The sequence below is a fragment of the Sus scrofa genome, chromosome 15 (genome assembly GCF_054392235.1).
Source record: "Sus scrofa isolate SSC_HxYL_T2T_F1_AM1 chromosome 15, Sscrofa_HxYL_maternal_Yorkshire_Landrace_v2.0, whole genome shotgun sequence".
NCBI classification, from domain to species: Eukaryota; Metazoa; Chordata; class Mammalia; order Artiodactyla; family Suidae; genus Sus; species Sus scrofa.
In genome coordinates this window covers 112609913-112898270 of record NC_139397.1, presented here as the reverse complement: position 1 = coordinate 112898270, position 288358 = coordinate 112609913, and the positions used below count along the sequence as shown (strand labels likewise).

General features: G+C 34.4%; 1 long non-coding RNA gene across 5 annotated transcripts; it reads left to right on the top strand.

The window, feature by feature from the left end:
* The first annotated feature begins 77471 nt into the window (after positions 1-77471).
* Positions 77472-286886, top strand: LOC110257012 (uncharacterized). Of its 5 annotated transcripts, XR_014830011.1 has the most exons (5): positions 77472-77790; positions 85997-86080; positions 273204-273400; positions 275486-275567; positions 283194-283856. It is a non-coding gene; the product is annotated as an uncharacterized LOC110257012 (long non-coding RNA). The 5 variants fall into 5 exon arrangements; XR_014830012.1 differs by lacking the exons at positions 273204-273400; positions 275486-275567; positions 283194-283856 and adding exons at positions 106905-107039; positions 143206-145919; XR_002339148.2 differs by lacking the exons at positions 273204-273400; positions 275486-275567 and having other exon boundaries at positions 283194-286886.
* Positions 286887-288358: the final 1472 nt, after the last annotated feature.

The following is a 288358-nucleotide window of genomic DNA, read 5'->3' as shown; positions in this document are numbered from 1 at the left end:
TCATAACTCAGTTTTTGGAGCCTCATGAATGCACCAATAGTCAACTGGTGGTAATTGAAATGAAAGCATGTTTTTCAGTTTCAACTCTTGCATGATTTCATTAGTTTCATCCTTAAATTTTCAATTTATATCATTAATATTGTGGGGGTGTTTGGGAGAAATGGACTAAAAATAAATTAGATATAAGGACAAACAAGGTAAATTGAAACTTGAGCTTCTCTTAACTTAGATCATTAATTCAGTCAAAATATCCTTTCTTGAACATAAGCACAAATACAGTACAAAAATGTGCAGGTGTACAGCATATATATATTTGGATTTTTTTTTCTAAATTTTGTTCTTCTATTTGATGGCAATCATGCAATTAATTATTTTCTTCTAAGTTTATTCTTACTTCTGTGGAATCAAATAACAATAAAAATCTAATTATTAATATTGGTTTTAGTTACAATAATGATTTTGTTTTATTATAAGTTGCTTAAAAGAGAGATTGAACTATTGATTTTAAAGTATGTGTGGAAGAAAATTTCTCAAGAGAGAAAATTCTTACTGTTTCCTTATCTAAGTAAAATTTTCCTTTAAAGATTCTAACTTTATATTTTAATATGAACTTGGCATTATATCAGTGATTATTATTAGCAAGTAATAACCCATCTGCCATACATAGAAACTTACAATAATGTATTTAAGTAAATGTGTAAATAAAAAGAATTGGTGTTTTGAAAACACAATATGTTAAAACAAAAAGATAAAATATTATATCAAGTATTCAGCCACAGACTCTGTTATCAGTCTTTTGCAAGGGAGAGTATAGATTCATATTCAGAGACAATACTGACTGAAGTCCATTAAAATTATAGATGTGTCTTTAAATAATTGTTCATTTGAAGGTACCATCATGTTATTTTCAAAATGATTGTGGTACAAGTTTTTTGTTTTTTGTTTTTTTGTCTTTTGTTCTTTTTTTTTTCAGGGCCGCTCCTGCAGCATCTTGAGGTTCCCAGGCTAAGGGTCAAATCGGAGCTGGAGCTATTGCTGCCAGCCTGCACCAGAGCTCACAGCAACACTGAATCCTTAACCCACTGAGCAAGGCCAGGGATTGAACCCACACCTCATGGTTCCTAGCTGGATTCGTTTCGGCTGTGCCATGACAAGAACTCCCGATAACTAGTTTTAATATACTTGTTATTTAAACAAATAGTGATCTTATGTTATGAAGTGATTACTTATAAATCCTGTTTAAAAAACTAAAGAGTTGGAATTCTCTTGTGGCACAGTGGGTTAAGAATCCAGTATTGTCACTGCAGTGGCTTGTGTCAGCACTGTGCTGTGGGTTCAATCCCTGGCCTAGGAACTTCTACATGCCACAGGCGTGGCCAAAAAACAAACCAACAAAATTACATAGTTAAATTCATTAGGGGAGAAAAACAAAAGAAGCCATAAATCAGTTTGGTGGAATGAATGGATAGATGAGAGGTAAATTAGATAGATAGATACATAGCTAGATGATGGATAGATAGATTCTAAGTTTTCTGAGAAATTATTTAGACTTAAAAGCAGAATGAGGCTAATTTCCATAATTGAATTATAATAGATAAATAAAAGGAGGTCATCTCTAATCAAATTTTTCAATACAGATGTTAATACCTTTCTCTGGTTAGTAATATTAATTATGCATATTTTCCTTTTGATTCTTCTCAATACTATCCATACCACTTATTAAAGATTATATATTAAAGCAATTAAAATTCAGTTGATAAAATACAAGATGTAGATTTTATAGTCAAATATCTGAAAAAACTATTTTTTTCAAATTCTTCCAGAAAATGACATAAATTTAAGTAAGATTACACATATAAATATATATGACATACATAAATCATGAACACAAATATTTTTCTTTTTTGTCAGCAACTACTATTTTATTATTCAAGTATAGATCATTGCAGATGAAACATCATATCAATGATAAGACTTCAAAACTTCAACATCATAGCAGGGAAGAAAAATAGTATTTCAATTTGGAAAGGAAGTAATTCAATAATTTATATAGTACTAAAATTTTCTGTTGTCAAAAGTTATATCATTAAAATTCAGCGAGTAAAAATGTAAGTTTAGCCCTTGCACTTAACTTAAAATGCTCATGAATATAACTTGGAGCCCATATTTTAACTCTATTCTTTCTTATCACAGTATAATATTTAAAAATATGTAGTTTTAATAACAAATTAAAATTGCATACATTTTTCTTAATATATTATCTAAAAGTTTTATAATCTAAATGAATCTACCTTCAACTTTCCATTCTTTGAAAAACTAGCACATCGTATCTTGTAACTTTCTTTTACTATATATAGTTTGTCCTTTCAATTAGAGTTTGTATTCTTTTTTGATGATTATCTTGGTTTGTACTTTTCTCACATAATTACAAAGGAAAAATAGTCCACATCTTTATGATGATGTTCTTGGTTTATGACTCTTTCATACAACCAATGTGAAAAATGTACAATATGTTTAAAAGTAGAAGATGTTGACAATAAATAGGTTTACTGATGATTTTCCTTGTGTGAATTAAGGTTTGTTAATACTTTGGTCAGTCTTAAAAACACTAAGGTTCTTACATTAACTTTTTGAGATATAAGTTAACAAACAAGTTACCAAGGGTCAATTCTTATTTGCAAAATAAAGAAGCATATATGACTATCAGTCACTGGATAGATTTCTCCAAATTTAAGCACGTGTGAAGACAAAAAGTTGAAAACTCACAATATTGACATTTAGGATTTGTATTATCAGAATTAGGAAAAAATATTCAATAAATACAGGGCATTTAAGAAACTGGGTCCGAATATTCAATATATTAAGGAGCAGTGATATAACACACATTCCTACAGAAATAAAAGGATATAATTAAATATCTGGAAAAAAAATAAGGTGATTTAATCTTTAGCACTTCTTGGTCTGAGGCTTAGTGACACAGAGCCTGCTCCAAACACAAAACTGGAGTCCCAAATGTCTACTGTGCTGGCTGTTTGTGAGGAAGCTAAGTGTAATGTCAGCCTTCACACTGGCTTCTAATGATCCCTTTTGCACAGTAATCACATCCATATACAGTCCCCTCCCATACTGAATAGACGTATGTAACCAATAGGGAATATTGTAGAAATCATAGTGTATTTCTTCCAGGTTTAGATCATAAAATCATTGCTATATCTATCTTGCTCTCCCTTGGATCACTCTTTACTGGGAACACCAAGACCATGATTTGGACACTACAATAGCTCTATGGAGAGATCCATAAGTCAGGGGACTGAGGCTTCCTGCCAACATGTACTATGGATTTGCCAGTCAGTCATAGAGTGTGTCATCCTGGAACTGGAGCCTTCAGATCCACTAAGCCTTGAGATGATAGCATCTCCAGTTGACATCTTAGATACAAATACATGAGAGAACCTGAGCCAGAGCAACCAACTAAGCCTCTGTCAAATTCCTGACTCAGAGAAAATGTGTGAGAGATAAACGTTTTATTACTGTTTAAACCCCTATGTTTTGAAGTGTAACTTTTACATAACAGATACCTAATAGACTGAAGTTTCTTTCATCTCACTATACACAAGTTCCTTATCCATTCTCCATCACAAAAAAAAAACAAAAAGAAAGAAAAGAATTGGGAGAATGATAATGAGTGGGTGGGGTGGGGAAGTGGTGTAGTGGGTTTATTTGTGAAACATTCTAGGCAAGGTCTATAACAGCTTAACATGCCGAGGAATAGAAATGTGCAGCACTTTTTATCAGTTAAAATAGTGAAGATGGTAGAAAAAAAAAGGAGATTCTGTTTCACCTGAGGACCACATGAGAGTAACTATTAGACACAATAAATTGGGTTACAAGTACTTCTTTTTACCTATAATTTTAAGAAGTGTTTTAATAGACAAAGCCAAAGACTACCACACACAACCTGTCTGTTGTGAAAATATGGATGGGACTAGATATCTCTGTCCATCAGAAGAAAGAAAATAAGCCAATAACCGTGATGTAGATAATATTATAAAGTTTTCCAAAAATTAGAAGTATCAAGACTGAAAATGTTTGCCAGCTACAGAACAAAAAATATATTTCTTATATATTTTCTTAATAACAATACATGCCACAAGAAAAGACATTTACCTTTTTGGGGGGGAAAGGATTATAAAGAGACCAAGAATATATACTCAGCCATATCATCATTTGTTTTGGAAAGTCAGAGAAATATGTTTGTCTTTTGGACTCAGAAATCATTAAGGCCGCTCCTGTGCAAGCAATACATAAAGCCATACACTAGTGAAATTAATGTGAAAAAAAAAATTGAGAACTGAAAAACTGTGACATCAGGAAATAAGCATTATAATCACAGAAATAAAAATAAGTTTAAATAATCTTTACAAATGCAGTAACACAAGCAATAGCACGTTAAGAGAAAAACAGTTGAATTTGATTAATGAAATAAATGTGCTATGTTGTCTCTATTGGAAGTTACTTTTGTGTATGTAGACATATGATATGTGCTTTCAAAGTCAATTTCAGAAAATTTCTAACCCCTTTTGTTTGACTCTTTCGGTGTCATTTTGTAATTACATCATTGTGCATTTGACACAATTTTTACATATCCTTGTTTTTATTGCAGCCTTCTGTTTGGGAGGTTGTGGCAAAGAATATTTATAATCCCAATTGTCTCTACTCACCAAGGTTACACATATATATGAATATAAGTCCCAAATTTTGAACAGCAAAATTAGTTTCTATCATTGAGTACCAAATTGAACAAGTATCTTTTAGGAATAAACTAACATGTTACCGGTCTCAAAAGTCTCCTTCCTCCTAATTGAAATCATCTGAAAGCAGTTGTGTCTGTCCACAATTCTCCAGTTCACTTTGCACTTTGAACAAACTTCCCTTACTAATTCATTCTTTTATATTTAAAAAAGCCAAATATTCTTCAGAGTTAATACTTTACATCCAGGCTATGAGTCTTTTACACATTAATGCTATGCCACTAAACAAAATTAATGCTCTACCAATTGCTGACAGGAAAATGGGCATTTTAATTCAACAACAGTAAAGCAAAATACTATTAAACAATGTGATGCCATTTGGAAAGTTAGATGCTAAACAGCCAAGTAACGATAAGAACACAGTCCCACTATATCTTCTACCTGATTGCCAACACTTCAGCATTATTCAATGGTATGTTTCTAGCAGAGAACACAGTCATACCACACTATAGGTATTAAGTAGTACATGTATTTGTTGAGATCTTATCTACATAGCTAAGAATTACTGGAAAATAATTTTGGGAAAAGGGAAGACATAAAATGACACAGGAAAGGGTTAAAATAATTCCTTTTATATGTCCTCTTTTTTTCCATCTTAGTATTTTGGTATGTTGGAACATTTCAAAAATAAGATTTGGAAAATTATTATTTATAAGAGTTTGAGCAGCCTTTTCATTTCCGCTTAGAACTTTGCTTTGACGCTCATAATTAAAATTCATTTCATGTTAAAAGTGTCTTCAGAAAAAGCTTTTAATATAGTTGCATATATCAATCCCAATGTTAAGTTTTGAGTAAATCTTTATGACACGTTTATAAATGGTATGCATATAAGCAAGCACAATTTCCGCCAAAGAGACAGTTAATTTGTAAGAGAAGTTAGTTTTAAAAAAGGAACCTGTGCAATACTTTCTTCTCTTTTCTATTCCTGTGTTTCTCTTCTCAACTTTTTAACTTTACACTTTATTGCTCTAATGTTTCTTGTGAGAGAAGCTATGAAATTTCTAGTTGGATGAATTTATGCAATGCAAACTTGTTGAAAGTGAAGCTGAATACTTGTATTGAAATGTCATTGTTTTACCAAGAAAAGCATTTTACCTGATTTATTTGTATATATAAATTTTAAGGCACAGTTGCTAGCAGAAACACCATGCTTTAAAAAATTATATGTTATATAAAATGTTATTATACAATTTATTATATATATATAATTTATTGCATATGCTCTAATTTATATATTTTATATAAATAAATTTATTTATTTATATAATTTAAATAAATAAATTTATGTGTATTATGTATACACATTTTATATAATATTAGAGCTCTTAATTCTTTACAAGCTAACTAGTCCATATTTCTCAGACTGTGAATATTAGAGGTCCCTAAGTGGATAAATGTGCTTATGGCATTATTTCATTCCTTTTTATGGCTGAGTAATATTCCATTGTATATATGTACCACAACTTCTTTATCCATTCCTCTGTTGACAATGACTTTAACTTGCTTCAATGTCTTGGCTATTATAAATAGTGTGCAATGCACATTGAGGTGAATGTATCTTTTTGAATGAAGGTTTTCTCCAGATAGATGACCAGGAATGGGATTGTTGGATCATACGGTAGTTCTATTTTTAGTTTATTAAGGAACCTCTATGATGTTCTTCGTAGTGGTTGTACAAATTTACATTCCCACAAGCAGTGTAGAAGGTTTCCCTTTTCTCTACATCTTCTCCAGCATTTATGGTTTATAGGCTTTTTGATGATAGCTATTCTGATTGGTGTAAGGTGATACCCCATTGCATTTTTGATTTGCATTTCCTCTAATAATTAGCAATGTCGAGCAACTTTTTATCTGCTCCTTGGCCATCTGCATTTTTTTTGGAATATCTATTTATATCTTCTGTTCATTTATTATTGCTTTTATTTTTCATTGTGCTGAATGAGCTGTTTATATATTTTTGATATTAATCCCTTCTCAGTCACGTTGTTTACTAATATTTACTCCCAAATATAGGTTATCTTTTCAGTTTTCTTATGGTTCCTTTGTGGTGCAAAAGATTTTAATTTTAATTAGGTGCCATATGTTTATTTCAAAACAATTGTCTTTAGACAATATAATCCAGCAGTCTTGCTCCTGGGTATATATATCCAAAGGAAACAAAAAACAGGATTTTGAAGAGATATCTGCACTCCCACATTCATTGAAGCATTATTATCAATAGCCATATGGGAACAACCTAAGTAGTTCTCAAAAGATCAAAGGATAAAATAAAAGTGAGGCATATATATAAGTTGGGAAATGGTGAGGAGATGTTGGCTTCATTTATAACATGAAGTGTGGAGGGTTTGCTAAAAGAGTAGATCTGAAGCATTTTCACCATACACACATGCACACACACACACACACACACACAAATGATGAGTGTGAAGTAATGGATGTGCTAATTAACTTAATTTTGGTAATCATTTTATAATGAGTATGTGTATCAAATCATCACATTATATACTCTAAATATATGCAATTTTACTTATCCATTATACTTCAATGAAGCTGGGAAAAAAAAAGATTAAAGCAGTATGGAAATTAAATATATTATGTGACTTTTACTGGATTCTGGGTCAAGTGAACAACTGACAAAAGTATGTAACATATATTCTGAGAACAACTGAAGAAATATAAATATGGGCAGAAAAGTGGTTAATATTGGCAACTAATAATTGATTTTCTCAGATGTGATAATTCATTATGGTTATGTAAGAAACTGATCTTTTTAAGGAAATGCACTGTGAAGAAATCAATGATGAGATGTCATAATTTATAATAAAAACAAAAAGAAAAACTAAAATTTGTTGAATCTAGGCAGTGGGATACTGATATTTATGGTCCTATATAAGATGATATATACTGATAGTTAATATACTTCCATTTTTAAAAAAGTTTAATTTTTTTTTATTAAAAAGACTGGGAAAATAAAATAAATAGGAATTAAAATGGACAAGAATGAATAGGAAATAAAATTAAAGTATGTGCTATTATAATTTGCTCTTTTTTGAGAATGTAGAGAAAGTTTTCATACAGTGGTACTTGATGGGTTGAGCCCTTCCAGGGTAAACACCACTCCAGAGTAAAATTATGCAGTGTTACACTCCTCATTACCTGTACTCTGTGTCCCTTTAATTTGCCTCCCATTTTCTGAAATGTGACATGCTTTTTCCCATCTCAAGTATATTGAACTTTGTTATTCATTTTCTAGAACCTTTCCTCTTCTCTGCTTCCACTTATAAATCGGTCTATCCACCTGTGTCACACATTTGCGTACTAGTTAGGTTTCTTTGAATCTTTTAAGAGAGCTCAAATGACTGTTCTTTAAATTAGTTTTCTCTTATTCACCCATGCTAAGTTAGGGCAAGTCAGATACTCTTGTCACATCCTTCTTCTCTCAAGTTATTACTGGAGTTTTGATTACATAATTTAATGTTCTCTTAAATGTTTAAGGTTGATCTCACGTTAGGATATAGCTCTAAAGAGGTGTTGCCAGAGAATAGAAGAGTCACTTATACATAGGAGGTACTCAAAATGTATTTAATAGATGGATAAAAGAAAAATATTATGATTACAAAACATGATTTTGAAAATGCCTTTCTCATATTTTGGTTTCTATAATTGATAAATATGTCTTCAACTCTAAAATTTAAACAACAAAATATTTGCTAACAATTAGCCAGCAGCTCTCTTTTACTTTTGTAGAGAATTATAACACTGTGGAGTCCAGGATAGAGAAGCGATCAATTGTAAATCCCCAAATGAGGCAAGCATCCAATACAGGATTGTTCCAACTGGTAAAATTCTGATGTGTTTGTTTATCTTCTTAATACCTTTAAACATACAGTGTGAAGGTCTGTTGATTGTATTGATCATAGAGCATCCTGTGGAGTTTTGTGTTACTCCCTACCAAATAATAGGCTCACCTTGAAAATGTAAAGGTCAAGACATGATAAAGGTTAAAACTTCTTGATTGACAAGCATTTATTTCTTTCATGAGATTAAGGTTCCACTAAGTCATTGTCACTGATTTTCTTCTGCCAAAAGCTATAAACTTGTCCAAAAACCATAGCAATTGAATGAAAATAAGGGATAGAAATAAATCAAACCTCCATATGAAAACTGCCAAGATAATCAGACTTCCTTTGAAGGAATATTGCAACTTATATTTGTCTTAAGGAATTTCCCACCAGATATTCATATTTTCTCACCTTCAAAACTCAATTATTAAATGGTTGTGAACAGTGACATACAATTACGTGAGGGGGGAGTTTTTTAAAAATGGATCATATCAGTTTTTTTTTTCTCAAAAAGTTTCTACAATATGACTGTAAGGTCACTTTAGATATCATTTAGGGGATTCAAAAAGGGTTTTCATCAGGCTTATTTTAAGAAACCTAACTGAATATCTCTTTTATGATTGTCCTAAACCTGAAAAAAAGAATAAGTAAATAAATAAAGCATAAATAAAACATAGTGACAGAAAACAATAGAAACTACTTACAGTTAGAGATACATGTAAGGTCACAATACTGTTTTTTCTTTGTTTTAGTCTTTATTTTTGCTTTTTAAGATTTAGTAAAAACAGCTGCCCATTCAGATTGTGACTCCACATAGAATAATTCATTCATATGGCTGGGTTTCTGTGTTCAGAGTGTGCAGGACTGTGGCTAACTTCCAAAACAAATTATACATCTATATTAACTTGATGGTTGTCATTATGGTGAACACATGCTTATATGATTACAGAAGTAGGAAATGTGATTTGAAAGTATCTATAATCATGTGCAACTTCATATTATATTCCAAAGGGGCTAATTAAAGTAGATACTTTAAAGATGCATAAACACTGTAATAAAAATATTTTTAAAAATCACAATTTTGGAACTCAGTGTACCTATTAAAAGGAATTAAAGTAAATTAACTTCAACTTAGCCAAAGTAATTGACCTTCAGACAAAGGCAGCTAAGTGTTTAGAGAGTGATAAATCAAAAAATCAAGAAAATCAAAATCTATACTCATGCATACAATATGGCAGAAGAGTCTTTTTTATTCACTCCAAATTTGAAAAGATTGAATTTTGTCTTCAAAGACTTAACTCAAAATATTTATGCTGACTAAATTATACAAGAATGGTCTGTCATACTTTGATGCAAAAACAACTTGAACACATTTATTCCTATAAATTTAAAGCTATGCTATACAGACATATATTAAATTTAACCCAAGTGACTTTATGTGACTTACCCTCATTTCTGCATAAATGCATAGTGAATAATTTGACCCTTCTTGTATTCATTCACTCTTGCATGGCAAATCTCAAAGCAGCCAGTTTAACTAATCTAAATTTGAAGTTTTAATTTAATTAAATCTGGACAAGGATTTATTTTTCAGAAAGTGGAAAGTAGTATGCTGATCTTCATATACAATTTTTTCCAACTAAATTATGGATAATCTATTTTCCCAAAGGCCTGACAAATAGGAAAATATCAGATACCCAGATGATGAGCTGAGTTCATGAAAACTCTCTTGTTAGCCAAAGAAAAGAATTAAAATACATAAAATAAGCACAATGTTTATATGTTCCAAATTCCATTGCCCTGCCTGCCATAAGCAGTATGGTGGTAAATAGCTTGAGCTTTATAATTAGACCCAAGTTTGAATATCAGTTCTACCATTTAACAACAATGTCATCTTAGACAGAACTCTTTACTTCTCTAGCCAAGATTTCTCAAATTATAAATGGAATTTTAAGTACTTTTCTCACCAGGCTGTTTAAAGACTTAAAATTGGTTATGAAGGCAAAAATAAAGAGTAGTGCCTGGTACATGCTAATTAGTATCTCTGTAGTAGATGATGATAAGGATAATGTTGCTGACAACCAACTGATTAGAAGTTTTAAGAAAAGCTAGAAAATATAAACAGAGAGGAAGAGACATAATTCAAAAGAAGCACAATAGGAAAAAATTGCTGGCAAATGATTGAAATAATTGTTCAGGTAGAGCCTAAGACAACTTCTGATATTAGAGCAGCAGAAACTGGGGGCAAGGATGCCCCATGAGACAGTTTTATCTAGCACAAAATATTTACTTAACAATTGGACAAATTTCTTTGTACAGCTCTGAATATGTTAAAAATTCTAAGAGGAGTTCCCTTGTGGCACAGCGGGTTAAGGATTCATCAATACCACTGCAGTGGCTTGGGTCACTCTGCTTTGGTACAGTTTTGATCCTGGCCCAGGAACATCTGCATGCCGCAGATGCAGTCAAGAAAAAAAAAATCTGATATATAGGGAAGAGCTAGAATGAGGGGTTTCAAGATTAGATATGAGAGCAAATGCTTCCTTTAAAATAGTTAATTCAAAGTTTGAATTAGCTATTAACAATATCTTAATTATCTTAATATCAATTAGATATTAATATTAAGATATTAAGATATTAATTCGATATTATTAAGATGTATTTATACCTTAAAATATCTTAATTTGAATTCTCAAGATGAATTCAAAAGTTTAATTGAAGAAATTGGAACAAGCTCAAAAGCAAGTTTAAGAGCTAAAACACACAATTCTGGAAATGAAAACAACAAACTTATATACAGCAAAACTCGCACAACACACCCCATCTTCCACAGATTATATACAGTTCCACATGTAGAGATAGTATATGGCAAATGGCTCATTGGCTAAAATGGTATTAGTAATTATAATTTTTAAACATAAGGTATAATGCCACATTATTACAAGATAGCAATGCTACTGGTAGTAATATGTTCATTTTTATGTATTCATGTATTTATTTTTAATAGCTTCATGAAGATAGAATTCCCATTATAATTCACCTATTTTAGTGTCAAATAGATTTTAGTATATTCACAAAACTGGTCACCATCAAAACAATCTAAAACTAATAAACAAATGGAAGACAAAAATCCTATCATAGCAATAATAATATTAAATATATTAAGCACTAAATCAAAAGTCGCAGTTATATTTTCATATTTAATGTTATAATTGGTGTGGTTTTTGTTTAAATCTGCCATAAGAATTACCTAAATATTTACCTTTACTCGCTTTCTATTTTTTTAGATATGGATTAGTGTCTGCTGTACATTTATTATCCTGATGAACTCCCTGGAGGGGTTCTTGTAAGGTGAATTACTAGCAATGAATTCTCTTTTTATTTATCTGGGAATCCTTATTTTGCCTTCAGTTTTGAAAGATAGTTTTTTGAATATAAGGTTCTTAGTTGTTCTTTGTTTCTACACTTTCTGGGAATTTGGCAAAAACTGGTAGACAAGCCTAATAGCTAAGTGTGTGCAAAACTTATCCAAGTGTATAGCTTGAGTAAATAATATATTTCAATGTAAGCAAAATATTCCTCTATCAATAGATTTCCTTAAATATGTGTTAAATGGTTATAATAATATTATAAAATTTAAGCTAATAAGAACTAACAAAGATATGTAGCTATAAAAATATATAAGTATTTTCATTGGGTCCACAAAATAATGTCATTCAGAATTTTAAAATTACAAAACTTGAAGCTCTCTGAAAGATCTGAGGAAATTTTTTTTTTTTGGTCTTTTGTCCTTTTTAGGGATGCACCCGTGACATAACGGACTTTCCCAGGCTGTGGTCGAATTGAAGCTGTAGCCACCAGCCTACGCCAGAGCCACAGCAACACCAGATCCCAGCTGTGTCTGCAACCTACACCACAGCTCATGGCAAGGCCGGATTCTTAACCCACACTGAGCGAGGCCAGGGATCGAACCCACAACCTCATGGTTCCTAGTTGGATTCATTTCCCCTGCACCACAAAGGGACCTCCAGATTTGAGGAGATTTTTGAATAGAAAATTAAAACACTAGGTAGAATAAGCATTTGAAAGAGAGCAACCATCTGTCATCCATTTTGAAACTGTATAAATTGTATGAAATAGAGAAAATGAAATAATGCTAATAGTGATAACTAAGATTCACTGTTCCCAATTGCTAGGAAGTGAATTAAGTATTTTGGCCCATAATCTCATTTAATTTTCATGAAAAATCCTTGGATCAGAGATGCTCAAAAACTCTATTTTATACGTGAAACTACTAAGACATGCAGAGCACAAGCAAGTTGTACAAAATCAGTGATTAAGTGTTGCAACTAGCATTAAATTTAACACACATATACTCACACACATATATAAATAACACACTCAAATTTGAATAGGAAAGCTGTGATTGGAGAATACAGTTACTCAAAAAAGCATGTTTATCAATATTTATGAAAATAAGATTAACTAGAACCAGAAAACATCTTAGGCTACAGATAATACCCATAAATCATCAACCTTTGAATGTATATGGTCCACACTCAAGAAAACCCAAATGATAAAAATTAGAATATATGGGGAGTTCCTGCTGTGGCACAGTGGGTTAAGGATCTGGTGTTGTCCCTTCAGTGGCTCAGGTCACTAGTATGACACAGGTTTGACCCCTGACTTGGGAACTTCCACATGCAGCAGATGCAGCAAAAAAAAAAAAAAAAAAAAAAAAAAAAAAAGTGTGTGTGTGTATATATATATATGTATATATATATATATAATCATAATATATATATGTAATCGCTATATCCATCTCTCTATTTTTCTGTCTCCAATAAAAAAAGAAATCCTCTTAGAAAAAAAGTCTTTTTCAATAAAATTAATGTCATTATTACTTCTGGGTTTCAATGTGAACTTTCAAAAAAATGTTTATGAAAAATTTGAAATAGCTGAATTTGTCACAAATCCTTATCTTCATAAGCTACGGACATTTTGTCAGATGACTCAGCAAGTTACTTATCCTCTTTGAAATGATTGAAAAGAACTCCTTTCAGAGTATTGAGAAAAATCTCTTCCTATTTCAAGACAATTGTTAGGTTTAAGATTTGCTTTACTGCAGTATCTCAAATACAAATAAAGGTATGTTCAGAGAAAAAGGTACTTCAATATAGTCAATCAATTTTTGCTAAAACTGTCAAAATAGGACAAAAATGTGAATTTTATGTGAGATTGTTGTGACTTTGACACTTTAATGCAAAATTATGTTTGTGGACATATCCTAGGAAATACATACAGGTGCTGAATGGTCATAATTTTGAGTCAGTGATTATATGGTAGATATTTTGCTGCATGTTTGAGTCTCAGAGTTATTTGCTACCAAGTTAAAATCAAGGAATACAAAGTGATTTATAAAATGTGTTTTTTTAATTAAAAAAATGGTTTACTGTTTCTTAACAAAAAGTTTATCTAAAGCATTCCTGCTCATAGTTATTTTTGTTTCTCTTGTGTTTATTTGTACAGTGTATAGGAATTACATTTTTCTTGCAAAGGACAGAAATTGGTCAGTGAAGTATGAGTTTAGAGGCAATGGATAATACAGTAAAAATGCTGCATTTTTTGTAAACAAGATCTAAAGATTATACTTGAATTTGGTATATGTTCACCTATGTGTGGGGATTATATATTATAGGTTATGCATGAATAAACTCAACAGCATTTAATAGAAATTTAAGTCATCTTAATTTTATGGAATTAAAAAAAATCATTTAAAGAGAAAAAACGAGGAAATTTTAAAAAGAACCTAAATTCCTGAAAAAAAAATCACAAATGATGTATTGCCCTTGCAAAGTTATTTACAATATTTTTATTATTATCACAATGTGTGAGCAATGTTATATGTTAAGGGACAAAGATTAATAATGTATGATTTCCATCCTCAAGGAATACATAATGTGATTTTGTGTCTCCTGAATTTGTAGTTGCTATCTGGGCAGTTTTATCCTCTACTCGTTTTAGTACACACTCAGCACAAACTGGAGGTAAGTTAGAAGCAAGCCAAGCAGTTTGAACTCTAAGTACTCCCTTGGCTCACTGGATTTCTTCTCAAAGCTAAATATTTATTGGAGAGTTCAACTAAGTTAGTAAGAACTCACCATTTGTTCAACAATGTGCTGGCTGATATGAAAGGAAGCATGAAAATAAATAGCAAACCTGAAAGTACTCAAACTTAACATTGAAAGAAAGTCGAAATTAGTGGGAGAGAACACTTCTTACCATCAGGAAAGGATGAAGTTTGTGTATTATTATTTTACACTAATTAGCTTGTACATTTTAGCATACATTTTAGACTATTATCCTAGTAATAATAATAATAATAATTGCTGTCATATTTTGAATATCAAAACCTATCTTATTGGCACTCTTACAAATTACATTGCATTTCTTATGTGTAGTGGATCAGGTATTTTTGATGAACTTGTTGAATGGAACACAGGATTCAGTTAGTAGGGTTAGAATCCAAACGCTAAGCTCTTTCCAAATTCTCCCAGAGCCTCTTAATCCAGTTCCTATCTCTACCTCTTTGACACACACTTTATTCCCTTGTTCTTTGATTCTCTCTAGGAATTTGTTTTCTAGAGACAGACAGGGAAACAAATAGTGGGACATTTTAGTCCTACCATTCACATATGTCCTGCTAAATAATTCTAGGTTGTCAATAGCACTTATCCTGTCTAGTGACCTTAATTCTTAAAAAAAAAGAAAGAAAGTGTAAATAGCTACTCTATATTAGATAGCTTATGTGGAAATTTCTGTGGTCTAACAAACAAAAATAATTGTTTACTTTCACTATATGTCCTACATGTTTAAATAATGACAGGTATGTCTGGATGGGGGGAGTGTGTCTCAGTTTCACAGAGCTGATGGAAGTATCACATACAGCTGTGTCATCAGTACAACTAGCCTCCTTGATGGCCATGATGGCCATGGCAAGAGGAAAGAAAACATGGGGAATCATCTGTGATGTTTTCACAGTCCAGAAATGATAGATATCATATTTCCTCCTATTTCATTGGTCAGAGTGGTTTTAGGAACCATTCTCCTATGCAGGTGGCCTGAAAAGTATATAGTCTCTCTTGTGACAGAAAGAGAATGAGAACTGGATTCCGATAAACACTAGTCTAACAAGATCACTCTCTCGAAAGAGTGAGTGGTTCCTGATACAGGAAATTACAGCAGACCAGGTCATTAAAAGAAGACTTCAGGTAGACAGTACAAGGTACAAAGGGCTATGATTGTTGTGATAAGAACCATCATAAGAAGTTATATAAATTGTGCACAGTATGATCGCCTTCCCCAAGGCAGAAAACATCTCTCATTCCTATGCTGAAGATTGGATATAAAATAATGATATTATTTTTTGATATTACTAATGATTATTAGTTTACCACTTCTAACGATAAACAAAAAGACCTAGAAGATTGAAAGGCTCTTAAAAACAACTGTTTGGTGATAAAATATTTAGAATGGCTCATGGATTTTATAACTGTTTCTGATTGTGCCTGAGAAAATCAGAGGAATTTAGGGAAAGAAAACAAAGGCAGCAGCAAGAGTCAGCAGTGACGCACACCCCACTGAGTGCCATGGGCTTCATTATCTTCTGTCAAAGCAGCTCCTCAATCAAAGGGAGATAGTGCTTTGGAAACAGGAAAATGGAGAGGAAATAAAGCAAATTATAGCACAGACTGTTATGAAAGATACAGTTAAAGAATAATAGAAAAGAACATTTTCCTCCAACTTATTTCTTAAATTTTAGCAAATACTATATCCATTTACCCTGTTACGAGAGATGGAATGTGTTCACTGAATAATCAGATGACTTTTTCATTTATAATATTCAAGTGCTTTTGCCAGTATTATAAACAAAACTTGTAATATCAATCTGTTGTCTATGCAGAACATGAAGAGTCACTTTCTTCCCAGAACTATTAATATAAAGTTTGCAGAGGTATATTTTAACTTTAGAATGTATATTATTCATAAATGTCACGACTAATATGTTTCAACAGGAAAAACTTAAGGACAAATGCTTTACTACTTCTTGAATAAATATCTTTTATCTGAAAATTAATTTCTTTTAGTCAATTGTATAAGTGTCTATCTGGGTCTTGATCAAGATAGTAAAGAATACACAGTTTTGTATTTACCAGACCTGTCAATAGTGAAATTATTTTTTTAAAAAATATTCTCAAATTGATTTTGCACCACAAAAACATTTCTTAATTTTTATGTAATTTATTTATAGATCCTCTCAGCTTTTGAATCATGAAGAGAGTTGAAAATTTGGATTTTTCCTTTGATTTTTAAAGTATATTGATATTCTTTGAAAGCTGCATAATCTATACATTAAACCTTCACTCTGGATTGATGACTGTACCCTAAATGACTCAACTTCCTACAATGAAAAGAATGAGAACACTTACTAAAATACAATATGTGTATATATATTATATATAAAATATGTAATATATATTAAAATGCTTCCTTTATAATTCAGTTGCTTTCCTGCTGTATAATTGACCCAAGTACTACTAACAACCCTTAATTTTAGTTTCTATTTTTTCATTGCATCATTGCCTTCAAATTATAAAAATATAAGAAAAAAAATATTTTTGCTGTAAATCTCAGTTAAAAGCTCAACAAATCTAACATTAGGAAAGCAGTGTGATCAGAAAACATATTACTGTGTTGAATGCTTCATATAATTTTGAATATTTTTATGTAAATCAAATTTCAGGATGAGTTGGGTTTTATGGGATTTTTAGGCCTTATAGAGAGTTAAGTAATTGAATAGATCTGAAAAATTCCTTTATTCAAGTTTTGAGTAGCTTTCTTTTTTATGAAGTATAATTGGTTTACAATATATTAGTTTCAGGTGTACAGCATAGTGATTCAGCATTTATACAGATTATACTCCATTAAAAGTTATCACAAAAAATGGTTATAATTCCCTGTACTGTATAATATACCCTTGTTTATCTATATTTTATACAGAGTAATTTTTTTCTTTTAGTCACATACATTTCTCTTGTCCCTCCTCCATTCCCTCTCCTCACTGGAGACCACTAGTTTGTTCTCTATATCTTTGAGTCTGTTTTGCTACAAATACTCTGATTTTTTTTTTAAATTTCACATATAAGTGATATCATGCAGTATTTGACTTTTTCTGACCTATTTCACTAAGCATCATATCCTCTAGGTCCATCCATGTCATTGTGAATGCCAGATTTTCATTCTTTTATATGGCTGTGTAATATTTCATATGTATACCACATGATCTTTATCCTTTTGTCTGTTGATGGACCTTTGTTTGGGTTGCTTCCATATTTTGGCAATTGTAAATCTGCTATGAACACTGAGGTGCATGTATCTTTTTGAATTAGTGTTTTCATTTTTTTCCAGGCATGTACCCAGAAGTAGAATAACTGCATCATACGATAGTTTGATTTTTAGTTTTATTGAAGAATCTCCACATTGTTTTCCATACTGGCTGCACCAATTTGCATTCCCACCAACAGTGTGCAAAGGTTGTCTTTTCCCCACATCCTTGCCAACATTTGTTATCTGTAGATGTTTTGATGTTAAATATTCTGACAGTTGTGAAGTGCTATTTCATTGTTGTTTTGATTTGTTTCTCCAATAATCAATGATGCTGAAAATCTTTTCATGTGCCTGTTATTCATTTGCATATCTTCTTTGGAAAAATGTCTATTTAGGTTTCTATCCATTTTCTGATTGGGTTGATCTTTTTTTATTGAGTTGTACGAGCTCTTTGAATATTTTGAATATTAACCTTTTGTCAGTCATATTATTTGCAAATATTTTCTCCCATTCAGGAGGTTGTCTTTTCATTTTGTTGATGATTTTCTTGGTTGTACAAAAGCTTTTATGTTTAATTTAGGTTCCATTTGTTCATTTTTGCCTTTATTTCTTTTGCTTTAAGAGATATGTACAAAAATAATGCTGCAATTTATGTCAAAGAATGTTCTGCCTATTTTCTTTTCTAGAATTTTTATGATTTCAGGTTATACATTTAGGTCTTTAAATAATTTTGAATTCATTTTTGTATATCATGGGAGGAAATGTTCTAACTCATTGTTTTATATGTAGCTGCCCAGTTTTCCTAGCACCTCTATTGAAGAGACTGTATGCTTTCTATCATATATTCTTGCCTCCTTTGTCATAGTTTAATTGACTATAGGTATATGGATTTTGTTCTGAGCTCTCTTTTCTGTTTCATTGATCTATGTGTCTGTTATTTTGGCATTGTCATGCTGTTTTGATTTATGTAGCTTTGTAGTATACCCTGAAGTTTCAGAGGTGATACCTCCAGCTTTATTCTTTTTTTCTCAAGATTGCTTTGGCAATTCAGGGTCTTTGTGGTTCCATATAAATATTAAGATTCAAATAGCTTTCAAGTAGCATAAATAAAGTCACAAAGACAATATTGTTGATAATTGGCTTAACTCTCACAGTCTTCTACCAGTAAGTATGTTGGTACTCTTAATTTTAGATGAGGAGATGGAGGAAGAGAGAGGAAAAAAAAATACTTAAGATTATTCAGTCCAGTAGTTCAGAGCTGTGATTTGGTCTCAGGTTGTCTAGTTCCAGAGCCTGTACTCCTAATCAATATTATAAGGCATCTGATTTTATTCACAACTTAATTTTACTAAGGTATTATTCATATTTTTTTCTCATCTATGGCAATTTTGGGTTAAGGAAACATGTATTTTAAAATCTATGGTTGTACAAAAAATTTCCAGGACATAGATTTCTTTTATTATTATTATTATATTGTTTTCCTTAGTTTTATTTTATTTTTTATAATGATTTATATTTTTTCCATGATAGCTGGTTTACAGTGTTCTGTCAATCTTCTACTGTACAGAAAGGTAACCCAGTTGCACATACATGTATACATTCTTTTTTCTCACATTATCATGCTCCATCATAAGTGACTAGACATAGTTCCCTGTGTTATACAGCAGGATCTCATTGCTTATCCATACCAAAGGCAATAGTTTGCATCTATTAACCCCAAATTCCCACTCCTTTTCTCTCCCTCTTGGCAACCATAAGTCTGCTCTCCATATACATGAGTTTCTTTTCTGTGGATAGTTTCATTTGTGCTGTACATTAGATTCCAGATATAAGTGATATCATATGGTACTTGTCTTTCTCTTTCTGGCTTGCTTCACTTAGTATGAGAGTCTCTAGTTCCATCCATGTTGCTGCAGATGGCATTATTTTGTTCTTTTTTATGGCTTAGTAGTATTCCATTGTGTATATATACCACTTTTTCTTTATCCAATCATCTGTCAATGGACATTTAGGCTGTTCCCATGTCTTGGCTATTGTGAATAGTGCTGCAATGAACATGTGGGTGCTTGTGTCTTTTTTAAGGGAACTTTTGTCTGGATATATGCCCAAGAGTAGGACTGCTGGTCATATGGTAATTCTATGTATAGTTTTCTAAGGTACCTCCGTACTGTTCTCCATAGTGGTTATACCAGCTTACATTTCCAACAAGAATGCGGGAAGGTTCCCTTTTCTCCACACCCTCTCCAGCACTTGTTATTTGTGGACTTATTAATGATGGCTATTCTGACTGGTGTGGGGTGGTACCTCATGGTAGTTTTGATTCGCATTTCCCTAATAATCAGTGATGTTGAGCATTTCTTCATATGCTTGTTAGCTATCTGTATATCTTCTTTGGAGAAATGATTATTAAAATTTTTTGCCCATTTTTCATTTGGATTGTTGGCCTTTTTGCTGTTGTTTGTATGTTTTAGAGATTAAGACTTTGTCTGTTGTATCATTTGAAACTATTTTCTCCCATTACATAAATTGTCTTTTTGTTTTCTTTTTGGCTTCCTTTGCTGTGTAAAAGCTTGTCAGTTTGATTAGGTCCCATTGGTTTATTGCTGCTTTTATTTCTGTTGCTTTGGGAGACTGAGCTGAGAATACATTTGTAAGACTGATGTCAGAGAATGATTTGCCTATGTTCTCTTCTAGGAGTTTGATGGTGTCTTGTCTTATATTTAAGTCTTTGAGCCGATTTAGATCATTTTTGTGCATGGTGTGAGGGTGTGTTCTAGTTTCATTGACTTCCATGTGGCTGTCCAGGTTTCCCAGCACCACTTGCTTAAAAGACTGTTTTTTTCCCATTTTATATTCTTGCCTCCTTTGTTGAAGATGACTTGACCAGAGGTGTCAGGGTTTATTTATGGGTTCTCTATTCTGTTCCATTGGTCTGTATGTCTGTTTTGGTACCGGTCCGACACTGTCTTGATGACTGTGGCTTTGTAATATTGCCCAAAGTCTGGGAGAGTGATGCCTCCTGCTTGGTGTTTGTTCCTTGGGATTGCTTTGGCAGTTCTGGGTCTTTGGTGGTTCCATGTAAATTTTTGGATTGTTTGTTCTAGTTCTGTGAAAAATGTCCTGGGTAATTTGATAGAGATTGCATTGAATGTGTAGATTGCTTTGGGTAGTATGGCCATTTTTACAATATTAATTTTTCCAACCCAGGAGCATGGAATATCTTTCCATTTCTTTACATCTTCTTTAATTTCCTTGATGAATGTTTTATAGTTCTTGGCATATAAGTCCTTTACCTCCTTGGTCAGGTGTATTCCCAGGTATTTGAAATTTTGGGGTGCAATTTTAAGAGGTATTGTATTTTTGAATTCCTTTTCTAATATTTCATTGTTAGTATACAGAAATGCGACTGATTTCTGAATGTTAATCTTATATCCTTCTACTTTACTGAATTTATGATTAGTTTGAGTAGTTTTGGGTTGAGTCCTTAGGATTTTCTGTATATATTATCATGTCATCTGCATAGAGTTACAATTTTACCTCTTCTTTTTCAATTTGGATACCTTCTATTTCTTTTGTTCTTCTGATTGCTGTGGCTAGGACATAAGATTTCAGTTTTAGCAGATATATAATCTGGTACAAAACAGAATGTTTAATCTGATTGCTTGTCCTCAAAGGTTTCTTAATGTTGCAGTCAAAACTGCAACAAGGATGTGAAAGAAATAAATAAACTTCTGGCCTGGGAGTTCTAATGGTGTCTGTAGTTCACATACTACAAGTACGTTCCAGTTTCTTTTTTCTTTCAGTTTGTTAACATGTAACTTGGCCTCGCTCATTTTATCCTGCCTCTTCCTCATCTTCTCAGAGTTCATTATTTCCTCATCTAATTTGCTAACCATGACAATTCTGTACATGTTACAAACTGAGAAGCTACAGAGAATTCAAGGAGACTAAAACATCTGTCTCCTCTAAATCTATTAGAAAACAACATGACAGGGTGAGAAAAGAGTTATATACCAGTGTATTCTCATAACTATAATCATGTTTCTACTCAGACATTATGATTGTGGCTTCTTCGAATTAAAATATGTATTATTATTGTCATTATTATATGAAGAAGAGCTTCTTACCCTTACTGTGCATACAAACATGTATAATTAATTTATACACATTGTTGGAAAAATTTGAACAAGTCATGGTGAAACCACCAATATTGCTTAGAAAAATATCTGGCATATAATATGTTACAATTAAATATCATTATTATTATTATTACTAGAGGTTTTTATGGTGTTAGTTATCCTATTTACATGGCATAGCCTATCTGATTTATTTAAGCAACCAATACAGAAGGTAACACCAGATGGAAACAACCTGATTTGGAAAACACCTTTCCACTATTAACTTTGTAAACCCCATTTCATAAAATGACAACTTTTATAAAATGTAAAGCATAGTATTCTCACTTGATGTGAAAAACTCCACATCTTATTTGAAACTGGAACCCTAGATCCCCAAGTGAAGTGTGATTGGTACTGCAACATATTTCAAGTGGAGAGGAACACAAGGTCACAGATTTGTCCAGGACAAAATAAATAAGAGAGACTGTGGTCTCAATTGATTTTGTCTGCTACTTTTCCCCTTTCTGTCTCTTTCTGGGAGTTCTAGTGAACTCAGGCAAAATTATGATAGCCTAATTAGCAGATTCATCTGAATCTTTCAAGCGTAGCAGTGTATGTATGGACTATAAATTTTCTTCTTTGGCAAAGTTCATTCAGTTTTGATTAGAGCTGCGATTAAGAAGCTGAAGGAGGAAATGCAAATGTGATTAACTTGTTTTGAAAACATTCTATTTAGGTGGACAAGGTAATTTTTTAATTGCATGATTAAAAATAATCAAGAACAATATTTTCTTAAAACTAAGTAAAGCGTATGCCAATATATGAAAAAAATATAAATTCATTAAGTTTTTTTTAATTTTAAGAAATTTAAGTTCCATTCTCTGATGAACTGCTATTCTTCACATGTAGAAAGCTTTATCTTTGATCATCTAAAATTCAACATATTCTTTTGTACAGAATTTCTTTTTCTGCTTCTTTTTCCAAATATGCTTTTTAATCTTTATTTTTAAAGCCACTACCTTGTCCAATTTTACATATCACTGAACACTGAAATACTTTATTAATTAGCAGTTTAGCTATATTTTTACCCTTCATTCCCTCCTTGGCTCAATTTATGAATTCATGAGACTATTCTTTCTAACACCCTGATGTTGGGGTCTATTAACTGGTCCAATAAAGAGCATCTTTCTTCCCTATTCAAATTCTCAACAAACTTTAAAATAAGGCAAAAAGCATAAAGTAAATTGTACAAAAAATTATCAATATACTAATGAAGACAATGTTAGAAAATCTAGTTAATATTAAAGTCAAATGTGCTCATACTCAAACCTAAAAGCATGACAGATTTACCAACCTAGACAGACAGCACTAGACTGGCACAGACCCTAATGTGACAGCTTCAGCCAGGAGGACAGAGGAGAATAAATTAGACCTAATTCCATGAGAGAAGAGAAGAGAAGTGAACTTAGGTGAAATGCTACCTTTCAGTTTCTCAATCAAATAAACTAGCACCCATGGAACAAAGGAGTAGAGGAGCAGGAAGAGGCTGCCTCCACATAGAAGGTAATATCAAGAGTAGGGAAGAAATATTTCCCTAGCAACACTTTTCATGGTGCTGCTGCCACTTAGTAATTTATAATATACCATTTTGGCCTTTGATATCAATCCCTGAATTCTCTGCATTTAAAGACACTTCTTAAAGTGTTCCCTCATTCTTTTGACAACTGTATTCCCCAATTTTTCTGTATTCTCCCATTATTTCTGACTGTCAAAGGACTTCATTATCTTCAGATATACCTAAAAACAATTTGTGAAGCCCCTTCCTCATTCTGATCCTCTGAATCGTAATTCATGATCCATTTCAAGTCCTATATTTTCCAAATAGGTATAATAATCTCTTAAACTTCTCATTTATTTATTTACCAAAGTTATTCCATTATTTAAACTTTAATTAGTTAAATTTCGTCTTCTTTTCTGAAGTGTTATAGGCCTTTGAGGTCACTAATCATTCAATATAGCATGTAACACTAATTGACATGGATTATCTTTTTATTGAATACAATTTTATTACTAAATAAATTAAAATGTTTAATTAAAAATTAAAAAAATATTTACATGCTCAGAGTGTTGAACATTTTGGTGATTTTCTCTTTTTTTGTTCTTTTTATTTGTTTCTTTGTGGCCATGCTAACAGCATGTGGAATTTCCCAGAACAGTGATTGGACCTACACCACAGCAGCAACCCAAGCCTTTGTAGTGAAATGACAGATCCTTAAGTTGTGCCACCAAAACTCCAAACATGTTGGTTATTTTCTACTAGATTTTATAAAAATTTAATTAACATATATGATAGGTTAAGGAATATAATGCATTATATATACTGAATTTAGCCTATATTTTTGTGGTACTTCTTATCATCAGATTAAATATAAATTACATGTAAGACAGAAACTGGGGCCACAGAACATATTTCTTCTCATTTATATGTACAGTTAAGCATGGGTGAGGGGTGGACATTACCAAACTCTATGTGGTTAAGTCAGAGTAAGACAAATTCTGAACTGACACTCTGGCTTTCGCCATGCCAGTTGCATAAAGAGAGTAATTTTGTGACAGAGAGTTAAAGAGATGTTTGTCTTTCCTCCCACAAATGATTTTCAGATGAAAGATCAGGGGTGTGTATGTAAGAGAACATTCTAGTGATATTTAAGAATGGCTTATGAATTGAGAGAACTAATAACCTGTCTATCACTGAGAGTTTTCTGATAAGACTCCACAAACACCCTTGTTGCTGTTGAGTCCTTGAGAAAAAAGAATGGAGAAATGGCTAAGGGATAGCTAGGGGTAATGTTTAACAGCTCTGGAAGTGAGGGAAGAGGACTCTGATATATAGCATTTTGCTAAAATTTCCTCAGCATAAAATTCTCACCATTGCTGATTTTGAGATACCAATATGAAGTCAGTGAACAGGGAGATGTGCACATAATTGGCCCTTAGAAGCTGGTGTGAGCAGCTTCTGCACTGAGTGGCTGGATGAGTGCTGAAGTGTTCACATTTCCCTTGGAGATGGCATACATGTGAACCCAATTTCTGGGCTTCTTATGTACTAATAAATGTACCATTTATTTAACCTCCCCAAAATCTACATGCCCGTGTGCCGATTCACTCTTCCTATACTTCTTGATATCATGGGAATATAAACGTATGTAGTAAATGCTGATAAAAAGAGAAATGGAATTAATATACATGGAAGAAAAATACGTTTGAATAAAGAAGAAAGACTAAATGTGTTCTGGCATTGCCTGAAATAATTATACATGAATCTAATTGAATATTGAACTAAAGAGTGTATAATTTTAGTCAGAATTAACTACAATATCTGAAAGCTTATCTCCATTGCAGAATGAAAATGGGGTATGTAACAAATTGATTTATTACAGAAATAGTGTTTATTGTACATTATGTGACCTATGACTAGGTTTTGCCTACTATACAAGATGTGTAGAACTAAACATTCCAACCCAGATCATTTCAATCAGCTATAATATTCATTTCTCTCATGCTTATCTGTCTTATTTTTTTTCTCTTCCAAGCTCCAATCAGTCTCCAAATCTAGTAAAATCTTTCTTCTTTCCATCTCCAAAATTCCATTTATCCCATGTCGCTTCCCACTATTTGTCTACCCATGTCTAATTTTTGACTTGTTTCCTTTGTAATTTCTGTATTTCCATTTTCACCTCATGCTGTCTATGCTCTAGTCTATTTCCACATTAATTTACATAAAATCCTTTCTGTGAATATTAGCCTTTTCTTATAGGATTCTCACTCAACTGTAATTTGTACTGCAGTTGTATTGCCTGTCCCTTCTCCAAGGTGCTCAATGCTGACCCAAACTGAAGTACTCACTCTTCTCCCAATCAAAGCATAGTTTTCAACATCTTCTTACCTTCCTGGGCTGTTCCCTAATTGTTAAATACTCTCCCTTTACTCTGTCTCCTTTGGAGCACATCTTCAGTGTTAATTCATTATGAATGACTTGGCTCAATCAGTAGGATTTAATTATATCCCATCTATTCTGTGCACATTTTGTGATGCTAATCAAGACTTCCCTCTTTTTATTGTACATGCTCTTTCATAGGTATCTGTCTGTTAGATGATCAGTCCTTATGGCAGAGAAAGATATACTCATGTTTATAACATTTATTACAGGACTGGAAAATGTGGTCATCAGACAAATGTAAATGTAACTGGTGCGAAGGGACATGTATAGATGTTGAACACATTGCTGGTCCATGATGTTTTTCAGAGTAACTCCAAGGTAAGCCAAAATGAGGCTACTTTTTAAAAATATTTAAAGAGTTATCCCTAAGAAATTCTAGACAAGATAAATGAAGTAGAGCTCAAAATATAGAAATGTTGCTTCCCATAAATGATAACTGTGAGTGTACATAAAAGTCAATGGTTTACATGCTATCCTGACAATGCATATTGCAATAATACAGCTATTATTTTCAAGAGTATATTAACTGGTTACTGGTGAAATATCTGCTGTGTATAGGGGGACTTTCTGGGAATTCAAAAAGTGTATCTCTACAAAATGAATTTAATTTATTTAACATCTATAGAATTACCACAAAAGCAAAACCCTAGAATTAGTGTATATCATGTTTGTTATATATCAATTAATATGCATTTATATATCAAGTAATATAAATAAAGCAATATAATTGCATTATGTGCAAGACACTGCTTCAAATGTTTTGCATGGATTATGTTATTTTACAAAATGTTATTCTATTTTGTAAATGAGAATGTGAAGGCAGAATGTTGAAGTGACTTGAATGCATATGTTTTTTGTAAAAGTTATTGTAAAATCCATGTACTTTATACTCAAAGAATATGTAGTCACTTGGATATGCTGTCTCTTTAAGAAGTAGTGATTAAGAAAGTTTGCCTTTGAATTCAGAAAACAGAAATCTTGGTATCATATACATGATAAAATGTGAATTTATAAGGTTGCAATAGTTACTTGCGTACTCTGGGAGAAAAACACTTTGTATATGCAGAGGATTCCATATAAAGATTTCCAGTCAAAACTCATTAAACATGGGAAGAATTGAGGGAATTGGCTACTATATGGGTTGTTCTAGTTGGCCAGCACACCAAAGTCTATGCTCAATCCATTTCCTCTTCATGGAGCATTAACATTCTGAAAGATTCAACTAGACTTTTTAATACATTGACAGCAGTATGGTTTGAGCAAAAAGAGACAAGGGAAAAACATGTTACATTTCAGATAAATGTCAGAAATGTCATTAGGAATTTTGTGTTCTCTGTTTTCCATCCAACAATGGCAGGAATATTACTCAGAACTTTGCAAGTGCTGCAAAGATTTCGTGAGAGAGGAAAACATGCAAAACTTCTAAGCAAAGAAATGTGCCTGTCAGTTGTGCCTTTATTTGATTATTGTTTCTGTCCCATTGGACTAAGCTTCAGTAGGGCATGGACGTAACAGATTTGATTCACTATTATATTTATTATTCTAGCACAGTGCTTGGAACATAGTAGCCATATAGTAAATCTTGACTGAAGCTAGTAATCAGCTTCCAAATTCATTATTTTACTAATTAGTAATTAATTAATGACTCCTACTGGTGAGGGAAAAAGAAGCTGCCTGGAAAATTCATATAGGAAGCAAGTGTGCTTCCATGTTTGTTTGTATGAGTTTCATACTAGATCCTTCTGGAGAACCTTGGAAAGTTGCAGATCTATAGTTAAGTTTAGGAAAGACCTACCCCTACGAAGTGAGTTATTTATGTGGGATGGCTTGTGCTAGGATTTCCTAACTGTAAAGGAAGAGCGCCCTCCTAAGGATGCTTTCAGAAGCACTCAGAAAGAATGACTTGTCTTGGGGAGAAATAAATGTTAGGCATCTTGACAACAGCCAAGGTAATGATATCAGTGAACTGGGACAGATATTGCACTTTCTGAATTATTTTAAACTATATTCAGCCACATTTTCAGTTCTTTGTGTTTTTCACAGTTTGGGGGAGGAGAATGCCCTGGGAGTGAGAAAGGGATGAACTGGAGTTCAAACAATGTAACTGGTAGGGGCATATCATAAAATCTTCATTTCTGACTTCTTTCCCAAGTATAATGTCCTGGGGAACTTACCACGTTGTACTGTAGAATAATTCCATATTCAAATTTTCATATTTATTAGACCTTCTTTCAACTGTTCAGATGAAAAGAAGTGGAAAGATGTGTTTTAAAAAAAGATTTTATTCATCTAAGAACTATGATAAAAATTTATATATTGTTTTCATTAAATTGGAGATCTCTCTTATTCACTTGAGTTTATGGAGTTGGAGGAATGCACAATGGGTTAAACCATAAAGCATATTGGAGTTTTTATATTCACCTTTTATTTCAGTACTTAAATCTAAACTCTAAATGAACATCATGCATACTATTAGCACTTAGTTTCAAATTTTTAGGGAGCTGATAATGTTTTTTTCTAATCAGCAGATATTGAAAAACACATCGCATTTAAGTTTCTTGATTAAATACATTATTCAGGTGGTTAAGTCTTCACAAATATGTCACATGCATACTAAATATTAGATACTAGGCTTTCAGATTGGAATCAAGAATTATCTTTCAAGTAACAGAATTTTAGTAAAGCCAGCATTTTGTGAAATTAGATATTTATAATTAATTGCCTTTGAAAATAAGTTTGTTCAAAGTTTCACTTATTATTTATATTATTATGAAAGGTATAATATGTTTTTTTTTATTTGCCTCTTTTCTCATTGCTTATCAGATTTTACTTTTAAATTGAAATGACATACAAACAAAGCAATTCCTCACAACCAAGCTATATAATTACTGGAATTCACATAGTCCAGACTCTGAAATATTTTATTTAAAAAGTGCCTTCAGGCGTTCCTGCTGTACTGCAGCAAATTAAGTATCTGGTGTTCTCTCTTCATCGGCATGGGTTCTATCCCCAGCCCAGCATAGGGCATTAAGGATCTGGCATTGGTACAGCTGTGACATAGTCTGCAGCTACGCTCAGATTTGACCCCTGACCCAGGAACTTCCATATGCCACAGGTGCAGCCAAAAAAAAAAATAATAATAATAATAGAATATTAAATAAATAATTAAAATTAAAATACTCTGAAGAAAATATTAAATTTTATAGTTAATATCTACATTATCCTCATAAAATATATGATGTAAATCTTCAGTTTAGTTTCAAAAGCATGTGTGTGTGTCTGTGTACATATTATCGGTTATATCCATAGGGAAGAAAAGAATAGCATTTAGTATGTATACGTGAATATACAAACACATGTACACAAAGGATGCTGAAAAATTTTTGTTGAATAAACAAATGGAGTATCAGTGTTATCATGGAAAGTTTTGAGTAATAGAGGTGTTCTTTGAGATTTAAAAACCTAGCTGCTCTACTTTCTAGAAATGTGATCTTGATCAAGTTAACTAAATGCTGAGTCGACTTCTGCATCAGAAAATAGAGATACTAAACATAGGGTTGTAATGAGATCTAAGTGAAATAATCTACATAGTAAGTATGCAATAAATATAAACTATAATTGTTAGTTTTTAAAGTACAATTACTAGAATAAATGAAGATGACGGTGATTTGTGATGTTAATGAAGGTTACATATCGTAATAATTTAGCAATTTATCCAATTAGTTAAAGCTTTACGGTGTTTGAAAAATCAAAAAGGAGCCAATTTTACCTTCTTATTAACATGCTAATACTCTGTAATAGTTCTATTTTTAAATTATGGAATATCTTCTCGTATTTTAAAATCATAAACATGATTTAAAAGTTTTTAATTAGTGAAGAATATTTGTACTCATCAAAGTCTTCTTGTTTTTTTATTATCTTTAAGCTTTTAATGATATGTTCAATTTTGAACGAGGGATTACTTCTCTTTTAAGCTTACACAATTCTCTGAGGAATGGTTACCGCATGTATAAGAAGACCTGGGAATTAGTGATGATTTTTTAAAAAATTGAAATTTTTTTTTTTAACTAGAATTCAATTAGAAAAGCTTCCCAAGACAAGCCTTTTCAAGAAAAAAACAATATAAGGACTTGTTTAAAATGAAAAAGTTCAATGTGCTGTCAGGAATTAGGTAGTGTCTAGCAGTCTTTACAAATGCTGCCCATAGCTGTGCAATATTGTAGCCACTATTCCCATGTGGCTATTAAATATTCAAAATGTGTGATGAAGGAATTGATTTTTTTTTTTTGTCTTTTGTCCTTTTAGGACCACACCCGCGGCATATGGAGGTTCCCAGGCTAGGGGTCAAATCAGAGCCGTTGCTGCCAGCCTACGCCAGAGCCACAGCAATGCCAGATCCCAGCCAGGACTGAGACCTACACCACAGCTCATGGCAATGCTGGATCCTTAACCCACTGAGTGAGGCCAGGTATCGAACCCTCAACCTCATGGTTCCTAGTTGGTTTCGTTTCCACTGCGCCAAGATGGGAGCTCCAGAATTGAATTTTTAATTTAGTTACTCTTAATAGATTAAATTTAAATGTAAATAGTCGCATGTGACTAGTGGCATTTGTAAGAAATCTTACAAATTGTAAATTCCACATGCTATACTGGAAATGCAATTTCCAATAAAATACTATAATGCCTAAGAAATTTAAAAATCTACATTTTGGGGGGGCCACATACGCTGCATTTGGAAGTTTCTGGTCCAAGGATCAAATCCAAGCTGCAGCAATGCCAGATCCTTAATACACTGTGCTACAGCAGGAACTCCTAAAATCTAATTTTTATTCTTTATATCATTTTTGTATTTTGTAAAAATATATTTTTAGCAGATGCAATGTACTACATATAGAATGGATAAACAACAGGGTTCTTCTACTCTATAGCACAGGGAACTATATTCAATATTCTCAAATAAACCATAATGGAAAAGAGTATATCAAAGAATGTGTGTATAAATATGTGTGTGTGTGTGTGTGTGTATGTAATAATTTTGCTGTGTAGCAGAAATTAATACAACATTGTAAATCAACTATACTTCAATTAAAAAACATTATTCTCCCCAGAAATTCCCCCCATTTCCTTTCTTTGTGTACATCTATCATTTTATCCAAATACTGTGCAACATCTTTCTCCTAGTGGTGTATATATATATATATATATATCTGCTTCAGTGAGAGAAGATAGTTAAAATCAGCTAAATATGTGTTACAAATATTTAGTAAATTTTAATTCACATATCAATTTTTGTCCCCTGGCTTCTCCTACTGTCAGAGATAGGTAACCATTTACTTTCTCACTGAAATATAGTCTGTATTGATGTAGATTCAATTTGAAACCTCCATTTCATAAGATGTGGAATTTTGAAAAAAAAAGTATTTCTGTGATTTCTATCTCAAAATTCACTACAGCCTGATCTAATGGTTCAAACATTTTAATCTATTGAGATTTAATCTATGCTTCATCAAGTACATAGCAATGAATGTATCTGTAAGATTTATTACGTTTATTTGTTTGATCCTTTTTTTTTTTAATTTTAGCTGCTTGAAGAGACACATTAAAAGAAAAATGTCAGTGAAAAAAATTTTTTTGTCCTAAGGTCTGTTGATATAATTTTCTCCCAAGAATGTAGATTCTGAAAACTGCCTATGCTAGGGTTTATATACTTTAGCCTTATATAACTTATTTGAACCTATAGAAAAGAATGTCTTGAGTAATAAAATGTCTCCCTAAGTATGCTACAACATTTGAAACAATGATAATTTGACATATTTTTCTGACAAAGTTTTCAGGAAGATTAAAAGAAAGGATTAAAACAATGGAAAGTCTTACATTTTTGTTAAGGTATTTTCTGGAGGTTAATCTCTCTTAACCTCCCTGTCCCTAAGACCTTACCTCAAGAGCAGTCTTTGAGGCACCTGTGGAACTTGGTCTTAATCCAGAAAGAACCATTGGCACTGTATCTTTGGAAGGGACAGGCCACAACCATGCCTAGACCACAAATGCCTATTAAGTGTCATGCCATGTAACCAGAGGCTGCACTAAGAGTGCAACACAATCTACTTTTTTTCATAACATCTAAATTATTAGGTCACTTTTTTTTTGTTTGTTTGTTTGTTTTTTTTAAAGCCCTCACCTGCATCATATGGAAGTTCCCACGCTAGGGGTTGAATCAGAGCTGCAGCTGCCTGCCTACACCACAGCCACAACAACACAGAATCCGAGCTGCATCTGCAACCTATATCACAGCTCATGGCAATGCCCGATTCTTAACCCACTGAATGAGGCCAGGGATCAAACACGCATCCTCACGGATACTAGTTAGGTTCCTAACCAGCTGAACCACAGCAGGAACTCTGGGTCACTTCTCTTCTTTAATTAGCTTGAAGTAAGTTTTTTTAAAATTATTTTAATAGATGCAGATGAATGTGATAGTTTTCAACTTAGACTACTGCAGAAGCAATTCTACACACTCCTTTCAAAGTGACAAAAATTGTAAGTTTGTGTGTGTGTGTGTGTGTGTGTGTGTGCATATTCATGTGGGTGTCTAGGACAAAGGGATAAAATTACTAAGTGAGATGATCTGTGACAGTGCTGTAGGGAAAGGGAATAGTGGTCTAAGTATCACTATAAGGTTTATGAAGGCTAGAAATTATACAAAATGTTAAGATAAATGTTCTGAGAGACTTGAGGTTATAGCCTACTGGCGAAGGGTATAGATCAGTGAGAGCTTTGAAATTTGGAATTGGAATTTATTCTAATAGCAGAGGAAATATTTATTGGCTTTTTTAAATGTTAGAGTGGCATGATGGGATCTGTGTTTGGAAAAACAACCATGACAGTAATGTGTGAGATCACCTTTTGGAGAAAAGTGGCTGAAATAAGGTGAAAATGTTTATAATTGCTATATCAGGGAATGTGAGGTCCTGAGCTAGAAAAACATAGGGGAAAAATCTAGTTCATTTCTCTGAAAACATAGAACAGACAAAAATATGAAAGATACATTGAAAGTTAAACATATCTTTAAAAGTTCGTACCCTGTGACTGAAAATATGGTAGGGAACTTAAATATAGGAAAAAAAATAGGGAAGGAATTTTGATAAGGAAGCTAATCAGTTCTGTTTTAAATCACCAGTGCCAAACCTGATAAATCCAGAAAAGAGATGTCTTGATTGAGGAGAAAGGATAAGAACAGATAGTCATGTTTTAGAATTACTCAGATGGAGATTATAATTAAGGCTTTTATGGTAGATGATGTTCCCTTGGAAGAAAGCTTAACGTGCAAGGGTGAATTTAAAATCTTGGATATGAAAGTAATTCTGAAAGTGGTCGGATTCAATTTGTGCCCATTAATAGGAGTGTTGAGACTGAGGGATGGGCTACAAAACTATTCACTTGGAGATGTTGTAAAAGCCATCAACACAGGCACTGAGGTAATTAGAGGGGAAAAAATGGGGAGGAAAATTATGATCTAGGAATCAAAGTCCCATCTTAGAGATCAGTTAGATGATGGCTGTGATAGAGAAAGTTGTAGCTACACAGGGCAGTGGAACTACAGAAACTGAGAAAGATCTCTCCTTGTGGTCCTTGAATAATATATATATATATTTTTTTAGCTCTTTTAGGGCCACGCCCATGGCATATGGAAGTTCCCAGGCTAGGGATCTAATCAGAGCTACAGCTGCTGGCCACAGCCACAGCCACAGCAATGCAGGATCCAAGCTGCATCTGTGACCTCCACCACAACTCAAGGCAACACTGGGTCCTTAACTCACTGAGTGAGGCCAGGTATTGAACCTGCATCCTCATGGATACTAGTTGGATTTGTTTAATAATAAATTAAGTGGTAAAGTATCAGTAATCATTTGAAAGAAACTTTTTAAAGTTGTGTTTTTGATAACTGACATTATAGATTCATTCCCTAGTTATGGATATGAAAAAGAAAAAGTGTTTTGTAGATTTCACTGGATCTAATTACAGTTCTGTGGTGTCAGTATAAAGGAAGACATGATTAAACAAAAGATTGAGAGGGAGTTTCTCTGTGGCCCAGCAGGTTAAGGAACTTGTGTTGTCACTGCTGAAGCTCAGGTTGCTGCTGTGGCATGGGTTTATTCCTGGCTTCAGGAATTTCCACATGCTGCAGACATGGCCAAAAAAGAAAAAAATAATAATGAGAGCCATAAATTTATGGAATTATTGAAAGAAAATGCAAAGTTGTATGAGTTTAAAGACTGATTCACTTTGCTGTACACCTGAAATTAAGTCAACTATACTCCAATTTTTTAAAAATGGTTTCATTTTGTGTATAATAGTGCTTTCTCAAGGAAAACAGAAATTGGAAATTGGGTCTTCTTTACAGACACATACAGGGAGAGACGGTTGATGGACCAAAAGGCTCTCACTCAATTCTTTGGCAGGATATCAGTGCCCCAGTAGCTTAAAAATATATTCAGGAAAATGCAAAGGTTTTGCATTGACTGAGATTAAGTTTCTGCCATTCCACAGAAATGAGGGCTCCAAATAAATTATTTAATTGTTGAAAATTAGGAGTTCCCATTGTGGCTCAGAAGTAGCCAACTCAACTAATATACATGAGGATACGGTTTTGATCCCTGGCACTGCTCAGTGGGTTAAGGAAGGAGCATTGCCATGAGCTGTGGTGTGGGTCGCAGATGCAGCTCAGATCTGGCATTGCTGTGGTGTGGTATAGGCCGGCAGCTTCAGCTCTGATTCAATCCCTAGCCTAGGAACTTCCATGTAACCATGGGTATGGCCCTAAAAAAAAAAAAAAAAAAAAAAAAAAAAAAAAAAAAAAGGAAAAGAAAAATGTTGAAAATTAAAGATTACTCCATTTATTTTATTTGTGGAATTAAATTTACACCTTCTGTATTAAACCTAAGTGTTTTGTGAGACTTCTTTTGACACATATTTCTGAGTATCTCAGTAATTATAAAAATGGTGAATATGACTACTAAGAATATGGTTCTCCTTTCTATTGCTTTTTTCTATTTGGCTAACTTCTCTATATTTTATGGTTTTGAGCTCAGAGAGTAACTCATTATCTGGAGATAAATTATTGTAAGGGTCAGAGTCCATATTTCAGCTTTAATTAAAATTATGTGTAATCCAGGGGCAGTAAGTTTCATCTAGAAGTGAATGAGAAAGTCTTGAGCAAGAAAAAGGTTAAATAAAGCTGTTGAGAAGGACTTTTGCACTGCAACAGCATATCCCCATGTCTTTCTTTAGAAAAAAATAAGAATCAAGACTGGTAAATATTTGGATGTCTCTTTTCAAAAAAATTAGAGTTATAGTTGCTCTGAATCTTATCATCAGAATGCTGAATTTTGTTCTAAGCTTTTTAATAAAAAAGATAGTCTTGGAGTTCCCTGGTGGCTCAGCAGGTTACAGATCAAGTGTTGTCACAGCTGAGGCTCTATTTTGCGTGGGATCAATTCCTGGCCGTGAATTTCCACATGCTGCAGGCAAGGTCCAAAAAAAAAAAAAAAAAAAAAAAAAAAAGTCTTTTTTATTCCATAATATTCTGTTTTTTATAAGTCTGTTTCTTAAAATGTTTATTATATGAAATTACATTTGAAAACGTGTTTTGGTATAGTATTTGTGTTCACTTAAAATTGCCAAAGGAAATAGTATTTGAAAACACTCATCAATCTTGGATATTTAGCTCACTAATTTTCACTTGATTCATCTTATTATCACCTAAAAAAAAAAAATAGGTAAAACCTCTGCCCATATATGCTTGAAGTTTAGGGGGGAAATTATTTTCCAACAACCTACATTTGTGTGGATGAAATTAGATATTAGAAACATTGTCAAATCAGAACATTTGTAGAAAGTCTATTTTTTCTTTAACACTTCTCTGAAAAGGATATATCTAAATTACTCTTAAAGATGCTTTAAATAGCAAGGATGTATAACTTCTGTCATATTCTCTGCTTTTAATTATTAAAACCTCATGCTTATGCATAGACAGTTATTAAAATGTTATTTTCTGGTAAAGATTTATGAAAATCTACTGATGATTAGTCATGTCCCATCTCTCTTAGTAAAAATCAAATCAGCCAACTTTAGGGTTTGCATTTAATCCTGAAGTGTTCCCACTTACTTATATTATGTGACCTCTTTTCAAATCTATTTATATTATATTCCTATTTACTAAGTGAGGAGGGGGCTTCTTTATATAGTGCTTCATCATTAATAAGTTAATACCTGTTCTGTTTCTGGGATGTTCTTTTTGTGTATTAAAGAATGAAAATGTGAAAATATATATATGAGAGTTCTTTTAAGAAAAGGATCTCTTAAAGTCCACCAGAAAGTCTTCCTCTGCATCTTAATTTTTTCAAAATATCTTAATTCTGAATATTTCTCAATCCCCCACACATTGCTACTCAATTATGAAATGCCACCATCTCTCTCCTGCTTCACTTTTAATTCAATAAGCCTTTTAATTTGTTTTCTTGTTTTATTTATTCTTCCTTCTCATTCATTTTCCACACAAGACAAAAATTTTGCTCAAAATCCTGCAGTAGTTTCACATAGAGTGAAAGCAAAATATATCTCATGACCTGAGGACTTTATATAATCCACTCCCCTCCTCCTCCCACAGCCCTGTCCCCCTAACCTCTCTCTCTCATTTTCTTTCTTCCCTTCCCTTCCCTTCCCTTCCCTTCCCTTCCCTTCCCTTCCCTTCCCTTCCCTTCCCTTTCCTTTCCTTTCCTTTCCTTTCCTTTCCTTTCCTTTCCTTTCCTTTCCTTTCCTTTCCTTTCCTTTCCATTTCCAGTCCTCCAAGGAAATTCCTGATCTGGAGCCTCTGAGTTTGCTGTCCTATCTACCAAGAATGATATTACCCTAGAAACTCATACACATACCCCTCTCCCTCACTTCTTTCTTCTGTCTGCTTAGTTATCACAAGTTCAAAAAGATACCAACTAATTTTATTTTTATAATATTTTTCATTATATAATATTAAATATAATATTACATTTTTTTTTGGTTTATGTTTGGCTTCTTCCAGTAGAATATAAGGCTCACAGTAGCAAAGATTTTGCTTATCTTATTTGCCTCTGAATTACCCCTGCTTAAAACAGTACCTGGAACAAAATAGTTAATGCATATTCTGTGCTCAATGAATGGATAAATGAATGAATGGTGTCAGAGTTATACATTCAGACTCTTACTCCTATCAACTACAATTGTTGCTAATTATCTTTGAAAAACACTTAAAGGTCTTTCTTGTGCTTTTTTCCCCATGAACCCCTTTTCATGTGTCATTAGAACCTAAGGCATATGAATCACACCTGATGGAAAACATTATTGGTTATATGATATGCTCTTTGTAAATTATTTGTGTCAATAGTTAAGGAATAAGCCACATATATATAATTTCATATATATGTATGTATATATTTATATACATATATCTATGAATAGACATTTACAGCCCTAAAAACTATCCAGGATTCATTTATGTAATCCGTAAGTAAACCTTGATGTTTAGATCTACCCAAATGTAGGAATATTAAAATTGCAGACAACTCTGTGTGAGACTTCCCAGTATTAAAATGTATACCTTTTTAGTCCTAGAAAGAATTATTTATTGTATGTGGAAAAGTGTGCCAGTTGTGCTTTTTGTAACACTTTTAAGTGTTCTAGTCTCATTGAGACAATTCTGTTACAGACCGTTGAGTAGGAGATTAAAATTCAGATGACAAAAAGGAGGTAGACCCCCTCCCCCCAGTTTCTATTCAAAGAATCAGAGGCCTTAATTTTCAAATAGAAGGCAGGTTGGCTGAAATAGAAAGACATGTGTGCTTGTTTTTAAAATAAAGACTCTCTAGCCCCACTGAGTCAGAATCTACATCATAACAAGATCCACAGTTTCCTGTGCACTTATATTTGGAGAAGCAGCACTTGAAGTGCTTTTGATGCTCAACTAGATGTAGAAAACAAAGGGCAGAATGGCTGGAAGTAATCTTTCACAGAAATAATTCTGAAATTCAGCGATTAATTTCTCTCCCTTTTAAGTTAGAAGAGCCCCCTGCCCTGTCTCATTCCAACAGATTTATCGAAGCTAAGCATGTAAAGCCACTGAACCATGAATTGCTGTCCAACATCAGCATTCCTGAAGTGTACACTCTTAGCAGACATGATCTGGTGACATCTGCTTATTAAAACTCTCAATATATCACTTTGTAAGTATTTAACTTATTTAATCTAATAAGGATATATTCCTGTTTACTACAAAATTTTCAATATTTCTTAAAACTGAAATTTTATAGCAGTAGAATTTTTAAAATTGAGTTATTGCAATTATTTAATGACTAGCATCAGTGTTTGACATGGAATATAAATATGCCATTTGAAATTCCTCTTTAACCCTCCTAAAACTAAAAATGCATTTCTCATTAATTAAAATCTACTTATCAGGATTATCTATGTGGAAAAACAAGGAACTCAGTAAACAAGTTTAACCCAAAATGTATTTCTCCATCTCTTGCTATAAATAGTTTACTGTTTTTTGTTTGTTTGTTTGTTGCTTTTTAGGGCCACACCTGCTGCACGTGGAAGTTCCCAGTTCCCAGGCTGGGGTTGAATTGGAACTGCAGCTGCAGTCCTACACCACAGGCACAGCAATGCCGGATCCGAGTCACATCTGAGACCCATGCCGCACCTTGCTGCAACACCGAATCCTTAACCCAATGAACAAGGCCAGGGATTGAAGCCACATCCTCATGGATACTAGTCAGCTTCTTAACCACTGAGCAACAATAGGAACTCCTAAATAGTTTACTTTTAGTGGAAATTTGTTTGTAAATGTGTGGTGCAAAAGAGAAAATTTTATAACTAATTGAAAAATGCTGTAGAGTTCCCACCATGGCACAGGAAAACAAATTCAACTAGGAACTGTGAGGTTGCAGGTTCTATCCTTGGCCTTACTCAGTGGCTTAAGGATCTGGCATTGACGTGAGCTGTGGTGTAGGTTGCAGATGTGGCTCGGATCTGATGTTGCTGTGGCTGTGGTGTAGGCCAACAGCTGTAGCTCCAATTAGAACCCTAGCCTGGGAACTTCCATAAGCCTCAAGTGCAGTCCTAAAAAGTGGGAAAAAAAATACTATAAAGGTTATAACATTAATGAAAATGTTATCTATAAGATCTTCAAAGGATTGGTGATAATTTATATACATATATTCTAAAATAAGAATTTTCTATTTCATAACCTAAGTCTTTTTAAAAGTGAAGATCTCTTACCTATGGGAAAAAAATCACCTTCAAAACACTATCATGTTTGGAAATAAACTGAAATACAAATGAAATGCAGGGCACTAAATTCTATTTTTATTATTTCTTATAAATTAATTTAACTTTTAATATATACTTCATCATGTGTTTCAAGAGATCTCAATAATTAAATTGCTCAATCATTAATGATTCTGCAATATATCAAACCTTTATCCTTCTGTTAATAATCAGATAATTTGGAATTTTCATGAAAGAATTTTTAACGCATTACATTATCAGTATTAAGTTCTTTCTATACCACTCACACATATTCACACATGCCCCATGCTCATAAACAATAAATATCTACCTTCTTACCTTTTTATTCCTGTTTTTATTCCAGTTTAAGTCAGGTAAGATGATACAACATGGTAAATATATTTTACTGAGTAATCCATTTGACAACTAGCACATTATTCTTAGAAGAATAGTGCATGCTTTCTTTTCCTATCAATCCCAAGGGAAGTTTATTCTTTTTGTCATTTCTAGCTTTCTTTCCAAAATACATTTTTGATTATCTCATTTCACACAGGAGAGTAAGTGCTATTTTTGTAGTTGTTAGAGAAAGAAGTGAGACACACTGTGAGATATCATGGCATCAGTATTAGGCTTTTAAGAAAGTGCATGTCAAAAATTGTTCTGACTGGCCTTAGGCAGATGTAGATGGCAGCCTCTGGGGTTTAACTGAACAGAATTTAACAAAGGGTCTATTTACAGAGGTGTGGGCAGAGTGAAAGAGAATAAACACGGAATGGCAAACTATCCAGGGATTAGTCACAGAAGAAAACTGATGCCACCAGCTGAACTGAAAGGACAGGGGGAAAGGACAGTGTTACAGGAGACCAGAGAGACCACAGAACCTGGATAAGCCCCGGTGCAAATGTACCCACAAAAGACAGTGTCATCAGTTTGGTAGCAAGATAGAGGAGGAATGAACTGAAGAAACAGCTATCTCAACCTCTCTTTGCTCAGAGTTCCTGGAAATTCATTTGTATCCATGACTGTCCCTCGCGTTGTTGGAATACACTGTCATAATGTGTTCTCACGCTACTCCTTCCTGAACTTAGTAGTTTAACCCATAAATTCAGATAGAAATACACATTTAGGTGAATTTATTACAGAATGAAAGCTAAGGTAAAAAAGCAGCTTTGGATCAGTGAAGAAACAAGAGAGAAAATTTGTCTTGTTTCTGGGTAGTGTGACAATGTTTTTGTGAAAATTCTTCATGTATAAATAAGACAGATGCTCTTTATTCTTTTATTTGGCTAGGAGTTCCTGCTCTCTCATCAGCTGGTTTTCAGTCACATGATAGTGTTTCTGTTTTTTATTGATTTTTTTCATGAGTTTTTTTCCCCTTAAGACACAAAATCATATTCATTCATTTAGCAATTAAAGCGAATTAAGTATTCCTATCCAAAGGACTAGGGTGAATACCTTGGAATACTGCAATATTCCTGGGACTCTTTAGTTTTTCAGTCCTTTTTTATTTGTTTCTTTTATTCAGTGATGTATTTAACTGAAGCTTATCCTTGTTTTCATTTATATTTACTAGTTCTTATTACCAAATTTAAGAATTGCAATTACATACATGTGTCCAAAAATGATGGCAGGAGATAAGCTTGTTGGAGGTAAGCGTAATTTTAGAGTCCAGAGTTAAGAAAATTTGAGCCATCACTATTAGGTGTTTTTAATTAATCGAATAAATTTTAGGTAAACCAATGATATAAGTTTCTCAGAGGCGAGGATAATTCTTAATTGTGTTTTTGTTTTTTTTATAATCCAAAGTAACTCAGGGCTTGCTGCTACTCACAGATGAACATCATGTTAGGTGATACACAGAATCCGAGAATCCCCACAAAGAATATTTGATTATTATGAAATTTATTTTGATATGTAATATATAACATTTATTATTCCTTCAGAACATAATTGAATATAAAAGTAAAACATATTGTGTCTATAATAAAACTGAATTAAAAATGCAGGCACCTGTATCAAAACTGAATTTACAATAATGGAAACAGTCCATGTGCAGTTGCTACTTATTTTTTGTAGCAAAACTTTACAATTTTTATAACCAAAATCTGAACTGTAAGTAAAATGAGGTGATTACTAATAAATCATAAAAATACATTTTTATATTAAATATCTAAATAGTATCAGGACTGGGGATGAAGTGGCCTAGTGGTTAAGACAATGTGCTGCTAGATAGGATCAGACTGTTTATTTTTCTTATTTTTAAATTCATTTAGCTGTTCTTTTTCATCATTTAGATTTATTTGGCTTTTATAATGCAATAATTCTTTTGGTGTTTCTGACTCTAAACATGTTAAACGATATAAATTTTCCAAAGTAGTCTGATCAAATTAGTTATTTCTCATCATTATAATTGTATCTTTTTTTTCTGATTTAAGCTGCCTTCCTCAAAATGAGACCAAAAAAAGCATATAGAAATTAGACTCCTAGAAATATATATTTTTTAAATTTTGGAAATGTTATAAACCAACACAGGCTAAGGGTAGATAGTTTAGTTGTTAACCTGTCAGTCAAAACCCTTGTTAAACTATGGTAGTGGTCAGATTTGTTTTCCTGTCAAACAAACACTTTTTAAAAAGCTTTATATATTTCATTGGATTCAGTGGGAAGAAGTCTGTCTGATTGACAGTTGAGGCACATAGAGTTTGGGGAACAATATGTTACAATTAAGTGTCCTTCCCTTTAAAAACATATAAGACTCAAATATGACCATGGTTTCAGTGGTTGTTAATGGATTCTTCACAGACACTTGCAGTAAATGCTGTGTGCAACTTTTGAAATTCCTTTACAGTTTAAGAACAAACGATATTGTCAAAGTCACAAAGATGTAGATAACAAACAGCCCAGACAGGCTGCTTTATGACGGCCCAGTTACCAAAAAGGCAGCCCTTGCTAATGTTCACATAACAACTATTACATAATTACATAGAAAGTATACAGATTGATATTTTTAACTTTTTAATGGGAAGTTGAAAAATGACAGATGCATGTGACATTGGCTAGTGATAAATTTCATGAAAATACAGTCCCTAAATGTTGAGGAATTTTCATTTATGTCTGCATTTACTTAATGTTTTCCTATTAAAAAATTCCCTTAATTAAAAATTCCAAGGATGTTTGGTGAGGTATCTTCTTTCTTGGAGTTCCCATCCTGGCACAGTGGAAACGAATCCAACTAGGAACCATGAGGTTGTGGGTTTTGTCCCTGGCCTCACTCAGTGAGTTAAGGATCCAGTGTGGCAGAGAGCTGTCATGTAGGTCGCAGATGCAGCTCTGATCCTGCGTTGATGTGCCTCTGGAGTAGGCAGGTGGCTACAGCTCCAATTTGACCCATAGCCTGGGAACCTCCGTATACTGTGGGTGTGCCCCTAAAAAGACAAAAAGAACTTCATAGACAATTGGGGAGATAAAATTAACATGTGGGAAGTAATAAATACATAATAGACTATAAAGGTATATTAAAATTGTGTAATTCTAGTTATAAAGTCTATAGAGAATCATAAAGATAAATTAATGTGCTGTGGGCGTTAAATAGTAGTGTAAATTTATTTAGAACTTATATAACTGACAAAGTATCAAATTATTTATTTTAATTCAATTAATTTTATTATATTTATAGTTGTAAAACCATCATCACAATCTAATTTTAGAACATTTCCATCCCAAACCCTCAGTCCATCCCTCCCACTACAACTTGTCCTCTTTGGTAATCAGAAGGTCTTCAAAGTCCGTGAGTCTATTTGTTCTGCAAATAAGTTCATTTGTATCCTTTTTTTAGATTCCACATATAAATGATATCGTATTATGTTTGACATGACTAACTTACTAACTTCACTGTCTAACTTCACTTAGTGTGATAATTTCTAGGTCCATCCATGTTGCTGCAAATGCCATTATTTCATTCTCCTAAGGGCTGAGTAATATTCCATTGTATGTATGTACCACATCTTTATCTCTTCCTCTATTGATGGACATTTAGGTTGCTTCCATGTCTTGGTTATTGTATATAATTCTGCAATGAACATTGGGGTATATGTATCTTTTCAAGTCATAGCTTTTTCCAGATAGATGCCCAGGATTAGGATTGTGGGATAGTATGATAGTTTGTTAGTAGTTTGTTGAGGATTTTTTCAGTCTATGTTCATCAGTGATATTGGCTTGTAATTTTCTTTTTTTTTTTGGTATCTTTGTCTGGTTTTGTTATCAGGATAATGGTAGCCTCATAGAATTAGTTTGGATGTGTTTCTTCCTCTGCTATTTTTGGGAATAGTTTCAGAAAGAGAGGTGTTAGCTCTTCTCTAAATTTTATATAGAATTCTCCTGTGAAGCCATCTGGTCCTGGACTTTTGTTTGTTGGAAGTTTTTTTTTTTTTTTTTTTGTCTTTTTGCTATTTCTTGGGCCGCTCCCGTGGCATATGGAGGTTCCCAGGCTAGGGGTCAAATCGGAGCTGTAGCCACCAGCCTATGCCAGAGCCACAGCAATGCAGGATCCGAGCCGTGTCTGCAACCTACACCACAGCTCACGGCAACGCCGGATCGTTAACCCACTGAGCAAGGGCAGGGACCGAACCCGCAACCTCATGGTTCCTAGTCGGATTCATTAACCACTGCGCCACGACGGGAACTCCTGTTGGAAGTTTTTTAATCATAGTTTCAGTTTCAGTACTTCTGATTAGTCCATTTATCCTTTCTATTTCTTTTTGGTTTAGTCTTGGAAGATTGAACCTTTTTAAGAATTTGTCCGTTTTTGGGGGGTTATCCATTTTATTGGGATATAGTTGCTTGTAGTAGTCACTTATGATCCTTTGTATTTTTGTGATGTCAATTGTAACTTCTTTTTCATTTCTAATTTTATTGATTTGAATATTCTCTCTCTTTTTTCTTGATGAGTCTAGCTAAGGGTTTATCAATTTTGTTGATCTTTTCAAAGAACCAGCTTTTAGTTTCATTGATCTTTTCTACTGTTTTCTTCATTTCTATTTTATTTATTTCTGCTCTGATCTTTATGATTTCTTTCCTTCTGATAACCTTGGATTTTATTTGTTCTGCTTTTTCTAGTCACTTTAGGTGTAAATTAGATATTTGAGATTTTTCTTTCTCTTGAGGTATGCTTTTGATGCCTTTTGCTGCATCCCATAGGTTTTGGATTGTTATGTCTTCCTAGTCATTTGTTTCTAAGGGTTTTTTTGTTTTGTTTTGCCTTTTCTAGGGCCGCTCCTGTGGCATATGGAGGTTCCCAGGCTAGGAGTCTAATTGGAGCTGTAGCTGCCAGCCTACACCAGAGATGCAGCAACACAGGATCCAAGCCGTGTCTGTGACCTACATCACAGCTCACGGCAACACCAGATCCTTCACCCACTGAACAAGGCCAGGGATCGAACCTGCAAACTCATGGTTCCTAGTTGGATTCATTAACCACTGAGCCATGATGGGAACTCCTGTTTCTAAGTATTTTTTAATCTCCTCTTTGATTTATTCAGTAATCTATTTGTTGTTTAATAACATGTTATTTAGTCTCCACGTTTTTGTGTTTTTGCAGTTTTTTTTCATGTTGATTTCTAGTCTTATAACATTGTTTTTGGAAAAGATGCTGGATATGATTTCAGTTTTCTTAAATTTACTGAGGCTTGATTTGTGGCCCAGAATGTGACCTATTTTAAAGAATGTTCCATGAGCACTTGAGAAGAATGTGTATTCTGCTGTTCTTGGATGGAATATTCTATAAGTATCTATTAAGTCCATCTGATCTAATGCCTCATTTAAGACCTGTTTTTCCTTGTTAATTTTCTGTCTTGATGATCTATCCATTTCTGTAAGTGGTGTGTTAAGATCCACCACTACTATTGTCTTATTGTCAATTTCTCCTTTTAAGGCTGTTAGCAGTTGCCTTATATATTGAGGTGATCCTATGTTGGGTGCATATATATTTACAATTGTTAAATCTTCTTGAATTGATCCTTTGATCATTATGCAATGTCCTTCTTTGTGTAACATTCTTTATTTAAAGGTCTGTTTTGGGGGCATTCCCATTGTGGCCCAGTGGTTAATGAATCTGACTAGGGACCATGGGGTTGCGGGTTCAATCCCTGGCCTTGCTCAGTAGGTTTGGGATCTGGTGTTGCCGTGAGCTGTGGTGTGGGTTGCAGACACAGCGTTGCTGTGGCTCTGGCATGGGCCAGTGGCTACAGCTCCAATTAGACCCCCTAGACTGGGAGCTGCCATGTGCTGTGGGAGCAGCCCTAGAAAAGGCAAAAAAGACAAAAACAAACAAACAAAAAACAAAAACAAAACAACAACAACAACAACAACAAAAACAAAGTCTCCATCTCCAAAGACCATCATATTGGGGGTTAGGGTTTCGGTGTGAATTCTGGGGGAACACAAGTCCATAGTGGTCTCCAAAAAGGGTTTAAAAAAAAGTAAAAAAATAAAGGTCTATTTTGTCTGGTATGAGTAAGGCTATTCCAGCTTTCTTTTGATTTCTATTTGCATGAAGTATTTCCTTCCATCCTCTCACTTTCAGTGTGTATGTGTCCCTGGAAGTGAAGTGGGTCTCTTGAAGATAGCATATGTATGGGTCTTATTTTTGTATCCATTCAGACAGTCTATATGGGTCTTATTTTTGTATCCATTCAGACAGTCTATATGGGTCTTATTTTTGTATCCATTCAGACAGTCTATGTCTTTTGATTGGGGTATTTAGTCCATTTACATTTAATGTATTTATTAATATGTATGTTCTTATTGCTATTATATTAATTGTTTTGGATTTGTTTTTATTGATATCTTTTCTTCTCTTCTTTGTGGTTAGATGACTATCTTTTATATTGTGTTTGGATTGCTTTTGCCTATTTGTGTGTATATCTATTGTAGATTTTTGGTTTGTGGTTACCATGAGATTTTGATATATATATATATACACACACACACACAAGATTGTTTCATGTTGCTGGTCTCTTAATTGCAAATGTGCCTCTAGTATCTTGCATTTGTACCCTCCTCTTCTTAGGATTTCTGGTTTTGGTAGTTTGTGTGTGTGTGGATGATTTCCTGTATTTACTATATGTTTTCCTTTACTGGTGAGCCTTGTCATTTGTAATTTTCTTGTTTCCATTCATAACCTTTTCTTTTACTCCTAGAGAAGTTCCTTTAGTATTTGTTGTAAAGCTGGTTTAATGGTGCTGAATTATCTTGGTTTTTGCCTGTATGTAAAGTTTTTTATTTCTCCTTCAAATCTGAATGAGAGTCATACTGGTTAGAGTAATCTTGGTTGGAAGTTTTTTCCTTTCATCACCTAAAGTATATCCTGACATTCCCTTCTGGGTTGCAGAGTTTCTGCTGAAAAATCAGCCAATAACCTTATTGGGGTTCTCTTGTATGTTATTTGTTTCTTTTCCCTAGCTGCTTTCAATATTATCTCTTTGTCTTTAATTTTGTTCAGTTCGATTAATATGTGTCTTGTGGTATTCCTCTTTAGGTTTATTTTATATGGTACTTGAGTGAATGATTCCTTTCTATGCTAGGGAAATTTTTGGCTATTTTCTCTTTAAATATTTTCTCTGGCCCTTTCTCTCTCCCTCTCCTGACACTCCTATAATGCAGATGTTGGTGCATTAAAGTTGTCCCAGAGTTCTCTTAGACCGTTTTCATTTTTTTTTAATGTGGATCACTTGTCACATTTTTTAATCTTTTTTCTGTTTTCTCTTCCATTTCAGTGATTTCCACCAGTCTGCCTTCCACCTCACATAGTCATTCTTCTGCCACCTCACATAGTCATTCTTCTGCCTCCTATATTCTGCTATTGGTTCCTTCTAGTGAATTTTTTATTTCAGTTATTGTATTTTTGCATCTCTTCTTGTTCAATCTTTAAATCTTCTATTTCTTTCAGTGTTCAGTGTTTTTTGTAATTTATCAATCTTTGTCTCCAGTTTATTTACAAGGTCATGAATCATCTTTACTGTCATTAGTCTAAAGTATTTTTCATGGAGGTTGATAATCTCTAGATCACTTAGCTGCTTTTCTGTTTTTGTTTTTCCCCTTGTTCCTTCTTTGGGGTCATATTTCTTTGCCTTTTTTTTTTTTTTTTTTTTTTTGGTATAGATTTTGTGTGGTCTCCTCTTTTCAGGCAACAGGGTTGAAGCCTCTCTTGCTTCTGATGTCTGCCCCCTTGTGGCTGAAGTTGGTACAGGAGCTTATTGCAGGCTTCTGGATAGGAGGGCCTTGTGCCTGCCTACTGGTAGGTGGAGCTGATTCTTATCCTTCTGGTGGGTGGAACTTTGTCTCTGAGTGTGATTAGGGGCGCCTGTGTTCTGAGGAGGACTTTCAACAGCCTGTTTGCTGATGGGTGGAACTGCATTCCCACCCTTTATGTTATTTGGCCTGGGGCTTCTCAGCCCTGATGGGTGGGACCATATTTTTCCAAAATGACCACCTCCGGGGGAATTCATGCCAATGAATATTCCTGAGACCTCCACCTCTAGTGTCCTTCCACCACAATGAGCCACAGCTGCCACCTGTTTTCCCCAGAGATCCTTTAAGATCTGCAAGTAGGTCTGATCTAAATTCTTATGGAGTCTTTTCTTTGCCCTGGGACCCAGTGCACATGAAATCCCATACATTCCTAGAATGGAGTCTCTTTTTCTCCCAGTCCTGTGGAGATCTTGTGTACAAGCCCTGCTGGTCTTCAACACCAAGGGCTCCAGGGGCTCCTCCTCCCAATGACAGACCCCCAGGCATGGGAACCTGATGTGGGGCTTTAAACTCTCACTGCTGTGGGAGAATCTATGCAGCAGTTATTTTCCAGTCTGTGTGTTGCCCAGTTGGTGGGTAAGGGATTGCTTATGTTGTGAACGCACCCCTCCTACTATATCAATGTGACTTCTTCTTTGTCTTTGAGCGTAGGATATCTTTTTTAGGTAATTTCCAGTTTACTTTATTAATAGTTGTTCAGCAGTTGTAATTTTGGTGTTTTTGTGAGAAAAAGGTGAGCTCCAGTCCATCTACTCTACCATCGTAGCATAATATACTGTAATACATGATTTTGATTAAACTTTGTAATAATATTAAACAGTGGATACTGTTATTATGCAGTTTACAGAAAATGAAGCTTGAAGTTTTTATGAAAAATAAATCTAGACTTGAATCAAGACAGAACCTAAGCCAAGAATACCTGATTTCCAAGACCCTATTTTTAACTGCAGAACACTGTTTTCTGAGAAGGCTTTGAAATAACACAGGAACTGGACTTCAAAATTGAAAGGATTATATGCAAGGGGAGAGAAATTTCTTAAAGAAAGGAAAAAAGAAATGGAAAACAGGAAATGTGTTATGAAAGACTGATTAGAGAAGTCAGGTTTGGCTACACCAGAAAGCACATGTAATAGATTCAAAATAAACAAGTTTATTTCACAAGAAAGTAGCCCTATTTAAACCAGAGAATACTAATGTCAAAAGATTACATTCTTCTATGTCACTGCTTGGGCTTTCTCATACATAAATGAAACAGCATCATGCAGTACAATATCTTGGTACTTAAGAAAGTCTAGAGTCAAAATTATCATGTTGTTTTTTTAAAAAAAAAACCTCCAGATTTTGATTCTAGAGCTGACACTACAAAGCCAGGATAACAATATTCCAGCCCCCAAATTTAGGCCCAGAATAATAAAATCAAATGTAGTATGTAGCAGAGGTTTCTAGTTGCAATCTCCATATTCATTCTTCCCTTTATCTTTAACATCAGAACTCCATTTTTTACTCCTAAATGTTTCCCATCATCATTTGTAGCTGGATGTGATGATGATATTACATTCTGGCCTGTAAAATGTAAGCAGAAATGCTATGGTGGACCTACAGGATAGTCTATTTAAGAGAAGAGGATATTGGAGTTCTGTCATGGCACAGCAGAAACGAATCCTACTAGGAAAGATGAGGTTGCAGGTTCAATCCTTGGCCTAACTCAGTGGGTTAACGATCTGGCATTGCCGTGAGCTGTGGTGTAGGTTGCAGACAAGGCTCAGATTCTCCATTCCTGTGGCTATGGTGTAGGCCAGCAGCTCGAGTTCCAATTCGACCCCTGGCATGGGAACCTCTATATGCTGTGGGTGTGGCCTAAAGAAAAAAAAAAGAAGACATATACTCGTCCCTTTTTTTCTTTCTGAATATTTAATATGATTGCTGGAGCAACCATCTTCTTACTCACTCATGAGGTGACCTTAAGGAATAATATATTGAGGATAGAACAGATGTGTGCTTGGGTCCTTCACATTGGGCAGCTGCCACACTAGCCCTGTGCAACCTACTTCTGAATTTTTTTAACATGGAAAGTAATTCACTTTTAATTTGTTTAAGTTAGAGTTTTTATTTTGCTTGAAGCTAATCAAACACACACTCATATGGTACTGAACTAGAAGGTTCATGCAACTGAAACTTTGTACAGAAAATGCTACATAATGCAAGTTACTGTTTGCATAATTTTAGCGTTACTATTATATGCGTGGTTAATGGCAAGATATTTTCATGATTATGTGGAAAATAGGCAACTGAAAAATGTAGTTGCATTCAGAATGGTTCAGATGTATTTGAAAATTATCCTCATTTTGAAGATAATGGATAATGACACTATGCATTGAGAGCTCTTGTTCCACTTTATGGTTATTTATAAAAAAATACTCACATCTGCTAATTGTTTATTACCTTTGGTTTTCATTCTTTAATTCCTGAATTAATTTTACTGATTATTTCTTTCCTGAAGTATTTTTCATTTAAAAGTATTTTCTTTAGAGTCTTCTTTCACTGGCACCTGCAACATTTAGATTTTTTTCTAAACCTCAGACTATAAATTAAGGTTAATTTACTTCATTGTTTGTAAACAAAGCATCATTCTTTATGAATCCAGAATGAAATGATCTGGCTATTCTTAAAATATAGCATAAGTCCACTAAAATACTTTTATTAAAGCAGATGCCAGAATTCAAATATATGCCTATGTTGCCACATAATTTTGATTTGTTACCTTCCGTTTAAGTTTCAGATTGTGTATACATAAAGCAGAATCTTTAAGTACATACAAAATCCTAGTTGAATATTTTAGAAGACACTACAAACTCATCAAAGATGATTGAGCTGGAGAAAACTGCCTAGATGTTGGTTTTCCACAGATGTACTGAGAATCATTAGTACTAGGTTATGATGAGCTCAAAAACATTTCAACTTCTCAAAATATAAACATCGCTAGTAATGGTATGCAAATTACAGTAATGGTGGTAAAAAGTTTTAGCACCATCATAATATTCCATTTTAAAGTGAAAACATCTGTGAAATGCAGTAATTCATTTTCATCAACTGACTTTGCAGAGAGCATTTCCTTTTCCACAGGAACATCCATTTTGTAATGAGCAACAGCTGAAAAGCAAATAAAATTAATGATATCATATTCTCTGTTCCTTGTTTCAGAGTTGTAACCATTTAGGTTTTTTTGTTTTTCTTCAACTTCTCCCTTTATAAGTATTAGAAAACAATTTTCATATCACAATTACATATTGGCTTCTAGCTTAGGATGGGCTCAGAATAAAGAAACCTGAGTCATCTCAGATCAGTTTTCTCCTAGGTAATTAAGGGATTCTTTGCTTTGCAGAAACATTACTGCTTGAGGCTCACAGGTTCAGCTCAGCTCACAAGGTCTTGGGTTTAACATCAACTATTATTTGTTGTTGTTTTCTTTTTTTTTGTTTTCCTTTTTAGGGCCACATCTGTGGCATATAGAAGTTCCCAGGCTAGGAGTCGAATCAGAGCTGCAGCTGTCCGACTGCACCACAGTTACAGCAACTCAGGATTCGAGCCACATCTGCAACCTACACGACAGCTCACAGCAGTGCTGGATCACCAACCCATTGATCAAGGCTTGGGATTGAGCCCATCTCCTCATAGATACTAGTCAGGTTCACTACAATTGAGCCACGATGGGAACTCCCTAACTTCAAAGTTTGAGCAGTAGAACCATATTATAAGACTTGGAGTGACCAGTTTCTCAGGATATGTTCTATCATATTTGTCCTTCCAAGGCTGGGTCTAAAGGAGAAGTCTTGGATGGTCTGAGTCCTAAATTTCTGGGATATGACAACATTGATCAAAAGTATTGGTTAAATAAAGGGTAAAAGTATTTGCTATTATTATTCTACATAATATTCATCAGGTTTGAGCCACAGAATTTCCATCAATGTATTGTAAAAGTCAGCACTGTGTCTTGCCCTGACACCCAATGAAGAAGCCCTATTTTGAGCATTTTACTTATTCTTTGTCTGCAGAAACATCCAAATAAAACCACTCTGAGATGCATGTCTACCTATTCATACAATGCAGAAGGTGCACAAAGTTAATCCTATAATAATTGAGATATTTTTATGTAGGAATTATTCCTTTTTCTTTGTAAATTAAGGTTTTATTGCATATATGATCCCTTCCTGAAATTTTGGGAACCACTTTTGAAATAATAAGGAATACTTTTGAAATAATAAGGAATAATAAGGAATTACATTAGCACATTGTGGCATTATGAATAGATTTCTTTAGCCTGCCATAGGAGGATAATGGAGGCAATTGAGTTTTTCCAGAATCTTGACAAAGATAATTATCCAGAAACTGCCACTATAATTTGTTGTATCAACAGATATATGTATATGTATAACTGATGTACTTTGTTTTATATCTTAAGCTAACATAGCTTTCTAAATCAACTTTACTCCAATAAAATATTTTCAAAATATATAGTATCTTTATTAGTAACAGGAACATAGTTTAATGAGTGAGAACAATAGTCACAGAGGTGACATTTTGGAAACAGTGGTGGAAACAGTCTTACTTGATTAAGGAACAGGGAAAGCATCCCTTTCGGGAGCATACTGACCTAACAAGTTCTAGGGATCTAATATACAGCAGAGTGATTATAGCCAATAATATTGTATTATAGACTTGAAAGTTCTTAGGAGAGTAGATCTTTAATATTTTCATCACAGAAAAGGAATGGAAATTATCTCACATGATGGAGATATTAGCTAATGCTGTGGTGGTAATAATTTTCAATATATGTTTATTAGACCAATGGATTGTATACCATGAACTTACAACAACAGTAAAATAGTAAGCTAGTTTCAAGTTATATTCTTAAAAGTTCCTATAGTCTGAATGGGTTCTTGCCTCCCATCCCTCCCCACAAAATCCATTATGTTGAAATCCTAACCTACAAGATGATGACTGTAGGAGGTAGAGCCTTTGAGAGGTGATTAGGTCATGAGAGCAGAATCTTCATGAATGAGATCTGAGCCCTGATAAAAGAAACCTGAGAGATCTCCCTTGCTTTTAGGTAACAGAAATGATAAAATAGTCTAAGCGGAGCTCCCTCAGGGGACACAGAATCTATCTAATCTACAAGCAAATGATCTTAACTTCTCAGCCTCCAGATTGTGAGCTTTAATAAATGTTTGCTGTTTATAAGCCTCTGAGTTGATAGTATTTTAGCAAGCTGAAAAGACTAAGACAAGGTCAAAGTATCATTTAGAAAGGAAATGGATGTATTTAAGTATGTAGAGAATGTGTGGAAAAATACAGCTTCTTATCAAAACCTTGGACATATAAGCAGTTCTCTGGTGGCTCAGTGGGTTAAGGACCTAGCATTGTCACTGCTGTGGCCTGACTTCAGTCCCTGGCCTGGGAACTTCCACATGTTGCAGGTGCAATCAAAATAATAATAAAAATAAAAACTTGGACATATTAAAGAACACACACACAAGCCACAAATAAAAAAAATTCAGTATCAGTGGATGTTAATTATTTTTAAAAATCTTTTATTTCTAAACTAATTTGTTATATGCCATCCAGAAATAGAGATAAATATTATAAGACTAGGGCAATTTCTAGAAATGCATATATTTGTAATTCCCCTTATGTTCCTGTGTGCAAAAATAGTTTTGAGAGAATACAAGCAGGCTAACTAAAGTATTAAGAAAACTGTCTACATGGGCTCTGTTATTCATTTATTATGGTTAATTTGCTTTAAGCAAATTATAGTGAAAAGGTGTTAACTAAAAATATTTACTTAATATAAATAAGAGTGATGAAACATTCTTTGCTACAGTATGACACAATGTTTAATTTTATCCAAATATTTGTATAAAGTTTAGTTTTGTGTTGCTTTGCCTATTTGGCTGGTTAGATGAATTTGTAATAAAATATATTCTTTATTTCTAAATAAACCACTTGTTAGAAATTGATGAAACTATGTATAACTTCTGCTTCCACTATAGATAACTACTATAGGAATTAGTGCCCCCTCATTAACAAATGGCAAACTAAATAAAATATATGAAGCAAAGATTTGCCAAAATATACACTATGAAAGTATGAAACTTGAGAAAAAGAGAAATGAATAAAATGGGCACTACTCTTGCTCAGCTGTGGCCTGAGGATGGTTTCCAGACCACAGTGCAAGTAAGGAGAACTGAAACACAGCCCTGGTGTGTTACCTGGGTTGAAAAGAAAGAGATAAGAACTGAGGGATGATGGGAATTGCATGGCAATTCAAAACAACAAAATGACAATTGTACATAATGAAAAAGCTCTAGAATTCTTCCAGAGGGTTTGCTGAAGATAATAGCTGAGTACTGAGGTGAACATGTCTGAGAAGAAACCTTCAAAGCTTGGTGAACCATGAGAAGTAGTAGGATGAACAGTTCTCAGAGATGAAACAAGGCTGGGGATAATCTGTGTTCCTAAAGTGATCTTGAAATGTATGGAACACTTGGTAGAGTCCTCAGGAATATGCCTTTAGAACAAGGTTAAGTTAGACTTGGAATAAAAGCTGCTCTGAAGCCACTTTAAAACAAAAACAAAAACTTCATAAGCCAGCCTCAAAAGTGTCATATATCTGTAAGTGACAAACTATGTACCAGAATAAAGCTCAATACTCTTTAAATGGATAAAAAAAAAAATGCCTGCAGGTAACAATGTAAAATTTCAATATAAGGAATACAATAAAATAATTGTCAAGTTCCCTGGTGGCCTGGTGGTTAAGGAATCTGTGTTATCACTGCTGTAGCTTGGGTCACTGCCATAGTGCTGGTTTAACCCTTGGTCTGGGAAGTTCTATGAGCAGTGGGCTTGGCCAAAAAAAACGGGGAAAAAAAAGAAATATCAATGTGCAAAGAAGCAGAAAAAACATGACTAATGACCAGGAATAAAAATAATAGCAATTAATAGAAATAACCCAGAGATTGTAAGGATGATGAAATGAATAGACATTATAAATCTCATAAATATATTCAAAAACATTAGGAAATAAATGGAAGATATTAAAAAGAACAAATGAAATTCTATAAATGTAAAAGATAATATCTGGAAAAAAGCATTATATGATATTAAAATAAGATTAAATACTGCAGGGAAAAGAACCAATGAACCTAAAGAGATAGCAATAGGATTTATATAAAATAAAGCATGATAAGAAAAAAAAAAACTAAATACAAATAAATGTGGCTTCCATTAGGAGTGAGATATCAATCAGTAAAGTATACAGGTAATTTGACTATTAGAAGGAGAAAAGGGAGAGGAAAAAATAGTAAATTACTTAAGGAAATGATGGCCAGAAATTTTCTAAATATGTTGAAATCTATATCCCACAGACATAAGAAAGTCAACTAAATGTAAGCAGAGGAAAAATAAAGAAAACCACATCCAGGCATGTAATAATCAAATGGCTGAAAAATAGAGATAAAATATAATCTTAAAAGTAGTGAGGGGGAAAGAAATAAAAAAAAATCCAAAAAATGGAAAATACATGGGTAAATATAATGAACATATTTTATGTTTAAATCTCTTTCAAGGATAATTGAGTAAAAAATATAATGTATGGTTTATAATGTGTAGAATAAAAAGGCAAACAATACTTAGAGGGGAAAATGTGAGTTTATTATATATTTCTTATACTATACATGAAGTTGTGGGGAGACTGTGGAAATTTACAGATGCATATTATAAAACCTATAGCAATTTTTTTTTTTTTTTGTCTTTTTGACTTTTCTAGGGCCATTCCTGTGGCATATGAAGTTACCAGGCTAGAGGTCCAATTGGAGCTGTAGCTGCCAGCCTATGCTGGAGCCAACAGCAATGCAGGATCCAAGCCGCATCTGCAGCCTACACCACAGTTCAGGGCAAATGCCAGATCCTTAACCCACTGAGCAAGGCCAGGGATCGAACCTGCAACCTCATGGTTCCTAGTCAGATTCGTTAACCACTGAGCCATGACGGGAACTCCTAGAGCAAACATTTTTTTTAAAAAATCTAAGAATTTCCTTGTGGTGCAATGGGTTAAGGATTTGATATCACCACTCCAGCATCTCTGGTTGCTGTAGTGGCTCAGGTAAAATCTCTGGCCCAGGAACTTCTGCATGATGCAGGAGTGGCGAAAAAATAAAAAATAAAAACATTAAAAAAAAATTTTAAATCTAAAAAGTCAGTAGTGGAGTTCCCATCGCGGCGCAGTGATTAACAAATCCGACGAGGAACCATGAGGTTGCGGGTTCAATCCCTGGCCTTGCTCAGTGGGTTAACGATCCGGCATTGCTGTGAGCTGTGGTGTAGGTCGCAGATGTGACTCAGATCCCTTGTTGCTGTGGCTCTGGTGTAGGCTGGCAGCTACAGCTCTGATTAGACCTCTAGCCTGGGAACCTCCACATGCTGCGGGTGCGGCCCTGAAAAGACAAAAAAAGACAAAAAAAAAAAAAAAGTCAGTAGTGATGATAAAATTGATCATTTTATAAAACTCAATTAATCGAAGACACTTCAAGGAAATAGAAAAAGAAGGAACAAAAAGTGCATGGAACAAGTATAAAACAAATAGCAACATTGTAGATTTAAATGTAACCATACAGGTGTTCCCGTCATGGCTGAGCGGAAATGAATCTGACTAGATTCCATGAGGATGCGAGTTCAATCCTGGTCTCTCACGGCTGGTTGGAGATTGGGAATCCTGCGTTGCCAGATGCAGCTCAGATCCTGGATTGCTATAGCTGTGGTGTAGGCAGACAGCTGCAGTTCGGATTTGACCCCTGGCCTGGGAACCTCCATTTGCCACAGGTGGGGCCCTGGAAAGACAAAAAAGAAAAAAGTAACCATACAATAATCATATTGAGTTGTATACATTTATATAAACATGCAAATAAAAATTATCTTTAGACCATCTCCTAGGTTAAAAATTTAATTCAAAATATATCATCTATAGAAGAGTTAAAAATTTATAACATGGCAAAGATAAATTAAAAGGATTAAAAATATTAAATTCATCTTAATCTAAAGAAAACTAGAGTTTATATATTAATATCACAGAAAATAACCTTTGGAACATGGATTTATAGGGATGAAGAAGTACATTACACAATGAAAAGAGGGCTAATTTAATTTAGAAGACAATCCTAAAAGTGTATGAGTGAAATAACAGAGCTCAAATTACATGAAGGAAAACCTGATAGCACTGAAAGAAAAACATAGATAAATCCACAAGTGTAGAGTTATAAACACTTCTTTCTTAATAGTTGATAGAACAAGTAAACAAAAAATTAGTTAAGAGTATGAAAGACCTTAATTCATCAGTTTGTCACCTTTTAGGTTGGTGATCTTTAATGCTATATTGTTAAGAGACTCAAGTCAGATATGTCATTCACAGTCTGATTGTACCTGAGTCTACTTCTGAAAAGCACAGTGATCTATTGGACACCCCCCCCAAAGAGTATGAAAGACTCGAAGAACAGTAAAAATACACTGGACCTAATTGACATTTTAGGATTCTTATAGTATACCCCAGTTGACCTTCTTTTCAAGCACGTGTGAAACCGTCACAAAGATAAACCATGTCCTGGACCATAAAATAAGCTGCACTATATTCCAAAGGATTGAAATCATAGAAGGCATTATTTCTGAACAAAGCAATAATGAGCAATTATCTGGAAAATCCTCCAAATATTTAAAAGATATACTTTTAAACAAAAAAGAAATCTAAAGAGACATTGCAGATTTAATTAGAACAATAAACATGAAGAACTATTATCGAAATCTGTGAAGTGCACCTAAAGCCTTGCTTTAAAAAAATAAAGGTAACTAACTGTAATGTGAACTGCTTATATTAGGAAAGAAGAAAGTCTTGAAATCGGTTACCAAGGGAACACAGGTAAAGAAAAACAAATTTAACAACAAAATACACAACATAGTGGTAATTTTATCACAAAATATAAAATAAATGTGTAAGTTTATTCTGATATAAACAAATGGTTGCTTAAAGAATAAAAAGAAAGGGACAGTGTTTCCTTACAGAAGGTTTGCAAATAATATATCTAGACAATTTTGTATCCAAGGAGATAAGCTACGCAACCTCACCTGAGTGTGGGCAGGACTTGATTCACTTTCAAAGAATCAAAAATTGGCAGAAGATCTAAACAGACATTTTTCCAAAGAAGACATACAGATGGCCAAAAACCTCATGAAAAGATGCTTGACATCACTAATTATTAGCGAAATGCAAATCAAAACTACTATGAGGTACCACCTCTCATCAGGCAGAATGGCTATCATCAAAAAGTCTACCAATAATAAATGTTGGAGAAATGCTGAGAAAAGGGAACCCTCTTACACTCTTGGTGGGAATGTAAATTGGTGCAACTGCTATGGAAAACAGTATGGATATTCTGCCACATGATCTAGCAATCCTGCTCTTGGGCATCTATCTAGAAAAAAAAAAAAAAAAACGTGACTTGAAAATATACATATACCCCAATGTTCATTGCAGCACAATATACGATAGCCACGATATGGAAGCAGCCTAAATGTCCATTGACAGAGGAATGGATAAAGAAGATGTGGTACATATGTGCAATGGAATTTTACTCAATCATAAAAAATAATAAAATAATGGCATTTGCAGCAACATGGATGGACAAAGAAATTGTCATACTAAGTGAAGTAAGTTAGAGAGAGACAAACACCATATGATATCATTTATATGTGAAATCTAAAAAAAGTATACAAATGAACTTATTTGCAGAACAGAAACAGACTCACAGACTTTGAAAAACTTACGATTACCAAAGGGGAAAGGTTGGGGGGAGAGAGGAGTGGACTAGGGTTTTGGGATGGAAATGTTCTAAAATTAGGTTGAGATGATCATTGTACAATTCTAAATATAATAAAATTCATTGAATTATTAATTTAAAAAAAGAGAAAGAGTGTGGAGAAGGAAATGATAGTAACTTAAGGGTAAACGGACCTGACAGACGCACATTAAAACTACCTTAACCTATGTGATAAAGGGTAAAGTCACGGGTGATACTATGTTAATATTTTTTTACCCCTCTTACATTTCATTATGAGAAGGACACTTTCACTCTGTGATCTTCTTCTCCAAAACCTATAATCCCTTTCTAAACTTAAAAAGAAGAAATACAAACTGAGAGATATTTTACAAAATAAAAGACTAAACTGTCTTCAATACAGTCAATATCATGGAAAACAAGGAAAGACCAAGAAACTGTCACAGATCTGAGGCGACTGAGATGTGACTAAATGCAATGTGATATCTTGGATTCGATCCTGGAGAAATGACATTACTTGTGAAATCCACTGGTGAAATCCAAAACTGTTTGTTCTTTAGTTAATAGTAACGAACTTGTGTTGATCTCAGTTTTGACAAATGTACCAAAATGATATGACTTTAACATGAGAGGAAGCTGAATCAAGAGTGTAGAGAAGAGTCTATACTGTCTTTGTGACTTTTCTGTAAATCTTAGTTTTTTCAAATAAAAATACTTTTTTAAAAAAAGAAAGGCACTTTGGGGTTTATTACCATAAGACACAGGTCACTAGGCCAAAGAGTATTATCAGAGATAATAAGCTCATTTCTTATTTATAAAGGAGACATTTAATCCATAATATAGATTATAACAATCCTAAGTGTCCTTGCAGTTAATAATAGTGTTTAAAATACCTACAGCAAAACTTCTTAGAACTGAAATAAGGAACAAATTCACAATTGTATTCAAATATTATCTTAATAGTTGATAAAACAAGTAGATAAAATTATCAAGATATAAAAGACTTCGGAAGTTCCCATTGGGGGGGGGCAGTAGAAATGAATCCCACTAGTATCCATGAGGATGCAGATTCAATCCCTGGCCTTGCTCAGTGGGTTGGGGATCTGCCATTGCTATGAGATGGGTGTAGGTTACAGACGCAGCTCAGATCCTGTGTTGCTGTAGCTGTGATCTTTGTGGACAGATGCAGCTCTGCTCTGACCCCTAGCCTCGGAACTTCCATAAGCCAGGGTGCAGCCCTAAAAAGCAAAAAAAAAAAAGAATCTGAAGAGGAATCGATATATATATCTGTATAACTGATTTTTTTTTTTTTTTTGCTGTATGCCTGAAACTAACACAACTTCTTTTTTTGCTTTTTACTTTTTTTTGATTTTTAAATATAACTTTATAAGTCAACTATACCCCAATAAAATATGAAACAATAAATTTGAGGGTCATGTCAAAAGAAGTACATTCTAGGTAAAAACTGAGAGAGTAAATTAAGAATTTAGCTTTGCCAAAACCAAATCATAATGTTATTGTTTTTCCCTAAACACTTTTTCTTTAATGTAAAAATATAAATAAATAAAATTTTTAAAAATAAAGATAGAAGAAAACATTTGAATTATTTTCTCTTCTTCTCAATAGACTATGGAATTGCAAAATAGTTGACATAGGAAGAAGCAACCAAAATGTATACAAACAACAATTTTAGGATAAAAGTACACTAAGGTTATATCAAGTGTAATAATTATAATAATTTTTAATACATTTTGTTTTTTATTAATGGTTAAGTTTTTTTCCCAGCTTTTAAAAAGTGTGTAATTTGGTTTTAATTTATTTTTTATTTTAAATCAATAGTCACTCATTAGTTAATTTTGTCCATAATTTCTTACAATTGCTCTTAAAAAGAGTTTCCCAAATTATATAATTTTATGGTCCCATATATCTAGATTTTAATGGAAAGAAGGATGAATTATTGAACACAGGCAAAAAGAGAGTCAATTATTACTAGAACTATAAAAATTAGTGCCTAATGAAAAATAACACCTATATTTGGGTATTGTCCTTGTGAAATACCACCTACATGGATAAGTGAAATTCATCAAATTCTTGTAAATTTATATAGCAAACATATTTAAGATGTGGCTCCATAGTTGTAGAATAGAGTGTATTTATAATAAGCAAACATGGATATGGTTATAATGAAACCTATATGTTACAACAATTTTCTCACTACCATGCATTAGAAATTTTGAAAGAAGTTTCAATCCCAGGGATTCAGGGCTTGAACCACATCAGTGCCACAGCAGTAATCTGAGCCACAGCAGTACCCTAAGCCACAGCAGTACAAGGCCAGATCCTTAACTCCCTGAACCACCAGGGAACTCTTCTTCACTGCTTTGTTTGCCCTCAAAATTCCTCCTTATCTGAAAATACATTTTATCTTTTTTCTTACGTATTATCTGTCTCTCATTTATATATATATATATATATATATATATATATTGTCCTGTACAAAGACAGTGACTAATTGTCGCTATTCAAATTTGAGTATAAATTAAATGAAATTTAAAATGTATTTCTTTGTCATATTACCCTCATTAAGTAGAATGTAAGACTTTTCTATATGTGGCTATTGGATGCCATGTTGAACAGACTATTTATTTATTTTTATTTTTTTATTTTATTTTCCAACTGTACAGAAAGGGGATCAACTTATATACATTACATTTTTTCCCCCCACCCTTTGTTCTGTTGCAACATGAGTATCTAGACATAGTTCTCAATGCTACTCAGCAGGATCTCCTTGTAAATCTATTCTAAGTTGTGTCTGATAACCCTAAGCTCCTGATCTCTTCCACCACCCGCCTCCCATCAGGCAGCCACAAGTCTTTTCTTCAAGTCCATGATTTTCTTTTCTGAGGAGATGTTCATTTGTGCTGGATATTAGATTCCAGTTATAAGTGATATCATATGGTATTTGTCTTTGTCTTTCTGGCTCATTTCCCTCAGTATGAGATTCTCTAGTTCCATCCATGTTGCTGCAAATGGCATTATGTCATTCTTTTTTATGGCTGAGTAGTATTCCATTGTGTATATATACCACCTCTTCCGAATCCAATCATCTGTCGATGGACATTTGGATTGTTTCCATGTCCTGGCTATTGTGAATAGTGCTGCAATGAACATGCGGGTGCATGTGTCTCTTTTAAGTAGAGTTTTGTCCGGATAGATGCCCAAGAGTGGGATTGCAGGGTCATATGGAAGTTCTATGTATAGATTTCTAAGGTATCTCCAAACTGTTCTCCATAGTGGCTGTACCAGTTGACATTCCCACCAACAGTGCAGGAGAGTTCCCTTTTCTCCACAGCCCCTCCAGCACTTGTTATTTGTGGACTTATTAATGATGGCCATTCTGACTGGTGTGAGGTGATATCTCATGGTTGCTTTGATTTAGATTTCTCTTATGATCAGCGATGTTGAGTATTTCCTCATGTGTTTGCTGGCCATCTGTATATCTTCTTTGGAGAAATGTCTATTCAGGTCTTTTGCCCATTTTTCCATTGATTCATTGGCTTTTTTGCTGTTGGGTTGTATAAGTTGCTTCTATATTCTAGAGATTAAGGCCTTGTCTGTTGCATCATTTGAAACTGTTTTCTCCCATTCTGAAAGTTGTCTTTTTGGTTTCTTTTGGGTTTCCTTTGCTGTGCAAAAGCTTTTCAGTTTGATGAGGTCCCATGGGTTTATTTTTGCTCTAATTTCGATTGCTTTGGGAGACTGACCTGAGAAAATATTCATGATGTTGATGTCAGAGAGTGTTTTGCCTATGTTTTCTTCTAGGAGTTTGATGGTGTCCTGTCTTATATTTAAGTCTTTCAGCCATTTGGAGTTTATTTTTGTGCATGGTGTGAGAGTGTGCTCTAATTTCATTGATTTGCATGCAGCTGTCCAGGTTTCCCAGCAATGCTTACTGAATAGACTTTCTTTTTCCCATTTTGTGTTCTTGCCTCCCTTGTCAAAGATTAATTGGCCATAGGTGTCAGGGTTTATTTCTGGGTTCTCTATTCTGTTCCATTGGTCTGTCTGTCTGTTTTGATGCCAGTACCACACTGTTTTGATAACTGTGGCTTTGTAATATTTCTTGAATTTTTGGATTATTTGTTCTAGTTCTGTGAAAAATGTCATGGGTAATTTGATAGGGATTGCATTGAATCTGTAGATTGCTTTGGGTAGTATGGCCATTTTTACAGTATTAATTTTTCCAATCAAAGAATATGGAATATCTTTCTATTTGTTTACATTTTCTTTGATTTCTTTGATTAAAGTTTTATAGTTCTCAGCATATAGGTCCTTTACCTCTTTGGTCAGGTGTATTCCGAGGTATTTGATTTTGTGAGGTGCAATTTTAAAAGGTATCGTATTTTTGTATTCCTTTTCTAATATTTCATTGCTGGTATACAGAAATGCAACTGACTTCTGAATGTTAATCTTATATCCTGCTACTTTGCTGAATTTGTTAATCAGTTCAAGTAGTTTTGGGGTTGAGTCCTTAGGGTTTTCTATGTATTATATCATGTCATTTGCATACAATGACAGTTTTACCCCTTTTCTTCCTATTTGGATGCTTTTTATTTCCTTTGTTTGATTGCTGTGGCTAGGACTTCCAAAACTATGGTGAGAGTGGGCATCCCTGTCTTGTTCCAGATTTGAGTGAGAAGGCTTTCAGTTTTTCCCCATTGAGTATTATATTTGCTGTGGATTTATCATAAATGGCTTTGATTATATTCAGGAATGTTCCCTCTATACCCACTTTGGCGAGGGTCTTGATCATGAATGGTTGTTGGACTTTGTCAAATGCTTTTTCTGCATCTATTGAGATGATCATATGATTTTTGACTTTTCTTTTGTTAATGTGGTGTATGATGCTGATTGATTTGCGTATGTTGAACCATCCTTGTGAAACTGGGATGAACCCTACCTGGTCATGGTGTATGATTTTTTTGATATGTTGTTGGATTTGGTTGGCTAAGATTTTGTTGAGAATTTTTGCGTCTATATTCATCAATGATATTGGGCGATAGTTTTCTTTTTTGGTGGTATCTCTGTCTGGTTTTGGAAGGAGGGTGATGGTGGCATCATAGAATGTCTTTGGGAGTATTCCTTCTTCTTCAACCTTTTGAAAGAGTTTCAGGAGGATGGGCACCAGTTCCTCTTTATATGTTTGATAGAATTCACCTGTGAAGCCATCTGGTCCTGGACTTTTATTTGTAGGGAGTGTTTTTATGACCTCTTCAATTTCATTTCTAGTGATCGGTCTGTTCAGTTGGTCTGTTTCTACTTGATTCAGTTTTGGCAGGCTGTAAGATTCTAGGAAATTTTCCATTTCTTCCAGATTGTCAAATTTGTTGGCATATAATTGTTCATAGTTGAACAGACTATTTCTATCATTGTAGAAAGTTACATTGGAGAGTGCTATTCTATCATGTAAGCTTCAAGAGATGAAATCTTTCTGATTATTTCAATCTCATATGTAGCGTCTAGAAGAGTTCCATGTACACAGAAAGTATTCCATTAGTACTTGCTGAATAGATTGTTATGTAAATCTAGCACACTTTAGCTTCCTCCAAGAACAAGAAACTGAGCTATTTTGCAAATGAACAAACAGCAAAAGAACACAAGAACAAAGTAAGCTATTAATGATACTGCAAATCCTAGGTAAGCATTTAAACTTCAGAGTATTAATTTCGCCTTCTTTTACTCTTTCACTCTTTTTTTTTTTCTCAGACATAGGCAAGAAAACAGGAAGCAATTATAAAAAATTTCTCTGTTATATTCCCTTAAAGATATACGAAGATGCTGTATTCATAAAAATGGATAAAGCACTTATGGAGAAAAATCCATTTAAGATAAAGAGTAATTACATGTAAATGGAAAACTTGATTCGTAAATGCAATCCTTGATTGAAGCAGTAAACAGTATACTGATTAGTACAGAAAACTAAAGAACAAAAGTAGAACATACTAGTTGCTAGGACTCAAAAAAAGAAAAAAAAAATACTGGAAGTAGAATAAGTGAAGAACTTTTCCAGGAGTTCCTGTAATAAGCAGACAAATAATAGAATGGAACTGGTGATAATTTAAAATATTAAATGGCAATAAAAAGAGAATATCTTGAGAAGAAAGATGTGAGTCTTCAGGTAGAGTTCTAGGTAGGAATTAATATTAAAGGAGATAAGGTATTTAAAAAAAACCTGAATTTCAAAGAAAGATGTAAAAAGTATCTAAAGATTTGTAAGGGAGAAATACTATTCCCTTCTTCCATTTTAGGTTCTTTGCCTAGCCTAATAATTAAGCTGACAAAAGACAGTTTAACAGGAGGGGGGAAACACATTTAAATTTGAATATACAGGAATGATAAAGATATAGGACTTTTGGACAGTCTGAGGCAGTTGAGGTATATATATAATCCTGAGTTAAGGTGCATGGGGCTGGGGTCTGGAACTAAAAGGAGAGAAAGACATTTCACAAGAAATAAAGAAGAGCAAATCTTTGGTAGACAGATGTTCATCATGCCCTGGAGAGAAGTCTTTCTAATGTAAATGTTATTTTTGGTAATAGCTCTCTTTCCTGGTACAGGTTCTCTATCTAAATTTCTTTTAGGCAGTTAAGAGGGACATAATAATCTCTTCCTGAGTCTGCTGGGTCTTGATTGTTTGCTGCTCAAAATACCTCACAAGCCAAAGTGGCACATACTAAGGAGGCCCGCCCTGAATTCCACTAGCTTATACCTGTGAACTCTAAGCCAACATATCCAAGAATGACTTTTTATAGAAAGAAATTTGTGACTTTTGCTACAGTAAATAAATGAACATATAGAGAACTATCTAGAGTGGTTTCCTTTTTGGTGGGAAGGGTATCAAAGAGGTGGATGGTGAGAGTTATGAAAAGAGATTCTGTATTCCTATTACATTAATTTACAAGAACAATATAAAATGAGCTTTGGGTTCTACCCAGTCTGAGACTTCTAGACAGAATGAGTTGTCTCGTCTATTAAGGATTCAAGGAGGATCATCAATCAATGGGAGTAACATGGATTCCTGCCTTACTGGAGTGTTAAGGAATGGGTAGATATGTATGTAGCCATGTCTCTGATTTCTGTCTGATTTCTAATTGTTCAAGAAGAATAAGTAAATTAAGCCCCTTGATCCTTTTATAAAAAAAAAAAAAACAAACATCCTCCTAAAATTTTTTTCAGAACTGGTTTTGATGTTTCTTTCCACTCAACTTTAGTATACAAATATTTGGTATATATAACAAGACTGATTACCATCATAGTTGATGGATTGTGGTATTAGGCCCTATAGGTAGTTTCAGATAATGAATTTATGAATGCATATTACCTTATAACCTTTATGAATCTTCATGGCATCTGGATAGAAAGATCAATTGTTTTATATCCTAATTAGACAATAGACAAGAAAAAGAAAAGATAAATAAACCAAAAAAAAAAAATAACCAACCAAAAAACCAGAAATTCTCTTACCACCGCTTTTATAATTTAAAGAAAATATAGTATTAATCTTTAAGAAGGAGTCCAGAGACAGGGCAATTAATTTGATGACTGAACTCTTTTATCATGGATCCATGATTTTTCTGTCCTGCCATTGTCAGCTTTATCCTCAGGCTGCCCCCTCTTAGATGCTGCAACTTCAGGCATCATTGACTGACACAAAAGCACCCACTGAGGGGAAAGAGACTACTTTCCTTTATGTGCCCCTTTTTGTGAGTCTGGAAAACTTTTCCAAAAGCACCCAGCAAGAGTCTTCTTTTAGCTAATCGATTAGAATTATTTTGCTTTCTAATTGCTAAAGCTATCATTAGCTAGAGGAATGTAAAATGGCCAGGACTGACTTTCACCTCTGAGCTGGAAAGAGTTTTCTTTGAAAGTCTGCAGATTAGATAGTTATTGGGGGTGGAGCAAGATGACAGAGGAGTAAGACGTCTCACTCACCTCCCACAAACACATAAAAAAACCCACATCTACATGTAAAACGCCTTGCACAGAAGAGCAACCAAATGCTGGCAGAAGAACTTAAGCCTCCAAAAAGGGCAAGAAACCCTTGACATAACTGGGTAGAACAAAAGAAAAAAAAAGAGATAGACAAGAGAAAAGGAATCAGGACAGGATTAGCATTCCTGAAAGGGAGCTGTGAAGGAGAAAAGGATCCCACATCCTGGGAAGCCACCTAGGTGACAGAAAGATCAGCCAAGATGGAGGGACCTCAGAGTTTACAAGAAAAGTGCACCAGCTGGACTGAGGAAGGCAAAGCAGAGTGAGAGCCACACAGATCATCTAAACCACTGGCCCGGACACAGCCTGAGATGCTCCACAGCCTGAGATACTCAGATGAGGGCTGAGCACTGAGACTTAGGGTCTGGAGGTCAGTCCTTGGGAGAGAACTCGGGCTGAGTGTGTGGGGACAGCCTAAGGGGCTAAGGAGAAGTGCACATGGGTGAGAGAGCAGTGTGCTACAGGCTCTAGGAGGAGGTCCAGACCCACAGGAGAGGCAAGGCGCCATTGTTGGGGATGGCGAAAGGAGGAGGGGCGGAATGCCATAGGAAACTCCCTGCACCTGACCATGCATGTCCACCCACAGGCTCTCAGAGGGTGGAGCGGCTCTGGTGCAGGTTCCAGGCAGTGAGAAACCTCTTGCTCCTTTACAGGAGACTGGGCACTTCTTGTGTAAGCTACCAGTGGCCAGGGACCTCTTATGTTAGCTAAGGGTATCAGGGGGTTATGTGTGATGTGGTGCCTCTTGAATGGTCTACAGGCTGCAGCGACAGACTGCAGCAGTTGTCTTAGAGGCAAGAGGGAGGTGTGACTTGCCACCATTGGGGGCCTGTGAGTGGGCTCCACCTGTAGCCCCAGCCACCTCAGGGGTTGGCAAAAAAAGAAAAAAGAAGGCATTGCAACCAAGCACCATATACTGTTGCTCTCACTCCCCTAGTAACACACACCCTGCAGCTGCCACTGCCAAATGTTCTGGGCAACACCTAGACACTTGGTTACTGTCCCTTCCCAAGACCCTATAACTAGTAGCACCTGGGGCAGCACCTCCTGGATGGGCTAAGTGGGACAGGGCGCTTCTTGTATGGTCTGCAGGTGGTGGGGGGAAACCACTGCAGTTATCTCTGACTCCAGAAGTGGGCATGGCCCACTGCCACTGGGGATACCTGAACAAAAATCACTTGCAGACCCAACCACCTCAGAGGGCATCACAGAGAAGGACATTGAGACAGAACACCACCTGTTGTTGCTCTTGCTCCCCTGGGAGCACACCCACCCTACTGCTGCCACTGCCAAACACACTGGTCAGTGCCCAGATGCTTGATCACTGTCCCTTCCCAGGAACCCAGCACCTCCTATGTGGGCTAAGTGCTTCATTAATAGTCTACAAGTGATGGGGGCAAAACACCACAGGTATCACTGACTCCAGAGATGGTCATGGTCTGCTCCCATGAGGGGTCCCTGAACAGGCACCACCTGCAGTTCCAATCACCTCAGAGGAGGGCATTGCAATTGAACACTAGCTGTTGTTGCTCTCACTCCCCTGGGAACACACAAACCCTGCTTATGCTACTGCCAAATGCTCTGGACACTTTGTAGATCTGCCTACAGCTCATTATGACTTGCCAGGCCCTGCAACTAGGAGTAGCCTATGCCACCTTCCTGCAGGTCCTTGCTGCTATTGAGAGCTCAGCGACCAGGCACTGACTGCTAGCCCTACCCATTGCCTCCCTCTCCCTGAACACACACTGTTTATCCAGGGGATAACAGCCTACTCACACCAAAGAAAGAGACAGCAAATATTCAAATTCCCACACCAAAAATAAATAGTAACCCCCCCTCAAAAATACAAAGGGGTGCTCTTGCATAGAGGTAGCCTTGCAGGACTAGAGTTTGGCTTCCCTAAACTCACAGAAAAAGAAAAACATAAGCAAGATGAAGAAGCTTAGAAACCATTCCCAGTTAGAGCAATAGGAGAAGTCACCTAAAGTAGTCAATGAAACAGACCTCTGCAGTCTCACAGACATTGAGTTCAAAAGGAAGACAATTCCATGTTCCTGGATTGGAAAAATCAATATTGTGAAAATGGCCATACTACCCAAAGCAATCTACAGATTCAATGCAATCCCTATCAAATTACCCAGGACATTGTTCACAGAACTAGAACAAACAATCCAAACATTTATATGGAACAACAAAAGACCCAGAATCGCCAAAGCAATCCTGAGAAGCAAAAACCAAGCAGGAGGCATAACTCTCCCAGACTTCAAGAAATACTACAAAGCCACAGTCATGAAAGCAGTGTGGTACTGGTATCAAAACAGACAGACAGACCAATGGAACAGAATAGAGAATCCGGAAATAAACCCTGACACCTATGGCCAATTAATCTTTGACAAGGGAGGCAAGAACATAAAATGGGAAAAAGAAAGTCTATTCAGTAAGCACTGCTGGGAAACCTGGACAGCTGCATGCAAATCAATGAAACTAGAACACACCCTCACACCATGCACAAAAATAAACTCCAAATGGCTGAAAGACTTAAATATAAGACAGGACACCATCAAACTCCTAGAAGAAAACATAGGCAAAACACTCTCTGACATCAACATCATGAATATTTTCTCAGGTCAGTCTCCCAAAGCAATCGAAATTAGAGCAAAAATAAACCCATGGGACCTCATCAAACTGAAAAGCTTTTGCACAGCAAAGGAAACCCAAAAGAAACCAAAAAGACAACTTACAGAATGGAAGAAAATAGTTTCAAATGATGCAACTGACAAAGGCTTAATCTTTAGAATATATGAACAACTTATACAATTCAGCAGCAAAAAAACCAATCAATCAATGGAAAAATGGGCAAAAGACCTGAATAGACAGTTCTCCAAAGAAGATATACAGATGGCCAACAAACACATGAAAAAATGCTCAACATTGCTGATTATAAGAGAAATGCAAATCAAAACTACCATGAGATATCACCTCACACCAGTCAGAATGGCCATCATTAATAAATCCACAAATAACAAGTGCTGGAGGGGCTGTGGAGAAAAGGGAACTCTCCTGCACTGTTGAGCAGTGAGCTAAAGTTACTAAAACTGAGCTAAAGTTACTAAAGAGCAGAATGAATAGTGCAGAGGAATGAATTAGTGAATTGGAAGATAGAATAATGGAATACACCCAGCAGATAGAAAACCAAAGGAGATCCTGCTGAATAGCATTGAGAACTATGTCTAGATACTCATGTTGCAACAGAAGAAAGGGTGGGGGAAAAACTGTAATTGCAATGTATACGTGTAAGGATAACCTGACCCCCTTGCTGTACAGTGGGAAAATAAAAAAAAATTAAAAAAAAAGAAAACCAAAGGAAACAAACATGAAAGCCATACAAAAGAACTGTGCGATAATACAAACCAGGCCACTGTATGAATAATAGGAATTCTAGAAGGAGAAAAAAAAAGAAAGAAAAGGGGATTGAAAATATATTTGAAGAAATTATGGCTGAAAACTTTCCAAATCTCAAGGAAACTGATATCAAGATACAGGAAGCACAGAGAGCCCCAAACAAGTTGAACCCAAACAGGACCACACCAAGTCATATTATAATAAAAATGGCAAAATTAAAGATAAAGAGAGGATTCTAAAGGCAGCAAGAGAAAAGCAAAGCATTAATTATAAGGGAACCCCCATAAGGCTATCAGCTGATTTCTCTACATAAACACTACAGGCCAGAGGGAGTGGCAAGATATATTTAAAGTGCTGAAAGGAAAAAATGTGCAACCTAGAATACTCTATCCAGCAAGAATATCATTTAAAATAGAGGGATGACAAAGAATTTCTCCAACATACAAAAGCTAAAAGAGTACAGCAATACTAAACCTATTCTAGAAGAAATTCTGAAAGGGCTTCTCTAAATTAAAAAAAAAAGTAAGAAGAATTAGGATGGAGGAAACCACAATTGGAAAGCAGTCACTTAAATAAGCCAGCATACAGATCTAAACATGAAGATGTTAAAAAATATATAAGGCTGCAAAATCATACAATGTAGGGAAAGAAAGTAAGAAAATATAGATTTTTTGTTATTTTAATAATGTGTTTGAGCCTATAAGACTATCAGGCTAAAGCAAGCATGTATGGGAAGGGGTTAACATACTTAAAAAACAGGGCAACCACAAATCAAAGCCAAACATTACTTTCATAAAACCTGAAAAGAAAAATACTCAAGCATAAAATAAATGGAAATGATCCAACCAAAAGAAAAGAAAAGTAACATAAAATCAACTGGAAAACAAGGTTTAAAATGGCAATAAATACATAACTGTCCATAATCACCTTAAATGTCAATGGACTGCATTCTCCAATCAAAAGACACAGAGTGGCGGGTTGGCTAAACAAGAAAAAACCTTCAATCCGCTGTCTACAAGAAACTCACTTTAGGGTAAAGGACACATACAGATTGAAAGTGAGGGGATGGGAAAAGATATTTCCTGCCAGTGTACAAGACAGGAAAGTGGGAGTTGCAATACTCACATCAGACAAAATGGACTTTAAAATGAAGGCCATAAAGAAAGACAAAGAAGGACACAAATTAATGGTAAAAGGAACCATTGAAGAAGAAGATATTACAATCATCAATATATATGCCATAATATAGGAGCATCCAGATACCTACAACAAATACTAACAGACACAAAGGGAGAAACTGATGGGAATGCAATCATAGTAGGAGACTTTAAAAACCCACTCACATCAATGGACAGGTCCTCTAGACAGAAAATCAATAAGGCAACAGAAATCCTAAAGGACACAATAGAAAAATTAGACTTAATCGACATTTTCAAGACATTACATCCAAAAAAATCAGAATATACATTCTTCTCAAGTTCACATGGAACATTCTCATGGATCCATCACATACTGGAGCACAAAGCTAATCTCAACAAATTTAGGAGTATAGAAATTATTTCAAGTATCTTCTCTTACTACAATGGCATCAAACTAGAAATCAACCACAGGAAAAGAAATGAGAAAAAACTGACGATGTGGAGACTAAACAACATACTACTAAAAAATTAATGGGTCAATGAGGAAATCAAGAAGAGAATTAAAAAATACCTTGAGACAAATGATAATTAAGACAAAACCACTCAAAATCTATGGGATTCTGCAAAAGCAGGGCTCAGAGGGAAATTCATAGCAATACAGGCTTTCCTCAAAAAAGAAGAAAAATCACAAATTGACAACTTAACCCACCACTTAAATGAGTTAGAAAAAGACCAAACAAAACCTAAAGTCAGCAGAAGGAAGGAAATCGTAAAGATCAGAGAGGAAATCAATAAAATAGAGATGCAAAAAACAATAGAAAAAATCAGTAAAAGCAAGAGCTGGTTCTTTGAAAAGGTAATCAAAATTGACAAACCTCCAGCCAGACTCACCAAGAAGAGGAGAGAAAGAAACCCAAATAAATGAAATAAGTAATTAAAAAGGAGAAGTCACAACAGATACTACAAAAATACAAAAAAATATGAGGGAATACTATTAACAATTGTATGCCAACAAGTTTGATAACCTAGAAGACATGGACAGCTTTCTAGAGACTTACAGCCTGCCAAAACTGAATCAAGAAGAAATAGATCAACTGAACAGACCAATAACTAGAAATGAATTTGAATGTCATAAAAACGCTCCCAACAAATAAAAGTCCAGGACCAGATTGCTTCATTCTGCCAAACATACAAAGAGGAACTTATGCCCATCCTCCTTAAACTTTTTCAAAAGGTTGAAGAAGAAGGAACACTCCCAAAGAAATTCTATGGTGCCACAATCACCCTAATTCCAAAACCAAAGATACCAGCAAAAAAGAAAACTATAGGCCAATATCTTTGATGAATATAGACGCAAAAATTCTCAACAAAATTTTAGCCAACCGAATCCAACAAAATACAAAAAAGATCATACACCAAGACCAAGTGGGATTCATCCCAGGTGCACAAGGATGGTTCAACATACACAAATCAGTCAACATCATACACCACATTAACAATAAAGTCAAAAACCACATGATCATCTCAATAGATAAAGACAAAGCATTTGAAAAATCCCAACATCCATTCACAATAAAAGCTCTTACCAAAGTGGGTAGAGAGGGAACTTTTCTTAACATAATCAAAGCCATTTATGACAAACCCACAGCAAATATAATACTCAGTGGAGAAAAACTGAAAGCCTTCCCACTAAAATCTGGAACAAGATAAGGATGCCCACTCTCATCACTGTTATTCAACATAGTATTGGAAGTACTAACCACAGCAATCAGACAAACAAAAGAAATAAAAGGCATCCAAATAGGAAGAGAAGAGGTAAAATTGTAACTCTATGCAGATGACATGATACTCTATATAGAAAACGCTAAGGACTCAACCCAAAAACTACTTGAACTGAACAACAAATTCAGCAAAGTAGCAGGTTATAAGATTAACATTCAGAAATCAGTCACATTTCTGTATACTAACATTGAAATATTAGAAAAGGAATCCAAAAATACAATACCTTTTAAAATTACACCCCAAAAAATCAAATACCTGGTACTACATCTTACCAAGGAGGTAAAGGACTTATATGCTAAGAACTATAAAACATTCATAAAGGAAATTAAAGAAGATGTAAAGAAATGGAAAGATATTCCATGCTCCAGGGTTGGAAAAAATCAATATTGTAAAAATGGCCATACTACTCAAAGCAATCTACACAGTCAATGCAATCCCTATCAAATTACCCATGACATTTTTCACAGAACTACAACAAACAATCCAAAAATTTATATGGAACCACCAAAGACCCAGAATTGCCAAAGCAATCCCAAGGAACAAACACCAAGCAGGAGGCATAACTCCCAGACTTCAAGAAATATTACAAACCACAGTCACCAAGACAGTGTGGTAGTGGTGTCAAAACAGACAGACCAATGGAACAGAATAGAGAACCCAGAAATAAACATATACACCTCTTGTCAATTAATCTTTCACAAAGGAAGCAAGAATATAAAATTGGAAAAAACAGTCTTTTTAGCAAGTGGTGCTGGGAAAACCGGACAGCTGCATGTAAATCAATGAAACTGGAACACACCCTCACACCATGCACAAAAATGATCTCAAAATGGTAAAACTTAAATGTAAGGCAAGACACCATTAAACTCCTGGAAGAGAACATAGGCAAAACATTCTCTGATATCAACTTTACAAATGTTTTCTCAGGTCAGCTTCCCAAAGCAACAGACATAAAAGCAAAAATAAACCAATAGGTCCTAATCAAACTGACAAGTTTTTGCACAGCAAGGAAACCATAAAAAAAAAAAAAGACAACTTACAGAATCAGAGAAAATAATTTCAAACGACACAACTGACAAGGGCTTAATTTTTAAAATTTACAAACTTCTAAAGCCAACAGCAAAAAAGCCAACAACCCAATGGAAAAATGGGCAAAAGGCCTGAATAGACATTTCTCCAAGGAAGATGTACAGATAGCCAACAAGCATATGAAAAAAATGCTCAACACCACTGATTATTAGGGAAATGCAAATCAAAAGTACCATGAGATACCACATCATAACAGTCAGAATGGCCATCATTAATAAGTCCACAAATAACAAATGCTGGAGAAGATATGGAGAAGAGGGAACCCTCCTTCACTGTTGGTGGGAATGTAACCTGGTACAACTACTATAGAAAACAGTATGGAGGTACCTTAGAAAACTATACATAGAATTACCATATGACCAGCAATCCCACTCACTCTCAGGCATATATCCAGACAAAATTTTCTTTGAAAAAGACACATGCACCCACATGTTCATTGTAGCCCTATTCACAATAGCCAAGACATAGGAACAATCCAAATATCCATCAACAGATGAATGGATTAAGAAGATGTGGTATGTGTACACATTGGAATACTACTCAGCCATAGAAATGAACAAAATAATGCCATTTGTAACAACCCAGATGGAACCTGAGACTCTCATATTAAGTGAAGTAAGTCAGAAACAGAAAGACAAAAACCATATGATATTATTTGTATCTAGAATCTAATATATGGCCCAAATGAACCTTTCCACAGAAAAGAAAATCATGGACTTCGAGGACAGACTTGTGGTTGCCAGTGGGGAGGGGGAGAGAGTGGGATAGATTGGGAACTAGGGATTAATAGATGCAGACTATTGCCTTTGGAATGGATAGGCAATGAGAGCCTGCTGTGTAGTACTGGGACCTACATCTGGTCACTTATGACAAAGCATGATAATGTGAGAAAAAAACATCTACATGTATGTGTAACTGGGTCACAATGCTCTACAGGAGAAAATTGGGCAGAACACTGTCAACAAGCTATAATGAAAAAATATATATATAAAAGTCTGCAGTTTAATTAAAGAAAGAAAAGGGAAGTCAGTGTTGAATATGCAACTAACAGTGCTGCTACTGTTACACTCTTATACTACTAAAACCCTGAAATTAGTTTACAATAATAAGCAGTCTCCATAGCAAAAAGCTGCCTAGGCCAGTGGAGCATCCTGCCAATCTATTGTATTTTTGCATAGTAACTGCTGGCGTGGTTTCACCTCTGCTAGTGGGGTGATGATAAACAATAGAGAGGCTATAGTTGTTTGGCCTTCACTGAGTATAACAACATATGGCAGGAGCACCACATGGCTTGGAGTATAGGAAATGCTATGTATAGCCTCAGGTAAAAAGACAGATAGTAAAACCAGGAGCCCATGGGCCTCTGGAGTTGAGGTGGTCTCTGCTTTTTCATGACAAATGATACCATACAGTGCAAGACCATCCATAGCTCCTGAGAGTTAAGCGCACTAGATTGCAATAGTAAATTTTGAAACTGAAATGGATAGATGGTTGGAGAGAAGTTAATTTCCAGAGGATCATTCTCCCAGCAAAATAAGGCTTAAATTGTATAGGAGAGAAATTAGAGTGAAGGTTTTTCTTGTTAGATGATCAAGTCAATAAAATTATTGACTGAAAGATCATGTATTATTGATGAAGAATTAATCAGTTGATCTAAGAAAGAAATGGAAAATGTTATTCAAGCCAAATTTGAGGATTTTAACTGGGGGAGAGCATCTCAGAATGCTTTATCTGTTAGAAATCAAGGCACAGTTATATAAGTGTTTCAAGACAAAGGGCTGTACAATGAAGTACTATTGACTGTTTATATAATCCAGATCTAAGAGTCATTGAGGTAGGTCATGTAGTCTCTTTCAAGATCAAGAAGGAATGCTGTCTTTTAAAGAGTTGTCTTGTTGATGCTAGGAGAAAGTTGCTCTTTATGGTTGAGTAGGTATACCTGCAGATGGGGGAGGTTTGGTAAGGCGTAATGCAGATATACAATCAGTGAGGGGAGAATGGGGACCAAAGGGTAGAGATTTTTTAATTTAAATTTCTCTTACCTTGCCATAAAAATATGCCTTTTATTTCACTATACGCACACGTGTTGTGTGTATGCATCTATGTTTGTTGTTTGTATGCATCTATGTATGTCTGTATGTATCTATGTATAGTTTTATTTCACTATACATGTGTGTATGCATCTATATTTGTATATATATATATATATGCATATGTACTTATACATATATCTTTCTGTGAGTCAAAGAGCAGTTCATGGTTATGAAGTCCTTCAGCTTTGTGTCTATAAACCCTAGCGTAGTTCTGTAGCTGCAGGCCTAGTTAATAATATGCTTCAGTGTATAAAACCAGCACCTGTCATCCTATCATGAAAGTATTCACCTGTGGTCATCTCATGCATCATTTTATACATTTAGTACAAAGAAAAATATATGATTTATTTGAAGACATTGTGAACTATAAAACTTTAAAATTAAAAAAAATGCCAAAACACTTTTTAGAAAAAAAAAATAGTTGAATTTAGCAGTATAATATGAAATAACAGGTCTTATCAATTTAGATGACAAAAGACTAAATCATTGGAAATTTTTGCTTGCCTTCAAAAACAATTCAGGTAATGTTGTACATATCTGACATTATAGAGTAAAATAAAAGAATTTTTGAAATTTAATTGTATAATATTCATTAATGTCTGTCAGGGGGGAAGAAAATTTTCTTTACCCTTCTAGGTTCTTCTGTCTGGACTAAAAATTAAATTCATATGAGACAGATTAACAGGAGAAAATCGAACTTGTTTAATAACATGTACACATTGGGACGATCCAGGATTTCTAAGTAACTCGACAAAATGGCTGAAACCCTCACCTTAAATATCATCTTCAGCTGAAAACAAAAGAGGATGTTGTGGGGTAGTGGTTTAGGACTTACAAAGGGAAAAAAGGCAAACACATGGAAATGGAAAAGCACATGCTTTGAAAAAAGAAATGTTTCCTGGGCCTTAATGAGACTTTGGGACACAGAGTGGACTCTGATTTCTAGGCTCTGCCCAGAGTTTCCCCCACCACCTACCCCTTATTCTTTGCTGGTATCTCTGATGATAGCTTTATTAAGGGCCTCTATTTAAATTCTTTTTTGCAGTTTGGGGTCAAGGCAAAGTTTCTTCCTTGGTCTTTTGGGTTTTAATTTTCTTCAGTGTCACGAGGCATGTTTTTCCAATCTTCTTACTTGATCATCCACTGTCAGGAGACATGCTTTTCCAATCTTCTTGCTTGATTATCCACCCATAGCCCCTCCTCATGTGATCTCATCAAAAGAGTAAAATAAAAGCAGTGTGGTTTCTTGAGGCGGGGCTCTTGGTCCTAGAAACCTTGATTCCCCCGGGTTCCCACCTTTACTATCTCTGTGTTTTGTTTTGTGTTGGCGTTTTGTTTTGTGTTGGCTCTTTCCATAAGTTCCCCAGCACCTGTTCTTCAACCCCATCCTGCTGAGCTGGTCTTGGCAAGTGGCACCCAACGTGGGGTGGGCAAACAGGCAGGTATGAAGAACCAAGGACTGCGAATACAGTGGGAATTTTTATTCATTGTAAGTGCTGTGGAGCCCTGAGAAGAAGGGAGGAATTTTGCGTGGCCGCACTGAAGAAATCCTGTGGATACGTTCCCTCTCTCAGGTATTTACAGGGTAAAATGGGAAATAAGATAATTGCAGGAAACTATAGTCCTTACATTTGTTAGGAAAACTCCTTAAAAAAGGGGGTCCAAAAATAAGTGAAAGTAAGCTTTTGGAACTTTTTCAGACTATTGAAAAACAATTGTGACTGGTTTCTTACATTAGAAACATTAGATTTAAAGATATGGGAATGGTAGGTACAGAACTTAAAATATTGCATGATGAGGGTGTTTCAATTCTTGTGTCTATTTGGAGTACTTGGAGCTTAATTAAATCAGTTTTAGAACCTCCACAGACCATGAAGGACTTAGAGGAGGAAGAAGAAGGGGAGTTTACACCTTTGTTGGAAGAACCTAAATATGCTGTCCCTGAACAAAATTATCATAGAGAATATTTGGCTCCTGAGCCTTCAGCTCCAATTGTTGATCCTGATATTCCTCAATCGCCTCCTATTAGGAGTAAAGTAATGAGGACTCATCAAGCCTCTACTTCTAGGGTTGCAAAGAAAATGAGCATTATCCCTGAACACCATCTATCATCCATTCAACAGGGGATATTACAGGCTTGAAGGGAAGGTGATTTGGATGCCATAGATTTAGCCTTTCCAATAACTGTCAGGGAGACAGCGGCTCCAGGCATTGATCCTGCCAACCCTGATGGAGTTTGAGTTCATTCATGAGCCCTTTCCTTTTAAAATTCTTAAAGAATTAAAACGGGCTGTTTAGAACTATGGTGTTAATTCTCCCTTTACAAAAGGAATCATGCAGGGAGTAGCTGAAGGAAATCGTGTGATTCCTGCTGATTGGCATAACTTAACCCATGCTGTGCTATCACCTAGTGAATATTTACAATTTAAGTCTTGGTGGCAAGATCATGCCTAAATTACTGCTAATCATAATCAGGCTCGAAATTTTCCAATTACAGTGGAACTATTGTTAGGGATTGGCCTTTGGAATAATCCTCAAGATCAAATGAGAATGAATGATTTGGCTATTGAACAGATTAGACAATGTTGCTTAATGGCATGGGATCAAATTGAATCTAAGGGTCAAATAAATACTTCTTTTCAAAAGATCCTACAAGGCCCAAAGGAACCTTATACTGAATTTCTAGCTCATTTACAAGATGCATTAAAATGACAAATTACTAACTCTGAGGTGTCTGATAATATTTTTCAATTGTTAACATGTGAAAATGCAAATACTGATTGCAAAAAGGCCATGGATTTTTAAAAGGAAAAGCTAACATTACTGAATATATTAAAGCCTGTCTGGGAGTGGGGACGGAGTCCTTTAAGGCCTCAATGTTAGCCCAAGCAGTGGCTAATTTAAAGAAAACCTCTCACTCCAAATAATTACAGGCTGGAGTTTCACTTACCGGCAGGTGAAACCAGTTAATATGGGGATGCCTGACAAGACTTTTTGTACCTTCAAGAGAATGAAAAATCAAATTCATTGGAATATATGCAGGGCTACGGAGGGGGTCATACTGCTTAATGGTTCCTATGGAACTATGGGATTCGTCCCCTAAGGGGAAGCTGATTCCTGTCTGTATGGGCCATCAACCTCTGTGTTCTGTTAATGAATTACTCTCTTGGACAGTCTCCAGCCAATCAAGCCAACAAGAATAAAGAAAATATATATATACATAACATCTTCGAAACTGCTCAAATCAAAGCTGGGGAAGATGAAGGGAATGATGCTATAAATGCCAGAGGCAAATTAAAAGAGATAGAACAAGATTCCCCACAGGGTGTCAGGTGGTTTCTATGAGTGATCCCAGTTGGTCTGTTGATGAGGGAGATAACCACAATTGGCATAGAAATCATTTTGTTACTTATATAGTGGAGGGATTACAATCCTCATGAGTAAAGCCCATTAAAAACTATTGAAGGTTTACTAGGGGAACAAGAGAGTACATCAACTTTCTTAGACTCAGAAAGGCATTGAGAAAACATATACTAAGGAGCCCAGAAACAATGGATGGCCAAATAATTCTTAAGGATAAATTTATAGCTCAATCGGTGCCAGATATATGGAGAAAGCTCCAAAAAATTGGCTTTTGGCCCTGATCAGGACCTGGAGCACCTCCTCAGAGCAGCAGCTAAAATATGTTATAATCGGGGCCAGGAAGAATGAAAGGAGAACAAGATGAGAGACAGAGAAAAGGCAGAGGCTTTACTTACAGCACTACAGGGAGTCAACCTGGGAGTTTCCAAGGTGAGAGGACTAGGGCAGAGACCTATGCCTGGAACCTGTTTCCTCTGTGGAAATGAGGGATCCTTTAAATGGGAATGCCCTTAGACTCAGCTGTGCCCCATATGTTGGGGAGATCACTGGAAGAGGGACTGCCCCTGAAGACTAAGGTCTCTGTGGTTGACCCCTCAGGCCCAGGATCAAGACTGACAGGACATTTCCATAATGGCTCCTGTCCTAATCACCACTTAGGAGCCCTAAGTGACTCTAAATATAGGAAGACAAGACTATTGACTTCCTCCTGAATATGGAGCCACTTTTCAGTCCTTCTCTCCAATCCTGGGCCCCTCCCTCATGAATCTGCCATATACATGTTTCTGGCAAGCCGATTACAAAATTTTTACACAACCTTTGAGTTGTGACTGAAAATCCATTTTCTTTTCTCAATGCCTTTCTGATTGCTCCAGACTCCAACTCCTCTTTTAGAAAGAGATATTTTGTAAGAGGTTAAAGCCTCAATTCACATGGCAATGAGGACTTCCCATGTGACTCACAACGTAACTACTCAGCAATCCCTCACATTTTAGCAAAATGATAGTGTATATCAGTCAAATGTAAAGCTTTTCTTTTATTAGTATTAAAACCTGGTGATTAATGCAGAAGCTCATGTAAAGTATCAGGTTAATCTGAACAATATATTATTTCCTTTCAGTTCACAATCTGTTATTTCACAGACTATGGTTAATAGAATGCCCCAAAAAATAAAAAAATAAAAAGAGAGGGGTAAATATATGCCAATGGAGCCTAATCAAGGCTCCTGTATTTTCTTAACTAAGGCCTTGTTATTATAAAATCTAAATGTTGTATTCCCAATTGTTCACAGAATGTCTCATTCCCTGTTAGATCTTCAACAGTAGATTCATGAGCTGTCCTATCCAGCTTTAGCTTTTGGAGCTGCTTTGTGGAACCAGCTGACCTCCTCTTCCTAATGAAAATGTTTCTTTCACCATATTCATTGTGATCTCGATCCTTTTATTCAGACCCTGTATAATTAATTGTATTTCTTGCTTCATTACATCTTGATTAAGAGCTATCAATGTTCAAATGTTGATAGAAGGGGTATCCAAAGCAATGTATCAAGGCCCACTTGACCGTCCCATGAGTGGAGACCTAACTGCTTTCTGCAATGACACCCTTTTCAGCAGGAAGAAGTTAGAGTGGTCGTCACCCCTTTTCCCACAGAGTCTCCAACTCAGGGGTGGGGATTGAGAATATAGGCTTCAATACATTCTTTGATATGGCTATTGATTAACATTTGTAAATTAAGGGTCGCATAGAACCCCCAACTGCTATAAAGGTGACAGTTATTACCCCGTGGAACCATCCTCTGCTACCACATCATAGTCAAGAAGTCTGCATCTGTGGCTGACATGGACACCTGGGAGGCTGTGCAGCACCTAGAGAATCCCCTCATGGTCAAGTTCCAGAGACCCCCTTCACCATCATCAAAGAACGCTGAGCCCTGCTCTGGCCACCCTGGAAATTGGTCAGTCTAAGCACGGCTGAAACCCGAGGAGTTCCACGTGAGACTTAACTTAGACTCGTGTTCTGTCTACAGATGCACAAAGTGAGAGATTTAAGAAGTAATGAAGGAGTTCCTGTTGTGGCTCAGTGGCCAACGAATCCAAGAACCATGAGGTTGAAGGTTCAATCCCTGGCCTCACTCAGTGGGTTCAGGATCCGACGTTGCCGTGAGCTGTGGTATAGGTTGCAGATGTGGCTCAGATCCCGAGTTGCTGTGGCTCTGGTGTAGGCTGGCAGCTACAGTTCCTATTCGACCCCTAGCCTGGGAACCTCCATATGCTGCGAGAGTGGCCCAAAAAAATGGCAAAAAGACAAAAAAAAAAAAAAGTAATGAAGAAAAGAAGTTGCAAGATCTATTTTTGTCCTCCTGTAAAAACAAAAAGGGGGAAATGTCTCAAGATGTTTTTCCAATCTTCTTGCTTGATCATCCATCCATAGCCCCTCCTCATGTGATCTCATCAAAAGAGTAAAATAAAAGTGGTGTGGTTTCTTGAGGCAGGGCTCTTGGTCCTAGAGACCTTGAGTCCCCTGGGTTCCCACTTTTACTATCTCTGTGTTTTGTTTTGTGTTGGCATTTTGTTTTGTATTGGCTCTTTCCTTAAGTTCCCCAGCACCTGTTCTTCAGCCCCATCCTGCTGAGCTGGTCTCGGCACTTCAGCTCAAAATAATCCTCATAACAAAGAAATATTTTGGGGTGGCAAGTTTGGCTCCCCTATGTATCTGACAATAATAAAGGAGTAACTATAAGGGTCAGAAAACATGCTTTTGATTACTACCTACTGTATTTTTTTTCCTATTTTGTATACAAAAAACTAAAATAGTTAGATGCTATGTTTGATCCTTTACTTCTAGATTCCTTATGGACTTTGCAAAGGTGTTATGAAAGTCAGAAGTTACTTGGGCATGATTTGGGACCTTTCGTTATTGTGATGAGAAAATATCAAATTGTTATTCTAAGTCACTTGCTTATATTCTACTAATAGACAATGCAAAGAGTAGAAAAGATTGCAATGTGCAGAAAAATGGTATAGAATTTTCAATATATATATTGAAATGGTGTAGTATATTCAATATACACACATGAAATAAATAGAAGTCATTTGGCAAAAGTATCATTGAATTAACAGACTTTATCACTTAGTTTCTTGTAAATGAAAAAAATATTAAAAATGCATCAAGCAAAATGCAACAAGGAGAACATTTAGGAGCAATAAAAAAATCATCTAAAAATGACACAATTTTAATATATATACTTCATATATTATGTACATTGTGTTATGTTTATAATTACAGTAATTTAGGTGTCTTCTGTAGCAAAAACAATTTAGATTGCAATCTCTAAGGAATAAAAACTAGCAAGGATATTGTGAAAAATAAATCTAATATTGCAGATGATTGGCCCATTTATCATGTTAGCTTATAGAAACAATTTCTATCTTATAAGAACTATTAAATAATAAATTATCAGTATTGCTAAGTATTTGCTGTTGAAATAGTCATACTCTATATTTTTTATTATGCTCTATACATAATGAACTTTTCAACTTAGAAGAGTTGTACATGTGCAGTTACATTGATTCATGATATATAAGCCAGAATAATGAGGGAAAAGTCATATTAATAGAGGTTTTGAAAATGTGCTTAATGTTAACTTTTTTTTTTTTTTTTTTTTTTTTTTTTTGCTTTTTAGGGCCACACTCATGGCATATGGAGATTCCCAGGCTAGGGGTCTAATCAGACCTGTAGCTGCTGGCCTATGCCACAGCCACAGCAATGCCAGATCCCAAGCCACATGTGCAACCTACACCACAGTTTATGGCAACAATGGATCTATAATCCCACTGAGTGAGGCTAGGAATCAAACCTGCAACCTCATGGTTCCTAGTTGGATTCATTTCCACTGTGCCATGGCAGGAACTCCTAATTGTTAAGTTTTTAAACATGATTCCAAATTAGCGAAATGTTATTAGAATGATTTTCATGCCATCTCAACATTTTTAATTTTGCTGAGGTAAACACATTTGTATAATACTGTGTATTCAAAATTAAAATTTGAATGTATAAGCAGTATAATGCATATAACCCCATTATAACCACTGGCACATAAGTGGTTAAAAGTGAAGCTGTACAATTCATTCACTTTTTATCTGGAAAAGATAGAATGGTGTTCCTAGGAAAGAAAGAATTCTGGAGACCCAGTCCTTGTTTTTGTAAAAACATACTAATGGCTGATCATTTAGGGGAAAAAACAAAAACAAAAACCCTAGCAGAAATATGCTCATCTATGGACTACGTATAGCTGATAGAATTACTTTTGGCAAAAGTAGTTGGAATCTATGGTTTATGGTGAATGGCTTCCTGTGTAAAAGTCTTAAGTATAAAGTGGCATTATACTTAGATTCATTCATGTGAATGAGGTGACTGCATATTTCTCTTAAAAACATCAGCCTAGGCCTAATGTATCTGAGGTGAAAGAAAAGTACCTGGGAACCAATCTGAGGATCTTGGGCTTTTCCTTGCCTCTTGATTTTATTAGTAGTTTGATAAGAGCTCTGATTATTGTTGGAATTTCTCTGTCCATTGCAGTATCTTACTTTGTTCTTAGGCATATATTATGTAATTTGGGTTGAAAAGAACAATATATGTATGCATTCTGAAAATAGTTGGTCTGCTCAACATGTCATTTGTTTAAATTCCAAACTGAGATCCAAAATTTTTGTTTTAAATTATCATGTGTAAATTAGACAACACAGCATTATGGGTAAAGTGAAGATTGTTCTATTAGACGGGTTGAGTTCAAATCTGGCTTTGTCACTTAAATTCATCCACTTTGGCTTCACTTTTCATTTTGTTAAAATGGAAGTATCAACAGAACCCCATGTATTTGTTCTAGGATTTTTATAGTATATGATATGTAAAGCATATAAAATAGTTATAAATATTAGATATTAGATTTTAATTTTGCTATTTAAGATTATTATCAGAATAACCTGAATTTTTTTTTTTTTTTGCTTTTCATAAATGCTGGATAAGGAAGTATTCTATTTAAAACATAGTTGTAGCTATATAGGTAATACATACTTAACTTTTTATGCAACTGTTATTTTTCATTAACTTCTTATGGGATATACCAAATAATTCAAATATAGAGTTTCTTTTTCTTTATACCTACATTTATAATTACACCTACATTTGTATTTGTACCTTTTCATGCTATTTTCAGTGCATGTTTATTAGAAAGCTAAGAATATGGAAGCAGTCATGTTTCCCTCTGTAGTTAGATTTGTTGCTGGAAAGAAGACACCATTCAAGAAATGCATTTTACAGAATTTTTATGTGGGGAAAATGGAGCAACTTGGACTCTTTCTGCCTAGCCTCCATGTTGTTCCAGTGAGGAATGACACAGCAGCTATTATGATATTTATGCATATTTCACACCTGATATAGGTAACTGGGCAAGGCATGTGCAGTAGAACAGGATGATGACCACCTCTTATGTAACATTTGGACAAATTGCTGGCTTCATTCAGTACTAGTATAAAAGGTAGATAGGACTTTGCCACACCACCACTGCCACTTGTGAAGCCAATAAAGGGATTTCTGAACTATTCTTAATGCCTTGATTCCACTGTTCTATAGGTTTCTTGAATGCAGATGAGCCTGCCTGGTCTTGAGAGACTGAGGAACATTTCAGTACGTAGGAGGACCCATGTAACTAATTACAACAAATGCAAAGTTGGCAAAATAACGTGTCCCCCTCAGAGCCATAGTTGTAAAGATGATAGGCTTTTCCAGTGTCTTTTGCTGTGGCCTGACTAGAAGCAGAAAATTCCAATGCCCTCTTGATGCCAGAAATATGTTACCAGAATCCGGGTTCTTGTTCACAGAGACAAAGAATGAACTTGAAGGCACAGGCAGCAAGCAATCAAAGTCTTTATTGCAGTGAAATGAACATCTCCCAGGAAATGAACAGCTCCCAGGACAGGCTGAGAGGGGGAAGAAGAGTCCCCCTCTCTATTGTCTTATAGGGGTTTTTATCCCTTAAAAATGGGGGTTACCAACGTGGGGTCCAGAAAGATGTGGTTTTCTCCCATTGGCCTTGCCCAGTTATCTATATCAGTCCTTGTCCAATAGGGGTTTTGGGGGTAGAAATGTCCTTAAGTATCATGGTTTCTTTGCCCTTCTCTTTCTGTAGACTGAGTCACCATTCCCCTCACTCCTTTTCTATCAGTTGAAGAGTGGGTTAGAGATTAATGCCCATCTGGGTGTAGGTACACTCTCTATAGTAAACAAGACCTGTGGGGATGTTACTCCCTGGAGCCCTTAAGCCACAAATGTTAATCAATAGCCATATCAAAGAATGTATCAAAGCCCATGCTCCTACACCTACTACCTGGCTTATTTTTCTGCCTCACTCTCACTTTGTAGAGCTGCAAAATGAAGAAACCAGGTATCCAGAATTATACCATGGAGTGCCAACTACCAAATTCTTACAGTGAATCATTACACATGGTAAGAATTACTTTTATGTTTTTCCTATTGTGTTATTCTGTGGTGTCATATCTATTTTTATTCTGACAAGCCTCTGATGTTCCCTAGGTTATCTGTTATAGAATTAGAATCATTGACAATAGTACATATTTCAACTATTATCACTCTATTAGGGTGAAGTAATACTCTTTGTCTCTTCCAATTGGATTTGTATTGTTGTGGTTATAGTTGGGATTGGATTTTGAGGATGCTTGATAAAGGATTCAGAATGTAAGGTCAGATAAGTCAAAGACACACTGAGAATAACTTGTTTCATTGGAGTGACTCATCTTTGCCTTATATACCAAGTAGCCCTGGAACTTCCCACAGATTCAGCCTTACCACCAATCTACCAAGCTTGATATATTCTTTTGTAGTTCCAGGACATCCAGTCTCAATATCTAAGATATATGTGCAATCACATGTCAAGATTTAGACCTCTCAAATATTAGATGATTAGAAGACCAGTGGGCCAACATGACAATACCACTGCTGTTCATATGCAACACTTTGCTGGAGAGATTTAGCCATAGAGGAAAACAGCTTCTTTGTTTCAATTCCACTTCTTCAGTTAACAAGTATACTCATGGTATGAAAAAAAAAAAAAAAATTGTCACCCAGAGATAAAGACTGACTGAAAGAGAAGCTATACACATTGTTCAGATAATCAATGTTTAATTATCTAAAAGATACAGAAGAAAGTCAGCCCCATTGGTAAATCAGCAATCATGTAGTTTTTGATAATTTTGATAAGGGTCATATTTAAACATTTGCAAACATAAATTTTCCCATATCAAACCTGTTGGAACAGTACTGCCTGAAACTTTTTGGGACACCTATAGGAGTTCACTAAAAACCTGTAGAAATATCTCATGGCATGAAAACCAGGATTCAAAAGCTAAGAGAAATCAACAAATAGCATAATGAAAGTAAAAGGACTTAATGACCTTCCCTGATTATTTCTGTTAAAAAAAAAAAAAAAGAGAAATTTGAATAAGGGGAAAAGATAGTTAAACTGAGCAAGACCCTTTGGGGCTCTTGGGCACAGGAAGCCCTTCTGTGTTCCTCCTTTCTTGTTTGCAGGGAATAGGCTTCAACCTCTGTGAACTTTTAGTTCCAAAGAAAGGTTCATACAGTTGCTAATCAGGGAAGGAATGGGATGCATAGACAAGGGAGGAACAGTCAGAAAGCAACAGTGAAGCCTTGAGGCAGTGTCCTGGTTCTGCCTCAAGTGTTACACAGAAAGATATCTTTGAGATCTGCAAAGCTAAAACCCCCACTAAAGGAAGGTGTTAACTACTTGATGAAGACTTCTTCATTTCAGAGAGAAGGTCACAGTTTGATAATCGTCAGAACAACAGAAGCTCATCAGGAGACTGTGAGGACAGATTGAAGGAAGAAAGGCCCTTCACATACATTGATCCTTATCAGCAAACCCCACCTGTGAACCATTTACTATAAAACACCTCACCAAATCACCTGGTTTGGGACACATGGTTTTTGAAGGTATTAGGCAGTTGTATCTCACTTTGCCTAGCAAAGCAACACAGCTATTCTTTTCTCCTAAACCCAAAACTGTCTCAGAGATTCAATTCAGCATTAGTGCATGGAGGCCGAGTTTTGAGCTTCTGCCAACAATAAGGAGGATGAAGTGAGAGAGTACAGGAGCCCTTAGTAAATGAGGGAGGAAGAATGTGGAGCAAGAAGAACTAAAGAACATACATCAACTCACTGCTTCTCTGCTAGTTCAGAATTCTCTAGGGGGCTTAAACTTCTACTTCTGGTGGTGGTAATTGGGATCATTAGAATGGATTACAGGTGAATATTGCAATTGGGGATTGTCATATTCAATTTTGGGAATTAAAATGAGACTGCTAGTACCTGAAAGTATATGAGTTCTATTCCAAGTATCTACCATGTTTGTGGTAGGAAGATATGACAAAGGTAATGCTAGATTATGAACAAAATTTAAAATCATTTTCTGTTTGAGACCTGTTCAGTTTAGTCCATTACATAAACCAGTGAAAAAAAATTTTTTACATTGTTTATTAATATCCTTTGCTCATTTAGTTATTGGGATTTCCACTCAGAAAATATAAAAGAGAACAATCCACTATTTCTATATAAAGTAGTTAAAATACTTTATACATTAGTTTAGATACTGTAGAAATATGCAAATATTTATGATATTTGTTAAACTCTTAAAACAATTCATTATATTAAGAAAATGCAACAAAATTTTTGCATCTACATGTATGGTAACATGAAAAAACTAAAATCAAGTTTCACTAGGTTTGTGTAAGAATTTGAAGATTCTTATTATTTTGAAAGATTTACAGTCTTCTATTCTCCTTTTTAATAAAAATTGCTTAAGTTAGCTAAAAATTAAAGGTGCTTGACTGTTAGAAGGGTTATATAGTATTATAAAATATATAACTAAATCTAAAATTGCTTCACTTCAAATTTCCTGAAGGACAATTTAAGTATTAAAAGTCACATTGATAAAACTTGAATTTGATACTTTTTAATATACTTTAAGTTTCTCGATTCCTAAAAGAATATATATTTGACAGATTTTCTATGGGAAAAGGGAAAAATAACTGATTTAAAGTACTACTTGGACAGAACTGTCTATATGATCCCCAAATGTTTTGACATCCTTTAGTTTAGCTCACTATTTCTGAGTGACATCAGGCTCTTAGGAATCAGTACAAATAGGGTGAGAAATCATTATGCTCTAAGAATGTCCTGTCCTTGCAAACTAAATGTATATAGTATGAGGGAACATTTGACTGTTGCACTGAAAACAAGTGAAGTGTAGTTCATTGATAGATGGTAGAGGTTTTGAGAAGTAGTGATCCTGTTTTGTACATTCTTATTTAAAATAAAGCCCAAGGTAAATTATGTATATAATATTTATATTATATACATATTATCTTATTGAATATCCAAAGTGCTGGCAAACCATTTTTTTTGCAAATTTGCATATTAATGACAATTCTTGTTTTTTTAATATTGATTTTTAGTTTTTCCATTATAGCTGGTTTACAGTGTTCTGTCAATTTTCTACTATACAGCGAGGTGACCCAGTCACACATACATGTATACAGTCTTTTTTATCACATTATCATGCTCCATCATAAGTAACTTTCTAGTTTTTAAAAATTGATTTATTTCAATCCCATCATCTAAATACTGCCCAAGGGCATTAAGAAGGAAATGAATTACGTGGGTGGGTCGTTTTTGTGCCTGGAAGTAGATCAGAAACTTCTGAATAAAATTCACAGGCTACAGAGTCTCAGGGATTAAGTTATTTCCCTAACTGTTAAGATTTTCTATCTGGTATCACATACATGTTGCATTGAGATCATTGCCTTGGGGCCATTCTTCAGGCCTATGGAAAATAATGGCGTTTCACTGGTGAACCCAACTCAATCCAATTATCATTTCTATTCATTTCAAAATATGTACTTATTTGTCTCTCTCTCAAAAAGTCAATAGTATTATGCTTTTTGCTATGCTTTCATCATAAAATTAGCTTTATTATCTATATTAGTATAACAAAATCAACTTAGTTCAGATGTTTAATATTGTCACTTCTCCAATTAGTACATAACTATTAACCTCTGTCATGTTTCACAACTGTATTCCATTTACATAAAACACTATTTTAATTTCTCTTCTAGGAAATTTAGCAAAAAAAGAGACTTCATGATATACAAATTCTATGATATCCTTATTCTTCAGTTCATCAAATTCATATACCTTATTTTTCATTGTTTTAAATGTTAAACCAAATTATTATAGCATAGAATATATCATTGGGTATCATGAAGCTTTACTTTGGGTGACGTTATCAAACAGGAATTTTTCATGATGCTTTATTTGTAAGTACCATGAAACAGAAAATAAAAAGACCTCTCCTTCCACAAGAACAGAGAAAATGAAAGTTGAGATTACTGTGTGCTAAACTATGCTTAAAATATATTTTTTCCTCCTTTCGTCATTAGAAGATACTTTGAGTACTCTAAGGAAAGTGATAAAATATAATAGTGGTTGTGGTCTGTGTGTTGGGAAAGTCATCATAGGCAGCATTTATGAGGAATCCAAGTGGAAGGGAGATGTGAACTTCACTTAAAACAGTACTGTGAAAATTAACAGTTATTTGAAAGACCATACTAAGTTCAGCAGATGCAATTAGTACCATGTTACTGGAGTTTAGGATGGCCACAGAAGGGTGAGTGTGACATGTACAGAGGCTATGAAGTAAATATTCATTTTTACAACCATTAGTATATAGACTAAACCTTAGTTTGAGTTGCAAACTATGGAGATCTGATTTACAGTTTTTAAAGTTTTGCTCTGCCTCATATTGATCCCTTAGGGAAGATCCATGGCCACATGGTCAAATGAATACATTCAACACCAGCCAGATAGGTCAATTGCCAGGAACAATCTAAAACTGAAAACTGACATAAAGCGAAGCTATTTCTGTTGAAACTGTTGTTTTGCATAGCCCTTACGTAGCATTATATAAAATCAGCACTACATTTTTCAACTGCCTCTGCTAATGTAATCACTTATATTAGAATCTTCTGATTATTGCCCAATATAGCTTATTAAATGTCCATTCACACTATGTGCTTCCTTTTGACAATAGAAGTTTCTGTGTAGTCCTGTGTCCTGTATTTGCTCTTTATTTTCCCTCTGTTAAATTTCTGATCTGATTTCATAAGCAGATAGGCCTATCAAAGGGCTTATATATTTTTATACATACAAAGCATTTGTTGCATCCACAAATCCTTCACTATTCACTATTGTAAGCCAAATCTCTATATTGATATATGCATATTGGTATTTTCCAAATATTCGATATCTTATTTTGTGAAATGAGCTACAACTGGAACTAAATACATTTATTTCATTTCTCTGTATCGGTGCTTCTCAAACCTTACTGTGTATCAGAATGTTTAGAGGAACCTGTCTAAAAAACCATATGTTTAGGACCAGCTACTATTTTATTAGATATAGGATTAGGCTCAGGAATCTGTAACTTTATCAAGGCACTTAAAGTGATTCTGTTACATGAGGTCCATAGTGAGCCATTCTTTAAGAAATCTATAGGTATTTTAGAAAGAAAAAAGATGTAGGTTGATTTGGTTTGTTTTTAGAAATCACAAGACTGCCTAATTGTTAAATAATACAAATCAATAAAAGAGTTCTCTATAAGACAAGAGCTTTTACATTGGCTAATTTATAATGTACAAAATATGGTTATTTTTTAAGTGATAAATAGCTGTTCCACACTGCTCTGGGTGACAATACATATTTATGAATGAATAAATGTGTTCGTATGGAGGGGAAAATTGAAAATAATTAGCTTTAATTAGAAGATGAATTAGAAACTGATTTGGGTAGGGGAATGACAGTTTAAGCTATGTATAATTTTATTGTTATTGTTTGTTGTTGCCATTGCTGTTTTTGAACTTACGAAGCTCCCGGATGGGGCTCTACTAACTGCTTATTGCCATGGTTATTATTAGCACTGCTATTTTAGATGACATGACATGTATGATAAGCTGAACTGTGATTCCAGAAACATGGATTCACCGTATATTTTTTCTCTTCTAAAATTAGCTGTATTCATTTTATTAAAATGGCACATAAATGGAGATTTATCGTATAATTATGGGGAAACTGTAAGACACAAATCGCTATTTTAGAACAAGAATTGACTTGTTTTACAGTTTAAGACACCTCTGACTATCTCCTACTGCTTGCTCACACTATTAACTGCATTTTTCCTGCAGGGGTTTTGTATCCATCAGGGTTTAGGCAGAAAAACAGACACAATGTTACAATTTTAAGAGAGAAAATGTAATGTAGGGAATTGGCTACACAATCTTGGAAAAACTGAGAGGACACTTGAGATTAATTAGCAAGAGCAGGGAGCAGGAAGCCATTTAAAGCCAGAACTCTCCCTAGATGAGGGCGGAGAAGGAGAGAGTGCCAGGGCCTGGGTCTCTAGGGGATGAAGGAGCCAGTATGGGCTCCCTCCACAGCCAGAACCTGGAAAGACACTATGGGGGAAAAGAAGAGAAAACACTGGTTATGCCTAGGTTCCACCCTCCCATTTTGCTAAATGTCTTTAAAAATAACAGACAGATTAAAAAAAAAAAAAAAAAAAAAAAGAAAAGAAAAAAGGCGCAGCAGAAACAAATCACAAATCTGACTAGGAACCACGAGGTTGCAGGTTAAGGACTGAGCATGGCCTTGAACGGCAGTGTAGGATGCAGACGTGGCTTGGATCTGGTGTTGCTGTGGCTGTGCTGTAGGCCGGCAGCTGTAGCTACGATTCAGCCCCTAGCCTGGGAACCTCCGTATGCCACAGGGGACTTAAAAAGCAAAAAAATAAAAAAAAATAACAGTATCTGAGAAAGGACCCAGCTACTCTGAGATTCAGAGCAGAGCAAGGAGGACAAGAAGGCCCCAGATGTCAGATGTGCACAACGAGCACTTACATTTCCTTCCTTCTGAGCAGCTGCCTGATTCTGCTCTGACTCCTTGTATAGAAAGGTTTTTTGTTGATGTTGTTTTTAAGGCCACACCTGCAGTGTATGGAAGTTCTAGGGTTAGGGGTGGAACCAAAGCTGCAACTTCCAGCCTATACCACAGCAACACTGGATCCAAGCCCATCTGTGACCTACACCACAGCTTGTGGCAATGCCAGATCGTTAACCCACTGAGTGAGACCAGGGATCGAACCTGCATCCTCGTGGATACTAGTCAGATTCATTTCTGCTGAGCCATGACAGGAATTCCCAAATGATAGGGTTTTTTTTAAAGCTATTCAGAGAAGTTAAGGAATGCAAAATTTTCTTAAATGCTCTTTGGTACTCCAGTGCAAAAAATAAACAAACTGGACACTAGTTAAAAGTAGTCAGGATATCCTACACTGTTGGTGGGAATGTAAATTAGTACAACAGATAGGGGAAAAAATATGAAGATTCCTTAAAAAACTAATAATAGGACTACCATATGATTGAGTTATTCCACTCCTGGGCATATATCCTGAGAAAACAATAACTCAAAAAAGATACATGTTTGCCAATGTTCATTGCAGCACTATTTACAATAGCCAAGACATGGAGGCAACATAAATGTCCATCAACAGATAAATAGATAAAGGTGCTCTGGTACATATATACAGTGCCATAAAAGGAATGAAAGGAATAAAATAATGCCATTTGCAGCAACATGGATGGACCTAGAGATTATGATAATAAGTGAAGTCAGAAAGTGAAAGACAAATATCATGATATCACTTGTATGTGGGATATAAATATGACACAAAGGAACCGATTTAGGAAACAGAAACAGATTCATAGACATAGAAAATAAACTTATGTTTACCAAGAGTTCCCATCGTGGCTCAGTGGTTAATGAACCCAACTAGTATCCATGAGGACATGGGTTTGGTCTGTGGCCTTGCTCAGTGGGTTAAGAATCTGGCATTGCCCTGAGCTATGGTGTAGGTCACAGATGTTGCTTGTATCTGGCACTGCTCTGGCTCTGGTGTAGGCCCTAGCCTGGGAATCTCCATGTGCTGTGGGTGTAGCCTGATAAAAAAGAAAATAAACATATGGTTACCAAAGGGGGAAGGGGGTAAGAGAGGGAAAAATTAGGATTTTTGTATTGGCAGATACAAACTACTATATATAAAATAGATAAACAACAATGTGCTACTATTTGGCATAGGGAACTATATTCAGTATCCTATAATAAACCATAATGGAAAAGAATGTGTGTGTGTGTGTGTGTGTGTATATACATATATATATGTATATATATATATATGTATAACTGAATTGCTTTGCTGTACACCAGAAATTAACACAAAAGTAGTGAGGATAGACTTTATTTAATAATTTTTGCAACAAGGAAAATTTCCCAGCTTGGACAGAAATCAACTTTGCTGAAATAAAAGACTAGAGACTTTTTAAAAGCTAAGGTGTGTGAAAGAAAAGGCACTGAGGTGTATTAAGGGGGTTGGTCCATGTGATAAATTAGACCATTTGGGTTTGTTAATTGGCACTTATCCAAAAGTGAGAAAAAACCTTCTATCTTTAGGAGAGGAGGCAGGCCTGTTAGGTTAAAGTAAGGCCCTCCTTAATTCCGGCCTTTATTCTTCACAGGGACTGGGGGGGAGAAGGAGAGTTATCGTTATGATTGTTCACGTTTCAAAAAGACAGCTCTCAAGTCCTTGGGGAAACAGTTTGTGGTGGTGGATTTACATCTCAAAGGGCGAGAAAGGATTTATAATTACTAGTTTTCTAAAGTAGCTGCTCTAAGCAGGGGTTCACAGCCTATCTGCCCTTTATCAGATTTTAGCTAGAACAAACAATAAATCCTCCTGGTAGGCACTTTAAGAGGACCTGGGAGTCACTCTAAGGATCTGAAAGAAATCTTCGTAGAGTTTGGTCAAGTCTTCAGTGCAGTGGTCTGGACAGAGTTGGCTAAGTACTGAGAGATCTGCAGTTCTCGCTAGCTCTTTGATCACACTTGGATGATTTAAAATGGTTTAAAATTGTTCTCTAAGTTATCTGCCTCCACACCCCTAGCCAACTTTTAGCTAATCTCCATCATAGTACTTATGAGATGGTTTTGTAATATGTATTTGGAATATCAGAATCTCCAACTATTCAGAGTAAGCATTCAGAGAGTAGCATCTTTATTTCATTCACTGTTCTAATCTCATTGTTTAGTATAGGAGAAAATAGTTTGTATTAAAAACTAAAGATCTGTAAACTTCAAAATAATGTACTGAAAAATTCACACAGTAAAGATTTTTTAATCTTTAAAATATGAATAAATAAATTTTAAACTATGTTAAATTTGCACGCATCAAGCGCTCTGATAAGTGCTGCTATTGCCTCATATTATTTGATCTTCACAGTGGCCTTCCTATTTGTCAAGGAGAGCTGGCATTGGAAAATGTAAAATTAAGGTAAATCCACTCAAAATTGAAAAAACATTTCATATTTAATGTTAAATACATATTGGGAGTTAACTTGAAAATAAAAGCAATTGCCAATGAAAATGTTTACTTTTCATTTGTGAAAGGTAGGTTGTTGGGAGATCCTGTTGTGGCTCAGCAGGTTAGGAACCCAACATAGTGTTCATGAGGATGTGGGTTCGATCCCTGACCTCAGTGGGTTAAGGCTTCAGCCTTGCCGCAAGCTGTGGTGTTAGCGACAAATGCAGCTCCAATTTGACCCCTAGCCTGGGAACTTCCATATCCTGCAGATGTGGCAAAAAAAAGAAAAAAGAAAAGTAGGTTGTAATTGCCACTGTATACTAATTCCTAAACTGAATAATATTTGGCATAATTTTTGAGAGTAGTATATAACAACAAAATGCCATTCATTGCTTTTCTCATTTTGCTGTTACAGTGTAATTATAAAAAATAATTCCTGTAAGAAATGTTTAAGGGATTTATCAATTTTGACAAAGTTCTTTACTTTTTTGCAACATACAACCTTGTATGTATATTTTATAACTTTCTTTGTAGGTTCTCTAGTCTTCATTGCTCTGTGTCCACCTCTGTCATACATTCATTTTCAATTATTTTTAATTTTAACATTTCTATAACAATTTCATCAGAATTCATCACAAATAACTATGTTTTACCTATTCTTAATAATGCTTTATATTTGATGAACATTATATCTCTATTTTTTATCAGGTATTTTAGACTTCTTCCAATCAGCAAGTGTCTGTTGGCTAAACTGATCATATATCCCAGTTTGCGTGGGTGTTTGCATAGTTTATGTTCAGGAATAATTTTAATGGGGCACCCTTTTATCTCAAAAGTGTCATGATTTGGACCATTCATTATATACTTGCCCCTAATAATAACTAATCTCTGAGAAAAGTTATTAAGCCCAAGCATGATTCTGATGGTCACATAAGTAAACTTCTGTTAACACTCACGACTCTGCAAGGTAAGTACTATTGATATTTTCATTCTACAAATAAGGATCCTTAGAGTTGGCTTAGGTATCTTGAGTAGATGGTATAGCTGACACACATTTTGCCTGTTAGTTAAGCCCAGGTGGTACAGCTTCAGGGATAATGTTCTTAACCAAATTCACAAATTACTGTTCCTTTTTCCCCAAAAAACATTTTATTGATGAGCATGTCTAAAGGCTAATATGAACAACAACAACAACAAGTTTATCACAATTCAAAAATATTCACATTTATTTGCAAACTGGTAACATTGCTTTTCGATAAAAAGTAAAATTCATAAATAAAACTATATTATTATATTATTAATACAGATTAAAAATTAGAAGCTAGGAAAAGCTAAATCTCTTGCCTTCAGTCAACAGGTGACCATGTAGATGAGCTGAAAGATGAACCCAGGACACGTAGCTTTAGAGCTTTCACATTGGCTCTGCCTTCATGTCCTGATATAAAAGAGAATCTTTAAAATGTTTGTTGCAACAATGAATAAATAATGATTTAATATATTTGGAAAGTTTTATAGTTTATCTCCAAAAATATTAAAAATATTACAGAAGGCCAAAACTTAAATGTATGGCCATAATTTGGGAATGATTTCTGTAAAATAAATTCCAAACTGTGTTAATGCTTAATGCACTGTGATGATGTCTTTAAGACTTTGATACGAAGTTTTGCTACAAAAAAGGAAAGTTTGGAACTGCTAATGTATTATTTGAAGTTTTGGTTACAGAATAAAAGAGGGTTAAAGATATAAGTTGTAATGTCACACACACACACAGAAAAATAGTGAAAAGATTTTTATCTCTAATAAGTATTAATTTGGTTTATAGATGGCATAAACCGAATTAGAAGATTAACTTGGAGAATAATTTGAGATCCATGCAATTTAGTTTAGATATATACTATTTGAAGGACCTAGTTTGTGCAGTCCCTGAAGAAATTAGGGTCTTTGGTAAATTGCAATGCCCTCTTACCCAGGTAAGGAAGCTACCCCGACCCAGGGGAGGCTGAATTCAGGTGTACCCACTTCCTGCTGGGAGACAGGATGCTCTGTTCCCATATAGCATACTGTCCAGGAAATTCAGACTGAGCAGTTGGGGCCTCTTTTGGATAACCTAGTCATTAGGCACCTTAAACATTGGTGGACCTAGTAAAGGAGAAGTTCTGGAAATATTACCTAAACATCTCTGAATGCTTCTATTTAATCAGACATTCAGACTCTTCCAGCTTAGTATATGTATGTGTGGTTTTTCTTATCAGGGTTACTGTGAATGATATGAAAGTGGAATAAACAAAATTGAGAAAAGCTTACAATTTTGCTATAAATTTCTCTACATTGAATGAAGCACAAATTAAGCCTGAGTTGATAAATTCATTGTTCTATTTTCCAGCTTCAAAATTGCTTTGTGAAATATGTGAGGAATAAATGTTACTGTAAGAAATCAATGTTTCTATGTGTTCATTGTCCTAGATATATTTAGGTAGGCATTTTATCATTATTTTAATAGAAAAGGAATATTTTAAAAATTATAGTGACAATAATTTATGAGTGTATTTAAGAACAAGTGCATATGCTACCAAAGATCAAAATAAGATTCAGAGAATTTATGTGAGAATTTTCCTTGACCAAAAAATTGCATCTGATTATTTTACTTGAACTGTAATACTTTTGACTCAAAATATGATCTAGGAAAAAGTATCAGATTTATTAGTAAGGAGAGAAAATTTTTAAAATATATAGAATTAAATATTCCTGTCAACAAAGTAAATTTCTTAAGACATGGCTAATATTTTTGTATGTACAAAAAAAGTTATAAATATTTTCTGCCAAACATACAGAATTTGTTTCTTCCACAAATTTAGTAACTTTCAGTTTCTATAAATGAAATCTGAACTAAATAAATAAAAGCAGAGATACTTAATAAGGTGGCATTTTTATTTGGTTCTTTGTTGCTGAAATAGTCTATGGTTGTTGGTGCAACTGCACACATATATCTCAGCATGATGGATAATAATTACCTAGTCTATCATCTAACTATTTTGGGAAATACTTGTGATGTTCTGAGATAAATTAGTGTGTCAATTTACAGTATCAATAAAGAGTATCAATATATATCAATATATGAAGTATATATATATATATCAATATATAAAGAGTAACAGTAACAGTGTCAATAAAGAGGCAGAATTTTGCTTTCTAAAAGCTCACAAAATGCACAAATATCTTTAAGCAGCAAAATACAATTTTGACAAGTTTTTATCATTATATCAGAACATTGTAAAATTCATGAATGACAGTTGTCAGAGCACTCTTTTGATACCTTGGAAGAATTAATTCCAGAATGATCAGTTTAACTGATTGTATAATTACTAACTGGAAATCAAAACAGTAACATGCATGTGCTTTTTGATACTGAGATTATGTTTTGCTCCTTCAGGATTCTACCATGTAAACCAATCGAAAGTAACAGTAATTTAACTGATATATCATCAAATTTACATCCTATTAAATTTTTTTGATTTGGATGTAAGATGTGAAAAGTTTCCTTGGCTACAGAAATCTATGTAACCATAATTTGTAACTAGCATTAGAAGTTTTAATGTTTTACAAAATAATAAATTGAAGAATGATCTACATTGGTAAACAAGGACCTTCAGTTTGAAGGCTAGAGAAGAAAAGCCAGCCAGTGGACTTATCGCATCTCCTCTTAATAATGATTTTTCTTTTAATACTTTAATTCTTGATTGTTTGATAGTTATAAATCAAAACAAATCCTTTTTTTTAAAAAAATGTGGGGAGTTCCTGTGTGGCTCAACAGGTTAAATGATCCAGTGCTGCTACCGAAGTGGCTTGGGTCACTCCTGTGGCATGGGTTTGATCCCTAGCCTGGGAATTTATGCATGCTCTGGATGTGGTCAAAATAATAAAAAATAAATACAAGTAAACAAATAATTAAAAAATGTAAAACCATCCATAGTGCTCAAAATAATACATTTAGATTATAAGAAACATTAAATAAGCAAGATAAAAATATATAGGAAAATCATATGGTCCAATCTTATAATATTTTAAATATCTCTTTATGGCCTTTTAAATATGCATTTTAAGACTTGGTTTATTGGACAGCTAATAACTCAGCTGATTACATCCTAGTAAAAATCTCTCCCCTGAATTACTCCCATAATATAGCACAAGCAACAGCAACAAATGTGACCAAAAAAAAAAAGAATTTCTTTGGACTAACTTTTCAGGTTCTTCCCCACTTACTCTTCACCTCCACGTCGTCACTTATCTCCTTGGTGCTCATTTCTTTTCTTTGTTCCCTTTTTAAAGTTTTTTTAAGTATAGTTGATTTACAATATTGTATTAGTTTCTGCTGTACCACAGTGATTCAGTTATACATGTACAAATATCTATTCTTTTTCAGATTGTTTTCCCATATGTTACCTATCACAGAACATTGAGTAGAGTTCCCTGTTGCTATATGGCAGATCCCCATTGACCATACATTCCATATACAATGGTGTGTTTGTGCTGATTCCAAACTCCTAATCTAGCCCTCCCACTCACCTTCTCCCTTTGGAAATCATATGTTTGTTTTTTCAAAGTCTGTGAATCTGTTTCTGTTTTTGTAAATAAGGTCTTTTGTATCATGTTTTTAGATTCCACATATAAGTGATATTGTATGATGTTTGTATTTCTCTGTCAGAGTTACTTCAGTTAATATGATAATCTCCAGGTCCATCCATATTGCGAATGGCTTTTCATTCTTTTTATGGCTGAATAATATGCCATTGTATATATATATACCGTATGCTCACTTCTATATTCCTAAGTTGGGTTGTGGATTTTTGGTTTGGGTTGAGTCTTTGGTTGGGTTGGCTTTTTTGTTTGGGTTTCAGTTTTGGTGATACGCTCAGATGATATGTCCCTTTACCCAATTCCCTTGAACTAAGATGCCCACTAAATAATAACCCATTGTGTGTGTATGTGCATGTGTGTGTGTTATAACACCATGGAGGACACCCATGTGCCAGAGCCAGGGGTCTGCTCTGAGTGGTTGGAGTGTGAGGATTCCAAGGAAGGCAAAAAATGTGCAGTTGGAATCCAAAAGATGTGTTATGTGGCTTTGGGAGTGTGCCGGGAGAAAGTGCAGGTCCTTTAGAAAGAAAAGGAGAGAGAGGATGGCTGGGATGTGCTAAATGTCAGGGGAAGCTCAGAGAATGGTGGTATCAGGCCCAAGGCAGTGTAACTGCAGCTGCTCTCCAGAGGAAGCCCTATCTCGCAGAATCTTGGGATATTGAGAGATCTGCAAGGGCCAGCAGGGAAGTCCTAGGATGAGAACACCAGTGTTCCAGAGACCACTCATCCATAAGGAATCTGGCGCACACCACCTATCACAAAGAACATAATCTTCATGAAAGCTTGGCCTGGATATAGATATACTATAGCTATAGATATAGATTCCTCATTTTCTTAATCCATTAATACATGGAAGGACATTTAGACTGTTTTCATATCTTGGTTATTAGGAATAATGTTGCATTGAACATGGGAGTACAGTTCTTTGAGATCTTGGTTTCAGCTAGATATTTGTTTGATTTTGTTTTATAGTCAGTGGTGGACTGAATATAATAAAAAATTAGAGAAATTAACTGAAATTTAGTTTTTTCTCTCTAAAGATGTGAAAGACTCAGGCTTAAATGGTCAACAGGAAAAAAAAAAAAAAAAAAAAAAAAGAAATCATCTTCTACTTTCATCCCTTCAGTAAAGTTTGTTTAATGACAGGACTCATTGTCTTATCTCATTGTCAAGGGTACAAAATTCAATACTATTTTTTATTCATCCTTATTTTCAAAAGCACTTTACACTGCTACTAATGGTTCAAGTGCACAATAAATACTTGTTAACATTTATAAACCTATGTTTGAAAATAAGCAAAGAGGTGAAATATAGTCCAATTAAATATTGTGTTGTTGAAAAGTATAAGCATTAGCCTTCAAAAATACCACTTTTTATGAAAAAATGCCTCCTTTTTCATTTATTTTTAAAAATGTTAACAAACTGTTTATTACTATACAATTCCCAGCCTTCATGTATGTATACAGCAAAGATGAAAGTCAAAAGATTATTAAAGTCAGTGACAGGATTTTTTCATTTGGTCTTGACAGTTCTCCAGAATCAATTACTGACGCAGTTTTTCCCCAAATTGGAGAACCTTTATTTCTTCAATGATTTGGGATATATGATGATTTTTAAATCAGTATTAGTGAAATATATTTAGCTTCTGCAAAGTAAAGAAAGAATGAAAAGTAGAAAACTCTATATATGTGTAACATATCTGTTTAAAAGTAAGACAAGCTTGTTGATGTATAGCTTACTTTTCTATCATCATCATATGCCCATTTTTCTAGAGTATTCTCCTAGAGTAATATACATTCTGTGATATAAAAATGAACACATTAATACTATTTTTATCATATCAAAAAGATTTTCATGCTAAAATTTCCCCCTTCTAGTCCTAATAAATTGATCATTAAGACTTTTCCTTAAAAAGTTAGCCATATAATTAAAAGCATAGGACTTTCCTTTTTTTTGGTAAATCTTAAAATTCTTCTTCTAAGAGTTTTATACTTAAGAAGGCCACATGGAATAATTAAGTTACTGTGTTGTGGAAAGAAGCATGAATGTTTTTATTCTCTTTGTTCAAAACTGAAATGCCTAAAATCACAGCACCTATGTTTTTATTATGCTAACTATTATTACAAATATATAAATAAATTAATTTACTAGATAATAAAATTATTGAAGACAGCTGAAAATCTTCACTAATATTTTGAGTTTGCTTAATGGTCTACAAATATGATTTTTTATTTTTTATACTACAGTTTGGTTTTGCTGTTGAAATAAACACTTGGCTTTTATATTAATGATGCTTTTATTTAATGGACTTCTTTACCTAATATTTCTTCCCCTTTTTATGCCTATAATAACAAATGTACTATTTGTTTCTCTAAAAATTAATATTTAAGGTATAGGTAACTTTACTATCACCAGATTTTTAAGCAAGAAACACTCAGGACTAACAAATCCATCTAGATTAAAATACTTAAAATGCTCAAGCTTTTTAAAAAATGTACAAACAGTGTAAAATTTTCAATCTGTATTAATTTAAAATGACTCTTTTCCTGTGGAATTTCCCAGAGCCGTCACACCTTACCATGTCAGAAATGCTTTACCCGTAACTTCCATTTACTTATGGCAACATAGATTTTTGGTAAACATATCAATAACAATGCTTTTCAGGGATCTGATTCTGTTTGCTTTAAGATTGTAATAAAAGGCCCACTAGAGTGCATTAGGGCTGTTTAATGTGTTTTGGAAAATGATATCCAAAGTACAGACCCCCATTAGCTTTCTGCAAAGTGATCTCAATGCCCCGATGCCCTGTGGTTACCCACAGGTAGAACCCTGGGGGAAGCATTTAGCTTGTTTTCCACCCACACTAACTCCCCACAAGATTCTTCCTTCAGGTCTGATCTATGGGAATGTTGGCCCAGACATTGTTCTTGTAGATTGGTGTTTCTGTTGGAACAAATTCGGTTTTTGACTAGCAGGAAACAGTGAAATCTTTTATTTTAAAAGTGGAAACTAGCTGGTTTCATCTTTTATTCTTTCCTCCTGGGGTTGGAGTCTGTAAGTCAACAATTATCTTTTATTTTTGTTGCCTAAAGAAATGTGTACTACTTTTCTGTTCTTGTGCATAACATTCCTACCAACATCAGAATGAATAGAATGGATATTTTCAAGCTAATGGCCAATTATTATTTCCCTAAAGCACCTTAAAAGATGATCATTTGGTCTTTTTAGGTTTGGGGCCATTTCCATAAATACTGTTTAAAGGTTCTCAAGAGATTTGATATATGTTAGGTGGGAGAAAAGATAAACCAAAGTATTTTTTTTAAGCCTCTATCTATTGCTTCTAAATAAAGGGTAGAATCAGTGGAAGTAAGAAAGTTCTGAACAGAAACCAAGATCTGACCTGGGAAACATTGTGATCTGCCACAGGGAAACTAATAAATTCTCTGGATTAAGAGGAGTGTCTGAAAGTTTAGACAAGGACATGACCTTTAAGTTTTCTTTCAATTCTAAGAGTCTACAATGTTCTGTATAAAACTTGAGCCTGAAGAGTGGTTGAGAATAAACTATGGCAGATGATCCTATTATGGACTCTTCAAGGAAGTGGAACCATCCATTTGTGAAGGTGATGGAATGTTAAAGAAAATATAAGATCAGCTGGCCACTAGTGGGTCATTCAAGGCTAGGGCCCATGCCTTTTATTTTTCTAGCAGACTGGTGTCATCATTAAACGTGTAAGAGAGCAAGCATGGGTATGATATGAGCCCAGGCTAGGAAAGAGGCCACTGCCACTTCTATAGCATTCTATCAGCTAAAGCAGATCACTAGGATGGCCAAGAGATGAAGAAAAGTTTGTTGGATAAAGCTCAAATTCACATTGAAAGGGTCTTTTACAGTAAAGGGTAAAAAATAAAAACAAATTTCTATTAAATCAATCCAACATCCATGTTAGAGAATATACTTTAATGGATCATTTGTTCACTTTATTTTCCATATTTCATTGATTCCTTTTGGATCTCAAGCCTAGAAAGGTTTTTTAAAAAAATTAAAAAAAAATTTTTCTTGACAATGTTCAAGACAGCAATTAAAGAGAATCTTTGGTAAATTTTTAGAGGTTTCATATTTCAGATAATGTTTTACCTATGTTCAAAGCATTTAAAAATATTTTTAAACATTTTGAAAATGTGTCCATTTTATTCTGTAATGTAGTATTTATGTTAAATCTGTCATCAATCTGAGGATTGTCCTTTTGTGGTTGACTTGCTCTTTCATTCTGCATTTGACTTTATTTATTGTTGCTAATGGTTTATATTTCTACTTCCATATCTAATTGTGAGGTTTGCGTGGTTTTTTTTCTTCCTTATTTATTTATTTATTCTGGACTCTCTGTAACCTATCAATCTGATAGTTTGTATCTTTCTTTAATTCTAGATCACAGCCAGTCATTATTTCTTCAAGTGTTTCTCCTCATGCATTGTTTTACCTTTCTTTTTTTTTTTTTTATTTTCCCATTGTACAGCAAGGGGGTCAGGTTATCCTTAGATGTATACATTGGTTTTACCTTTCTATCTGGAACTTATATAAGTATTAAACACTACTTTTGTCTTCCATAGCTATTACATTTTGTTTTATGTTTTGAGTTCTTTATGAGTGTTTTATTTCCTCTGATTCCTCTGTTTTAAATTATTTGTTTTATTGTGAGGCTTAGTTTTATTCATTTTTAAAATAGTGCTTTTATTCTTCAATGATTTCATGTTTTCCTCTTAATTTATATCACATGAAAATTATTACACAGTGTGCCAGGTTATAAGAATTTTGACCCCACTGGTGAATGAAGGAGGGTGACTTTCTCAGATTCAGATGAACTTTTGTGTTGCAGTCTGGGTTTATCATTCTGATTTTATGAAGCCTTCCCAGTGTAATCTGGGCACTGCTCTTTTCCCCAGACCACCTCCTATTGAGCTAATCTATCCCATTGGGATAGAAAAAGAAAATATCAGTATGAATAGAAAGGGAAATATAAGTATCAATAACAGCAAGCTGAACTGCACTTGTTAAAATATCTCTTAACCCAAGATGCATCCAAACTCCTCTAATGTTGTAATGCCTTCAGAGTCCATGATTTATACAGCTCCTTTCCTGGCGGCTGTGGGCCAGGTATCATTATACCACTGTGAGTTTGGGGTATGAGTGAGAGAGAAAGAGTCAGAGCTGGAAAGCTTCATGCCACCTCTCCTGTATTTATGGTGCCTTGTCATATGCCTCACTAGGCTGTCATTTACCCCCTGCCAAACACTAGGCTCTTGACACATTTTTGTCTTCTTGATGGTCTCCCATAGTTCTGTTATTATCATCATTGGCTGCCTGTGTGTTTTAGTTGTTATTTGCCTCTGGAGTCTATCACAGTCCCTCTCACTTCCATACTGCTTCCAAGGCTAACATTTGAGAGGAGCCAGCAGCTCTTTCTTTTATGACATTCTGTTTGGAGGCAACTTCTAAATAATTGCTATTGCCCCCCACCTTAAAATTTTCCTCTTTAGTTTTGGTGCTGCACTTCTTATAAGTGTCTCTTGTTTATGATAAAAATAACATTAATTGGCTTCTCCAACACTTACAAAAGAGCAGTCCCACAATGTGGTCCAGTTTCTCAAATTTAGATATTAAGAATTTACATCCCCAGGCCTGGAGTAGGGCACAGAGGTATGCAATTAAAAAAAATTATTCTGGGTAATTCTCATTTACTTAGTCCGCAGCCCAACTATCTTGTAAAATAATTGCTAAGGGCAATCTAAACTCAGTGAGTAAAAAGAGCAGAAGCCAAAGAATGTCTCTTGGGAACCCCTTAGCCACCTTCAAGGAAATAACCTAACTTGTTAGGAAATTGTATGCCCCTTAGGCAAAGATGACTAACAGTTTCCAGCATGCTACTTTACAAGGAATGTCTTAGATATATTTATTTCAGTAATCTGTTAAGTATACTACCAAGAACAATTCAAAAATAGGCTCATCTGGCCTTGAAGGATTTTTGTGTCATACAGGTAGTGTGTATTCAGGCTACCAGTCCACTTGAGGGCTGGTTAAATTTCTCAGTAGAGACATTTTTCTCCTTTACTCAGAGACAAGATTTAAGCATTTCCTTACTATCCATGTGTGTAGGGTTGACTTTCATAGAATTCTTGTTCACTGAGTGTGTCCTTTGAGGCCCATGGATCTATTCAGGTGTCTCTCGTCTGACTATCCTGGTAACATTCCCAAGGCTTTAACTCAGTTACCTAATATGACATTAGAATTGCAGTTTAAAGTTACATGAATCTGCAGAACATTCAAGACAGTGTGCATATTGTGATTTTTTTTTATATTTTGGGGGGTTTCTTTTTTAGAGGGGTTTTCTTATGAGGAAGTTTGTTTATTTATTTATTTATTTATTTATTTATTTTTGCTTTGCTCCTTTTTTGGTTTGTTTGTTTGCCAGCTACAGCATTCAGAAGTTCCTAGGTCAGCAATTGAATCTGAGCCACAGCAGAATCTTTAACTGCTAGGCCATCAGGAAACTCTGAATTTTAGAGTTTTGAGCTGTTCATTTTGAGCTATAAATTTTCTCTGCAGTTACTTCCCAGAAATCAGTTTCAGCCTTCTCAATGCCTACCTGAAAATCCCATAGGACTTTATAGATAACCTTATCTAATAATCTTTAGTAATTATAGTATAAAGCTTGTTTTTATATCTATATTGAACTAAGGGCAATCATTTCCTTTCACTCATTTATTCATTATACTATCCTAATAAAATAGCTGGTATACATTTGGTTCTCAGTAATGAGTGTTGAATAAGAATGAACCATTGAGATGAAACCATTTGAAAAGGCCCATCACCCTAGTGGCTATTGGCTGGAAGCAGTCCTGAGCTCCTAGCTGACTTGTGCATTTTTTGTCCTGCCACACACATTGTTCCATCCTTAAGGAATTTTACAGTATTCTAGCTCATTTTCCAAGGTCAGCAGGAGAGGTTCTCTAGTGGACACACACACACACACACACACACACACACTCACGAAGCTAAAACCATCACCTTTGCCATATAATGTAACCTAATCAAGGCAGTGTCATCCCTACATTTTTGTCATATTCTGTTGGTTAGGAGCAGGTTAGAAGAACCACCAACACTCAAAATACAGGAATTATACAAGATTGTCAATCACTGAAGTCAACTTGTGATGTTTGTGCCATACCTTCCGAGTAATGCAATAGGCTATTTCCCCTAACATGGAGAGAGGTGAGTACTGAATGTTGGTAGATTGAAAATAGATTTTCTATAATAAAAGTATTTTTATGGTATATTAGCTCTAAAGTCTATCACTCTCCCCCATTTAACAAGAAGTCCAGGGTCCATTTTTCTCAAACTCATAAGGAACATATTTTATTTCATTCCTTGAAGGAGAATAAGCTGGAGACATTTTCTAATATTTTGTTTACTGGAAAAATAAAAGTGAAAAAGTTAAGTTGTATTTACTAATTTAATTATTGAGAAAAATGAATAAGTTATTCTAGACTTAAATAATACCCATTTTCCCCCCTTTGGTCCACAAAATCCAGTCATCAGTAACACACAAAGTGTTATGTTTGGCAATGAAAAATAGTAGGACTTTGTGGCTTATCTAGATGTGTAATGACATATTTTCTAAATGAGATTTTTTTCCCCACATATTATCCATTTATAATTGGTGTCATCTTAATTTATTTCACCAAGCTAATTTTAGCACCACCTATCAGGCACCATACTCACTTGCTTTGATATTGTTCATTTTTAATTTTTTTTCTCTTTATCTTTTTATACCAGTGCTTTCTGTTCCCTAAGCACTTTCACAATTTCTGTCCCAGTGTAGCAATGTCATGCTTTAGCAATTCTCTAGAATAAGGTAGGGCACACCATGAGTTTCAGTGTTTGTATTAACTACTCTTTTTGGTTGGTATTTATTTCAATCTCAATACTCATGTGAGGTATAGAGGTTAGACAAAGAACAGAGAAAAAAAGCAGTAGCACTTTCCTTCAGGTAACAGCACATAGTGGAGATTCAAATAATTGAAATAGACACAATAAAGCAATTAAATTTTTATTTCTTTTTAAAATTTTACTTCTGGCACTCAAAAAATAATGGTTTCACATAAAGATGAGGTAGGATAGGGCATGGGATAAAGTAGTTTGAAAATGCTCGACAACAATTTAAAAAAAGGCCTAATTTTATTTTTATTTGACTTTCAAACCAAGAGACCAAATGTTGAAATCAAAACAAACCCTAAGGCTTGTACATGCCAGTATCTAATGTACTCAACAAAGGAGCAACCTTCAGTATTATAGTGAATAAATAGCTTCTTGCTTGATAGAGAAAATAAAGCAAAAACTTGTAACAAATTCTGTCCAAATTTGGATTACAAATTTTGATTTTATACAAAGGAAAACAGTAGCAACAACGAAACAAAATCTAAAACCAAAGCAACACACCAGTAGTGAAACTAAGTTACTTTTGTTTGTAAGGGTAAATCCTAATTATGTATGGATTTTGACTTTCAAGTGTATGAACTGGGAGAATATCTTTTAAACTTAACTGTTTATATGATATCACCTGAAACCATTTTCAGATAATATTTACTGACACAGCTGTCATCATTCCTCTTCTTTTTCCACAATGTTAATGAAAAGCCTTTTTCCACTGTTATTTTTCCCTATTAATGTTTATGTTCTCATAATATCAACCCTGAACTTTGAGGTCCATTATAGATTTGTATATATCCAAAAATGGTTTTCAGTATGAATTTTATACAGAATTTCCATTTCAGAATATGTATCCTTATTTTTGAAGACTCTATTTAGATGCACATCATCATTTTGATCTGTGAAATTTATAAAAATTTATTGAATTAAAGAATATGTGTTTTAAATTACTGGTTGGATAAGGTTAATTTTCCAAAGTTTAGGATATTAAATTAATGAAAAAATACAAAATGAGTGAAGTGCAACACTCTAAGTGTGGGGCAATCTATTTACAAAAAAAAAAAAAAATAGACAAGCAATGGAGTTGACAAGACCTAATTAACTTCTCAAATTTAATGTATGCAAAACTGAACTTATGATCTTCTTCTCTAAGTGTGATCTACCCCTAATGCTCCCAATCATAGAGAATGACATTTCCATTTTTCATGTGGCTCAGACTAGAAATCTGGGTGTCATCATTTACATCTCCCTCACTCACCCTGCCTGCATCCAACCTATCACCAGGTATGCTATTTTCTTTTACTCTGCATGTATGTCAAGTAGTCCTCTTTTCCGCCTTGTCACTGCTATCACATTAGTTCTAGCTGTCATCACATTTTATTTCTGCTACTTCACTAGCCTGACAATACCTCCTTCAACATCCTACTCTTATCTTCCTCAGAACTTCCTTATTATAGTAACCAGAGTAATTTCAAAAAATACAAATTGGATCACATTATTCTCAGTTTCAAAATCCCCCAATGGCTTTGTAATCACCTAAGGATGATATTAAGGATTTTGTAATGTATCTTTATTAAAATATAGTGAATTTACAATATTGTGTCAATGTCTGCTGCACAGCAAAATGACTCAGTCATACATATATACATAGCTATTTTTTACATTAATTTCCATCATGGTCTATCCCAAGAAATTGGATAGAGTTCCCCGTGCTATACAGTAGGACCTTGCTGGTCTATCCATTCTAAATGTCATAGTTGTCATCTACTAACCCCCAACTCCCTTCCCTAGCACTTCCTCCCACCTCCTGATTGGCAACCACACCTCTGTTCTCTACGTCTGTGAGTCTGTTTACATTTTGTAGCTAGGTTCATTTGTGCCATATTTTGGATTCTGCATATAAGTAACATCATGTGGTATCTGCCTTTCTGTGGTACATGTATACAGTGGAATTCTACTCAGCCATATCTGTATCTTAAACACAAATAACACATTTCTGCATGTTCTTGTCCCTGAATATTTCCCCAGCTTTTCTAAGCTACATTCTTTTTGCTCACTCTGCTTCCATCACATCATCACTACCACACTTACCTTACTATCACCATGTCGTCTCTTTTCCCAGCCTCTTCACATAGTATATTCTTACCCATCTTCTCATCAAATGTCTCACCAAATGCTATTATATTAAATTGCCTGTGATAGATTATTTCCTGTTATGACTTTGCATGTCACACTGTTCTAATTTCCATTTATAGCATTTTTACTCTAGTGTGTTTTTTTTATGTAATTCTTAGCTTATATTCATTATCTCCACCCAGATTTTAAGAAACATAAACCCAGAAAATGTATTTGTTCTGTGTTCTTTTCCCAGTATTTTGCACTGGGCTAATAGGCAAAGAAAATTATTGTTGAATAGATTAGTAGGGGGCTAAACATTAGTTATATGTTATAGAGATTTAATATTCAAATATTGTTGCAATTATCTAGTGTGGTATATTTTGGAGAAATAATAGAGCAACCATGGGAATTTAAAGCTGAAATAAATCTCGAAGTCTCCTTGGTCATCCTTTTATTACCAACCAAGTCTCAGAAGGAATAAGAGGTATGTTAGATGTCATGCCCTTAGTTAAATTCAAAGCAAGGACAAAAAATTAGGTTTTCCACTTCTGAGTCTAGCGTAGTTTGAGTATTATTACCATGACTATATTCATCTCTTTAACCCTTTTCTTGATAATGTGGGTATTATGCTTTTATCTATAGGCCTTTATAGTTAATCACTTATTTTTTGGAGCTCCTGTCATGGCTCAGTAGAAATGCATCTGACTAGCATCCATGAGGACACAGGTTTGATCCCTGGTCTTGCTCAGTGGGTTAAGGATCCGGTGTTGTCATGAACTATGGTATAGCTTGTAGATGTGGCTCAGATCTGGTGTTGCTGTGGCTGTGGCGTAGGCCAGTGACCAGCTCCAATTTGACCCCTAGCCTGGGAACCTCCATATGCCATGGGTAAGGCCCTAAAAAGAAGGGAAAAAAAAGTTAATCACTTATTTTTTATTTCAAAAATATCATTAAATGCTCATTTTTCTACATCTCTCACCAACCCTGTTTTCCCTACTTGTTCCTGTTATCCAAGGTTCTGTTTTTGTTCTCCCACGCTGCAACAATTCTAATGACCCCATATACTTCAAATCCTTCCTTCCACTGCTATAGACATCATATTTGAGCCAAAATTTAAATCCCAAGGTGATCTCTTCCTTGTCTTTCTGAACCAAATAACCATCTACTAGATATTTCTAGAAGTAGAAGCTGAAAGTAGTATAGTAGTTGGAAATCTCGTAACATCCTTAAGAAGATAAAAATCATCATCCACTCTGCAAAATAGTCTTCTCCAGTCCAAGGCAATGCACAGAATTTTCATTCTTCTGCTTGATAAAACCTGAAAAGCCAGAACCCTCTCATTCTCTGTCATTCCAACTCTCTGCCTCACCACAGTCAACTGTCAACTTAAGCAAACTCTATCACTTAAACATTTCCAGGCTCAGGAAAACATCATAATAAACTTTTAGCTTAAAAAGAAACCTAGACGTACCATGAAGTGAGACTCAAAGAAGAGTTTTTTTTTTTTTTGGCTGATCCTATGGCATGCATAAGTTCCCAGGCCAGAGATCAGAAACCTGCAAGCACTACAGCTGTGACTTGAGCCACAGCAGTGACAATGCGAGATGCCAGATCCTTAACTTGCTGAACCACCAGGGAACTCCCTCAAAGAGGAAATTTAACTCGCAGTTAAATTTGATGAAATGATGTAGTTGAGAGAAGCAAAGCAACAGAAGTAAGGCAATGACAGTAGGGCCAGATAAGGAGGAAGAGCCTGTTCTCTAAGTTTTTCTAAACATTAGCATAATTCTCTCTTACTTTGTACTCACACTTTGGAAATGAGAAACAACATTAGCTATAAACCGGACTGCAGATTTATATGAAACAATACCTTTTCTTCAAATTGAGGTTATGATAACATTTGGTTTTCTAAAATACACTTCTTTCTTTAAATAATAACAGAAAGGAAGATGATCAGGGCCAAAGCAAAAAAAAATAATAGAAAAAGGAATACCTTCAAAATTATTGAACTTCAAATAGAAATCTAAAGTCCTTCACTAAGGACTTAAGCAAGTTAATCTGTGTAATATATATATTACTGTCCTAGTTCAGTCATATTACAAAGTTTGAACCTTATTTCACTTTAATAGTATTAATTGACTTACAAGAAAAGCTGCAAACATCTTTCAGGAAAAGAAAATGAATTGTGGTTTCAGAAAATATTTACAGTATAACGTTGTTCCTGTTCAGTAAAAGACTACTGTGCTGCTTTGTCAAGATGTGAAACCAGATTCCTACTGTTGTTTTGTTAGCAGAGTCAAGCAATTGACAATGGGATCCGAAATAAAGTAGCCTTTCTCAATACTCTTTAATTTTCATATGTAGCCACAGAACTTAGCACAGTATGACTTTGAATCTAATTTGCTTCCTTTCTGATCCGTACATAAAATATATGGTTTCTAAATTGGTTTAATGGAAGCAATTATCAGAACAATATTCATTGGAAGTGCTGTGTGTTAGGAAAATCCATAAAAAAAGAAAACACATTTTCTAGATAGACATAGAATCATTTTAGCTCAAGAAGTAAGCAAATCAGCACTATGTGACTAAACGGCATTCTTATTAATCTACCTTGAATTCAATGTGTTCCATTAGAATCTAAACCCCTTGAGGATTTTTGGCATTTTGTTTTATTTAATATTAAACTTCCATTGCTACAAACAAGTAAGTATTTGCCTATTGTTTGAAATTCATGTACTCTAATTTTATTGTCGTTTTCTTTTAAACCACTGATACCTCTGTTAAAGAATTACAAATCTATAACAGTTATAGTTAGTACCTATACTATAGGGGAAATCATACACGAGAAGCTGGTAAACATTTAAGCTATGTCAAAAAGGACCCTTCTTTTCTATACATCAAATAACAATTTGGAAAAACAGAATTTGCTGTTGACCTAGGGATTTGAAAGGCATGAAGAGCCAACAGTCCACAGCATGTGGACCAGGGATATTTGAATAGCATGTACTGCACAGCCTCTATGTACAAAGAGTTTGTATTTCCCAGTAATTGTTGCATGCCTAAAATAAAGAAAACAGCTGACTCTTGAGTTTTCTATCCATTTCATCAACACTAGTTGTTTCCAGATACATGGAATATCTTCCCTGTCATTTTTTATGCCAAATTTATATTCCTATTTGTTCCCTTTTAAAGTTGAATCTCATACTCATAGTTTTAGAAAGTAAAGCAGTCATGCTAAATTTTTAATCTGGAAAGATAAAATATAGATCCTTATAGTGCTTATCAAGAGAAAGTATTAAATATAAATGTTTTTGTTGAGAAATGCAAGTCCTTCCTGGAATTGTTATTTTGTTTGAAATATGGAAAAATGGAATGGAATGTAACAGGACTGATAAAGTAAAACATCTTTAGAAAATAGGTAGAGGGATTCATATATGTAATCCTACTTGTTGATCAAACATTTGTGCAATATAGGAATATAATTCCAACCAATAGTTCTGAAAATTATAGCCATCACTACATTTTGTGTGAGGTCTCATAAAAACTCAAAATTCAGATTATTTCTTATAAGCCTACCTTGAATAAACCTAGAGGGAAAATAAAATATATTCTGTATCATATCGTTCCTGGCAACATATGGAAAGCTTCAGAAGTTCAAGAGAAAAATTACAAATATTTCAGGATAAAAGTTGATTAGAAATGTAAGAACCTAGAGGTAGTTTTCTAGAAGTATTGTAAAATTTAAAAGTACTTGTTAAAGTAATCGAGTATAAAAAGTTACTGATAAAAATGTAATACAAAATTGCCCCTGGATCTCTCCATTGGCTAAAAAATACACAGTTGAGGATGAAACTAACTCATTTCAAAACTGCAGTTTTTTTAACATGAAAATTTGAAAGTAGAAACTTTCCATTGCTTTTTGTAAAGTATCTAACAATGTGTTTTCCTTATTCCTTGCAAATGATCATGCTTAGAAACACTACCTATCTGCTGGCAAAGAGCAGACTTTTAAAGTTGTAGTCAGAAGTCACCCTGTAAACATGAACAAACATGAAATAATCAGTTTCTGAATATAATTCATGGAAAAGAGAATGCTATAAAGATTATTAAACAAAAATAGTTTTTATTAAATAAAAACTATAATTTTTCTTCTCCCATGTTTATATTCCCACATTCTCTATTAAACAATATTTAGATAGATAATCCCAACAGTCAGGCTCTGTTGGGATCCCAGGACCTACCACAGTCTAATAGCAAAGTATCTTTCATGCCATTAATTTTATTATATGCATCCATCTATATGGCCATTTTCTAGAAAGTACTCAACTTTTTCTGCTTCATTTCTTTCAATGAGATTCGAATCTGTTCAAATCTTTGCCTTTTTAATGATCAAAAATGTAAATTATCCCAAAATCTTCCCTGATTTTCTGACTGGAAGTAACTATCCATTTATATCAATATCTTTAAAACGTCCGTCTGGCTTGTATAGCACCTATTAGATTATATTTGTTAGTAGTAATTTGTATATTGTAGCATAACCTCCACGACTAGATTTCAGTTCCCTTAGGACAATTGTTTTCTTTTTCCCATTCACATTTAAAACGTTGCCTTGTACCTAGCAATCTTTTGAGTATGTGTTTCCCGAATATTCTGACCACATAAAATGGCAGTATCACATGACTTTGATTACATTCTAAAAATACACACCAAAAATATCAAGATGCTTTGATTAAAGTCCCTGATTGATTAATTATCGTTAGGAAAATTTATAAGTAACCTTATTATTTAATTGTCACCTTCAGTTAACACTTAAAACTCATGTCAAAGGATGGCATTCCAGAATTTGGGACTGATCATTAAGAAAGTCATTATAATTAACAGAGTATTTCTCATAAAATGTATTTTGACTATTGGGAGTATTTTGTATGTAATCAAACTAAATTATGATACTTAACATTTAATCAAAATCACCTCAAGAGCAAGTTATTTTGAACAATTTTTTTTGCTTTCTTAGTCAATTAATTACTATAAAATTGTTAGCATTATGAAGTATATTCTATCTTTAGTACTTTATTCTATATCAAACAATCTTTCATTTTGGGCAATGTGTTACATTGTCAACTACTCTTTTATTATTGAATAAATTATTATATAAATGTATTCAGTGATATATAAAATATAATTTCATCTTCTAGATGATAACACTAATTGTAATCATCTTCTGTAAGCCTTTTCCCAGTTTTGAAATGGTTTCTAGATATGTTTATATATCTAGAAACCAGGTGAATAAAGAAAAGTAATTCTTGGAGTTACCGTCATGGCACAGTGGTTAACGAATCTGACTAGGAACCATGAGGTTGCGGGTTCCATTCCTGTCCTTGCTCAGTGGGTTAACGATCCGGTGTTGCCGTGAACTGTGGTGTGGGTCGCAGACGCGGATCGGGTCCCACATTTCTGTGGCTCTGGTGTAGGCTGGCAGCTCAGCTCCGATTAGACCCCTAGCCTGGGAACCTCCATATGCTGTGGGAGCGGCCCTAGAAAAGGCAAAAAGACAAAAAAAAAAAAAAGTAATTCTTGACTAATACTTGGTCTTTTTATGTGTATATCATATATTTGTATTTATTTTATAATGTGATTTATATTAATAATGAAGTTTATCAAATCTCTGAAATATAAGTGTTAATTCATGATGCCCTCTAAATGAGTAAGTTTTCAAGGTCCATTACCTTAACAACAAAATTTTTAGTACAACTACATTTAAGATGATATCAATTTACATTTTACCTAGTTTCTCAGGTTATCTATCTGAATTTCTCAATAATGTAAACTTACAAAATGAAAAAGACATAAAATTCTAATTAGAATTATTTTTTAGGTTAATAAAATACAAAATAAAGCAGAAAATGAGAAATTAATAAACTAATTGGTAAACTTAATGCCAGAAATAGCGATTTACTTTAATATATATTTTATAATTATTGTATTTTAATAATCATATTAACAAATATATTTATAAAAGAGTATAAAAGCATGCAACACATGCACTCAGAGAAAAGTTAAAATGATAAAATATATTCAGACTCTTTTCAGTTAAAAGGTATAAATTTGGAGTTCCCTTGTGGCTCAGCAGGGATCTGATGTCACTGCAGTTATAATTGAGAGCAGAATTTTTCAAAGTGATAACACATGTGTCATAAACTACTAACATAATTAATTCTATTGCCTCTCTTACCTGAACACATATCTAGGCAATATAAACAGTTTTCTTGTCCTAATCTCATATTTAAAATTTTTATATTTTTACTAATAAATATATTGTCTAAATATCCATTTTAAAGGGTTTTTTTTTTTCTGGTAAATGGTCTTTATCAAATTAAGGATGTATCCATTGATTTCTAGTTTGCTAGTCTTTCTTTTTACTTATGAAAACATATTGTATTTTTCAACATACATTTTATGCATATATGGAGAGAATTTTTTTTATTGCATTGGTGTTTGAAATTAATTAAATTGATAGGAAGATTTAAAATTTTAATACCTTTTAAATAACCAAATTATACTTGTAATACTTTGCTATTTTTAACTTAACATTTTTCCTAATAGTGAATTTGCATAAGAATTTTCTAAGAGGTTACAGTTTTTCATTCCACAAGTTTTGATGCGCAAACTCTTTTTTATCATTTGGTCTAAATTGTCTGAACTGACTTTCATGGTATTTTTCTTTAACCTATACATTATTTAGAAGTATATTTTAAATTTTAAAAAATATAGTGATTTACAAGTTATCTGGTTTTTATTTTTTTCTAATTTATCCAAAGAATGTCAGTGGTTGAGACATATTTATGGTAGAATATATGAAGAATATTTGGAAAATCATCTCATATGCTTGAAAAGATTGAGTTTTCTGTAGCTGCTGAGAGATCTTTATATTAAATCAAATTGTTAACCACTTTTTCCAAATCTTGTCTACTTTTACATTATTTCTCGCCTATTTTCATTAACTTGCTGAGGAACATGTGTATTATTTCATATTTATCACTTCTTTTCTAGCAGATCTCCCAATGTTTGCTTCTTTTATTTTTGAAGGCCATATTTTTAAAGATGAATACTAATTTTGAATTTTTCTTTTCTTGTTGGTGAATTAAATTTTTTCTTATGAAATTTCCTCTTTATCATCAATGATGTTTTGTGTCTTGATATTTACTTTGACATCCATATATCTAGACCATTTTCTTTTGTTAATATTTTCAAATCATATCTTTTCTAAATTTTCTTTTTCATCCATTTGATATTCTTTAATTTTAGGTGAATACTTGTATGCAGAAGATAGTTGAATCGTTTTTTTTTTTTTTTTTGGCTTGTCTTTTTGTTTGTCTAATTTTTAATTCAGTCTAGTTATATTTGTGTCTTAATTGGGTGGCATAGTACAAATTTACTTAATGAAATTAATAGTACATAATTTTTGATCTACTGTATTAATCTGTGCTTTTATTGGTTTACTTGTACTATATTTCCCCCCCTGACTTTTGCTTTCCTTGGCATTATCTAGCTATTTCCCATTATGTCATTTTTTTTTCTGTTACTTTGAAATTTATATACAGTTTTATAACTTTTTAAATGTTACTCTAGATTACAGCATGCATCATTGACTTGTGAATAGCTAATATTAATGACACATTTACATTTCCTCAAACAGAAAAGGACTTTAGAACACTTTCACCCATTACTGAGCCTTTTAAGCATGTGTGCCCTTTTATTTCACGGTTGAAAATTTTTGTATATATTTCAAAATCACCAACACAGTATTTTTATTTTTTTACAGTCAATATATTTTTAAAGATTAATGCATCGAGTTTACCATTTTATACTGCACTTCCTTTTATTTTGAAGTTTTCTTGATTAAAAAGTATATTCAGCACAGATACAAAAACCAGTCTATGGTAACTAAAGTGGAAGGGGAAGACGGATAAAATAGAAGTTTGACATTAACAGATACACACTACTATATAAAAAATAGATAAACAACAGGGACCTGCAACATACCACAGGGAACTACATTAATTTGTAATAACCTACAAAGGAAAAAAATCTGAAAAAGAATATATATATCTATATATATATATATATATATATTCAACTATAATTTGAAAAAAAAGTCGCATTCAGGACAAGGGCATTAAACAGGAATTGGATTTACTTCCTGTCTGAAACAAAGGTTTTCAAGATAGGCCATCAGTCAATGAAGGATAGTGAGAGGTGGAAAATTCATGAGATAAATCCTACAGTACTCACAGTGTGCTATCTTGAAAGAATTTATAAAACATGGGGCAGAAACGAAGAACCCAAGCCAAAAAGTCTTAAGGGATGAAAGCTAAGGAGGTACTGAACTGAGAGAGCATTCTAGAGAGCTGCAGATTGCTGTTTTAGAATGTTCCATAGAGTACTGATTAAAACAAGTAAATAAGAAAAGTAATTAGGCTGGGGGAGAGCACCTAAAAGACCTAACGAGAGCAGTACTCAGGTTTTAAACAGGGTCAGGAATAGACTGTTTCCATTATTCTAGCTGGAAATCCTCAAAATTGGCAATGCAGAGTACTGAGAAAGTTTTTGTCCAATAATTAAGACTAATAAACTCTATACAAATACTGCCTCAGTTCAGAATGAAAACAATCTTAAGAGCAATGCTATATTTTCTTGTAACTAAAATGCATCCCAGGAGTTCCCCTCGTGGCACAGTGGTTAATGAATCTGACTAGGAACCATGAGCTTGTGGGTTTGATCCCTGGCCTCACTCAGCGGGTTAAAGATCCTGCATTGCCGTGAGCTGCGGTGTAGGTCTCAGATGCAGCTCAGATCCCATGTTGCTGTGGCCCTGGCATAGGCCAGCGGCTACAGCTCGGATTAGACCCCTAGCCTTGGAACCTCCATATGCTGGGGGTGCAGCCTTAGAAAAGACAAAAAAAAAAAAAAAAAAAATGCATCCCAGATCAAAGCCCCAGAACATATATAATGATACAAAAATACAGAGCACCCAGCAAAATTAAATTCACAATGTTTTGTCATCCAGTCAAAGACTATCCAGCATACAAAAAAAAACAAAAAACCCAGGAAACTACCAAAAAGAATGGGGAGAAAAATGAATTAAAACCAGTGAAAAACTGATGAAGAGGCTATAATGAGTAGAAGGGATATCAAAACATTAGAAAGAATTCTATTAGTTCAAAAATAAAATGTTTTAGAGATACATTGAAGACAAAAAGACATTTTGAGATGTGAAAAAATTTTCAAGATGTGGAAACTATAATGATGAGTTTAAAGATGCGGAAACCATGAAGGGGATTAATGATAGATTAAGCATTGAAGAAATAAAAAATTAGGGAATTTGAAAATATAGTGATAGAAAGCATACAAAATGAAGCTAAGAAAGAAAAATGACTCAAAAAATAAATAAAATATACAGAGAATCAGTAAGTTTTAGGACAACTTCAAGAGTTCTAATACATGTGTAACTGGAATCAATGAGGGAAAAAAAAAGAGGAACAGAAAAATATTTGAAGAAATCATGGCCCAGGGCATCAAATGAAAAGTCATTTTAATCGTTTTAAAATAATTTTATTTGTTATTTCAGGAAACATTAATGACATCAAAATAGGAAAGATTAGAACATACTCAAATACTCATGTGTAATTGTTAATATTTTCATTTTGGATTACACGTTAAGAGTACCATAATCATTTTAGTGCTCCGGGTTTTTATAAATCTATCAAACTTTCATGTTGGATCTTCAGATTTGAACATATGTTTTCCCAGAGTAAGTTCTCTTGCTTGTTTCCAAACTCAAAATACTTTTTTCCCCCTCAGATCCATATACTTATACCAAGAAGGAACAATTCACTTCCTTTTTCCTAGATTTGGTGAAGGGCATTAGGAGAAGGATTTATTGGTCCTTTAAAAAAAAATCAGAGAGACCTTTGGCACACATGTGTTATTATATATACAATAACCCCTCATTTTCTATGATTTTGCTTTCTGCAGTTTCAGTTACCCATGGTCAGTGGAAGTCCAAAATATTAAATGGAAAATTTCAGAAATAAACAATTCATAAATGTAGGTTACACACCCATTTCGAGTAGCATGATGAAATCTTTCATTAACCAGCTCTGTCCCATTCAGGATGTAAATCATGCCTTTGTCCAGTATATCCCATAGTTTCTTAGTAGCCCCCTTGATTTATCAGATTGACTCTCATAGTACCATAGTCCTATAGTCCTATGAGAGTCAAGTAACTCTTATTTTCCTTAATAATAGCCCCAAAGAACAAAAGTAGTGATGCTGGAAATTCTGATATGCCAAAGAGAAACCATAAAGTGCTTCCTTTAAATGAAACAGTGAACATTCCTGACTTAAGGAAAGAAAAAAAAAAATCATATGCTGAGGTGGCTAAGGTCTGTGGTAAGGGTAAATCTCATATTTGTGAAATTGTGAAGAAGGAAGAAGAAATTTGTGCTATTTTTTCTCTAATACCTCATACTGCAAAAGTTATGACCACACTGTGAAGAAGTGCATAGTTAAGATGGAAAAGGCATTAATCTTGTGCAATATGATATTTTGAGACTATACTTCTATAATTTTTATTGCAGTATATTGCTCTATTTTATAACTAGTTACTGTTACTAATCTTCTGTAGTGCTTAATTTATAAATTAAACTGTATCATATGTATGTATGTATAGGAAAAAAACACAGTATGTATAGGGTTTGGTACTATTTGAGGTTTCAAGCATCCACTGGGGGTCTTAGAACATATGCCCCTCAACTAAGAGAGGACTATATAGTTCTTTACATCACTGATTCCCAAATCTGTCTCACTAGTACATACCATTTGGATTTCTGTTAACTTGAATTCTTATCCTTACTCCAGCCCCAATAAATCAGTCAGAAGTATGAGGCAGGGGGGCAGGAATTTTCAGTTTAATAAGATTCCAGTTTAACTCTACTGATCTCCCAGTTTCAATACTATGTCCTAAGCTATCAAAGTATCATTCATTTTGAAAAATCAACCCATTATGTTGCAAAAGGGAAAGTTCAAGGCAAATTTCTAGCTACAACTCCATGATCACTGAAGGTACGGAGCAACTGATTGGACAATTTTTCAAAAAAGTCATCTAGAAATAACATTTTAACACTGTCACATAACTAGTAGTGAAACTCAGCAAAATTTATAAATTAGTTTGGTATATATCAAGTAGAATACATTATTTGTTTTTTTTTGTTTGTTTTTTTTTTGTTTGTTTTTTTTTTTTTTTTTTGTCTTTTTGCTATTTCTTGGGCCGCTCCTGCGGCATATGGAGGTTCCCAGGCTAGGGGTCTAATCGGAGCCGTGGCCGCCAGCCTACGCCAGAGCCACAGCAACTCGGGATCCGAGCCGCGTCTGCAACCTACACCACAGTTCACGGCAACACCGGATCGTTAACCCACTGAGCAAGGGCCGGGACTGAACCCGCAACCTCATGGTTCCTAGTCGGATTCGTTAACCACTGCGCCACGACGGGAACTCCAGAATACATTATTTGAATTGAAAATTGAGGAGTTCCCGTTGTGGCGCAGTGGTTAACGAATCTGACTAGGAACCATGAGGTTGCAGGTTTGATCCCTGGCCTCACTCAGTGGATTAAGGATCTGGTGTTGCTGTGAGCTGTGGTATAGGTTGCAGACGCAGTTCAGATCCCGTGTTGCTGTGGCTCTGGCATAGGCTGGCGGCCACGGCTCCGATTAGACCCCTAGCCTGGGAACCTCCATATGCCACAGGAGCGGCCCTAGAAAAGGCAAAAAAAAGACAAAAAAACAAAAATAAAAAATAAATAAATAAATTGGAAATTGAGTAAGTCTATCCTACAAATTACAATGATAGGTATTATTCTTAATACTGATAAAGAGGAATAATCCGTAAAAATGCTTGATATTATAGGTTTTATAGATTATTAATAATTTTATATAGCATTTTATTCCATTCATTAACAGTAAGAAAATCTATTCTGAAACAATATTAGTTCTCTAGCTCAGTCAACCATCTAAAAGAACTAGAGAAAAATATGTATTCATGTTGTATTAAAACCACACATATTTTTTGAATTTCCTGGTTGCCTAGCACATAAGGATTCAGCATTGTCACTGCTGCGGCTCCATTTGATCCCTGACCCAAGAACTTCCGCGTGCTGAGGGTGCATCCAAAAATTTTTTTTTAAATTTAAAATTTAAAAGAAACCACAAAAATTATTTTATAAAAGAATTTTAACATGTTTTAATTTGTTTGAGGGTGTCTTGTGAAATATTACTTTAGCAAATCTAAAGATCTTTTTTCAACTAATTATTTCAATTCTGATATTCTTAAAGCCTTTGTCTCAAAATTTTCTACTGCTAGTATGGTAGAATTTTCACAATCTTGGGTACTAATGGTTTCATTTGTGTTACAAACTCATTCAGAATGTGAAAAAAATCAATTTTAATGCCAAAGTTTTTGATTCCAAGCTAGATAAGTTTATTAAACAATAGCAATTTCATTTAGAAGGTAACCTCAGGGGTCCCCACCATGGCACAGGGGGTTAGGAATCCAACTGCAGTGGCTCAGGTCATTATAGAGGAGTGCATTTGATGCCCAACCTGTCACAATTGGTTAAAAAAATCCAGTCTTGCCTCAGCTGTGATGGAGGTCACAGCTATGACTTGGATTCAACACCTGGCCTGGGAACTTCCATATGCCAGGGTGCGGCCATTAAAAAAAAAAAGATATATAGATATAATAATTTCAAAATTAAAACTTCGGTATAGCAATTACTAAAAAGCAAAACGTTTTTTACAAAGATTTGCCAAAGCTAAAATTTCTAATTTTCAGTGGTTAAGTAGAAAAGTGATTTGAGGTGGTATATATGGATGCCAAATTGTATTGCTTAACACCTGAAACTTAGGTAATAAACAAAAATCAAAAGCAGAGAACAAAAAAAAATTATCTACATAAATAAATAAAATGCCCATTGGAGAGAAAGAAAGAGTGCATACTTTTTGTCGACATTGTTTCTGAGATTGACAGTGTTATATAATTTTATGGCTGCAATGATTCCCAAAGATAGTGGTCTGAAACTAATCTATTTACTTAACTATACAATCTATCATTTATCTATATATTTAGTCAGTAAATATGTATCAAATATTTGCAGTGTTCTGGGAAGCATGGGGTTTCAATAGACTGCTGGATAAAGGATACATTTAAACTTGCTGAAAGACAGTATAACAAAAGTTTTGAGTCTCTTTGAATAAGGAATATAGCATCCAAGAACCTAGTCTTAAAGAATTATGTATATGTAAAAAAAAAATTAGCCTGGAGGATATTCACTGAGAAGTTGCTGAGAAAAACAATGAATCATAACATCAAATAAAAGGTACTATTGTTAAATTGTCTTATCAACAGTAATTTAGGAACATAATACCACTTGCTAATTGAATTCAAACATGTTTTCCTTCATTTGCTCACATTATAGTAGCAGATAGACCCTTCTCCTTCTAAGAGTAAGGTCTATAATTATTTAGCTCACTTTGGCTCACCTTCGAATTAATATGTTTGTTCTTGTGGGGTTTTCCTGTTCTCAGGTCTTTCATTTTTCCTGTTAATTTCCCTTGCTCGGGTGTGGATCCAAGGCAGGTCTTGTGGCTCTTCATGATTTGGCCCTACTTCTTTGTGTTTTGAAGAGGTGCATTGCAATAGAGTTTGTTTTAAATGTTTTCCATGAATGTGCTATCTGTTTTTATGTTCAAATTCAGAAAGATTCAAAATTAGGCTTCTGTCACTGCTACCATGTTGCAAAAAGTCCTATACGCATCATTTTAAACATGACAAAATGTGGTCTCTTCTTGTTAAAAATAGATAGAAAAACTAGTGACAACATTTCCTAAAAGAAATCTATAACTAAAAGAATAGAAAATAGTTTATCACATATCTTTACTTTAGGATGACAGAATATGAATTTACTAATTGACTGTCACAATGATTAACAGAGACATTTACTATGGATGCTCTTTAATTTTTTTCCATTTTATTACTGTGGCATAGGCAGTTTTCTCTTGAAGTTAACTACTACCTTAGAATCAATAAAAAATTGCATGATCTTTGTGTGAGAGGATGCAAAATTTTCCATAAAAATGTAAGCAAATTCTGGGAACAGACTTATAAAATAGCTACCTGTAATGAGTACATGGATTTGAGTTAGTAACACAAATTTGCATTTATGACCTTGAACCACGTATTTCACTCACAGGTTCTTTTCTTAAAATATTAAATCAATAATTGTAACGCTAATAAATAGGATTCTATTTAACTTTCTTTGCTTTACTCCTATACTTTCTCTCTCTGGCTGATGATATAGAAGTTCCAGCAAAGAATTGGCAATGATAAAACTGAATTAATTTTTTAGTACTCTAATATGTCAATTATTAGCTTCAGAAATCCCAAAAGATAGTAAAATAATAAGTACATAGTGTTAAATTATTGGTAAAATGAAGATACGAGAACCGTTAAACCAGTAATAATAGGATTAGATTAAAAATGTGTTAGAGTCAAGATCCTGTAATTTTTAAGAAAAGTTTTTGTTAATGTCAAATAATAACAACTGCATTGCCTTAATCCAAATAATGACAACTGGTTTTAATGATTAGGCTTACTATCTCTCACGATATAACAAACTGAAAGCCTGGCAGTCTTAAATTGTAAACTCCTTACTCTAGCAGGGAAAAAAGGACGACATTAGTCTTGCAGCACTTTATACAGAAAGAGAACTTAATAGATGCTAACTGCCTGTATTTATAACTCATGGGACAAGAATCCCAGCTTGCTGCATTGCCAGTTTTCACAAGCTCCTCTTGTACTACTTGTGGGCACAAGGAAATATTGTCTATCTGAGATCACTAGGATGCTTCTTTACTTCTTCACGGACAGAATAGGGGACAGAAAGAGACATTTTAAAAAGCTGGGACCTAAAATTCAGGCCTTGAAAAACAATATCCATTAGATTAACTTTGATAAGACGACTACATCAGTTTTAATTCTCCTATGGAATATCCAGCTCCCCTGCAATTTTAATAAGACTGCATATATATTTCATCCTTAATAGAGCTTGCCTATTATCCTGCTTCTTTGACTCTTACTTTTTTGCTTCTTTCTTCAACCCCTCTCATTATGATTTTGCTCAGTTTGTTGAAATGGAAATAGCAATATCTCCCAATGCATAGCTCAAAATTTTAAATGTATTACACAGTGTAAAACAATTTGGCAAACTTTATTACATTGTACAAATGAAAGGTAATATAATGACAATACTTCATTCCCATAAAACATTGAATTTATTTATCTATAATCTTTTCCTAGGTATTTAATCCTATGCAGTATTCACTCGATTGAAAGCTATTGGTACAGTCGGAAAATACAAAACTTTCAGAGAAAGTATTGAACAAACCTCATACATAATTAATTGTGCATGCCATTTTGAACATCACCATGTTGAAATAGAGGTCACAATTAATGAATGGCTTAAATGACAGGACAAAAAATGGATATTGCCCATTCAAAACATAATGGCAATCTCACATGGTAATTTATTAGCAACATTGTTTATGAAGATTATCATTCATATAAGGATACCTTATTTTTTAGTTATTTGATTTTTCTATTCAGAATCTTCAAGTGTCTCTGAATGTATCTAGACACAAAATTATCAGGGTATACTAGTTTATATCTGTTTGTATCTTGAAGGCATTATTTTGGACATTAAAATGAATATTCAATGTGTAAAACCATTCCAGGAATAACAAATTGTTCCTACTATTTTTAGCAGTTAGGAAAGTTCATTTGAAAGTTAATGCTGGTGACTGTCATAGGTGAAGTGCTAATGAATTAGCCTCAGGATGGGACATGACTTTCTGGGGTGTTTTACCTGAGACATTTACATTTAAGACTTTGTAAATGTGTGTCATGTTCCTATGCTTATGAATATCATTAGAAATTCCAACATGAGAAATCCTTGCCTAAATCATTTGGAAGCCAGGTACAAGACACTGTTTTAAAAATCCTTAAATTTGAACTGTTTCCCTCTATATGTTCTTGTATTATTAGCTAGCTTATTGATTATGAAACTAAGTAGATTAACTACTATTCACTTTCAAGGGGAGTAGCAAAGGATGACAAACTTATATGAAATCTTTTCTATAAATTTTATTCTTATGTGAAGGATTTGTCTCAAATATGTTGGCATCTAATACAGCTTAATGTATATATCCATGTGTCAATTGAATTGTTTATATTAGTTTCAAATATATATTATATAACAAAATTCAGAAGAAAATCATCATCATAAATATAAATATTTGTGTTTGCTTTGCTTTTATAAGGGCAACTTGGGAAGGAAGCATTTAAAGCTTCACTTCAGTCCTCCATTAAATTCTGGTGATATACTGAACATTTTCCCTCTTAATGTATTCATAAAAGTAATTGGCTCTTGAACAAACCACTCGGATGTTTTCTGACCTGCTATAACTTTCAGGAATTAGAATGACACAAGGAGAAAAGAAATTTCAACCATCATTAATCAATGGGTTGCTTTCTTTTAAAAGTCAAAGTAAAAGGCATGCATTTAAATTTGGCAATGCTGTTAGGTGCATAAAAGTCATCGTGATCCACAGTTCTTTCCTTAATCACATTATCTCATGTAAAAGTAAGCATGTAGAGAATAATCTGATTGTATAAGTTTTCTAAAATTTGTAAGCACTTAAAATAAATAAATATAAAAATTCAAAGATGTTGAAAATAGTTTCAGCCACTTATATTGGTGAATAGATCAGATGATCTAGTCTAAAAGCATAAGTAAACTGCAAAATCGTTAACTCTGATAATATTATAAGCACCAACTATTTGCTTCATATTTCATGGAAACATTTAAAGTTGATAAATTTAGACGTCCTATCATTTTTTTTCCATGAACTATGATAATCCTATAAAGTAAGGAAGATGATTCTGACATATTTCTTATTAATTTATAACTTCTTAGTTTTATCAGTTCCTTTATTACACGACCTTATAGACAGATTATGTATTCCACCCATAGTGTTAGACGTTTATTGCTGCTTGAAGGTAAACAAAAACTCCTTTCAAATAAAGGATGTCTACAAGCTTATTAATTTTAGTACACTGGCGAAAAGAGACCAGACCTTAGATTTGTAGATAATTTATTTTGGATCCTGGTCAGATACATATGACTGTTTGATTTGAGGATGTCATTGAAATATTACTTGAGCTTCAGTAGAAATTTGAGGAGAAAATATATCCAGCAAGTAGGAGGGCAGACAAAATTTATACAGTGTTTTTAGCACATAGTATGTTTGTCTTAATAACTATTATATTTTAGAACAGTTGTAGATTCATAGAACTGTGTGTCTATATCCTCACACCTAGTCTTTCTCATTATTAACATCTTCCATGAGGAAATATATTTTTTAAATTAATGAATCAATATTGACCTATTATTATTAACTAAAATCCGCACTTTATTTAGATTTCCTTTGTTTTTAACCTCATGTCTTTTTTCTGTTCCAGAATCTTATTCAGGACACCACATTATATTTAGTCATCATGTCTCCTTAGGCTTATCTATCTAGGCTGTGACAGTTTCTCAGAGTTTCTTTATTATTCATGACCTAAGCTGTTTTGTAGGGTCCTGCTCAGATATTTTATATTAGTGACCCTCATCTGGTCATGATTTCCTCATAATTAGGCTGGACTTCAGGTTTTTGGGAAAAAGATCACAGATGTAAAGTGCCTTTCTAGTCATATCATTTCAAACCATTTCATATCACTGGTGAGAATGAGGCAATATTTGTCAAGTTTCTTTATCATAAAGTTATTCTTTCACCCTTCACTTTCTCCATACTGCACCCATTGGAAGGAAGTCACTATTCACAATCCAAACTTATGAAGAGGAGAGTTATATTCCACCTTTTTGAAAGATAAGATATGCCTTTTATTTGTAATTCTTCACTGATCCATGTGGCTCTGGATTATAGCTGGAGACAGTATGAACTACTAGTATGTAGCATGCATTTTGACTCTTCATTTATTTGTTTTGGTCATTTATTTATATCAGTATGGACTCATGGATATTTAATCATTTTGATTATGATCCCATTCTAAAATTATTTATTTTGTAGCTCAAACTATTCCCTCTTGGCTATTGAAAGTGTCCCTTGGACATGTCACCATAGTTTTATTTTCCTTTATAAAAAGAGCTGTGTCAGGAATGACTGAGGTTTGACCTGAGGACCTCTGGGTTTGTTGCCTGTGCTGGACTTCTGCTGAACACTCTAAAATAAAACTGCTGAATCATTGCCGAATTGTCAAAAGGAAAAATTAATCCTGAGAACTGAACTTTTTCTGGACTAAGGAAAACAAAGCTTTCCCTAATAACAGATAAGATGTTTTCCATAACCCAATTGTGTGTGTGGAAACAGTTTTACCCACCCATCCAAATTCTCGGTAAAGAATTTGTGTTTAAGGACTTCCCATAGTGGCTCAGCAGTAACAAACCCAGCTAGTATCCATGAGGACACAAGTTCAATCCCGGTCCTCGATCAGTAGGTTAAGGATCTGGTGCTGCCATGAGCTGTCTTGTGGGTCACAGATGCGGCTCAGATCCTGCTGTGGCTGGGAATTTCCATGTGCTGTGGGTGTGGCCCTAAAAATACCAAAAAAAAAAAAAAAAAAAAAAACAACCAGGAAAAAAGCCCACCTGTGTTTAAGCCTGCATTAACTGCCCCCCTTTTCTCATAAAAATTTCTGCCCACTTTCGTCCAGTGGGACACTATCCTGGGATCTTCCTGAATCTGTAATAATTGTAATTCTAAGACTTCAAATAAGCTGCTATTTTGCCCCTATAGTTACTAGTCATTTGGTTGACACTGTTTATTTAGGTATTTTTTAGGGCTTCACTGTGGCATATGGAGGTTTCCAGGCTAGGGGTTGAATTGTAACTGTAGCTGCTGGCCTACACCACAGCCATGGTGAAGCCAGATCTGAGCCATGCCTGTGACCTACACCACAGCTCATGGCAATGCCAGATCCTTGACCCACTGAGCAAGGCCAGGGATTGAACCTGTGTCCTCAAGGATGCTAGTTAGATTCCTTTCCCCTGAGCCATGACAGGAATTCTGACATCTTTTATTTATTTATTCCTAGCACTTCCTTGCTTTCTGGTACTACAAGATTCTCTAGACTTATCTTGTATATTTCCGAAACAATCTTAAGCCTTAGTATCAGATGTTTCCTTTTTCCCCAAAGGGACCTGGATTAGAGTACTATAAGAAATCAAGATCTGGGTGATGGGTAAGCTTATTGCCACTGCAGTAGCCTTGCTTCTAGGATCTCTCAACTGAGAGAGAAATAAGATATGTGTGTGTATAATTACCTGTACATATATACACAGCTATAGACATTTGTGTATATATAGATATATAGATATATAGATCTGGATCTATATTCAGCTGCATATGAGTTCATGCTCTAATATAATACCAACTGGGTTATGCTAGACTTCCCCTTTTGCTCCTCTGTTATCCCCACACCAACACACCCAGTATCTGCCATCCGTTTGCCTGCTTAATTTCAGTATACAAGAATTTCAGGTTCAAATTTTTAACCCATACCCCCATGGTCCAGAACTTTGCCAATAGAGTTCAGTGTTTATATACAGTTCCTTTTGCCTTTAGTCTTACAGTCTCCACTATTTCTAAAATTTCTTAGGTCAGCAGTTCTTCCCTTAACTTCATTTAGTGAGGTTAGTACCTTTGTTAATATAGTTAGAATAGTTCATCATAGTCTGTATTTCATGATGGTATTCCCTAACATTTAAATGATTTTTTAAATTGTATATGTTAAGTTTCACTTTTTATGCTGTAAAGTTCACTGGGTTTTGACAAATGCAGAGTTTCATGTATCCACAATTATATTGTCATTCAGAAGAGTTCACTGCCCCTAAACATCCTTTGTTGGTCATCTATTCACCCTTTCCACATTCCCTAAACCCCTGGCAACCAGTGATCTATTTATTATTCTTATAGTTTTGTCTTTTTAATAATGTCATATAAATAGAATCACATAACATGTGGCATTTTCAGATTAGTTTCTTTACTTAGTAATTGTTTGGCTTTCATTCATCCCTTTATAGCTTTGCTGTAGGTTTAATTGCTGAGAAACTCCTGTTTAGTTTTGCCTTTTGCTTTTTTTAGATTTCTTGTTTCTCCTCTTTTTTTCTTTTTTTGTTCCATGTGTTTTTTTTTTCCTTCTTCTGTAATGCACCACCCTGGATTGGTTAAGTCTTCCTCTGTCCCTGTGATTTCAGAGCAGTCAGAAAAATATCTAACTGTATGATAGCTAATAGAAATTTTGTTATTAAATGTTTAAAAATTATTGGCATAATCGTTCATGCTTATTTTATTTTATAATATTCATAACTTTATTTTGCCCTTTTGTTTTTCTTCCTTCAATTTCAATCTATTTTCTTTTATAGTTAATGTTTATCATTTCCTTTCTTTCTCTCTCTCACACAACCTTTTCTGATCCTTTAGAATTAAGTTTTAATCTAATTTTTTTAATTTTAATTTTTCTACTTAGATTTCTCTATCACTGAGTTTCCCTGCTCACCTTCTGAAACCACATAGGACTCTGTGGAACCTTCCCCAGGGACAGACACCCTCCCCCCCACCTTTACTATGTCCCTTGCCTCTTGTTTGTAGAAAAGATTTAAATTTCTAGGCCTTCCCCCAATTCCAAAGAGCAAATTTAACTGGAAAAGTGTGAAAATACAGAAGCAAATAAAGCAATCAAGAAAAACAAAATAATAATAGTTCTAGGACCTTTTAGTTCCTCCTCAAGGGCTATAGAGAATATCCTGAGCCACAATGTTGAGTTTGTTTTAAAGATACTAAACCCCCCATCAGGTAGAGGAAGTTAACTGCATGCTGACCACAGCACATAGACACCAGATCAGAAGGATGATGGTTGATATTCCTAAAACAACACCCTGCCACTTCACCATCAAAGAGAATTGTTCAGGAGCTGTGACTCTCTCCCTCACACTGACTTTAAAAGCCCTCTCTTGCAGGCATCAGGGAGTTCAGTTCTTTTGAGCACCAGCTGACAGTTCTCCTTGCTTGGTGCCCTGCAATAAATGCTGTAATTTCCTTCACCACAACTCAGTGTCAGTAGACCGGCTTTGCTGTGCGTTGGGCAAGTGGACCCAAGTTGAGTTCAGTAATACTTCCTCCCCAAAACAAATATTCTTATAATCCTTGAATTATTTGATATTCTGACTATGATATGATATTCAGAGTGTTCAATAAGATGAATTTAATTAGAAGATTGTTTACTCACGTGTGAGTAAAGGACAAGGTGAGAGTGGCTACAACAACTTAAAGATAACTGTAAAGAAGATGCTGCTTAATCACAGGTGCGTCACTAGGTAGGCAGAATGGACTCAGCATGGCTTGGAGGGAACAGAGGGAATATATAATATGCCCTCATTCTTTTACCACTTTTAGTGGTTGACTCAGGGGTTATAATATATATATTTCATTAGAATCTACCTTCAAGTAATGTATAACTTTATATATAATGCAAGGATCTATTTTACATGTAGTGTAAGCATCTAGCTAGAGTACAAAGCATGAAAGTTATACATATGACTGTGATCATATCAAATGGGTCCCACTTGGAAATGCTTCTCCTGGTCAGAAATGGAAAACATGAACAAAAATAAAAATAATATTTGTGATGAATTAAATAGAACAAATACCTTTAAATCCTTGAGTTAAAAGATAATTTAAAATGGGAAAAAATAATTGGTAGATTTTGGGTGATGCTAAATGAAGTTATAGGTATGACTGGATCACTTTGCTCTACAGCAGAATTTGACAGAACATTGTAAATCAATGTATAATAAAAAAATAATTATTATCACTAGGAAATGTGTGAAAAGCAAGAGTATTATCTAAATATACAAATAAAAATATAGTAATAACTAAAATATATATTTGAAAAAAATTAAATAAAGAGTATCCAGAATTTCTCCTGCATCTTTATATGATGTGTAACCTAAGGTAACCAAATTGTCAATGAGAGAAAATATATTCTTATAATATTATAAATCAAGGTCATATATTTTTTAAAAGACATAATGACATTAAGATATCTCAGTTTGGCAACCTTGAGTAAAATGCTAGTTGTGGGCAATGATCTGATATCATAAATGTACAAATAACCTGACATCATGTGCCTTCTGATGGGAGCACACGATGACAACTCTGAAGTACTCTTGCTAGAAAATTGACCCAGAATCTTATCAAGCCTCTCTTAAGTCTAACTGCCCATTTATAGGAAGTAGAAGAACAAAGAAATGTGTTCAATTATACAAAAGGTAGGTCATCTACAAAAATTCAGACTGTGGAAAATGATATTGAGTTAAACTACTGGTTTTCTTAAAAAATAAATTGCAATAAAAAAAGGATGGAGAGCGTGAACAGGAATATTTGTCTAAGGGCTGCACTCACGCATAGGGAGGTTTCCAGGCCGGGGGTCAAATCAGAGCTGAAGCTACCAGCCTACACTACAGCCACAGCAACTTGGGATCTTAGCCATGTCTGCGACCTATTCCACAGCTCATGGCAAAGCCGGATCCTTAACCCACTGAGTGAGGCCAGGGATTGAAGCTACATTCTCATGGATGCTACTCGGGTTCGTTAACCACTGAGCCATGACGGGAACACCAGGTACCTATATATTAAACAAGACGTGTCAGCCAGTTTCAATCTACTGGTTATATTGGATCTTAACTCCAACTAGTGGTTCTCAACCAGAGGTGGTTTTTCCTCCAGGGTACATTTGGAAATATCTGGAGACATTTTTGATTGTCACAACAGGGCAAGGGAGAGTGGAGGGTGTGGGAGAGGAGCTATAAAGGGCATCAGCTTGGTACAAGCCAGGGATGCAAGAGTATATTTTATGATGCACAGGCCAACCTCTCCATAACAAATAATTATCTAGCTTAAAATGTCAATAGTGCTGAGGTTGAGAAACCCTGATTCAAACAAATAGGCTTTATAAGATATTTGTTTTAGATACATTCTAATTCTGTAGTAGAAGTTATAGATATACTCTCATACACAAGACAGTTTCATGAATGGTTTAGTGTAACATGAGGAATAAACAGTTTTGGGTTTTTTTTTTTAGTTTTTTGTGGCTAATCAAGATTTTTATTAATATGTAGAATATTTTCTATTTACTTGATTCAGAAGGCAAAGAAAACAGAAAAGCTCAATGAAAAATAAAAATGACCTAAAATACCAATATCCAAGGAGAATCATCTCTTTGGGGTGGATTCTTCTAAACGTTTGCGTGTATCTGTGACATATATAGATAAATTGCATGAAATATGTAAAATATCTATACATATATAACAAATTTATCTCACAGAACCTATCCCTCAGAGCTCATATAATTTATAACTAGCTTTTTTTTTTTTGGTCTTTTTAGGGCCACCTATACAGATTCCCATGCTAGGAGTCAAATCAGGTTGTAGCCACTGGCCTACACCACACTCATAGCAATGCCAGATCTTGAGTGCATCTGTGACCTACACCTCAGCTCATGGTAATGCTGGATTCTAAACCCACTGAGTAAGGCCAGGGATTAAACATGCATCCTCATGGGTAGTTGTCTGGTTTGTTTTCACTGAGCCATGACGGGAACTCCTATAACTAGCTTTTAAAAAGCACATGTATACACACACATATATATGCTGAGTATACAGTTTATGCAACTGTTCTCTTAATATTTTGGTAAGCAACAGCTAATGAATAAATACCATGATTCTTTTTGTATGTTTAATAATTTTAATGATCATAGTATCTTCTTATTTCGTTTATTTCTTCAGTTTACACTGTCTCCTTATTACTATAAATAATTCATTTATTTATTTTTATACTTTATATAGAAGAATTTTTATCTTTATACTTAAAACCTGAGTGCTGATGAATGTTTAATTCACATGCACAAGCCTTGAGAGACAAAACCATGTTGGAGTACTATAAGTTCCAATAATAACTATCACTTCTATTTCACTTTATATTTCCTAAAAAAAGTTACAATAGCTATTTAACAATATCTCTGAGATAGATATTATTATTAGTAGAACTCTATGGATTTAGGATAGAAGCAGACCTGGTTGAAATTGGCACTGCTACTTTCTAGTTGTACAGTCCCTGATAAGTTTATTAATATTTTAGGTCCCCAGTTTCTTCTTTAAAAACTGATATTACCCATCCACAATATTCATTGCAAAGAATTAAATGAAAAAAATATTTGTGAATTGCTTAGCATTATACTAGCATGCAGTTAGCACTCAGTAAATATTTTTTTTTTGTTGTTGTTAGGATCTGTCCTTCTTTTCCGTGGAAGAATAGAGAAATAAAACCAAACATCCATATTTACTCAGTGGTGGTAAGAGAAGAGTTGCACCATGAATCCCAGTCTTCCACACTTAGTAACATTTTCAAATATTCCCCTTCTAAGTTCAGTTTCTCTACTGACAAGAGATATGAAAAAGAAATGATAGACCTAATTGTGGCTCTCAGCTTGGAACTGTAGAAGGAAGAGAGCTGGCTATCTTCCCTAAGCCTTATACGAAGTCAAAAATAAGTGGCCAGTGTTTAAATGATTCATAAAATATAAGGAGTGATTAACAAAAATGGAATAAGAAACATTAAGTGGAATTGTGCTCTAATGCTCATTCCAAAAGCACTGTCCTAAAAAAATTAGCATGGGTATGAGAGAATTTGCATTTATGTCATTCCACCCAATACCAAAACCAATTTTGCGCAAAAATTATAAATTATATGTGCTCTGAGGGATAGGTTTTACTTCATGATAAATTTTTGTACAAATTCTAGATTTAGAGTGTTTTGCCACGCAATACTGCATCTTAAAATTTCCTTTCTATGTTACCCAGACTAAGTTAATATAGATGTTGAACATAAATTTAATGTGAAATACTGAAAAAACTTCTAATACCATGGTCAAATTGATTAATGGTGTTAACTAAATTTGACAACGAATGATCTCCTCAAACAGATATTAACTGGCCTTAAAACTAATCAATCAATTATTTTTCTTCCCAGTTTATTGAGATACAGTTGACACACAATGATTTGACTTACATGGATTATGAAATGATTACCACAATAAGTTTAGTGAACATCCCTCATCTACAAAGGCACAAAATAAAAGAAAAAGAAATATTTTCCTTGTAATGAGACTCTTAGGATTTACTTTCTTAACCACTTTTATATTTAACATGCAACAGTGTTAATTATATTTATCATGTTGTACATTACATCCCCAGCACTGGTTATTTATCTTACAACCAGAAGTGCATACCTTTTGACAATCTTCATCCAATTCCCCCCATAAAGCACTTTTAATGAGTGCATTTTTCAATTTTATTAAATGATATAGAGTATTCAAATATTTTATGTTTTAACTCTGCTATGAGATAGAGAAAAACAACTGGGTGTGCTCATTGAAATCAGTGTTTCTATATCTAAAGGGCATGTAATGACCAGAGGACATGATTAATAAGAAAGTGAAAATGTATTGCTTCATGTTAAAAGATCCCTTTCAGGATTTGGCTAAATAATTAATTTTGTTAACCTGTTCCTTGAAATTATTTTTATTGGTAGGAGAGTTAGACGATTTATATATTGTTTTCCTTAATGAAAATTTATTCTAGAACTGAAGGAACAATTTGAATTGAGTGACAATTTTATTTTTGTGATATTTTTCCAGATTTAAAACAGGAGTACAGTACACAATCTTAGTATACTCTAAGTAAATACTAATAAAATATTAATTATCAAGCACTTACTATATTCTAGGCATTCTGGTATGTACTTTGGACTCATCATGTCATTGAATTTTCAGGCATATATTCCCATAAACAAACCCATGAGGGGAATGTTATCAACCACATTTTATGTGCGAAACAAAGATTGAAGTAAAAGGACATTAAGAATATTTTCCTGTGAAGTTATAAAGCCAAATTCAAATCCAGTTCTATCTGATTAAAACCCATTTTATTAACATTTGCTGTGTCAACTGACAAACAAAATATTAATTTTAAAGAACCTGCAATCCATTTTATTCTGAATGACTTTTCATATAGTAGGATGACTAAGGTCAACTCTATGTTGTTACTGTTCTGATTTTGATACCCAGACCATATGGAGTACACTTTATATAGAATTATGATAGAAACATGTTGAGACACAAAAGGGATCTACTGTTATTAATTATTATAATATTGATATAAAGTCCCATCTTTTAACTTTTCAATGCACTTTGAAAATGTAAACGTGGTTTGTGAACATGGTGAATTATATTGCTGTAAAATATTTCTTTGCTGCCTTTGGTTCTTATGACAAAGGAAGTTCCTGGGAAGTTGCATTAAAATATATCATTGATCTCAAAGAACTATTATGAATGAATCAATTGCAAGAAACTACTAAGTGATAGTCTCATTTCCATAGAAATGGTCTCATTATGACTAAATACTGAAAATATATGAGGACAGTATTGTTTAGAGTAAGTCTTGCAGCACTTTCCTTCCCACTAACTCATATAAATATCTTCTCTCATGTTTGAAATTAAATGATTTGAATTCATCATGCACACTGGGAGACATTCTTAGATTTTCACTCTGAACCATAAGTTCTATTATTTTTGTAAGTTTATTTAGACCTATAATGACAATGAACTGAGTTGAATAAAATACCTTTTACATATTTTTTAAATAAAATATGCTTCTTTTCAAAGTTGTAAGCAATATTTATGAGTTATGTTTTCTTCCTTCTGTTGATTTTACAAGTAAATGTACAAGATGATGAGGTATATCCAAATAGATTGTTATGAAAATAAAAGCCTACCCTTATTTCTGTCATTTGGTCATATTCTCACACCTAATCATTTCTGTTAACTCAGACACTCACAATTATAGCAACACATACACATACTATGTAAAGTCATCTGCAGGAATATACTTATATAGTAATCACTAATTACATCTCTTGCTGTCCCCTCTTCATGCTTTTGGGAAAGAAACAATGTTTTCACAATTTTTGTCTGATGTTATATGAGAATCACCAATATATGGTGCATACAATTTAACTAAAGGAAAGCTAGTAATTTGTTCATTCTTAATCTGCTTGTTACCGCTAATGTCCTCAATGGAATATATGAATATTTTGAGTCCTCATAATAAGTAAATAGGAAATGCAGAATATCAGCACAAACACTTTTATTTTAAAAGTAAAAATTCAGAGAAAGATATAATCACCCTAAAGGGAATATTAGTAAAAATAATTGCATTACTTTCCTTTCACTTGAGATCTACCTCTCTCCATGCACTACACTAAATACTTTATATGTGGTTAAGTCCGACCTCACAATAACATTCAAAGAATAGTCAAGAAATTTTCCCCAAATCTCTACCCAATAAAATTGTAGATCTAGGATTTGAAACAATGAGCTTAGCTTTAGGGTCTAGCGTCAAAGCTTCTTTACTGGAGGGTGATCTATGGCCACATCATTTATTCTAATACAAATGACAAACTGTAAATAAAACAAAGCATCTATCCCAATGTAACAAATTATTGATTACTTGTGACTTGATGCAAGCTGTCTGGTTGTTTTGCAATGCCAAAACAGGTTTTTATTTTTTTAATTCAATGAATTTTATTATCTTTATAGTTGTATAACCAATATCACAAACTAATTTTAGAACATTTCCATCCCAAACCCCTAGTCCTTCCCTTCCCACAACCTGTCTCCTTTGGTAATGATAAATTTTTCAAAGTCTGTGAGTCTGTTTTTCAAAATAGGTTTTTAAAAAGTAGTATAATTAGGCATTTCTATTTGCTAGAATATAATTAAGGTGTATATCTTTTGTATTATTGAAGATCATTTCATTCATTTATGTTAAATTACTAAAACTTCAAGGAATTGAGTTTCTATAGAGAAGGGAATTAAATAGGCAAAATCCAGTCTGATAAAGTTCATGCAAAATAATCATGAAAAAGGTCCTCAGATTTCAATTCAGATCCTTCTTACTCTTATTTTACACACAATTCTAACAAATATATTTAGCGGATTTCCTAACTTACATCAATTTAGGAATAATAAGAGGAAGAAGATGCAAAGGGCATTTATACTCAAAATGATCAAAATCATAATTGCAAGCAGTAGCATATGTGCATGTAACATATGTATAGTATGTGTTTATGTGTTTTCATTAACTTTTAAAAAATTCAGGTGGGGGTTGCTATCCAAAAAGAGATGACAATTATCAAAGTATAAATTATGAGAGAAAATTTTAACTTTTTTGGAAATGAAAATTAGTTTTATTTTTAAGCAGCTATTATGCAGAGAAAAAGTTATTTTTACCTTTAATGTCTGAAAGAAAAGGATTTTCTTTTTTCTCAGCCCCCTCCAAAATCTAACATTTGAACAGACTGATTCATCTTATTCTTTCTAACGTATACTTTCTCCTGTAGAGTTTTTTTGTTTGTTTGTTTTGTTTTTTGCACAGGGTGAAGGTGGGTATTTTGGAAACATTGGACTACAGTTTTATCCAAAGTAAAAACAAACAAGGGAAATGTCTACTTTCCATCAAATCTATCCTAGCTATTCTAAAGCTATACAGGCTCTATATATTTAAATTGCTTAACATACTGAAAAAAATATCAGGAACTCAATAAGTGTGCTTATAATAATATTATATTTTTTTGTCATTATTGATAGTGGTAGACTGTACAGGAGATCCAATAAAGAGATGTGACTAAATCATTTTGTGGATTTATACAGCAAGCTTCCTTTCAAATAATAAATTTGGTTTATTAAAAATTTATTGGTAAATCTAGTATTTAAACGAAGCATCCCTTTAGGAGGAACTTTAGGGAAGTCATCTTTAGACCTACTGCCAATCCTTAAATGTATTACTTAACAAATAATTAGCTTTGCTACTGGCATATACTGAAGAGAAAAGAAAAGATCATGTACATACACATATCTTATAAAATTTGGCAAGAAAATGCATGTGTCAAGATAAATCACAGAAAATATCAGGGACTGAATTAAAATACTTCGAAAAATCTCTCTTTGTTATGAGATAAGCAGCTTGACAAAAGTCCCTTTGTGATTCCTGAAAATAAGATTAGTGATCATCTCTTGTTTTTTTCCAAAGTGTCTTTCCCTGACAACAAGAGAGATGATAAGACTAATACCCTGGTTATGAATAACTCTGGGTTCTTCTGGCCAGAGAACACTTTTAGTTGCATAGTCTCACAACCTGCTAATGTAGCTCATGCATCTAAAACTTCCTAGAAGCTTACAGCTGTGCTAATGGTATATTATCTTCTAGGACATACCAAAATGCTACGGTATAAAGAAGTCAAATAGCAATTTTATGATAAAGTTTGCATTTAGTTCCACAAATATGTAAGGAAATTATAAATTACCTTTAGCAATTTTAACAAGCAGTGTATTTGATAAGAAGTAGTTTTTGAAGCTAATATGGTTTATGAATGATCCACAAGTCTCCTGCTTGAAACAATCTAGAACAATAACTAACCTTGGAAGTTGGAATGAAAAAAAGATAAAAGAAAAACATAGGTTTCCTGAACTTATACTAAGGTTTTAAAACTATAGACTCTGGAGCAAAACACCTATGCTTCAAAATTCAAGGTTTTCCACTGTCTAGATATCACTTAACTTCTCTGGGGCCATTGTTATATCTATATAGTGGGGATGACATAGATGTTACATCAAATGGTTGCTATAAAGATTAAATACCTAAGTCCTGCAGAACACTTAGAACAGTGTCTGGCACATAGTAACCTCTACAGAAATATTTAGATATATTCTCCATGCTATAAAAATAATAACAAGGTTTGCCATGAGACAAAGTTATTTAATAGGTATAATTTAGATCAAATTATATAAAAATGAGAATAGTTTGTTAATGGTAAAGTCCAAAGAACATTTTTATGTGGTAACTTTATTTCCTTAAGAAATAGAGAAATAATCCAGCATTTGGTAGTCAGACTTTACTTTTTATATTTAAATTTATGAGGATTTAGACCAATACAATATAAATCCTCTTAGGTAGAAAACTACAACAACTACAACAAACCCATTTCTTGTTCTTGGCACACAACTGCATTTTCCCAGCCTCCTTAGCAGTCATCAGGAGTCATGTGATTAAGATATAGCCAATAAAATGTGAATAGAAATAGAGTGCACCATATGGTGCACCATGGTCTTGAAAAAAAAAATCTCTCACTTTCAATCCTCTGTGCTCTTTCCCCCTTCCACTGGCTTACTGCAGATAACTGAGATTTTGTAATTCTTATATTGAATATGATGATGATGGGGCTACAAGATAGAAGCAGCCTTGATCCCAGAATTACCACTTGTAAAAGAGGAGAGTCACCCATGAATAAAGAATAATGAATGTGCATTGTGCTTATGTGAGAATTAGACCTATATCCTTTATCACCATCGTTGTTGTTAGACCCTAGGGGATAATTTTAATTCATACATATTTGCCCTGGCTTCTAATGCAGGTGAGAGGGACCAGTGAAAAATATAATTTCTCTCTGAATGACAGTAGCTTTAATTTATCAAGCGTCAGAATTTTCATATACCCCAATCTCCTGATCCTCACACACAATTACCACCAATGAGTAATCAAGACTGCCACATCTTAATCAATGAAGCCCTAATAGTACCCAATCTTGTCTCCTACTGAAGAAGAGTGTTTATATATATATGTGTGTATGTATTTTTCATCATCTAGTGTAATAGATATATTAATATTTATTTTTTTCTAAAATATCTTGTCCATTCTTTTATGAGTTTCTTGGAAGGAAACAAAAAACAGCCCAAGGCCTCAGGCTGAATTTAGATTTTGTAGTTTAAAGATTCTTGCTCATTCACATGTAAATAAAACATTGTTTTGCAATAATGAGTCAGTGAGCAACCTATTTTAATTAACTACTTGAAAGTAATAAAGTGTAATTTAGTCTACTCACTTTCCCAGGATAAAATTGAAATCACTGAGTGATTTTCTCTCTTATTCCAAAAACAAAAAACAAAAAAACAGATTATAGAGAAATGGTGTATTTATTTCCTTTTTTATATTTGAAATTATCATTCATGATATTAACTTTTTTAAAAAGGTCTATATTTGTGTACTTATGTATATAAATATTTTGAATAAATGCTACAGATATTGCCTTGCAGATTATTAAGGTGAATATTAAACACAAGCTGAAAGTGATGAAATTGTAGTGGTGAGATAATAGCTTTCACATTGTAAAAGAACAAAATAGACATATGACAGGGTCATTTTATCATAAACATAGTAAAGGTACTTGCCTTGAGTATGTACTTAAAATATGTTTGATTTTTCTAAATTCCAGTCAATAAAACAATAAAGATGAAAATAGAAACAACAGTTTGTAAAAGAGGGTCATGTTGTATAATAATCCATGCTTTTAATTTTCTACTGATATTAAGTATGTCACACCAAAATATATATTTAAAAATAATCAAAGCACGAATGGGTATTCCTAATATCAAAGAGGCATAGAAGTTCCCTGGTGGCTCAGCAGGTTAAGGATCTGCCATTGTCATTGCTATGGTGTAAGTTTGATACCTGGCCCTGGAACTTTCACATGCCATGCCATGCCATGGGAGTGGCCAAAAAAAAAAAAAAAAAATGAGGCAGGGAGTTCCCTTCGTGGTGTAGCATAAACGAATCTGACTAGGAACTATGAAGTTGCGGTTTTGATCCCTGGCCTTGCTCAGTGGGTTAACAATCTGGTGTTGCCATGAGCTGTGGTGTAGGCCGCAAACGCGGCTCAGATCTGGTGCTGCTGTGACTGTGGCATAGACCTGCAGCTGTAGCTCTGATTAGACCCCTAGCCTGGGAACCTAGGTGTGGCCCTAAAAAAAAAAACAAAAAAGACAAAAACGACCAAAAAAAAAAAAAAAAGAAAGAAAAAAAGAGGCAACTATGTCACTATGTCAGCTGTTTATTTCCCCTCAGCTCCAAATTCACTGTTTTAGACTACTCTGTAAAAGTTGATTTTATATATAAAAAAAATAATTTTATTTCCTTACATATCTTATACTTATTCAAATATATAAGTATAAAATATGTAAATAATAATGCATCTATAAAGAATTCTAAATACACATTAAATTATTTGGGGTTGGAAGTTATCTTTGAGAATACAATATAACAACAATGGTGTCAAAGATAAAAGTAAAAATTGTGTATTTTCATATACATTTTTAGAAATTGTAATTACCTAGATCTATATATTCCTCTATCTCTTTATATAAACTTGTAATGACAATAGCAGAGTAAGTTGAACTTTAAGTTAACTTGAGGTTCTCAATCCTATTTTATCTTTCTAATAACAGTGATATTAATATTAGATTATGTGATATTCAATAGTTTTTATTCCCTTCAAAGTATACTAAATTGCTGTTTATCATTACAAATTAATCATTTTCTAATTGTACATTTGTTTGTAAGCAAGCAGGCTAGAAAGGACACAATTACATAAGACAGAAGTTAGTGCTACCACTTATTAAAAAATAGAATAATCTTTTTGTACTGTGTAATAAACAAAACTTTCTGCCACATGCCATGGCAATTCAGTTTGCTGTTTTAACATTTAAAATTTTTATAAAGAAGTCTATAAGGATGAATAAATAAATAAAATATCAGGTAGCAATATTTTATATAAATCTTTAATAAAACAAAAAATATCCTTGCCACTGGGGAGTTAATTTTCAGTCTGTTAGTAGTATTCCAATGCCTCAGAGAGGTGGCCAATAATCTCAGTTTTATTGGTTATTTAATCAAAGATGTCTAGGGACATGCAATTTACTCTCCTTTAATAAGGATAGTATCAGTGGGGTTGTCTGTGGAAAGGAATTCAAAAACCTTCATAGTGTTCTAACTTAACTTTTCTTGGCTTCTACATTTCGTTAAAAAAATATGAACAGATCTTGCATTAATTTTAAAACTATCCAGCCCATTCTTTGTCATTTCTAATAAAGACTTCCTTTCCCCTTCTATCATCCTGTTACTGAATATAATTTTATTATTTATTTTCAGGCCAATTTAGCACCATTTCATCATAGAGAACACAGGATTTTTAAAGAAATATTACTTTATCTAAATGTGTCACTCTGTTGATGACCTTCATGCTTGACAATGTTTGAGTACATATTCACACAAGGGCCACAAAAACAATTTATGACCCATATCCCTGTTAGAGAAATATTCATGATTAAAGTCACCAATGAAAAATGGCAGAAAAGTGTTTTCTTTGTTGAAGATTTGTCTGCATAAGTAGTTCCACAAGATTGTTTCATGTCAGAATGCTGTATTTATTCTCCATTAGAATATTTCCTGAAAGTTTCTAGTTGTTATTTTTAAAAAGTCCATTCCATAATTATATAACATCTCAACCCATCCCTTTGGTTACTCAAACAGCATAAACTAATACATATAATAGTACAAAATTTTTTCTCATTAATGTAAAATATTAGTTAATATTGCTGTTTCTTAGAAAGTACTAACTAATAAACAATATTAAACTAACATATATTTATTTCACACACATTCCCTAAATACCCACTGTTTTGGGGGTAACAAGTTAGACACTAAGTAGATGTTCTGAGAAAAGAAAGATTGATTCTTTCCCTCAAGGAGAATATAAATTCAGAAATTGGTAAGACGATTGTCAAATCTTTTGATGAAATAGTCTTTGCAGGAATACGGATTTTCAGAGCCAATTAAAAGTATAACGCAGGAATATTCAGGGATGTTAGAAAACTGATTTTGCCTTTTCTCCTTTTTCTTGGATAATGATGTACTTTGGATGATGTTAAATTAGGCCCAAGAACAAGAAAAGGCTAATATCAAACATTTCCTTATACCAGTGTTTGTATGTTAGTGTGTCTTTCTTTATTGAAAATGTAAGCTCGAGAATTAAAGCAACAGCAAAGATTTTTTTTTTTTTTAATCAGCTTCTCAATATCTTACCTGTGGATAGAGTGTCTTTAGCAGTAGCAAATTTCATAGGAAATTCAGAGGCCTGGGAAAAGGCCACATAAAGATACACTAAAACTGGACCTGCTATGTGTGTCCTCCTTTTAGGATTGATTTTCAAATCTCTATTTAAAAAGTGGGTGACTTATGACAGAGATATATGTCTTCTCTTTTTCCAAAACCATATCCCAAAGGATTTTGGATAAAAATATTGATCATACACAAACAGATGAAAATAGGTAAATCATACAGAATATATTATTTACCATATTCACAAATAGATTGTTCTTAGGGTTAAATAAAAAAATGAAACATGTCCATATGAATTTTATTAGACAGCTTTTCCATGGGATCAAAAAATTCTCAAATTTCAGTGGTTTACAACACATATTTATTTCTCGATGCAGTGAATGTGAGTAGCTGTGGAATAGCTAATATTGATTTGCTCCATGAATTTTCTATTTCTATGACCCAAGATAAGAAACATCCCTTATTTAAGACTTGATTTTCACTAAACAGAGAGGAAAAGAGCAAAATCCACCCACACAGTGGCTCACAGTGTCTGCTAGAATATGGCTTATATCAGGTTTGCTCATACTCTGTTGGCCAAAACGAAAAGCTTAAGCCCAAGAGGAAAGAGGGATGGAAGTATATTCCCACCAAGCATCACTGAAAATCACAGCATCCTAGGCAAGAATGTATAATGCTCATACAAGGAAGGGGAGAGCAACATGAGGGAAATAGATAGGAATCGAACACAGGAAGGGTAAGAAAGTTTGAGAACAGAGAATCATCTCTGAGCTCAGTTTTGATTTGACCAAGGAAGTTGGGTGAGGTTGTAAGGGATAAATGGAATGTTAGGTATTTTGTTCTGGCATAAAGAAATCAAGAAGCATCTGTTAGAGATAGAAAAATGTGAATTTTATCAAAAGAAAAATCACACAGAACTAATATTACTAAACCTGTCATGTAATTCCCATGTCCTTGTTGTTTATTTTATATAAAGTAGTGTGTATATGTTAATCCCAAACTCCTATATTGACATATACCCAATATACTTTTAATTTATTCAAATTTTGATAGTCTTTAATAAAACATGAAATATACAGCTTCGTCAAAACCAGTACTGGGGATGATGAGAGGCAGAGCACCATGTCTGTGATCTCAGGTTTCCTTTTGGGCACACTGATTTAGAAATAAGTTCTTTATCTTCTTTCTCACCTCTGCACTGGATAAAGGCTAGCATATATGATTGGTTGTTCTCATTGAAAGAAATGGTCAGGAAAGGCTGAGGCCCTCTGATCTTTCTTTTATTTTTAAATTCAGCCTATAGATAAAGAAGACTCATTCTAGATTTTTCTCTGCATGAAAGTAAAAGCCTGCACCTGAGGGGAATTTTGTGCTTATCCAGTAGGCCCTGAGACTTAGTGGCTGAGTCTTTCTAAATCAGGGAATGTTAGCAAACCCTTTGTCTGCATATTCTGTAATCAGCTAATCATGACTAATGCTGATATTTTTACCTCTAGCTGACTATCTCTTCTTCTGTAGATAACCTTATGACTAACAAAACTGCAACCTTCAGGAAAAGCAGATTTTCTGAGCTTCAGAGAGGTGAATTTTATTATTGCTTTTAATAAGTAACATGTCCTAGTTCTTGTGTGTGTAGTCTGTTCCAGGAATTTAGGAAGTGAAAATGAAAAAGAATCTGGAAAATAAATTTACCTTATGAAATTATTCTTCATTGAAATAAAACTAATAAAAGCAAATAAGATATAAATGGGAGTGTAGATTTTAGTTAATGATGATAAGTATTTTTTTAAAAAAGCACTAAATGTGAAATAGAGAAAGGGAGATTTAGAAGTCCTTCTTTAATGAGAAGGTCAGGAAATGTGTCCTTGAGTGGTTGACATTTGGATTGAGAACTGAGTAGATGGAGCCCAGCAGGAGACGGGGGGGGGGCGGCGGGGAAAGATTTCAATCACCTATTGGAAATGTCCTGAAATCTAAGTCACATGGTACGCTACTAAGAGTTACCTACAGGCCATCAGGAATATTTTTCATTAAGGGAATTTGTGATGTAAACACTTAGCATCATTAATTCCTTTTTTTGAACATCCAGTATGAAAATATAGGTCTGATGTACTAGCCAGCTTAAGGCTATCTGACAATTTAATACATAGATGGAATGGAAACATAAGAGGGGGGTATGTGTGCAAAGAATGAATTTTAGTCTTCCTTCTGTCCTGATGTACTGAGAATGCAGTCACTGCTACCATAGTCCATGATTTCCTAATCTGAAAATAGGAGGTTGGGCTACATGGCTGAGATGATGCCCCCATGCTGCAGTGGCTTTATTTCTCTTTAAGTAAAATCTGACCTATATTTCTATCTTGTCCTATAGCTTCCATATTACTTTTTTCTACCTAGTTATACATACATAGTTCCTATATACATGCTTATGAAAAATCTAATCATCTATATCACTTTTTCCCTCTGTCGTATTAAAAAAATAAATAAAACCAAAGTCATTGTAAGCACAGATTTTGGATCCCCCCCCCCCCAAGTTTGCATGCTGTCTCTGTCACTGAATAATTATCTTTTCTTGGTCAAGTTACAAAATGTCTGTAATACAGTTTTCTTGTTGATAAAATGGAGCTTATAATGTTTTTCAAAGGATTGTAGGAATATTAAATGAGATATGAGACCACAGCACAGGTTGTACAGTAAACACTCAATAAATGATAATGGTTATTCACTCCTGTGATTGCTCCTATTATTATATAAAATTAAAATATTAATCCATTGTGAAACCTGAGTTAGGCAACAGAGACTTCTGACAAGTTTCTACATTTAATTTTTGTATAAATCTTTATTCTTTAAAGAACCTGTAAGTGTCTATAACTGTAATAAATTAAAATGTGCTGAAATTTCACAAAATTTCCATGTCACACCAAGAAGTAGAATATAATCACACTTGATCACAACTTGTTGCCATCTGTTGTTTCCCATGCCCTAACTTGTCTGACCTTGAGAATTTCCTATGGTGTTCGTTAAACAAACAGATCACCAGGCTTGAGAGTCAGAATATGCAGAAGGTTCTTTGAATTTGTTTTTAAACAAGTCCAAAGTGATTACTATGTGTTAGCAAATTTGAGATACATTGGACTATAAAATAAATATATTCGAGGTGTATAAATATAGTTATGCAATTAGGGAGTATGAAAATACCAAAACTATCTCACATGTAGCAGACTGCTTTCTGGTTAATAGCCATCTTCTGACAGTGTCCTCATATAGTGGAAGGGTCAAGGAAACTCTGTAATCTCATTTATAAGGGCACTAACCCACTTATTAACGCTCTGCCCTCATGAAGTAATCTCCTCCTAAATTTCCCATCTTAAAATACCAACGTATTGGGTATTAGGATTTAACATATTGATTTTAGAGCAATACAAACATTGATAATCATCCAGAGCCAGTGTCCTATTAAGAAGGCTAAGAAACCCCTATATTATCTGACCAATTGGTCTCTCTGATTGCTCCTTCTTCTCACCCCCTTGCTCACTATGGCTATAGCCACACTGGCCCATTGTTATTCTACTAAAATATTAGAGGAGTTCTCATTGTGGCTCAGCAGATTAGGACCCAGAGTTGTCTCTGTGAGTATGTGGATTCAATCTCCATCCTCATTCAGTAGGTTAAGGATCCAGCATTGCCATAAGCTACAGCATAGGTCAAAGATATGGCTCAGATCCCTCATTGCTGCAGCTATGGTCTAGGCCCCCGCTGCAGCATTGATTCAGCTTCTGGTCCAGGACTTCCATATGCCACAGGTGCAGCTGTAAAAAGAAAAAATAAAATAAAATAAATGTTAGAAATATTCCTTCTGCCTTGTTCTTTTCTAGGATGATCGGCACATGAGGTTTAGAGGCTCCGGTAAACCTGAATTTATTGTCACACACATTAGGCTATATTTTATTTCCATGGATTTTTGTAGGAGCCTGATTCTTTTTCTGAGAGGCCAGCATGTGGGAAAACCACACTTAAAAACTGTTAGACCTTAATTCCTGCAAATTTATTTACTATTTTTTTAAAAACAAGAATTCACTTCCCAGAATTCACTAACCTTCTTCCATGCTTTATTGTTCTAAAAGATGTATTTCCATGTGTAATAAAATATGTTTTAATTATTTTCCTATTGACTATCTCCTCCACTACAATATAAGCTCCAATAAGGGAGCAACTTGATTCAGTTTTGTTCATCACTATATGCCTGGCACTAGTGAAATTTAAATAGATTTTTTCAATATAAAAACTAAAAATTTAAATAAAAGAATTTTTAAAAATATAGAATGAGTAGTTTCAGAAATCTACCCTAGGCTGTGTTATCAGTGTTCATGTAAAGCATGCTATGCTGAATTGTTACCAGTGGTAAATGTCTCCCTGTGTTTGATATGATGTAGAGAAGGAAGGGGAAATTTTGCTTATGAAGTTAATACAGCACTCAAAAGGCATAGTAATTATAATGATTATGGTATTGGCTGACTTTTGTCAAATGCCTTAGAAATCTTAAGAAGGAAATAGTAGCCTTAGATTATCAACTATCAACTCAGGCCATACTGTGAAAACCAGAAGAACGCCATAGTACAATTTAAAAAAAAGAGGAAGAAAATTTTTATCTCTTGTATTTGGAGGGAAGACTGTAGGACAAATCAGGACCAAAATTTGATACTAAGGATTACATAAATGGTCCTCCCAGTATTCTGTGAAAATCTATGTGGGGAAAGAATCTGAAAGAGATTTGATATATGTATGTGTATGATATGTGTATGTATGACTGAATCACTTTGTTGTATAGCAGAAATTATCACAACCTTGTAAATCAATTATACTTCAATAAAACTTTTTAAAATGGCCCTGAAGGTAGAAACTTAGAAAGTCTTCTATACTAAATTTTGGCCCTGAAAAGAAGTGGTTCCCAGCAAAATAGGATGAGGGCATTTGGATAGATGTGCTTGATAAACTTGAGACCCCAGATTATTCTTCTCTCCAGACTAGTAAAAGTTGCTGCTTCCATCTCATAAGATTTCAGGAACCTCCCATTATTTAGAGAAGATTCAAAGGCTTTGTGAGATAAAAGCCTCACTAGATGATGTTTGTTTCCCTGAAGTTCCACTCATGCCTACATTCATTGCCTCTAATAAGTATAGTTACATCACAACATGAGTGAGAAATCCAGTCCCTCTACAGAAGGAAAAAACTAATTCAACAAAATAGCTGCAGTACCTGGCTAATAGGTAGAATAAGAACGTTATCACAAGGAGGCTCTTGCCCATGATTCAGCAGGTATGGTACCTTGAAGCTTGGACACATAGTGTCTTAGAGAAAATAAGGAGGACATGTCAGAACCACTTTGACAGAGTTTTGAAAAAGAAGTCTGGTGACTATGAGAGGTGAATGCAAATGTATTAGAATAGATTATTTTTTGATCTAACTGGTCCCCAGAAATGACCCCATTTCTTTAAGTAAAGCATTAAGGTATTAACTACTGAAGAATTAATGGCATCTTTGAGAATCTCAGTGATAACTATCTTTTTTATTAGGGTTAACATTATGTATTATTGCCATGAAGGGGGTTCTTTAAATTTAATAACAGTAATAGGAATCTGGAAGGGCAAAGGCCAGTAAGCATGATTTAAACTTGAGAGAGAAAGTGGCATATTTACCATAACAGTCATTAAGGGCAGAGTGGCAACCAGGGAACATTGACCTGAAGAAATTGTAGTGATGGCTAAAAGACCATGATATTCAAAAGACAGGATATATTGACAGCAAATAAGTTTATTCCTTGATTTATATGACTAAAATCTATCAAAATTTATCAGAAGGCTGATGTCAGCCACCAAAATGGGAAATTTCTCACCTAATTTCATAGGTCTGAGCCATTTTTCAGACCTAGAGTCCATCAAATGAAGAGAAACTCCTTTACTCTTGAACAAAGACTCTAAAATGGTGCTGCATTTCTCACTCATTTCTCAGACGGACCCGTCGCAATTTGCCAGAGTGACTGTAGACAGGGAAAAAAAACCCTTCATATTTCTGTATTGGATATAGAGTGAGATAATAAGATATGAAATTAATTTCTGGTTTAAAAAATATTCACTTATGGTGCAGTGGATTTCAGGCACCACCCTTTGGTTATTTTTCTGGTCCTAAGAGCATAATCAGAATAGATATGTAGAGCACACATATTACTTTTCTGGTCATAGAGTAAAAGTCACCTTCGTAGAAATATCAAATGCAAGCTCTGGAAAATAGTCATGACCCCCCTCCCCCACCCCCCACCATTAGTCAAATAAAAGTAACACTGTATCCTGGTTGGGATTGCAGAAACCCTTAACACCCTGTCTGGGCTATGGACCTCATTTTAGTCTGTTTAGTTCACCAGAATGACCACTGGAAAACCTAGATGGTTAATAGAGAATGACAACTGACCCCTAAAAATGTAATCAAGTAATAACTTTTATCATAGTTGTTGTGCTTATGTAATTTCTGCACTGCAACAAACTGTCACAGCCTTTGGAACTTTGTATGTGACTGCTGATCTGATGAACACATTTTGTCAGTCCTCAACAAAAAAGATCAAAATAGTTTGCATTCACATGGGAAAGGGAGCAGTTCATATTCTCTGGGTTATCCCAGAGTTATGTTAATTATGCTCTGTATTACAATATAGTCTAAAGGGACCTTGATCAACTTGACATTCTGCAAACATCACTCTATTGATGACATTGTGCTTGTTGGACCTAATGTACAGAAAAGGGCAGGTGCTTTGGATGTCCTTGTAAGAGAAATAAATTGAAAAATGTGTGCCTTAAAACTGAGAATGATTCAATGGTCTGAAAATTGATCCACTTTTTAGAAGTTCAATGATCTTTATATCCTTTCTTAGCTAAAGGCAAACACAAACACACTGATGAAACTTTTTGGATTGTGGAGATACTATATACCACACTTTGAGATACAGTATACATATATCACTCTTAGAAAGCTCATTTTTAAAGCACATATTGTATGGCCTAATTGGCTTGCAGTTTTGAGTAGCGCCCTAGAAGAGAGGGCTCTGTACCAAGTTGGGATTCTCCCACAAGCTGCTTTGCCACTCAGCCCACGCTGATCCCAGGATCCCAGATATAGATGTCTATGGAGTCCACAAGCACCAAACTACTTAGAACTAGAAAAGTCTTTCCTGGGATACTAGGCACAAATAGAGGAGCTAATCATGAAACATCAAGTGACTACATAATAGGAACTAACACCATAAGGTGGATTTTTTAAATCAGTCAAGTCAAAAGTTTGCAATATGATAGAAAAGGCTTATTCAGGATTTGGCTAAGCCTGTTTAGTGGGCTTAAGTAAATAGTACAAACAGGGGGTTCTAAAACCACGCCATTTACTTTTAATACACTAACACATTTCACTCAGCTCAAACCTATGACCTCAAGGAGAATTTTCCTATGGCATGCTGGTAGAGGAAGAAAAAAAGTGAAACCCAGTTCATGGATTCATATTGATATAATGCCGAGTTGAAAATAGATGGTTGCCTCACTACGGTCTAATTCAAAGGTAAACCAAAAAGCAGTGGTAAATGGACGGAACTGCGAGTAATACATGTGGTTATCTCTTTGGTATGGAGGGAATCATGATCCATCTGGGAATTGGTTGATGGCTTAGATGTGCATCAAGGGGTTACATGGTTGAAAAAAGGGATGTCTGAAGGAAAATCATGTTGTATTAATTTTCTGTAGTTTCTCTATCAAAGCATAAGAACTGTGGTTTAAAACAACACAAATGTGTCACATACTTTTAGAAGCTGGATGTCTAAAGTGGGTGTGATTGATCTAAAATCAAAATACCAGTAGGACTAACTTTCCTTTAAGGAAAAATAGTTTTTCTTGCCTCTGTCCCTGTTCTAGACTGCCTGCATTCCTTGGCTTGTTGCTTCTTTCCATCTTCAGTAATAGCCATTCCAATCTTTCCCACATTGCCTCACCATGACACTCTCTCTTTTGCCTACTTCTTCCACTTTTATAAGATCCCAGTGATTACACTGGGCCTGCCCAGATAATTAATAAATCTCCTCATCTCAAGGTAATTTAAAGAACAACCTTAATTCCATTGCAACCTCAATTCTCCTTTGCTATTCAATCTAATATATTCACAGGATCTAGGAATTAGAACTTAGATCTCTTTGAGGGAAGCCATTATCCTGCCTACTGTCCATGTGGCTCTTCTTATGTTACTAGACACAAAGCGTTTAAATAACTGGAGGCTCATCTCAATACTTATCAGTTAGCTTCCACTACAGAGAGGCTAGTTTGTATACTGGATGACTTGTCCCTTGCATGTCAACTAACTTGTATCCTAAGCCACCTAGTGCTTACATATGTGCTCAGAAAGTTCTCAGCACATTTAAGCCCATCTACCTAGAGCAGAAGACTCTGTTGTCTTTTTTTCACTCCTTACTCCAAATTTCCCCACTTCTTTATAACAATTTTTAAAAGTGTATATCAATGATCATTCTGTGATTTTCCTAAGATGTAGTGATCAACATATTAATTTAAGGAGTCAGAGAGATATTGGTTTGAATCATGACTACTATACCAAATAATTCTCTGCCTTGTGAAAGCTTAAATTTTCTGATTATCTATAAAGTGAGATAAACAATACCTAACTATAGCATTAATTGGAAATTTAAAGAGGTAAATATATGGAAAACTGCTCAAAGTGTCAGACATAAAAATTTCTCATTAAATAATAGCTATGGTTATTAGTAGTACTAATATTATCTACTTTTTATCATTTCCCTTAAAAGAAATAAACCAAAATATCCAGAAGGATCATCTTTGCCTATATTTTATACTTTTCTAAATGTTGCTGTTTAAAACATGTTATTATCATAATCAGGAAAAAAAATCATTAAAAAGCCTACATAATCAAAATTGTCCATCTTTTTCTGTGTGATTCTCACACTTCATGGTTATTTAGTTACAGGCTGCCATGAAAAAATGCACTGACAGTATATAATTACTGTATAAATAATTATGTTGGCCCTGGATAAACTCAGATAGAGTACTAGGGTCAGGATTATAGATGATCCAGGCCAAGATGGAGGTCATTAGGACAGTAACAAATAGAATTTTGCAAAAATAACACAAAATTTTGGATGTAGTCTATAAAATATGGCCATAGGGGACTGTTGGAAGGGTACAGTTTTTAATACAACTGGACTGCGATTGTAGAGACAATGAACTGCCCTAATCATTATGTATTATGACATTTAACCCAGACATAAGACCTCTATTGTACTTAATGATGCAATTACTAGGTGTAATACTGAGTGCTTTGAATATCAAGCATGAAGTGCTATCTAAATGACTTGAGAGAACATAATTGCGTGAATGGGTTTTGCTAATAAGGTTTGCTTCTCAACTCTGCCCTTGTAGGGCAAATCTGCCAAATATGATGTGGTCAATTCAAGGATTAAGTTTTGGAGTGAAAGCCAAATTTAGGAACCATCAGAGTTAAGAGGAATCAAATGAGAAAAAACAGAGCTGAGTAACTTAATCACTGAATTCCATTACATAATATGTTGCTTGTTTAAGACTGCTTTTTTTTTATAATTTTTTTTTTATTTTCCCACTGTACAGCAAGGGGGTCAGGTTATCCTTACATGTATACATCACATTTACATTTTTCCCCCACCCTTTCTTCTGTTGCAACATGAGTATCTAGACAAAGTTCTCAATGCAATTCAGCAGGATCTCCTTGTAAATCTATTCTAAGTTGTGTCTGATAAGCCCAAGCTCCCGATCCCTCTCACTCCCTCCCCGTCCCATCAGGCAGCCACAAGTCTTTTCTTCAAGTCCATGATTTTCTTTTCTGAGGAGATGTTCATTTGTGCTGGATATTAGATTCCAGTTATAAGTGATATCATATGGTATTTGTCTTTGTCTTTCTGGCTCATTTCACTCAGGATGAGTTTCTCTAGTTCCATCCATGTTGCTGCAAATGGCATTATGTCATTCTTTTTTATGGCTGAGTAGTATTCCATTGTGTATATATACCACCTCTTCCGAATCCAATCATCTGTCGATGGACATTTGGATTGTTTCCATGTCCTGGCTATTGTGAATAGTGCTGCAATGAACATGCGGGTGCATGTGTCTCTTTTAAGTAGAGTTTTGTCCGGATATATGCCCAAGAGTGGGATTGCAGGGTCATATGGAAGTTCTATGTATAGATTTCTAAGGTATCTCCAAACTGTTCTCCATAGTGGCTGTACCAGTTGACATTCCCACCAACAGTGCAGGAGAGTTCCCTTTTCTCCACAGCCCCTCCAGCACTTGTTATTTGTGGACTTATTAATGATGGCCATTCTGACTGGTGTGAGGTGATATCTCATGGTTGCTTTGATTTAGATTTCTCTTATGATCAGCGATGTTGAGCATTTCCTCATGTGTTTGCTGGCCATCTGTATATCTTCCTTGGAGAACTGTCTATTCAGGTCTTTTGCCCATTTTTCCATTGATTGATTGGCTTTTTTGCTGTTGGGTTGTATAAGTTGTTTATATATTCTAGAGATTAAGCTCTTGTCAGTTGCATCATTTGAAACTGTTTTCTCCCATTCTGTAAGTTGTCTTTTTGGTTTCTTTTGGGTTTCCTTTGCTGTGCAAAAGCTTTTCAGTTTGATGAGGTCCCATGGGTTTATTTTTGCTCTAATTTCGATTGCTTTGGGAGACTGACCTGAGAAAATATTCATGATGTTGATGTCAGAGAGTGTTTTGCCTATGTTTTCTTCTAGGAGTTTGATGGTGTCCTGTCTTATATTTAAGTCTTTCAGCCATTTGGAGTTTATTTTTGTGCATGGTGTGAGGGTGTGTTCTAGTTTCATTGCTTTGCATGCAGCTGTCCAGGTTTCCCAGCAATGCTTACTGAATAGACTTTCTTTTTCCCATTTTATGTTCTTGCCTCCCTTGTCAAAGATTAATTGACCATAGGTGTCAGGGTTTATTTCCAGGTTCTCTATTCTGTTCCATTGGTCTGTCTGTCTGTTTTGATACCAGTACCACACTGTTTTGATGACTGTGGCTTTGTAGTATTTCTTGAAGTCTGGGAGAGTGATGCCTCCTGCTTGGTTTTTGTTTCTCAGGATTGCTTTGGCGATTCTGGGTCTTTTGTTGTTCCATATAAATGTTTGGATTGTTTGTTCTAGTTCTGTGAAAAAGGTCATGGGTAATCTGATAGGGATTGCATTGAATCTGTAGATTGCTTTGGGTAGTATGGCCATTTTTACAATATTGATTTTCCCAATCCATGAACATGGAATATCTTTCCATTTCTTTACATCTTCTTTGATTTCTTTGATTAAAGTTTTATAGTTCTCGGCGTATAGGTCCTTTACCTCTTTGGTCAGGTGTATTCCGAGGTGTTTGATTTTGTGAGGTGCAATTTTAAAAGGTATCGTATTTTTGTATTCCTTTTCTAATATTCATTGCTGGTATACAGAAATGCAACTGACTTATGAATGTTAATCTTATATCCTGCTACTTTGCTGAATTTATTAATCAGTTCAAGTAGTTTTGGGGTTGAGTCCTTAGGGTTTTCTATGTATAGTATCATGTCATCTGCATACAGTGACAATTTGATCTCTTCTCTTCCTATATGGATGCCTTTTATTTCTTTTGTTTGTCTAATTGCTGTGGCTAAGACTTCCAAAACGATGTTGAAGAGCAGTGGTGAGAGTGGGCATCCCTGTCTTGTTCCAGATTTGAGTGAGAAGGCTTTCAGTTTTTCCCCATTGAGGATTATATTTGCTGTGGGTTTATCATAAACGGCTTTGATTATATTCAGGAATGTTCCCTCTATACCCACTTTGGCGAGGGTCTTGATCATGAATGGATGTTGGACTTTGTCAAATGCTTTTTCTGCGTCTATTGAGATGATCATATGATTTTTGACTTTTCTTTTGTTAATGTGGTGTATGATGCTGATTGATTTGCATATGTTGAACCATCCTTGTGAACCTGGGATGAACCCAGCCTGGTCATGGTGTATAATTTTTTTGGTATGTTGTTGGATTTGGTTGGCTCAGATTTTGTTGAGAATTTTTGCATCTATATTCATCAATGATATTGGGCGATAGTTTTCTTTTTTGGTGGTATCTCTGTCTGGTTTTGGAATGAGGGTGATGGTGGCATCATAGAATGTCTTTGGGAGTATTCCTTTTTCAACCTTTTGAAAGAGTTTAAGGAGGATGGGCACCAGTTCCTCTTTATATGTTTGATAGAATTCACCTGTGAAGCCATCTGGTCCTGGACTTTTATTTGTAGGGAGTGATTTTATGACCTCTTCAATTTCATTTCTAGTGATCGGTCTGTTCAGTTGGTCTGTTTCTACTTGATTCAGTTTTGGCAGGCTGTAAGATTCTAGAAAATTGTCCATTTCTTCCAGATTGTCAAACTTGTTCCATATAGTTGTTCATAGTATTCTCTTATGGTTTTTTGTATTTCTGCTGTATCCGTTGTGATTTCTCCTTTTTCATTTCTAATTTTGGTTACTTGGGTTCTTTCTCTCCTCTTTTTAGTGAGTCTGGCCAGGGGTTTGTCAATTTTGTTTACCTTTTCAAAGAACCAGCTCTTGGTTTTATTAATTTTCTCTATTGTTTTTTGAGTCTCTATTTCATTGATTTCTTCTTTGATTTTATAATTTCCTTCCTTCTGCTGACTTTAGGACTTTTTTGTTCTTCTTTTTCTAATTCATTTAGGTGGAGGGTTAAGTTGTCAATTTGGGATCTTTCCTCTTTTTTGAGAAAGGCCTGTATTGCTATAAATTTCCCTCTGAGCACTGCTTTCGCAGCATCCCATAGATTTTGAGAGGTTGTGTCTTCATTATCATTTGTTTCAAGGTAGTTTTTAATTTCCTTCTTGATTTCCTCATTGACCCATTGGTTTTTTAGTAGCATGTTGTTTAGTCTCCATGTAGTAGGTTTTTTCTCTTTCCTTTTCCCATGGTTGGTTTCTAATTTCATGGCATTGTGGTCAGAGAAGATACTTGAGATAATTTGTATGCTCCTAAATTTATTGAGATTCGCTTTGTGTCCCAAAATGTGGTCAATTCTTGAGAATATTCCATGAGCATTTGAGAAGAATGTGTATTCTGATTTTTTTGGATGTAGTGTCCTGAAGATATCAGTTAAGTCTAACTTTTCTATTGTTTCCTTTAGGATCTCTGTTGCTTTATTGGTTTTCTGTCTAGAGGATCTGTCCATTGATGTGAGGGGGGTATTTAGGTCTCCTACTATGATTGTATTCTCATCAATATCTCCCTTTATGTCTGTTAATATTTGTTGTATGTATCTGGGTGCTCCTATATTTGGGGCATATATGTTGATGATAGTAACATCCTCTCCTTGGATGGATCCCTTAATCATTAAATAGTGTCCTTCTTTGTCTTTCTTTATGTCTTTTGTTTTAAAGTCTATTTTGTCTGATATGAGCATTGCGACTCCTGCTTTTCTGTCATGTCTATTGGCGTGAAATATTTTTCCCCACCCTTTCACTTTCAATCTATATGTATCTTTTGTCCTAAGGTGAGTTTCTTGTAGGCAGCATATTGAAGGTTTTTGCCTTTTTATCCACTCAGCCACTCTGTGTCTTTTGATTGGGTCATTCAGTCCATTGACATTTAAGGTGATAATTATTTATTGCCATTTGAACCTCGTGTTCCAGTTGATTCTATGGTTCTCCATTCTTCCTTTCTTTTTTTCTTTTTTTTTTTTTTTTTGGTTGGATGGTCTCCTGTTATTATCTGCTTGAGTGTATTTTTTTTTTCATGTTTTGCAAATGCAATATTTGGTTTTGGCTTGTGGTTGCTCTGTTTTTTAAGTATGCTAACCCCTTCCTATAATTGTGTGTTTTAGCCTGATGGTCCTGTAAGTTAAAACACTTCATTACTATATTAAAATTAAGAAGAGAAACATACAAACAAACAATCAAAAAGGGTTATTTACTTCCTAACATCCCTTGCCCATATTTTATGGTTTTGATGACTCTTTTTTATTTTTTTCTTTTTAATTTTATTTTGTCTGAAGCATGTTCATGATTAAATCTGTATGCTGGCTTATTTGAGTGACTGCTCTCTGATTGCGGTTTCCTCAGTCCTAGTTCTTCCTCTTCTTTTTTTTTTTTTTTCCTTTTCTTTTTTCTTCCCTTTCCTTCCTTCCTTTTTGGTTTAGAGAAGCCCTTTCAATATTTCCTTTAACCTGGGTTTTGTGTTGCTGTATTCTTTAAGTTTTTGTTTGTTGGAAAAAAAATTTATTTCCCCTTCTATTTTAAATGATATTCTTGCTGGATAGAGTATTCTAGGTTGCATATTTTTTCCTTTTAGCACTTTAAATATCTCTTGCCATTCCCTCCTGGCCTGTAGTGTTTCTGTAGAGAAATCAGCTGATAATCTTATAGGCGTTCCCTTGTAGGTAACATTCTGTTTTTCTCTTGCTGCCTTTAGGATCCTCTCTTTATCACTAACTTTTTCCATTTTTATTATGATGTGTCTTGGTGTGGGTCTATTTGGGTTCAGTTTGTTTGGGGCCCTCTGTGCTTCTTGTATCTTGAACCCAGTATCCTTTAGATTTGGGAAGTTTCCATCGATAATTTCTTCAAATATATTTTCCATCCCTTTATCTTTTTCTACTCCTTCTGGAATTCCTATTATGCGTAGATTGGCCCGCTTTATATTATCCCATAGGTCTCTTATATTGCTTTCCAGTTTTTTGATTCGGTTTTCTATCTGTTGACCGGATTGAGTGATTTCCATTATTCTATCTTCCATATCACTGATTCGTTCTTCTGCATTATTCATTCTGGTTTTTACTGCCCTTAGTTCAGTTTGCATCTCTGCAAATGAATGTTCTAGTTTTTCTTGGCTCCTCCTTATATTTTCTAGTTCCTTTCTGAGGGTATCTGCATTACTGTTCATATCTTCTCTTAATTCCTTCAGTGTTTTCACTATTTCTCTTTTGAACTCCAGGTCTGTCAGACTGCAGAGATCTGTTTCATTGTTGACTGTTTTAGGTGAGTTCTCCTGTTGGTTTGACTGGGGGTGGTTTCTCAGCTTCTTCATCTTGCTTGTTGTTTTCTTTCTCCTGAGGGAGTTGTACTCTCCGTTATCGGGCAGTGTTTGCCTTGTCACTGCCGTGGAATATTTCCTGAGGGCTGGCGTTGTTGGTCAATCTTTTTTGAGGCAGTGTGGCTTTTCTGGAGTGTTGATGGGGCTAATAGTGTTTCTCTGAAGCAAAGGAGGGCTTCCTGAGGGCAGACAGGACTGGGAGGTCCACACCACGATGGTAGCAGATTTCACTTGGTCATGCAGAGCTTGCTCTGGTGTTTTTAGGCTGTGGGGTTCTTGCAGGGGGTTGGCGGTGTTGGGCAGCTGTTCCTCAGGAGTGCAGCACCCCCTGGGGGCTGGATCAGCTATCTGGGTCACTGAGAACCTAAGAAGCTCTTCCCTAGGGCAGCCCAACTCAGAAGGACGGCCTGCGAATGTAGGCGGATCTTTTCACAGTCTGGCCAAGCTTGTTGCAGCTTTTCTGGGCTGCAGGGGGTCCTCCAGGGGGCTGGTGGTGCTGAGCAGCAATTCCACGGGAGTGGAAGGCTTGGGGGCTTGGGCGGGTAGCAGGGCCGTTGGAAACCCAAGAGGCTCCTCCCCGGGGCAGCCTGACTCAGAGAAACCATCGGAGAATTAGGCAGATCTATTCACGGCTTGGCTAGGCTTGTTCTAGCTTTTCTGGGCTGCAGGCCTTTTCTCGGGGGCTGGTGGTGTTTGGTGCTGCTCTGCGGAAGTGTAGCCCCTCCAAAGGGCAAGCAGGCCTGTGCAGGGACAGCCCCTGTGGTGGTAGGCTTCAGGCAATTGTTGAGGCCAGCCCTCCTGGATGGCAGCAGCCCCAGGTTCGGCGAGAGTGTAGGGGGTGGGGGGAGGGGATGCACTGGGAGGCACAGCTTTCAGCTAGCTAGTGGGCCTGTAAGCTTGCTGTGGCATGGGGGGTATTCTATGGGGACCCACCCCTTCTTCTCTCCCCTCCCCAGCATGGGCGCAGACCGGCTCTTCTCCCAGGTTCCCTCTGATGCGGCTTTCCACTTCCCCGCCCCTAGAGTATTGCTCCCTTTTTCTTCGACAGCTTTGTTTTCTAGTCTCCCAGGCAGTCTCTGCCCCATCAAATGGTTTCTAGACCTCCCAAGCAGTTTCTGCTCCGCTTACCCCCCCAGCCCGTTCTCGTGGACTAACCTCTGGAGTGGAGGTCTCGGTGCCCAGCCCCCACCCAGGCGTCTCAATTTTTGGTGACTGTGCCGTAGTTCAGAAGGTCCATTCGGTTCTTGATCGGCTTTTCTGTACTCCAACTTACTGCTACACTCTTCTCTGCATCTGGAGATTCCTCCGGTTCGTTTGATCTTTCCCCCGTGTAGGTGACTTTCCAGGGTGTGGGATCCCTTTCTCCTCCACAGTTCCCTTTCGGGAGCGCCCGTCCCACTCGGATTCACCTTCTCTCACTCTCCTCTTTTCTCCCGTTCTGCCCAGTAATGTCACGAACTTCTTGCTGTTATTGGAGTTTAGGTTCCTCTGCCAGCGAATGGTTGCTGTTCTGTGCGAGTCATTTATTCTGTAGATGTGCTTTTTTTGTTGTGTTTGTGGGAGAGGGCGAGCGTGTCCCCCTACTCCTCCGCCATCTTGTCCTCTCTCCTTAAGACTGCTTTGAAAGGTCCAGGACTGTACCTTGACATACAATTACAAGGCATATTAAAAAGAATATCTTTGATCTCACAGTAATAATCACTGTATCAAATAAAATATATATTACATGTACTGACACAAGAATCTGTGTGTTTTAGGAGTTTCCAATATGGCTCAGCAGGTTAAGAACCTGACATAATATCCATGAGGTTGCGGATTGGGTTTGATCCTTGATCCCATACCTTGCTTGGCAGGTTAAGGCATTGCCACAAACTGCAGGGCAGATTGCAGATGCAGCTTGGTTCTGGTGTTGCTGTGGCTGTGGTGTAGGCCGACAGCTGCAGCTCCAATTCAACCCCTAGCCTGGGAACTTCCATATGCTTCAGGTGCAGCCATAAAAAGGAAAAAAAAAGAATAGGTATGTTCTGCATCTGTGACCTACCCTGCAGCTTGTGGCAATGCCTTAAGCCACTGAGCAAAGTCATATGTGTGGTTATGTGTACACAAACAACCATTGTGTACTCTAAACTTCTGCACAAAAATTTTAATCACCTTTCTCATTCTTATGGATAACTCTCTTTTTCTCTTATTTAAAGAAGATTTAAATTATCTTTAATGTCATTATCTTTTATGCACCAAAATGAAAAACAGAATGAAACTATTTAATTAAAAAGATATCCAATTTTATTTACATTATATTCAAGAATTTACTGATTAATTAAATATTTACTGATTAAGCAAATATTGCAAAATTTAAGAGAATTTATTCTCTCAAAATTTTAAATGTCAAAGAGTAGTTCTTTTAAATCACAATAGTTTACATAAATTTTTTATTGTAATTTTGTTATATAAACAATAGTTTACATAAGTCATCGTCGTTTTGTTTTTGTGAGTTTTTTAGGGCCGCACTTGCAGCATAAGGAAGCTAAGCTTGAAGGTTGAATTTTTTTATAGTTTTACCCTGAAGAATAACTACAGAACAAAACAATAAAAAACTAAAATATTTATTTCTGCCTCACATTCTGTACCAATTTACAGAACAATTTTGAGGACATTTTCTCAAAATGCTTTTATTTTTCTTAAGAACTAGCAAATTCAGTCATTGTTAGACTCATACAGACAATGTTGAGCAGCAAATCATGCACATCTCAACAAGTTTCTGTGATTTTATATATGTTTATAATTATTTATACTTAAGTTTTATATAAGTATCAAGTATAAGTAAAGTATAATAAAAGTTCCTTTTTTTAGTTACAAACTTTTCTTAATTGTGTGCATTGGCAGTTGGAGAGAAAGATTTGAAGTGATAGCCACATATTTGAGGAAACAGAGTGCTATGGTTAATAAGTGATCTTAGAATTTTTAAATCTAAATTTGACCCTAAATATTTTATGCTTATATTCTATGTAAATGTTAGTGCTTTTGTACTTTATGCATTAATCATATTTCCCTAGTGAGGGATCATCTTTTGAAGAAATTCCTTCATTATATTTGAAATAATTTGTGACTAAAAGAAGTAAAAAGTAAAACACTTCTCTACATAGGATTAGACATTCTTCCTCCTTGGGATCTATAAAAAGTTAATGACTTCTGAGCCATCCATACTGGCTTATATGGTTCACTTTCAGAAAGTATGTTCAAATCAAAATGGCACATAAATAGCAAATAAAATATTTATTTTATATTTCTTCACAATTTTTGGCAAATCCATTCACTCAGCAAATTTGTACTAGCAACTTCTATTGTTGAGGTTCTAGAATAAAGAGATGAATAAATACTGGGCGGAAAACATGAATGAGGTATTTTCTGATTCTTGGGTGCTCTCATTTTGCCTCCTATCTAGATGTAGGCTCTTGGAAATAATTATGGAGAAATATGTTTTGGACAATAGAATTATGGCCAGTGTACTAAGATAAGGTAGAACTTTAATGTTGAATGATAAAGAATCAAAAATGGAATGAAGAAAGTACTCTTTTGAAAGCAAGAGTATAATAGAGCCTTGAAATTAACAACATATTCCAGAAATGGTCATTACTTGAAGGTGATAATTGCTTAAATATGTGAGTCTGTATATGGAGGAGTTGGGAGTGGGAAGGTTGGAGAAAAATTAGTAGAATATCAGATTACTACATTGTGAAATATGAAGAGTACAAAGAACTAAGTATTTTTTTCCTAAGGTATGGAGACAGAAAGAAGTGCATGAAATTCTGTCCCAAAATACTGACTTTTGAGATGCTTTCTGTAAGAGTAATTTATGGATATAAGAAATACAGTGTTTATCTTTTTGTGTTACACAGTTGGAGATATCCAAAGAGAATTTATGTAAATTAAAGGAATTATAAAATCATTCTATCAAAATGATAAATTTGTTTTGTGACATTTTAAAAAAGTCCTCAAGAGAAAAAAAGAGTTCCAACTCTTTCCTGGCCTAGACTTTCACATATACTTCTGCACTGTTTTTCACCTGACTGACTCCTCCTCAACCTTCATACATTGGTATATTTTCAACTATTTAGTTAGGCTTCTCTGATCACCCTCTCCTTATAAGTAGGAGCCAGTGCCTGTCCCCTGTTGGCCACTTATTCTTCATCACCATTTTGTTTCCTTCATAATATTTGACAGTTAATAGTTAATCTCTTATTTTATCTTCAGGCATATTGCCTCATTAGCCAGGTTTATTAGCTCCAAAATTTCAAGGAAATGGCCCTCCAAAATTAAAAATACAATTAATCTATCTCTTCTTATTCAAACTCTATGGTATCTTCTAGATCAGATATCTCAGATTCAAAAAGTCTTAAGATTGTTGTCTTTCTTGATCCCCCTGACTGACACAGTAGTTTTTCAGAAATATTTGCTGAATAAAAATTTTCAAATTGTCCTAGGAAGTTCTCTACTCAATTGAACTGCCAAAGGTCAGCAAATTCACAAGGGTAGGTTTTTTTTTGTTTTGTTTTTGTTTTTTTTTTTTTTTTTCATTTAGTCTGTGAAAATTCTTTCCATTAAATTTAAGACGAGATATTTTTAGTGCTCTTTATTATAGCAAATGAAGCAATTGATTACCTTGTGACAGTAGTATCACAGTAAGTTTCTGTGTAGTTTGATTTTATTTATTTTTATTTTTATTTATTTATTTTTTTTTGTCTTTGTGCCTTTTCTAGGGGCACTCCCACGGTATATAGAGGTTCCCTGGCTAGGGGTCTAATCAGAGCTGTGGCCACCGGCCTGCGCCAGAGCCACAGCAACTCAGGATCCGAGCCGTGTCTGCAAACTACACTATAGCTCACGGCAACACCGGATCCTTAACCCACCGAGCAAGGCCAGGGATCAAACCCACAACCTCATGGTTCCTAGTCGGATTCGTTAACCACTGAGCCATGACGGGAACTCCTGTGTTTAGTTTGATTTTAATGAAGGAATCTTATCTGAGAAGAGTTGAAGTAGATGGCAGACCAGAAAATGTTTTATTCATTTTTATTTTTATGAAGAAATTTGGAATTAATAAAGAAAGATGAAGCAAATGCTGCAAGGTTTTATGAATATACATGGAACAATAAATTAATGAGCAGAAAGGGGATAACGTACAAGGATGATAAAAATCAAGAAGTTAGTTGTGTTCTATCATGATGTTATTGTCAACAAACTAGAGCTAAATAAAATGTGTATTGGGAGAGGTGCACTGAAATTCTTTTGAGAGCACATAAGGTCACATATAGCTAATGAGCCTTGAGAATATTACATTGGAAAGGATCTTCACTTTTATTGTAAATCCATTGTTTTTTCAGTAGGGACAGTAAGGCTCAGAGATGATAAGCTATTGCCTAAGCCAAAAAAGCTATTTAAAAGCCATTGCTACAACATGAATCCAGGCATCTAGTTCCCAACTTTAAAAGATATGTTAACCAAAGCACCAAAATGTTTTGTGAGAATTTTTCTGCAAAAAAAAAGAGCTAATAATATTTGCCTGCACCTCCCGCCCCCGCCCGCCAAAAAAACCCTCCCAAAAAAAACCAGCCCTTTAGCTTTTGGTAAATACTTCCTTTCTTAGACATAAAAATTGTAAAGCTGTAGAAAAATCTTTTAACCAAATAACTTATATAAACTTAATGTTCAGGTGAAGTATTAAGACCCTTAAGGACCACTTTGAAGAAGAATAGAAGAGTAACCTTGAGTCTCAGGAAAGAGAAAAAAAATACTAAACATACTCACTTACATGCACAGCTATTTTTCAAGGTGGATCAGCTCGATAAAAATTATGACCTTTTTCTGTACCTTATTTTATTTTCTAGACCTAAAAATATTGCCAGTGCCTGAGGCGTAAGCCAGAGTGAACCTCCATTAACACTCCAGAGACCTGGCACTTTCCTCATTAGGCTCCATAGTATCTGACTGAGTGACCTTGTTTGGTGAGAAGACACAGATGGAGTCTGTCAGTAAATCTTGTTAATGTAACAAGTATTCCTACTGTTAGATGACTGTTGCACCTGATACTGGCATTTCTTCCCTTAGTAAACAACTCCTATTCCCTTTCCAACATGGGTCTCTTCCCTCATGCCATCAGGTTTTTCAGCATTAGCTTGTTCTAAGGATTATCTAAAAGAATGTCTCTTGCTGTGAAGGGGAAATGCTCTCTCTCTCCTAGTAACAAACTCTTGCTGGCTTTTGAAAAATGTAAAGATGATATTAAATGTGTCTAATAAACCTAAACCAAGTGGACTGTCTCCATGTGAGAAAGCCCTTTAGGTGAAAAATAAGATTTATTATCAGGCCACCACTGCTCTAGTTTGTCATTTCTCCCTGTCATCTCATTTTGCATTGTAAAAGATAGAGCTTAAGGAAAATATTCTCAACATCAGAGAAAAATATTGAGATATGAATTGGTGTTCTGATTATGATGGATTTGTAGAGTGACGAGTTGTATCACAAACTTTGGAAAAGGCATTTAACCTCTGTCAATTTTGATATCCTTATGTATAAAATTGGTTAATAATTGGAGTTCTTGTTGTGGCTCAGCAGAAATGAACCTAAACCTGACTAATATCCATGAAGATGCAGGTTCGATCCCTGGCCTCACTCAGTGGGTCAAGGATCCGGCATTGCTGTGAGCTGTGATGTAGTTCACAGATAAGTCTCAGATCCCATGTTGCTGTGGCTGTGGTATAGGCTGGCAGCTACAGCTCTGATTCGACCCCTAGCCTGGGAACTTCCATATTCCACACCAGTGCCCCCCCCCAAAAAAACCCGAAAAGGTTAACAAATATTAATAATTACATCTGTCTCAGTCCATTTGGGCTACTATAATAAAACAGCACAATCTGGGTGGCTTATAAACAATTAAAATTTATTTCTCACAGTTTAGGAGATAGGGAATTTGAGGTCAGTGTGCCAGCATGGTCAGGTGAGGGGCCTCTTCCAGCTTGCAGGCTGTGCCTTGTATCCTTACATAGTGGAAGGGCCTGGAGACTCCTTTATATGGTATTAATCCTTGTTAAGATAGTTCTATTCTTATGACTTAAACACCTCCCAAAGCCCTCACGTACTAATACCATTACCTTGGGAGGTTAGGAGTGTAACATGAATTTTGTGGCCATAATATTCAGACCATACAATACAAATGGTTTACAAATATTCAGACCATAGCAATAACATTTCCAATCTAGAGAAGGGCCAAATGAGGGGGTTTAAAATAAATTTACTTATAAATTACAAAAACCTATACTTCTATAGTTTATACTTGAACAATACAGGTTCGAACTGCATGGGCCCACTTATACGCAGATATATACAGTGGTCCATGGTTAGTTGAATCTGCAGAAACAGAGGAACCAGGGATCAACTTGAATAACCAAAAAATAAAGTATTTATGTTTCCATAACTTTTTAGTGTCTGGTCTCCCATGCTGAAAAGCTCTGCAGTAAAATAAGTACTAAGGACCATTAAGGGGCTCTGTGTATAGAAGATTTTGATGGGGAGAATAAGGTGGGTTTTTTTGTTGTTTTTACTGTTGTGGGTTTTTTTTGTTTGTTTGTTTTTGTCTTTTTGCTATTTCTTGGGCTGTTCTCGCAGCATATGGAGGTTCCCAGGCTAGAGGTCGAATCAGAGCTGTAGCTGCCAGCCTACACCAGAGCCACAGCAACTCAGGATCCGAGCCGCATCTGTGACCTACACCACAGCTCACGGCAATGCCAGATCATTAACCCACTGAGCAAGGGCAGGGATTGAACCCGCAACCTCATGGTTCCTAGTCGGATTTGTTAACCACTGCACCACGATGGGAACTCCTGTTGTGGGTTTTTATTCAAGCTCCTAAAATGACTCAAACACTGAGGTCAAAGGAAGTGTTATACATTTGGCAGATTAACAGAATATGGTCAAAATATTTTAATCTACCAAATATATGAAACAGAAAATAAATCAGATTTTTATAAACTATGAAAAGTGTTGGAACTATTTCTTAATGGAATCATATAAAATCTCAGAGGAAGGAGAGTTAATTAAGATGGTGATAGACTGGAGGTCTTAACCAGGCTTCAAGGAAGTTTATACTTATGCTTAAGTTTGAAAACTAAGTGGGATTAAAGATACATAGAGGAACTATATGCCAGGCAATGAAATGATATTTCCTGAGGCATAAGCTAAGACAAATTGTAAATACATTCAAGAAAGAAAACTAGAGGCTAAAATGCACTGAAGATCTAGGCCTGGACTAGAGATTAGTTACAATTATATTATAAACCAAGAAGTATGAATTTTATGAGAAAGCTGGGAAAGTTAGTGGATTAGAGAGGAGGTGAATGACGTGATTTAATTCTAGTAAAATTTCTGTTCAGGAAATAATATAGTTATTTTTTGTTGATCCTGGGCCACTTTGCTATACAGTAGAAAATTGACAGGACACTGTAAACCAACTAAAATGGAAAAAATAAAAATCATTAAAAAAATTTGTTGATCAGTTAATGAATGTTCAAAGAAATTAACTCACTACTCAAGGTCAAGTGCTGTACCAAACCATATGTCTAGTGTAACTCAGTATATCCATAATTTTGATCTACCTGTAAAAGAGGGAATACATTAATGAAAGATTCAAATAATTATTCAAATAAATACATGTTGATATTATAAAAGAAGTGCCATTCAAGAAGGGAGACACTGAACAATGATGTGGCAAACTTCCTGAATCTCCTCCCCAGAAAAGCAACCATAATAGATGAAAATTTAAACACACAAGCACATGTGCACACATATACATGCATACACACACACACACACACACACACACGCAAACACACACTTCTGGCCTCTGGAAATTAACCTAAGATCATGAAATAAATGGAGAAATAGTTATCCCAGAAATCAACTAAATCTGAGAAACTATGGCCTTTCAAGTCACAATCTGCTACCCCACTAGCTCCCATCTAGCGAGAGAGAAACTCTCCTATAGGAGGGTGGATCAGAAAGATGGGGCTCCATCTCATTTCAGATATCAGTCTGGGGTTACTATTTTATTCATTGGAGGGGTAGACCACCCACATATCTCACTACCTAGTGAGGATATGTAGCTCTGTATAGAAGCTCTACTCCAGGCAAATGTGGGTGAGAGGTCAGAGCTTCCTTCTTTCACTCACCCTTTTTTGTTAAAGTGGAAGATTCACACCAGCCACAAAAGGCCAAGAATATTTGGTCCTGCTCATCCTAACTCTAGCTCGATCCATAGTAGGAGAGAGATTTCTTGTCAAGAGAGACAAATCAAAAACACCAGTTTCCTCCCTGCAACCCAAAAAGTAGAACAGGAGTATCAATCCCAGAAAAGTAAACTGTTGTTCCTGTCCCAAGATCCAAAGCAATGGCACACAGCTTATTTTTAGGGGAGGGGTGGGCCTTGAGAGCAGAGAGCAATTTAACTCACTTTTGATTAGGAAAAAAGCACAGAAGAGGTCAAGCCAAAGACAAACAATGGAAATTACGGTGATAAGCAGTTAAGAGGAAGCTTCTAGCTCCATGATGGTGGCATGTATAGATAATGTATACAACAATGATAGCACGAAAAAATGGAGAAAAGGAAATGAGCTATATAGGATTAGAGTTTCTATATATTATCAAGTTGTTCTTATTTCTTTATCATGTTTGACTATCTTTGACTCGATTTAATTGATTAATTCTTTCCCATTTAACATTATAATGATTTGGCTGAATTTACGTCTTTGTGATTTCTATATGTCTTATGTCTTTGATGTCCCTCAGTTATTCTTTTAATGCTTTCTTTTTCTTTAAGAGGTATTTTCTAGTGCAACAATTGAATTCTTATAATGATTTTTCATTGTATTTTTGAGTTCTTTTGTATTGTATGATCTAGAACTTTTACATTAAATATAAATGAATTAAGCAAGTAGGTCAAAAGTCAGAGACAGACTGGATAAAAGAAACCAGACCAACCTGACGATGTATACATTAGGTATACTTTAGATTCATCTTTACAAACAGATTTAAAGAGGTGTTGGAAAAAACATATATTATTCTAACAGCAATGCTAAGAAAGTGAGAGTAGCTGTACTAGTATATGAATAGATTTTATAACAAAAACGTGTTACTAAAAGAGGAGAGTGCATTTCACAAGGATAAAAAGAGAAGCCATCAGGAAGGTATAAATATATAGGCACCAAAGAGTAGAACTGAAAGGTATGTGAAGGATAAACTGACAGAATTGAAGAGAAAAAGAGACAATTTAATAATAGTTGTAGTCTTCATATCCCTACTTTCAATATTAGGTGGAACAACAAGGTAGAAGATTAACAAAGATATAAAAGAATTGAACAACATCATAAACCCACTAGACCTAAGAGACCTGCAAAGAACACTCCATCAGAAAACAGCAGACTAAGATATACTTCTCAAACATATATGGGATACTTTACACTAGGCTACTATATACTAGGTCATAAGGTAAGCCTCAAAAAATTGAAAGGCTTGAGGGAGTTCCTGTTGTGGCACAGCAGAAACAAATCTGACTAGAATCAGTGAGGATGTGGTTTTGATCCTTGGCCTCACTCAGTGGGTTAAAGGATTCATTGTTGCCCTGAGCTGTAGTGTAGGTCACAGACTTGGCTCAGACCCCGAATTGCTGTGGCTGTGGCATCCGCCAGCAGCTACAGCTCCGATTCGACCGTTAACCTGGGAACTTCCATATGCCACAGTGTGGGCCTAAAAAGACCAAAAAAAGAAAAAAAAAATGAAAGGCTTGAAATAAAACCATATGTTAATTAACCACAATAGAATAAAATTAGAAATCAAAAAGAGGGAAATTTGGGAGAATAACACATTCTTGTAAAACCAATTAATCAAGAGGAAATCATACAAAACAATTAGAAAATAACTAGAGATGAATGAAAAAAATACATCATAATATCTTAGGAAATGAAGTTAAAACAATATCTAAAGGGAAATTTATAGCTGTAAATGCCTATATTAAAAAAGAGCACATCAATTGATAGCCACATTATTCATCTGAAGATACAAGAAAATGAAGATTAAATTATACCTAAAGCTGGAAGAAAATGGAAACAGTAAAGAGTAGAGCTGAAATTAATAATGAATTAAAAAAATAGAGAAATTCAACAAAATTAAACATTTTTAAAGAGTCACAAAATTGACAAACAACTAGCTAGAAATACCAAGAAAAGAAAAAGAGATATGACTCATATGCTAAATTTAAGAATCGAAGAAGAGGAGACTTTATAGAAATAAAAACAGATTACAGTGAAATACTATAAAAAAGACTGTATGTTAGAAAAACTAGGGAACATAGAATAAGATGAAACATTTCTAGAAAGCTACAACCAGCAAAACCAACCCAGGGAGAAATAGAAAATCTTGGACAGAATTGTGAAATGTAAAGAAATGTAAATAATAATTTAAAATTTCTGCAAGGAAAAGTTCAGTCCTGATTGCTTTTACTGGTGAATACTAACAAGTATTTATAGGTCAAACTACTGTGAAATGAAAATGAGATAAAGATAGCACAAGAAAAGGATATTAAAGACCAATATATCTTTTGAATATAGACTAAAAAAATCTTAGCACAATATTATAAATGAATCCAGCAATATATGAAAATAATTATATACCATGAAAAAGCAGAGTTTGTCTCAGGAAGGAGAAGTTAGTTTAATATAAGGAAATCAATTATCGTAATGCACAACTTTAATAGATTAAAGCACAAAAATGACATAGTTATCTCAACCAATTCAAGAAATGCATTTGACAAAATTCATTATTTAAAATAAACAAACCAACAAACAAAAAACTAGGAATAGAAAGGAACTTCTTCATCCTGATAAAGAACATATATTAAAAACCAACAGTGGAGTTTCCACTATGGTGCACTGGGTTAACAACCCAAACTGCAGGGGCTGGGGTTTCTGTGGAAGTGAGGATTTGTTTCTCAGCCCTACACATGGGTTAAAGCCACTGATTCAATCCCTGGCCCAGGAACTTCCATATGCTGAGGTTATGGGCATTAAAAATAAAACCAAATAATAACAACAACAGCAATAACAAAACAGCTAACATCATATTGAATAGTGAAAGACATTGCTTTTTGCCTTTGGTACTTAATATTGCACTGGAAGTTCCAACAAGAGTAATTAGGCAAGAAAAGAAATTTTTTATTTTATTTTCAATTATAATGATTTTTATTTTTTTCCATTATAGATGGTTTACAGTGTTCTGTCAATTTTCTACTGTACAGCAAGTTGACCCAGTCACACATTCATTTTTCTTTTCATTCACATTCTTTTTTCTCATATTATCATGCTTCATCATAAGTGACTAGATATAGTTCCCAGTGCTACACAGCAGGATCTCATTGCTTATCCATTCCAAGGAAATAGTTTGCATCTATTAACCCCAAATTTACCTCCTAGGTCAGCAGAAACAAATCTATTATCCATGAGAACGCAGGTTCTATCCCTGGCCTTGCTTAGTGGGTTGAGGATGCCATGAGCTGTGGTGTAGGTCACAGACATGGCCTGGATCTGGCATTGCTGTGGCTGTGGTGTAGGCAAGTGGTTACAGCTCCAATTCAACCCCTAGCCTGTGAAACTCCATAGGTTTAGGGTGTGGCCCTAAAAAGACCAAAAAAAAAAAAAAAAATCATCCAGAGTGTAAAGGAAGAAATAAAATTGCATCTGTTTGCAGATAAAGAATTCTTTCTTTAAAACATTTTTTTATTTTTATTTTTTAAAATAATTCAGTGGGTTTTATTATATTTATAGTTGTACCACCATCATCACGACCTAATTTTAGAATGTTTTCATCCCCAACCCCCAGTCCCCTCACTTGTTCCCTTTGGTAACCATAAGTTTTCCAAAGTTTGTGAGTCTATTTCTGTTCTGCAAATAATTTTGCAGATGAATTCTTATATATAGAAAAACTTTACACACACAAAACCCTCAGAACTAGTAAATGAATTCAACAAAATTTTATGATAAAGGATCAGTGTAAAAAATACATTTTATACACATAAATACTGTCACTCAACATCAGGTCTTCTGCTTTTTATCTGCCTGTCCAAGACTCTGCTATGACATTTTGGGCCTGTCTGATGATTCTTTACCTCTGAACATAATCAGAGTTAGGTTGAACAGACTCAGAGCCCTTAAACAACAAGGAGCTGGTGCTTTTGCTGAGATGCCTCCTTCCCTGAGAGACACAGTCCTAAAAGTGAATTGTTCTCATAAGCTAACTGAAAAAGTAAAGTGTTTATTAACAGCCACCTGATTATGTTCTTAAATTCGCTCCTGGATTATTTTTTCTAATACATACTTAATAATGGGAACTAACATTTATTGAATGTTTACAATGTCCTGGGTAATTATCCACTCTTAGCTTGTGGCTGGATGACTTTCTTTAGTGCTCTGTTTAGATTCCTTTCTCATTTTCTTTTGTGTCTTTACCAGAAAGTTTTTCTTTGTGGTTACCCTGAGGTTCACATATAACATCTTATGTACTTAAATGTCTGTGTTTAAGTTGGTAGAAACTTTAACACATTCCAGAACTTGACATTTTTATTCATTCACCTCATATTTTTTATTTTTATGTCACTTTGATTTTATGTCACATTTTATGCATCCCTTAACTATTTATTAGTTAAGCTTAGTACTTTTATATTTTTTATTTTAATATTCATACTTGTTTTATAAGTTATTGTTGCATTACCTTTTTTATATGTTTTTCTTTTTCCAGTGAGACTCTTACTTTGGTAGGTTGTCTTGTTGTCAATTAGTGCTATTTCTTTTCAATTTAAAGAGTTTCTTTAACATTTCTTGTACGAACAGTTTAGCAGTGATGAACTCCTTTAGCTTTTGCCTATCTGGAAACTAGGTCCTAATCTCTCTTTCAATTTTGAATGACAACATTGCCAGGTAGAGAATTCTTGGTTGGAAATTTTTTTCCTTTCAGCCTGTTGAATATGTCATGCCACTCCCTTCTGGTCTTCAAAGCTTCTGCTGAAAAATCTGCTGATAACCTTGTGGGGGTTCCCTTGTACACACATGAAAAATTATGTTTCTCTTGTTCCTTTTAAGATTCTCTCTTTATCTTTAACTTTACCATTTTAATTTATTTTTATTTTTTGGCTGCACCTACAGGATGCGGGAGTTCCTGGGCCAGGGGTGAAATCTGGGCTACAGCAGTGGCCTGAGCCACTGCAGTGATAACATTGGATCCTTAACCCACTGAGCCATAAGAGGACTCCCAACTTTCTTCATTTAACTGTAACGTATCTTGGTGTGGATCACTTTGAGTTCCCCTTATTTGGAACTCTCTGGGCTTCCTGGACCTAAATGTCTATTTCTTTCCCTAGGTTAGGAAAGTCTTTTTCTATTATTTCTTCAAATAAGTTTTCCAGCCTTTTCTCTTTCTCTTCTTCTTTTGGAACCCCCTTAATGCAAATGTTATTTCTGCTTGATATTGTCCCAAAGGTCCCTTAGGTTGTGTCCATAATTTTTAAGATACTTTTTATTTTGCTGCTCTGTTTAGTGAATTTTATTGCTTTGTCTACCAGCTTTCTGATCCATTTTCCTGTTTTGCTTTATCAAGTATGTATTGAACACTTTTACTATATTTTTTAGTTATTGTATCTTTTACCCCTGTAACATCTGTATTATACTCTCTTATACTTTCCGTCTCTTTGTTGAAATTCTCATTGTGTTCATTCATTCTGCTTCTGAATCTGGTTAGTCTCTCTATGACCATTACTTTGAACTCTATCAAGTGGATTGCTTATCTCCATTTAATTAAGGGCTTTTACTGAGTTTGTTGTTGTTGTTGTTCTTTTGTTTGGAACATATTCCTCTGTCCCTTCATTGGCTGGACACACTGTGTTTGTTTCTGTGCATTAGGTGAAATCAGCTACCTTTCCCAATCTTGAAGGAGCGGCCTTGTATAAGAGATAGCCCATGGTATCCAGAAGCACAATCTACCCCTCAGGCATTAAAGATAGGTATTCAAGGGGAATCCCCTGTTTGAGCTGAGCATGCCTGCCTGCTTTGGCATAAGGGTGGGTGGGGCTCTTTCCTGGACCAGCTGTGGCATGAAACTTCATGGGGGTGGACAGGGGTCTCAGTGGGGCATACCTCCTGATACTAGCAGTTTAGAGAAGAGTTCCAAAATGGTATCTTCCAGTGCTTGCACTGCAAGATAGAACAAGATTGTAAAAATGCACCTTTCAGTGTCTTCATCCCCAGAGAGAGTCCCAGTAGACTCCTGCCTCTCTGGCACACACTTTAAAATTACTAAGTGGGGAGTTCCTGCTCTGGCACAACAGGATTGGCAACCTCTCTGCAGTGCCAGAATGCAGATTTGATCCCTGGCCTGACACACTAGGTTCAAGGATCTGGTGTTGCCGCACCTGTGGCATAGGTAGTAAATAGTCTTCTTCATGTATGGTCTGGGCCATACTGGTATTTTTCAAACTAATGTTTTTGAAATACTGGGGTGAGTGAGTCTTGGAATGAGTCCTTTAGGAGTGGGTTCTTTATTCCCTATAATTTTTTTTTTTAAGAACATAATCCTTGTTAATTTTCAAAGCCAGGAGTTTTGGGGGCTTGTCTCTCCTTAGATCTTAGAGCAAGATCTAAGGAATAGGATACCTGATATGGAGCACAAACTTCTTGCTGCTTAAGAAAATTTCTGTACTTGTGAGATGCCTGCTTATTATGGATCACCATACCTGGAGTTGGGTGTTTGGATATAAGACCATGTCTCTGCCTCTCCTACCCATCTCCCATGTTTCTCATTTTTCCTTTGTTTATAGGGGCTCTGTTCATCCAGTTTTCAGGTCTTTTGCAGAGGTAACTATCCCATATGCAGTTATAGATTCATTGTGTTTGTGGGAGGAGATGAGTTCAACAACTTCCTATGTTGCCATCGTGAACTGCCTACCTCCCTGCCAAGTTTTCAAAGTATTTTATATGTAGCAAGCTATTACCCCTATTTCAGATGAGGAAATTAAAATATAAATAAGTTAAGAAACTTATACAAGTTTACTGTTAAAGGCAGGAGCCAGGATAACAACTTAGGTTGTTAAGCTCCAAAATACTCATTCAGAACCCTCTGCCATGTTCCAAATGTTCTGTGTCCTAAGAATTGTATCCTGGTTGTTTTGTTCCTCCTGTAGAAAAGAAGACAATGGTGGACACTCTAAAGTAAAATAATACAGGTTGGTATACACACACATAAAGGCACACATTTATATTTGAGTGGATGTGAGCATTGTTATAACGACTGCAGCTTTTGCAAGCAAGGCAATCAAGGCAGATAATTTGGAAAGAGACTAAATTTGTGGCAACACAATTATTATTTAAAGTATTTATTTATATTCTGACAGAAATAATAATGATTCCCAAATGAAGTAAATTGTTAGGTGTTTTGCACATGCCAGTGAAGCTAAATAAATTATATAAAATGATTTAGGATGTTTAGAAAATGACAAGTTCATAAATTCAAATATAAAATTTCACTTCCTGAAATCTGAAAACAGAAGATACTGAATCAAAGGGGGAAAACTGCAAAATAAAATTATGGGAGATATTTTTAAAGGACAAGGTCAACAGCTGTGTGTGTGAATATGGGTGCCTATGTCTAGTTTTGAATGAATATATTGAAATTACTGTCAGCCATTAGTTTTTAAATTACTTATTTTGAAAGAGATTTATGAAAGAATCTCAGTGTAATTGTCTACAAAAAATAATCACACACATAACCTGTTGAATGTTTCAAATTCTTAATTTTTAATAATCAAGTTATTTAAGAAATAACATAGGTAGAGTTTTTCTTAAACTAAAATTTATTTTGGGAGGAAATACTATATGTCAGATAATCAATTCTCAAGAGAACTAGCTAAATTATCATTATATGATAAGGAGGGGAAAAAAAGAATAGCGTCATAAAACATTTTATGCAGAAAAAATGAGGTCTCTATCCTTTATGGACAGTAAGAATGTCAATATCTAACAATTCCGTAATAATATACCTTACTAGCTTTCTTCTTCCCTTGAGAAAATCTTTTTTTTTTCTTTCTTAAGAATTATAATCTAAATCTATTAGCAGTTCCCCTGAATCTATTCTTCCTTTTACTTTTTATTTTTTCTTTATAAAATCGTGTGTCTAATAATTTTCTTGAAACCAAATCCAAAAGTATTTTAGAGCATTTTACTCCTGATGACAGGCCTGCTACAATTCCATTTGGTGAAAAAAAAAAAATTGGCACATGTATGAAACTCTGTCATTAGAGAGAAGAAGTGCTAGTTGCAGAGCCCAGCAGGGGGAAACTCATGCGCAGGCTCCATGGGGCCTCAGCATGGGCAGTTTGACCTTAGTCTTTTTGAAAACACTATTTCTTCTTATTTTCTAAATTACTATATTCACCATGTGCGAACCAGTTCTCTAAAATGCTGAACCAAATGCTGCTCATAATTTAATGTGACATTTGGAAAATGTCTTTTTGTGAACATTTTTTACTTTTATTGATATATTTTTAAATTAATAAACTTCTCATAGAGGAGTTGTAGGTTCACAGCAAAATTGAACAGAAAGTACAGAGTCCCCATATAGACTTTGCCCTCACACAGGCACTGCCTCTCCCACTGTGAGTATCCCTCTCCAAAGCAGTATATTTGTCACAGTCAATGAAAAGTATATGGACACATCTTTATTACTCATACTCCATTGAATTTCACCCTTGGGGTTGTGTATTCCATAGGTTTGACAAATGTACAAGGACTTGTATCCACCATTCCAGTACGGTATAGAATAGTTTCATTGTCCTAAAATCCTCTGGCTCTGCCTATTCATCCCTTCCTCCTCTCTAACACCTGGCAACTGCTGATATTTTTACTCTGTCCATAGTATGCTTTTCCCAGCATGTCATATATGTTTTGGAATCATACACTCTATAGAATTTTCAGGTTGCCTTCTTTCACTTAGTAATATGCATTTAAAATTTGTCCATGTCTTTGTGGCCTGATAGCCCATTTATTTTTAGTGCTGAATCATTCCATTGTCTAAATGAACCATAGTTTACCTGTCCAACTGAAAGACATCTTAGTTGCTTCACGTTTCAGTAATTTTGTGGGGTATTTTTTAAGTTTTATTGAAGCATAGTTGATACACAAGGTTGTGATAATTTTTGCTCTACAACAAAGTGATTCACTTATACATTACACACACCATTCTCTGTCACATTCTTTTCCCATATAAATTATCACAGAATGTTGGGTAGAGTTCTGCGTGCCAAACAGCAGTTCCCCATTGGCCAAACATTCCATATACTCTGGTGTGCATATGGGATTGGCAGATTTCAGTAATTTTGAATCAAGCTAATATAGCATCCATGTGAAGGTTTTTGTGCAGACATTCAATTCATTTGGGAAGATGCCAAGTAGTACAGTTGCTGGTAAGGTTATGTGTTGTTCTCTAGGAAACTGCCTGTCTTTCAAAGTGACTGTGCCATTTGGCATTTCCACCAGCAATAAATGAGAGTTCCTGTTGTTCAACATCCTCAGCAGCATTTGCTGTGGTCAGTGTTTTGGACTTTGGCCATTCTAGGAGGTGTGTAATGGTATCTCATTATTTTAATTAGAATTCCCTAATGACATACGTTGAATATATTTTCATATGTTTACTCTATCCATCTGTATAAATTCTTTCATGTGGTAGATGCTTGTTTAGATCTTTTGCCCATCTTTTACCGGTAGATTATGGAGGAAAAAGGCATGGTGAGGTCAGGCAGCTGCCCAGGAAAGTCAGCTACTTATTTACCAAGGTACTTTACATGTTGATTTTTGCTTTGAAGAATTAGCCATGGCTCACTCACAGGTTTCCATTCCAATAAACTTAATATAATTGTGTGTGTGTGTGTGTGTGTGTGTGCATCAGAATGACAATTTCAAGGGCATGCCTAGCATATACGTAGTGGATATTTTTTAACACTCTCCTTTCTGCTACAATACAATTACTTTCAGAAAAATCTTATAGTGATAAAAGATATGCTCTTGATTCATTATTTTAAAAATAATTATTTTAAAAGAGTAAAGTTTACTTTTAAAGCTATATTTTATGTCTATATACAGACTAAAATTTGCTACACCCAAAACAAAAAGTTAAACCTTACAGTTAGCACATTGTTTCACAGTTTTAAATTATAAACACAAATAAAAATTTTGACCCCCAAATTAAGCATTTAACCAAATTAAATTCTGTTCTTTACATTTATAATCACTGTGCTATCATTGTTTATTTTGAAACTACTGCTTCAAATCAGGAATATGTAGAACTATGAGAGCCTGGAGACCCATATTTCTCTAAAAACTAGCTCAACAATTCTCAACCTCTTTGGACTTAATCTCAAAACAAATATATGTCGAAGAGTTTGTGTGCTTTGAGGGTTAGTTCTGTAATTGACAGTTATTAGAATTTAATTCCAAGTAGAATATAATATTTATGAAGGAAAAAGTAATAAAATGTGCCAACCTGATACTTCCATAGTGTTATTAAAATTAATAGTAAGCACAAATATTGTTTAGAACTTAGAACAATAAAAATATTTTCTGAGAGAAGTATGTTTTGACTGACATTTTTTAGAATTGCAGGCACATAGTGATAACAAAAAGCAGGGCATATATTTCTGTTAGTTTATCACTATTTCAAAATTCTATACAGACTATATAATGCCATATTTCTTTTTCTCAGGACTATTCCTAGCCAGATCATTTGATTGAGAGCTCATGGTCCAAGATTATTATTTCATGTATTAATCTCTTGTTTTAGCCCTACAGCAGCCTAATTATACATTTGTGGGGCACTAATTTACCACTGATAGAGCAATATTTTTCCCCTTATGTTTCACCAATGAAAATATCATAATCATGCACTATATTGAGTACGTACTTTAAAATGGCATTTTATTTATTGTGCTTTTCAATTGACAGTAGATTTTTCATCAACAGTAATAGGTATGAAAAGACAACAACAAAAGCAGCCAGAAGAAATACATAATTTTGAATGTTACACTTTAATTTTTTCAAATGCAGTAGTAAAATAAACACAAAATCAATAATTTATCATTGGGAGTTCCCATTGTGGCTCAGTGGAAATGAATACAACTAGCATCCATGAGGACGCAAGTTCGACGCCTGTCTTTGCCCAATGGGCTAAAGATTCAGTGTTGATGTGAACTGCGTAGGTCGCAGATGTGGCTCAGATCTGGTGTTGCTGTGGCTGTGGTGTAGGCTGGCAGCTGCAGCTCCGATTTGACCCCTAGCCTGGGAACCTCCATATGCCATGGGTGTCGCCCTAAAAAGACAATAAATAAAAAATAATAAAAATAATTTATCACTGAAGAAATTATGCAAAATGAATGCTACAGAATATTCATCGTCAAGAAGTAAGCCCAGGAGTTCCTGTCATGGCACAGTGGAAATGAATCCAGCTAGGAACCATGAGGTTGTGGGTTCAATTCCTGGCCTCATTCGGTGGGTCAAGAATCCAGCATTGCCATGAGCTGTGGTGTGGGTTGCAAACACAACTTGGATTTGGCATGGCTGTGGCCGGCAGTTGTAGCTCCAATTAGACCCCTAACCCGGGAGCCACCATATGCCACAGATGTGGCCCTAAAAAAAAAAAAAAAAAAGGTAAGCCCAGAAGAGGTGGAATGTACGAAGAAATTGTTCCAAAAATATTACTGAATTAGTTTGCAAATTTATTATCTATCAATAGAATAAAATGACAATTGTAATTAATAACAATGGTAATAATAGCTAGTTTTATTTTGGTTAGACAATGAATTAAGATTATAGATAAACTATGGGATAGGAAATATTTTAGCAGATGGACATAATGAATAGGATACTATTTTGTAAGAAATGTAAAAACATGATATATAGGTTTAACAATTAAAATTATGTAAAATACATCATAAATAAAGGCTATTAATTCCCAAAATGGCAGAAAACAGATAAATGAGCTAACCTTATTACCTCTAAGGAAGGCAAGAATGGAATAAAAAAGACGTAGGAGAAATATGCTAAAAAAACCCTGCAAAATAAATTAGAATAAACAATTTGAAATGCATTTTAGTAGCAAAAAAAAAAAAAAAAAGACACTTAAACCAAAAACTACTCTGTTATATCCTGTAATTCCTCACTGTTTTGATTGTTTGTTTGTTTGCTTGTTTTTTGTCAATGTCGTCCTAGTGTCTTAGGAATTGCTCATAGAAAACAAATGTTCACCAGACTCCCTAACTTACTGCTCAAGTCCACTCTGGGACTTTGGGGTTATGCACCCTATGAAACTGGCAACATCTTTCTCTATGAATGCAAATTTTCACTATAAACTTTAGGTTAATGATTCGTTTTTTTTGGATTCCTAAAAACAAATTTTATAAGGAAATGATTGCTCTGTTAAACACTTCAGTGTCAATTTCTTTGCTTATTTTACCCGAGAATATCCTTTGATTTCTTGTGATAAGTTGGCTTGGTTTTTAACCTCTCTGCAGTGTGGTCCTAAAGCCACAGTCTGGAGAGAGCCCAACATACCATAAGAACTGTTCCTTAAAACATCACATACACTTCCAGTTTATTCCAACCATAATACATATTCTTTTGCATCTGTCGTGGGTTTGTCTACATCTAAGCTTCAGATTCTCCTGAGAGAATTCTTAACTGTTACATGTTTCCTCACTATAATCTAAATACGTGTGCCTATCTTTGTAAATGTCAAAATTCTTCAGATAATGACTTGGAATTGCATTAGTCCCTACAGATATTGTGTAATATTACTAAATTAGCACATTTAAGCTGAGTCTTGATGAATAATTTTATGTCTAAAACTTGGCTAGGCTATGGTACACAGTTGTTTGGTCAAACATCAATCTAGATATCACTACAATTTTTTTTCTTTTTTTTAGGGCCGCAGGAGTGGCATATGGAAGTTTCCAGGCAAGGGACTGAATCCGAGCTGTAGCCACTGGCCTACACCACAGCAACAGCAATGCTAGATCCCAGCTACTTCTCTAACCTACCCCACAGTGTCAGCAGCACAGTATCTTTAACCCACTGAGCAAGGCCAGGGATTGAACCTGCATCCCCAGATTTGTTTCCACTGAGCCACAGTGGGAACTCCCAGCTGAAGATCTTAAGAGCAAAGACTGAGGTTTCCTGAAGAAGGAATTCCACTTCCAGATTGCAACACAGAAATTCTGTCTGAGTTTTTGATCTTCCTAATCAAGACTGCAACTTCAACTCTTACCTGAAACTGTAGCCTTCTAGCTTGCCTTACAAATTTCTGGATTTCTGACTTGCCAGCCCAGATTTTATATCATCCGTTGATTCTCTTTCTTTGAAAAATCCTGAGTACAACAAAGAACTAACAAAATAAAGGAGGTAAAATTCCAGACATTCAATGATCTTCTTTGCTATACTGAAACCCCCAAGAAAAACACATAATCAGACTTGACTTTTTTAAAGATATCTTGCCAAAATGAGTATTTCTCTTTAGTCAAAGTTTTGCCTCTCCATCCTTATCTCCCTACATTTTCAACACATACTTTAACCATAGGTACTACTTGAAAGGAATGCCCTAAATTCACTCTAAAAAAGTGTTAAAATTTACAGAAGCATGAGTAGTTCATGGACTAATTTGTACAGTTAAGGACTACTAACATCTAAAGAAGACTAGCAGGAATTCATTGAATATTTAAAATTTTATTAGACATCATCAAACTTCTACCAATTTATCTGCATGCTGGTCAGTCTATCAGAAAGTGTCACGTGGATAAAGGGTGCCAAAGTAGAACTGGCTTGATGATTGTAAGGAATCCAAAATGCCTAATGCATAAGAGGGCTTTGAATAGCCAGACACATAGGGGAGGATTATATGCAACTCCTTCTAAGCCGTTTTAAGATCTGTGTTTGTGTTTAATGCTCAATCAGATGAGGTTTGCTTCATTGCTTTGCTGCTGCAAATTTGCCAGTAGCTGCCCTGAAAAGTGCAGATATGTGTTTCTTCTCTTTCTTTTCTTTATTTTTTTAGAATTTGTATGCCTGAAAACATCTTTATTGAAGTCACACTCTCAATTGAGAGTTTACTTCAGTAGAACATTCTATTTTTGAAATATTTTTGAAGTACTTTGTATTTTAAAATTGTATTAACTACTTCTAATGTTTAAATGTTGCTATTACAAAACATTAGATCATTTTATTCTGACTCTGCGTTGGACCGAATTTTGGCTTTACAAAACCTGGGTATCATCTCAGTTTTCTATGTTCTGTGGTTCAGGATGTGTGTAAGTCTTTTGCTATAGGAAGCTTTTGTACTTGGTATGTTTAAATCTGGAAGTTTATGACCTTGGGTAATGGAGAATATCTCTGAATGTCTTTTTCATAATTCCCTCTCCCACATTCTTTTCCTCCATTTCCCCCTTGTCTCTCTCTTGCTCTCTTCCTTAGAACTCTTACTATGAATTTCACCTTCTGAACAAATGCCCTATTGTTCTTATTATGGCTCTCTGGTTTCTGTCTCTATTTCTTTTTTCCCCCTCAAATTCCTGGGAAAATTCTTTTCCGTATTTTCCAATAACTATATTGAGATATTTATTTCTACTTTCATAATCTTAATTTCCAAAGGATCTTTTTGTTTAGATTTCTCAATGATCCTTTAATCCTTTTTTGTTTCAGATGGGTGATATATAATTTTTATCTTTCAGGATATCAATGAAATATTTTTGGAAGTTTATTCTTCCCTCTTCTGTTCCATTTTTTCCCAAGTTTATTTTTCGTGTCTTCTTTCTCTCATTTCTTTCTTTCTTCTATCCATTATTTTTCTTCCTTCCTTCCTTCTTTTCTCTCTCCCTTCCTTCCTGCCTTTCTTCCTTCTTTTTGAGACTTAATTTTAGCTTGAAGTTTCTCTCAAACATATATTGAAGATCTTCAGCTTTCACTTCCTACATAAAAGTGTGGTACTAAAATCCCAATTGAAAGCACTGTATATGAATATGGTTGTTATTGGCTGCTGACTTTTTGCAAGAATTATGATGTGATTTAATTGGGAGGCTCCAAAATGTGCTATCCTCTTCGTCTTCTCTCTCTTGAAGATCATATTCTTCAGAGAAATTATACAATCTCTTACCTCTTTCTGACTGACAGCATTCTAGGCACCTGACAAGGAAGAAAGCTCAGAAGTATCCTAATTGGTGTGGTAGGTTTATAATTTATATAATTAATTATGAAATATATTGAAAAATTGAACCCTACTAAATATAAGGATATGCCTTTTTTTCCCAGCAAACATACACAAGGATAAGAATTATTATTTATAAAAATGGCAAAGTGATAATATAGTCAATTTCTACTAATAAGGGAATAGAAAATAAAATATTCAATAATGTAAAAATACTATGTGGTAGAAAAAATTAGCTAAATCTTCATGCATAGAAAGTAGTTTAAAAAATGATGTGCACAGTATGATATAATTTATGTAATTTTTTCAAAAATAAACAATGTTATGATCATTTATATATGCATATTTATATTTATAGTATGTATATATAAATATATTTGTCTATGAACAGTACATAAGGAGTTTCCTTTGTGGCTCAGCAGTTAATGAACCCGACTAGGATCCATGAGGATGTGGATTTGATCCCTGGCCTTGCTCAGTGGGTTAAGGATCTGGCATTACCATGAGCTGTGGTGTAGGTTGCAGACATGGCTCGGATCCTGCGTTGCTGTGGCAGTGGTGTAGTCTGGCAGCTGTAGCTCTGATTCGACCCCTAGCCTGGGGACTTCCATATGTGAATGCAGCCCTAAAAAAAAAGAGAGGAAAAAAAAAAACCAGTAAATAAGACTCATATGTATATATATGCCTCTATAAACTTTGTGCATGTATGTATACAGCTACAAATATGTAAATGTGTAAGACCATAAAAACTGGCATAGAAAATTTCATACCAAATGTACAATAAGAGTTTCTGTAGAAAGGAAACTATACTGAGGATGGAAAACAAAGAGACCTCGAATTTATCTGCAATAATATTTGCTTTTTAAAAAACATTCTTGTGCAAAATTTAGTTAACATTTCTTACTTCAGAGTGTAGATGCACAGGTTTCTTTCTAATATTATTTGTTGTGCTTATCTTTCATAAACTTTTTCAAAATAATAATGGTAAACTCTTTATAAGAGCAGCATAGTGTGGTGGAGAAATGGGACCACTGAATGTGGTAACTCAGGGCACAAAGGCTCTAGATAGGTGGCCAATGGGGGACTGAAATCCAGTCTGCAGCACAAGATTGCATGAGCTTTGAAAAATATACTCCTCTCCCCTCCAAAAAAAGGGTAGTTTTAATTTTTTAACTCAGAGGAGGCAACTTTTTATGATTTTTATTTTAAAAACTGTATTGCAGGTAGGTGCCATCCCTGTCAAACAACAAGGACGAAACACTAAATCCACACTCAGCTATTCAGTGTCACATTTGGGGAAAATTACTTATCATATTCTGAACTTATATCTTTCCCACTTCATCTAGGTACAATAATGTATTCCTCTGTGGTTGTTACAGAGATTTCCTTAATATTGTCACATACTTTTTATTTCTTTAAAGAGGATTTTCTTATTTCAAACTAATCACCTTGGAGCATATACCATAAAATGAAATATGAAAAATTGTGTTTAGTTGGTTGATTTTTCTGACTTTACTCCATTAATGGACATTTCATGAGAAACCATAGCATTGAATAAGTTAAAATTTTGACCCAGACAAAGGAAATTAAAGCATTTCATTGGTATTAAATTAAATGTAACTCCTGTGTCTTTAGAGTATATAGTAATACAAAACACCACTGAAAATTAATACTGATTCCCTTATTTCATTGGTCTTACTTACTGTTCCCTCATACTCTCATGCTTACCTAGTTTTAAAATTGTATCTTTTTGGAAAAAGACAAGTGTGCTTCCTCAGTTTAGCCCTGTACAAGATTCATGTGTCCCAGTGGCTAGGTGCTTCCTTAGGGTAAAACATGGAGGAATTTTAGACTCATTTGAGCAACCAGCTAACCCTAGGAGTTGGAGTCTTGTGAAATCAGCAATATGCTCTGATTCTTCCTTAGAACTTTGAAATATCCAAGTCATACATCTAAAATGCATATGGTAAATTAATGCACTGGTTTGGATGATGGGTTTTAGAAATCCTGTAAAAATAGGAAAAAAAATCTTATTCCTCTATTTTTCTAAGGAACACTGTGATAGTTATTGTGCTAAATTTCTCTGCATTTAAACTTTGAGATTTTTCTAACATATTTTATGTTACTAGTTAGGAAGACATCTGATCATGTTTTCTTCTTCAAATCTATTTTCAAATCAGTACCATGAACAACCAAAACCATGCACTTTGAATAGTGCCTTCCTACTCACATGCTGTAGTATAAAATCTCTTTCAGTTTTAATGTAGTTAAAAGAATACACATAATTCAATACAATGCCTATATCCCCAGTGACTTGATTTAATAGTATTATATTTGTAATAAAATTTATCAGATAATCCCCATTAGTCCTTTAAATTTTAAGTTAATATTGTTTTTTTCCCAGCCCCTTAAAACATATCAGGGTAAAACCAAAGCAGTTTAATTCAAAGTGCCATTTCTTTTTTTGTTTTGTTTTTTGGTTTTTGTATTTTTTTTTTTTCTTTTTACCACCACACCTGCTCCATGTGGAAGTTCCCAGGCTACGGATCAAATGTTGGCCAGTGCCACAGCCACAGCAATGTAGGTTCCGAGCTACGTCTGTGATCTATGCAGCAACTTGGGGGCAATGCCAGATCCCTAACTCATGGAGGAGGGCCAGGGATTGAACCCATATCCTCAGAGAGACTATGTAGGGTTCTTAACCCTCTGGGCCACAATGGAAACTCCAAAGTGCCAGTTTAATATGTTACAGTACTTTTGCATGATCTACTAATAATTACCACTATTGATATTTTGATCAATTTTATTACCTAAAGCTACAGAACTTTCCAAAAATTATCTTTCTTATTATGTATGTATGTCTTATCCATCTCTTAAAAGAATCATAATCCACTACTAGTCTATCAGTATATTTTAAGTTGTTAGGTATCCATAACCCAGGTGATTAAGTCATGTATTTTTTTTTCATGGAATTATTATTTTTATTTCTTTTTTTATATATTACTCAATGAATTTATTACATTTGTAGTTGTACAATGATCATCATAATCCAATTTTATAGGATTTCCATCCCACAACCCCAGAGTATCCCCCCACCTCCCAAGCTGTCTCCTCCAGAGACCGTAAGTTTTTCAAAGTCTGTGAGTCAGTATCTGTTCTGCAAAGAAGTTCATTCTGTCCTTTTTTCAGATTCCACATGTCAGTGAAGGCATTTGATGTTGGTGTCTCATTGTTTGCCTGACTTCACTTAGCATGATAATTTCTAGGTCCATCCATGTTGCTAAAAATGCCGGTATTTTGTTCCTTTTAATGGCCGAGTAGTATTCCATTGTGTATATTTACCAAATCTTCTTGATCCACTCCTCTGTCGATGGACATTTAGGTTGTTTCCATGTCTTGGCTATTGAAAATAGTGCTGCAATGAACATCAGAGTACATGTGTCTCTGCGACTCATGGTTTTCTCTGGATAGATGCCCAGATCGAATGGTAGTTCTATGTTTCGTTTTCTGAGGAATCTCCATACTGTTTTCCACAGTGCTTGCACCAATTTACAATCCCACCAACAGTGTACTAGTGTTCTTTTTTCTCCACACCCTCTCTAGCACTTATTGTTTGTAGACTTTTTGATGATGGCCATTCTGGCTGGTTTAAGGTGGTACCTCACAGTGGTTTTGATTTGCATTTCTCTAATGACGAGTGATGTTGAACATCTTTTCATGTGTTTTTTGGCCATCTGTATGTCTTCTTTGGAGTAGTGTCTGTTTAGATCCTCTGCCCATTTTTTGGTGGGGTTGTTTGTTTTTTTGGTATTGAGTGGCAGAAGGTGTTTATACATTTTGGAGATTAATCCCTTGTCAGTCGATTCATTTGCAAAGATTTTCTCCCATTCTATGGGTTGTCTTTTCGTTTTGTTTAGGGTATATATTAAAAACACTATTGGGTCAAGAAACAAACAAAAACATTTAACTTTAGAAACAGTCAATAAATAAACTTTGTGTTTAAAATTTAAAAGTGTACATTTTAATTGTATATAGATGCATTTCTTTTTTAACCCTCAGATTCTCCATTTCTTTTAGTAATAACATTTATGTAACACAGTGAATTGTTTGGGTTAGAAATAGCCATAGGGTAGGGCACTTCTATTTTGAGGAAATCCATTATTGCCTTCCTGGCTAATCAGGTATTAGTTTTTTCTATGGTAATATGTATCTGCATAAACTGGCTATACTGGAAAAGCCAGTTAAAAATATTATTTTTAAAAACAACTTGTTTAACATATTGGGTAAAATATTTTACTAAATGTCTGTGATTGTTCAAATTATATTAAAAATACAGAGTTTTCTGAGGTTTGTACTCTTGAGGTTTATGCTCACATGCTCAGACTATTTCTAATGTCCAAATTTTGCTAAGGTAGTTGGTACTGGGGAGGCTCCAAGCTCAGGAACCAGAATTAAAATGGTATTAGTCTTCCTTGATGAAACTTCAGGCCATGACTTAACTCCCTTCTCTTATGATGTCACTGTTTTCTTGCCTCCAGGTGCTTTCCTATCAGTGATTCTTTATACCATCATTGATCCATCATGAGGTTTCTATTACTATTGATCGTAATAGAAGTGAATTTCCAAATCTCACCCATTTTCCTCACAAGAAGCTCTTTGACACGTAACTTTACTCATCTCTTCCAAAATGATTAGCTCTCAGCTTTAAAAATAAGGTGACATGACTCTTTATCAAGCCATTGATCTAATGGCACTGATCTACTCTTGGCTTAAAAACAAAAGTCATGAGAGGGATTTTTGCCCCACAGTAGTACAAAAGGGCTCCGAATGGATTTGCTCCCTTCAGTCTTTATTTAGAAGTTGCTGGAAAATTTTATTTTTTGTATGACTTCACTGGGAATTGTTTTATACATGCTGTTTAGTACAATGTTATAATTTTCCGGAAGAAACTGAATGTGATGGATTGATAATCATTTTTATGTTTCTAATTGTGGTACCTGTTGAGTGAACAAAATAGTGACTGGATAAATGAGTTGATTTTCAGGTGTCACTTAACATTTCACATCTAAAGGCCATGACCTCAAATTGTAGTCAAGGAACTTGACTGTTTTTATTTAAAAAGAGATTTCTCCAGGCTATTCAAATTTCTATTTAGCAAAAACAAAGAGTCCATATATTATTGATTACTTCACAAAACAAGTTTATGCATGTGACCTTTGCATAGTCTTGAGAGACACAAAATATTTAATATTATGTTATTATTATATAATTCTTTCTCACTTAACCATGAAATTACTTTCTTAAAGTCATTCACATCAAGACTTTATACATTAAATGCTAACTTTTTTAAAGTAAATATCTTCAAAAATGAATTTAGAGGATACCCATGACAGTATTTTTTCCGAAAATTGGGTGAAAATATGTATTGCTTTTTATTTGTGAATACATTGCCCAGGCATTTGTCCCAGATTTGAGGGTTTTATTTTGTTTTGATTTGTATTTAATTATGTAATAAGCATAGTTATAGGAGCTTTAAGCACTACTAAGTTGAGTGGACAGGAATCCCTTCAGGAATTTAAAAAAACAACTTTTTATTTTTTAATGACATTGTTATAATTGTAACAAACTAACTGAATAGACAATGGTGGATCAGGGCATCAAACCATAGAGTAGACTCTTCTAATGGTCATTGGTTAGTTTTGTAGTCAAAAGCTCTGGTACAAATGGTGCAAAGATGCTAATTACAGAGTAGAAATTTCACTGGCCAAGTCCCAGATACAAGCAGTTTGGGATCTCTGACCTACCAGAACCCTGATTCAACATAATTCCTGAGCACTTGCCATTTTTGTAGTACTTCTTATTTGGCTTTGTTTCAGAAACAGTCAAATATTCTCCAAATTCAGATCTTTTGGTGTCTATACCCTTGCATCACTGGCTACAGTATTAAATTTCTATTTACATGTATGTCTCATGACTGAATGGTCTTCAGTAATAGAGTTCATACATATATATTTTGTTTTGTTTTTTGTCTTTTTGGGGCTGCACCTATGGCATATGAAGATTCCCAGGCTAGGGGTAAAATTAGAACTGCAGCTGGCAGCCTATGCCACAGCCATAGCAAAGCCAGATCCGAGCCATGTCTGTGACCTACACCGCAGCTCATGGCAACGCTGGATCCATAACCCACTGAACAAGGCCAAGGATGGAATGTACATCCTCATGGATACTAGTTGGGTTCATTAACCATTGAGTCACAACTGCAACTCCAGAGCTCATATGTTATTTACTATTATGTTTGCAAGACTCGACACAGAGCATAAAACACAGTGCAGAAGACTTGTTAATAAATGATCAATGGGGAGAGTAAAGCCTCATGATTTAAAAATGATTGGGGAGTTAAGAAAGTGGACTTCCAGAAATTTTGATGGTGATGTGATGATGATGATGTTGTAATAATGGCCATGATAGAATGCAAGGAGTTAGGCTATTTTCTGGTAGATTTTACAAACAACTGTATCTATTTGAGAATTAAGTGATATCAGTATGTATTTGGAATTTTTATGGTTTTTTTTTCATTATGTGAAAGATTTGGATATGACAATTCAATAGATCTAGAGATCAGAAATAAATTATTATTTCAACTGTGGTAAATTATAGGAAGGCCCTCAAATGGAGCAAAGGGAATAGGAACTGACTGGGGAAGGAGAGAGAGATTACCCTAGTAGAATCAAGGAAACTGGATGACTGATTGAATGTGATGAGGGCGTAATCAAGTACGATTCAAGGTTTATGAAGGAAAATGAACACTGAACATAAAAGCCTATTACATGCCAAAAATATCCCCTGTGGAATGTGAAGAGAAATGTTAATTTTATCTCCTCTCCACATTTTTAATAACAATTCAGGGACAGTGCAATCATGTACAAAATATCAAGATATCTTTTCATTTTATGGACATTATTTTTATAAACATATTGCATTTCCTTTTTTATTTTTTGGCTAAAATATCCAGCCCTTTAGTTCTTTTTCTTTTTCTTTTTTTGTCTTTTTAGCACTGCAACCGCAGCATATAGAAGTTCCCATGCTAGGGATCTAATTGATTGGAGCTGTAGCTGCCGGCCTATGCCACAGCCACAACACCGCCTGCATCTGCAACCTACACCAGCTCACAGCAATGCTGGATCCTTAACCCACTGAGTGAGTCCAAGGATTAAACCCGCAACCTCATGGTTCCTAATTAGATTTGTTTCTGCTCTGCCAGGACGGGAATTCCGCTTTTACTTTAATTGAGAGAATCACTTGTGTCAATTCATTAGTGCCCACTCATTTGAGTGACTATACTTCTCCCCACCCAAGGAGGTGATATTTGCATGAGCCTTTTTTTTTTTTTTTTTTTTTTTTTTTTTTTTTTTGTCTAATGCTCTGGAGAGAAAGAATTTAAATGCAGTCACCCACAGAGAACTAGCCTGGAAATCAGTATTTTTCGCTAATGTAAAATGCCTGTATTAAGAGTAGAGGTAACTATATGATGAAGAAAAATTAAAATTAAAAAGTAAAAACTTTTAAAGTTTAAAAAATTAAATTTAGTAAACATATATGTATTTGCTTCATAGTTCAAATAAAAAATAACAATGTCCATTTCATCTAGGTGAATTATAAAGTAAAATTATAAAATTATAAAGTAACCTAAGCCTGTCTCTAAATATATGCAAAGAAGAAAGTTACAAAGGGAAATTTTGTTACAATATATTTTAAATTATCGTGTACATTTTATTATAAATTATAACTATTTTCATTCACATGTAGTTTAAGAATATCAGATAAAGGAGAGCAAAAGTCAAGGGATTAAATATGTCAAATACTGAAACTGAATACATGAGTATTTAATTTAATTGGAAACTTTCTATAGCTAAGCATTTGGACAAAAATAACAACTCCAATCTACATGAAACAAATCTTCCAGCTTTCTAATAATTTTTATTATTAAAAATATGCCTCATGCCCCCATATTATAACTTTGGGGAGTCTCACAAAATATCCCTTCACAATTCTAGAAGAGTCTTATTCTACTGCTCAGAATTTTATTCTAAGGAATTTCTGTTCTCTTGTCACATATGCTGCAGCCTATTTTCTCACTGTCATCTATTTTTGTTCCCTGTGTTCACCATTTTCTCTTTTAGGCCACTTTTGTTACCATACTATTTCATTTCTTTTTATTAGCTGACAACACAGAACCCGAGGAATTAAAAATTTACTGAAATGGCAATTATAAAATAAAAAATTACTGAAAATGTGCATTTTAGTATTATTAAAAACTGTACCCACTGCACATCCCAGGTAAAATTCCACCTCAGTCAGGTTGAGTTTATTTTCTACCTCCCTCTCTCCTCTCTATATGTATATTTTTTTCCTCAAGTCTTACTATCTTTTAGTTTTTATGTTGCCTCAGAAATTCAACATCCTTTTTATTTATTAAATAAAGTGACTCAGCTCACTTTTTATTTTGGTTTCCTTTGAGAACATTATCTGGGGAAGGCATTTGCCTACTCACTTTTCATCATTCAAGATCCATTGTCGACTCCTTATAAATTATCATCTTTACTACTAAGAGTTTTTTTTGCTCTGTCTCCTAATATGTAAAAGAAATGGTAGCAAATTATTCTTTAAGTGGACTTTTTTGCCTTTCCAATAAATATAATTATCTTAAGTGATTAAAATAAAACTAATCAAAAACTGGAGAAACAACTTTTCTCTTGATAACACATGTTGGTTGAGTTTTGCTGTGTGGACTACTTATGAAAAGGGCTGATCAAAAGATCTGAATGGACACCTCGCCAAATAAGATGAAAAGATGGCAAATAAACATACGACAAGATGTTCAACATCATCTGTCATTAGGGAATTACAAGCTAAACCATGAGATATCACCACACACCGATTAAAATGGTAAAAACCCCAAACACTGACAACCTACTGGTGAAGATGTGGAGCAACAGGAAGTCTGTTCATTGCTGGTGGGAATGCAACATGGGATAGTCACTTTGGAAGAGAGTTCAGCCTTTTTTTACGAAACTAAACATACTCCCACCACATGATCAGAAACCATGTCCTTTGGTATCTACCAAAATAAATAGAAAATTTATGCCCACACCAAAACCTACACACATGGAGGTTCTTCTAAATATTAAAAATAGAATCGCCATATGATTCAGCTATCTCACTTCTGAGTGTTTTTCCAAAAGAATTAAAATTAGGATCTCAAAGAGACATATGTATGCCATGTTTGTTGCAGCATGATTTAAAATAGTTAGGACGTGGAAACAATCTAAATGTCCACCAATGGAAAAATGGATTTTAAAATGTGATATATATACATGTTCCTTTGAATGCATATGTGTGTGCATGTATATACATACATTTTATATATATATATGTGTGTGTGTGTTATATACGTATATATAAACAGGAGGGAAATATTATTCAGCCATAAACAAGTAGGAAATCCTACCATACGTGACAACATGGATGAACTTTGAGAACATTATGCAAAGTAAAATAAATCAATCACAGAAGATCAAATACTGGATGATTCCACTTACAAGAGGTATCTAAAATAGTCAAAATCGTAGAAGTAGAAAGTAAATTGGCTATTAACAGAGATAGGTAAATAGGTGTTGCTACGTAAATGGGTATAAAGTTTCAATTATGCAAGATTAAGTTCTATAGATCTGTTGTACACTGCACTTATATTAAAATATTTTATGTATACTTAAAATTTTGTTAAGAGGGAAGATCCTATGTTATCTGCACAGGGATGTGTATAGCAGCTGAATTTATAATTTCCAAAACTGAGAAGCAACAAAGAAGTCCTTTAGTAGGAGACTGAATAAATAAACTGAGGAATTTATAGCCAATGAAATATAATTCAATGCTAAACATAAACTATCAAGCCAAAAAAGAACATAAAGAAAATTTAATATGAAAAGGCAATGTACTATATGGGTCCAAGTATATGACACTCTGGTAAAAGCAAAACTATGGAGACAGTTAAAAACATCGGTTTTTGCCAGAGGTTTGTAGTGAAGAAGGCATGAATAGGCAGAACATAGAGGATGTATCATACTGCAATGGTGGATACATTGTATTGTTCATCTGCCAAACCCATGGGATATACAATAAAAGTGAAATCTAATGTTAACTATGGAGTTTGGATGATAGCGGCGTGTCAATGTATAGGTTCATTGATTGTAATAAAAGTATGCTCTGGTAAGGGACAGTGATAATGGGGGAGACTGCATGGAGTTGGGGGCAGAAAACCCTCTTTAACCTTCTACTCAATTTTGCTGTGAACCTAAAACTTCTCTAAGTAATGTTTATTACTTTAAGAGCATTGACTAGCCTATTAATAATGTTATTAAATAAGAGTTATCAAAAACTAAAGAAAAAGTTTTGTTTATTCATGTTTTTTGAAACATGAAGAAGGACAGTAGTTGTTCTAGAGATCGTCAAAGTTGGAATAAGCACACATTTCTTTATCTGTGGCCAAAATCTAGTGTTAAGATCTTTGCTTATGCAGGGCAGGGAGAAGGAAAACAAAACAACACAAAACCAGAAAAATATGTAAAGAATCCAGCAGATTTCTACTTTAATAGTGATCAAGAGTTTTTTTTAATTTGAGGAAACCAGTGGGCTGAAAACAACAAAATCAGTTCTTCTGGACATGAAAACCAAAGCAAACTGAAATGGAAATGTTTCAGAACTGGGTCCAGGGATTTAAACTACTGATTTGGTGATGAGGAAAACAAACAAAACTAAATCACCATCAACACACAAAAAAAAACCCATGCATTCATGCCCACAAGCACATGCACACACATATAAGCTTACAAATGTATTTATACACTCACACACACACAGATTTTGAATACATGGCAAATCTAATCCCAGCATGAGTTTACTCTTGAGATTAACAGAACAAAACCAGAAGGGAAGGAGGTCAATAGATTGGGGTATGTTTGTATTTCTTACCTCTGAAAAATCAAAGTCCAAAAGCCTTGTGACATTTTGTGAGATGCTGATAATAAGCAAAGCTACTTTAGTGCCTGGTGACAAAGTGTGTTCTTGGTTATGGAAGTGACTAAGTTGCCTGCCTCTGTAGATCTTTGGTCTTTTATGGCAACCTGGTAGTTCTGTGAACATCTGGATTGCAATTCTTTTTTTTTTTTTTTTTTTTTTGTCTTTTTGCTATTTCTTTGGGCCGCTTCCGCGGCATATGGAGGTTCCCAGGCTAGGGGTCTAATCGGAGCTGTAGCCGCTGGCCTACACCAGAGCCACAGCAACGCGGGATCTGAACCTCATCTGCAACCTACACCACAGCCCACAGCAACGCCGGATCGTTAACCCACTGAGCAAGGGCAGGGACCGAACCCGCAACCTCGTGGTTCCTAGTCAGATTTGTTAACCACTGCGCCACAACGGGAACTCCAAGGATTGCAATTCTTACATGGAGTTTACATTTTTTTTTATCATAATAGCCTTTGAAAGTTAAAGTTACAGTGTCTTCAAGGAGAATTATCAATGGCAATTATTAACGTGACAGCTAGGGGAAGATAAAAACCATGATGAATTTATTATTACAAATGATGGACTATTTTCTGGGGATTACACACACACACACACACACACACACACACACACACACACGAATAAAACCTGTAGGATGATTGAAGGGGACGTGATTCTCTTTAGGGCTAGAGGGAGAGGAGGTGCTAAAATGTATTGAAATTTGGGATTCTTTTTAAAGTTTCTGAAATATTTTACTTATTTTTAAACCAAGTTGATGAAGTTTGTCAGCATAAGTTAAATTTATGTTGACTTTGAAAAAAATAATACCAGTGCAAATCTCTGACTCAAGTAGTTATTTTGTGGCTTTCTATGTTAGTGTTTCCTGTATTTCTAACTGTGAAGATATTTAATAATGGTACTTTAACATAAAATTTATGAAGGAATACATTCAAGAATTAAACTATTTTCATTTGATATTATTTCTTCTCTCAGTAATTTGTCAAGGGCTATAAAGCAGTAAGTTTGGGGTTTCACTCTAGTGAGTGTTGGGAAGCTGGAATTCAGTATTGCTCATTTAAAGATTACATACTTTGGATACTGCATTTTATTGGATACTCTTGTAAGACACCATTTTTAAAATTAATGTTAAAAGCTGCTTCTAGGGAGTTCCTGTCGTGGCTCAGGAGTAACGAACCCGACTAGGATCCATGAGGATGTGGGTTTGATCCTAGGCCTTGCTTAGCAGGTTACGGATCTGGCGTTGCCGTGAACTGTGGTGTAGGTCACAGACCAAGCTCGGATCCTGTGTTGCTGTGGTTGTGGTGTAGGCCAGCAACTACAACTCTGATTTGACCTCTGATAGCAGGGAACTTCCATATGCTGCAGGTGTGGCCCTAAAAAGACCAAAGAAAAACAAAAACAAAAACAAAAAACAAAAAAGCAACTGCTTCTAATTATCCTAGCATATTTTATCTAGTCAACATAAAGTAAATAATCCATAAATAGTATAAATAAGAGAAAATGAAATCATATTCAAATTATTACTTTTAAGTTCTTTATCAATTTTCAATATTTAATTTAGTCTCTTCTTTTTTGGGTAAAGTATTGGGAAATTCTAGAGAAGGGTAAACAATCAAAAATCAGACTGTAGGAAATGAAAGGGATAAAACTCAAGAGGAATATGAAGAAATAAAAGTATGAAAAATGGTTATAAATCTTAAATAATGTATAGTAGAAAGTGAGGTTAAAAATGGGAATATAGTCAGTGCAAAATTTACCTCTATTAAAAGCCAGATCTTCAGAAGAATGCTATTAAAAACAAAAGTTTTGGAGTTCCTATTGTGGCTCAGCAGGTTAAATACCCAAATAGTATCCATGAGGATGCTGGGGGTTCAACCCCTGGCCTCACTCAGTTGGTTAAGGATCCCACATTGCCTCAAGCAACAGCAAAGTTTGCAGATATGGCTCAGATCATGCTTTGCTGTGACTATGGCGTAGGCCAACAGCTCTGATTTGACCCCTAGCCTCAGAACTTCCATACACTAGGGGTGCAACCTAAAATAACAGAATGAAAAAGTTTTCTATGACTTATTTGGCCTTCCCCCTGTACCCTCATCTATATACTGGTTCACAGGGAGACAGATGATGTTGGCTCAAAGTATAAATTATCTTTGATTTATTAATTCAATTAGTCCTTTTTGCAAATGTTCTCTAACTGGGATAAAAACCCTTAGTCATTTGGATAGATTTCTCTTCTGCTGCTGCCTTGGTGTCACCTTGTTTCGTTACTAGAGATTCCCTCTGACTCTTGTGGAGATCTGCAATCTCTCTGTATTATGAAAGAGTCAGAGGCAACTCAGATGGCAAAATCTTAGAGCCTACTTCTGCGTGACCATGCTTTGCTTTAGCAATACCCATAGATAGCTGTTGGTTGTGAAGAGAAGGGTCTCTTTTCAGATCCTAAATGGATAGCAGGGCCAATGGGACCTCTCTTTGCTCTCAGTTCTTTTACTCATTGAAGGCAGCACTTTCAAAAAAGCATGATGCCATCTGAAAATTGTCACTTTCTATCTGCCTCTGCAAGGTTTAAGTCACAAGCCACTGCAGTCACTGACCTTCAGCACACCTTGAAAGGAGTTCAGGGTGGAGATCAGGGGTGAAGGAGGTACTTTGTGCTCCAGAAAAAAACTGGCAAAACAGGCCTTCAGATAGTTAGATATTTTCAGAAGATTTTATGAACCCAAATTCTTGTAATCTTCTCATATCTGGAAAAGCAATAAAATCATTAATGGAGACATCTGTTCCTCGTGACTAACAACAACTTTCTGCCAAAACATGTGCTTAATTGCATGTATCTCCCCACTTTACCAAAATCACATATATACTGACTTTCCCTGCCAACCTCTTTAGAGCAGTTTCTCAGAGCTATCTGAAAAGCTGTCTTCTGGGATGTAGTTCTCATTTTGCCACGAACTTAACTCACAACTCTCACGTAGTGAATTTTTGTTTCAGTCAGCAGGCAGTGAAGTCAGGACCTACTTTGGATAGTCACTTCTCTCTCTTCCTGTTCCCCAATACCTCAAGCCAGGAAAGCAGTTGAATTTGTTTCCACTCTTCCTCTGTTTTTTTTTGCCTAGCTGATACAAGTGAATTCTGCATCCTCTCCTTGCCACAAGGAAATTTAATATTTTCAGTTGTCTGGAGTTAGAGTTGTTGATATGGGAAGAGAGAATAAAAGGATTTGGAAAATCCTTTCTCAAGATAATAGCCTGTCTTGCAAAACTATTGTTTGGTACATAATCCAATATGAATGTCAAAAAATTAATATTGCTTGGGCATTTCTCTTTTCATTCCATCTGTAACAAATTTTAATCTTCTTCTAAGTAGATGGACACCTAGGGTAGTCCAGGGCAAAGGCCAGATACTCAGAAAAGGAAAAGAATAAAAAAAATATGTAATTTTTAAATCAATTACTCCTATTAGAGTGGTTTATTTAAAGGTTCACCATATCTCCCTACAAAACTTTATTCTGCTTTTTAATTTGCTTTAGTGCTATACTTTGTACATGTCTCTTAATCTTCTTTTCTAATTATAAATATTACATATTTTACAAATAAGAGTAATACAAGATTTATAATAAAATTCAACACTTCTCCCCTTTACCCTAACCAAATTCCAAAAACATTTTTCCAAGAAGTGTCTACTTTTTCTGTCTTTAAATGATTATAGTAAATATAGAGATCTTAAATTAATTTCAGTTTAGACAAATGTACATAGCTATTAAACCCACTCCTTGGTCACAACATAGAACATTTCACCAACCTAAGGGAATTCCGTTATATCTCTTTACAGCTGAAGGGGAGCAGAATTTGCCATTCCAAAACGTGCTTTTTAGCATGAGGATTATTTTTAAGAAACAGCAGATATAGGATTAGCTCTGAAAACTGAGAAGCAGTTACCCTTTTGTAAGAGACATTTGCATTTACAAGGAAAATCTCCATTTCCAAAGGCATCTCTCTCTTAGTACTAGGAAGAGAAGGATGACTCTCTAGAAACTCTCATGGAAGGGGAAGGCAATGACCTAATTCTAATTAATAACTTACCCTTGTTTACTGTTTTCTCTGATAAATTCCCACACCTGGCTCCCCCAACCCCTTACTTATATCTTTTGCCTTTAGAGCAAGATGGTATTTAAATGGATGGCCTGGACCCTTTCAGTTAGTTACTCTGTTTTCCTGGGTATCTCCCATACATAGAAGAGATTTACATGTTATTAAATTTCTGTTTGTTTTATATTTGTTAATCTGCCTTTTATTACAGAATGGTCTCAGCCAAGAACCTAGAAGAGTAAAAAGAAAATTATTTTTCCTTCCCTACACAGTCAATTTTCTACACTCCAGAAGCAAACTCTGCTCTGATTTCTGTCACAACATATTTACTTCTGCCTCTGTTCTTAAAATTCGTCGCAATAGAATCATAAATTATGTGCTATTCTTTCACTCAATAGAATGTTTTTGAGATTAATTCATGTTGCTACGTGTGTTAGTATTTGACTCCATTTTTTTTTTTTTCTTTTCTTTATGGCTGCATCCACTACAAATGGAAGTTTCCAGGCTAAGGGAACTAAGCCCAAGCACACCAGATCCAAGCCACATCTACAGCCTACACAGCATCTTGCAGTAACGCTGTATCCTTAATCCACTGAGCAAAGTCAGGGTCTAAACGTGCATCCTTAGGAAACAATGTCAGGTCCTTAACCTGCTGAGCCACAACAGGAACTCCTGAGTACTTTTTAATGTTGTATAAGATTTGATTCTAAGTACACAATTTGACTAGTTTCTAATTTAGGTCTGTTATAGATAAAGATCCTATGTGGGGGGAGAGTGTTGTTTGGTTTGGTTTTTAAGTGGTTTTTGAGGATATGTTTATGTTTTTTCTGGGTTAAATACCTAGGTGTGGAATTATTGGTTACAAGGTAGATGTAAATTTGAATTTGTAGTAAACTGCTGGTGTTCCAAAGAAATTGTACCTTTTATACTTGCATTAGCAATGAATTAGATTTCCAGTGGGTTAGGGATCAGGCATTGCCATGAGCTGTGGTGTAGGTCAGAGATGCAGCTCGGATCTGGCATTGCTGTGGCTGTGGCAGAGGCAGGCAGCTGCAGCTCCAATTTGACCCCTATCCTGAGAACCTCCATATGCTGTGAGTGCAGCCCTAAAAAGACAACAACAAAAAAGGAAGATATTTAATCCATATAAAATTATAAATTGCAGAAATGCAGGCTATAAAAGTTAATAATAAACACACATCTATCAAATAAATAAAATGCTACAAATATATTTGAATTCCAAAATCAAATAGGTAGTTTGCCACTATTGCAATTTTTTTTCCTCAAAAATTCATGGTTTTACCACATAAGAATTTGATCCTTTTTTTTTAACATAAATTATTTAAGTTGTCCCTAGAGTCTGTTTTCAACCCCACACCAGTTACACTTTTTTTTTTTTTCTTTTTATGGCCATTCCTGCAGCACAGCATATGAAGTTCCATGGCTAGGGGTCAAATCAGAGCTAGTCATAGCAACACCAGATCTAAGCAATGTCTGTGATCTATGCCACAGCTTACTTCAATGCTGTATCCTTAACCCACTGAACAAGGCCAGGGTTAGAACTCATGGACACTATGTTGGCTCCTTAAACCCACTGAACCACAATGGGAACTCCCAAATTTATACTTTTAAAGTGTAAGTCAGGGTGTTCCCTTGTGGCACAGTAGGTTAAGTATTTGGTGTCTGTCACTGCAGTGGCTTGGGTCACTGCTGTGGCATAAGTTTGATTCTTCACTGGAAATTCCACATGCCATGGATGTGACCAAAAAATAAATAAATAAATACAGTGTAAGTCAGGACACATTGAGCCTTTGCTCAGGATCCCCAGTGGCATCTCACTTTTCTTTTTCTTTTCTTTTTTTTTTTTTTTTTTTTTTGTCTTTTTTTATATTTTTAGGGCTACACCCACAGCATATGGAGGTTCGCAGGCTAGGGGTTGAATCAGTGCTGTAGCCGCCAGCCTACACCACAGGCACAGCAGTTCCAGATCCAAGTCACGTCTGTGACCTATACCACAGCTCATGGCAACGCTAGATCCTTAACCCACTAGCGAGGTCAAGATTTGAATCTGCTTCCTCATGGATGCTAGTCAGATTCATTTCTGTTGAGCCATGACGGGAACTCCCATCTCACTTTTCTTAATGTAAGAACAGATACCCTTAAAATATAGCAAATAGGATCTGACCCCTCAGTTAGTTCTAATGCATAAATGGAGTACATGGAATATTTATGGCGCTATCTCCACTGGAGTGTCCGTGGTGATTCGCCTTAGCTCATCTCATAGCTGTTTCTCCTTCTGACACACATTTCTTAATTCTTTCTTGAACATGATAAGTGGGTTTCTCCCTTAGATATTTTATATACACTGATCCTTCTGTCTGAGAGGTCTTTCCCAGTGATCCTCATGTATCATGTCTATACTTTTTTCAGGCATCTGCTCACATGCCTTCTACCTAGTGAATAATGCACTGATGAAACTGGACCGGTTTTCATGTTTATCTTAATGATTACCTCGGAGAATACAGTGTTAGGATAGTGCAAATGTGGAATTTAATATTATTTGTCACTTCGGCATTTTCTTTTCAAATTTAATTTGCCTATTTCACTTAAATATTTTATAGCAAACGACTAAATGACATCTGTAATTAGCTATTGAACATTTAATTTCAGAGGACATCTCTTGCTTTTCCCAAAGATTGGGTCTGAGATTACATAAATACAGATTTGGAGTACATCAGCACTTTAAGTGAATAAAATCATGCTTGAGTGCTGGAAAAAAATATAAAGTAACAATATCTATCGTAAAAATTATATATTCCATTTTATTTTTATTTTTTCATTTGTCTTTTATCCCACAACACCAGTTGAAAGTAATTAGAACTAAATTATAAAATTAACAATTTTAACAGATAAACGTGGCTGGAATTCAGTAGTTAATAATTATCACAATCTTATAAAGGCCCTCAAGTTCTCTGAGGCTATTACTTCTGTCCTCTGCTAAACTTCATGTGGGTCTCCATGCCTAACATAGGCGGGCCCTGTCTATCACTGTGACCCATCTTCTGCTATGTTTAGTTTGACTTAACAGGAAATATTGGTGTGGTTCCCCACTTTCTATGTGTATTTGGTTTACTGAGTAGGCATTCTGAGTAGGCATGATTTCTGTAAATACTTCGTGCATGATACAGACTCATCCGACCCACCAGCATCCTGGCACAGAGATGCAAGGCCAGTGGTCTTTTCTTAATAGTACACGTTTTATGGCCCCTAGTACAGGAAATGTATAGAATATGGCAAAGGAGAAACAAGAATAATCCTATTGTCTGAAAATGCTTCTCATCATCAAACCTATAAAATTGTAGGCAGATGTTATAAGTTTATTAAAATAGTGGTTTTCTCCTCACAGGAATATACTTAATAATGTAATATATAGCATTATATACAAATATCTTAACATTTTGTTGAGATCATGCAAAGAAAAAAGTTTCAATATCCTGGTGCCTATAAGGGGGAAATATGTGGTAGTATACAATTAGGGATTAAGTCTGTCTGTTGAAGGTTCATGTTTTATGCATCCCAACATGCTAGATTGGTCTTTAGTGTCTGAGGAATCCTCTCTTAAAGTACTCTGGGGTTCTAGATGAAAGAACCCACAAAACTGGGATAAACACAGTAAAGATCACCTGAAGGAACAATTGTCACAGCTGAAAAACTCCTGCACATATTCATTAGTGGGCTGATAGACATACATAGTGTCAATTTTCAAAATTCACTTAAATTGCCTATGTATATGGCTAAATTTTAGTTTATTTTTTATTATGACGAGAACTGTCTCAATGGAATACATAAGAATTTAAGCTTAAAGAAAGAACCAGTAGGCCCTGATGATGTCAAAAACTGATATTTAATGCAATTGAATGAAAACACTAAATTTGTGAAGGTAAAAAATTCAAATAAATACACATAAATGATAATAGAAGAAACTTTTTAAAGTTTGTAAGAATGAGGATACTCCTTAAGCCTAAACAAAAAATTTTTTAAAATTATAAAGAAAAGCACAAATTACAGTCAATAGAGAATGTACAGATGTTAGCAGTAGCTTCCTTTTCATAAATGTAATGACTTTGAAAAGTAGCATACTCTTTCATGCCGGCCTATCTAATGAAAGATATCTTGTTTATTAAAAATAGTGGTTATAATAAGGATCCTCAAACAGGATAGGCAATGAAAATGAGATGCTTTTCAAAACATAATGTTAAAAAATAAAATTTCCAAACTTTAATGGGCTTATAAACTGATTTTAACAAAAGTGATAACATTTAATGTGATTTTTCAGACAAAGTGTAAGAATCTTCAGAAAACATGAAGATTCCTTAGAGTACAGAATGCTGTGCTTATTTGAATTATACATTAATCAAATACAATTCAGTAGATCAGTATCTTTAAGCACAAATAAAATGAAACAACGTTATTTTGAAAGCATGAAAAAAATTGTTGCGATGATTGTATTTTTACTTTTGATAGTGAGATTTTTGCCAAAAGTGGTGGTTTTCAAAGCAACAGAAATTGAATCTAAATAAATGCCAAAGCTGATGAATTGTCTCATGAACATTTCAAAAACTATTAAATTGAAAAAAAGTGACTTAGTTATCTTGAAAATAACAAAGTAATTAAAAATGGGAAATATAATATAGAAAATAAACAATAAAATGAACTTGGACACAAAATACTGACCAGTTAGAGACAATTTTACCCTTTTAGTGTAACAGAAATTCCTACAAATGGTTTTAAACTTTTTTCTTAAGAAAACAATATATCTGTGGCTTAATTCAACCAAGTGAAACAAGTTCCAGATGACTGTATCCTACTTTTGAACAATATTCAATGCCAGTCAAAGTGACCACAAAACTGTTTTGAAAGGTGAGGAAAAAGGGCTGATGCACTTTTTAAAACTTTAATTATGCAAAATGTGTTGTGCACAGCTCATTGCTTTAATCTTATTGAAGAAAATGCACAGTTCCTGAGGTTGTTGACTAGTTTGGTATTTTGAAATAATTATGTGTTATTTTCACTTCAGTGATAGATGGAGTTTTAAACACACTTGAAGTTGAATTTTTAGTGGGTAAATGTAATGATATAGCTTGCACATAAGAAAGTTCTCTAAATCTTGAACTATGCATAATGCAACATTTTAAAGACTCTAACCCTTATTTTTAAAGATTTGGAAGAGCAGCTCAAATTCAAATGAGATACAAAATGTTTATTCAAGTTTCTGATTAAGCTAAAAAAATTTAACTCAATTTGGTGAGAATTTTGGAATATCTCAGTAAAATAAGTGAGAAATTCAATTATAATTTGAGTATATATAAATGGTAGCATCTTTACATATTGTTACACTTATTTGTGAAAGAACTGAAAGAAAATTTCAAATAATAATATAATGGTATAATGGGAAATATATGACCAATGATAACATCAATAAAAACATAAACAAGAATTATTTTGACTTTGAGAAGAAAATTAAAGCAAATCATTTAGGTAATATACAAAAAGTAGTAAATCAGAATTACCATTGTGGCTCAGTGAGTTAATAACCCTACATAGTGTCTGTGAAGTTTCAGGTTTGATCCTTGGCCTCAGTGAGTTAACCATTATAAATTTATTTGACATTTTCTCTCAGTTCTTTCACAAATAAATATAACAATCAGTGAAGATATTACCATTATATACACACAAATTGTAATTGAATTTCTCACTTATTTTACTCATTGCTGCGAGCTCGAGGTCAGAGATGATCTCTGTGAGGTCAGAGATGCAGCTCAGATCCAGTGTTGCTGTGTCTATGGCGTAGTTTCCCTAGCCTTGGAATTTCCATATGCAGAAGTTATAGCCATAAAAAAAAAGTAGTAATTCATTAAACAATAGAAATACATATGCAAAAAAATATTGGATTATATATAAATAGAGAAATATTTTTCTTGCTAATTTGACACAAAATACTAACCTCAATGAACATAACATCAAAAACAAACTAAAGAGAGATGTCGATTCCTAGAAGATTTAAGTTACTATACAGAAAAATTTTGAAATACAGAGCGTAGTTTATATATGAAAAAATAAGTGGATAGAAGCTGACTTAGTCCCTCAGGCTGGCATAAGGTAACACAGACTGGGTGGCTTACAAATAACAGAAATTTATGTCTTATAGTTCTGAAAGCTGGAAATCTAAGACCAAGGTGACAGCATGGTCAGGATCTGGTGCGAGTCTTCTTTCTGGGGCATAGTCAGTGGCTGTGCTCTATCCTCAGAGAGTGGAAAGGTGCAAAAGATCTCTCATGTACCTCTCTTAAGAGAGCATTATGTGCTAGTTCTGCCTAAACCTCAGGTCCCCCACCTCCAATACCATCACATTGGACATTAGGATCTCATCATGTAAACTCTGGGAGTTGGGGGAGGGGGAACAGAAATAGAAAAGGTTTCTTAGACTAATTCAAACATGTGTATGGAGGCGTCCCCAAACCAACATGCAATTCTCAGTCCCTGGCAGAATGTCAGAGAATTTAACCCAGTTCTAACACTATCTACCTAGAGATAGAATCAGATTCAACAAGCAAAGTGCTCAGACTCACAAGAAGACCCTCCAACTTCAACAGCAGTCACACGCCCAGGTTATTACATGTGCTTCTGACTGACTGTCTATAAATAGAGGTTCACATGAACCCCATCTTAGTTTTGATTAACTTGCTAAAACAGCTCATAGAACTCTGGAAAACTCACTTACTCACTATATTTACTATAAGAGAATTTATTATAAGAGAATATAAAGAATAGGAATAGGAGTTCCCCTAGTGGTGCAGTGGAAATAAATCCAACTAGGAACCATGAGATTGTGTGTTCAATCCCTGGCCTTGCTCAGTGGGTCAAGGATCTGGCATTGCTGTGAGCTGTGGTGTAGGTCACAGACACAGCTTGGATCTTGCATTGCTGTGGCTGTGGTGTAGGCTGGAAGCTGTGACTCCGATTAGACTCCTAGCCTGGGAACCTCCATATGCCACTGGCGTGGACTTTAAAAAAAAAAAAGAAAAAAGAAAAAAAAAAAAGAATAGGAATAAATAGCCACATGAAGAGTTACACAGAGTGAGGTTCTCAAAGAAAAGAACTACTGTTCTCCTGGAGCATTGGGCCTGGGTGGTAGACTTTGGAAGCTAACAGTTCCCCAAAATGAAAGTTCTTTGAAGAAAAGCCAAAAAACTTTCCTTTTTGATTTGTAAAGAGGCTTCAGTACATTTCTTGATTGACTAAATCATTGGCCGGGATTATTAACTCAGTCTGCAACCCTTCTTCCCTCTTCCTAAGTCAGAAGATGAGATTGAAGCCTCCAACCCTCTAATTGCATGGTTGGTTCTCCTGGCAACCAGCTCCCACCCTTGGGTGGGATCCAAAATGCATTTTCTGAAGCATTTTCAGAAACAAAGGACAAGAGAAGAAATAGTAATTCATTGCTTTTATCACTCAGGAAATGTCCACAGGTTTGGGGAGCCATGAGACAGGAGCTGTGAATGAAGACCAAACATATTTTTCTCATATGTCATCTGAATGACCAAATATCTGTTAAAAAAAAACCCAAAAAAACAAAAAAACTTTAGATACGTTATAGGACCTCCTGTAACATGTATAAGCCACCAAGATTGTTGTGTTTTGTTGAGGCAGACATAGTAAACTAACACAATAACAATAAATTTTTTTAATTAAATTTTGTTCTGCTTTATGTGATATCTTCTGTAAATTAAACTTGCACACTAAAATGTATTAATTGTGTCTTGAGAACTAAAAGTTAGCTTCTCTTAGTTTCTATGAAAAGTAATCTAATAATGGAAGAGCATTAATAACTATCTGAAAAGTGGCCTGGTTGCTCATAAAAATATATTCACGTTATATGGTGATTTTAGGAGGAAGATATACCCTACAGGTTTATATTTAAGTGAAACAACAAAAATATCATGCCATATTTATACCTTTGACAAAAGCAGTTGCATTAGGTGTAGAAGGGCTTAGATTTATCTTTAGCTATTTTTAAAGCCTCATTTAAACAATTCTTTCAGTAAATCATATTTTAATTAAAGAGAATGATTAATTTTAACAGTGTCAAATAAAATTTTATTGTTAATTTCTTTTTAATTAACTTGCAGAAACAACCCTGAATGCTAAGCTTACCTAAGGCACTGATTCAAATTTTAGTCTAGAAATGCTCTAGGCTTGAGGGAAAAAGATGATTGAATATGAAAAGTTAAATACATGCTGTTGCCTTAAAAATTAACTATATTGATAGTAAGTATCAACCTATAAGAGGAAATATACCCTGATAAATATTTAAATATGTTAAGAAAAAATGGTTTTATAGTGTTTAACATATATATTAAAATTCACTAGCATATATTGTGTTGATATGTGTTGATTCTCTCTGACTTAAAAGTAGTTGAGCAATCTCATATATTTTATGACTAGAAAAATTGAGCTGATAGTGCAGTCAATTCCTATATATAACTCTGTAATCAGTTTGCCCTGTTATATTAATAAGGTGCATTTGCTACAATTAATGAAGAAAAAGATGTATTATTACCTAAAGTCCATAGTTTATTCATATTGCCTTAGTTTTGTCCTATCCCTGTGCCAGGATCTCATTCATTTTATATTTAGTTGTCATGACTTTTTTAAGGCTCCTTGTGCTATGAAAATTTCTCAGATTTTCTGTTTATGATAACTTTGACAGTTTTGAGGAGTACTGGTCAGGCATATTGTCAGACTTCTTTTTTCTTGGAATGTATCTGATGAGTTTTTGTTTTTTTGTCTTTTTAGGACCACACCTGCAGCATATAGAGTTCCCAGGCTAGGGGTTGAATCAGAGCTGCAGTTGCTGGCCTACACCACAGCCACAGTAATGTGGGATCTGAGCTGCGTCTGCAACCTACACCAAAGCTTGTGGCAACATTGCATCCTTAACCTACTGACCAGGCCAGGGACCGAACCCACATCCTCGTGGATACTAGCTGGGTTCTTAACCCACTAGGCCACAATGGGAACTCCCGTATCTGATGTTTTTAACTTATAGATAGACTGGGGTATGGGTTTGGGGGAGGAAAATCACAGGGTGAAAGTGCTTTTTTATCACATCATGGCAAGGGTACTTATTATTAGTGTCATTTCTGACTGTTAATGTTGGTCTTAAATATCTGGTTGAAGTGGTGTTTGTCAGGTTTCTTTTACAGAGTTACTTTCATTTTTTTTCTGTTTTCCATGCTGTGCTCTTTAGATGGAAGTCTCTATGTACATCCCACATCTAAGGTGTGAGGAATTTTGCCCTCCCTTTTAGCCTGGAGTATCTACATAATTTATTTGGAATTCTTTTGCATGAGAAATGTCTTTTTTAATTTCTTTTGCATGAGAAATGTCTTTATTAATTTAATCATTTAATTATATAAATATGTATTCATGAGTATGTATTTCATAATTCAAGTTATAAGCCTCTCTATTTCTGAGACACAATATTAGACTTAGGCCAATTATAACCCTACAATGGTTTTTAGGTGTTCAAGTGAGAGGAAGAGTCACATATCTCTTACATTAAAACAAATCTAGAAAAGATTAAGCTTAGTGAGGAAGACGTTTAAAAGCTAATAAAGGTTGAAATTTAGGCATCTTGGGCTAAACACCTGGTCAATATGTGAATGCAAAGGAAAACTTCTTGAAGGAAATTAAAAGTGATACTCTAGTGAACACACAAATGGTAAGAAAGCTAAATAGTTTATTGTTGACATGGAAAAAGTTTTAGTGGTCTAGAAGAGAAAAAATCAAATCAGCCACAACATTGCCTTAAGCCAAAGCCTAATTTAGAGCAAGGCCCAAAATCTCTTCAATTCTAGGAAGGCTGAGATAGGTGAGGAAGCTGCAGAAGAAAAGCTTGAAGGTAGTGGAGGTTGGTTCATGAGGTTTAAGGAAAAAAAGCCATCTCCAATAACATAAAAGTGCAAGGTAAAGCAGCAAATGCTGATGTAGAAGTGGCAGCAATTTATCTAGAAAATTTAGTTAAGATAATTAATGACAGTGGTTACACTAAACAACAGATTTTTCACTGTGGACAAAGCACCCTCTAAAATTGGAAGACGACACCATCTAGGACTTTCTTGGCTAGAGAGAAGTCAATGTCAGGCTGACTCTCTTGTTAGGGGATAATGCAGCTGGTGACTTTAAGTTCAAGCCAGTGTTCATTTACCATTGCAAAAATCCTAGGGCCCTTAAGAAATATGCTAAATCTACTGTGCCTGTGCTCTATAAATGAAACAGCAAAGCCTAGATGACAACACATGTGTTTACAACATGGTTTACTGAATATTTTCAGCCCACTGTTAAAATCTACTGCTCAGAAAAAAAGATTCCTTTCAAAATATTACTGCTCATTGACCATGCATGTGGTCACTCAAGAGCTCTGATGGAGATGTACAAGGAGATGTTATTTTCATTCCTGCTAATACAACATCCATTCTGCAGCCCGTGCATCAAGGAATAATTTTGAATTTCAAGTCTCATTGTTTAAGAAATACACGTTTTAAGGCTCTAACTGCCATCGACAGTGATTGCAATGATGGACCTGGGTAAAGTAAGTTGGAAATCTTCTGGAAAGGATTTACCATTTTAGATGCCATTAAGAACATTTGTGACTCATAGGAAAAGTTCAAAATATCCACTTTAAGAGGAGTCTGAAAGAAGCTGATTCCAGCTTTCATGGATGATTTTGAAGGGCTCACATTCAGTGAAGGAAGTAACTGCAGATGCAGTGGAAATAGGGAGAGGACTAACATTGTAAGTGGCCCCTGAAGATGGGACTGAGTTGCTGCAATCCCATGACAAAACTTGCACAGATGAGGAGTGCTTCTTATGCAAGAGCAAAGAGAATGGTTTCTTGAGAAGGAATCTACTGCTGAAGATTCTGTGAAAACTGTTTCAATGACAACAAAGGATTCAGAGTATTGTAGAAAGTTAGCTGATAAAGCAGCCTAGCAGGGTTTGAGGACTGACCCCAGTTTTGAAAGTTCGATGTGGGTAAAATGCTATCAAACAGCATTATATGCTGCAAAGAAGTCATTTGTGAAAGGATGTAAATCAATGGGACAAACTTCACTGCCTTATTTTAATAAATTGCCACAGCTGCTTCAACCCTCAGCAAGCACTTCCCTGGTCGTAGCAGTCAACATTGAGGCAAGACCCTCCTTCAGCAAAAGGATTACAGCTCCCCAAGTGCTTGGATGATGATTAGCATTTTTCAGCAATAAAGTATTTTTAAATTAAGATATGTACATTTTTTAGACATAATGCTATGTATTTTTCGACACAGTTATTTGACTATAGTACAATGTAAATGTAACTTATCTGCACTGAGAAACAAAAACTTTCGTGTGTCTCATTTTATCTCGGAGATCTGGAACAGAACCTGTAATATCTTTGAGGCACGTCAATAATTTTCCTCTCTCAGTCTTAGCTCTTTGTGCCTTTAGAAGTCATGTTTTTTCATTATTAAAAGTTTGCTACTAATGTACTCCAAAGAGCTATAATGTCCATGAGTTTCAAAAATATTTTTGCTTCTATAATGAAGTGTAAAGTTGTATGAATCTTAGCTCTAGGAATGAAACTTTTAAAGGTCATATAAATAAATATTTATAATAAACAAACTATTTCTATTGTGCAGAGTAAGATTTTATCAATATATAAAGTGGCTTCACCCTAAAGTTCATGGCATCGACAATAGGAAAATTATTCAGATAAATGTGTAAGAAAGTCTCAAAAAAAGTTACAAACAGAACTGACCAGGTTCATCAACGATGAGTTTCAAATAGGTGGCAAATCCTTACCAGATAGAACCTGAAGTTTATAAAAATAAATCCTGTTATTTAGCTTCTCTTGGCTGAACTAAAGCGAGCTACATAGGTTTTCTGATGTATGGGTGGGAAAGGATTTATTGTTAAGCACTTTTAGTGTTGGAAGATAAAGTGCTCTATTAGGCTACACATACACCATCCTGCCACTCTGCCTTTTATTAAAGACCATTCTGACTGTCCAGTCAGAGTTGTCTGACGTTTGGAGAAGTGAAAAATCCTTCTCAGTCTGCCTTCACTTGCAGAGGGCACAGACAGTCAGGCACCACATTAGCCCAGATATACACTCAGGATTGCCAACTTTCTGTAGCAAAAACCATTACTTTATTAAGCACGTAGTTGAGAATTTTTTAAAGAGTTAAAGTAGGTGGACTTTTCATGTACGCACGTATTAAAATTAATATCATTGTATTAATTTTAATTAATAGACAGTTTTGTAAAATTTTCTTCTCTGGTTATCATTTATGATCAAACCAAGTGTGTAATAGCATTTACTATATACCAGTCATTGTGCTAAGCACTTTATCTACATTATCTCATCTAACATGTCAATCACAGAAGAAATTAACTCCAAATTCAGATGAAAATATGCCAGGATAAACAATCTATTTCTTGAGACATTACTTAGAATTCATACCAAGTATACTTCAAAACAGCAAACTATATATACTTCAGGCAGGTAATAATGAGGGATTTTTTTAATATTTAGTTTTGGATATATTATTGAGTCAAGAAAGTAGATTTAAAAATGCTCATTATTGGTATTCAGTCTTATATATTGTTAGTAAAGCAATATAAAGCAGTAGTTAATCCAAAATATTTCCCTGCTCAAAGTGAGTTATGCTTATGTGTAAAAACATCAGTCAAAAGTGAACCTCTCCCTGCCATCACTTACAAGCTGAAAGAAAGCCATTTCTAAGGTTAGAAAGGTAGGCTGTAGAAATAGGGAGACACAATCACATCCTTCCTATCCAAATGATGCTGCTGTTAGACCCCATTCATTTGTATTCCCCCTCCAATGAGCTATGAAGTTGAGAGCCCACAAAGTGTCTGAGCTTGAACTGAGAACTGTCACTCATGTCACAACTCTAGCCAGCCATCAACACCTTCCTGAGGGATCCCCACAATGTGCCACCTTGAGACATACGTGGTCTTTGTCCCTGGGAGGTTGCAAGTGCTTAGTGCCATTACCCCCTACTTAATCTGTTAGATCCCTGCTAATGGGAGGCTGCTTTGGAACATGAATGATGGTTGCTTAATTCGTGTTTGCTAAACTGAGGGGTTGGAGGTACCAGGGGAAATGGAAGAGAACATTCTCCTAGAAGTTAGGCCTTATCCTTCCCATGATCCTATTGGCTCAAGCAGAAAAAGTGCAAGTCAGAAACCCAGAAACCAAGACCAAAGTCGTGAAACAATGTGGAGAGTAGGCTACATCTGAGTCCTTAGGAACAAGACCAGAACAAACTAGGTCTTGGAGAAGACAGCCCTACTTACTCAGGGTCCCATATGACTTGCCTACAAATTTGAGAATTGTCCTAAGTCAAAAACAATCTTTACTGGCTCTTTATCTCACAATCCCATAAGCACTTTTATTCCACTAGTTAGCTTAAGGCAACCCAGAAAAATAGGAAGCACTTGCTAAATGCTGCTGGATAATTGCAAATTGCTGAACGAATAAATCAATAATAGTGTTTTCATCATATCTCTTCAGATTGAATTTTTAAATTATTCAAAATCCAAATTGATCTTTAACAGAAAATATGTTTTACTCATGAACCAACTGAAAGTGTGCAGTATTTCATAAATTCTGCTTTATAAGTTTTTTGCTCTTTTTATCTTATGTTGCTATTACTTTTTCTAAATTATTGCATTATGTCTGATAAAATTTCAGAGACAGGAAATATTCATGTGTATGGTTATTTTATAATGCAGAAAGTTAATTTTTAAAAAAGTCTCATCTAGTTTATTATTTACTTTATTACATTAGTAATTGAAATATTCAATTTAAGCCTCAAACAAGGAAGATAAGACTATTTCCAGAGAAAATACTTTATCAAAAACTTTATAAAGAACACACTCCTAAGACACAGACCCAATATTAATAATCTTTAGATGCACAGTAATTTATACAGTGCTGAGGTCTGGGCAAAATTTGCTGAACAAGGGCCCTATCTCTGAATGTACTGTCAGTCTGTGTAATACATAAGTTGCAATAGTAGCACATGATGGTTGCTTCATGAAAGACACTTATTTGAGAGCTCTTGCCAAAAGGAGAAATGATTTTTTTATGTATGCAGCATATGACCCTTCTAGAAAAATGATTTTTGAGCCAGCCACATAGAAACCTGAGAGCAATTAATAAATCCTCTCCAGATGCATTCTTCTTCTCTGCTTCTACCTCTCGACCCTGTATTTCTACCTCTGTATTTCTAACTTCTACCTCTCAACCCTGTATTCATGCTATTCCCTCATTACTGCAGCATGTAGGAATATTGTTGGCATGCTAACATTATATCAGACTAAAATCTATTAGATTTCTAAATGCAATTAGAATTCTCTTTCAGGGCCAAGGATGCAGCAAACTTTTTCAACTTCAAAGTCCTCATTGAGTGCTATATTTCCCTGTGGATATTCAAAACGTGGTAATCCTAATGATGTGCTGTGTGGTAATTAGATAGGAACTGTAGGGAAACAAAAGGAATGGTGAAACAGACCATGAAAAATGACTAAATATTTGGGAATTTTGAGTTTTGGAAGAAAATATATACTTGTGGAATTTCATTTTTTACATAAAACAAATTTTTATGTAAAATGAAAGACTTTTGCATAATAGCAATAGCTTTGGGTTAAAAAATTAGAAAAGTTCAACATGTGAAATTCAGAAAAAAAATAAAATTTCTATCATGGAAATATAGCTTTGCGCTATTTAAAATAAATGTTAGAATCAACCATCATTCAGGGCACATTTTTGGATAATACACTATCCATAAGATATGAGAGGATGTTCCATAAATAATTTTTTGCAGTCTTTATCTCAATAACTTCACATTCTTGTTCACTTGGAAATAACAATGAATAAAATTAAGCGTAATATCCTTTCCAATTGCACTAATTATTTTTGTACAGTCATATGGCTAAACAATATATTTTATCTATTTGTGTCTTTAGTCAGTATATTTTTCATGATTTCAAATGTAATTTTCTATTAATAATGAGATTGCTGTTTTATTGTGTATTTTTTTCTCTTTTAAAAATGTTTTCATATGTGTATTTATGCATTTAATACAAAAACCAGAAAATTAGGTCAATCTTTGTCAGTAAAACTGAAAAAAAACCACAAACATTACCAAACTGCTCTTTCACATAATCAGTCAACAAACAACATTACACCCACTTATTTTTTTCATGACTTTATGTACATTGTTGTCAAATTGACTGACAGTAACAATAATAAAACAACAAAGTATAGATAAATAGCAGAGGGTAGAAACTACAACAGGAAACCCATATTTTTCTGGGGCTCTCACAGGCCATTCACTAACAGTAAGAATGATGAATATGATAACATGCATATCAATGAATTTCCAACAACACTTTGCGTTTTGTTCACACTCATATTTATCCAGTTGATTAAGGCAATTTGCATAATTTAGAGGTAATTTCTTTCTGAAAGCCGTGATAAAATGCTCTGATTGCAGTATGTCGAGCTGTTCACACGTGCAAGTTTTTTCAAGGAAGCCTAGAAATGAGCAGAGGAAAAAAGGTGATGTTTTTCTAGACCCCAAAAGCAGTGTTTTTAAAAATCTATATTTTTGCTCCTTAATTCTTCAAAACAAAAAAGCCCTTATAACAAAAGTAAGATTTAAATCATAACCCAACAGTTCATTTTGAGTTATTGTGTGTGAATATGGTGGACAAACTCTAAGATAGCTCTCAATGATCTCCATTTCATGACATTTATGCTCTTGTGTAATCTCCCCTTCTTGAGTGTGAGTCATATCTGGATTGAATAACTCATTTTTAATGAATAAAAAATGACATATGTTATGGAATTACCTTTCAGATAAGGCTATACAAAAAGCTGTGGCCTCGAAGGATATCTTTTTCTGTCTCTCTGAAATCTTCACTTTTAGGGAAGCAAACAGCCATGTTACATGCGACCCTTTGGAGAGATTGATTTGGCAAAGAATTGATGTCTACGGCTAGTACCAGAGGCCTCCCAAGCTCCATGTGAATGAGTTGGAAAATGGATCCTCCTCAGCTGAGCTTTCAGGTGGCTCTACAGCCCCAGCCAATTGCTTGTGTTTTTTGTTTTTTTTTTTGTTTTTTTTTTGTTTGTTTTTTTTTTGCTAAGTTTGGGGAGAATTTGTTGCTCAGCTGCAGATAGCTAGATATCTCTTGTCTATACAGATATAGATAGAAAAATAGATGATAGATAGGTAGATAGAAAGATGATAGATAGATAATAGAGAGATAGATACATAGATACATAGATAGGACAGTGTGATTTTATTCTTTTATTTTCTTTTATTATTTTTTATTTTATTTTATTTTTATGGCAATTTACAAAGCTGTGAAGTAAAAAGGCACTTGGTTACCAAAAGATCTTCCATCGGTGACTTTGGAGACAGCTGTTCACATAATTGTGCCTAAAGTTACTCAAAATGTTCCTGAATCTTCCACTCTGGTCTTATACAAACCTCTCACCTTAGAGATTACCAGAAAGAATGATTCCAGAGCAGATTCTGTTTAGATAGGATATATGCAGAGACTAGGATTACAATATTACTCAAAGACTTCTCCATTTCTGAAACCTATCAAATTACCTTTCTACTCTGAATTTTTCTGAAATTTGGCACTGAGCTGGAACTTTGGGTTTTTTTATTTTTTAACTAGAAATTGGTCTCTAAATACTTGTGGATGTTCTATATTGGATGTTTTTTAAATTAGGAAGTACCTAAATTTACCTCAGTATTAATCTATTTGTTTTTAACCCTCTTCCTTTACTTTTCAAAATGTCAACCCTTTTCACTCATACTTCCAGCTTTAAAAGACTTCTTGTCCCCACCATTATTCTAGTGTTTTAGTTCCTATTTTCCTCCTCCCAGAAAATCATAATAGTCTGAGATATAATTTCTTCCCATAGGTATCTGATTAGGTCTCTTGGATTAATATCAATAATATAGTAATGTGTTACTTTAAATAATATTTGCCTGATTCATTCATTTAACATTTAATGACTATACACTAGATACTTGTGCTAGTTACAAATCTAAGTAAATCCTTGTGGATTTCAGGGGTAAAATAAACACTTTGGAGAAGTAATTTGTGAAAAATGTCAAACTTTTCTGATATTACTCAATTCATATCAACCATAACCCAGCTAATTTCTAGGACTAAGAGAAAAAAAAATATAGACATTTTTCAATCAGCAGTAGGTAGACCAAACTGAAGTTCTTCAAATATTGAACTTTCTTATTTTGTCCTAAATAAACCACCCTATGAAGAGCCGTTTTTATAAAGACTAAAATAGTATAACTAAGTTGAGAGAAAAGATTAGTGCAATCCAGTTTTTAGAGTCCATTATAATCCTAATCCGAGATTACAACTTTAGTTTTGAAGATGAACTTTCTTAATATTCTTTTATTTATTTATTTATTTATTTATTTATTCATTTATTTAGGGCTGTACCTGTGGCATATGGAAGTTCCCATTCTAGGAGTCAAACCAGAACTACACCTGCTGGCCTATACCACAGCCACAGTAATGACAGATCCAGGCTGTGTCTGTGACCTACACCACAGCAAGCAGCAATGCCAGATCCTTTAACCCACTGAGCAAGGCCAGGGCTCAAACCTGTATCCTCATGGATACTAGTCAGGTTTGTTTCAGGTGAACCACAATAGGAACTCCAATATTCTTCTTTTCAAAGAGATGTGTTTTCATGTATTTCTTATTTAGTTGTTATCATCCAAGAAAATTTTTGTTTAAAGAAAAAACTGATAAATGCCAATGAAGGAGTGGCACATGAATCTGAACAAATGCTGCCCCAGAATCTTTAACTTGATTGCCTAAAATCTAACTTCTAGGTCATCACAGATTAAGGCATAGTTGGACATCTTGAAGTTTAACCAGTTTTCTTGTTAAGATCCTGTGCTTATAAACATTGTCACTGCAAATACCAAAGGGGCACAAGGAAACAACTCATGTGTTACCAAAAATTAAAGAAAACAATGCAACCTGAAGGTTTCTAGTTTTGTCTGAGTTCTCAAGATATTCATGCTTATTTTTTCAAGTTAAATCTACTGTGAAATTTTGAAAGTAAATGAACATCCTTTCTGGCCTTTAAATAATTTCTTTCTCATAATATAATTATAAAATTCTTAAATACAGTATAAAATCTCATCTAATAATGCCAGACATGAGCATTCTCATATATGATCAGATATTTATTTCTAACAGTTCCATCATTGGGCAAAAAAAGTGGAATTACCTCAGAAGCAAAAAAACACATTGCTGAATAAATCAAAATTGAATTTATTTTATATGCTCTTATTTTAAAAAATAATTATATTGAAATTTTACTTGGTGTCTTAAAAGTTTTTCATCATCTCAGTACTTGTATTTCAAATTAGCAGCTATACTTTCTTGATAGGCTGTAAAAGTTTGTTTTCAGTTTTACTTTTTTTCTAATTAAAGGTTAATTGTAAATTGTTGGGAACTCTACTCCTTAAGAAATCACTCTCATAAGGAAGAGTGCTAATTTCATACAAATCATTTTTTGCATACAAATGAGTACTTGATATTACATTATTTCATTCACAGTGTATAAGTTAACAAAAGTAGAAACAGAATATTGACTGATACCTTCTATTTCAAAAGATCTTTTATTATATCCTTTAAAAGTTTATATTTTAAGCATTAACAAATTGTGGTGTTGGGATAATATTTAATTTGAATTTGCTATTTAGAAATAGAAATAACTTGTGTTGGTCATAATTCAACTCCATTATCAAGAAATAACAACTGTGTATATAAAACATTTAATTGAAAATTTTAAAATAATCTGTTTTATCTAGAATGGCTAGATTTTTTACATATACACATAAAAAACTGGAGGGGACATATTTTGCTACTTCATGGAACTTATATGGAAAATAACTTAGAATAGATTCATTAGAGAAATATGAGGGGAAAAGGACAAATTTAGGAAAGAAAAATACTCAGTTGCCAAGAGAGAGAAAGAGAGAGAGATGAACTCCAGTTTAAAGAAATATCTTACAACTTTCTAAAGCATGGCTGTGTATATATGCAAATAAATATTTCTGAGCTATCTTTAGTTTCTTTCTATGTATCTAAAATGTAGCCTAAGTTTTGAGGGACTTTAACCTCATTTTGATTACTGCTAATGTGTAGCAGAAATTATGAGTCAGCTCACAGACTTTGAAAAACTGAGGTTTCCAAAAGAGACAGGTTGGGGGGTGGGGAGGAATGGGCTCAGAGTTTGGGATGGAAATGCTATAAAATTGGGTTGTAATGATCATTGTACAACTATAAATGTAATGAAATTCATTGAGTTAAAAAAAAAAATTCAGGTGAGACCTTCTAAACCCCTTCATCCAGAAGCAGCAGTTGCTTAAAAAAAAAAAAAAAAAAAGAAAAAGAAATTATGAGTCAGGACTACTGTTTTAAGACTATTATAGTAAGTCTATTAAATTTCAGTTATTAATTAATTAATTTAAAAATTATCCCCAGGCCTACATTCAAAAATATAATCCAAATATTAAGCCCTATCACAATTTATCTCAAATCATCCTAAAAAAATAAAAGAATAAAATTCTCAGCAATACACACAAAAAAACAGATAATATATTGGAAGTTATATCTGACAACTTGGAGGGCAATAAGACTTGGAGGAAAAATATATTGTAACATAACGTAATTTAATTTTAAGCTCCTGAAAATGTGAAAAGTACCATATCCTTCCCCAATTATCTGTACAAATGCCAAAAAAACCACACTTCTTCATCTCTCAATTTGTTTGTTTTAACTGAGTCAACTGCTGTATTACCTAACTTAGGTTCTTATTTCCTGTAATTAGAGACTTTATCAGAGGGGAAACTAGAAGAAATCAGGGATGCAAAGATAGTAAAACAGTTTCGGAGGAGGCACAAATTCTGAAATTTAATTGCTAAGTTTGAAGCAAAGGTAAGCATATTGCTAGATGTATTTGTGGGGAGTAAGTTTCCTGTGATTTAGCAGACCTGCTCCATGAAATTTAGTCTATTAACAATTATTTGATATGACTATATCTTTTGAATTAACACTCAAAATGTTAATATTAGGTAAACTAACATTAGTTCTAGATGAAAATAAATAAATAAGCAAAACAAAATAAACATGAATATGACCCTGATAGATAAATAATAGCATAACATTTCTGAAATATATATTTGCTATAGAAACTAGAAACAGCGACCTGAAAAATGTATTTTGAGACACTTAGAAAGGATTAAGAGAATTAAAAAGGAGTAGGAAAGGGTGAGATAAAGTAACATGATGAATACACAAGGCAACAGTATGTGATAAAGAGAACCAAGCTGAAATAAGAAAGAAAATGAGCAAAGAAAAGTTTTAAAGAAACAAATAGCAAACATATGTTGGGCAAGAAAAGCCCGACAAAACATAGAACTTACTATATGGTTCATTTGTATAAAATTCCAGAATAGGTAGAGCTAATCTCAAGTGACAGAATTATTACATTGTCCTAGGTTGGCCGAGATTGGTAGAACCAATCACGAATGACATCAATGATTATGCTGGCCTAGGTTGGCTGAAATTGACAGCAGATAGATATGAGGGAACATGGGGAAGTTCCCAGGCCAGACATTGAACCCATGCTACATCAGTGACCCAAGCCACTGCACTGACAATGCAGGATTCTTAACCTGCTATGCCACATGGAAACTTCCAGAGAGAATTTTTTGGTGAAAAAAAGTTTGTGTTTCGATTAAGTTTTATTTACACAGGTATATACACTCGGGCACTCATTGAAGGGGCACTTTTATTTATACACGTTGTATCAGTAAATTTGGTGAAAAATTATGAGATAACTAATAACATATATGGAGATTAAATTTAAGCTGTATAAGAAACTAAAAATAATAAAAATTACCCTTCTCACTGCCTGCTGAACTACAAACATTGAGAAAAATTCAGTAGTAGTTTTCAATATGAGAAATAAGTAAATATGTGGTCAAAGAAAGATTACTAACCATTAGTACAATGGTTCTCTACTTTGCTGAGCACTGAATCATCTAGTAGAATTAAAAAAATAGTGATGCCTGGGACCCACACCCAAAGATTCTAAATTAATTAGAGCATAACCAGGCCGTGGATTATTGTAAACACTTCAGTCAATTCCAGTAAACATCCAGTGTTACAAACCACTCTGATTTAAAGTGATGGAAAGACACTAAGCAAAACAATTATGAAAACATATCAAATTAAGGCTAAGTTCATTTTTTAAAAAGGAAAACATGCAAACAGACATATTTAATGAGTTTTTAATGATTTTAATATGTTACTCATAAATGAAATGTGTTGAACCCATGATCAAATTCTCTAAAGAAAAAAAGTTTTGAAATTGAAAGTGCATTGAGAATATAAAGAATGGAACAGACACTGGCAAAAGTGGGTATAACAGTCTTGAAGAACTATATAAAGTCACAAAGCAAAAGTGCAAACTACGAAACAGTAGACACTGAAGTTAGATTAAGAGGTCACATTCCTTTATGGAACAGATCCTGGTTGAGCAAGGAAGAAAAAAAATATTAGCATACAATATTTCATTTTGTTTTGTTGTTTCTTAGGCTTTCTTCACAGCTTAGAAGTAATTCTAAGTGTCAGGTCTGATAAAAAGGTAGATAAATTCTGGTTAAACTTCTAAACCATCAGGCTAATAAAACATTCTACCAGATTTTAGGAAAAAATAATGCTATTAGCTTTGTTTTCAAAAACTAATCTCTTCTTTTGATGTTGAGGTAACCATAGAAACATTAACTTTATACTTCCAGATTCAGGTTTTGTATTAAAAGAATATACATTTCCAGGGAGTTCCCGTCATGGCGCAGCAGAAACGAATCCAACTAGGAACCATGAGGTTGCGGATTTGATTCCCGGCCTTGCTCAGTGGGTTAAGGATCTGGCGTTGCTGTGAGCTGTGGTGTAGTTCACACATACAGCCCAGATCTGGTGTTGCTGTGGCTCTAGCATAGGCTGGCAGCTGTGGCTCCAATTAGACCCCCTAATCTAGGAACCTCCATATGCCACAGGTGTGGCCCTAAAAAAGCAAAAAGACAAAAAAAAAAAAAAAAAAGAAAAAGAAAAAGAATATATGTTTCCAAAAGATTGTTTAGTATTTGGCTGAAGATTACATTAGGAAGGCTTCCTTTGCAGCTAGCCATTATTCTATCTGTGAAAAATAAAATATTTTACAGTCAAAACAATTTTTTAAAATGGTACTGAGTTTTACCATTTGATTAAGTAATTCTAACTCTTTGTAGTTATCTTTGAGATAGTCTGACAGGAATGATGCTTTCTATGAAATGTATTTATCCTAAAAAAAGAATGCAGTAATTAGAATGTTAAGATTTGGTTACATGATGGAAATATTTTGGGACCATAGAGTATGAATGTAATTATAAGAAAAATACTCTCAATACAATGTGTTTCCAACAGTCAAAACATAAAACTATGTATACATGGTGATCTCAAATTTGAAAGAATATAAATGGAATGTAAAACTGTTTATCTCTCTACGTGTCTACCTATATATCTATCTGTATAAATATCCATCTAGCATGTCTTCTTTTCTTAAGTTATTGAAGATTTTTATTTAATTCTTTTTTTTTTTTTTTTCTTTTTACAGCCTCACCTACAGCATATGGAAGTTCCTGGGCTAGGGGTCAAATTGAAGCTGCAGCTGTCACCCTACATCATAGCCACAGCAACATCAGATCCAAGCCACAGCTTGTGGCAATAATGGATCCTTAACCCATTGAGTGAGGCCAGGGATCTCATCTGCATCCTCACAGAGACAATATCAGGTCCAGTTTAACCCACTGAGCCACAACAGAGATTCCTATTTTATCTTTTTAAATGAGTACTATGTTTACCACTTATGTATTTTTAAAATATAACTTTTATCTCCATAATATTCAATGATTTGCTTTTTCTTATCAATACTTATGAATTTGAAAAGTATAGCAATATTTATAATAAAAGTGATATGAAGTTATTTTTATCTTGATAAATATTTTATGAAGTTTAATATTACTTATTTAATCACATTCATTTATAATAAATTAAAGTGAAGCCAGTTGAATTCACAGATCTTCAAAATATGGTGTTACTAATCAGCAAATTAACGTGAAATGCAGTGTAACTTACAAGCTTTAAACAATTCACATTGCATGTGTTCTCAAATTTAAATCATACTTACATGACGTAAATTATGTCCTTAACATATGCAAGCACATTATATTGGTTTAGACTGAAGGAATTAAAAGATAAGCTTATGAGCCACCAAATGAATAAAGTTTTATAAAGATTATGCTATTCTTTCTTTATGTCAATCTGATAAAGTAAAATTTGGATAGACAAAATTAAGACACTTATTTTTAAATCTATATGTAATTATTTATGATATATGAATATATATTTTCTTTGGCCACACGACAAAAGACCAGTCATATGCAGTTTGATGGAAAAATCAAGTAGATAAAATTGTCTATGTAATGTCCTGTTCCTCCTAATTAAAGAAACGTTAGATTATCCTGTAAATTGCTGAAATGGTCTTGATGGCAATGGTATTTGTTAGCTGGAATATGGAAGTGGAAGCCACTTCCAACTCTTGATTCATGTAATTTAAATTTAAGATAGCAGCACTATGAGGATAGCTCTAGTTGTTTAAGAGCAGCTTTTTTAAGAGAGACATACCCTGGAACCTCAATATCATTAAATCAGGTGAAAAACACAATGAGATATCACTGTGCTCAGGAGGCTCCCCTTTTTAATCAGGGTATTTTCTTGACCAAAAAGACTTATCCATATGATACATGGTCACCTTCAGCCTTCTCTGTGACAATTATGGGAGCTTCATGGGGGAAGCATCCTCTTACAGAGCCCATTCCATGAGGTATACAGTTTGGTATGAGAATTCTTCTCTGGCATAATGAGAAATGGGGGATCATGTGCGCCCTGCTACCCAATGCATGATTCTTTTGTTTTTCCTCCAATGATAGCACTTTTACATTTATAATGCAAGTTGCCAATGAGGTGTTGTCTGAATCTAAGCACTTAGCACTATACTTGTATTAAAATCACTAACATATAGTAAGCTAAACAGAATTTATTCGACAACATAAAGAATTATGATATTATTAGAATTTGTCTTACTTTCATCTCTCTTTGGATATTGGAATCAAATTATTTTTCTGTTTAATACTCTGCAAACCAGAAGAATGTAGTAGTTCTTAACACAAACATCTTCTACCTATCTTGCTGCATCTATAATTGACAGAAGAAGTTTCTAATAATACGAGAAAAATTCCATGAAACAGAAAAAATACATATATTTAGCCATTTTTAACTCCAGTGAGCATTAAACATGAGGAATATGAAAAGCTTATTTTTATCACTAGAGATAATACAAGAAAACACAAGTGTTACATTTACTGTGTCTTTCCTTAATCGGTGGGAATATGTTCTTATGTTCTGATGTGATAGCACTGAACTTTCACAAATCCTAAGGAAATATACTACTTTATTTTATTTTATTTTATATTTTGTTGTTTTGGTACATCATCTGTTTGGAGATTTGATATATCTAATGAAACACAGAAGAGAAAAATTCTCCATATGTTTCTCTGAAAAGAAATCCAAGCAGTGATATTAGAAAAACCATTTTTTTTAACTTTTTTAGTATTTTTCTGTTTTGAATGCAATACTTTTTTTTTCTGAAAAACAAATAAAAATTACTGATTTGGCTTTGCCAAAAGCAACTTCACCAAAGTGTAATAATTTGTTAAATAAGATTCAAAGTGAAAAGGGGATCCAATATTGGTTTTAGATCATCTCTAAACAGTTGCCTGAAGTTTAACCATTTTCCTTGCTATACTGAATTTATATGGCAAGGAGGTCAAGTGGAAAAATGCTCATTTGCAAACAGGCTTAGTATTCTTCAGAACAGGCCTCTCTTACTAGCCCTAGAGCACTCTGCTTTGCATTTTTCTTGTCAGGAGCTTAACCAGATTCAGGCAGGAATATTTTGGTGTTGGTTTTCTCTCTCTCTTTCTGTGTGTGTGGGGGGGGGGAGTGATTTTGTTTTTTTTGTTGTTGTTGTTTATTTTTATAAATGATCTTATCCATCACTTATCAAATACTTTTTTTTTTTTTTTTTTTTTTTTTTGCATTTTAGGGACTCATTCGCGGCATGTAGAGGTTCCCAGGCTAGGGGTCCAATCACACCCACAGCCACAGCAACATCAGATCTGAGCCACGTCTGTGACCTACACCACAGCTCATGGCAATGCCGGATCCTTAACCCACTGAGTGAGGCCAGGTATTGAACCTGCAACCTCATGGTTCCTAGTCAGATTTTAACCCAAAGAAATTTAGCCATTAATTTCAATTTATTCTATAATGGACATCTATGCAGGCCCTCACAAATATTCCAAAAGTTTGTGTTGCTTATTAACTAAACTAGTAATCTTTAAAATTTTTATTATCACAGACCAGTAAAAGTATTAGCAGACATTCACAGTATACATATATTTATGAATTATATGTAATCATCTATTAACATAAAGGCATTATAAGACATACATTCAAAAGAGGACATTTAACAGAATACAAACACATACATACAAAGAAATGGGGTGGCTTATTTTTTTGTCTGATCATTTAAATTGTAGCATTAAATGTGTATACCTCATTGCTTGCCGTTAGAGTGATATTTCATTATAATCACTTCTGAGATTGCTTTTCTGCACTGCACATAGCTGTAAGTTTCACAAAACATGAAGAAGTCACATCCCAAAATGTGAACAATAAGTTATTTGAAAATGTGGTGCAACAAAGAAACTCACCTTGATTGAAGGCTTACTATATATACCCATCATATAATTGGTGCTCCCCGTGTCACTTAATCCTTATAAACTCTTATCAAGATATTATATTATTTTCATATTTTACAGCTTAGGCAAAAGTAGTTTAGAAGTTTCTCCAAAGATATAGAAGTGTTACATTAGAGAATAGCTATCTTATTGCTGATAAGGCATAGTCCCTTAACCTTCACTGTTTGGACAGCCAAGTAATTGAAGCCATAGACCCAATTATATGGAGAAATACTCATACATAGTCGTCTGAAGAGAAATATTTTCCAAATGGCCCTCTACATATGTGTTTCTTCTCAATGTTCTTCCACGAGGCTACTTTTGGATATTTTGTTCTTTGAATGAGAGAAAGGGGTATATGGTTAACTCATGCCAAGTTGTTAAAGCAGCTCTGTATTTATTTTGTGTCCTTGGATTGACTTTGGCTGTCATCCTTTTCTGGGTAATGAAGTGCTGGTCCTTTCATAGTGTTTTCTAATCTACCCTTGCCAAGAGAGTGCTGTCTCAAAAGGAGGTAAGTTAGAATTGATAGGTTTAACACTGACATTTGTCAGCCTTCCCATTCAGAGGCACAAATTGAGTGATTTATCTGAATAATTCATAGATGTTTAAACAAAGTAATAATCACTTAGTGGGAATTAACAAATGCTCAAATTGTACAAACATTTAAATGAATGCTATTGCTTATTTTGCTTCCAAATGGTCCTTTGGGAGAAAAAAAGGAAAGATATTCAAATATTACAAATATTTGATATGCAAATATTTGATTGATAATGCTGTTTTAAATAAAAATGAATTGCAAATATTTGAGTATGGAAGGACTTAGAAATCTTTAAGGAAATGAAAGATAAAGATTAATCTAGGATACCAGAATTGGACAATTTCCAATCATTGGTATGGATTATTTTTCTTCATATTTAAACTTTTAAACAATATGAAGTAAAATAACATCATACTGTAACTGAAAACTAATCATTTCTAGAATCATTCCTTACACCTGATTGCATTTTAGATGAAGCAAAGATCTAAAACAATGGGACGAAGGAATATCCAGGAACCCAGAAGACAATATATCTTAGGTACCAACCCTTTCTTTCTCTTCCTTCATTCTAATTCACTGTAGTCCTACTATTAGTGTACATGTTATCCTATCCTTTTTATATTATCTGGCATCTGAAAATCATTTTATCACCACTTTCTTTACAATAACCTCTTCTTTTTCCTAGATTTATGAACTTGATTTCTCTTTAATTGTCCATTAATATTTCTTACATGCTCATTGAAAATTATTCCTCCAATTATTTGCCAAATATACCTGCCAGAGCTAAAGGGGAAGCTGGAGTTCCTATCGTGGTGCAGCAAAAATGAATTCGACTAGGAACCATGAGATTGAGGGTTCAATCCCTGACTTCACTCAGAGAGTTAAAGATCAGGCATTGCCGTGAACTGTGATGTAGGTAGCAGACATGGCTCAGATATGGTGTTGCTGTGGCTCTGGCATAGGCCGGCAGCTTTGGCTCCCATTCGACCCCTAGCCTGGGAACCTCCATATGCCGCAGGTGGGGCCCTAAAAAGCACACACACACACACACACACACACAAAAAAAAAAAAAAAAGAAAGGGGGAAGCTGCTCTCCATAGATACTTTCTTTCTTTCTCTCGCTCTTTTTTTTTTTTTTTTTTTTTTTTTTCTGGAGGTATGTGGAAGTTCCTGGACCAGGGATAGAACATATGCCACAGAACAAGAGCTGCAGTGACATTGCAGAATCTTTATCCCACTGAACCATGAGGGAACTCCTCCATAGCTACCTTCTAACTACTTTTATGCATGATGATTTATAAATAACTTATTTTTGAAAGTGAAATTTTAAATTTAAGATTATTTAATCCAAAGATACTTTCCCACCTTTATAAATTATTTTTTGACCAGGACCACAGTTCTCAGATACAATGAAGGCTAATTATTAAATTCACAAGGGATATTAGATGAAACTATAGACATAATCAAAGAACATAGAAAAGATAAGAATAACAAGATCCAAGAAAATGAAGGATTAAAAAAACATAAAATAATTATATATAGGAATTCCTCTTGTGGCTCAGTGGGTTAAGAACCCAACAAAGTGTCTCTGAGGATGTGGGTTCAATCCCTGGCCTCAGTGTGTTAAGGATCTGGCATTGCCTTGAGCTGTGTTATAGATCCTAGATGTGGCTCAGATCCCTCATTGCTGTGACTGTGGTGTAGGCTGGTAAGTGCAGCTCCAATTTGACCCCTGGCCGGGGAACTTCCATATGCCATGGGTGTGGCCCTAAAAAGACACACACACAAAAGATTATATATAATCAGGCAAAAATAGTCCAACATAAGTATAATTGGAATGTCTAAATAAAAGCAGTAAAACAATGCAACAAAATCATCATTCTAATATCTTAGAAACAAACTCAATAACTCTACCTGAAATAGAAGATATGTATTGATATATAAAAAAGATACATTGTATAAATAGGGAGGTGAACCAAGAGTAGACATCTCTGAGACAAGCCATCAGAGCAAATGTTAAAAAAAGTTATAATGTTAAATATTAAAAAATAAAGATAGCCAAATGAGCAATAAGTATATGAAAAGCTACTCAGCCTAATAAACCATAAAGGAAATGAACATGGAAACCACAGTGTAATACCACCATGCTAGCAAAAATGAAAAAGTCTAAATACAAGTGCTGGCTGACATATATCTCTTCAATTACCTGTTATAGTTGCCTTTTAGATATTTGGTAAGAACATTCCAAAGAAGTTGAAAGAATAATAAACATAAAGCTATTATATTTTATGAGGCATTTTTCAGACCATGAGGTTTTTCATGAACACATAAACGGTATTAATAGCAGAAGCAACTGTAATTGATTCAGGAACCAAGAATCAATAAGCAAATAATCATTTGATAAAATATTTTGAAAAAAAAAAGATATTCCAATATGCATACTTTTCTTCATTGATCTTCAAGATTTTAAAAAAATGTTTACCTCTCCATTGTGTGTTCTGTAATGCAGTATAGTTTTGGATGTATTTAGTTGCTTGAATTTTTATTTGTTTTGTATTGTGAGGTTGTTATAAATCATGGAATGTGTTATTTACTCTCACTCTCACATGTATAAGTCAGTGTGTGCACATATTTTAAAGAAATAATACCAAATTTTGATTATTTAAAATCAAATCAGATACTTTCACATACTACTAGTGGGTTCCAAAGTTACTTAGAATCATACAAGATTTTGTACTACAATTCTGGGCATTTCCTTAAAATAATAATTCAAAATAAGAAAAAGATAAGTGCAGGAAAATTTTATTGCAGTATTATTTCTAATAATAAAAATATTAAATTTCTAAGTATTTAACCTTAAGAGAAGGCTTGAGAAAAGTTATAATCATTGGGTATACGTTCATATACAATAATCCTAAAGAACAATAATGAAAACCATAATATCATTAAAATATGCACATGATAAAGTGTTAACATAAAATATAAAATTTCCTCTACACTATTCCAGTAAGAGTTTCAAGTTTAAAGCTAAGTGGTGTATTTCAGAACAATAATCATTTTATTCTGTTTATAGGAATATGTTGTTGACGATTCTTAGTTCCCATTTGTATGAGGTAACCCAAATGTTTTGGGAGGGATGATGTATACACATATATCAAAATATGCATTTAACTATGAAAATTTCTATCAGTTCAGAATCTGTAATTGAGTGTAAATTTAGAGAGCAGAGGCCAAAATTTTAAAAATACACCAAATATGGAAAAATATTAAAAAGGCAAGGTAAACCAATAATTCTAGTAGACATCATGTATTGGTCAGCTGAAGCTGCTATAACAAAATACGTAGATTGGGTGACTTCAACAATAGTTATTTTTTTCTCATAGTTCTAGAAGCTGAGCTTTTTAAGATCAAAGTGGCTGCAAGGCAGGTTTCATTCTGAGGCCTCTTCTCATGGCTTGTAGGTGGCTGCCAACAAGCAGTGTTTTCACACAATCTTTTTGTTTGCCTGCAGAGAGCAAGGTCTCTGGGTGTGTCTTCTTATAAGGACACAAATCCTATAAGACCAGAGCCCCACCTACCAACCTCATTTAGCCTTACTTTCTTACTCCAAATTAGGGGTTAGTACTTCAACATAAGGATTTGGGAGGAGGGGGAAGGAAGGGCACAAAATTTTACAAATAGCAACACTTTATGCTATTATTCCTCAAGAAAACATCTTTAATTGACCTTATTATGACATTTAATTCTGATAACAAATTTTAGTCTGGTGAGCTACTTCTGCAATTTTATAATGAAGGTCAATAACAAAAATTGTTTTAAAATCATGGAGGTTTGATTTTCAGCCAAATATAACTGACTAATAAAAATAGTAAGCTCAATTTTAACCCTAGCATTTTAACATTAATTATTTTGCAAATGCTAAATTTAGGGGATGCATATATTTTAAAAATTGTATTCTTCTTTTCTTGCTCTTTCTTTTCAGAAGTTCAACTTTTTTCATTAATCCTACAACTATTACCACTCTCTTATTGAGGACACAGCGGCAGAAATAGTCAAACCACTTAAAAGTAACAAAAGAACACACTAAATTGTAACGGTGTAACGTATTAGCTTAACACAGACTCCATAGAATGCAAAGAATATCCCTAGTGGCTTTAAGATGCTGCATCTGACACAAGTGTATCCTTATTTTTCTTCCTAAGTTACTGTACAGTAGTTTCACCTGCTGAGAGGTTGAATTTTATGAGGGTTTGCTGAATAAACCCTGAAGTCTTTAAGGCAAAAGCTTTAGGGATTTTTATATTTCCCATTCTTTACTTGTGTCAAAAGCATAATAAAGACAAATCTCCACAGTATGGTAGACTCACACTGGGCAGTGAATTGCTATTGGGATTTGTTTATTTTCACAATGAGTATATGAAGCATTTGCACTTCAGCTATATATCATTCATAGCATGTTTTAAAAAGATATACAAAATGGATAGAAATGTGGTACAGGTTTCCCCTGCTATCTGAAAGTAGAATGTTCCTATGAAACCTTTTCTAAACTGAAATGGTATAAAGTGAAGAAGCAATTACCTTATACATACCTTGCTAACAAATGCACAAAATAAATCAAGATAAAGCACAGATGCTCACAGACACAATTCAAAGCTATGGTGGCTTGATGAGATGCTGAAAATAGATCTTGGTGATGGAGCTTGGTGGTACCACTTACTCTGTTCAAGGTACCCAGTACCTCTGTTACACCTGCTGCAATACAAAAGTTGAATGCTATTTTAACTTTTTGCCTTTTTGGTAAAAGCAGGAACCCTCTTTCCATTTCTTTGGTTAGTGAAAAGAGGTACTAAGGTAGGTCTTTTGTAAAACCAAAGTAATGTGAACTTTCAAAAAGTGGGTGATACCAGTTCTTGACATTGAAAGTATTTACATACTAGCCATGTGGTTTATTGGATATGTTTAAATATTTCTTCCCAGAAGATAAAAGAGAATTGTAGTAGAATGGTTACAGACTTCAGGTCCTGTTCAAGGAGATTAAAACCAAGAGCCTCCTGCCATGTCACATTGAAAGGCCCCTTCCCGCCCTTGACCAGCCTGGGCTGCTCACTTCCCACTGGAGAAGGAATGTCACCCCTTCCTCACCTCATCTCTGTATAACCTGTTCCCATACAAATAAGTTGTCCTGGCCCAGAACAAATCAGAAGATCAAAACTCACCTCCCATACTGAGCTCAAAACCACATACAGCACAGGGGCGGGTGGGACAGGAAATTAGTGGGCCTAGAGTAAGAGAATAGAGGTCCCCAAACAGGTCCATGATATAGGAATATAGGGAGAGACCCAGTTGTAGCCAGGGTCAGTCCCTACCACAGGGTGGCCCGCTCTCTCTGAGGGCCTAAATAAAACTTGCTGTACACTGCTACCTGACTCTTGATTGCTATCAAGATTGCAACCTCTGTGGCTCATTTAAAAGAGCCCACTTCAGAGCTGTCACATTGCCTTTTTGGTTTGAGGGGAAAACTCCCTTCCACCTAGAACCACTCTACTCCTGCCCAGGGAGACCACCTGCCTCCATCCCTGCACAGCAAGACCATGAGAGCTCTATCCTGGTGCAACCAGAGTGTTTCACACCCTACATTTCCAAATACTGGTTGTGTATAAGCAAGGACTGAGGGAGAGAGAGTGCAGAGCAGAGGAACCTGACAGAACCATTAGCAGTGACGTTAAACATTCTTGGGTGTAATTATTTTAGAATTTAATCTTGAAATATAAATATAGGCATATATACATTTCACATATTGACATAGATGTATTTTATGATTGCATATTTCTATTAATACATCCTGATTATATAAAATACATTATAATGGTCTAACGTATATATACAGAGAGAAGAAAGAGATTGCAATTGTTATTTGCATAACAGGAAAATTAAAAGATGATACTTGTAGAGTGCTTAACCCTGAATTTATAAGTAGTAAATGATCAACATGGCAAGTACTGTTAGAATATTTTACATAAATTTTTCATTTTATATAATAAGATATGCATTTAAAAATTTTTAATCTAAACCATTATTGCTTATTTTCTTGGAGATTTGAAAAAAAGAGGGTAAATCAAAGTTATAAAATGACTGAGTTTGTTCTATACTGTCACAGCCTCACCAAACACTCAGGTAAATATCTTTGGCAAGCCTTCAATTAATATTTTCACGGGCCAGTAAGGTATTTTGCATGTATGCCACTACAGCAGTTAAATTCAAAACTATTTCAAATAATTTTTATTGCTTCATTTTGAACTTAATTTTATGATTTGTCTCTTAATTTTGCTAAAGTTTTGATGATTCTGTGACACTATTACCTAGTACATGTCTGCCAGAAAACATATTGGTTTTAGTACTTTATTTATACTTATAAAATGAAACACTGTGAATTATCACATTTCGTATAAAACCAGTACAATTTGATGTTTATTTTTCAAAATTACTCCATCATGGTCCTTTGGTTTACTGCTGCTGTCACACTGAGAAATACATGTCTTTTTCTTTTTCTTTTTACTTTTAACAAATAATACCAGTAGACTCTAGATTTTTTTTAAGTTAGAATTTAAGTAATATTTTACATCCCTGGATTATCTACTAATTTTCTAACTATAAATAAAGTTTCTCGGAATTCCTGTTGTGGCTCAGTGGGTTAAGGATCCATGAGGATGTGGTTTTGGTACTTGGCATTGCTCAGTGGGTTAAGGATCCATAGTTGCTGAGAGATTCAGCATAGGTCATAGATGCAGCTCAGATCTGGTATTGCTGTGACTCTGAGGTAGGCCAGCAGCTTCAGCTCCAATTTGACCCCTAGCCTAGGAACTTCCATCTGCCACAGGTGCAGATGTAATAAAATAAAATAAAAATAAAATAAAATAAAATAAAGAATACTGTGATGTAATTAATCTGTTTCTGCCCACAGTTTGCCCCACATTTAACTCACCATGCAAATTCAAGAAACTTGAACTTATTTCAACACCAGTCAACATCCTGGTAATGGCTCATATTGCAATCAAAATGTTATAACATTACCTTTCAATGGCTAGGCTTATGTTGTTGTAGAGAAACTTTAAAAAAAGTTCCTGAATCAGGATCTGTCCACAGACCACACTTTTGAAATGCTATCCTGGCAACACTCAGAAAACTCTCATAGGAGAATCACGGATAATATGCTGGCAATGTCATATTGCTTTAAAATTTCAAAACACTTTTTTCAATTTTTAGCTTATTTTGTCACAGATAGAAAATAAAAGCAGTTTTTCAATCAGCACCTCTATGCAGTGTATTTATTAGTACTATTCTAGGGAACATTTGGGTAATTTTTACTTTATGAGCTTCAATACTAAATGCTATATATCTAATTCAGTAGTGTCTATCTTTTTAAAAAATTATTTATGATTTTGGCTTGTAAAGTTTGTGCCCTTCAAATTTTTGAGTACAATTGGAGGGAAAGTCAAAATTATCTTTTGCCATGGTTATCCAGTTATTCCAAAAATTCTTGAAAGGGCTTTTCTTCCTCTATTAGGTGGTTTTGACATCATTATCCAAAGGGAAATGATCTTATAAATCTGAGTTTACTTCTGATTTCTCTATATATTCTTTTATTGATATTTGTTAGTCTTTATTGCAGTGTCATGCTGTCTTGATTGCTATAGCTTTACTGCAGTCCTTGAAGTAAGATAATGTAAACCTTACAATGTTTTTCTCCTTTTTAGGATTGCTTTAGATTTTAAATATTTTTACTTCCATATCAATATTATAATTGTTTTAGGCAAACATTGACTTTATAGGTCATTTGGAGGAGAATTGACATCTTAACAATATTGACTATTTCAGTCCATGAACATGGGATATCTCTGTGTTTACACAGAACTTTTAAAGTTTTCACAGTAATATTTTGCAGTGTTTAGTGTTTAGCTCTTCTGAGTATATCTCTATGATGTGTAGTTAGCTTTCATTAGTGCTTTAAAATTTGTGTCTGTTAATTCAAACATATACGTCGTTTTGAGGCTCAATGTTTTTTCTTTGAGAATTGACACATTTTTTATTGTTTGTATGAGTACTTCTGGATTTTTCTCAGGATGTCTTTATTGTTCTATTTTGCAAACTCTAGATTTATTATATATTTTTAAGTGTATTGATTAATTTTTTAAACAGACAATTAGTTTGACTCAAAGTGCAATTTCTGCATCTTATTTGGTAGCTAAAATCTCGTTTGAATTTGTATACCCTGAGCAGTGTTCTGTGCCAAGCATGCATAGAGTTTGGGCAAAGTTTATACACAGCATCTGAGTTTCCTCTCTTTGGTACCCCACCTCACTATCCAGCAGATATAGATTGCCCCATCTCTTGCACAGCTTCTCCAGAGCAGGGAAACTCTATTGAAATTTCTATCTGCTTATGCTGTACTAACTTGGTCTTCCATAGGTCAGAAAGGAAAATAAAGAAGTCATCCTATGCTGATAGCTTATTCTCCTCCAGAATCTGTCTCCTGTTTTTGTTTATTTTCCCATGACTTCAAGGGTTTTTTTGTTTGTTTTTACTTTTAAAAAAATGCTTTAACTCTATCCATTTTTAGAGTTGTTATCTGAGGAAGGTAGGATCAATGAAGAATTTACTCAGCCATAGTGGAAGTAAACTAATGGATTGGAATTTAATCTCAAATTTAACATAGGAAAAGAAGTTGCTTATCTACTTCTTTTGTGCAATAATATATAGGAAATCTTAAAAACTATTCTTTTTTTTTCACTTGTATTAAAGAACTAGAACATAGGTTGAGAAAAAAAAATCAGTGCTAAAAAGAAAAAATACAATGCACACACAAAAATTTAAATAATCCTACAGCTTATATTTTGTGGCATACTTGTATCCATTCCTTTGCATTCCGGGTCCCTACCCTATCCTACCCTATCCTACCTAACACTTGGAATGTTATGAAAACAATGATTTAAGAATAATGACATTTTAGAATGAGTGAATGAGTAAATGTTTTTCCGTATTTGATTTTGTCCACCTTCATGTTACAGTAGATCATTATTAATAAGGCCTTTATATCAATACTACAAATAGCACTGCTTCTTTTACAAGTATCTCACTACTTAGTGATTGTTAAGATATTTTTAAAGATTAATTTTTAATATTAATTTTCCATTTTATAAAGGAAAATATTTGTAACAAAATTTAAAAGTTAAAAGAAACTTTGTAATCAAATTGACATAATTTTAAGTTCCAGCTCTGTCATATACAATATGTAAGAATTTGGCAACTTTCTTAATTATTCTAATTTATAAAATTATGCACAAAAGTGTATAATACATAGTTTTTACTGTAAATACAGTAGAATTTAGACAAGTATATTAATCTTACATCTTCATATCACTCACTGGTCTCATTCATTGGAAAACATTGAGAAATTAATTTAAACTCTATTATTTCTGAAATGATTAGTCCTTTACTGCCAAGACCAGCTCAGCAGGATAGGGCTGAAGAACGGGTGCTGTGAAACTTAAGGAAAAAAAAGTTAACATAAAACAAGACACAGAGACATTTATCTTAAGTAAAGGTGGGTACCAGGGGGACTCAAGGTCTCAGGGACCAAGAGCACTGCCTCAAGAAACCACACTGCTTTTGTTGTGCTCTTTAGGATGACATCAAATGAGAAGGGGCTATGGGTGGAGGGTATAGGGTTTGTTTACTATTGTTTATTATTTTATAAGTTCTTTTATTATCTTAAAAGCCACTTAGCTAGTAAAAGTTTAAGCTTTTATTCTGACCTTTAGGCACATAACTTTTGAGTTAGCTATCTATGCATAGCATTCCAGAGAATCCTCACTGTGGTTCCACAAAGGGCATGCCTATTTTCAGCAACCCAGTGTGCCTAGGTTTGCACCTTGGTTCTCTTTGCTAAGCATATTCTGCTAATGACCACTTATAAACCACTTGGCCATGAGGTTCCTCTTTCTCTTATCCCTTAGAGAACATATCATGCTTGTGCAAATGGTGTGCCAATCTGCACAGGTCCTGTGTGCCTAGACCAACTCATTATGTCCTCATTCAGCTGACCCTATGAATAGCTTATGCTTTTAGGTCTTTGTTCTTAAGCTTAAGTCATTTACCAGCACTGTGATTGTTTTTCAAGCAGGAAGATGGGATAAAGTAAAGCAGGAAGATGGGATTTTTCAGCAAAGAGGCTAAGAAAATATTGTAGAGACATGTCTCGCAACACTTTACCTTTAAATATTATAGTTATTCTAGTATAAAACATAATTTCTTAAATATATTTTTATTTACAGAGCCCTGATTATATTTATCTCCCTATATTATTCTCTCAATCTTATTTTGGCACACAAATTTCTCTCACTTAATATGCATGTAAAAATTACAAGTACTTTCAGTTTATAGTCATTTTGGAGATTATAAATTCATTATTGTCCCCTTATGCTACAGTGGTTTGAATCTTGACAGGGTTAAATGTTTTAATGATAATTTGTCTTAAAAATATGGGTAAATCAGTTTTTAGTTCCATTTTCTGTTTTTTGTAAAATTTTTCAGAGACAGTTTAAGAAATTCAATCACTTTGTTTTTACTGGAAATTATGTGACCCCAAACTCCATTGACAAAAAAGGAAAATGTGAAATGTAGATGACTGTGAGCATCTCTAATTTTTTTTCAGAATATCTCCTATTAATGAGGGTAGATTTTGTTAGAAATTTTGAAATAATTAAATTGCTTACAAATGTTTTAATATCATAATATACAAATATACATAAAATATAAGCAAAAGTATGTGTTCATTTGCCGTAAAAGTAAAGCAAGCCATCCCTTTTTCCTTTCCCCAAACAGAAAATAAAAGGAAAACACATTGAGTTATTTAAATTTTGAAAAGTACATGAAGTATCTTTTTTTAATAAGGTACTTTAGGGTCTATGGATGTTGGAATTAGGGAGAATGGAGTAACTAGTTGTAAATATCTAAAGCTTCTTTCTATAGTGATAAAAATTTATATCCATGGTTTATCTAAAAAGAAGTCTTTTTTCCCTCTGGAACATATATTTGAATTATCTCTGAATAACAGTAAATGTGAATAGTCTATCAAGCTCTTAACTACACTACAGTATAATGAGTATTGCAAGTAATGAATACCAAATTAACACAAGTAGTTAATTTTATTAAATTGTCTTGTATTTGTTTTCTTTAAATATTTGAAGTTCAGAGAAACTTCTCTATTTAGTTGCTTCAGCTAATAAAGCCAAATATAATTAAACTACTCTTCAATAAGTGTACTAATGCTTACTGAGTTTAATTTCACCAATTATGCCTTCGGTTAAGTAAATTACTAGTCTTTTGGCTAAAAGGCATATTATGCTGCAATACTTGTAATGTGGGTCAGCTGCCACAATGAGTGGCTGTTTTTGTTTAGTTAGAAAATTTGAAAACTTTTGACTTCTAAATGGTTAATAAAATATAAAAATAGTGCATTTTTATTCAGAGATCTGCAACAAAATGGCAAGGCACTTAGGATTTCTCTCCCACCACCCAGTATTATTATTTCTGCTTGAAATATTTTTCAGAACATTAAATAATTATATGTAAGGAAAATACTAAGCAAGAAATATGGATTAGAGAGTCTCTGCTGTGATTAACATTCATAAATACTAACTTAAATCCAGCAACAATATGCCAGACTGTTAAAAAAACTTACATACTGAGTTAATTAACACATAGCTTGATCTAATAGTTTTGGCCACTAAGTAAAAGTAGATACTTTCCAAATAAGTAGAAAAATTATCATAAATGAGTTCTGTACAATTTATCACACCTTCACAATAATTCAATAATATGAGATGTGGCATGTTAATTTACATTTGTGAAACTAAGGGAGAAAGGCTCAAATGTCAGCCAGGAGAGGCACTCTGAGTTCCTGTGTTTCTGATTCATCATCCAATATTCCTCTTCCACATCCCTTTGTAAAATAAGTTAAAGTACATTTCTCTGTATTATGCATCTGTATAGAAGCTACACTAAAGGTAAAGCTGTAACAACTGGGAATTCTGAGAATGAATTAGATATGAAGGATATTTTCACCATGATAATACAGTTAACGAAGGAGAACCACTGAGCACTGGAAGCAAAATATGTCTCTTACAAAAACTGTTGTATTGGCAATGTGGTAAGTTGAAGGGGAAAATGTTGAAGACAGGGAGACATTTATAGTATTGCCAAACTGAAAAAAAAAAAAAAAAAGATGTAGACTCTAAGGCCATGATTAAAATGATGGGAGAATGCAAACAGGAAAAAATACCAAGCAAGCACAATTACACAATGTAAGCAACACTGCTGATAATGACTTGGGTAGTGGAGGTAGAATTCAGCATGGATCTGTAATAAATCCCAAGAGTTTTGTGTTTTTGAGTGAGTGGACAGCAAGTTAACAATAATGTTGGGAATGCTGAAACTTAGGTGAAGATATGAATTAGGAAATAAAGAGAAAATTAAGTGTAATAAGAATGTGGGTATATTTTTAGACAGGGGAAGAGACTCCTTTTTTTTTTTTTTTTTTTTTTTAAATGCCAGGGGGATTTGAGGGATTTTAATCTTGTGGGATGAACCTTTCAGGTGGAAACATTTATTATATAAAAAGAAGAGGGCACAATTTGAGGGAGTAAAAACCTTGAGGAGATAATAGTGGTAAAAGTAGCTCACCCTAGATAAGAGAAAAGACAGTACTTTTTTCAATGAGTAGAATATATGGATGAAGGTATATAAAAAAATAATGATTATCTTTTTAAGTATGAGAATTTCCTACACTCAGAGAACTATTATCACTATAGAAAAATATCATGTATAGCAAATTCTCCAAACTTGCTGAAGTGAGATCAACTATCCTGAGAAAGAATGAGAAGGATTTAGACAGAAAGTTGCTCACAATATGTGTGGTTGCTTTTGACATGATGGAGAATATGAGAGAGGGTTTACTGGGAATTAAAATGTAAAGATTTAATAGATAAAGTTTGCTTTATTTTATTCACATATCAACTGAAATAGGAAATAATTCATTTGTAATTGCACTAATCAGAACTGGTAGGTAATCTCCTTTATCAGAGCTTAAAAATCCTACATAGAAGAGAAAACAAAGAGAAAATAATGATAATTCTGAAATAAGATTGACTATTATATAGAATTAGCACCTTAGTTCACTTTATTGAGTTAGTAAAGGAGAGTATAAAGAATTAGAAGTACAAATATTTGAAATCTGAATATTTTCATGATAAGTTCATTCTCACATATGTACTTTCTTCCTACTCTTAGAACCCTATATTACAGGGAAAAAATAGGATCTATTAAACCTGTTTTAAATCTTATAGTATTCAGATCTCCATTCATTTGGTGATACAATTTTTTCAGAGACTATTATAATAGGAAGAGGTATGCTTCTGTATCAATAACATGTTAATTTCAAATTGGGGAATTCCTTTTTTTTTCTCTTGACCTTTCAGTCATTATTTATAACTCAAGCAAACACTAGAATTCACAGCAGGGAAAGAAAAAAGAGAGAGAGAAAAAAAAAACCAAAATTATTACTGTCAATAATGAAAGAGAGAAAAACAACAAAGACCCTGCAGACACTAGACATGATTACAAGAAAATACTAGGAAAAACGCACCCAAAGTAAAAGACTATTCTTACATTTTTTTTTAAGAACACTGAATTCCTAGTTAATCTTCCAAAAAGGGAACCTTCATTTCCACATATATTCACTTGAGGATTCCACCAACACTTAAAGCTATTGTAATACCAATTCAACCCGATTTCATTTAGGAAATAGAAAAAGAAAAATACTCCCCAACCCAATACATGAGGCCACCATTACTGTGATACAAAAATAGGAACAAAATACTACTTGGAAAAAAAAAAAAAAAAAAAAACCTATAGAAAATATCCCTTATGAACACAAGAAAAAGTCTCTCCCCTAAAAAAATTAGCAAATAAAATCCAGCAAAGACACACACATATGCACTTTTACATATATTGTTATAATGGCCAAGTTGTTTTTATGCTGGGAATAACTTAGTACAATATTCTGAAATCAATCAATGTAATCCACCACATTAACAGACTAAATAAAAAGACTAATGCTTATGATGCAGAGAGAAGTGAAAGAGGACCTAAATAGATGGTAATACATGGTGTGCATGGACAGGAAGACAAAATAGTTAGGGTATCAATTTTACCCAAATAGATTTCACACAAAGTCAATCTAAATCACAGCAGGCATGCTGAATCTAATATTTACACAGAAATGCAAAGGAAATAGAATAATTGAAATGCTTTTACATAAGCAGAGTAAAGTGGGAAGAATCACCAGCAGGTCTCCAGCATCAGAGAATAAAACTAAGCTTTCAGTATGGCACAATTCATGAGGACCCTCACCAATCACTCGGCAAATTGAGTATATAAAGCTGCTTCTATCTTGAAACAATTATTTGCTCACTCTTAATGGAACAGATACCTATTCTGTATGAGTTTGCACTTTCTGCTTAAAGAGCCTAGTCCTCTCTAGGGGCTTACATGAAATCTGGTCTTCAGGCATGGTAACACATAAATTATAGCCCAACCACACACGTCATTTCATAGCAAAGGAGAGGAAGGAATGGGTTGAAGACCATGGAATCTGATTGCTATATCATATTCTGCACCACTGAGAAAAGTTGTCCTCATAGAATACCAGAGCAGACTTTTAAAGGCACAGCTAAAATTAGCTTAGAAGCCATATTCTGCAAGGACAATATGCCATCTCTCAAAATGTAATCCAACCTTTAAATCAGAGCCCCCTCTTTCTATGACGTATTAACCACAACTAAGAAAATTGTATGTGTTCAGGAATCAGGTAGTAGACAAAAAAAGAAGATACATAGATAACAATAAGCACAAAAGATGTTTAATATCACTAGCCATTAGTGAAATGTAAATTAAAACCACCATGAGGTATTACTAAAAATGAGAATATCTAAAATCAAAATGAAAAAGTACCAACATCAAATAATGTAGAAAACTGGATTGGTCATACTTGGTGATGGAAAACAGTTTGACATTTTTTGACTTTTTTTTAAAAAAACTAATCATGTAATTATCATATGACTCAGCAGTTTCATCCTTGTACATTTATCCCAGAGAAATAAAAACTGCATATTAATCTATAATGTTTATAATAAAAATGTTAATTTAAAATGTTGCAGTACCGGGAATAAATATTTGGTGAAAAGATTTAATAATCTTTTTTCCTTTTTGTCTTTTTAGGGCCACACCCATGGCATATGGAAGTTCCCAGGCTAGGGGTCAAATCAGAGCTGCAGCTGCTGGCCTATGCCACAGCCACAACAACGCCAGATCCGAGCTGCATCTGTGACCTATACCATCGCTCACAGCAAAGCCAGATCCTTACCCTACTGAGCAAGGCCAGTGATCAAACTGGTGTCCTCATGGATACTAGCTGGGTTCCTTACCACTGAGCCACAATGGGAATTCTGTTATCCTGTATCCTCTTAAGTAAAATATTTATTCATATCCTTTGCCCATGTTCTAATTAAATTTTTTTGTTGTTTTATGGTTACATTTTGAGAGTTCTTTGTATTTTCTAAATGCTAGTCCACTATCATATGTGTGGATTGTAAATATTTCCTCTCAGTCCATTTTGTCTTCTTTTCTTTCATATGCATTTTTAAAGGGTGATGGTTTGAATTTTCATGAAGTCTAACTTGTCAGTGTTTCCTTTTATTGGTTACTATTTTAGTGTCAAATCTAAGAACTTCATTTAGCTCTATATCCTGAAGATCTTTTTCTAAAGTTTTTTTTTCTTTTAATTCCATGATCAATTTTGAGTCATTTTTGGATAAGATGTGAAATTTATGTGATTCTGTTTTATTTTTGTTGTTTTTACCTATGGATGTTCATTTGTTCCATTGTTCATTTATTGAAAACACTGACTCCCTTTTACACAGTTTTTAAAAAATCAGTTGAGTATATTTTTAAGGTTCCATTTCTGTGTCCTCTGTTCTGTTCTGCTCTCTGTATTTTTAACCCTTTTCCATGAAGGCATTGTTATCATGATTATAAGCCTTAATATTTAGTAGAGTGATTTTTTTTCACCTTTTTTTGTTGTTGTTAAGATAGTTTTAGCTATTCTAGGACCAGTGGCTTCCCTTATAAGTTTTAGAGTAATTTCGTCTATGTAAAACCTAACAAAATAAAATTTTCAGGGATTTTGATAGCAGTTGCTTTAAAATTACAGATTTTTTAGAATGAACATCTTCCTTATATGGAGTCTTTCAGTACATAAGCATAGCATGTTTGCCTATTTATTTAGGTCTTCTTTGATTTCTTTCATCAGCATTTTGTAATTTTCAATGTATAGGGTCTATGCATGTTTTGTTAAAAATATACCTAAGTATTTTTTTAATCACAAGAGTCCTTATAAGAGGTAGGTAGAGAGAAATTAGATACACTTGGAGAAGAAGGTAATGTGAAGATGGAGGTTCCTGATTAATCTAAATTAGAATTATGATCTATAAATCTAAATATAGAATATATGATCCTGAAATCTTACTCCTGGGCATATATCCAGATGAAACCACAATTCAAAAAGATTCATGCACCCATATGTTCATAGGAGCACTATTTACAATAGCCAATAAATTAATTAAGAAGATATGGTACATACACACAATGGAGTACTATTCAACCATAAAAAGAATGGAATAATGCCATTTGCAGCAACATGGATGGAACTAGAGATTCTCATACTAAGTAAAGTAGGTCCGAAAGAGACAAATACCATATGATATCCCTTATATGTGTAATCTAAAATATGGCACGAATGGTCAGAAAGAGAAAGACAAATACCATATGACATCCCTTATATGTGTAATCTAAAATGTGGCACAAATGAACCTATCTACAAAATAGAAACAGGCTCACAGACATAGAGAACAGACTTGCGGTTGCCAGGGGGGCAATAAATGGGGAGTTTGAGGTTAGTAGATGCAAATTATTACATTTAGAATGGATAGGCAAAAAAGAAAAATAAAAAAACAAATTTAAAGCTCTCTAGAATGGATAAGCAATGAGGTCATACTATATAACACAGGGAAATTATATCTGACTTATTGGGATAGAACATGATCGTAGATGATATGAGAAAAGGAATGTATATATATGTACTACTGGGTCATTTTGCTCTACAGCAGAAATTGACACAACACTATAAATCAACTATAATTTAATAAAAAAAAATTGAAAAAGATGGAGCCAGAGATTAAAGTGATATGACGACAACCTAAGGAATGCTGACAATCACCAGAAGCCAGGAGAGTCAAGGAATGAATTCTCCCCTGGAGTCTTCAGAAGGAGCTAGCCATGATGACACCTAGGTGTTAGGCCCATAAGATATCGAATTATAAGAAAATAAATTGGTGTAGTGTTAAGCCACTAAGTTTATAAAAATTAGCTACAGCACCAATAGGAAACTAGTACATGTTCCCTTCTTTTCTGCATTCTGGAAGAGATTGTGCACAATTTGTGTTAATTGTTCTTTAAACATTTGATAGGATTCTTTAATGAAACTGTCTGGAGGTACAGATGTGTTTTATGGGAGCTTTTGAAATTCTGAAATAAACTATTAGTCTTTCTAATTAGTTGAGTTTTAGTGGTCTGTAGATTTTGAGGAATTTGTCAGCTTCATCTAAGTTGTTTAACTTATTAGTTTAAGATTGCTTGTAATTCCTTTATCATTTTAAACAGCTTCAGTATTTGTGATGGATGATATGCCCTATTTCACTCCTGATATTTGTAATTTGTATCTTCTCTCTTTACACTGTTGTCTGTTTTACTAGAGTTTTATCGGTTTTATTAATCCTTTCAAAGAATCAGCTTTTTGTTTCATTGATTTTTCTCTATTGTTTCCCTAATTTCAAAAAAAAGTGGTTTATGTTAGTATCTTTATTTATGTCCTTCCTTCCAACTACTTTGGGTTTATTTTTGTCTTCAATTTCTAGTTTCTTGTAGTAAGATACTGTAACAATTTGAAAGAAATTTTATTATTTGATATTCTACTTAGATCGTGTTATTCATTTAGTTCAATTAAGAGATGACAAGTTATAGGAGTAAAATGGCCAATGGAATGAAAATGTTTACAGCCATGATTTTTTTAAACACTAACTCTGTGTTAAATAATTGTCTAGATTTATTACTGCAGAATTTATTATGTGTAAGTATTTAGATGGATTCAATCATATAAGTATCAAAACTTTTTTTTTTTTTTTTTTTTTTTTTTTTTTTGCTTTTTAGGGTCGCACTTGTGACATATGGAGATTCCTAGGCTAGGGTTGAATTGGAGCTACAGCAACGGAGGATCTGAGCTGAGTCTGCAAACTATACCACAGCTCATGGCAATGTCAGTTCCTCAACCCACTGAGTGAGGCCAGGGATCGAACCCACAACCTCATGCTTCCTAGTTGCATTCATTTCCAGTATCAGAACATTTTGAACTTAAAAATTTTACTTATTTTTATAGCATGTATAAAATATTAATCAGTTAGTGACAAGCTCCAATGAAGTACAAATTAATAAATATCTGTATAAAACAAAAGGTGCATTTAAAATGGCTGAAAATGAATTTGAAATGAAAATTTAAAATGACTGAAAATGAAAAATGAATTTCTTTAAAACACTAAGTATGATCATCATATACTTCATGACCAATGGTACATAATGTTCTACTAGATATACAAATATCATTGGTCAGAAATATTGGCAAAAAGCTAAGAATAGGCAAAACAAGATAAAAGTAGGGGTTCATGTCTGATGATATCCATGAGAGGAAGCCCAACTGGATTGAGGACTGAAATCTCACTTTTAGGCAGAAGTGGAGTTCCAAAATTGGGCATATTCTGCAGCAGTGATAGTTATGTGAAATTTTGAAGCATGAGTCTGTGTCAACCTGAATTACAGGCAATCTAGCAGGAATAACCTGAAGAATGGGATTCTTTAAGACCAGGAATTTTCACCAGAGAATGTGATAGATTTTGAAAACATGACTTAGAATCAGTTAAGGAATATAAATGAGCTCAAGGTAGTTTAGAATGGAGCTCAAATATAAATGATGCCATCGTTTGTAAATAGGTTGGTCACATTTGAAGAGCTGGGGAATGGGCAGATAGAATATAGAAAAAGGAATCAAATTATTTACAAAAACATAGTAATGTGTTTAAATACCATTAACCTGCTAATGGCATTTAAATGCGTATTTTCAGAATAGAAACTGAAAGCCAGATTTACTTGACGATTTGACATTTCTATTTGAGCAACAGTGGCCCCTTTAAACTCAGCTTGACCAAAAATATGCCCCATATACTTTTTTTCTCATTTCAACCATTGCAAGTTTCCTTTTTTCAACTACTCAGGCCAGCCACTCTTTGCAGTCACTCTTAACTCCTGTAGCAGATGCTTTTGGTGTCTTATGTCACATTCCTTCTGCTCACCTCTGAATTCAACCACAGCAGCAGGGGAGCATTGTACTCAGTTTCAAAAGCACCTCATCATGACAGGTGCAAACTCAAGTCTCCATAGACCAGGATGTCTTTCCAGTTCTACTCAAATTTTTGGAATCATATTTTTTGTCTTATAAACTTCTTTATTCACTTAATATAAATGTCTTAACTTTTATCACACAAATTAATATTTTACTCACTGTCACAATATCCTGGAAATAAACATATACCTTAATTTTAGAATTGACTTTTTAATTGATATTCATTTGTAATTCTAGTATTTTCTAAGATCTAAAACATTTTGTATTAGACAGATATAACTCAAATGACTGATAGGCAGAGTATGGAGAAATGTAATGGGAGAGAGAATTGAAGGGAAGTAGTATTTTAAAGGATTAGAAAGAGCAATATGAATTTTCTAAACCAATTAAGATTCAGTTTTAAAGTTTTTTAAACTGTCTTTTTTTTTACTTTCCCCAAATGAGGTGCTTAGAAGCATGCAGATTTTCAATGTTTCTTGTTTGTTGTTCTTGTTTTCTCTCTGTTATTCTTCATGTTCTTCCTCTTCCCTCTCTTCCTCTTTTACCCAGTTCCGTACTTCTCTCTCACCTTTCCTCTCCAAATTCTCACCTGATTTCCCCTCATTATATTTTATTCTACCTGATGACCTTTGTCATCATATCAACATTTGGATTTGAGGCTAACATTTTTTCCAAAAAAAGAAAGGCAAAGAAATTGATGATGCACATACTACAAAACACATAAAAACAGCCAACTTGATTTTTTTTCAGTCTCCACACCTCTGCGTGTGTGTGTGTGACATCATGTTTAGTATCAAAGATACTATAAGGAACATGGAAACATAGATGAAAAGTATTTGGAGGGCAATGCAGAGAAGCTATGTGCAAGGCATAGTATAAGGATTTGTAAACTTTATTATTATATTAATTCTTTAGCTTGATTTCTAAAATCAATTTTGGTATGACAGAATTTCATAAGCTTTCATATATACTTTTTCACTCAAACATACCATTTATCATACATCTCAGTCTTTTATTTTTGTCTTCACGAAGGACAGAAGATAGATAAATAATCCTTATTTTTATTGCATTGTTTTTTAAAGACTCCTGCCCTGTACCACTATTAATAATTCAGACCTACAGAAAACAAGACTAACTCTGCAAAGCCATAACAATCAAGATGATTTTTTTTTCTTGTTGTCAGTGACAAAAATCCAAGGAAACATTAATTTCTAAACTTGAACCCTCTCATTCTCTGGTGACATATGAACAGATTATCAATTCAGGTAATATGACAGCTGCCTTCTTAATTGGAGGATGTGCTGTGGAAATGTCAGGCAGAATTTGCTGCCTTAGCAATAACACAAAAAATGACTTCTGTTGTTTATATCCTTAATCATTAATTACTCCAAAAGCAAGATTCTAACAAGCACACTTGTTGCCTTTCATAGAGCAGCATTCACCTTTTCATGTAGAGAAAAAGCTTTTTAAAATCCCTCATTAGGAGAAAAAAATGTAGTAAATAAAGCACAAATTACTATTGCTTGTATTTATAATTTTTTTTCACATTTCAGTAATGTCATTGTGTATTTGCTGCTAGACAGGGTAATCAAAATCTTATATATCAACATACCTGGCAGACTCCTCCACCTTTTTTTTCTTGTTTACTTAACACACTAGCTCATGGAATCATGACTTTAAAAAGTAACTTTTCTACTAAAGAGAATTCTGTGACTTTTCAAAAATGATAATCATGAATATAAACACTTCACTTGCTTTAAATTAGCCTGATATTATCATGGGGAAGTATACATACTGGATGAGAATGAAACTATTATATTTGCTGTTATTGTTACTGTGGGCATAAGTGAATCAATTTACTAATCTAAGAAAACTTGTATGGAATATTATTAAAGAATAAACTACAGCAGAAATAGTTCTGATTATAGACTACTAAGTAATTAGGGTCTAATATTCTTTTAATAATGGGAAATAAAAATATAACTGGTTTAATTATATTTATGTATAGTCACCTAAATAAAAGCAATTGCCTGTGATAATATTGAGATGAGAAAGCAGAGATCTTTTGCTTCCTATTAAGATGATGCATTAAATATTAACAGTAATATTGTTTCACTGGGCTTTTGTCATTTCTGTATATCTATAAATTAGTTTCTCTACCACCCCTATATGCAATGGCTTAGAATAATCCTTACAGAGTAACTTTTTAGGGTTGGATACCCTTTCTTATACAGTGTCTGTACTCCTCTGGTGTGTTCAGTGGGACTTTACATTATTTCATTTCTGGCATTCTGGCTACATTCCAGCAGCTGCCAAGTCTGCAAAGATGGCTGGGATTTAAGAAGAGTTTGCATGACTTATTAAATATATATTTCTCAGGATTCTGCAAGATTTACCTTTTAGTCAAAAGATCAACAAAAAGTCAGATCCAAAGCTAACAATAATTCTAACATCTAAATCCTATTTTATAAAATTATATTTTAAGAAAATTACATGATCAGATTTCATTAAGGGTGAAATATGATATGGTCATAAATGGTTCACCTCTGCAATGGCTCACCTCTGTGGAGGTAATATCATCTATTGAGAATATTATTCGTTATAGTATTCAGCGTGTCTTCTGGAATCCTCAAGGAAATTCAGTTGGGAAAATCTTGATTTACTACTTAATCTATATTGATAATATTTAGGCCATGAGATCCATGTAGTCCTTTTTGTGGCCACACATTCAGCTTACGGAAGCTCCCAAGCCAGGGATTGAACCTGTGCCTCCACGGAGACACCTCCAGATCTTTAATCCACTGTGGCATAGTGGGAACTCCTCATGTAGTTCTTATATTCCTCCTTCTGCCTTATTTTAAATCTCAAATGCAAATCTTGTTCTCATTATCTTTTATATTGTTATATATCATTATATTATTCAATGTGTCTTCTACAGTCTTTAAAGAAATTATAAGATATATTTCAGAAAAAAACATGATGTCCTATTGAATTTAAGAGGCCACCAGAGTGAATATACATCATTATACATTTGTCAAACTCAAAGAATATACAAGACCCAGGGTGAACTGTAATGTGAACAGTGGACTTTGGGTGCTAATAATGTGCTAGCGTAAATTCATCAGTTTAACAAAGTACTCTGGTGGGATATTCTGAGAATGAAGGAGGTCATGCATGTGTGGGGGCAGCAGGGCAGAGGGACTATCACAACATGTCCTCCTCGATTTTGCTACTATATTTGCTCTAAAACAATACAGTCTTTACAAAATAAAAGACCACCAACGTCATTCTCAATTTTAAATCTCAGCTATAAAATTTGTCCCTATTTGATACAGCTTTGAACCACAAGTATTTAAAATGTTGTGTTGGGAGTTCTCTTTGTGGCTTAGTGGTCATGAACCCAACTAGTGTCCATGAGGATGTGGGTTCGATAGCTGGCCTCACTCATTGGGTTGATCCGGTGTTGCCATGAGCTGTGGTGTAAGGCACAGAAGTGGCTTGGATCCAGTGTTGTTGCTGTGGCTGTGGCTGTGGCGCAGGCCAGCAGCTGTAGCTCTGATTTGACCCTTAGCCTGGGAACTTCCATATTCCTTAGGCATGGCCCTAAACAGGAAAAAAAAAAAAAAGTGTCATTAAATATTTCAATATATAGAAATCTTTTAAAGCATATAATGAACATCCATATACCAATGACCAAGTTTTTCAAAATTAATATTTAACTTTTAAAGTCAAATCTCATTCATTTCAAGAAAAAAGAAATTTAGATTTATTTCATCCCCATATGTGTAGCTCTAATAATGTGTTTTTTCCACAGAAGTAACCACTTGTCTGATATATATGAAACCAGTTGAAATATATGTTTACTATTCTAAGTTACGCTGTTATATTTTTATTTTTTACTATATGTTATCATATACATGAAACCTATATAATTTTTTCTTGGATTTTTAATATCAATTTCTATGTTAATTTATAGATTTATAGACATTTTTATAATTTGCTGTTTGAATATTAGTATCCATGCATATCTTTTCATGTCTCATTTTCAGTCTTCAAAATAGTTTGCAGTTTTCTTCAGGGATTTTGTATATTTTTCTTGTAGATTTGGTCCTAGATAATTTATGGAATTGCTCTTGTAATGGTATGTATATTTTCCCCTATTTTTTCTAAATGCATAATTATAGTTTCATACATAGGATCACTGACACATACTAACTCCGCAGTTTAAATGTAAAATAATCTTTATTAGGTAAATATTCAAGCTGAGAAGCAACAAAACACTCATCATTCCACAAACTCTTATTACTTCAAAAAAGTTGTGTTTAGGCAGATCCTATCAGGATGCACCATAGAGAACACTCTGAGAAAGGGGCTCACTCTAACAGTGAACAAACAGAAACTTCTTTATCAAGGTTATGGCCTTCTTGGGAAAAAGGAGCCTACAAAGTTTAGGTGTGGTAAAGACTATACAAGATTAAGACAACAGAAAACTAATGAAGTAGTTTAAATTGGAGAGGAAAGGAGATTTCAGTGCCATCTGGAGTTATTTTTCCACATGAGGAATAAAATTGCTATCAATTATTATTATCATTTATATCTTGCATCCAGGAACATTATTGCACCATTAGTAAAATAAATATTTTGTCTCTATATTTTATATTAAAATACATAAAAATCATATAATCTACAAATATGGACAGTGTCTCTTTCCCTTGCGCTATAGCTGGCTTATTCCTGTCTCAATAAGCATGCTTCTAGACTTAACCTTGAAGTACATTGTTTGCTATATCTTTTTGTTATATTTATCATTTTTTTAAAAGTCCCTTTAAAATTTTGGATTGTGGAGTTCCTATCCAGCTCAGCAGTTGAACCCAACTAGTATCCATGAGTACTCAAGTTTGATCCCTGGCCTCAATCAGTAGGTTAAGGATCCAGCATTGCTGTGAACTGTGGTGCAGTTTGCAGATGTGGTTCTGATCCCACATTTGTAGCCTTTGGCATAGGCCAGCAGATGCAGCTCCAGTTTAGACCTCTAGCCTGGGAACTTCCATATGCTGGGAGTGTGGCCCTAAAAAGCGGAAAAAAAAAAATAGATTGCTAAAATTTGTTTTCTTTAAATGCATGAACTAAGGTACTATTTTGTCAAATTTTTTTCTCTACACACTATGACATTTACTACCATATGGATATTAAATGATTCTGCTTTCTGATATATTTATTTACTATTTACTTTAAAAAAAAACTATTTGATTTCCTAATGTGTTATTTAAAATGTTTGCATGTATATTTATACATGAGATTAGTCTGAAATTTTCATCTCTTGTACTTCCTCCACGTCCTGGGTTTTGATATCAAAATTTATTCATCCTGGGAGTTTCCATTGTGGCACAGTGGAAATGAATCGATGTAGTATACATGAGGCTATGGGTTTGATCCCTGGCTTCACTCAGTGCGCCAGGGATCCAGTGTTCCATGAGCTGTGATGAAGGTTGCAGCTGTGGCTCGGATCCCAAGTTGTGGTGGCTATAGTGTAGGCCAGAAGCTGAATCTCCAATTCAACTCCTTGGGAACTTCCATATGCCACAGGTGTAGCCCTAAAAAGCAAAAAAAAAAAAAAAAAAAAAAAAAATTATTCATCCTCAGAAGAAATAAGATATATAGCTTTCCTATTGGTATGAACTTTTATTTCATATTTAATGCTCATTAATATATACAGATTTTATTTTTCAGTCTTTATAAATTTATATTTTCTAAAAATTTTATTTTACATTAAAAATCTATCGGTATACAGTTGTTCAATGTATTATTTAACAATTACTCTTACTTGTTTTAGGATTGCTTATCTGATTTGTCTCTAAATATTTTTTCCTGGTAAGATCTATTAAGAGTTTGAAAGGACACACAAGAATGATGGTAAATGGTGAAAGAAAGACTAAAAGTTACCATATTGTAGGTAAAGTGTGAAATCACTTAACTGCTTGAAGGAGCACACTCAAGTCTTAGCAACAATTTCTGCTACAGAGAAGCAGTTCAACATCTTGATAAAATCCCAAAGAAGACTCCTGGTAACTTGATCCTGATGAGGACAGAATAGGATCTTTTATTCATTTTTTGAGGTTTCTCTTATCCTTGTGCTCCATCCAATTACTTTGGAAGCTTTTGGCTAAATCTCTATTGCCAAGGGCAGGCAAAAACTCAGCACATTCCTCAGGGCTTAGCAAGAGATGAGAAGGGAACAACAGTTAATGTTCCATGATTACATACTTACAGCAGGTTCAAACTCATACTTGCTTATGATATATTTTAGAGTTTGTCATTCATATTGATATTAAAAATAGCTTATCAAGATAAGAAAGTTGTCTCCAAATTGAAGAACAACATTTTCCAGATTTAAAGGACTCATTAAGTACCCAGCAAAGTGGATAAAAAGGTATCATATAGAAAAGTGATACAAGGGTTAGCTGAAACTAAAATGTACCAACTTTACATGTGGTACACCTTCAACTTACATGTGTTATATGTCAAGTATATTTCAATACAGACATAATTAAAAAGTACAAAAATAGCTATGTATTATTGAACTCTTTGGCTGCTTTTCTTCTATTTTACGTTTCTATTTTTTTTTATTTTAATGTTTCTCTCCAAGTTCTTTAGTTTAAATCTATTGCTTTAGGTCTAGTTCTTTTTTGTTTTATTTTAATGGCCACTCCCATGGCATATGGAGATTCCCAGGCTAGGGGTCAAATCAGACATGTAGCCACTGCCCTACAACACAGCCACAGCAACACAGGATCTGAGCTGCTTCTGTGACCTACACCACAGCTCAGGGCAATGCCCACTGAGCAAGGCCAGGGATTGAAACTGCATCCTCATGGATGCTCGTCAGATTTGTTTCCACTGAGCCATGACAGGAACTCCTCTACTTCTTAAATTAACTGTAAATACAATTATTTTCAGTATTTTCTTTATTAAAAATATGTAATGTACAAATGGAGATTATTAAAATTCTCCTAAGTTCCTATGCCTATTTGCTTTCTTTCATTTAACTGAATTGGTTAATAATGCCAGTACAGCGTTATGTGGTCATATAGACATGGGCATTCTTATCTTGTTTCGATCCTACTGAATATATCAAAGGGACACAGGAGTTAAATTAAAGGGAATTCCATGGCCAGATTTGGCATAATTTGAACATCAACATAATAATGATGATAATGAATTATATTGAATACTAAAAAAAACGGGTACATATTGACTTGAAAAAATAGGAGGCAGGTAAAACTCTACTTTGCAACTGGAGTTCACATAATAAATGTAGGAAGAATAATAAAATTAGCAAAACATTTTTCAACTCCTAAGAGAATTATGAACTCAATCAAATATCACCAATGGTTGTCAAAACAATTGAATGACGTCTGTCAGTGTACAGGATAGTATATCCCTAAATGATCAGACTTCAGTGCAGTCTGTGCATTGAAATTTTAAAAAATATTTGCTCAAGACAGCCTAATGGGCATCCATGGTTGAGAAACACTGACAGAGCCTTTTAAGATAATGTACATATTATAAAAATGAGAGCAGATGACAAGGAGGATTGAATCTTGTAGTAAACATCTCTGTTTTACTGCTATTGGCTTAAGAAGAAATACTCCTTCTGGGTCTTTCTTTCATTGCAACTTTCTTTTAGTTTATTTTTTTTGGATCTCTTTATGAGCATATTTAGAGAGTTATCACAAGCTCTGGACCTCTGGGAAAGTCAGTTTGCTTTGAGTTAGAGTGTAATTGGCCTTAGACATGCTTTATTTAAGGTATCAGGAAATTTTAAGATCCAGCCCAGACCACCAGGAGCCACAAATGAGGACACAAACAATATTAAGGTAGTGCTTTTGTTGGCCTTATCCTCTAAATGTCTCCCTCTCAAACTTGTAGACTTATGCTGTCGATGAATGACTATGTATAGATATCAATACAGGTAAATTTAACATAAATATTCATATAGTGTTTGCTGGTATAGTTGTTGTTATTGTAATAGTCTTCCACTCAAATTATAGCTCATACATTCCTCAGGCAATCTTTGTGTCACCTTCTTAAGAAATATAGAAACAAAGAGGAAACTGACCTCTTTCTAGAATCAATAAAGGAAATCAATACAGAGCTCTTTACCCTGTTTTGTAAAAGCAATTATGCTTTTAAATTTCACCAAAGTTGTAGTTGATAAATTATACATTGAGTGTTAAAATTACTGACATATGTAATGACATAGTAGAAAAAGCATTTTCATAAAAATTTACTAAGAATCTTATTTTCAGAGGGGTCATGGATTACCCAGTAGAAAGTACAATATTCCATTTACTATTTTTTTCTGAATAATATATCATGTGCTCGAAGATAGATTAAACCAGATAAATTGTTCTTTATCTGGTCTTCAGATGTCATAATTATACAACATCCTTTGTATCTGCTTTGATACGTGAGCCATGCATATAAAAGAGTATAAGCAGCTTGTATACAGTCACAAAGTTTAAAAACAAGAATGAACTCAAAGATCTGCCCCTGCTCCATCCAGTGGCAGCTAACTTCATAAGTGAATAGAATGAACTACTATGGACACAGCTGAAGCACTGGGTCATAGACAATGCCCCACAAGGATGGAATTTCAATCCTTAGACACAGTATAGGCACCAAATCAGATATTTCTTTAAGAACTCTGTCTCTGAAACAAAGAATATATGTGTCTGGGAGTCAAGGACGAAAGTAGGAATGACCTACTTTCCTTATTTTGACCTACATTATTATAGTAATTTTGACCTACATTATTTTGGCCTACATTATTATAGTAACCTACATTATCTTCCAGTGACCCAATAAAGACCTTTGCATTTCCTCTCCTTGCAATTTTGGACTCCATGTAGTTGGAGATCAGGATGCCCAAAGATGGTGTCCTCTTACTAGGAAACAGTAATTGTTTCAAGGGCCTACAAGGTATATCTGCTACCAGGCCATGTTAGACTCTGTGCCAGAGACCACCATGATCTAAGTTTAATCACCAAGATCTCTGAGCCTTTAGGAATAATGTTTGTGTCATACCGTCAGGACCTGCCACATCCTGATGAGGTAAGGATTGTTTCAAGTGGATTTTGCAAGAAGGAGAGATATTACCCATTGTAACACTGAAGCTGATTTCAGCTATGTGGGTTGTGGTTAGTCTTACCAACATCCTTTTTCTAAATTCTAGTACCAGCCAGTTGAGTATTTTTCAGAACTGAAGTGTGAGCTGAGTGTCTTTCTACCCAATTCTTCACTCCTTTTCTCCTCTTACAGGTATCAGCCTGTGATATGGTTTGAAAACTTTCCTTACCTTTTTTCCTTTTTTCCTTTTCTTTCACTCCTTCCAATAAATCTCTGCACCCCTCATCCTATGTTTGCATCTAGGATAGGACTCATAGGACTAACACTTACCTTTGTGCTTTTAACAAATTTGACTCCTTTTTCTCTCACCCTTGCATGAAAATCTTATTTCTCTCACTAAATGCCCTTTATTCTGTCTTCTATCTTCACATAGATATTAACTCACTGTATGTGATTATTGCATTAATCTAGAGTTTTCAGAGAGTGACATGAGTTTATCACAGAGTATTTCACTCTAATGTCTCTCTCTATCCTATTTTCTGATCCATAAGGTCATTTTCTTCTGAGGTTTATTTTTCATTTTAACCAGGCTGACCCTTATCACCATGCTGAATTTTCTGTCTTTTCAAGACAAACTGAAGATTTTTTGTGCTTCTGTGACTTTGCCTATTTTGTTTTTTTTGTACCTACAATTCAACCAAATGGAGGGTCATATTTCTCTCTGTCAGAATTACAGCTCCAGCTGTCTCTTTATCACTGCCATGGACTGTGAAGGATTGCCTGTGTAGAGTTTTAAGACAATAGAGAAACTAAGAGAAGAAATTCGAAAGAGGGGTTGATTTCCACACTTCTCTCTGAACTTTAGGAGTTCCCTTTCTACAACTCAACCCAGAACTAAAAACTGTCCATGAGCTGTCCCTGTCAATGTCACAGTGGTTATTTCAGAGTTTCCTCAAATAAGCTTCTCTTCAAAACTCCTGTCCTGGTTTTATACGTTTTTTGTTTTGTTTTGTTTTGATTTGCCTGCCAGAAAACATAAGTGGAATATGCTTATTGCCTCTTACAGGGATATTGTGAATAGTTGTTTTGAGACTCTGTATCCTGTTAAAATCCTCTGGGGAATGTTACTGGTTCCGTTTTAGTGAGCTGGAAGGCTAGTCAGGTTCTGAATGCAAGTTCCCTCTGACTTTCTGGGGCAGTGGCTGAAACAATGACTGAGTTTTGAAAGTGTTTGCAGGTGGTATTTGAGATAGCCTAGCCATGCCCCACTCAAGGGTCGATGTAGGACTCAGACATGTTCTATTGTAATTCAATCCTCAAAGCCTTCGCTATAGTTCTTTGGGTTACTTCTGAACATGTGCAGTTTGAGACTGAGCCCAAGGATCTATGTGTGTTCATTCATCAAAGATCCTTTTCCGGAATCCTCCTCTCCAGGATTTCCCTACACTCTTCTCATGCAACCACTCTTTCACCAGTTGTAATGGCCAGAAATGATATTTCTTACAATTTTAAGTTTTAGCATTTAGAGCTCTCACACAGTTCCCACAGTTAAAAGAGAAATTCAATCAATCACTTAGTCAATCAACCAGTAACAGGATTCTTCCTTCATATTTTTACACACCAGGGTCCCTTTTATCATTCTCTTATTCAGAGGCACAGATTTTGTCTAGGGTACTTGCACCCCCAAGATGGCAATGGCCGTAGAGATCTGGGATTGGAGCCAGCTTCAGAGCTGGCTCAGGACAGGAAAAAAAAAAAAAAAGCCAATCATGTGGATTCTGTCTTCATATTCTGGCTCAGAGACACCTTTTTCCCTTGCCCACTGTCCAGAAAGATGGGCCTCTCTTGGAGTTTGTTCTCAATTCTCCTGTTACCTAGTTATGTATTTGGTCCACCTTTGGGTAACAACTGGGAAATAAAAGAGGGCAAGAAAGAAGTAAATTAAAAAAAAAAATCATTGCATCCTCTTGCTTGATCTTTCTTCAGATTTTGACTTTCCTTCGCAATTTCCATACTACTATTTACTTTTCAGTATTTTCAGGCATTGTGTGTGTTTGTGTGTTGGTTCCATTTGGCCAGAAGTTTTAATTATAATCACTGAGAGAGAAAGGCTGCAGAGAGATTAATCCATTTTCCCCAGAACTGGAATCTGTACCTTAGGGTAATGGGTTTTTATTAAACTTCATACTAACTGTTTATGTTAATTTCAAAATAAAATGAAAGAATGTTATTGTGTTAGATTTTGATCTAATTATTCTAGGGAACACTTACCTTCTAGGCCATGAGTTAATATTTCCTCTTTATGAGTTTTCAAAAAAAACATACTGTATGCTCTTTATAAGAGATGTATTGTAAAAATAAAGTTACAAGTGTATTGAAGGTAAGCATGGAGAAATGATATATTATTATAAATCTACGTGTATCAAAAAAGGGTGATATAGTCCTTAGGGCAATAAATATTACTACATATAAAGAAAAACATTTGTCAGTTCAACAGGAATATATTTAAAAATTATATACTTGATAACACAGCATCAATATATACATAAAAGGAGATATTAAAAATCCATATCCATACATATAGTTGCCATATTCCTATACCAGGTCAACAATATTTTTAGATAAAAAAATAAAATAAGAGCAGACATATTTTCTGGTCACTATGGGATTAGGATGGCTAGGATAAATACAAGATGTGCAAATGTTAGAAAATTCATGAAAAATTGCAACATAAATTATAAAATATTTTGAATTGAGGATTAACAAAGGAGTGTCCCTAAGAAATCTTGTCTTATTCATCTAAAGCTGTCCTTAAAAGGAAATGCATAGCTTACATAAATGTAAAAGACGAAATGCTGAAATCAGTGATGTTTTACCTATTGCAAGAAGTTAAAAAGTGGAACAAATTAAAGTACAGAAAATAAAAGGAAAGAATAATAATAGCAGAAAGTAATGATATTGAAAACATAAAATACAGAAATTCAATGAAAAATTCTCAAAAAGATAGCAATTGATGATATAAGAAAGGGTTGGAGAGAGGGTAAAATAATATGAGGAATGAAAAAAAGAATACTATCATACCTATACACAACAAACAATAATGTACATGAACAATTTTATGCCAACACATTTATAAACTTACATGATATAAAAAATCCTTTAAAAACTAAGGAGATCCCTTGTGGCTCAGAAGGTTAAGTACCCAATATAGTGTCTGTGAGGATGCAGGTTTTATCCCTGACCTGGCCCAGTGGGTTAAGGATCCCAAGTTTCTGCAAGCTGCAGTGTAGGTCACAGAAGCAGCTCAGATCTGGCATTGTTGTGGCTGCAGCATAGGCTGGCAGCTGCAGCTGCAATTCAACCCTTAGCCCAGGAACTTCTGTATGCCACAAGTGCAGCTGTAAGAAGAAAAAAAAAAAAAAAAAAAAAACATTAAAAAACCTAACAAAGACAGGCAGACAGAAAGAAAAAAAAACTTGAACACTTACTCATCTGTTAAAGAAAAAATGCAGCAATTTAAAATCTTACAGAAAGGGTTTTTGACTTTTATTAATGTAGTGTATGATGCTGATTGATTTGGGTATGTTGAACCATCCTTGTGAACCTGGGATGAATCATCTCAATAGATGCAGAAAAAGCATTTGACAAAGTCCAACATCCATTCATGATAAAAACTCTTACCAAAGTGGGTATAGAGGGAGCATAATAAACGCCATTTATGACAAGCCCACAGCAAATAAAATACTCAATGGAGAAAAGCTGAAAGCCTTCCTACTAAAATCTCAAAGAAGACAAGGATGCCCACTCTCACCACTGTTTTTCAACAGAGTATTGGAAGTCCTAGCCACAGCAATCAGACAAACAAAAGAAATAAAAAGCATCCAAATAGGAAGAGAAGAGGTAAAACTGTCCCTATATGCAGATGGCATGATACTATATATAGAAAACCGTAAGGACTCAACCCAAAAACTACACAAACTAATCAACAGATTCAGCAAAGTAGCAGGACATAAGACTAATATTCAGAAATCAGTCACATTTCTGTATACTAACAATGAAATATTAGAAAAGGAATACAAAAAGACAATACCTTTTAAAATTGCACCCCAAAAAATCAACTACCTGGGAATAAACCTGACCAAGGAGGTAAAAGATTTATGCTGAGAACTATAAAACATTCATCAAGGAAATTAAAGAAGATGTAAAGAAATGGAAAGATATTCCATGCTCCTGGGTTGGAAAATTAGTATTGTAAAAATAGCGATACTACCCAAAGCAATCTACAGATCCAATGCAACCCCTATCAAATTATGATGACATTTTTAACAGATCTAGAAAAAACAATCCAAAAATTTATATGGAACTACCAAAGAACCAGAACTGCCACAGCAATGCTGAGGAACAAAATCAAGCAGGAGGTATTACTCTCTCAGACTTCAGGCAATATTACAAACCACAGTCATCAAGACAGTGTGGTACTGGTGCCACAGACAGACAGACCAATGGAACAGAATAGAGAACCCAGAAATAAACCCAGACACCTATGGTCAATTAATCTTTGACAAGGGAGGCAAGAACATAAAATGAGAAAATGACAGTCTTTTCAGCAAGCATTGCTGGGAAACCTGGACAGCCACATGGAAATCAATGAAACTAGAACACACCCTCACCCATGCACAAAAATAAACTCAAAATGGCTGAAAGACTTCAATATAAGATAAGACACCATCAAACTGCTGGAAGAGAACATGGGCAAAACATTCTCTGACATCAGCCTTACAAATGTTTTCTCAGGTAAGTCTCCCAAAGCAACAGAAACAAAAGCAAAAATTAACCAATGGGACCTAATCAAATTGACAAGTTTTGCACAGCAAAGGAGACGAAAAAGAAAACGAGAAGACAACTTACAGAATGGGAGAAAACAGTTTCAAATGATGCAACTGACAAGGGCTTAATCTCTAAAATATACAAACAATTTATACAACTCAACAGCAAAAAAGCCAACTACCAAATGGAAAAATGTGCAAAAGACCTGAATAGACATTTCTCCAAGGAAGATATACAGATGGCCAACAAACACATGAAAAAATGCTCAACATCATTGATTATTAGAGAAATGCAAGTCAATACTACTATGAGGTACCACCTCACACCTGTCAGAATGGCCATCATTAGTAAGTCCACAAATAACAAATGCTGGAGAGGGTGTGGAGAAAAGGGAACCCTCCTGCACTGTTGGTGGGAATGTAAACTGGTACAACCACCACGGAGAACAGTATGGAGGTACCTTAGAAATCTATATATAGAACTACCATATGACCCAGAAATCCCACTCTTGGGCATATATCCAGACAAAACTTTCCTTGAAAAAGACACATGCACCCGCATGTTCATTGCAGCCCTATTCACAATAGCCAAGACATGGAATCAACCCAAATATCCAGCGACAGATGATGGGATTAGGAAGATGTGGTATATATACATACAATGGAATACTACTCGGCCATAAAAAAGAACAAAATAATGACATTTGCAGCAACATGGATGGAACTAGAGATTCTCATCCTGAGTGAAGGAAGTCAGAAAGAGAAAGACAAATACCATATGATATCACATATCTGTAATCTAATATATGGCACAAATGAACCTTTCCACAGACAAGAAAATCATAGACTTGGAGAATAGACTTGAGGTTGTCAAGGGGGAGGGGAGGGAGTGGGATGGATTGGGAGCTTGGGGTTAATAGATGCAGACTATTGCCTTTAGAATGGATTAGCAGTGAGATCCTGCTGTATAGCACTGGGAATTATGTCTGGTCACTTATGATGGAGCATAATAATGTGAGAAAAAATAATGTATACATGTATGTGTAACTGGGTCACCATTCTGTCCAGTAGAAAATTGACAGAACACTGGAAACTAGCTATAATGGAAAAAATCATTATATAAAATAATAATAATAATAAATAAATAAATAAACTACAAAAAAAGGAAGTTCCCTTCACGGCTCAGTGGTTATCAAATCCGACTATGATTCATGAGGATGTGGGTTTGATCCCTGGCCTCACTGGGTTAAGGATCTAGCCAGCATTGCTATGAGCTGTGGTGTAGATCACAGATACAGCTTGGATTCCCCCTTGCTGTGGCTGTGACTGTGGCATAGGCCAGCAGCTGTAGCTCTGATTCAACCCCTAGACTGAGAACTTCCATATGCTGTAAGTGCGACCCTAAAAATTAAAAAAACAAAAAAAATTAAAATAAAGAAAAAAATAAGATCTTACAAAAAAATCTCCAAAGCAGAATGATTTTATTGATGACATTGGACATTGACAGAAATAAGAAACTTACACAAACAGTTGCAGAAGGTGGGAAAAGATGGAAAATATGGCAACATGCACTAGGAGACCAGAGTAACCTTGAAACCAACAGGGGTATTTGAATAAATCAAATTACTTTGGCCATTACTCTCAAACACAGAAATAAATATCTAAATGAAATATTAACCAATCAAATCTAGTGATATATAAAACAGATTATATCTCTTGGCAAAGTTGCCATTATCCCAGACATACAAGACTGTTTAACTTTGCTTTTGTGTACTTGATATGTGTTTTAAAGTTCAATACAACAATTTTAAAAGCATATATTTGATAATATGAAAATTAATAGATCATATTTATTTGTTAGAAAAGATTGCTATTTCTCAGAAAATTCACCTGGAGAGTTTATTTTCTCTCATAAATATGAAGCACTGAGTATCAACAATTGGTTACCTCGATAGTCTATTATTTTCATAGGATTACAGAGGGATTAAACATCAAATGCTGTTACAATTCTCTATAACTGTCAAGTGTAAAAGACATTATTTTTATTCTAATATTTTTGCAGGGCTTAATCAGTTTTAATATTCTATAAATAATGCATACATTTATAATTATTATAAAAAGATATAAAAGTATATATTACACAATGTGAAATTCTTCTGTAACTCTTTCTATCCAAATACATGCAATCATGTCTTTAATCACCGAGAATACTGGGATTTTTATCCCGTATTTTTTTCTAAATGAAATTCTGCATCTTTAAAAATCCAAATTAAGTGCTAAATTTACCTTGATTGGTTTTAACACACCATCATTTTTCTTTAATATTTTCCATATCAAGTCATTTAGAACTGTTCCATTATTATGAATCACTGCAGTTTAGTTTTCAAAGTATGATACTTATAATCAGTCACCTATTAATGGCTATACAGAGTTATTTTTATCAACGCTACATAATGATTCCATTATCATATATAATACATACATACAAATACACATGCCTATTTTAGGTTATAGTTTTGGATTTGTCTCTATAAATTTGTTATATGCTGCCAGATTCTTCCAAAATGCTTTAATATGTTGCATCCTCACAAATAAGTAGACCCATCTCACCATATGCTTCCTGACATAATTGTTAGCAAACCTTGGGGCAAAAATATATATTCTTTGAGTTTGCATATCTCTTATTACTTCTGAGATTGAATATATTTTCATAAGTGTGCTAGCTATCTGTAATTGTTTAGTGGTTTTTCCATTTCATAATTTCTTTTTTTATATTACTAAATGAATTTATTACATTTATAGTTATACAATGATCTTCACAACCCAATTTTATAGCATTTCCATCCCAAACCCCCAGTGCATCCCCCCACCTCCCAACCTGTCTCTTTCGGAAACCATAAGTTTTTCAAAGTCTGTGAGTCAATATCTGTTTTGCAAAGAAGTCCATTGTGTCCTTTTTTTAGATTCCACATATAAGACCAGATACTATAAAACTCTTAGGGGAAAACATAGGCCAAACACTCTCCGACATAAATGACAGCAACATCTTCTCAGATCCACCCCTTAGAGTATTGACAACAAAAACAAAAATAAACAAATGGGACCTGATCAAACTTCAAAGTTTCTGCACAGCAAAGGAAACCCTAAACAACACAAAAAGACAACCCACAGAATGGGAGAAAATCTTTGCAAATGAAGCGACTGACAAGGGATTAATCTTCAAAATTTATAAACACCTCCTACCAGTCAATACCAAAAAAACAAACAACCCCAACAAAAAATGGGCAGAAGATCTAAACAGACAATACTCCAAAGAAGACATACAGATGGCCAAAAAACACATAAAAAGTTGTGCAACACCGCTCATTATTAGAGAGATGCAAAACAAAACCTCTGTGAGGTACCATCTTATACCAGCCAGAATGGCCATCATCAAAAAGTCTACAAAGAGCAAGTGCTGGAGAGGGTGTGGAGAAAAAGGAACACTCTTGGTGGGATTGTAAATTGGTGCAAGCACTGTGGACAACAGTATGGAGATTCCTCAGAAAACTAAAAATAGAACTCCCATTTGATCCAGCAATCCCACTCTTGGGCATCTATCCAGAGAAAACCATGAATCGCAAAGACACATGTACTCCAATTCCTCGCAGCACTATTTGCAATAGTCAAGATATGGAAACAACCTAATTGTCCATCGACGGAGCAGATCAAGAAGATGTGGTACATATATACAATGGTATATTACTCAGCCATTAAAAGGAAAGAAATAATGATATTTTTAGCAACATGGATAGACCTAGAAATTATCATACTATGTGAAGTCAGTCAGACAATGAGACACCAACATCAAATTCTATCACTTACATGTAGAATCTGAAAAAAAGACTCCATTTCATAATTTTCTAAACCTTAAAGAATTATGTCTGTGCCCACCACCTCCTTCAAACTTTGTAAGGAAGAAGAAAAGCTGATTTTCTCATTTAGGTGTAAATATTTTTGGATCTGTTTTATTGGGCAATCAAGGTCTAATTAAGTCAAACTCAAAGAGTAGAATCTGATATCTGTGTGGACAGATAAGGAAGAACATGGAACATAGTCAGGATTTAGTGGATGAATTGAAAAGTGGGTTATTGCAAGGTGGATTAATATCAACTGCTGAAAGCTGATCCTGTTAGTAGTTGTCTTGGGGCACTGTGACACCAGCGTTAAATAAGGGGACATGCTTCACCTGATTATAGGGCCTCTTGGTTCTACACTGCATACAAGATGAAAATTTGCATCTTAATAATTGTCTGTTCCCCAGAGGACCTGTAGAGAGAGAGCTTATATTCCTTTTTCTAGCCTTTTCTCCTTAGAGTTCTGCCCTATCCTCTTCCTACTCTATTCTTTTTCCTTTCTTGGAGGTCTGTACTCTAGGGTATGGTATTCAGGGAATACAGCCACAGATGTGTGTCACTTGCTTAGGATTGACATGGCCTAAGAAGAGTTTCTGTGCATTATTTCCATTATGGCAGAGCCAAGCATATGCTCCTGGGCCTGCCTACCATCTACCAGCTTCCCCAGTTGCTACCTGGAGAGTCTATATGATACAATCTGGTAGTGTGGGAAGCAGACGTCTATAGAGCAGACTGGGACCAATGGGAGGCAGGGAAAAGTAGGACACTGGTGGGTTCTCCTCTTCATCCTTCTACTCAGAAGGGTTTTGTAGCAGTTCATATAAGCTATTTCTATATAGCTCCCAAGACCATGCAATCTGCTGTACCTACAGCAGGACCAGTAATGTACCCAATCACATTCACTCTTCTGCTTTTCCAGCTTAAATTCCCCCATTTTAGGTTGGCTTCCTTAAGATTGCACTACACAGTAGATATGGTAGAAATGTTTCTGTAATTTACCTGTGCCGTGAACATAAGCTGAATCAGTGTTTAAGTAAGATCTCCATTTCATCTATCTTTAGTCTGCATATGTTAATGTCCATTTCACTGTTCCCTTTAATTTTGGTTTGAAAATTGATGACTTAGCATTAAGACACAACCCAGGAGATAATGAGACAACTTCTGTTTGAGAAGGAGTGTAATGTCCTTCTATTGTATATTATATGCTGTCTTAAGAATTCTTCCAGAGAAGTTCCCATTGTGGCTCAGCAAAAACGAATCTATTATCCATGAGGACTCAGGTTCCATCCTGGCTCTCTCAGTGGGTTAAGGATTCGGCATTGCTGTGAGCTGAGGTGTAGGTTGCAGATGTGGGTCATATCTGGTATTGCTGTGGCTGTGGTGTAGGCCTGAAGCTACAGCTCTGATTTGACCCCTAGCCTGGGACTCTCCATATGCCTCAGGTGCAGCCCTAAAAAGATTAAAAAAAAAGGAAAGAAAGAAATCTTCCAGAGAGATAAAGACCTCCCTCTCCCACTGATATTTTGGAAATCTAAAGGGTGTAGCCACAGAGGGTTGAGCAAACAAATGGCAGATGACAGAAAAGGGGAACAATTTGAAATTCAGTAGGTAGTGGGGGATAAACCTGCTGCACAGACTGTTGGACTGCTAGATTCTGTTAAATATCCTTGAAGCTAAGGGTTCTCAACTCCAAAGCTGAGCCTTAGTGATTTATAAATAACAAAATAGGTTTGCCAAACACATTTGGGCATTTCATTTGCATTTTATAAGCCACCTTCTAACTTTTCACATGTGTCATGGAAATTGATGTATTCCTGGTGTCTCCTACAAAAGCCAGAGTCTCTACAATTACCAAAGCTACAACTAAAAGGTTAGAAACTACTCGATGTCAACTAGCTTGGAAGTGGGGGGGGCATTGGGGGTGCTAACTGGTCACTTCTTCTGCCAGACCATATATTGGCATTTCAACACAATTTCTAAAAGGCCAGTGTCTACCACTCCTTAAATGTCAGGGAGAGATTAGAGACTAAAAGCAGTGTATTTCGAACTGGGACTTACTAAATTAGAATTTCACTTAGACATTGAGTAGCAGTGTGCCATAGGGGTGTTACTTAACTTTTCTGTGCCTCAGTTTCCTCTTGTAAAATTGGTGTCATAATAGTTGTGAGGTGGCTGTGAGAATGAGATGATATTCAAACCTGTAGAACGTTACCTAGTTCAGAGTGAGTGCTACATACATTTTAATTATTAGTAATATTTGTTATAGTAATTACTCTAAGGCTCTATGGCTGTAAGATTAATCATGAGCATTCAGAGTTGTTTAGGCCTAAATAAAACTACTTGGTACATCTCAAATTGAGATTACAGCCAAAGATATATTTAATTTTCTCAAATTCTGGCACTAATTTTCATATAGAATTAAATGGAAGCACAGTACAAAAACATTATGCTCTCATTCACATCGATTTACTCTTGAAAAATTATTTGTATTATAGCTATTAAATATAATTATTGGAACAGCTGTAGAAAATTGAAACAGTCTAAAAATAAATTACAGTGATCGTTAAGATAAATATATAATGTGGATAATTATAGCCTATTCAAGATATGCAATACATGGGTAGATTATTTTCTCAAAGTTTATTGATGGACCTTTGGAACTGGACAGAGGGAAGCTCCTTTTTTTCTTTCAGTTATATCTACTTTTGCTATTTTTAAAGCATACTGAGTAATTTACATAAAGCATTATTATCAATGTATATTATTCTGTCACAAATTCCCATATAGTGAAAGACCTCAGAACACATAGATTCTACCTAACCACTGTGATTTATGCCATGTTTTAGACATCAAAAACATCTTTATTTTTCATACTATAAATATACATTTAAATTTTTCACATATTTTGCCTTTCTGTTACTATCATTTTCTTCCATCTTGAGGTTTCTTCTAATATTTTTTCCTCTGTCCACAGTATTTTATTTAACATGGTTCTAATGAGGATGAATTTATTTAGTTTTGTTTGCTAGAGCAAATTCTTATTTCTTCCTAGTTTGGCAATCATATTTTTCATTTAAAAAATTCCATTTTTCCTCCTGGACTTAATTGCTTCTATTGACAAATTATCTGTCATTGTTTTTTCTTTAATGATTATACACATATATAATTTTTCTCTACTTAAAGTTGTATATAAATTTTAGAGTTCCTAGTACTTTTAAATATGTAGTGTGATGACTTGTTCATTTTGTAATATTTATAATGTTATCTCTCACTTTTTTAAAATTGAGGTAACATTGGTTGAAACATTATATATGTTTCATATTTACATTACAATTCAATTTCTGTATGCATTACATCATACTCAACACCAAGTCTAGTTTCCATCCATCACCATAAAATTGACCTTCTTTATCCATTTCGTCCTCCTTCAACCCCCTTTTCCTCTCAGATAACCAAAAATCTCTTCTCTGTATCTATGTTTTTGTTTTACTTTATTTTGCATCTATTTGTGTATTTTATATTCTACATATGAGTGAAAACACAGTCTTTCTCCATTTGACTTACATCACCTGGCATGTAAAATGTCGAATTTCCATCCATGTTGTCATAAATAGCAAGATTTCATTGTTTTTAGGGCTGAATAGTATTCCATTACATATATATATATATAAAACACATCTTTTTTCTAATCATCTTTCTTGGGCACTTAGGTTGTTTCCATATCTTGGATATTATAAATATTGCTATAATGAACATAGGGGTGAAAAAATATATATGATATATATATTCGAAAGAGTGTGAAAACTAAAGTATTCACAAGTATTCACTGGATAAATAATCAGAAGCAAAATAGCTAGACCAAATGGTAGTAGACTTTTGGAGGAATCTCTATACTGTTTCCATAGTGGCTGCACCAATTTATATTCCCATCAACAGTGCGTTTCCTTTTCTCCACATTCTCCCTACACTTATTTTTTGTTTGTTTGCTTTTTTTTTTTTTTTTTTTTGTATTTTGTCTTTTTGTCTTTTTGATGATAGTCATTCTACTGGATATGAGGTGATATCTCTTGGTGGTTTGGATTTGCATTTTCTTTGTGTTTCTATCTGCCATTTCAGTTTCATGGACTTCTCAGTTTCTTCTCAGTTTTTCTCAGTTTCTTCTTTTTCTATGCTTTGTGTCTATATTGTAGATTATTATTTTCTGGTTACCATGAAGTTTGTATAAAACATCTCAAAATGAAATAGTCCTGTTAATAGCATCTTATCTTCATTTGCCTGTATAGGTGCCATCCTTTTCCTCTTCCCCTTCTATGTTTTTGTAGTATCTTTTTATGTTGTGAGTTTGTTACCAGTTGAGGTAGCTGTCATTACTTTTAATTATTTTTTTTCTTTTTAACCTTTATGCTTAAATTAAATATTTTAAAGCCTATTCTTACATACAGCTGCAAAATTGTAGCTTTTTTTTTTTCATTTTAGGTAGAAGAGTTCCTTTCAACATTTCTTATAAGGCAGGTATAATTGTGATGGACTCCCTCAGCCTTGTTTGCCTGGGAAAGTTTTTGTCTTTTATATATGAAGGATAACTTGGCTAAATAGAGTATTCTTAGCTGACAGTTTTTATTTTTCAGTGTTTTATCATTCTACTCTCCTGGCTGGCAGAGTTACAACTGAAAGATCTTCTGATAGGCTAACAAAGCCTAACCCTGTAGGTTACAGGGTTTTTTCCCCCTAGTTTCCTCTAAAGGTCTTTCTTTCCTTATCATTAACTTTTGACAATTTTAATGTAACATGTGTCATGAAAAATCTTTTGCACTGAGATAATTAGGTGTTATATCACCCTTATGGACTTGTATGTCTGATTCCTTTCTAGGTTTGAGAAGTACTCAGTTATTATTTCTTTAAAAAAAAAAGTCTGCTCTCTTCTACCTTTCTTCTTCTTCTGGGATATCCGTTATGTTTATGTAGCTTTTTCTTGGACTCAAATGTTGTCATAGAGGTTCTTCATTTTTTTTTTTAAATCTTAGTTTTCTCTCCTATAGCTGTCACTTCTGTATTTCCATCTTGAAGACTGATAATTCTCTCTTCTATATGCTTTCCTTCCATCATATTTCCAGTGATTTCTAATGTAATCTTTATCTCATGTATTGAGTTTTTCAGCTGCAGAATTTGGTTTTTATATATTCCTAATCTCTTTGGTATTTAAAGTATAACTTCTTTTCATTAATTTTATGCCTGGGCTCATTGAACTGCCTTTCTGAGTTTTCTTGTAGCTCGTAGAGTTTCTTCATGACAGCTATTTTGAATTCTCTATCAGTTAATGCAGTTTTCCATGACCATAAGTTTAGTTTCTGCAGAATTGTCCTTTTCTTTTTTGTGATACTATGTTACCATCGTACTTTATGGTGCTTGATGGGTGGATCCCCTGCTGACACATTTGAAGTAGTGAACACCTTTCTTATCAGTAAAGCTTTGTTTACCTTGTTTCTAACAATTTAATATAGAGGCTTTTCTTTTGTTTCAGTAGGTGGTGCAATAGCCCAAGATTTTGTTTGTTTTCACTTGAGTTGCCTCTGGCTAGAGTTGAGAATTCACACCTTCCATTCTCTACTGTCTCTGCCACAAGTGTTGTCAGTGCCCTTATCATCATTGCTTGTGCTTCCAGGGTCATTGGTGACTTACTGCTGCCAATATCACGGCTGTGACTGGTGTTGCTACCAGGAGCACTAGAAAGGTGGGCATCTTTGTTGCACCTGAATTCAACTGGGTTTCATGCACTGCTGCTGCAGCTGGGAGCGGAAATGGTCAAGGGCAGAGATGGGGTTATGGATACCTTCACCATGCCTGGGGTTGTTAGGTTTAAGAGAATTTCTGCCACAGACAGGGGGGCCTGGAGTCATGGGCAGCACCACAGGGGTAGGAGCCCTGCCATTGATGCTGCCTGGTTCCCTGTGACCATGGGCACCACTGTGACCAGGAGGCTGTAGTTGTATGCACCACCTCTGATGCTATTACCAGGTTTTCTGGGACTGTGGGCTCAGCTGTTGCAGCCAGTAGGCTGTGAATGTGGGTACTGCTTCTGATATTCCCTAGGTTCTGCCCTCTCTACATGTTCCAATATACTCACCTTCAGAAATACAGATATGTGGGCTTCTCCAAAGTCCTGGCGAATTTGGCAGAGGGAACCTTTTGAGTTACGGATTTTCTGCTAGTTGTAGACTGAAGGAGAGAAAAAGAAGGCATCTATCTCATGCCACCATGATGCTGACATTACTGCTTTTATCTCCAAGTTTCCCATCAACCCCGCCTCCTTTCTCCTGGAGATCAAAATCAAAGTATATTGCTATGTTTCATGATATTGCAAACAAGTCTTTTGGCTTTTCTCTCTATTATCCATTTTTTGTCTGTCTATATATTTTCTTCTAATTGCTCATAAACTGAGGTTAAAATACTAAGTCATCCACATAGTTTAATTATTTTTCTTATTTTATAGTGCCCCACCTCAATAATAAAAATATTTATCTTCATCTTTTAGTTAAACAAACATAAGAAGAAGGGTTACTTCAAAGTTTTTGCTAAATTTCTATATCCCCTTTAATTGTTTCTATTGTGTGTTCTTTCCATTTGGTCAATTTATTGTATATGACAATTCGCATACAATTTAATGTTCTGAATGGTAAAATCTCATTCCAGAGAGGATTTAAATTTGTTCTGCAAGATGGCTAGGCTAAGATCACAGTATTCTCATATCCTTTTTAATTTTATCAAAGATTGATGCGATTTGAACAAGAATTTTTGTCCTTATCGGGTCTATTTTCAGTACAGCTTTATGTGTATTGTTCAGCCGTGTGACCACAGTTCAAGTGGAGGAACATTTACTTTTCCTCATTTGCTTTAGAGGCCATGACATACATTTTCTTTTCTTACTCATGGGGTATTTACAAGCTCAGCTTCTTAGTCTTAAGTAATGGGCTTAGTTCTCTAGGTTTCTTTTTCTTTTAGATCTTATACCAATAATTTTCAGTGATTCAGAGAAAATAAACTTTTGTCAACATCTGAAACATGAATGTATGGTCATTGCTTTTTAAACCTTTGAACAGAACTTTGACAAATATTCTTATAATTTTCAACTACTTTATTAAGATGTGTTTCATAATAAAAATGTTATACTTTTAAAGTGTGCAATCATGGAGTTTCTGTCATGGCTCAGCAGTAATGAACCCAGCTATTATCCATGAGGACGTGGGTTCAATCCCTGGCCTAGCTCAGTAGCTTAAGGATTCCGTGTTGCTGTGAGCTGTAGTGTAGGTCACAGATGTGGCTCGATTCCCAGATTGCTGTGGCTGTGGCATAAAATGGCAGCTGTAGCTCCAATTCGACCCCTAGCCTGGGAACTTCCTTATGCTGCAAGTGTGACCCTAAAAAGAAAACAATAAAAATAAAAAATAAAGTGTACAATCAATGTTTTTTAGTATATTCACAGAGTGGTACAACCATCAATGTTTAATTTTAGAATATATTCATCACCTACTCCCAAATCCCTAAAATCCCTGTATTTGTTAATAATCATTTTTCCTTCCCAACCATTATTCCACCTCCATGCCATCGCTAATCTAATTTCTGTCTCTATAGATTTACCTATTGTAAAAATTACTTAAAAATTTATTTATATTTCATATGGTATTTTGTGATTGGCTTCTTTCACTTAGTATAACATTTTGAGGTTCATCTATGATATTGAATGCATCAATATCATATTTAATAATATTGAATAATATTTCATGAATCTACCATATTTGGTTTACATATTCATAAGCTGATGAACACTTGGGTTGTCTATTTTGCATTTTTTGTATATCTATACATTGTTCTTTTATTATTATAAGAATTTTTATGTATTCTTTATACAGTTTCCTCATAACATAAATAATTTGGAAATGTTTTCTCACTTTCTGTGTTTTACATTTTTACTTTCTTGCTTGGATTATTTTCAGAAAAAAAATTTTTTTAAGTTTGATGAGGTCCAATTTATTTATTTTTTTCCTCTTATCAATTGTGCTTTTGGTGTTATATCTAATAAATTATTACCTAATTCAAAGTTACAAAGATTTATCTTCTTGTAAGAGTTTTATACCTTTGGATTTAGCTCTTTGATTTCAGCCTAGGAACTATTTGGAGTTAATTTTTGTGTGTGATATGGAGTAGGGTCCAAGTTTTATTCTTTTGCATGTAGATATTCCAATTATCCCCACATCATTTGTTGAAAATATTCTTGTCCCCTTTAACTGTGGAAAGTAAGATATGTCCTGTTTGATGGCTGATAAATCCATCTAGAATGTCTCTCCCATTTCAGGGAGCTGAGTAAGAAACTGTCACTTGGCCTCCATGCCCTGAAGAACAGGCCTTCTACAAGGTACAGGTGTATTGGCATGTGGGGATGGAGGAGAAATTTATGCAGCGTATAGCTGAATGTTATGATTTCCCACTGTTCTTTCCAAGTTTCAGTAGTTTTTGTTAAATAAATATTCCCCAATTTAAACCTTTTTATCAATCTCCAGATACTTTTTTTTTTTTTGTCTTATTGCCTTTTCTAGGGCCACTTCCTGCGGCATATGGAGGTTCCCAGGCTAGGGGTCGAATTGGAGCTGTAGCCACCCGAATATGCCAGAGCCACAGCAACGCGGGATCTGAGCCACGTCTGCGACCTACACCACAGGTTACGGCAACGCCGGATCCTTAACCCACTTAGTAAGGCCAGGGATCAAATCCACAACCTCATGGTTCCTAGCTGGATTTGTTAACCACTGTGCCACGATGGGATTTCCAATCTCCAATCTCCAGATACTTTTAATGATTGTCTTTGTTGTTTCTGACCAGCTTAAAATAAAAAAAAAAAATTGTTCTTCTTTACATAGTATTTCCATCAGTCTATCAACAAATACCTGAGTATCCAAACATTAAATGTATTGAAATCCCAAAGCATTCTTAATTGTTCATAATAACCAAGCAACTCACATAACTCACTAACCTGACTAATTTAAAATGTTCCCTTTGGCAGTGTGTGTTGTTCCTCAAGCTACTATAAAAATAATAAGTTGATTAGCCAGTGGCGATGCCATGATTATAAATTAGTTATATGGTAATTTGAATATCTACAAAATGCATGTCAAAAAGTATACCTAATTTTAATTCTAGAGATTTGCTCTGACACAGGCAGCTCTCATTAGAAATGGCAAAGGCAGTAGGTAGACAGTGCCAAAATGACACAGGCAGTGCATTCAAATACAGACAGTATGCTTGTATTTAATAAGCACAGCAGGTGAACAATTGAATTTGAAAGAGAAATTAAATGGGCTGACCTACGTGCTAAGACATTTATTCTGTAGCTCTGCACTTTCTACTCTATGATTACTGCAAAGCTCTTTTGTAAACCAATATGAAGAAACACTATTAGAGCAATTGTGCATCAATTAAGTATTGTAGCCACAGGAGGAAATACAAATAAATTTTTAAAGGAAGTCAAATTCAATCTGCTTTTATGTTCAAGCTGTTGTTCTCTCTAAACTTTTATTCTTTATGCTGTGAATATCTATTATGAATTGAGTATCTTCTCGCACTCAAACTATTCCTTGATGGTTGATAATACTGTAGAGTGAAAAATTGCTAGAACGTGACATAATACTTTTCAATGTATCATATCTTTCTAAAAAATTTTTTGACACTTTTGGTCTTATTTCTATTACTAAGTGTTCATTTGTTTTATTCTTCAATATATTGCTTAACATGGTTAAAACTTCCAGATAAAATCTTTCAGCCACTATCCAGACTAAAATATTGATTTCTCTGAACATGTCTTTTTTCAAATCTGGAAATCACTAACTTACTATACACATGTGAAAAGATCAAATGTGTTAAAAGAAAGAGTGATAACTATTGAGGAAAAAAAGATCTGGAAAATTGGACAAAAGATGGTAGGTTCATCTGGGGTATTTTATTATTGGCATCTAACCATCATACCCAGACATATTTATAGATTCTAATGCAATAATTAAGGAATTACCCTAAAAGTGTTCTAGCCATAATGCATGTATTAAATGGAATGAAAGTAATTTGGGTTTAAAGCACAATAAAATAGTTGATCTAAGAGCACACTGGAGGATATGAAAGCAGGACACAAGATGTCTCAAGTAATTATAAAGATGCATCTAGTCTCTAGTTACTTTTGACAAAGCTGTTTTTGTGATTTATGGCAGGTGCTTGTTTATAAACCCATTTCTGCACAGACACAGTGAAAAGCATTTATCATTCTGCTTGGCCTTCCTTATTAGATAAATGTCACATAAACATAACCTAAATCTGGAATCTTGCTCGTCTGGCACAGAAGCTGGTGGCATCTCTTTGACTACCTTCATTTTTCTGTTGACCTCCGGCAGCCAAGGAATATCTGACAGTGAGTATCCTTAGCCCCTGTGCCTTGTTTGCCAAGCAGGAAAAAAAAAATGTCACTCAGAGTGGTGAAGGTCAGCAAAATATTATTTATCAACAACAGGAGACTCAATATTGATTTTGTTTTAAATATTCTACCCTGCAGCTGTTTTCAGATAGCACTTTAGACTAACTGATATAAAAGCTTTTATAGCTTAAAGACATATATATTTTGACAAAATAAAATTAATCAATAAAGATGTCAGTCAACTTGAATCCATATAGCAAATAAACTGTCCACTCAAGAATGGACATTAATTATAGCTAATTTTTAGTCTTAAGAAGTCTTTTTCTTTCCATGGATTCCTCCACTACCCCAAAATGATCTTACTTTTAACCTTGTCATTCTCTTCTTTAAAAGAGTCTAAAATTATTAATTAAAACAATCAAATGTAAGGGTATTAAACATGGCTTTTATTTAATGGATTATAATGTATTATTAACTATGTGAAAGTATTAGAACATTTAACTGTAAATGATGAAGAATGCAAAATTCATAATAAAGCTTGTAAATCTGTACAAAACATGACAAATAATGATGAGTAATATATCAGAAACTTGAGACTGAATTGTGCAAATGACACTGATATATTAGTATCTTAATTTGCCTCTTTAAAAAAAGGCATGAAAAACTTGGAGGTAGTAGGGTTAATTGTTAAAAAACAACATTCTCATTTTTACTTAATGCTCGATGGCTATCCATATGATTTAATACATTAAACATGATGCACAAATATTTTCTAATACAATTGTTACAGTCTAAAATAAAGGGTAAACTTGGAGTTCCCCTCGTGGCTCAGTGGTTAATGAATCCAACTAGGAACCATGAGGTTGCAGGTTTGATCCCTGCTCTTGCTCAGTGGGTTAAGGATCTGGCATTGCCGTGAGCTGTGGTGTAGGTTGCAGATGTGGCTTGGATCCCACGTTGCTGTGGCTCTGGTGTAGGGCGGCGGCTAAAGCTCTGATTACACCCCTAGCCTGGGAACCTCCATATGCCGCAGGAGCAGCCCTAGAAATGGCAAAAATACAAACAAACAAAAAATAAAGGGTAAGCTATCATTTTTTCTTATCCTATTTTAAAAAATGGAAGAATCTTTTACTTACATGTTCTATCATAACTCACTAAAGTAGTTTTCATCTTTTAGTCAGGAGATGTTTTCATCTATTTATTCATATAGGTATGAAATGAAATGCCAATGAAAGCTGAATAAAAAAATTAAAGAAAATAAGTTAAAAACACTTTGAAATGGAAGAACATTTGGATTTTATATTTTAGTCTCTATATAAAAACATGCTTTTTCTTTTCATAGCCACACCTGTGTCTTATGAAAATTGCTGGGCCAGGGGTCCAATTGGAGCTGCACCTGTCAGTCTACACAACAGCCAAGGTGCATATGCAAACTACCCTGCAGCTTGTAGTAATACAGGATCCTTAACGCACTGAGCAAGGCCAGGGATCCAGTCCACCTCCTCACAGGTCCTTATCCCTCTGAGCCACAATGGGAACTCCTGCAAATTGTTTGTTGAATGAGTGATAAAGTTATATAGTAATATATGATATAATGTTTATGCAATAGATAATACATATTAAAAAAGTTGACAAATGTAACATATATATACATATATATTTTCGTAATGCATTTATTATACAACAGCTATTTATTTCAGAATCTATTAAAGTGTGTTGTTTTGTGGTTTTTTTTTTTTTTTTTTTTTGGTTGTGTCTGTAGTATGCGGAAGTTCCTGGGCCAGGGATCAACTTCAGTCACAGTAGTGATTGGAGCCACAGCAGTGACAACAATGCTGGATCCTTGACCCAAAGCATCTCCCCAAAGTCTATTAAGGTTTTTTCATCATTGCAATAAGAAATACATTACTTTAGTTTATTCTTCTATTTTAGGATTTACACCATTAGACATCATTTTGAGAACCTAAAATCCCACTCAACAGGCATTGAACAAATAAGCAAATAAACAGAATTAAATTGTCAGCATACGTTAATTTAGATACTCTCCATTCTTTTTATTTTTATTTATGTATTCATATTTAGAGTAACGTATTTATGTTCCCCCCAAAACACTGGGGTCCTGCTCAATCAAGGACTTAGAAAGAAGATAATCCTCACACTGGTGGTAAGTTATAAATTTGTTTGTAACACTTGAGATATCTGCTCTACAAAAACCATTTTCATGTGTGTGATGTCTACTAGTTTATCAATTTGACCATAACTAAATGTAAGCTCTTAACATTCCTAAAATCACGTGGGATTGCAAAATCACAGGTTTAGAGAAAGGGAAAATCATTGAGACAAACAAATTCAGATAATACTTTTTTTTTTCTTTGTCTTTTTAGGGCTGCACCTGCGGCATATGGAAATTTCCAGGCTAGGGGTCAAATTGGGGGCTGCAGTTGACAGCCTACGCCACAGCCACAGTAATGCCAGATCTGAGCCACATCCACCACCTACACTGCAGCTTGAAGCAACTGGCAGGTACTTAACCCACTGCATGAGGCCAAGGACCAGACCCACATCCTCAAGGATACTAGTTGGGTTCTTAACCTGGTGAGCCACACTGGGAACTCCCAGGCAATAATGAATTTGAGGGAAGAAATGACCTGCATTAAGTAATGTAATTCTTTAGCCATCTTCCTATCAAAAATTCTACTATGATTTTTTTTTTTTGGAGTTCCTGTCGTGGCGCAGCGGTTAAGGAATCCGACTAGGAACCATGAGGTTTCGGGTTTGATCCCTGCCCCTTCTCAGTGGGTTAACGATCCGGCGTTGCCCTGAGCTGTGCTGTAGGCTGCAGACGAGGCTCGGATCCCGCGTTGCTGTGGCTCTGGGGTAGGCCAGCAGCTACAGCTCCGATTAGACCCCTAGCCTGGGAATCTCCATATGCCGCGAGAGTGGCCCAAAGAAATGGCAAAAAAAAAGACCAAAAAAAAAGAAAAATTCTACTATGATTTTAAATGTTATGTTATTTTGACATCACTAGCAATTTGATTAAAATATAGTCAAAGAGAATTTTCTACACATCTTTGTATTCACATTATCTAACACAAAGTTGGCTTATTATAGTTATATAATAAATTTTGGTGTGTGCTGTTATTGCAATGAAGCAATCTAGATTATCATTTTATAAAACACAAAGTTGAAATTCACTGGCTTGGTGTTCTCCTGTGGCACAGTGGGTTAGGGATCCAGTGTTGTCACTGCAGCAGCTCAGATTGATGCTGTGGTGTGGGTTCAATCCCTGACTCAGGCAATTCTGCATGCCATGGGTGTGGCCAAAAAAGAAAGAAAAAGAAGAAATACACTGCCTTACAGAATTAAGCATCTTTTTTTTTTTTTTTGATGTTGTTATCGGGTTTTTTAAATTTTTCCCTGCTCTCCCACTTTCATGTTAGATTGGAGTCACTTAATTTAGCTGAGCATGGCTGGGCTTGGCTCAAAAGTGTAGTTAAGATTTGGATTTTCTCCTCCTGTCTCTTCTCTTCCTTGAAGCAAAAGCTCCCCAAGTCATCATATGACGAAATCCAGGTGTATAAGAGTACAACACTGAAGTCAATTTCATGTTCAAGATCCATAAACATAATTTTAAGAGATAGTTTTTAATCTCTAAACTTGATTACAGGTAAATTTGGCACCTTAAGTTTCTGTGGCACGGTGTCCTTAAGCTTTCTGGGAGCAATTCTATAGAGTAAGAACGATCCACTAGACACCTTCAGAGGTCTTCAAAAAGGGTGTTACTTCTATGCTCTTGATTCCGTCTTCTATGAAGCTTTCTCTTAATGGCCACAACTAAGTATTTTCCACCTCTAAAATGTTTGGACTGTTGTATTTCCTCTAAATTATGCCTATAAACTGGCTATTCCGTTCAGTGCTCTTTAGTTCCTATTTTCCTTGTAGATAAAACCAGTTTCAGTTTTAATATTTGGTCATAAAATTTACTCAACTAATATTACAGGTTTGTTGTGTACTTGTTCAGCATTACTTTAAAAAAATGTATTAAGACTACCATTTGGAACATTTTTAGATCCACAGCCAACTATGAGGGGAAGGTACAGAGATATCCTGTGTACCCCTTCTTTACACAAGCACACAGTGGGGCATTTGTTATAATTCATGAACCTGCACTGATGGTATAGCTGGTCACAATCAACAAAGAAAATTATTAAAATTCATTTCATTTCTGGAATGAAATTAGAACATTTCCTCACACCATATACCAAAAAAAAAACAAACAAAAAAAAAAAAACAAAAAAAAAACTTCAAAATTCATAGACCTAAATGTAAGGCTGGAAACCATAAAACTCCTAGGGGAAAAGATAGGAACAATCTTTGACATTAATCATAGCAATTTATTTTTTAATCTCATCCCCTTAAGCAAAGGAAATAAAAACAAAAATAAAGAAATGGGACCTATTTCCCAAACCATTGATTGATAGAACACTGTAAGCCAGCTATAATGGAAAAAATTAAAATCATTATAAGATTAAAAAAATAAAGAAATGGGACCTAATTAAACTTAAAAACTTTTGCATAGCAAAGGAAACCATCAAAAAATTAAAAGACTACCCAGTGAGTGGGAGAAAATATCTGCAAATAATATGACTGACAAGAGGAAAATATCCAAGATATATAAATAGCTCATAGAACTCAATGTCAAAAAAACCCATTTTAAAATGGACAGAGGACTTTAATAGGCAATTTTCCAACGAAGGTATACAAATGGCCAACAGGCCCATGAAAAAATGCTAACATCATTAATCATTAAATAAATGCAAATCAAAATCACAATGACATATCACATCGCACCAGTCAGAACAACTATCATTAAATGACCCAAAACAACAAATTTTGTTAAGGATGTGGAGTAAAGGTAACTCGAGTATTTTTGGTGGGAATATAAATTTTTGCAGCCACTGTTGAAAATAATGTAGAGGTTCCTGAAAAAACTGAAAACAGAACTGCTATATGACCCAGCAATTCCATGCCTGGGTACATATTCAAAGAGAACAAAAATACTAATTAAAAAAGACTGATGCACTCCAATTTTCATAGCATCATTATTTACAGTAGTCAAGATATGGAAGCAACTTAAGTGCCCATCAACAGATGAATGGATAAAAAAAGTGATATATGTAAACATACACACTCACACACACACATTATGGAACACTACCTAATCATAAAAAAGAATGAGATTTTGCCATATTTAGCAATATGAATGGACCTGGAAAGTATTATGCTTAGTCAAATAAGTCAGACAGAGAAAGACAAATACTGTAGGTTATCACTTGTATGTGAAATCAAAGAATAAAACAAATAAAGAATATAACAAAACAGAAACACTCACAGATATAGGTAACAAACTAGTGGTTACCAGTGGGGAGAGGGAAAAGTGGAGGGGTAAATTAGAGGCAGGGGATTACAAACTACTATGTAAACATAAGTAAGCTACAAAGAGATATTGTACAGCATAGGGAATATAGACATTTTACAATAGCTTCAAATGGAGTATAATCTATAAAAACATTGAATAACTATGCTGTACAACTGAAACTAATTTAAAATTGTAAATCTAATATACACCAATAAAATATTTTAAAAACTTCACCTCATTTTAATTGCATCTCACTCTGACTTCTAAATTAAAAAAAAAATGTTACTTTACCTCAGTCACAGCTTGAAATTTCAGAATTAGTAATTCAACCTCTATAACTGCTATGAGTCATATGCTTTCCTTTATCTTGAAGACATGATAACATATGGCTGCCTATTTTATATGAATGGAAAGTGCAAATTTATCACATACTATTTCTAGATTATCCAGAATTAGGATAATTCTTCAAAAGAACTGTTATATTTTTTTAAAGCCTTAATAAAAATTATGTGAACACAATAGCAATACCATATTTAACTATAAAACATTATGGAATACAAAGTTTGTAATACAATGTTAAACCTATGTTGTTCCCCCTCTTCAAATTTTTATATTTTCTCAGAAGCACATTTACCAGTGGTTATTGAGTCTGTATTAGAATATACCCAATTAGGGACAATCCATACATATTACATGAGATACGCAATTGCATCTTTGGATGATTCTGAGGGTAATGTAAGAAACATTATAGAGAAAATAAAATGTGACAGAGTATTTTTTTAACAAGTATTGATATAAATATATTATTCTTCCATTATTGAGAAAATAACTGTTAAAATGTTCTTCATATGTCTTCGTTTTAATGGCTCCACAGATTTTTCCAAATTTATAACAAGAGAGCTACCTGAGGACAGCCCTCTCACTCTTCATAAAACACCTCCCCCAACATAAAAGAAAAAGGGGGGGGCAGAGAAAGAAGGAAAGGAATTTCTCATTCGTTTAAGCAACAGTGATTCCTTTGATTATTCTTTACTATGTTTTAATTTTCAGCTTAGTTAGATCTTGAGCCGGAGTGCAAAGATGTCATTTTCGCCTGTAAATATACCTCTCAAATTTCAGATGGTGATACAAATATTCAATCAGCGTTTTCTATTTATACATCTCTTAGCTATCTTTTACACCTCACATTGTTGAGAACATGTGTGATTCTCTGACATTCCAACATATACTTAAATGTGATCTAAATGCATTAGTCTGAAATCTGTCAGGTGATGACTAAGGAAAATAATTTGAGTCAGAAATTTGAATGACAAGAATATTTGCATTTGCCAACTTAGCAAAATCATGAGTTTTGGGTGTGTGTGTGTGTGTGTGTGTGTGTGTGTGAACTTGGGTTGCTTTTTGCCTATTATGATATATTTATTGTTCCCAAATAATGTAGAAAATGTTAAAAATTTAATTGGTTAGTGTCATCAATTTCTATTTTTCATTCCAAGAATTACAGTTATTATGTAGCTAGTTGGGTGCAATTTAAGTTTAAGGTGTGATAGGTGACATGTGTAAAAAAAATTATAAGAATAAAAAGTAGTGAAACATCATTTATCTTTATTCCCTTGGTATATATTGTAAATGATACATAAAAGGAAAAGCCGTAGTCCTGGGAAAAATAGCTCTAACTGCCAATTATCCATATTACTTTTATATGCAGCATACAAAATTTATCACCACACAGTGATCTCCAGTATCCTCATGAATATTTTGAACATTATTTATAAAGATTTTTGTATTAGATTTCATAAATTTGTATAAAATGAATGATCTTGAAAGTTGCTTGTAAAAAACAATAATAGATACATATGAAATACTTTAGCTTGCTCTCTCCTGTATTTGAATAGATAGTTCTTAGGACTAGAGCCAATTCACTTGAAGCATGTTCCTCAATCATTCTGTAGCAATTTCACTCCAGGAATTTATGACTTCACAGTTACTATATCCTTTCCAAGTGACCTAAAATTGACAAGCAAGTCACGATCATTTCTGGCATTTGAAACAGGGTAAAAAATAGTTCCTTCAAGTTTTCATGGCTGTTTCTCTTGAAATTCCTTTTCAGAAACTACTATATAGCTTTATTTGCCTTTTCCTGTATTTTACAGTCAGTAGATTTAAAACATGAATAATGCAAAGATAATGGACCCTCTATTTTTCCTCTCTCATATCATTCTAGTTAGTAAAGATTTTCCTAGATTGTGATTTTTTTCGAAGTATTTTCTTCTTCACAATTATTTGCATGAAATTTATTTGTGATAACATTATAAAAATTAGATGTTACCTTGAAATATATCAACGATTAGTAATATTCTTCTTATACATAATAAAAAAGTAAGAATATATTTTTTTCTTTGCCCAGGGTAAATTGGCTATAATAAAATGTGTATAAATCTGTAAACATTGGTAAAATATAAACACAATGCTTGATACAATTAATAAATCTACATAACATTAATTATAATTCTAATAACAATAAAACTATCTTATTAATTTTCCAAACAAAGAATTCAAGAGAGAAGATATCTGATATAAAAATAATGGTTCAAATGATAAAGAAAGTCAGAGTAGAAAAATTAATTTTCAGCTTGCATTTTTTAAGGCAAAGATGATTTTTATAAAGTTATTTATAAAATTAAAAATGAATAATAAAGTAACAGGAAATATTCACTAAGTACATACTATGTATCAGGAATTCTGCTAAGTGGTATTATATATATATTTGAATGTCAATCAAAAAATGGGCAGAAGATTTAAATAGACACTGCTCCAAAGAAGACATATGAGGGCCAATAGGCATATGAAAAGATGCTCAACATCACTAATTATTAGAGAAAAGTAAATCAAAACTGCAGTGAGGTACCACTTCACACTGGTAAGAATGGCCATCATCAATAAGTCTACAAATAACAAATGCTGGAGAGGGTGTGGAGAAAAGGGAACCATCCTTTACAGTGGTAATGTAAATTGGTACAACCATTATGGAAAACAGTATGGAGTTTCCTCAGAGAAATAAATATAGAACTACTATAAGCCACCCCAGGGCTTATATCTGGACAAAACTATAATTCAAAAAGATATATACCCTTATGCTATTGCAGCACTATTCGCAATAGCCAAGACATAGAAACAACCTAAATGTCCACAAACAGATGAATGGATTAAGAATGTGTGTGTATATATATATATATATATATATATATATATATACATATACACATATATACATACATATATATATATACACACACACATATATATGTATAAATACTACTCAGCCATAAAAAAGAGCAAAATAATGCCATTTGCAGCAACCTGGATACAACCATAGATTCTCATAATAAGTGAAGTCAGAAAGAAAAGAAAAATACCATATGATATCATATATACGTGGAATCTAAAATATGGTACAAATGAACCTGTCTACAAAACAGAAACAGACACACAGACATAGAGAACAGATCTATGGTTGCTGAGGGGGAAGGGAGGAGAAAGTGGGATGGACAGGGAGCTTGGGGTTGGAATATGGAAACAATTACATTTAGAAGGGATAAGCAATGAAATCCTACTGTACACCACAGGGAACTATATCTAATCTCTTGTGACAGCACATGATAGAAGATAGTATGAAAAGAAGAATGTGTGTGTGTATGTATATATGTATATGACTGGGTCACTACGCTACACAGCAAAAAATTGACCCAACACTGTAAATAAACTGTAACTTTAAGAAATCATATTTAAAAAATAAACTAGGTCCCAATCCTTCTAGAGGCCAAAAGACTTGCAAAGAAATAAACAGACTCAAAACAAAGATAAAATCCAGGACACTTGCAGTGTAGTATGGCACAGAGATGAATGTACCAAGGGTATGGACTTAAAACATTTTATTGACACCTGAGAAAAACATGAAGAAAATATCCATTAGGATTTTGAAGAATCTTAAGGTCATTGTTTCACAGCATGTAACTCAGATCAAAGCAAAATTTGGCCTGTCTGAAGATTGCGTATATAGCTTTTGTCTCATGTTGTAACTCTGAATACCATAAATAGGAAACCTACAGGTTCTTAAGAGAATTTTCCTCACAGAAGTATTCTGAGTTTGAATTGAAAGATCATTGAAAACAACCCTTAATGCCTCAACCCTTCTATAAGCAGGAAATAGGCTAAGAAACTACTCAGACCATCCAAAAATACAGGTCATCCTTATGAAAAAGGTGATTAAGAGATTTTAGCCAAGATCCCGGAAGATAGAACTAAAAGCAATGAAGAACCTCTCTTACAAAATAGAACAAGATGCTAATCATATGCTCTGCTTGATTTCAGAATTGATATGGACCAATGAATGCTATCTTTCACCCATTTTCTGAAAGAGAGAAATTGTACTTGAGGAGCCCCACCCAAGGTGACTGATCTGCATCTGGACCTGATTTAGAAGATTATACCTTGGAATCTGCATCAACCTCCTAATGTGATGAATCTGCAGCAGTCGTCGGAATAGATGCATATACTTTGCATATGAGAGAAATGTAATTTTTTTTTCAGTAGGTAGTAGACTGGAGGAGGTTTTAAAGGTCCACAAATTCTTTGATACCCCTCCATCAAAAATTAAGGTCTAATTTCACTCCCTGTATATCGAGTCTTGCTCAGTGACTACTTGAATTAATCTGATCCAGACCTAGCCTTTCGGAGGACTAGAAGCCTTTTATTTTTCACTTTGGAATCCATGTAAGAAATGAGACTATTCTGCTGGATAGATCATTTGGAGAGGAAATGATATGGCAAGGAGATGGAAACATGCCTAGCTGAGCACAGCCTTCCAGACTTCCCAGTATGGCATCAGACGTATGAGTGATGCTATCTCAGATCTTTTACACCAGTCAGCTCTTTGCTGAATTCTTCTAAGTGAACCCTGTAGATACCACATACAAGAGGATAGATCTGGAGAGGCCTGGCTGAATTACATACAAAAATATAACTAAAACAAAATTATTTTCAACCACCATATTCTAGGGTAGCTTGTTCTGAAGCAAGAAATAACCCCCAAAAAAGCACCAGTTGCAATACTTCTTATATTTGCCTTAGAGGTTGATGTGAGCTTGAATGAACCCCCCAAAATATACTGAGTTAATTATAAAAATTAGTATGACACATAGGAAAGAAGTCATATTTTTTCTTTCTACAGTAGAATCAGATTTTAATAATCTTTTTTAATTTAAAAAATTATTTGTATTGCATTAACTACATTTCTAAATTCACACATATAGTTCTCTATAAGAATTCATCAGTTTAACTCATCTAGTAACTTTAGTGTTGATTTTCATTTCTAATCTGAAATTGGAAGTGTTGTTGATTTAACAACCTGCTCATATAAAAGAGACTATTATTCAGTATGATGGGTCCTGCTGGGAACAATTTCTTAGATCATATCACAAATGTTGTCAATGGTAAAATGTGAAAACTGTGACAGATGGAACATACAATTTACTGAAAGACATTCTTGTTATTTAAAATTGCATGTTTGTATCCCGGTATTGAGAAAGTCAAGATATTTGCCTCTGGATCTTGAGAATAACACATCACATAATTCCATAATATTGATGATTATATTTTTAAAACTATGCTGACATGAGAGCATTATATTCAGAATGGTAAAAAATGGCTGGTATTATTTATCTATGATTCCTCCTGGTTTAAAATGAACTATAATGACAGTACCTGTAGAGAACATCCTAGGAAGTAAAAATATCAGCCTGTCTTCCAGCATTTCCCATGGATATGTCTTGTAAAGCAGATGGCCTAAAGCCTCTTGATATTACTTACTACCCTTGTTAAACCTTCTATCAAATTTCACTAGGAATTGAATTTATTGTGTTAAAATTTATTTCTACAGATGTGCATTTTTTGATTGTTATTTAACCAAATCATTCTTTTCAGTTGTTCCCACCTTTTTCCACACAGTACTTATCTATGTCAAAAGGGCCACTGAAGTTAAGAAATTCTGGTGAGCAAAACTTAACTGAAGATTTAGCTCTTATTTTCCCATGGCTTTTGTTATGCTAATAGCTATTGTGCATTTTCTAAAATAACTATAAAATACAGCATATTCCAATATTATTTCATCTTGGTAAAACTAACTCATGAAATACCTTTTGGACCTAGAAACTTCAAGCACTGATTTACTCGTTTATAACTATTGGGAACTATTTTAAAACAACTTAGGATAATCAAACTATAAAAATATAGGATAAATCAAAGATAAGAGGGTAGTATATTCTAGGAGTGCCTGCTGTGGCTCAGCAGAAACATAATCTGACTAGCATCCATGAGGATGCAGATTCAATCCCTGGCCTCCATCAGTCGGTTAAGGATCCGGTGTTGCCAAGAGCTATGGTGTAGGTCACAGATGCAGCTCTGATCTGGCATTGCTGTGGCTGTGGTACAGGCCAGTGGCTACAGCTCCGATTGGACCCCTAGCCTGGGAACCTCCATATGCCACAGGTGTGGCCCTAAAAACACAAAAACAATTTAAAAAGTTAAGAGAGTAGTAAATTCTAGAACAAATTACAACCTCTAGTGAATGAGAGAAACGTCACCATTCTTCTCACCTGATGCTATTTATAAGTGATATGCCATATATAACATATGCTCCTCTTGAGAGAGGGAAAGAATAAGGAAGAATGGCTTTATTTGTGAGCTCCCTTCCCTTGCCATCAGTTCATGCTCAGCTGTTCTTTTCTATCTCAGAACGATTTATACTAGAGACACAACAAGTTGCAACACAGGGAAAATGTTACACTAACCTAAAAATGAGCAGAGAATTGCCCTCAAGTGGAGAGTCCCAGCAGTGTAGCTGCCAGATGTCAGGCTCACTGCAGTTAAACTGTAGGAACTGTTATATTTCCACATTTGTAATTTGTGGCTCCAACACACATGGAATTCTATTTCCACGGACTGGACAAGAAATCATGTGTAGAAAGTATAGAGTCATAAGTGGGGATGATTTTCTGGCTCTATTAGAATTATTTTTAAAAGGACTTGATAATAGGATTTTCTGTATAAAAAGGTAGATTTTTTAAAAAAAATACCAGAAAATTTGATTATTAAAATAATTCTTTCTGTCTTCTTCAACTGTGACTCCCTGACTCCACAGTTGGATGTTATTTTAGTGTTATTAGAAATAGCTGTTTCACTTTTATTTTCTACGCCTCTTAGTGATATTTCAAATAAACCTTATTTAAAGAACATTTCCTTTATAATAAAGTGGGAGATATTTAAAATGTCATTTGCTGATTCTCTCCTGCTAGGAGAGTGTAAGCAGACAATTATCACTAATATGATTTCTACAAATATCACAAAAATTTTTGAAGAAATAAAATTTGATAGAATTGGGTCTTTTATGGATTTTAAATTCTAAAGCATAAGGAAATCAATTGGATCTCAAATCTTTATTAGTTAAAATGACAAAGATAACTGATTTTAACAGGTAATATTTATATTATATATGTAATTAAAACAGTTTTATTATTTTTTTCCCACTGTATAGTGTGGGGACCAAGTTACATATACATGTATACACACTTTTTCTTCCCATTGTTGTGTTGCAATGTAAGTATCTAGACATAGTTCTCAATGCTACATAGCAGGATCTCATTGTAAATCCATTCTAAGAGCAATAGTTTGCATCCATTAACCCCAAGCTCCCCATCCCTCCCACTCTCTCCCTCTCCCCCTGGGCAGCCGCAAGTCTATTCTCCAAGTCCACGATGAAAACAGTTTTAGACTTTAGAACTATAATAAAAATTCTGTATTCTGAAAGTTAGCTAAGATTTTTATTTCATATTTTTGAAAAGCTTATGGTTTTTATAATTAAATAGAATATCTTAGAATAAATGAGAGATGCTTAACTCTGGTTATTTTAATTTTGCTTCTATGGCCATGAAAAATGACCGAATATAAGCTAAATTTTGTGTTCTACAAGTAGCACAATTTTCATTAAAATAATTACAAGCTGTGAAATTATGTCTGAGGCTGGCATTTTAGTACAATCTAATTTATGTTTGCCCTTTGAGGCCACCAATATTACAGTGGAACTCTCTTCATCCACAGAATAAAGAAGGCAAGGAGTTCCCTTCATGGTTCAGTGGTTAACGAACCCAATTAGAATCTATGAAGATGTGGGTTCAATCCCTGGCCTCACTCAGTGGTTAAGGTTTTGGTGCCATGATCTGCGGTGTAAGTCGCAGACATGGCTTGGATCCAGCATTGCTGAGAAAAAGGTAGATTATTTTCTTATTTTGGAAGATAAAAACAAAACATCACCTGGACTAAGAAGAATGAGTTTTTTTCTCAAGTCTCAACAACAATACATAAGGCGTAATTAAGCTGAGAAGCATTTGAAGAATTATGTGTAACTTAAATTTACCTACTTTTTCAGGTTATTACTAAAAGACCATGGTATGTATTTTATTCCAAGAGAAAAAGGCAATTATTACATGAGGCAATGCTAAGCTGAAATCTGGCAAGTGTGGCTATCTTGCCTTTGACATTGCTCAGCCAGTCTCAGTGGCAACCAAAACTCATAACGGTCTTACCCTGCCATCTGCCACCCCTGACTTCTTCTAGGTTTTAAACTCAGATAAAGTGAGTAAAGCAGATTTTCTTTTCCATTTTACTTCACATTAAACATTGGGCACAGGTGAACAGTGATTTTATAATAATTACATATTATAGTTTAAAACATAGATTTTAATTATTAATTTTATTAAAGAATTATATTACTCTACAGAGTAATATTTTAAATTAATTTATATTTCACTGTAAATGCCCTACACAATTCATTTCAGTTTCTGGTTTGTTTTTTAAGTCAAGCAAGCAACCATTCACCATAAATAATCTATTATAAATCTCACATATGTAAGAGAAGGAAGTAAAATATTTAAAATATTTAAAATTTATTTTCCTTTCCTATAGACAAAAGGTTTTAAGGTTTTCATTAGAGGAGTATCCCTCCTGGAAAATTTAGCACCGACCTAAGCAAGGAAGTATGATTTCCTCATTATTGGTTCATTCATTCATTTTATTCATATGTCTGTTCATTCACTCATTGACCAATATTTATTTACTTTCTATACGTGAGAAAATTTCTTCGTACTGAGCACATAGTGAATTATATTCTGGTAAACAAAAGAGATGCCCTTAAGTGGCTAATATAGCCAGACTCTTATAACTCTTACAACACAAAAACTGAAATGAGGACAAAGCATGGTGGTGACACTCTGAACTAGGACTCCTGCTGCACACATACCAGAAACTTTGACACACATGTACTGGTTATAGCCCTGGCAAGATTGGATTGAACAAAATCCAAACCACTCTATTGTCTCACAAAAGAGTTGACTTCTTGGATGTAAGCAAAATCTTACTGACATTTTGTGATTAAGAAGAAAAGGAGATGAATGTGAGAGAAAGTAGTGATATTGGGGAAAATA